We start from the raw sequence: 246806 nt of genomic DNA on the forward strand, positions 1-246806 counted from the left end.
TTAGGAGAAAACTTTGAAGAAAATGATGAAGGTAGTATCATTTCAGGCATTCTTGTCCAACATCACCCATGTGAACAAGTCACATGGTGGTTTTCGTTGGTGAAGCAACTTAAACACTCAGAACTACTAACAGGTTTTCTTCAGTACGTTGAGGACTAGGAGTTTACTTGTTGAGTTTTTTATTTAGTTCAAAAACAAGATAAAGCTGATTCATTGTATTACGTTTTAAGAAAAACCAAATGATTGCAGTTTTATTTCGTTTTTTCAAACTAAAATTTGCAACGCTAGTTGGCAGAGCGGACGACGGAATCTAACGAGAGCAAAGCACTCGAAAACAAACCCCCGCACACCAGCACACCAGCAAAGAAAAAACGAAATAAAAGTCAATATAATTAGACCGCGCAGTTTTGAGCGTGAGTCAATCGTTTCGTAATTTTAGACATTCTGAATCGGCGACGCTATGCGATTCGATCGCGGTCGCCATCAACGCGTGGCCGTGGCGGTTCTCACCTTTCGGTTATTCTTTTTCTCTCTCTTTTCTTTTCTCCCTTTTCTGTGAGAACAATCCAAAAACCGTCCAGGCGAGGCTTTTATCCATCCACAACAGCATAATAACACGACAACAACAGCAACAAATCTTGTATTAGCTATTTTATTTTCTCTCTTTTTTCTTTCTCGTGAATTAACAGTCTCTCTCTCTCTCTGCCCGTGGCTGTTATTATCTTTTTTGTGGAACAAATCAAAGAGGACGACGTCGGCGACGATGGGGGCTGGTACAGGTGGAGAAAGAGTAGAGAGATGGGTGGAGGGGTGGTCGGTTCTTCCCATCGAGGAGTGACGAGCAAATTACATGTTCAAAAGGAATGAAAGAAGAAGAAGAAGAGACCCAGCATCGATAATTGGCCGAACGAACGCAAACTTGCACACACACACACACAGAGCGCAACGCGCCGGGTCCCGCTTTCCTCCACACATTTACTTCTACGTCATTAATCTTCTTCTTCGCCTTCTTTTCAGTCTTCGCCTTTTCTTACACGGTATTACAAACATTTTCTCCCTTCGTGAAATCAAAATGTCTCCCCTCTCTATCCACTTCGTGAAATTTATCTCAGCCGGGTTCTTTTTCTAACAGTCGAATTTAACACGGACCGTGTACATCTCTCTCTCTCTCTCTATTGCGTTGTTGTCGCTGTTTTTATCCACACTATTTTGATAAGACTCTGATTCTTCTTCTTCTCTCTTTTGTCTGCTGCTGCACGCAGGGGATAGAGAGAGAGAAAACAAAAAAGATAACAACACGGGAGCGGATCGCCCGTCAACGTGAAATCGCGCACTGTAGTCGCCGGGGTAATTTGTGTGATGCGCACCGTTATATGTGATATATATCCGCACACGAAGTGCAGGTGAGAAAAAGCTCTGGCTTTTCCCTTTTGTTATCTCTCTCTCTCTCTCACTCGACTCTTTCCTACCTTGTAGACATCAGCTACCTGCCGCCTTGTGTAGTGGGTATATACAGAGACGCACACACATAAACGTGAATAAATCTACGGGTTCAAGAGATCACTGCGCCAGTCATTCCCGGGCCTCGCGCGTAGATGGGAATTTCGTGCGATGAAATATCCAGCGGAATTCTAATTCGCTGACACGGTGTGTGTGCGAGGAAGAATTGACAAATTTTTTTTCGTTTCTTTTTTGGGACGGCGGTTTGAAATCGGTTCAGTCGTCCTCGTCCGGGAATTCTCATTTGCGGTGGATGCGGAGAGCGCCAATTGAACTTGGCGCTGGTCTCGCGGCCCCCACCGACGCAATAAACAAGTCCAAGGCGGCGTGGGTGGTGTGCTCTCATGATGGATTTCATAATGAGGTCACGATGAAATGTTCTCTCTCTTTCTCTGAATTCCAGTGTCGACCTTCGCTTTTTTTTTGAGAGAAGAAGAAGAACCGCTCGCCCGTCAAATCATCCGAAGGTTCAACCGAAAATTCGGATACGCCGTCCAAGGCGAAAAAGGGGAGAATTGAAAAGTGAAAAGAAGAGTGTGAAGCCAAAGATGAGAGGGCGTCGATATAATCAGTGACAATGGTCGCCTCGAGCGCCGTGCGCTGCTTGCCGACGAGTATGTCGTGAGTGCCGCAAATTTACATCTCTTGCCTATTTCCCAAACGGAAATTGAATTAGCAAATGACGGTTATCCCGCGCGACGTAATACATTGACTCACTTGACGCGAGCGTGAGTCAACATTATCGGTTGCTACACGGTGTCAAGTGACCGACACTGCGCAGGTGAAGAAAATTAAAACCGAAAAAATCAAACGATTCGATGAGAAATGGAAAAAAGAAGAAGAAAGCGCCGCATCGATTTTGAATGGCCAAAAATGGTCAAAGCGAAATGGGAAACGTGTTGCAAAAAAAATAAGAGAGGGGGTAGGTTGTCTGTTACGGCATCTGAATCTCTCTCTGTGTGTGTGTGACGTGGAAATTTGCATTCCAATCAGCCAACAAGGAGAAAAGAGCAGAGACAGAAACAGACAAGACAAAACGAATACCGTTTGGGATAGTACGGCAATCGCCGTTATTCGCAGTTGAGTGTAGTTGATGGACGTTCGTTGTTTACGGTTGATACTATATAGGAGCCGAAGGGAGGAGATTTCTCTGACCGGGTGGAGTGGCAACACACGACGTAACATTCGTGTGTGTGTATAATAGTGAAGAAGACTATCTCTACTACACACAGCTGATGTGTGTGTAGCTACGGTCTTTATCGTCTTCGGAAACGGAGGAAAGACGAGAGACACCGGCGACGACCGAGAAAAGAGAAAGACGATAAATTTGAATTCTCCGAATGAAGAAGAACAAACGTCCAGGCAAAAAGTATACCAGGAAAAACCGCCGCGCACAAAAATGGCAGAATAGCCAACAGCCAAATCGAAAAAAAACGATTTTTTCCAAGCTTGAAAACAACAAAAAGAATAAAAGAGTTTCACCTTATTCGGTATTGACATCACACAGTAGATCACGGAGGATTGTCGTCTGCTACAAATCATTTTTCCGTGTTGAGCTCGTTTTCTCCCCGCTTCGCTCGTGACAGCCATCCCCAATATCGTCCCTGCAACACCAAAACGCATAAAAATATCGAGAAAATCTATTTCCATTATATTCAGATTTATTTAATTTTTTTGACGGGTGTTGGGTCTCGTTCCTTGTGTTACAGTCCGCAGGCACCAGCAGCTCTTTTTTACATAATATTGCGCTGGAGAGACAGACTGCTGCGTTGCACGTGACGTGAGTGACACTAAAGTGTAGCCTATATGGCTGCTGCTGCTGGGTGCGTCTATACTTGGGAGAGTATTATACATACCTAACGAAATATTACATTGTGTTTGTTCGCCGGAGAAGAATGTGTCATCCGAATCGAGTCCGGACGTGTTTTTCTTTCACGTTACGAGAGGAGAAATCTTTTTTCCTTTATTTTTTTTTCACCCCAAAATGTCAAAAAAGATTCTTTATATTTTTCTGCCTGAATGACATGCAAGAAAGGAAATGAAAAGCTCCGGGGAGAGAAAATATATAATGTGCCTATAAGTGAAATCGGTCAAATAAAAATAAATCTAACAGGGAAAAGTGACCGAGAATTATGATTATTATTATTTATTTTACTTCTTTATTTGTATAGCTGGTAGCCAGTTGTTTTTTAGTTTATATAAAAAAAAAGATTTTGACTTTGAGTTGATTTCCATCAGAGCCGGAAGACAATCATAATATTTATTTGTTTTGTTTCAATTCTCGGAATTTTGTTTTTGTTTTTTTTCTTCGTCATCAAATCTAACAACCTCTTGTTTTATTCAGACGGTGTGGGAAGTTGTTCGTCTTCCTATCCACTCTCGGAATAAAGAGACAGAAAGCGGATGCAAGCGCCAGCCAAAAAACCAACAGCGCAGTACTTTGCAGCACACTTCCGGATTTGTCTTCGCATTTCTTTCTCTGAGACTGCAATTCTTCTTTGATAGTTATAACCGGCGAGGACCTAAAAATACCCAGAAGCCACAACGATGATGATGAGAAGAAGGTATAATCCTACTTTTAAAAAAACAAAAAGAACTAAGACTGTAATTAGCGGTGTAGTCCTGGTTGGATGGATGAAAAAAATCCGGGTGTGTGTATCAAACAAAAGAACATAATGGGATGACATATATCCCCCCTCCCCCCTTCATTCCATCTCTTCTGGGAATGTTGCAAAACAAAACAGCACCAAGGCGAAAAAGAGAATCAGCAGAAACTTTGCTTGATAGTGCTGCAGTGGTAGTTTGGTGGGAGTGACTTATCCATCCACCGGAGAAAGAGAGAGAGTGAAGAGAGCCGCCCACACGATCTGCACCAATGTGCATTCTGTGCTGCACAGTGTGTATGTCTATCCCCCCTCTCTCTCTGCCTTTCTAGCATAGAGACATAAGTCTTATGACGTCGCTATAGCAGCAGCAGCAGCAGCACCCAAGGTGTATAGGTTTTTATGGACGCACTATCCACGTCCCGCCGGTTGTGTATAAAGCTCAGTTGGTCATCAAAGACGTACGTTCACTCCATCCGAGTCTGTCTAGTGTGTTGCATCGTCGTCCTCCTCCAGTCGTCGTACACTTAAAACAACAACAACTCTCTCTTATATCCCCTCAACAGTTTTCCCTGGTACATCATTTCTGTATTGGGTTTAGACGCGGTTCACATTCCCTCCCAAGTGATTCTTCTATTGAGGGAAGGAGGGAGCAGGTTTTTATTTAAGATCCGGTGGTGCCAATTCCGATTCGGAGGACAATTATGAAGTCGACACTGCGCCTCACAGTAAGTCCCGAAATTTTTATTTTCCGTTCAATTTGTGTGTGGGAGGGAGTAGGAAATCTCTCAATCACCATCACTGTCGATGATTGAGAATTTTTTGGCAGAAGAGAATTAAGACATCGATTGATGGCGGAGAGAGAGAGAGAGCGTTCAGATGGTCGTGAGGAAGGACGAGGGGGGTACTGGGGATGGGTCAGGATATTATAAAAACAAAACAAAAATGATTGGATCGAAAGAGAGAGTGAGAGTTCTTCTGCTTTTGGACGTCTGCGCTGTGTGTGTGTTTTCTCTCTCCTCGAAATCATAGACGTATACAAAACCGAAAGGAATAACACACACACATCTTATTTACCGATGATGACGGGGTAGCTCTTTTAGTTGTGACTTTTGCGACTCGGTGGAAAGGGGGGGGGGGAACGGCACATCACGAATCCAAAACAAAAAGGGGGGGTTGAAAAAGGTTGAAATATCCCCAAATGCACGTCTAACCCATCCCCGAAGCGTTATATAAGAAAAACGAACTTGTTCGCCAGCAGCTAAAAGGGAGAGGTGAGTAGGCCAGGCGTGACTCTCTCTTCTTATTTTAGCGGCCGCAGTCGTCGGTGTCATCATCCCGGCGATGGAACTCACGAAGCTTCAAAACAAAATAACGGGACGAAAAAAAGAGAGAAGAAGAAGAAGAAGAAACATGTTCACGAACGAAAGTGACACGCAGAGCAATCCGAGAGGTTCTTCCCACACACACACAGAAGAGACACACAGAGCCCGAGGCTATTTTACCGCTGACTTCGGCAGCTCTCGCTCGTCTCTCCCCCCGCCAGTCAGACTCGACGCCTGGCGTTTGTCTTGCCAAACTGTGCGCGTAGAATATAAAAAGTTGCGCGCGTTTGGAGAAAAAAAAACAAGAAGTTCGGGCAATGTGCCAAGAAGAGTCTCGTGTGCACACACACACTCCCGGGATGGGGTTTCTCTCCTCCTCCTCTCAAAACTGTGTTTAGAAAGTTTTGAGGACGAGCCGCCGAGAAGCGCGGGTCCCATCACATAAGACACGGTAAGATGTAGACAAGAGAGCGCCGCATCAGAGAGAAAGAGAGTTCGGGACTCTCTCACACGCCCAGTATGAGGCAGGAGAGAGAGAACCGGTTGGGAATAGTTTTTTGAGCGAAAAAGTTGCGATAAAAGATGCGAGTGCCTTTTAGATTTTTCACACACACCCCCTGAGATTTCTTCTTCTTTTTCTTTTTGAGAGAAAAATCAGTGCCGGTTAGGCGATGTCATAAAACAAAACAAAAAAGTTAAAACATTTAAGAAAGATTCTTTTCCCTGTGGCGGGGCTGCATCTGACACTTAACTCATCGTCATCACCTTCGCTTTCAAACTTCTTTTTCTTCCTTTTTAATGATGGCGCGAAACTGTGTGGAAATGAGATGGTAATCCTCCATCATCATCCGCCGGCTCAAGAGCGAAACCGTTAAAATAATTTAATGAACCCAACAGAGATTCGTATATGGTTGTAGGCGAAAGAGAAATGTTTTCATTTCGGTTTCACTAGGCCAAGGACTTGGGAATTTTTCGAGCTTTTTTGTGTGTGTATTTGTTTGGGTTTATTCATCATTGCGTTATAGATCCGTCTTGTTCTTCTTCACCTCTAATTTAACTCGGCCGCAATCCGGTCGATAAAATTTCCCATCACTTTTGTTTTAAAAATTCCGGGGCCGATAAGACACACAATCATTCCCGCAGTTCCTCTTAAACAAAAGTGAAAGGCACACACCACACAACGGTATTCCTCTTTTCTCTTATTTAGGAAGGTGATGTTCTTTCAGGCGAAGAAGAATCTAATCAATCAATCGTGCGCGCCAGATCGTATATAGTTCTATACCATCGATTAAAGTCACCAAGTCCGTCCAAACGGCCCTGCCTAAACCCCCCCAAAAAAAGAAACAGCTGGTTTTATTATTCACAGATGCAAATCGCAAAATCCAGCCGGGTCCTTCTCTTCTGAAAAATATTCAACATTTTATAAAAGGAAGAAAGAAAAAAAAAAAAGGGAAACATTAGAAAATGCGCCAAGTTTGGGAAAAACGTGAAGAAAGAAAAGATTCTGCAGGTGGCGATGTTTGATGGTGTCGCTTTTTATTTAGCCGGGGTTTTCTGCTTTTTAGCTTTCACTTTTCTTCTTCTTTCCTTTCCACATATAAATCTTTTGCGTGGCAGTGGAGCGCCATAGAACAACAGCTCCACAGCGACATTTATTGATAATTGCTTTATCCGCGAGTTTTTCCCCCCTCAGTTTTCAGACTCTTTTGAGTCTCTCTCGTGGGAACTTGTTCGACATAATGAGATTTTGATGGCGGTTTTGCGGGCAAGCCAACTCTCTCAATCAGGCGTCGTAACGTGTAACATGGCTGGCGTCCTCTGCCGTTTTTGATGTGATGGTGAGCTCATCCACTTTCGATTCGCCCAGGTGGTGATTGCGTTCACCTTGTTGGCGCTGGGCGCACGGGCCCTGCCGACGCTCGACGACGACTACGACGAGGAGGAGCTGCTCATCTCGGAGGCCCTGAAGGGCAGCGTCGAAGAAGCTTCGACGGCGTCCAACAGGCGGCTGTCTACCGGCGGCCGCGGCGGCTCTTCGCAAAAGAGCCGAAAGGTGTTGTTGTCGTCCGGCGAAGATGAGCAGCTGATTAGCATCCCGCCCGTCCTCGTCACTAATTGGGGACTGGCCTTGGTCGATGGAGCTGAGATTAAGAAAGTGCTGGACGAGGAGAACGACATTGGCATCTCGTTCGAGGAGCTCAGCCAATTCCAACTGGAATTCGGCAAGAGAACGGACAACACCAAGAAGCGAAAGGGCAACTTTTTCAATCCGCCCGGATCACAGGTGAAGCCGAGCAATTTCAAGGATCAAGTCAAGACCATCATTCGCACCAAACCCAAGGCTAAGCTCAACATCACGGAGGCCGGACTCTTGGAAGAGACGGCCGTCATCCGCCAGCCGCAATTTCTCCGAAAAATCAACGACGGAGGATCCAACACGGCCGCAGTCAACGAATTGAAGGCCGTCGAGACCGAGAGCATCAAGCCCACGGTTGTTGTTGTGCAAGACAAGGAGGATTCCAGCGAATTCACCAAGTTCCTCGGCTCAGATGACGTCACAACAACAACAACAACAACTGAAAATCCATCCACTTTGTTCCCGACTTTCCCTCGTAGCCGAGTCAGAACGACAACCCCAACAACAACAACAACAATTTCACCAACGACTGTTGAAATCCGTACGGATGCCCCGAGTGTTGCGGAAGAAGCTGCCGAGACGACGACAGCCGAATCCGTGCCAACAACCACTTTCTCGGTAGTCACCGAGCCTGTGACGTCCACCACCCGGTTCCCACCTCGCAGCAGCACTCCAATGAGCCCGTCCGTTTTCGCTCGTAGCTCATTCTCACCCATCGCCTTTTCCTTGACGACGGAAGGCACCACCGTGCCGTTGACGACTGCCGAGTCTGTAACAACCGAGGCGGGAACAACAACAACAACAACAACTTTAGCCCCGACTACTCTGGATAGTGATGATGACGACGAAACTGATGGGCCGGAAGATCCGGAAACAATTTCAGAGGCGACCATCGTCAACAGTTTTGAATCGAGCCGAGAGGGAGGCATTGGACGTGTCAAAGAGACTGGATCCAGGTTGTTTGGTTCCGGCAGAGTCCGTTCCACCACAACAGCGGCGCCGACAACTACAACAACATCGGCATCGGATCCAGTTGTGAGCATCCGGTCGGAAGTGACACCCTCCGAGACGACGACGGAAGTTCCATCAACAACCGAAACTCTGGTCGTTAGTTCGACACAAGTTCCTGCCACCGCCTCGGTGGTTGTGACCGATTCCACCGTCGATCTTACCAAGCCATTCACTTTCACTATCGTCACTCCGGAGAAGACGACCGTGACCATCACCAGGACTCCGCCGCCGCTATCCAGTTCTTCGAAATTGACTCCGAGTGTCACCGCCGAGGCCTTTGCGGCCGCCGTTTCGGCTTCCATCAACGGAGGAGGAGGATCGACCACCACTGCAACTCCTCCGGTTGTCAAAACGGCTCCAGTCAACAGCAGAAGCCGAGTCCGTCCAGTGACTGGCAACCGAGCCGAGCAAATTATTCGCACGATCGGGAGCGTTTCCGGTAGCCAAAATGCCAACGCCAACAACGCCGCTGGAACCAACACCAATTCTTCCTCGCGTCGGACCCGGCCCATCAATCGCAACATTTTCAACACTGCCACCGACGCCACAGCGGCGTCGAAAACTACCACAGAGTCGATCACAACAACCAGTGAACCCATTACCATTAGAGCTGAGACCGTCATCAACAACTCCCGGCGAACTAGGCCCAACAATCAGGTCACTACTGAGCCAACAACAATAACAACGACAGTGAAATCAGTCGAAGAAGTAGACAATCAGCTCTCGGTTACCATCCCGTCGTTTACCAACAACCGAAGAAGGCCGATCTCGACGACAACAACGGAAAGCTCTGCTGTCACCACTACGACAACCGAGTCCGTCAAAAGTGACACTTCCGGTGAATCGCTTGACGACAATATCAGCATTGACGCCGATTCGATAGTCAACAAACGAGTTCGACCCATCAACAGGAACCTTTTCAACACTGTCACCAACCCGACAACTACCACAACAACAACAACAACCACCGAAGCTGCCCAGACGACAGTCGAATCTGTCACTGAGACTCGACCAACGACAACCGGAATACCAAGGACCAGACCCTCGGCTATTCGATCAACCACAGAATCGATTTTCGACTCGTTTTTCACGACGACAGTCGATTCCGACGTGTCATCCGAATCGACCAGCACGGACAGCGTCATTGCGACTACGTTCCAAGTGGAATTGAAAGTAGCGGACGTCACAACTGCACAGCCAACCACCACAACTGAACTACCCAAAAGGTAAAATTGCATTGATATTAACTGAATTTTTGTTAAACAAGATCATTACATTCTCCCTTTTTAATGTTAAAAATGAGCAGTTCTACCACAGTTGAACCTTCAACAACGACAACTGTGCCCGAGACGTCCCCAGCAACAACTTCAACAGCTGCACCTTCTTCCACTGTCACTGCCGCTCGTGGTGGGAATCGAAGGATCGGAGGAGGACGCAGACCCTCACCGTCACCAGCGACAACAACAACAACAGTCGCATCCGTCGCCGTTGAGACAAACGACATTCCGGCCGCTAACGAAGGAGCCCAGTCGTTTGGTGGTAGACGGCCAGGAGGTCTGCGCAGGCGACCGCAGCCAAGCACAGCTCGATCAGTGGACGCTAGCCCCGTCGAGAATCAAGTTCCCTCCGTCTCGCCGTCGGTTTCACTAATCAATAACCGACGAAGGCCAACAACAACGACGACCACAACAACAACCGAAACCACAACTACTGTTGGCCAAACGACGACGACGATCGAACCGGTTAAGGTAGAAGAATCCGTCGCAACTACCTCCAATCCGCAAGAAGAAACTCCAACTGAAGTGATTGAGAGCGTTCGAGTAACGAAGCCATCAACGAAAACAACAACGACAACAACCACCACCCAAGCCGCAACCACAGTGGAAACAACGACCGTCTCTACAACCCCTGTCGTTAGTAGTACAACAACCGAATCTGCCGCTCCAATTGAAAGTTCGTCTACCAGCGCAACCGTTGGCCAATTAGCCGTGGAGGACAGTGTGACCGTAGCAGCGGCGGAATCCCAATCAACTGAAACTCCGCGAGGAGGAGTCGTTTCACTTTTTGCCGGCCGGAGGAGAACGACCCAAAGTCCTGTCACAACCACCGCCGCCGCCGCCGCCGTCACAGCCGAAGTCAGTGAATCGACTTCGACCGCAGCTCCTGCTGCTATTTCGGTCACTGCCCGTCTTGGAATTCGGCAAAGGCCGTCCGTTGCCACCACGACCGTCTCGCCGAGCAGCACCACTGCATCCAGCGATCCATCCAGCACAACTACGGCCCGTGCTGCTGCCAATAATGCCAGTGGCGGGATAGCTTCACTTTTCGGCGGACGAAGAAGAACAACGGCTACCCCTCAAGTGGTCAGCGAAGCTCCAGTTCAATCGGCGGGTGCCAATTCCGCTGCAGTGGCTAACATCATTAGCGGACGCCGGCCAGGACGACCTACCGCCCGAACGACGACTACCACCACTCCAAGCCCTTTCGTCGATTCGGCTGAAGAGCTTTTGGACGACAATGTCGAGGATGATTTCGGTGTCGTCGACGAAGAAGAAATTCTAGACGATGAAGAGAATTTCTCTGTTGAATCGTTCGGCATTTCGGTGAATTCTTTCGGTGGTAGGCGGAGACCTTCCAGCACTACCAGCGCCCCAATCTCGACGACTGGATTGACGGGTTTGTTGAGCGGAAGACGGCCAGGAGCAGGCCGCAGGATCGATACTAGCATTCCCATCGTTCAGAGTCTCGAGGTCACTCAGGCACCAACTGAAGCCCCGGCTGTTGGTGGACTGGCCAGTCTTTTAGCCCGACGACCTGTTGCGAGACCGACAACTACAACTACCGAGGGACCAGCTCTAGTTGAAACGAATGCCGGAATCGGATCAGCGGCAGTTGCCAGCATCATTAGCGGGCGGCGGCCAGGCTCTGGAACTAGACCAACAACGACAACAACAACAACAACTCCAAGAGCAATTTCATCTGACGATCAAAGCTCAGCATCCAATGACACCCTAGCTGCTAATAACAATGGAACAACCGGAATTGCCAACCTATTTGGCGGGCGAAGACCTGGAGCCGGACGGACGACGACTGCGAGAGCCCTCACAGATGTCGCCGTTGAAACTGAAGCCGTTGTTCCGGCAACCGCAACAGCCAACAGCAGCGCTAATGCGTTGGCTAGTCTCGTGAGCGGACGTCGGCCAGGCGTCCGTCCTACGACAACAACTACTGCCTCACCTATTGTGGTGCTGGAAACGAACGATGAATCGGAAGATGAAGCCCCGACGACCGTCGAGAGTCTCACTGAAGCCCCGTCCACTCCCGGTGGATTGGCTGGTCTTTTGGCTCGTCGTCCGTCAGTCCGAACGACCACGACAACCACAGAAACTCCCGCTAGAAATGAAAGCAATGCTGGATCAGCAGCTGTGGCCAGCATCATTAGCGGGCGACGGCCAGGAGTGAGGACTACAACTGCCCGAACGGCCACCAGTGAGTCGACCAACAGCAGCGCCGAAGTGGAAGACAACCAGCCGGCCTCGAATACAACGTCGTCGACTGAAGCTAACGTCGCATCCACCAACGGATTGGCTGGATTATTAGCCCGGCGACCTGCCAGACCGACCACCACAACAACTACCACGTCGAGGCCCGTTGAAGAGACAACAACAATCCGTCTGACTCCTACCAGGACCACTGCTAGCCGATTCCGTCCAGGAGTTTCATCTACAACGCCGGAAACTTTGGTGGAAGGCGAACTCCCTACTCTTCCAGCCCGTACTACTCGACTCTTGAGGTATACATTTCCTATCCATTTCTGAAATAATAATTGAATTGACGCATTGGTTAATTGGCAACAGAAACCGGACATCGAATACGCCGGAAGTCAACAGCGTTTCCATCCAAGCCCAGCAAATTGGCGAGAGAATCCGATCGAGAGGCAGAAGCGTCAGCTCGGGCCTTGCCGTCAACACAACCACCACGAGCAGCACGACCGCTGCCAGTAGCACAGTCTCAACGGTCACGGACGCTACAACAACAACAACGACAACAACAACAGAGGTACCAATCACTTTCACAACAAGCACCAGCGCTCCGCCGACCACCACCGTCAAGACGGAAGCGGATTCTGTCATCGTGTTGCAGGCTGAGCAACCGGCAGGTGTATCGGCCTCTTTAATCGAAACCACCAGCCCGGCCGCGGTGGAGATCACGGATGACTCTTCCATCACGCTCTTCCCAGAGGGCGCCATCGTGCTGGGTTTCTCTTCGTCGACGGAAATCAGCGAGGTCATCCAGATCGTTGGAGAATTGCCACCGCGCTCGTCACGTAACGTCAGCAACGGCGGCGGCAGCAGCAGCAGTAGTAGTAATAGTAATAACACGTCGGAATGATGGTTAATTCTGGTGGTACTGATGGTCGGACTGGTGGCACATACTTAAGATATGCAGAACGTGAACCAAAAAACCAGGAGAGAGAAAAGGTAAAACGTGGTAGATGGGAAAACAACAAAAAACCAACAGTACCATCAGAGTGTGATTATTATGATTGATGATGATGACGATGTAAAGCTCTAATTATCTTCAAGTGATTTATCGGCTGTACATAATGGGTGTGTAATAAAAACTTTTTGCGTATTCTTTCAACCTTCCTTCGATGCAAATACAATTCTGATAGAAACAAAAAATTGAAATAACAGCATTGGCTTTTAACGCTCTTTTACACTAACACGAATTTTTTTTCATCGTCAGTTTCTCTAACCAGTAATTTTATACCTCCCTTTCTGTTATAATTGAATGATTCAATAGGCTCAACTTGAACGAAAAAGAAGAAAAGTTTCGAGCGTTGATAAATGGAATTTTTTTGTTCCCTCCTTTCCCTTTATTTCCGGCTCAAAATCACTTTTTTTTTCGCTAATGAAGTATACAGTATATTTTATTATTTCTTATAGTTAGAGTAAATAGTATGAATATACACTGAAAGGAAAAAGCAAATGTATAAAAAATATACGAGCGTGATTCGCTAATTAGAACTTGACCCAATGCATCTGTTTCATTATTTTTTCCCGACCTACACCTCCTGAACTGGGAATCTATGGCGACAAATTTGTGTAACGGTGAGAAATTCCAGTAATTATCCAACAAGTAAATTTGTTCAACATCCGCCCCAGAGATTCGCCATACCGATTAAAAATTCAAAAGAAAGAATAAGTCGTAAAACAGTGGCGCATCACGGGAGCCAATCTGCCCCTTTTGTTTTTATTATTATCACCATTCATGGGAACTATTCATTTTTTTTTCTGAATCAGAATCATAACATTTGCCCTACATAATTATGACGATCATTTCTATTGCTCTGATTCCCACCCACATTGCATTTATGTTATTAAACAGAAAAGATATGCCAATAGCTTTACGGTCTTCACCTATTTATGCTACACACCCACACACCAAGCTCATCCTTTCCCTTTTCTTGTTGTTTCTCCTTTAACAACGAAGATGCTCTCAGCTTTCAACATTTTCGTTTTGTTTGTTTTTCCGATGGGACGATCGAGTGGAGGATGAAACACTAAACCGTCATGACTTAATATCTCCATGTGCTGGCAGTTTCAGAAGAGCAGCTCGCAGAGAAAGTTCTTGTTATCTTTTTAATGCCCCCCGAAATGTACAAACCCACAAGCGATTTGTGGGGGAAGAATAACTCCACACACGAACTCCCAACAACAAACGAAAACTCTCCTACGCCGCTGTGTCGTCTTCATCATTAACGCTCCGGTCACGCAGCAACGAATTCCGGCAATCTCTCTAATGATATCGAAACGTGCACAACGCTACAGTACCGCAGCTGTATGTATACGTAACGTATAGTGCGTCGAGGAGGTTTGTATATATACGTATAATCACGTTTTGTTTTCCTTTTTTTTGTTTAGAACTGTGTTATATTACACACACTGCCTTATTTAGCATTTGCGTTTTGTTTTGTTTTATGACTTTTCCTCCCGTTTCATCGTAATAGTTTTCTCCGCCGTCTTTTCCCTTTTCTTTTGAGCGACCGGGAAAGCTATAGCTTTATCGTGAACGGTGTACACGAGCTGCTGTAAAACCCAAAAAAAGAATAGAAAAAAAAAAGCGGTCGGAAAGTTATTACACGAACAAAACATTATTCAATAAAAATTTGTATTTAAAAAGGTAATAACCTTTTTTAAAAAATTCGTTCTGATTTTCGCGTGAGTAAAAAAAATGTCGACAATAAAAAAAAATCTAATAATGATCTGTGACATTTCGAATTATTAGGTGGGAAATGATGGTGAACGATGGGATTTGAAATCGTGACTGATTTTTCAACACGATCCGAAATAAATGATGGATTGCCGGAGCAAATACATACATCGTCTGTATACTTTGTTACCAAGAAAATATGTTCAACACATATGGTAATGCAATCCCTTTGTCGTGCCTGTGACTGATATGGGCTCGATCGGTAATAATAACATGCGCAATTACATGAATCTATCGGGAGACGACCGTCATCAGCTCACGTTCCCAGCAGCGCGCTTCGATTTCTCGCGGGAACTCTTCTTTTACATAACTATAAACTTTCTTTGGTTCACAGCAATAGCGGACTGTTGTAAAATATTTATGTTTATGTAAGTATTCTATATTATAAATCTTGTTCCCTTTCTTGGCTTCCAACTTCCAAGAGGGTAATCTTATTATGACGGTTTCCGATTCGATTTAATTTGTATCGATATTTTATGATGACTTTGATGAGTGTCGTCTGCTTTTTTAGTTTACAAGCAGAACCAGTTTCGAAAAAGAGGCAAAGTTTAAGGTTTAAGATTCCAAAGAAAATGGAACGATAACTTTTTTTTGGAAACGTACGTACGTGTCTGCACGAAAAATAGCAGAACAAATAAAATTACAAAAATGTGGTCGTCGTGTCTGTGATGTGTGAAATCTGTTGTCTCTCTCGACTCTCCATGCTCTCCGTTTCAGGCTGTTTAGCAGGTATAAATAAAACGTGATGAAACTAAGAATACATTTGGAATGATTATTTGAGTTTAAATAGAGTTAAACCTGTTCGAAATTTGTGAAAGTTTAGTTCCTGTCTGGCATTTATCATGTAAGCCCCCTGTTGATGCATGGCAATTATTTGTTGGCACTATGTAACCTTTTTCTCTATGCAGATTTTGCCCAGATTTTAGGCCTTCAGAGTCAGCAATCGTAACAAGATTTGCAAGTGTTTCCTGAGCTGGTATTGAGTATTGACCTGTCATCACCACAATCTCAACTCAATCTCACAAGTATAACATTGCTTGGGTAATGATTTTTGTTCCTTTTATTCCTTTGGATCCATTCCTTTGGATCCATTCCTTTGGATCCATTCCTTTGGATCCATTCCTTTTATTCCTGTAACCTGCTAGATATTTTAATGAAGCATGACTTCCATAACTGCAATTTGTATTACATGTAAACCTTTAATTCTCCTATTTATTAACAAATTGGGTTTACCCACTGTCTCATTCTCAACTTTTCCTTGCTTGTTGTTTTGTTTCTGCAATTATTTTTTGTAAACCATTTTTTTATTTTTTTTATTTAACTAAACAACATCCCATTTGATTGGAGTAATTACCGATGTCGGACTGTCGGTGCGAATTACGGACCTAGTACACCCATGTGAGTGTGGGTGTATTCACGAGAACACCTTTTTTCCTGGTGGATTCAACTTTTCTGCGAATACAGTACTTGCATCCGCCTGATGCCTGGCCGTATTTCCCAGGCTTAAAGGTAGGGAACATTTATCTACGTTTATTTTTCCTTTTTGACTATTTGGTGGCGTTAATTATAAAACGGAGTACGATTGTTCCAGAGTGAGCTATCGGTTAACTGGGGCTATTTTCTCTTGCCATTTTTGTTTGTTTCAGTAAGGGTTATTAACTCATTTTTAGAATGACAGGAGATCAGGTCCGATTTTTGTACCTCAAAACTTTGTCAGGGTAATTCATAAATATTTTAGCTTACGAATATTTTATGACCAAGAGTGACCTGCCGGCACCTCCTTGTTATTCATCGCTATACGCCTATACATTATAATAGCCATCTGAAAATTTTCTCTTTCGTTTGAGCATTCCGAGTCAAACGATGTCGAATTTAGTTCATGGACACTGGGGAGGATTCACTGTCGATGTCATTTCGTCAGCCCCTTTCACTTGATGCCAACCATTTGGCATACGACGAAGAGGAGCTTCTATATCACAAGCCAAACCCTTTTCTTTTCCATTTACCTCTCCCTGTTTAGCATGCAATAATAATATGACACTTTCTCTCACTCTCGAAAAAGATTGTGAGACTTTTCGAGTCACGCCAGCAGATCGCGTTGCGGGGCACCACACCGCGTGGCCTATACCTGTATAGTACCTGCCGAAACGTAAGCGGTTAAAAGATGCGCATTTATAATTGTAAAAAGTCGCCTCTTTAAAAATAAATACGCAGCGGTGCGGATACGATGCGCAGGAGAACGGACGGATAGAATGGAGGAACAGACAGACAATAATAACAACAACAACTTCGTGATGCTTAAGTTCTTTTTTCGGTATATAATGCACCGCCCGTCATTGGAGTGACAATTTGCGCCTTATTACGTAGACAAAAGCCAGTTGGGTGAAACTCTGTGGTCTCGCTAAGCATATGCAGCTATGCTCTACACGCTTGTCTAAATGTCATAGAAACTGAAAACTATGAGCGCATTCGTACGGTGAAAAAATTTCACCGCGACTCTCCATAGACGATTAAGCTTTGAGAATGTGCTCCGGCAGATGTAACACAAGTCTATACTCGTCCTCGCGCCTTTTTCATGTATAAAGTCAATTAGCCCCAACCAATTTCAGCAACTGAGACGACGACAAGGACGCGGTGACAACATTGCCGATTTCCAGTTTTACTTTTTATCCCCGTTTCGCGTCAAGAGAATATACTTAACGACGGCTATGCATCGTAATATGGGGGGTACTCCGTGACGCTGATTTATGGATATGTTTGCCAAATTTTTACCTATAAATTTGTCAGTAAGGAAAACCGGAAAAGGTTTCGTTGCAATTACCTCCTTATAGCAAGTTGGACCAACGATCGTCGAGTGTAACATGTACGTTGATAGTATTTTAGGAGCGGATAACGGTATGTGTAGTGATTAAAAATCTTGCCGGTACCTTTTTGGGGGTTTATCAGTGTATGACTTGATATTCAGCATTCGATTTTATTCGCTGTGTAAACGATATTTAGAAAACAGGTTTCGATCATTAGTATTGAATAGAAAAACTAGTATTAAACATTTGATTTAATTTCCGCCGCATGAACATATTTAAACAATATTTGGGCGTTAAAGTTGTGTAGACACCTTCTACTACCCAAATTAAGAGTACGCTAATTGCCTCCAACTCTGAATGAGATACCCATTTGATCGAATTCTTCTTGTTTTGATTGCTTCTTGACTGGTTTAGAAGACCGTCTCGCTCTGATGTTAATCGTAATTACAGTGTAGCTTCGACTAGACGAGACTTCTCCTTCACGTTGGTAAAGTAACACACTCATGCGTATTTATTCATTACACGAGTCACTGCTCAAAGTCGCTCCTGAATAAAAAAAACCCAAAGAACTGCCAACTTGTGGAATGAATCTAGCTTTTCAATCTCGCAACCACAACAGAATGTAGGAGAAGAATTAAATCAGGAGACGAAAACACGCAGCATGTAAAAAACTTTGCGTTCAAGGAGGCGTGCTCTGCTCTGCTCTCAAATACCCAAACGAAAGACTTTTGACATTATCACATGACAATTTTTAGAAGGATTTCATACAAGTACGCAGAGGCAGCGATCCGTATTTTGGAAAGCTAAGAAGTTTTGGGTGTACTTTTAAAAAACAAGTTTTTTTAGCCGGAAGATCAACGCACTATTCTGACCCTGTATACGACCGTATAAATAGAGTTAAGCCAGCATCAGTATCGTTAAAGTGTCCAGAATCGAAACAGTCGGAGTCCAAGCTCGGTCCATCATAATGAATTGTCATGTGAGTATAGTATATCTATAACTTGTTCCTGTAGAGTTGTAAATATGTGTTGTATGATAGATTTGCGAAAATTCCTAGTTATAAACCTAGTACATACTGTAGTTAACTAATTATGATTTTGTTTCTATTTTTTTTTTTTTTTTAGATTCTGCTTCCTCTGTTCGCAGCTGCTGCTGTATTGGCAGCTCCGCTCAATCAAAATACTCCAGCAAATACTTATCTGATGGACTACCCATCGGTAGTCAATTATCCAATCCAGTATGGATATCCGTTCCGGGGTGTGTATGAAGGACAGGATTTAACTCGTCAGAATGTACCCGGATTTACAGTACTGGCCCAGCAAATTGCAGCTTCACTCTCGAATTTGCAGTTGTATTACACCGTTAAAAAGTGGAATACAATTCTATGCTATTTGGATTCCACCTGTCCCGAAGTAGTACTGCCGCCTACACCTCCTTTTGGCAGGGAGCAGGCTTATCCACTTCTCGTATCCGACCAGCTCGCATAATTGACGTTTCAGATTGTACCTCAATAACATTTAATAATGTTTCTATTTATGAACTGCTTATGATTACACGGCGAATTTGGCTAAATCCTACTTTAAAATGTATAAAATATGCAGTATGCACGTCTTCTGGTTCTGAAGCTGATAGAATTTCTATTATTCCTTCTCGACTTCCAACAAGAGGGCCATGGGGAGGGTCTTGTAGCGGTTTCGATCTAAAAGTAATTATCTGCGGGTTTTGTGCAAATTTTTACTTTTATCTTAACTATGGTAGGAAGATTCAGTTCTACTTGATGAAACGAACTATAAAATACTAAAATAGTCCCGATCCGTCCAGCAGATGTCGAGCGCGAGTGAGAAAACCGCTTTGATCGTGAGCCGTGAGCGGTTTGGATTTGGAAATTTCTATCGATATGTTTAGCATTAGATATCGATCGAATGCTAGTGTCGTCTGCTCTCGTTTTGTTTACCAGTTTTGAAAACGAGAAGTTAACGGAACAATCACTTTTTTTGGAAACGTACATTGACAATCACGAAAAATAAGGCAACAAATAAAATTACAAAATGTGATCGTCGTGTGAACTGTGGTGTCACGGTTCTCCATACTCTCCACTCCAAGCTATTTGGCAGGTAAATACAGCTAAGATTACAAATGGGATGATATTGGGAGCCTTAAATAGAAGAGTAAACCTATTCAAAATTTGTGAAATGTTAGTTTCTGACTAGCATTTATAAGCACGGCAGTTTGTTTTCACTGTAACTTTCTCATGTGTGCAGATTTGAGGCCTGACCTGCCATTAGCAACAAATATCAGTAGGCCTATCATCGCTAAGATATTGATTTGTGTTACTTTTATTAAAATTAGGGTTAAAATTACGGTCTCATTTTCAACTTTTCCTTACTTGTTGAGTTGTTGTTTCTTTAAATAATTTTCATAACATTTTCTATTTTTTATTTAGATCACAGCATCCCATTTCATTGGAGAAACGAAACTATCAATGTCGGCCGAGTTACGTCTCTCTTCTTCCTCTATAATGTCCTCGTGTACGCCCATGTGAATGTGGGTATATTCACGAGGACACCTGGACACCCTTTTTTCCTATCCTGCCTGGTGGATTCGACTTTTCAACGGATGGAGCACTTGTGCTGGATGCCTGGCTGTATTTCCCAGGCATAAAGGTAGGAAACATTTATCTATATTCTTCCTTTTTGACAATTTTTGGTGGCGTTGATTATGAATCGTTTGATAGTACGATTATTCTTTCAAGAGCTAGGTTGACTGGAACTGTTTTCTCTTGCCGTTTTTGTTTACTCAGTAAGACATCATTAAATAAGTCATTTATAAATCGTAGAACTTTGTGTGTGGGTGAACAATCAGAATTCAAAAACATTGAACTGATGTACTTCAAACAAAGTGCAACTAAAAATTTTATGACCAAGGGGGACCAGCCACCAAACCGGCACCTCGTCATTATCTTGATATAAAAAAGGGGTTTGACCAATGGTTTCAAAAGTCAAAATCAAACCCATCTGCTACGAAAACACTTGCGAATAACGGAACATTATCCAATGTTATACATTTGTAATATGTTGCCAACAATTTGTTGCAGCTGCTGCACGGATTTTGAAATCGTTTCCCCTGCTGTGGTTATGTGAGATAGAAAAGCTGATGGAATGTGCCAGACGTGATGTGCCGTCAAAAATGGCAGAAATTTTATTCGTCGTCAACAATGAAAAAAAACACGTCTTGCCGTTTGCTACAAATGATTATGAACAACGAAAAAAATGTTTGCGAGTTGAATAAACTTAAATGACAAACACAACAAAACTAAAAAAAAAAATTACTCTTACTCGGACCGGTTAAAAACAAATTCAAATTTCTCTGCAATCAATGCTATTGTACTCGAGCTGTTGGCGCAAGGCAATGCCAGAAAGGGAGTTTTTCAATCTGCAATGAACAGAACCTTGAACCTGTTTCCAATCTTACATTTTCTGCAAACAAAATAAAAGAGGGGGTTTTGATGGATTCGAACGGATTTGATCCGGATGCATAAATCAAATGCTCCGGCAACGCCCATTTAAATCAAAATTCGGCTTCGGGCTCACAAAAGAAATAAAAAAATTTATGCTAATAAAATATAATCACGTAATGACATGCAAGTTGGCTACTCAGTGTCTGTTTCTAACTGTACTGCGCATTAACAAAATTGTATGCAACAGGTGTGAGGATGAATATTTTAAAAAAACCAGACAAAATTTCGAGTTCGTTAAACTATAGATAACGCATTATTATGCATGGCATTGGCAATCAAAAAGTAATGCCAGACTAATTCAAATTGACAATTCGGGATTGTGTGTTACACTGTAAGCTTTTTAAAAGACATCACCTGTATCACTTGTATAGTGGCATTCCTATTCTTTTCTTTTTTTTTTTAATTTTTGTTGTTCTTGGATATAACGTCGCCATGTCCGTGACGAAGAAATCGCTAAAAAGACAAAAAAAAAAAAAAAAATTGTTTCGGACCGAACAATTTTGTTGTAATATTTTTTCAATAGCAAAAACAAATTCCGTTGTCGTTCACATGCTCCTCTTTTGAGTTGAAAGGGGAGGGCATTCTTTAAAACTGGTTTGCCAAGATCAGTGACCCGACCCCAGCTCGCCCCAGCGTATAAAATAACAAAGCGGCCATCACAAGATCTCCAGAATCAAACCAGTCAGTGCCCAAGACAGCGCAGTTTCAAAATCACAAGAATCAACATGAATATCGCGGTCAGTTAATTGCATATTTTTTTTTTCTTTTTTAAGAAGTTACTTTTAAGAATAATCGAAAAAACAAATCTTTAACTCATTTCATTTTATTCTTTATCAAAGGTTGTTTTTTCTCTGCTTGTCGCCTGCGTTATGGCAGCTCCCGCTGCAAATCCCCAATTCCCCGCTAGTTATTATTTGATGGAATATCCGGTTTCAGTTGGGGATAACTCTCCCACCCGAAGTTTACCAGCGATTACCGGTACGCTAACGGATATGACTCAGTCAATCGCTTCTTGGCAATTATTGAAGCTGCGTAGAAAATGGATCATGATTATTTGCCTAATGGATCCTAAATGCCCTTCGCTAGAATTCCCAACGAAGCATCCGTGGGCGCCTGCCCGTAATTATCCGCTCCAGTTCAATAGCGATTTTGACCAATGGGCAGCACAATACTCCGACATGTTGGCGCTTGAACCAATCACCCGAAATGACGCTCAAGATCCTTTTTATCCCGGTATTCCCTACAGAACTATTCCGGTTACTGAGGATGACGCAGAGGCAAAGTCCACGAGTATGCTAACATCCGCCGCCAATTTTCAAATGTCGCAATGGATCTGGAGGTGGAACATCATTCTTTGCCTTGTCAATCCTTCGTGCCCCAATGTCAAAATTCCGTCGACCACCGTGAGAACTCGCAACGGTTATCCGGGTTATCCTTCGTTTCAAGTTGACATGGAGACCCTCAGAGCTATGAACCAAGACCCACGACGTGGTGTGGTAATTCCGGTTTCCTTTGCTCCGCAGTGAGCCAAGAGAATCTGAATGCCAATTGTGGAACTTCCCTCTTTTGTTTGCTATGTTACACCATTTCGACTTACACTCAAATAGTCAATCCTGTTTTAATTATGCGTATATTTATTTTTAAATTTTATGTACTTTGTGTAACACTTTCTTCTTTTAATACACGAGAAACCCTATCACTAAAAACTTACTTGACTGGCAAAATAATATGAAAAATGAACGTGGTCCGTTTTCGGATTATGGCATAGACGCTATTTTATTTTTTAATTAATTATATATTGAGCTTTTTATGCATGAAAATAAATCATGTGCACATCATAGCATAAATAAAAATACCACTGAAGTAAAGTTGATTTGCTACAAATTTTTTAATATGGAGTACATTCTGTAAAAAGAAAAAAAGGTCGATAGTTTACTTTCGGACAATGACTGTTCGTCCTATTTCCATATACGGAAACTTACTTAGACATGTTTTGGAAGCAAGATGATATTTTCACTTGTGATATTTTTTTGTACTTGACAGATTCGGACTTTCTCACTTACAAAAAAACAAAACAGGAATTTCAACTCTAGTTGGTGGATAGGTTATGTGGGTGTTACCCGATGCTCTTTTTAGACCGTTGGCATGATCTTCGTCGATAATAGAACAACAACGCTAAAACACAATCTTCAGAATCAAACTAGGATTTGTCTCAGCTAGTTCTGAATTCAAGAAGACTAAACATGAAGTTGGTGGTCAGTATTTTCCTTTTATAATTTTAGTTTCGACTCTATTAATTGAAATACATTTTACTTTGGTTTGATTAAGGTTCCTGGCCTTCTTCTGCTTGTCTTTATCACTATAAGGGCAGCTCCTCTGGGTTCTGAAAATCCCGACAAAATCTACCTGGACGATTATTCGGTTCCAGTCGGGTACAGAGCAAATAATCGAGATTTGCCAGTGATTTCAGGTACCTTAACGGATACAACTCAGGCAATTGCTGGCTGGCAGTTGTCAAAGTTGCGTAAAAAATGGATTTATGTTATTTGCCTTTTCACTCCTAAATCCTCCAAGCCAGACAAAAAGCCAAACAAAAAATCGAAATGTTCCTTCGTAGATTTGCCATTCCCGAAGAATTTCTTTACCGCCTTCCGTCATGATCCGCACCAATTCGATATGTGGAAGAATTGGGCAGCAGAGTACCCATCAGAAATATTTGTTCCTGAACCTTTCTCTCGAAAAGACGCTGAATCTCTTGCTTATCCAGGTGTTCCAGACGAAAGAGTTTTTATTTCTGAAATAAATACTCCAGCAGTTTATAATACAGATGTCACTGAAGCAAAGTCCACGAGTATCCTAACATCAGCCGCCAATTTTCAAATGGCGCAATGGATTTGGAGATGGAACATCATTCTTTGCCTTGTTAATCCTTCGTGTCCCCATGTCAATATTCCGTCGACCACCGGGAAAACTCTCGGCGGTTATCCTTCGTTGCTATTTGATGCAAGGCAAATGTTAGTGAAACCTTTGAATCAGTATGAATTACCCGAATGATATTTCCAGTATCTTTTCCTCCACAACCCCACTATCGTTATTAAGCCCTTGTAGTAGTGTTACTCAGGTGTTCAGGGGCCATGTAAAATTTAAAATATGCTGCACAAGACATATTAAATTTTACAAATCCTTTTTTTTAAATGTTTGTATCTTCTAATACAGCGCTTTGTAACATTTGGAATTCACATTTCTTTTTTAAGCTAATATTCCGAAAAATTTAATAGACTATTAGTAGGGGAACATGAATGGAATAGCGGTACGAACTAGACTACGCGGAGAAACAAAGACAATACATTTTTAGGGATTATAATGATATTCCTAAAACTTGCTCACCAGGTTTTGAAAAATTGGTTATAATGGCAGACCATCGCGATCAGCACGCGATGAGAAGACACAAATTAAATATTTTACTTTCAAGTTTCATCTACCAAAAATCTACCAAAAAAAAAAAAGAGCATGAACTGAGACTAGTAACTGAACTCATGTATTGAATTCCTTTAACCAGTTTGTCGAGTTTTTTTGTTGTTGTTTTCTTAGTCCAGATCAACGACCTGGCACAATACATATGCTTTTTCCATCTAGAATTCACTTGTGTGTTAACTCGCTCAAGAAACAGAACCTTGGTGAACATTACCAATCATACCTCTGTAGCAAGCCGTTCGTGCCAAAATCACGGAAAATGTAAACAGTAACGAATGTTGTAAAATACTAATTCCAATTGCAAATAAAAACTCAGTAATGCGCACCCTACAAAGGACTGGTATTGTTAAATATATAATGACTTTAAAAGCACTACGCTTTTTAGCAACAGTAAAATTAAAATTTGTTTGCAAAATTTGTTTTTAAAAATGCAGGAGGTAATCATTATTTAGATTTATTCAATGCCACAATTAATGAGTCATTCAATCATAATTTCTAATGCCCTGTTTTTAATTAATTGAACCAGCTAGTATTAGCTCGACAACTTAGGGTGGGGGTATTCGAGGAAAAAATGTGTTGTTATTTGTTAACTGTCCGTTAAATCGTTAACGGTTAACTTTCTACTCAAATGCCCCACCCTAGATGGCGAAGTCGTCGAGCTTGTACTCCATCTCGCGTCAGTCATGGGAGATTGTTCATGTGGACGATGTGGTTGTGGACGTTCTTTTCTTTACCGTTTCCGTTTGTCTTGTCCGTTTTCTTTTCTTTCATCATTACGTTGGAAAAAGATATGGCGACCACGTTACGAGGTGTCGGGTAATTACGAGGTGTCGGGTAACAAGAGGCGATTTACCGGCTTACAATTAATGCTGTATCAAAACAGCAGTGCAAAGCCCCGTGAAATGTAGATTGTGGTCGGGGAGAAGAACAGTTTTCCACAGTTAAGTAAGAATTTTTTAATATTGTGTTGTAATTTATGGGTAAAGTTCTGTTTGGACTGCCAACACCATGCTGCCAATCTCAAATTTATCTCCTGCAGAAATTTCTCTTAAATTGAAAAACTAGTGGCTAGTGCATTTGGTATATATTGCATTGGCTCTTAATGGCATTTGATTTTGCGTAAGGCCTTTTTACATACTAAGTCATTTCTGAAAGAGGTAAGAAACGGTAAGCTGAACATAAAGAAAAGGAAGTACTTAAAGTAATTAAAGATATTAAGTGGTAGAACGGGTAGAACTGTGTTTTATTTGTCCCACCTCCACCACATTTTAACATACAAAAGAATAATTAGAATTACACAAAATAATTAGAATTACACAAAAGATAGTTATTCTGTTAGGTTGTGTGTGTATGTGTTTTTTTTTAAATATTTACTGAATATTTTAATGAAATTCTCTATTTATTTTCTCAGACTATAATATTTGGATTGCACAGTCTGGAATAAATTGTTGGTGGTGGTGATTGTTTAGAAAAAACTATTGCCGTGGAGTACTGTAGTGATGTGACGTTAACTTTAACGATTAACGTGAACATCACGTTAACGGAGGTTTTTGGGGTCCGTTAACTTAACGTAATAACTTAAACGTTTTGAAATTTTCATGCGTTATTTTGAAACGTTATTAACACATTTTTTTGCTTAAAAATGCTCAAAAAATGCATTTTTTCAAGATTTTTTCGAAGATTTTTTTTTTGGTTTAGCGTATAAAAATTAAAATTCTATACTTGATTTGTATTTGTATCTTTAGTCTGACCTTTAGAACTCAAAAACATGCTTTCGGGAACTCGAAAAAATTCATTTTCTTCAGAATGAGTGTAATTTTTCAGAAAATAACGTTGAAAATAACGTGCAACTTACGTTAACGGACGCTATAAATTAACGCGTTAATTAACGCGTTAATTTAACGTCAAAAAGTAAAGCTCCGTTAACTTAACGGATAACTTAAACGTTTCAAAAATCCACTAACGTCACATCACTAGAGTACTGTAAGATGTGGTACTACACAAGCTGCGCTGCTCATCAGTTTGAACAGTTGATTGCAGTTTTTCCACTACTGAATTTGAAAAGGCCCTTTGTCAAGAGAAAAATCCAATCTAAGCCGAAAAATTGAGACAGGTAACTCCACCAATATAGTTGACAAAATAATGTGAATAAGGTGCATACAATAAAACTACTTAGTAGGGTATTTGTCTTAAACATGCTAATAGTTTGTTATAATTTAGGCGCCAGCCAATCCTTTCTGGAATTTTGCTATGGACATTTTTCAAATGAACCTCAATGTTAAGAAAGGAGAAGAATCCCAAAATAGAGCTTGAAGAACCATCTACTACCGATATACCAATAACCAACGGAACTTATTCCATGCGCTCCAAGACGGCGTTATTATGGCGTGCTCTTGGCTTGCAGACTCATGGCAATTTACGACGGTTCTGGTGGAGTCATCAAGAAGGAAAGCAGTGGTAACCCTCACCAAATCAGAATCCTTCACCAACCGACATCATTTTCAAGTTTGACATAGATGGACGGCATCTGTTTGCGGTATGTAAGACCATGGCGTCAGAGAAGAGACATCGTAAATGTTACTTGTTCAAGTTCCCTTTAGCAAACCTTTATTACTTCTATATCCCAGCAATCTATATAGTAGTTGTAAATGTGAATCATAGATGGCGATGAATTTTGTATTTTAGTCTGCTAAAGAAAAAGAGCTCTTTTTATCGATTGCTCAATCTTCAATCGTAGCATTGTAGGATCCTCCCGTCCTTCAACAATGTGGTTAAAACAAAGCAGGCAATGTTCTAAATGTTTGATATAGCCCAGGACTAATCTGAAGAGGGTTCAACAACATAAAAAATCATATATATCAAGTTAAGAGGAAACATTTTCATCTCTTTCCAAATCCATATCTAATGAAATTTTATTAACTTTTGCAGATATGACAACACTTAAGATGAAGAATTTAGCCCTAACTGTTGATGTGGAGTTGGTGGTAATTTGCTGCCATCCCCTTTCGTGATGTTTTCAATGTCAAGTAATGCAGTTAACTGTTGTGATGAGCATTTAACTCATTGAATCATTTTTTTTCATTTATTTCTTAGAACAGGCTGATGAATTCTGAGCTTCTTTGTGTCAGTCCAATGTGCTATATGCAGATGGGTTTGTTGCAGCCAGCCAGTGATAGGTGCTCTTCTTGCTACCTGTACCAGCTGTATGTTTCATATCGTAAAAAACACTGAACAGAATGAACTGAACTTTAGAAGAATGAAGGTAATTATGTTGAACAGCTTTCTAACTTGAATGCTACCGATATTATTAGTTGATTACTAGTTCTTTGCTGATGCTCTTTATAATGGTAATATCATTCATTCTGTTAAGTGTTTTTGTATGACACTTCAGAACAATGAAGGTAACTATGTTGATCAGCTTTCTAATTTAAATGCTACCGATATTGTTAGTTGATGACTAGTTATTTGCTCATCTGTTGTAGAATTTTCAGTCTAGTTTTCAAAGGAAAAACTTGCCAACTGTAATTCCTTTAAAAGTAATTCTAAAAGTGACATTTATTCATCTTTTTATTGACAGCATTTCCATTGATGCTGAAAATTAATTCATTTCATTATGGTTACAGGTTTATATGTTCGCGTTGTTGCTGTTCGCTGTGGTACGTTGTGTCAGTCTCTGCTGGTGATCGATCTTTCTGCATCAAATTCAATTAGCCGTTCCTTGGTGCTGGACTACTGGTGTCGTGTTACCGAAATTGCAACATTAATTTGTTAAATTGTTATCGTGACTGTAGTTTACCGTTAATAAGTTAAGAAGCAACAAAAACAAATATGGGATGTTTATGTCAACAAATAATAAACATGTTTTTGGGATTGGGAAAGTAAAGTGGAGGATGTTGGAGAGGGGGAGGATATTTCAAGTTTGGATCAAAATCAGTTAATCTATAACCCTATAAATGTTGCCCTACCAATTAATCTCCAAACTCCATAAACATATACCTTCCAATCCTTTAAACCCCGAATACATACACCACTAACCCATAAATTTATACCCTTAACCCTAAAAACCAATGTTAAACCTTACCCATGTAATATCTATAATAAATAAAACCAATGAACTAAATTTTTTATTTTATTGTTAAAATGTTCAGAGCGTTCGGTTCAAGACGTTTTTCTTCTGTACGAGTTAAACGCAACCCGCCACCACCGCTGCGGCAATGAGACAAAAAGCAATGGTTTTTTCAAGTAATAAACCATGGTTTTTCTTTCATTGGGTGTGTGTTGCTTTGTTTATCTCGCACATGCTGTTATAGGACATGTCTACAGCCCCCAGAGATAAGTATCTGGACCGAGAAGAAGAGAGAAGTACGAGGCAAGTTTTACCGGGGAGATGTAGTCATACTAGGCTTCCGGGTTAGACTCATGACCCTCCAAAAGTTTTCATCGGATCATGTGCCTTCCAAGTCCCCGTTCGACCAGAGCCCTCCCCTCCTCCTGGTTTCACAGCGGGTGAGTGACCACCGGCGGGCGTTGGTTAGTGGTTAGTTAGGGAAACGGGGCGACAGAAAAGAAGGGAGCCCAGATATGCACTGATAATTTTATCTAATTAACTACACAATTTATCAGTCTTGGATTACAGCATTCTCTCGTCGGTTTTCACCAGTGGATGAAGTCCATGACAAATATCGAAGGATTACCCTGTAAGCAGAATGAACATTTATTTGGATGGCAATAATATTCAAACAAGATTGTAGCGACAGAAAGCAATACCTCAAGTAAAGATGCCTGCTTAAGAAAGTAAAAAGGGAGATTCAAAGGTAGCAGCAAACAGGTTAGTAAACAAGGGACCTTGTTGACTTTCTTGAAAGGACATGACTTCTCATAAAGTCTGCCATGCAAATTTAGAAACCTGGAGTTTAGAACCTGTAAATAAAAAAAGAAAATAAGTCACATTGTTTATAATTTGTGTCATCAATGTGATCTAACAGAATAAACAATTATCAGTATACACTCAAAAGTGTCTCTTAAACATTAGATAGACGTAAGTGGAGTTCGATACTTTAAATACATATTAGACTGCAATGGTTCAGTGACATGATAAGTGAACTTACACATGAAACCACCAATCAATTATCCAATCTTCTCTCGAGAAGATGAAATGAGAGATTGGTCTATGCTGGGGGCCTGGGGTTGATGATCTAGCAAGTCCAATACAAACAGCAGATAATTATGACTCCTAATAAAAGACGAGAAGAATATATGTTTCAGCAATACATGAAATGCATAAAGCTAGAGTTGGTTATTACCTGTATAATTTCAATGGCACATTCAGTGGAATACAATGATTTTGAACAAAATAGTTGACGGTAGGCTGCACGACGGCCACGACCTTTCACATTTCCTCCTGTAAGTTGATGAGAAACATTAAGGTTATCCAACATATACACGAAATAGAACACATCACCGACAAGTTAGAGACGAAATCACTTGAATTTACCTATGAATTCATTGGTAATTTTCGAAGAAACTTTTGACAGCAAACCGCCATTCCATAACTGACACAATCAACACGCCATCTATTTGACACGTCTCAAAACTCAATATTTGAAGGACTGGTCTTAAGATACTCACAAAACTTGAAAAGTCTATATTTGTTTGCTAAAACCTAGCATTCAATCCTTAGAACTGTACAGAAAACAAAGCTCACTTGCTAGTTTTATGCAAATTTTCCGGAAGTATACCAGAAGTAAGCCACAGCACCTTAACCATTGAGCTGCCATAAAATTAAACCATATATTTGTGATCTCCATGAAATTTGGGGTCGATTAAGTGTGATTTTAACGAAATCCAAAATTTGGCCAAAATCGAGAATTTTCCTGAACTTCAGTTCAGGAAAATTTTCGAAACCGGAAGTACGCGTACGTACAAAAAAAAACATGAACTTTACCACAAATTTGACGAGGATCACGAATATGTGGTTCTTTTGTGCGTCAAATAAATATTTACTGAACTACTGACTGAAATAAGAAAACCGGAAGTAGAAAAAAAGGACATTATTACTAAAAACTAACAAGTGAGCTTTGTTGCTGAAACAGAAACTGACAGCTATCACACAAAAGTTTCTTTTAGTAGCAGCGAGAAATTTCTTCAGAGATGTGCAAAGTAAACGTTATTAAACTGAGTGTAAAATTATCAAAGGCTATGACGTCTAGCGTCAGAAAAAATCCGTTCGAACAGAAACGGATTTACTCTTAGGACTCACTAGAAACCAGCTCTTGAGCGGCAACCTTGGAAAAAGAGATTTCTGGTTCCTAAAATATTTAAGGTTATAAACCTGAAGCGTGGCACAATAAATCAAATACATACTACCACTGGAGAGGCTGAGCCAACAACGTTTAACGCAGCCTAGACCTTGAAGAACTTTGGATGCTTCCAGGTGAAGAATAAGCTTACATACTTCCTAGAAATGAATTTTTCAATGTTTAATGAGATCCACTATTTCAATTTATAAAGAAAAATGTTACTTTGAGGGACTTTTCATTACACCCAACTTCTGAGAAGTTTGTAATAGAAATTGATTTTTTTTTTAACTTTAAATTTCACCAGCACTGGAAGTCGAAATGCGTTTCGTTATGTTTTGCATTTTCGTGTCCTTCACTTCGGCAGGTGTCACACGACTAAAATTGATAATTATTTTAATATTATGGACCATTAAGCGTCTTATTTCATTAGGAAAACACCTTCTGTTGAGAAACCAAGTCCATTGGACACGAAAAGTCAATCGTCTATAACAGTTACTGATAGCAACCGATCCGGAGTACATTGAGCTGAATGATGATCTACCACGAATTTGGAGATGGTCACAACGTCTCATTCATCCAGCAACATCTCATTATCATCCGGACACGCTTAGCCGCCGTTTAGTTGACCAAACGACCGCCAGTCTACCCGCTGAGAATTGGGATCAAAATTCTACAGGTAAAACTGCTGAATGAGATCACACCTTTTCATAGTAATTCATGAAACAATGTAACATGTGATACCTTCGGACTGCGGAGGTTAATATTTCTTTGTCCTGTGAACGAATCACAACGTTCGAATCGTCACATTTCCTTTAAGTTTGCCATTGGAATGGCACATTTCCTTTTAAGTTTGCCATTGGAATGGCACATTTCCTTTTAAGTTTGCCATTGGAATGGCAAAGTATACATCTCAGTGAAGCGATACTGTATTTTCCAGAAGACATTGATCTGTGTAAGGAAATGAATTAAAATTTTTGCGGTCTGGCACGCGAGAGATTTTAATTTTAATAATTACTGGAGTGGCGGAGGCAATGGAGAGCAATTAGTACAGCCAGGTAGGGGTCCCGAAGCTGAACTCATCATTGCGCGATCAACCTAAAATATGTTATCATTTATGGTGGTGAATGAATGGTGATGAATACGCCGACCCATGGGAATTCCAGTTGTCCCAGCTGCGTAAACACCAATTAAGTTGAACAACATTAGTTTGTGTTGCAGGAGTGGTGTTCTTTAGTGATGGGTTAGAGAATTATGTAGTGAGCGCAATTGCTATTAGGAATAAGCATCGAGTTTCTTCATGGTCTTAGATTTCGGTTTACCTCCAGTACCAAAATATCTAATGGCCCTTAAGTCGAGAAAGATGAGGTGGTCGTATTAGCAGCAGCTTTTTTGTTCCTCTTGTTATAATGCAAAATAGTACCTTGCGTTTACGCAATCGTGGACGAGATTGGGTGAATTCCTTGTCCAATTTTACTGTCTCTGCCTAGGTTGCCGGCTTTGGTCACCATTTCTTCTCATTGGGACATGCACAGAGGATTCGAACTTTCCAAGATAATTCGCTCAACGATTTGATGTCGTTTGCGTGGAAAACCGAGACATTCTGAACAGAGGTCTGGCCAATGTGAAGTCTTAAACGATATCGTGCTAGATGCTTTTCGTCGTGATACTGTAGAACTCAATTAATCCTCAAGACAAATTTCATCAACTTTGGGTTTCTAGATCTGCTGTTGAAAAGAATAAAATGTTCTTTAGATATGGATTCGAAAAGAAATAAAATTTTTTATCATTACCTGGTACTTTAGGCAATTGGTCTGGGATATAGAAGTAATAAAGGTTTGCTAAAGGGAACTTGAACAAGTAACATTTACGATGTCTCTTCTCTGACGCCATGGTCTTACATACCGCAAACAGATGCCGTCCATCTATGTCAAACTTGAAAATGATGTCGGTTGGTGAAGGATTTTGATTTGGTGAGGGTTACCACTGCTTTCCTTCTTGATGACTCCACCAGAACCGTCGTAAATTGCCATGAGTCTGCAAGCCAAGAGCACGCCATAATAACGCCGTCTTGGAGCGCATGGAATAAGTTCCGTTGGTTATTGGTATATCGGTAGTAGATGGTTCTTCAAGCTCTATTTTGGGATTCTTCTCCTTTCTTAACATTGAGGTTCATTTGAAAAATGTCCATAGCAAAATTCCAGAAAGGATTGGCTGGCGCCTAAATTATAACAAACTATTAGCATGTTTAAGACAAATAGCCTACTAAGTAGTTTTATTGTATGCACCTTATTCACATTATTTTGTCAACTATATTGGTGGAGTTACCTGTCTCAATTTTTCGGCTTAGATTGGATTTTTCTCTTGACAAAGGGCCTTTTCAAATTCAGTAGTGGAAAAACTGCAATCAACTGTTCAAACTGATGAGCAGCGCAGCTTGTGTAGTACCACATCTTACAGTACTCCACGGCAATAGTTTTTTCTAAACAATCACCACCACCAACAATTTATTCCAGACTGTGCAATCCAAATATTATAGTCTGAGAAAATAAATAGAGAATTTCATTAAAATATTCAGTAAATATTTAAAAAAAAACACATATACACACAACCTAACAGAATAACTATCTTTTGTGTAATTCTAATTATTTTGTGTAATTCTAATTATTCTTTTGTATGTTAAAATGTGGTGGAGGTGGGACAAATAAAACACAGTTCTACCCGTTCTACCACTTAATATCTTTAATTACTTTAAGTACTTCCTTTTCTTTATGTTCAGCTTACCGTTTCTTACCTCTTTCAGAAATGACTTAGTATGTAAAAAGGCCTTACGCAAAATCAAATGCCATTAAGAGCCAATGCAATATATACCAAATGCACTAGCCACTAGTTTTTCAATTTAAGAGAAATTTCTGCAGGAGATAAATTTGAGATTGGCAGCATGGTGTTGGCAGTCCAAACAGAACTTTACCCATAAATTACAACACAATATTAAAAAATTCTTACTTAACTGTGGAAAACTGTTCTTCTCCCCGACCACAATCTACATTTCACGGGGCTTTGCACTGCTGTTTTGATACAGCATTAATTGTAAGCCGGTAAATCGCCTCTTGTTACCCGACACCTCGTAATTACCCGACACCTCGTAACGTGGTCGCCATATCTTTTTCCAACGTAATGATGAAAGAAAAGAAAACGGACAAGACAAACGGAAACGGTAAAGAAAAGAACGTCCACAACCACATCGTCCACATGAACAATCTCCCATGACTGACGCGAGATGGAGTACAAGCTCGACGACTTCGCCATCTAGGGTGGGGCATTTGAGTAGAAAGTTAACCGTTAACGATTTAACGGACAGTTAACAAATAACAACACATTTTTTCCTCGAATACCCCCACCCTAAGTTGTCGAGCTAATACTAGCTGGTTCAATTAATTAAAAACAGGGCATTAGAAATTATGATTGAATGACCCATTAATTGTGGCATTGAATAAATCTAAATAATGATTACCTCCTGCATTTTTAAAACCCAATTTTGCAAACAAAATTTTAATTTTACCTTATTAGTGTAGTGCTTTTTTTAACCTTAACATTTTCAATGTAAAATGTGGTTCGAACTGCTTGCCGTTCAATTTAGTCACGGGGAATAAGTATCGATATAGAAATAGTGATGAGTAACAATGGCTTTTATTGAAAATATTCAACATCTTAATATTTCTTTGGTCTTGCATAAACGCAACAAAAAGAATCTACGATGTTCGAGTTGAATTACCTTAGGTAACCCTGAAAACAAGAAAGAAAAAAGGCTCGGATCGGCCTTGAATTCATGTAAAGATCTGAAATCTGACAAAACCCATTCGAGCAACACACGTCAAAAGCCTCACGATATAAACCCATTAAATAAAACTAGATGGACGAGAGCAAAAAGGTAACCAGAAAGGCAAACACCTTAAAGTTCGGGTGATACGTGTTATAGGCCACTTGGTTGAATGGGTTCAACGTTATTTATCATTTAGAAAGATTGTCTATTGAACTTAAATTTTTTTTTCTTCCACTGTTTAGAACGAACTAGCGCTTACGTAGTACATGTCCTAAGTCTGTAAAATTGACCCATATATACGAAATAAAAAATAATATTTAGTTCACGCACAGATCCAAATTAATTATTATTAATTACTACAAGGCATTTTCCCCATTTACAATTTTATTTTTAAAAATTCTGTCACTTCTAGACTAGGTTTTCTATTTTGTAGATTGATAAGAGTGATGTGAACTTGAAACGAAACAAGACTTATCCGGAGCTATTCGTTTATATTCTTCGCAAACGCGTAATGAAGTGAAATAGGAGTTGGCCGATAACAACGAAACTAGTTTTTCAAGAATAAGTCTTCACGGCCTTGAATGGAAAGATGAGCACGATGGCACGCTGGCCATGAAAGTCACGAAAAAACTAGCCATTGGACTATTTTCTGTGGAAAGAAATACCTACCGCAAAAAAGTGGTTTTCGAAACCAGAACAACAGAAAACAACAACATCAACAAAAAATTCGACAACGAAAGTGGGAGGATACCCCCCGGAGATATGGTGCAGATAGGATCAACGACCAGCAGCAACCAACAACACGCCCTGATGTAGTTTGTATAAATAGGCTGCAAGCGCACATCTTCAGTATCGAGCTAATATTCGTAATATCAACACGTAATAAATATACCTACGTCTATCATCATGAAGTTTTTGGTATGTTCACCATTCTAAAATGGAAAAGTAAATTTTTTAAAAATTAATTATTATTATTACTACCCTGTAAATAGATCATTATGCCTATGTTTGTTGCCGCTGCCTTTACTGCTCCGGTGTATCCAGCCATCCCCGGAGAGCCCTGTCTCATCCATCCGGCTCCAGTTACTTATGACGCATATCCCGAAGCTTGGAATCAAGCAGTTGTACCTCAATTCGGCTACAACTTGCTTGCTGCTCCCAGTCATCAGGCCTCCGCCTTCGCCTCAGCCCAATACGTTGCTGCTCCTGCCTATCCGTCGTACATCCAGGCTGCTCCCCAAGTCCAACAGTATGTTCACGCCTTTCCCATTGCCAGTCCGTACGTTCAGGCTGTTTCATACGATTTGGTTCCGAATGTTGAATTAGCTACCATTGCCGTCTCTGAACCCGAACCTGTCACAACACCAGCTCCTACTCCAACCCCAACACCAGCTCCTACTCCAGCCCCAACACCCGCTCCTACCCCAGCCCCGACACCTGCTCCTACCCCTGCCCCAACACCCGCTCCGGTTCCCGTTGTTTTTATCCCTGCTCCCATCCAAGTTCTTGCTCCCGCTCCCGCCCCGGTACCCTGCCCTGAACCTGCTCCTGCAGTCCCCGCCCCGGCTCCCATTCCCGTTCCGGCTCCAGCCCCGACTCCAGTTGCTGCACCTGCCCCCGTTGCCCCAGCAGTAGTCGTCTTGCGTCCTTATGACTCTCGGGAATCTATTGAAACTCCCGATTCTCGTGAATCTAGCGAAGATAAATAATTATTATTAGTTTTTATTTGAACATTATTTGGCGCTACTTTCTTGAAATGTCATAACCGGCAAAATTTCCTTCCAGTTGTCTTAAAAGTCGTAACAATTTTTTGTTTTGTTTTGTTTTTATGTTAGAAAATGGTTGTCTCATACTGGCTCAAACGGTTATTTTCCCCTCCAATTTCAATGGTTTGATATGTATTATGTAAACTGTATTACAGGGAAAAGGTACTTTCTCATGATTCTTTAATAAAAGTAATGAAGTGTGGCTCAACTCTTATGTTCTCATTCAGGTTCTGTTTTGCATTTCCTTTAATATACCTGCGACACATTGGAGGACGCAAAATAATTTTCCGAACGTTTCACATACAAGGAAAAACCAAAATGAAAAGTTGCCCAATTAATACCATATTTTACAATTGAAAATGTTTGAAGCAATTTTTTTTAATAAGCGCAAAGGCGTTTGCCATTCTAATTCTTACAGCATTTAATACTGAAGTCGTTTTTTAATCGTTTAAGTGGATTGTCAAAAGGAAGAAATAGTGTTCCTATTTGTTAACGTAACGTTTGATAGCTAAGCAGAATATGCGCCAATCGATAAGTGGGACGCTTGGCGCAAAATTGTTGTCCTGCAGTATAGCAACTCAGAACGTTGTGGACAGACGCGATCTAAAACAAGATGCAAATTTTCACAAAACTTCGACCCTTTTTGGTTTTTTGTCAGTTGTTTGGGGTGATTCCGTATTCCGTGGAAACTGAAGAATTCCCAACGAAAACTAAATTCAAAAAATTCTCTTTCTCCCTACGTCACCCAGTCGCTTGGTGGTTCTTTTTCCTGTGCACTTTCACAGTGGTAGTTTCTTGTTGGGACTTTAAAATGATTTGGAATGTACTTCATGAGGATGATGGAGTCTTGCGATCCCATGTTTCTCGCATCATTTCAGTCTTCGTTCTCCAGGAGCACATTTTCTATATTGCATTGATGGTTATGTCTCGCTATGTCATTATCAAATACGTCTGCTTTCGTCGGATTGTATACTTTCTGCAGAAGATAAACAGCGAGTTGATGGTGGATGATATGTCTCCAGATGACATTCCGACAGTGACACGGTCCGTAATGTTAAGCATAATATCTGCAATCGTTGGTGTAAGTTCGATTTGGAAGCCTAAATTTTTAAAACGATAAAAAACAAATTATTATTTACAGACAATCGCTTCGATAGCTTCAAATACCGCTTTATTCAATCTGGAGGTGGAAAACGAAGGATTGATTTCTGCTGTTATGGTTGTCGTCGGTCGGTTCTTCATTTCTATAATGCTGATCAGCACCTTTTCAATCTTTTATCTTTGCTACAAAATAACTGCTTGTTACATTCAATTCATCATCTCGGATATGAAACGACCGTTTCGACTTTTGCCAACCAAAAACGTCCCGGAAGAAAAACAATTTGCTAGGTACATATACAGTCGCGGCTGAAAGTTTCTATACGTGTAGCTCAAAAATACGCCTTTTTACTGTGTATTGGCGGATGGTGTCAGCCTATGGTAGAGGTTGAGTTACCTTATTTGCTCGATTTTCTCAAGTTTTACCCCCTACCCCCTTACACCTCCAACAATGATTTGTTGGCGCGGCTTTCTAAACTATGGGTAACCGTGGCCGATAATCAGACAGTTGCATCAATGCCCAATATTCGAGCAATAGCTCTTAAATTAAAGGGTGATATGACAGGGGATTGATCAGGTTGTTGCTGTGACAATTTCTGCATCGATTGGTGTCATTTTAGCATTAGGCAATAGGATTGCGTTAAGTTTGCGTTATCGCGGGTAAATTAGTGATCGATGTTAAGAGGAAGAGTTAAGTAAAGAAGGGCGGTAAAAAATAAAGAAACGAGCAAATAAGGTAGCTCAACCTCTACCATAGGCTAACACCATCCGCCAATACACAGTAAAAAGGCGTATTTTTGAGCTACACGTATAGAAACTTTCAGCCGCGACTGTATACCGCATTAACCTTCTTTGATCATACATTAACCATATAATACATGTCATTACTTACTACTCTTGCAGGATTAAAGTGGTGGACACTAACGCAATATTAAGTTGGAAATACAAACTCAGACACAGCAAGCGAATGTTTGGATATTTGTGCGAGGCGATCACAAATTTAAATCAAGTGTTCTCGTATTCCGTGTTAGTCTTCCTGACACTTCGATTAGTTTCATCAGCTTTTAGTTTATATATCATCATTAATGGACTGATGAACAACAATAATGAATTTTTCAAAGTCCTTATTCCTGCATGTGTCGCAAATTCCATCGTTAGCTTTTTGAGTGTTTTCGTTGTTCTTAAAGCTACCGAATCTCCGAACGTTCAGGTACGACAAAAAACTAACCTTCCCAAGCATTTTCGTTTACTAGTTTACGTCTTATTTTTCTCTGTATAGGCACGACATCTCCGTGAGAGAATCTTTACCATTTTGAATGAGGAAACCGATCTTCAAATGGACGATGAGCTTGAGGTAAATTTAATACATACTCATTTCTGTCATTCTTAAAATTATGAGAAATACGGGACAAAATCATTTAATGTACGTTGAACAAAAAGGCATTGTTGTTTCTCAAAAATATCTCCGAAGAGCGCATTCGATTGTCAGCCGCAGGACTTTTCCATGTTGGCTTGAATCTTATCCCATCGGTGAGTTAGTAGTAATTGCGATTACTTTTGGATATTTTGTCAATATTGCTGAGACCCTCTAATCGATTTTGTTGTTCCTTTATCCATAGTTAACTGCGTCAATTATTACTTACTTCATTATATTGCTTCAGACCAAATTAGACTAATTCTAAAATGGATTACAATTTTAATATTTTAATTTCTTTATTTGATTGCATTCACTGTTTTTACAAAATTAGTTATGTCTGGTTCAATTGGCTAATACAAGATGCATTATTGCAATTCCTCGGTATTTTCACTGAGTTTATTTTTGTTGGCTAGCAAGGGATTAATAAACTAATTATAATTCTTTGCGCGTTTTCAAAATATGCGAAGCGCACCTAATAAGACGAACCAATTTTAATCGTGTAAAGTGGATTGGATGAATACATTGCAAAACAAGTCAACATAAAATAGCATTTTCATTTCGTATTTACCAAAGTGCCCCTCTGGTATTTAGTAGCTGCATAACGGCTCGTGCGGTCACTTTCCATTTCTCTAATTTAAAGTGTATCCCGCTGTTCTTTTCTAATCAATCAACGAATCTCCAGACAGAAACGACGCATATGATCCTCTTACATCCTCGCGACAACCTATGAACTTTAATGTTAATGACTTGTTCAAATAAAACACTCCATACCTGGCGTTTCCATGACTACCTAAACCTAACACCTGATATGCAGCATATAGACAAAAAAGTCTTCGCGAGATTGTTTCAATATTCTACTTTCGGTTGGAGTTTATAGGTTTCTGTCATGTCGGTCTTTGAACACTTACGCCCATTAGTTAGCCTCTGTCAAGCCTGCGGCATGATCCCTTTCACGATCGAAGAAAATAAAATTTCAAAGAAATTTGTGAGATTTACATTCTCCTTCAAACATCGCAGTACCTGGTGGTTTATGGGCATTTTCCTGATGCAATTTGTGTTGGTCGCAATGATGGTAAAGCTTTCTGTAAGTATACTTGATGGATTGATAAACGACAAAAATGTTCCAATGACCGTCACCATTCTGAGCGGAATAACCATGTTCTCCTACACTGCCCAAATTTTGCTATCCCGCTGGATAGCTTTGAACTACCGGAAACTGCGTAAAGCTGTCGAAGCCCTACAAGAAGTAGAGAGACTTTTCGGGGAGAAATTTATCGAGCAGCACCAGTGCTTTCTTGGGTATCGGTTTATTATCGCTGTTACACTCATCGTCTCAACGGTAAGCTTCAGATAAACTTTAATTTAATTTTTTTTTTCAGCCATTACAACTTTTCAAACAGACGCGATTGTTATTGACAACAGGTTGTATTTTCCTTCGTTGTGTTGGCCTCTCTCTTTCAACAATTATTTACGGCGGATATGGGCTTGTTGATAACTGTAGTTTCATACTTCATGCTCTCACTGGTCAACGTAATGATTGAATGCACATTTTTGCTCATTCACATGTCTTATTACGTCATCAGTCACTACGTACAACTTTTATTTCTAAACTCGGGCAAGAGCGATGCTAACGGACTTCCGGTGGCTTCCCGAAAAAGGTAGGACATAATCTGAATTATATTTAAAAATTAATTTCAATCTTACTGTTCAATTCTTGTTGAATGAGGTATGCAGGGCGGAGAACATAAAAGAATTAAGACAAAACGCTCTAATCTTTGATTACCTATGCCAAGCCTCATCCGAACTGAACGACCTTTTCTCAGTCCCTGTCCTTTTCATTTTAACTGTGAAATTCGTCACCGTCGTCAGCGCTGCCTTCACCTATATTTATAGTTTTACTTATTCAAATCTCATAATAGGAAATTTATTGTTTGTTTCTCCTTTCCTTTTTGTTTGCGACTGGATCCGACTATTGGTCATTTTCACTGCCGCTGACATGCCCGTTAATCAAGTATAATGTTATCATACATTTTAGATTTATACGAATGTTACCTTAGTTACCATTAATTGAACTTATGTTTAATCAGGTTCGAATTCTTCGGGAGCGATTATGTGCACGGTCTTATTCTAGATTTTCCAAAACGCTGGCTGAAAATGTTGCAGTAGGTTTCATTATAAGTCCAGTATTAACTGCTAAAATCTTACTGTTTCACACCTAACTATTTAAGGAGATGACAATCCTGATGCAAATGAATGAAGATCGCATCCAAATGTCGGCTGCAGGAGTGTTTAAAGTTGGAGTGCACCTTATTCCGGCTGTAAATTTCACTAACTGTTACCGAAATTTAATTCAAAATCTAACGAGCAATTCTCAATTTGATTTGGTTTGTTATAGTTGGTGGGTGCCGTAGTGACGTACATGGTCATACTCCTTCAGAATTAGTCAGGTACAGTACGAAACCTAGCAGTCTTATTACAACGCGTGCTAAATCAATTCGTTAAGTTAAAGGGAAAACTAGTTCAATGAAAATGAAAGTATTTGAGGATTTGGCATCAAATAAGATCAAATAAACTAAAGTCATGGATTTTCGTTCAAGAGTAATCGAGATGACCATGAATCCACAAGGTTATCAAGACGAGATGGATTGGAGACCCACGCCAAGATATAGCCGGAAGAGTTAAAATGAGATTTTATGCGGAAAAAGAAAAAGAAATGTGGTAGCAGAGGGTAGAAGAGCGCATTCTAGTCGCAAGTCGTTTGTCAAGACCAACGCCCTGTTTTTCTTGTATAAATACTGCACACAAATCTCTCCACAATCGAGTCAGTGTTCCAGCTCAATCGCAACTAAGAAAACCAAAATGCATTTCTTTGTAGGTTTCAATTAAGATTGTCGCTCACTGCTAATAGAGTTATTTTGTCTTTTTTAATAATTAATGTTTTGTTTCCCCAAAAGGCCGTCCTTCCTCTGTTTTTTGCTGCTGCCATTGCCGCACCAGTTCCCGCTGTACCCTGCGCCCATACTTATGCTGCTACTCCTATTGTCTTAGCCGCTCCTGCACCAGTAGCTGTTGCCGCTCCAGCACCCGTCTATGTCGCACCTGCCCCAGTCCATGTTGTCCCCCAGGCCTTCGAGACCAGGGTCCACTACGCCGAGACTCCCGTCGTCGTCGGACACACTTCAACCATCATGAAGCCCAACTTGGGCGCCGGTGCTCACGTCACCAACTTCGACTTCATGGGATTGGCCCAGACCAAAACCGTCGGACAGGAATCCTTCGTCCAAAAGTCCAAAGTTTTGGCTCCCGCCCGCAGCGTCTCCGAAATCACGCCCCAGGTGACCGTCCAACACCCGACCAAAGTCAACGTTGAAAAGTTCGCCGTTGAGGTGCCCGTCGCCGCTCCTTACGCCCAGCCCGTCCCAGTTCCAGTTGCTCCCCAATACGAAATCCACCAGTATCACGCAGCAGCTGCCGTTCCAGCTGTCCATTTCCACGATGGCATCCCATGCAGCTCCAAGACCCACTAAATGAAATCGACTGAATTTGTCTTTACTGAAACATGATATCTACTCTTTCCTGACGTAAACGAACCTGTAACAGTTTTTTTTTACTATTGCTGTACAAGTGACGAAAATTACACATTTTTACGAATAGTGACGTATAAAGCCTGATTAATGAAAAAGGAGGGAGTTGTCTCCATTAGCACAGTGTAACTGTAAGAGGAAAAGTGATAAAAAAATGTCCTTCAAATTATTCCTCTTGGATATGGTATACGTTGAAAGTTTAACGGACTTCAAGGATTTATTGCGGTTCTTCTGTGGCTGGGCTTGACGTACAATTTTTTCTCAGAATCGAGGCCAGTGCCTTGCCTCCAAGGCAAATGTACACAACCAATCGACCGGTGCGAAAACATGCCTAAGTTGTTCTACAAATGACTTGAATTTAACGAACTCTTTGAACTGAGTTAACAAAAACGGCAAGAGCAAACAGTACCACACCGTCTAGCTCTGGAATAATCGAACTTCCATCAGATAATCAAATAGGAAGAATAGCGATAAATTTGTCCTACCTTTAATCCTGGGATCTCCACAGCCAGGCATCAACGAGGGCTCCATCTGTAGAAGAGTTGAATCCACGGATCCACCAGGCAGGATAGAAAAAGGGGCTGGGTCCTCGTGAATACCCCCACACTCGCATGGGTGTACACGAGGACATTTAAAGAAAGGGGAAGACGTGATAACTCGGCCGACATCGGAAGTTTCTCCAATCATGATGCTGTTTGTCTAAATACAAAAATAAAATTGGGTTACAAAAATTATTTACAGAAACAACAAGGAAGAAAAGTTTAAAATAAGACAGTGGGTAACCCCTACTTGTTTACACTGCATTTTTACAATGAATCATTAGAATTTGTACCAGATTACAGGTTAATAAAAGTAACGAAAATCATTACCCAAGCAATGATTCTGGGATTGTTGGTGATGATAGTCATTGTTTAGAAATCAATACCAGGTCCAGCACAAACAAAACTGGCATATCTTGTGGTTATAATGGCATTCTTAGTCTGTGATGATGGCTCGCTCAGGCCTCAAATCTGCACAAAAGAAAAGGTTATAAAGTGCAAACAAACTGCCATGTCTCGGCAGGGGGCTTGCATGATAAATGCTAGTCAAGCAGGTACATTTCACTAATTTGTAACAGGTTAAGCTCTTCTATCTAAGCTCCCATAATCATTCTGTTTGTATTCTTAGTTTTATTTACCTGCCAAACAGCATAGAGGGCATGAAGAACAGCGACACCAGAATTCACACGACGGTCGATCACATTTTTATCATTTTAATTATTGTGCTATTTTTCGTGCAGCCACGTACATTCGCAAAAAATTTATCGTTCCATATTCTTCTTAAACTTAATCTTATACTTCTTAAACTTCGTCTCTTTTTGCATGCTTTTTGCGAATCTTTTAAACAAAACGGGAGCAGACGACACTAATATTCTAATTAGTCATGTTTTCTTAAGATATCGATAGAAATTTCAATCGACCCTAAATCCAAACAGCTCAAAAACGATATAATCGGTTATCTCAGCCACACTTGACATCCGCTGATCGGATGGGAATTATTTTGAATCCAGGGCCCTCTTGAAAGTCAAGAAGGAATAATTTTTTTTATTAAAAAATGCTAAATACGGCTTATTATTGGTATTCGCATTATACCGACATAATGACCTATCTTTATCAAAAATTCTAACGTCAATAAACCGAAAGACCGAAACTTTATTTTCTGTAAGTATTCCAAAATGATGTTTCCAATACGTTGAAGGCAGGAGTGGGTGGAATGCATAAGAGAACGGAATCATACTAAGCTACTACGGTTAATGCCGGAGTGTGAACATGATGGATCTCGTAATGGGGAGCCACTGGAACCGGGACATGGAAAGCGTATGGCGTAGCCACTGGCACTTGGACAGCAACTTTGTCGATGTTGACTTTTGTGGGATGCTGGACGGTCACCTGGGGAGTCACTTCGGAGATGGCACGGACGGGTGCAAGAACCTTTTCCTTGGTAACAAGATCGTCCATAGGGGGAGCATCGCCAGCTGGGACGGATGCCTTAACATTCAAGACGGTCGGAGCGATACCATAGCCAATTTGCGGAGCAGCAAAAGTCAGTGGAGCTGGAGCAGCGAAAGCAAACGGATGATGGGCGACGTACGTTAATGGAACGGCCTTTTCCGTGGGTTCTTCTTTCTTGGCCTCGGGAATAACATCAGGATCGGCGACAGTCTCATCTGCTTTTTTGGTCTCGACGACGACAGAATCGACCGAGGGAGCGACGGCGACTGTTGGAGCGGCCAGAGGAGCGACGGCGAATGGAGTCAAATTCGGTTTCAGGATTGTGGCAGAATGGCCGACCACGACGGGAGTGTCTGCGTAGTGAACTCTGGTCTCAACGGCTGGAACAGCGTGAACGACATGTAGGCCCACCGGAGATGGATAGGCTGCTGGAAACGGAAATGTGTGCGGGTAGACCAGATGTAGCGGTGCGGATAGGCCGGTGGCAACCACCAAAGAGAAAATAGTTATCTGCGCCGCAACAAACAAAAAGGACCTTCAATATTATTTGATTCCGAAATAGTTTTTACCCTTTTAAAATAATTTACCAAAAGCTTCATGTTGTTGCTGGATATTCCTGGTAGGACGACGTGAATTGGAAGAGTGACTCGTTTGTTGAAGATGTTCGCCAAAGTATTTATACTCGGCGCTTGGGCCGTTTAATATTTGCCCAGCGTTTTTACACTTCCGACGCTGGCAAGGTGAGCCTGGCTCATTTTTTCTTTCTTTCTCAGACAAAATGGGCCGTAAATAATAGTAACATGTGTAGCGCAATAACAATAAAGTATACATAGGAAGACCTCCTGCGCTTAGCTTTTTTCATTGTCTTGTTTATTATATTCCAACTCTTTCCTCCTTTTTGGGGGGCGTCGAACGTAAGAATTTTTGTTTCGTTTGCGGTCACATTTCTCATCTTTATGGCTGTACCGCCGCTTTCGTTTTCCGCGCCAGCGCTATATTATTTATATTTATAGAGAACCTTGTGAATTTGTGATGCTGCTGGACTTGCCAACCTTGTGAATAACTTGCACCGCGCGGTGGGGATGATATCTTTCAACATATCTTCGGATCCTACTACCCAATAGCGCCAAACATCCCATTTCTTTGCGCAGCTTTTGAAAAAAAGAAAGAAGCGCGCTCGGCAGACCACACCCTGGTCGTGTACCGGTTTGACGCCGGGAATAACCTTGGCAGTGAAGTGCGTCAGCAACCATCAAGTCTCGTTTGCATCGTTAAAGTTTCCTCATTTTTTGTTTTTGTTTCAAACGATTTTTCGGCGTCGAGTGACACAAGAATAAGGAGATGGACAGACAATAGACAAATAAAACAAAAACGCCAAACAAGTGGGAAAAAGTGAAAGGTGGAAGATCAACTTTTTCATGTTGCGGAGAGCGCCCGCAGATATGAGCATCCGGGTGGGTTGTTGCCTTGTTGCCCAATTTTTTCTCATCAAACAACCAGAGCGTGTTGTGCGTGTTTCAGCAGAAACGTATACCTGCTATACGTATACCTGCTGGGAGATATATAGGAGCATCATAATTTACGCTTTGCAAAACCTTCTTCTTTTGTTCGGCCTTGAAAACTTTGTTGGATGTTCTCACGTTTCTCCTCCGGTGATGTTAAAGATGAAGCTGAATAAAATAATAAATTATTCTTGTTCGTGTATACATAACCAGAATTCTCTCGTGCAGTTTTTTTTTATAAGTGATTTTTTTTTCTCGATTGTATCAATATTAAACGGGTTACCACCAATGATAAAAATATAATGGATGGTCCCTTTGCGTCTTGTTCATCCTTGGAGGAATCAAACAAAGACTTGCAGAAACTTCCAATTTTGAAAAGAATCAGAATTTGAAATGGCTACGCGCTTTCATGCGGTGGTCAAAATGCTCACCGTCCTTGAAGTAGTCTTCCAAGTCCGGTTCTTCAATCTCTTATGCGCGATGGTCATTACGTGCACTTCCTCACGTATATGGCAACGGAGTCTGTAAAAATATTCCAGTGTATAAGAAACACATTGCCGATAATGCCAGTAATGAAATGGAGAGTGACCGCCACAATTGTTATAGACGCCGCCATCAAAACGGCTCATGGTCGCGATGGACGATGGACGAAGACTTCCTGTTCGAGCCCATCAAAAGAGAACCACACCTTTCTATTTCACCTCAATAGACTGATATTGAAGACAAGGCATCACGACTGGACTGGCTGTTCTAGTTTCAACCAGTACAAGGAAAATGATTTCCGTAGATGGGAACTGTTTTATTATGTCAAATTTAGATTTTTTAATAATCATAAGGAGAGTAAACCGAATAGCTGGGCCAGTAATAAGAATAAATAGGTATCAAGTTGTTATTGGGAGTGAGGAAATAGCTAATAAAATAATAGTGATTACAATAAGAAGAGTCTTGCGGAAGAATCTCCTCCTCTGGGGGTTGGTAATCTTCATCCGGCAGAGCTATGACGTTGACAATAGTCGAGTGTCTGAATGCAGATTTTTGCCTTTTGCCATCGGCTATTTCCTTGATTAAATTTTCAATTCGGACAGGACGGCGGGAGGATGCCTCGTTGACCTTGGCATTGGCGACGTTCGGATCGCCCACGCCGGAAGGGAAACGTGAGTTCCATCCAGGCGCTGCAAGGCAAGGTGCGAATAAACACACCAACGATGCAATGACCTGTACACGTTTGGTAGTCAATTTTTTTACTTTAGTGAATCGGAAAAATAAATAGACTTTGTTGTCAGGAAAGAGTAAATAATAATACTTGCCAAAATCGTTTTCATTGCGGTTTCACTTACGTTGGTCAACAATAACGTGTACTGTATTTATTTCCAAGAGGAACGGAAGAGAGGAATTAGCGAGGCCGACTGAAAGTCTGATGAACATGTAAACCTTATTATATAGGTACCAGTACTGCATACAAGCCTATGAACGCATCAGTACCGACAAGGAATTTCAATGTTCAATTTTTAAAGAAAGGCCTTTCTTTCTTTTGAATGTGCTTTTTTTTCACTCCTGTAGGCGCGGGACTTGCTTTGAAATTTCTTCTATTCCGCTGAGGCGTATCAAATCGATAATCTATGGCGGGAGGAATTTTTTCCAGTCACGATTATTGGGAAATCACTATCAACTATTTTTTTTTTTCTTAATATTGGATAGGCTATGCCTTGCATAAATTGTTACATAAAAGAAGCTGTTGCATAACTTATAACCACAGGTCACTGCGATCGCAAGATTGTAGGGCGGGAAACTTTAAAAAACTTTATAACTGTTAAAGTTATAAAGTAGGTCAACATGTATACTAGTCTATACAGTCTCCTATGTCTAGAAGTTCGGGCAATCGTTCCTATACGTTCTAAACCTACGAAGCTGCGAAGGCCAACTAATGTAACTTGATGGCAGACTAGCGCATGGACTTGGCTGTTTGTTTAATACTTTTTTCTATCGCACTTTGTTATATGCATCACTTGCATCAGCCAACTGGTTAGTTGTTACCAAGGCCAACCGGTGCGGTTTACTTGGGTAGCAGCAGAATTACTGTAAAACTGGTTCTTTGCGTGCAAAAAACGAGTAGGAAACAAAACAATGAAATGCAAATCATTGACAGTTGTTGTCTGCGGGCACAAAGTTAACAGTATAGATGATAACCAGATCGCATCACAGCGCTCATCCAGTCAAGAATATTTGATTGCCCAACTGAGAAATCAATTGCGTATAGGATTTGAGAGGTGAAACCATTAAAAAGACAAAATTACAATCAAAAAAGGTTTTATGTATTCCGGTATTAACATAACACAATCGAAAACATCGAATCAAAGATCAATCTTGAGTTTGAATTTGAAGATTATGTAGAATAAGAGCTAGTCGATTTGATTTAATAGTGTTTCTTGTCAGCGCATGGGATGCTATTGTGGAAATGGACAGCTGGAACGGCAGCTGCTGCGTGATACTGGTGGATTTCGTATTGGGGAGCAACTGGAACTGGGACGGGCTGGGCGTAAGGAGCGGCGACGGGCACCTCAACGGCGAACTTTTCAACGTTGACTTTGGTCGGGTGTTGGACGGTCACCTGGGGCGTGATTTCGGAGACGCTGCGGGCGGGAGCCAAAACTTTGGACTTTTGGACGAAGGATTCCTGTCCGACGGTTTTGGTCTGGGCCAATCCCATGAAGTCAAAGTTGGTGACGTGAGCACCGGCTCCCAAGTTGGGCTTCATGATGGTGGAAGTGTGTCCGACGACGACGGGAGTCTCGGCGTAGTGGACCCTGGTCTCGAAGGCCTGGGGGACAACATGGACTGGGGCAGGTGCGGCATAGGCAACTGGAGCCGGGGCAACGTAGGCAACTGGAGCCGGAGCGGCAACAGCTACTGGTACGGGAGCGGGAGCAGGAGCAGAGATGGGTGCTGGGAAGTCGTATTCAACTTTGACGGGAGCGGCAACCTGGACGACTGGGGCTGGTGCGGCATAAGCAACGGGAGCAGCAACAGCGACAACTGGGGCTGGGGCCGGGGCGGAGATAGGAGCGGGGAAGTCGTATTCAACCTTAACTGGTGCAGGTGCGGCATAGGTGATTGGTGCTGGGGCAGCAACAACAACTGGTGCCGGAGCTGGAGCAGAGATGGGTGCAGGGAAGTCGTACTCGATCTTGACTGGTGCCGGCAGGGCAACGGGAGCAGCAACCGGGACGACTGGAGCTGGTGCTGGGGCCGAAATGGGAGCGGGAAAGTCATATTCAATTTTGACTGGAGCGGCAACAGCTACTGGAGCAGCAGCAACAACAACTGGGGCTGGTGCTGGGGCGGCAATTGGTGCAGGGAAGTCGTATTCAACCTTAACTGGTGCAGGTACGGCAACAGCTACTGGGGCAGGAGCTGGAGCAGGAGCAGATACTGGAACGGGGAAGTCGTAAGTGATTTGGGGTTGAACGGCAACCTGGACGGGCTCAGGGACGGCGTAGGTCAGGGCAGCTGGGTAAGGGACTGGGGCAGCGGCGGCATAGGCCACGGCAGCGACTCCATGGGCACACGGGACGGCCGGGTTGACCAAGTTAGCCGGTGCGGCCGATGCGGCGGCAACCAAAAAAGTGACCAAAATCTGCCAAAATGAAATCAATGTCATCAGTTTGAGAATGAAATGGAAACAATAGTTTTTGAAGAGCGTTCATCAATTATAAAAATGTTAAAGATGAAGAAGTAAGTAAGTATGTATGGAAGAAGTTGTCTCTTACCAAAGGGTTCATTTTCGACTTGAGACTGAATTGAGAACTTGTCGGTAACTGACGATTGAACTGGGAGTTACGATCCATTTTTATACGCGAATAGTCGATGGGCGTCGGAGTTTCTTCCCTTGCTAACCTTGAGGACGCAACGACTAGATGGTGTTGAACATTCTCTATTCTTCTTGGGCTTCTCAAGATTTCTTCTCCTCCCACAACTCCCCCTACCATCTGTTATCTCCATCGAAGGGAAACGGGGGAGTGGGAGGAGGAAGGAGGACTCAGGTCCACACCCAATTAATGATATTCGTTCGTCCAAGGCGTCGCCCTTGATCTTGAAGTTGCCGATTCGTCTCGAAGAGTCTCCCCGTGTGGCAAGGCCATTTCCCTGACGTGAAATTTAATCATCCCTGTGCCTGCTCTTAATGTTTCTTTTTTTAGTTTACTCTTTTTTCTATTTTTATTTTCACGTTGCCCTTCTGCTTTTGAGTAGACGGGAAAAGAGTTACATGTTAGGGAAAGTGAATCCGGTTTTTCTTTTAGGGCGTGTCCCAAATCCCAACTTGTAGATTTTGATCCATCGATCAAAAGCTGAAATTCACTTTGGCTGTCTTTGTTCTGTTGCTAACCATTCAGATGACGAGAGTGGCCATCCCGATTTCGTCTCCAAACTATTCCAAGTTATTCAGAATAATAAAAATCTTGTGTTTTTTTTTTCCGAATTTTTTTTATTTCGTGTACCAATAAATAAATCTTCGATGGACATTACATATTTAGCTGTCTTAATAATTGCGAAATAAAATTTCTTTTTTCCATGACATACGACATTATCCCGGAAATGGTTATACAAATTTTATAATAATACTACACTGCGTCTCTTTTTGAAAAATAGCTAACCACCGACAGAGACCACACCCAACAACGGAAAAGAAGAATGTTATTTGACAAAATTCAAAGTTGCCAACCACAGCAATATACCGGACCACCAGCAAAAATCGCCCGCATACGTGTCGGTCTTGAAATGCAAAGTGTCTTTTAAGTTATAGTTAAATTACTATTATTAAGTGGCAAGCAAAGTTTCACAGCAGCCTTGAAGTGGACCGGAAGGACTGTAAATGTGGGTTCCAGTTGAAGCAAATTCAGTAATTACCGTACAGGTACTCATCGTCGGGATAATAATTGAGTGGATAATCGATAGGAAAATAAGACTCATCATCGATAAGATGTTGATCGTAATCCTTTGGACTTGAAGATCGGCTTTCGGCGATCGGCGAGGCGACTCCGATGTACGGCCAATTGGGACCGTCCGGAACCGGAACGTATTGAGCACCACCTCCGGAACTGTATGATTGCGAATCAACACCGAAGGAACTGACCTTTGGCCTTCCAAGAAACGGCCAATTGGGACCGTCGATAATGGGAAGGTATTGGGCTCCGGTTGCGGCGCTATTGGTCACTGCACCGGGACCTCCGTAATGAGCGGGAACGACGGCCAGGGGTCCGGCGAAGGCTCCGTTGACTTTGGCGGGAACTAGAAAAGCTCCGGGAATGGAATTACCTGCTCGACTGATCCCGTTTTTGGAATTGGCTTTCGTTCTCATCTCAACTCCCTGCCGGTTTTGTCCTTTGCTCTTGGACAATTGGCCGAGGATGTAGTCGGAAAACATGTCGTTCAACTGGGACACTTGGTAAGGATCCTGGTAATAATAATCGTCGCTCATCAGCGATCTGGATTGCACCGGAGCAGCCACCATGTAATAATACGGATTGTAATATCCCAGCATCCGATCGATTTCCGGCTGGTAGTAGCGGTAATTATTTGACGGACTGGAATAATAGCGGGACGGATAGGCCGAAGCTGTCAAACTCATCATGAGGACGAGTCCGATTAACACCGTCATCGTATTCATCTAACAGTTGAAATGCAACAGCAGCACCGAAAAGGGAATGAGAAAACAGAAAACGAATCAAAATGAATCATAGCTAAGATGTATAGACGTATATGGCGCAGCACAGGAGCCACCACCCAGCAGTGTCTTGGCTAGTGGCCGATACAAGACTAAACAGGTAAAGTGAAAAAAGACTCGGGTGAATCTGCTTTTACCTTCGAAAATGGTTATGTAGCAGTAGCCGGTTTGACGGAGAAAGTGGACTGACAAGGTTCATCTGCCAAGACCGCCAACTTATATATGCACACGCAAGGGTGGTAGACATGACGTAAGCCAGGGGGTAAAGAATCTTCTTCTTCTCATAATTTGGTGAAGCGCTGTATCATCACATATAATCAAGCCCATCAAGCCCAAATATGCTGGGCTCCATCTTTGCTGAAGGAATTTACAAGTGTCCATGGGGCTCGGGTACTATATAACTCGTTGACTGGACAATGCCCCACGATACTTACAACATATCCCCAGCAAAAATGCCGGACCGAAACTAAACATTATTTCTCCAACCTCTTGTGCTGATGGGACGGAATGGTGGTCGACGAACTCGGCGAAAAGTGCTGGCCGCCGAGAGAGACGTGCGTGATACAAGGAACGTGCGTTATTGTGTGTCTCGGGTGAAAAGCCAAAGCGCGTCTCTCATGGTGATGAATGTATACGAAAAAAAGCTTTTGTCATAAATTAGATGATTGCGCGGACATCTCCGGGACCGAAACGGACAGGCCAAGGTTAAACTGGATATTCGTCTTTAAATAAACTCTATAGAAGAATGTGTAAAGCCATTTTTTCCAGCTTCTGTCACGAAGATCAAGAATCGTGAATTATAAACAATTAATTTTTTTAAAAAAGAAGAATAACTTATAATAATAATGAGTCCAGTGAACCGTGGTGATGACATGGACATTTTTGACCAGCAACAAAAAAATTCCAAATTAGCTCGGCGTATATTATCGTCTAAACTTTTGTTGGCTGCGTGAGTCTCATGCAAATCAGCAAAGGGAGATGGCCGACTCAAAGGAGCGATAAGTGATGCGGGTCTATTATCATTTCATTCCAGCAGGCAACAGCAAAAAACACTTTCAGCTCATCTCCTCGAGGATTGCAGCGTACTCGGAATACTCGAAAGTAGCACGCAGTAGATTCACGATATCATCACGCATTTTATCAGTAAAAACTCGTTTATTCCCAGAAGGTCTTTTTTTTTGTAAGTTGATGCGCAAAGGGATGCGATTCGTCTTTTTTTTTTGTGTGTATGTTATTGTTGACGACGAAAGCGATGGCCTTGCCGAACCGCGTGATGGGCCAACTGGATGAGTCGGGTGTGGTCCACCGTCTCCCGGTCCCCCCCTTTCGAACATTGTGATCAACGCGGGTTCAAGATTCGGGAAGAATCTGTAAGATTTATCAAGGTTGTGGCCATACATGTCATTCTTCTTCTTCTTTTTTCATCTTTCAAAAAGTAGTTTTATTTGTTATGCTGTAAATAGAAGAGGAAAGTTGACGAGGCAATTGGGAACGCCTTTGGCTTATTGAATACTCTTTTATCTTTTATACGTATATAGTTGATGATGAGTCCTTCTATGGTGCAAGTCACGAATGGTGACTTCTTGTACAATCATAAGAATGACTAAGCGACTATCCACACAGGGCAATCTATAAGACCTTATCGAATTGAATGTGCGAATAAACAGAAGCGATGTTTTTTCTTTTGTATTACAATAAGCGTGAATATGAACATTTCAATCAACAGAATAAGTCTCGATTTGACATCTTGGAATATCTTGTTTATGCAACCAAAAGGGGCTGGCCAGCTTTGGCGTCAACGGCAGCGGGAGCGACGAATGAACCGTAAGGGTAGCCGGAATAACCGTATGCTGGGTAACCGTAGTAGGGGGTGGCAACGGCGTGGTGAGAGACTCCGACCGGGGTGAGGACACGCTGGACGACGGGGGTAACGGCGGCGTAGGCGTGGCCCTCAACAGTGGAATAAGCGAAGTTTCCGCCAAGACGGTCGGACTTGATGATGGCGCTGTCATGAGCCGGAGCACGGACGAAGGTGGTGGCTGGGATGACGAAAGCGTTGGCGGCAGCCAAGCAAACCAAGAGGACGGCGACCTAAATTTTTAAAATGTGAACATCATTAATTATCAGCGTGAAATGTAGAAATGATTTGATCAACTTACGACTTGCATGTTGATTAAGAATGGAGAGAGTTGAAAGAGTGCTGAAAGTTAAAACGAGAGTGTTCGTTTTTCCTCCGCTTCGGTTCCGCTTTATATAGTCTACGGCGACTTCCGGGTGTGGCATTTTGGGATGTTTTCGCTCTTTTGCATGAACACGTATTAGATAGCCAGAGCAACTTGGGTACTAGAGATGAAACGACCTCAAGGCGGAGTTACTCGGACCTTCACCAATTCGAAAAGATAGGCGATAAGTCCAATACCATCAGGGTGTGGCTCTTCATCTCCATGTATAGGTAGAGGGGGGTGAGCTCGGGACATTACGTCGTTGCTCCGCTTTGTTCGATGATGCAAAACTGGTGAGCATCCAACGCCCCTACTGTCGTGAGAATAATAAAGCGATGAGTCGATTGCCTCGATTCTTCTTTTATTTTTCGTCGTATTAGCCGCGTGCCATTTTTTCGTCTTATTCCTTCTCATAAATCCGACTGGTTTATTCTCATCATTAAAAAAAAAACGAGTTCTCGCATCGTTCACTTTTTCAATGCCACTCGTGTCCCGGAGCGAGACGAGTTGGATGGACGATACAGAAAACTCCCCACGACGCCGCAGGGCCTTTGCTCGTCTTATAATAATCATACAAGTGCAGCAGAGGGAGCAATCGTCTCGATTGATTATATAATTTCGATTTTGATTCGTTCTTTCTTTCTTTTTCTTCGTGGTGGTCAGTCCGATGAAAGGAAAACCCATGGAATATAAAACTACATTCACGCAAAATACGCTCGTGCGTGCAGTATATTACCGAAAGGCACCTTGAATTTGACTTTGCTCTCGGCGGTAACATCTGAACGACATCGTGCAAGTGGTATGCTATATAGTAATGAGACTCGATAACTCTTATCCTCACTCGTCCGATTAGGTGCCACTGTTTCAGTAAATAATCTAATGGAAATTCGTGAAATAATCAAGTCCCAGCATTATATCTGGTTTTTCGTGATTTCAAGCGCCACGGGCGAACGATAGCCTTTTGGAAGGGAGGAGGAGACGGGAGATTTCCTTATTCTTCATCGTTTTTTTTTCTTTATTTAAATGCCATTTTTGGTCAAACTGAATTTCTTGTTACAAGATATAAAAAACGGATTCAATTCTAGATTATTTTTTTTTACTTTTCTTTGGTTTGTGCAGATGTTCTATCGTCAGCAAGGCTATATAAGACTATCACAAAAAAACGACGATTGAGAACTGATGGATTACTCACGCTTCTTCGAAATGTAATTTTTTTTAAAGTAGATTAAAAGAATTTTCATTCTGGTTTCAATTGAGAAGTTTCGGCATCACGGAACTGCTGGTATCTGACATTTTGCATGAACTTGTCTTCTACTTTGAACGTTGCTGCTGGTTTATTGCTGGACTGATGAGGAGAAAAAATTTTGCGACTTAATAGACTGGCTTGATTGAGCTTGCTGCTAGGAAACAAGATGAAAAAATAGACGGCAGTAGAAATTATGATTCCGCGAGATGTAAAAAATAAAAGAGGTCTTGTTGTTTTGTTGTTTAAGCAGTTCATTGTGGTTCATGCAATCACATTTATTGAGATAACTAGAGAGAATTGTTGGCCTTAGGAATTATACGATGCGAAATTATAGTCAATACATGTACGTCGGAAGCTGATGGTTTTTTAAATGGACACAAATGAAATTATTCTCATTAAAAATGAATTAGAGCCTGACAAATGACGAGAATGAAAAAACAAAAACAAATATGGATTTTTAAAATTCTTGCTTGTGTCCAATTCAACGTTCTTAAATGTGTATGGCAATTTTGTATGCAAAAAAATAAAACTAGAAATACCAAACCGAAAATGCTTGGCATTAGAATTCTACATTCACGGAATAACAAACAATTTTGATTAAAGGAATGAATTCATGTTCCATAATCGATAGGAGACGGTACACACGTGAGCTGATTTTGTTAGCTTTTCTCCACATTTGGACTAAAATTGTAGATGAGTGGAAAACATATTTGCGTTTAACGTTGTTTTTTAAATCTTTTATTGAGACGGTTAGAGTTGCCAAAACCAGATCGAATGATGCGAAAATGTAGCCTGATTACTTGCTGAAAAGTGGTTAAAGAAAGGGAAAAGACTTGAGAAAACCAGAGACGCGCGCTGTTAAAATGACAGCCATGGGAAACGGCCTTGGAAATTCAGGATTCGGGAAGAGATTATTCGACCAAGGGTGTGGTTTCCATCTGCATGAAGCGCTCTGCGCTATCGCTATATAAAGCGGAACAAGGGGAAAGGGAAACAGAACACATTCTCCCATCTTGCCTTTCAGCACTTCTCTTCACTCTCAATTCAACATGCAAGTCGTAAGTCGATTGAAATCATTTCATATACAACTTCTTACAACATTGGCTTTCAAATTTTAATTTGCAACTTCCCAACATTACTTTTTTATTAACTATTAAATGAAATTGCAGATCGCCGTCCTCTTGGTTTGCTTGGCTGCCGCCAACGCTTTCTACGTCCCAGCCACCACCTTCGTCCGCGCTCCGGCCCATGACAGCGCCATCATCAAGTCCGACCGTCTTGGCGGAAACTTCGCCTGGTCCACTGTTGAGGGCCACGCCTATGCCGCCGTTACCCCCGTCGTCCAGCGCGTCCTGACCCCTGTCGGAGTCTCTCACCACGCCGTTGCCACCCCCTACTTCGGTTACCCAGCATACGGTTATTCCGGCTACCCTTACGGTTCATTCGTCGCTCCCACTGCCGTTGATGCCAAAGCTGGCCATCCCGTTTTGGTTGCATAAACAAGATATTCCAAGATGTACCGATACTTACTTTGTTGAATAAGATTTACATACACGCCTTTTTACAAAATCGAATCAAAATGAAATCTCTCTCATAATTCTTCGTTCAACCAAAATAGCAGTCCATTATTTTCTACCATTTGTAAAGCAGTTTTAAGTTATTGGTGGCTATCTCTAGATTTTAAATATCCCATTCAGTTATCACGCTCAATTTACCTCAATAACACACAAAGGACAAATATGAATCTTTTCTAGTACAGTCACTTTAACGCGTGCATCAGCCCAAATATTATAATAACAGGAGCAGTTTATTGAGCTGAACATTATTTTCCCAGATGTTCTTATCACGCAACATCTGAAATATTGCATTTATAATTCTGAAAAAAAAACAAGAATTACATGTGAATATCCCCTACAGCAATAATAACATTTCCCGAACAACAGCGATAGAGCTGTATGCTGATTTTACAACGCAGATAAAATACCCGATAGGGAGGATCTAGTTATCACGAAATAATTTCTGCAACCAGTAATTTGGCTGAAGACTGACGAAGACTGTTCCGCTATAAAATCATAAAACAGGGGATTACTATAAAAATCAAGGACATCTATGTGGAATAATAAATGTTTCTTTGCGACCCATCTTATTGCTTTGTGATAACAACTCACGAAAGGAGACTCTTAAAAAAAAAGGAAGTGATCATCGGTTAAATGTGTACGCATATAGATCCCAATGAACTTCAATGGAACCGGACTTCATTATAAAGCGAATGATCCCTTAGTCACGCGCATTATTCATTTAGGAATTATTTTTCTTCCTATTCACCTTTCATAAGCGGAGTAGCCTACTCTTTATGTGACGCAAGAAATTTGTGCTGACACAATGAAGTTGGAATAAAATGAACTTGGCGTTTTCTCACGAATCAGTGAATTGTATAAAAAATTTCGAATCATCTGAATAAGTATCGGTACATCTTGGAATATCTTGTTTATGCAACCAAAACGGGATGGCCAGCTTTGGCGTCAACGGCAGCGGGAGCGACGAATGAACCGTAAGGGTAGCCGGCATAACCGTATGCTGGGTAACCGAAGTATGGGGTAGCAACGGCGTGGTGAGAGACTCCGACGGGGGTGAGGACGCGCTGGACGACGGGGGTAACGGCGGCGTAGGCGTGGCCCTCAACAGTGGAATAAGCGAAGTTTCCACCAAGACGGTCGGACTTGATGATGGCGCTGTCATGAGCCGGAGCACGGACGAAGGTGGTGGCTGGGATGACGAAAGCGTTGGCGGCGGCCAAGCAAACCAAGAGGACGGCGATCTTAAAATTAAAATTTTAAACAAATAATTTAAGAATCTAGTAGAGCAAATAAGAACATGAGCTGACGAATTGAACTTACGACTTGCATGTTGATTGAGAGTGGAGAGAGGTACTGAAAAGTGAGACGGAAGAGTGTGTTCGAACTTCTCTCATCCCGCCGAGTCTTTTATACTGGGACGAGCAATCGGGCGTGTCTTACAGTTTAGTCTTCGCCAACTTTAACCTTCAACATAACGAAACGCGCTTCTGTACGGGCGTGGCTATCACCTGCAGGCGACTCGGAGTCTCTGTTACGGGAGACTGGAGCTTCCCTATTAGCGGATCGCACGCCCTTCCGTATATCAAAGTGGCTCCTACCAGCAGAGTTTTGAAAATCATCAATACCGGTTTCCTTCAAGGTATCCCACTTCCCTTTGTGTGGCAATCTACACCGGATCGTCGGAGTGCTACCCGAGTTAATATTAGCAAACTTAATTTTGTTGCCATCCACATTTATTCACTAAATCCAAAATCATTTCAAGTTTGAATTTGGTTGACAACTGTAGGGATGATTAACAATGAGACGCGATGATTCAGTTATAGTCCGACAACAAGTTCGAGACATGAAATTAAAATGATCTGTTCAGAATCGTAAAAAGATTTCAGCATTCTTTGATGACGTCGGCGCACAAAGCCAAAAAGGATGATTCCGCATATTTTATTGCGGTATGTTATGATTACCGACTTATAGGTTCAAAGAAGGACGTCACGTACTACAAGACCATTGTATATTTCTTTGTAAATACATTACTGCCCCATGAGCGGAGCAAGAAGACAAACGTGAAAGGAGAGCTCGAAAGAATGTGGATGAAACTGGCGTCAGTAATAGAGGTTACACACGTCTCCGCGCTTCCTTGTTTTCGGTTACCCACTTATTATTCTTCAAGTTCAGGTTCTATACACAGGCAATAAAACTGATTTGGCCTTGGACTGGTTGGGCATCATGTTCCTGTTTCGTCGTCGCTTTTACTCTGTTACACTTATTAGCATTTCAAGTACACCTAGAATCTTTAACCGTAATCGGGAACAGGGTTTTTATTATTTAGGGCAGAGAGTGATTTAAAGCGCTGATTGGAGTCCTCCGGCAGCGACAATGTTCTCCCCTGTAATGTACGATGAATCATCTGACGCCAGAAACGAGGCTAAACCCGCCATCTCTTCGGGTTGCCCATTTCTGCATATTGTACAAAAATGAGAAGAATAACTATCCAATTCAACCTTGTTTAGCTTATCCCATAAATACCTTTGCAACGGACAGTTGTGCTTCATGAATTTGATCGCCCTCTCATCTTTGGTAATCTAAATTTAATTAATTTTGAGAACCAATTAATTGATGCATATGTTACACGAGAACTTACCGCTTCACCGAATCTTGTTTCAATCAGACCAGGACATATGCAATTAACGCGCACTCCTCTAGGGCCCAATTCCAGGGCCATCAACTTGGTCAATCCTAGAAGAGCCGTTTTGCTCAAGGGATACGCTCCCAGAACATCCTTCTAACAATACGAAAAAGGACAATTCAGATTAAATTTTTCTTTCGAATGCAACTGAAATTTAGCTAACTGCGTAATTGGGAATATATCCCATAAGAGATGAAACGAATACGACGGAAGCTTTTCCTCTCTTCTCCATGTGCGGAATCGCTTCTTTGGCTAGGAAGAATGAGGATTTCACGTTGACGTTGAAAATCTTGTCCCAAACGGCTTCAGTACACTGGAAAATAATTCGAAGCTATTTTAGGAATCATTAAAAGTGTAAGGATCGGTTGTATACGTTCATAAGGCGTCCAGGATCTGGATTGACAGCAGCGTTGGATATTAGAATATCGAATCCGCCGAATTCTGCCACAGTATTTCCAATCAGCCTTTCACGATCTTCTTTCTTGCCGACGTGACACACCACGCCCGAAACGGAAAGGCCCTCCGTTTTCAGCTTTTCAACAGCAGTATCGACATTTTTCTGCTTCCGGCTACTGACAACAACATGAGCCCCATCCACAGCCAAACGCTGGGCAATGCTAAATCCAATGCTTCCAATAAATAATAATAATTTAAAAAATCAGACATCATATTTATAGCTGAGAAATAGTGGCTAAAATATTCAAGTCACGAAAAGTGTAACATACCCGTCGGTGGATGCCGTGACAACAGCCACTCGACCCTGCAAGGATCTCCGCAGACGAGCCATTTCAGCCACCGACCCGAATTTCCTGGCATGTTGAATAATCAAACTGTTTTGCATGTTCAAAATTTTGTTGGTTAGGGTCCCGCTTGTAAAAGCTTCACAAAAAATTTGCAGCTGTCAAATCTGAATAAACAGAAAAAAGACTCTTTTTCTATTGCTGCTTTTGGGAAAGCTTAGGAAATAATACAAAGAAAAAAGGGGGAGTATTACTCACTTTTTTTTCTGTTTAATCCCTTTGTTACCTCTAATTAGTTTGCTTAATCTCTCCACTATTCAGGACCAACTTATCCACAGGTGCCTGCTAGTATTCAAGATACTACCTACAAACAACGACGACTGTTCGAAAAGGTTCTCTCCCGTACCAGCGCATTCTAATGGCCAGTTTCGTAAGTTGCTGTACAATTCAGTTCGAATTTTGGCACCCAGCATCCGGTCATCCGGCTAGGCGTCCGGCGGATTTTTTGAAATGAGCGATGAGCACTAGCGTTGCAATTGCAAATCTAGTTTTGCCAATATTTAGTTTGACTGTATTAACCGAATAACCGGTTTATTCGATTTATTTAGTTTTATTTACTTTTAGTTTATTTTATTATTTTACCCAGTCGTTTTTATTGAATATTTGTTTGTTTTTTAGACAAATTCAATAAAAAACTGTATTAGAAAAAAACTTCTGAGTCCATTTTTGACTCATTTTCGCAATCTGGCATATGCAAAACCCGGCCATCCCAGATTGCAGACTACCAATTTAGCGAAAGACACTTTATGAAATGTCAATTTTGAAAGAGTGAGAAAATACTAGAAATTATAGATAAAACAGTATGCAAGGAAATAGTTTGTGCACTTCACAAAAACATTCTTCTATTTTGGCAGGTATGTGTGTCTTAAATAAAAGTAAACCTTAGTGTGAATTATTTTGTAGTGTAGAAAGCTGGCAGAGGCAGTCACAGGCATAGCTTTTTTCTTGTCAGAGGCCAAGATGAGGATTGGCTGAATCAGAAGAAAACTCGTGAAAATGATGGTCATCATTTCAGGCATCCCAGAGTTTTCTTGTCCAACATCATCCATGTGAATCACTTGGTGGTTCTCGTTGGTGAAGCAACTTATAAACACTTAGAACTACTTACAGGTTTTACAGAGTACATCTTTTATTGCTCTGAAATTGCCGAATTGGGTCATCAATAGAAGTTCTCATTACATAATATTGAATAGATTTTTTACTTTAAACGAAAGAGGCAGTCGACAGAGCTGTGAAGGTCGAGCACACACGCACGACTGCCTTTCACTAGTTCTCTACGTGAGACAACAAAAATTCAACATTACGGTTTGTAATAGTATACAGACGCACAACATTTCCACGTGCTTTCTGAATTGATAAGCACTTTTGGGGTTGTTGCCAAGGCCAAAAAGTGGAATTCGCTGATTGCCGTTATTACCCAAAATTTAGTAACGTGACGTATTATTGATTGATTTCATGAGTCAACAAACTAATAAAATTTTCAGATTAGATTTTCATACTCTAATTTGTAAAACAGACATCATAACCCACCTTTTTACCATTTGTAATGAAAAAGGAAAAAGCCAGTCACAAAAATGTTTACAATCAGGTTTCGTATATTTCCGGTATTAACAATTCGTTTAATCTTTTATCAACGCTTCAGAGCCATTGTCAAAGATATTTAAAGTATTCAAGTTAGTCGATTTGATTTAGTAGTGTTTCTTGTCAGCGCACGGGATGCTATTGTGGAAATGAACAGCTGGAACGGCAGCTGCTGCGTGATACTGGTGGATTTCGTATTCGGGAGCAATTGGAACTGGGACGGGCTGGGCGTAAGGAGCGGCGACGGGCACCTCAACGGCGAACTTTTCAACGTTGACTTTGGTCGGGTGTTGGACGGTCACCTGGGGCGTGATTTCGGAGACGCTGCGGGCGGGAGCCAAAACTTTGGACTTTTGGACGAAGGATTCCTGTCCGACGGTTTTGGTCTGGGCCAATCCCATGAAGTCAAAGTTGGTGACGTGAGCACCGGCGCCCAAGTTGGGCTTCATGATGGTGGAAGTGTGTCCGACGACGACGGGAGTCTCGGCGTAGTGGACCCTGGTCTCGAATGCCTGGGGGACAACATGGACTGGGGCAGGTGCGACATAGGCAACTGGAGCCGGGGCAGCGTAGGCAACTGGGGCCGGGGCAGCGTAGGCAACTGGAGCTGGAGCGGCAACAGCTACTGGTACGGGAGCGGGAGCAGGAGCAGAGATGGGTGCGGGAAAGTCGTATTCAACTTTGACGGGAGCGGCAACCTGGACGACTGGGGCTGGTGCGGCATAAGCAACGGGAGCAGCAACAGCGACAACTGGGGCTGGGGCCGGGGCGGAGATAGGAGCGGGGAAGTCGTATTCAACCTTAACTGGTGCAGGTGCGGCATAGGTGATTGGTGCTGGGGCAGCAACAACAACTGGTGCCGGAGCTGGAGCAGAGATGGGTGCAGGGAAGTCGTACTCGATCTTGACTGGTGCCGGCAGGGCAACGGGAGCAGCAACCGGGACGACTGGGGCTGGTACTGGGGCCGAAATGGGAGCGGGAAAGTCGTATTCAATTTTGACTGGAGCGGCAACAGCTACTGGAGCAGCAGCAACAACAACTGGGGCTGGTGCTGGGGCAGCAATTGGTGCAGGGAAGTCGTATTCAACCTTAACTGGTGCAGGAGCTGGAGCAGGAGCAGATACTGGAACGGGGAAATCGTAAGTGATTTGGGGTTGAACGGCAACCTGGACGGGCTCAGGGATGGCGTAGGTCAGGGCAGCTGGGTAAGGGACTGGGGCAGCGGCGGCATAGGCCACGGCAGCGACTCCATGGGCACACGGGACGGCCGGGTTGATCGGTGCGGCCGATGCGGCGGCAACCAAAAGAGTGACCAAAATCTGTCAAAAGGAAATCAGTTTGTGAAATTAAATCAACATTTTTTAATGAGCGTTCATTAGTTATTAAGTTTTAAAGATGAAGAAGTTGTCTCTTACCAAAGGGTTCATTTTCGACTTGAGACTGAATTGAGAACTTGTCGGTAACTGACGATTGAACTAGGAGCTACGATCCATTTTTATACGGTAGTAGTTGTTGGGCGTTGAACTAACCTTGGAGACGCAAATGCTAGCAGAGATGTTGCCGGACATTCTTCGTCTTCTCTTTCTTATTTCTTTTGGTTTCCATCTTTCCTACCTGGCTTTGACTCCCCCACAATCCCAAAAAAAACTGGTCTCCCACCCAATTAATGGTATTCGTTCGTCCAAGGCGTCGCCCTTGATCTGAAAGTTGCCGATTCGTCTCTCGAAGAGTCTTCCCGTGTGGCAAGGTCACTACCTGGCGGCTACACTGCACAGCCATCCCTTAGTTTTCTTTTATTGCTATTTCCAGTTCCTCTTTTCTTTTTTTAAAATTTGAAAGAGAAGAGATAGACAGCGAAGTGGCTATCCGGTTTTTTAACTTTTGGGCGTGCCCCAGACACCAACATATACCAAATTTCATAGGCACTGTCCATCAATCAAACTCTCCAAAATGCTGGCTCCTATACGAATTATTTTGGCTGGCTCTTACTTAAATTGCAGATGGAGATACGTGGATAGGAATATCTCATTTGAAAGTCTATACAAAAGGTTAAGGACCCCAAAACATTATTGAGTAAGGACATTTTTGTGTATCTAAAATTCGATTGTTAAGAGAGTTAAAAGAGAATTAAAAAACAATCCTAAAAGCTATCCTTAACAAATTTAATTTCTCAATTGTCGCACACACCCAATTTTCAACCCGTGGGTTAGAGAATTCTTAAAATTTCGTTTCTTTTGGTTTAGAAAATTTCGTTTCCATTACTAATTGCAAAATCTGTGCTTTAATTGAACACGTTTTGCGTGATTCTTTTCAAGAGACGAAGGACGATCCGTTCAGTGATGCACTGATGGGTTGGGCGAGTTTGGGCGTTTTCTTCTATACGCACGGTCACAAAAAATTCACGACAAGGTTCTGATCTGGAAGATCTTTCAAGGCTATAGCTCAGCCCCGCAACACGTGTGACATTCTGTTATTCGCATTTACAGGGGAAACAACTGGCAACACGAAGCACAACAAATGTGATTATTAGTTAGTGATGCGACAGTTAGAGAAATTTCGAATGAAATTTTAACTATTCAATTATTACCGGACTTAAAATATTACGAGAGTGCGTAATATTTTATTGATATTTTTCTGCTGATTTAAAATAACGAGATACGATTGATCTAAATTTAAAGTTTGTTAAATGCCTGTCTTGCTCAGAAAGAATAGGTAATCCCTGTATGATGTAAAAAGAAAGGAAGGTTTAAGGACATTGGTGCCCTTGTAAGTCCAGGAATTGGAGGACGACACCTAAGTAAAGGTGTGGTTGTTCCATATGCACGCAGTAACTCTGAGCTATATAAAATGGAACACAAAAACCAGAAACAGTACACACTCTTCTCATCTTAGCTTCTACGACTCCTCTTTCCACTTCAACATGCAAGTCGTAAGTCGATCAAATGATTTAATTGATTTCACGCTAATATTTAAAATACTAATTTTTTTAACAATTTCCAAGATCGCCGTCCTCTTGGTTTGCTTGGCTGCCGCCAACGCTTTCGTCATCCCAGCCACCACCTTCGTCCGTGCTCCGGCTCATGACAGCGCCATCATCAAGTCCGACCGTCTTGGCGGAAACTTCGCTTATTCCACTGTTGAGGGCCACGCCTACGCCGCCGTCACCCCCGTCGTCCAGCGCGTCCTCACCCCCGTCGGAGTCTCTCACCACGCCGTTGCCACCCCATACTTCGGTTACCCAGCATACGGTTTTTCCGGCTACCCTTACAGTTCATTCGTCGCTCCCGCTGCTGTTGATGCCAAAGCTGGCCAGCCCGTTTTGGTTGCATAAACAAGATATTCCAAGATGTACCCAGACTTTTTGTGTTGACTGAGATGTTCTTTATACACGGAATTTTTTTCAATCGCTTTTTAAAAAGATTTGTAAAGATTTCTTAGTATAAGCTTAAGCTACGGATTTGGTTTGTGACAACTTTCTCCTACTACGACGGTTCCTTTTTGCGATTATTGTCGCGAATGTCCGCAAGTGAGGATTCATTTGCGACAGTTGTTGCGAAATAAATCGGGTGTTGATGGTGATTTGCATATATAAAATTGAGGTATTAAGACTCGGCAACATTGTCATTCTCAAAACCCCATACGTATATGTGGGCTTGATATACAAATGAAGTTACGTATGTCGTACTAGTGCATACTTATTTTCAACTGGGGAACGGTAGTCGATTGAGCAACATGGGCTGTTGACTCGTTCGCAAGTGTTCGTAAGATTCGATAGTGTTTAGCTACCCGGATTCCAATACAAGTTAAAACCAGTTAAAACTGCGAAAAATCAATAGATGATTTGGATTGATTTCATTTTGGACAATCGGAGGTATGTAGTAAAAGAATCTTTTTCAAGTCTATAGAATCATCAGTTAATAGTAATTTTTTAAATACGAACGACCCTCACAACAATAAAATCTCGAAGGCCGACACGCAGTGGCATTTTTTTTTCAACTGGGGAACGGTAGTCGATTGAGCAACATGGGCTGTTGACTCGTTCGCAAGTGTTCGTAAGATTCGATAGTGTTTAGCTACCCGGATTCCAATACAAGTTAAAACCAGTTAAAACTGCGCATGTGTTCAAACACATGCGAGTTCAACGACATATTCCTGTTTGTTCTATTCCGCTTTACCCATATTATAACATAATTGAAAGTTGGACAGTATGGGCACCTAGGATAGGGTGTGGTTGTTCCGCCTGCGCGTAACTGTGAACTATATCATGAATGCAACTTGAGAACCATTTGCAGTAGTCCCAGTTTCTTCATCTTAGCTTCTACAACTCTTATTTCCACTTTTAATCAACATGCAAGTCGTAAGTTGACTAAATTACTCAATGAAATTTAGGCTAATATATACCCCCACTTAAGATCACCGTCCTCTTGGTTTGCTTGGCCGCTGCCAACGCTTTTTACGTCCCAGCCACCACCTTCGTCCGTGTCCGTGCTCCGGCCCATCGGCTCCATGTCAGCGCCATCATCAAGTCCGACCGTCTTGGCGGAAACTTCGCTTACTCCACTGTTGAGGGCCACGCCTACGCCGCCGTCACCCCCGTCGTCCAGCGCGTCCTGACCCCGGTCGGAGTCTCTCACCACGCCGTTGCCACCCCCTACTTCGGTTACCCAGCATACGGTTATGCCGGCTACCCTTACGGTTCATTCGTCGCTCCCGCTGCCGTTTATGCTAAAGCTGGCAGCCCCGTTTTGTTTGCATAAACAAGATTTTCCGAGGTTTACCCAGACTTTTGGTGTTGTCTGAGATATTCTTTAACAGTCATTATTTTATTCGAAATTTATTTCTCTTACCTTTACACTCTCTCTCTTTTTAGCAGTAGCATTTACTCTGTTTGGAAAATATTCTTTCTCTTTGTTAGAAATACAAAATAGAGAACATAATAATATCATTCCATAAAATTAAAATAATTTTTTTTTATATCTTTTTTTATTATCAGAATATCAGAATTCAATTCCGAACGCGGATGTTGAGCGGGATGAGCGCTGGTGAGAAAACCGTTGGAGTAGTTTAGATTTGGGGTAGGGAGGCCGGAGGGAGAGGAGCGATTTTAATAATATCGATTATCGATATCTTAAAGAAAGCATGGCTAATTAATATTAGTAGCGTCTGCTTTCGCCCTTTCGGTTTTCTTACTTTCGACAGAGATTGGTTTCGAAAAAGAGACGAAAAGAAATTAGAAACTAATGATTCTTCTGAAGCAAACTCGTCCCAACTGAGCAATCACTTTTTGGAAACGTAAGTGGCTGCACTGAAAAAAGCACAACAAATGAAATTACTAAAATGTGGTCAACAACGTGTCAACTCACTTAATACACACCCCCTTGCTGTTTAACAGGTAAATTAAACCAAGAATGCAAATGGGATGACTATAGGAATATGTGATCTTAAAGAAAAGTAAAAACCTGTTCTAAATTTGTGAAATATTAGTGCCTGTCTGCCTGACAAGCACTTATCATGTAAGCCCTCCTGTCGATGCAGGACAGTTTATTTTCACTAACATTTTCATTGTGCAGATTTAAGGCCTGAGTCAATCTTAGAACAACAAAATATGCAAGTTTTGGGCATACCAAGTTTTACTTGTGCTGGCATTTATCTGACATCGCAACAATTTCAGTGTCATTGCAAGGATAATGATTAATTGTTATTTTTATTCCTGTGATGTGCTACATATTTAATGGTGCATTACTTGAACAAATGCAGTGTTATAACTAAATCTTCGATTCTCACATTTATTAAAAATATTGGTTTAGCCAATGTTTTGTTTACAACTTTTCCTTATTTGTTGTTTCTGTTAATATTTTTCGTAATAAATTTTTTATTTTTCATTTAGATAAACCGAGGTAATCAGCATCCCGATTAGAGAAACTACTAATGTCGACGCAGTTACGTGACCAAAACCCCTTCTTCCCCTTTCTTGAAATCCAATTGGTCCCATGCACACCCATGTAATTGTGGGTGTATTCAAGAGAACCCCCTTTTTCCTATTCCACCTGATGGATTCAACTTTTCGGATGGATCACTTGACCGTGTTTCCTAGGATAAAAGGTAAGACAAATGAATCTCTATTTTTCGTGTGTGATTGTAAGTCGTAAAGTAGCCTACGGAGTACGATTACTCCAGGCGGTTGACTGGAACTGTTTTCTCTCTCTGTTTTTGTTTTTCTCAGTATAAAGGGATCATTAAATAAGTTATTTGTAGAACAACTGCAGATCAGGCCTGTGTGTTTACCTCACAACTTTGTCTGTGGGTAAACAATAAAATTCAAAAAAATTTCACTTTTACTAATTTATTAGTTTCACTTCGTTTGAAAGAAGTGCAACTAGAAAATTTTATGACTAATAGGACTGCAGTCCTGCACCGACACTTCCTGGTTTTTTGTAAGTACGACAAACAAAAGGTAGTCGTATGCTACAGAAATAAAAACGAGTTATCCTTTTTTTAATGAAATGTTTATTATCAGAATCAAATCTTGATCAATCAGGACAGAAATTTTAGTTTAGGAGATTTTTGTTTGGTATCAGGCGGTGTACCAGTGATCCTCGTGCTTCAGGGAAAGAGTTCCGAGGTGTTCGTTGATGCGGAACTGTCGACCGCGACGGATCCAGCGGATTTTCAGGTTTTCGTAAAAGATGTTCCATTCGTTGTGATCGTAGTTCATGTCGACGTAAGCTTCCACCATCAAGTCCGGATAGGTGCGATCGCAATGCTCGCGTATCTTTTTGACGGCACGATCGAATAGGATCAGCTCCACCAAAATTGGGTCAAAGAGAAGCACTTCTGTCGGATACGAACGAGTCCAGGGCCACGGGCGAACCGGGCAATAAATGACGGCCACTCGATTACCTCGAATCACTTTGGAGAATCCGGTATTATCGGCCGTTTCGATCTTGAGTGTCAAGTAATTGTTCGACAACTCTTCCACCAGCTGGAGTAGTTCGCGGCGGAATTCCCCGACATCCGGAATATTAATGCTGTCGCACGGCCCTCGAGTCAGAATCTTTTTGCTCTGCGTCATCTCCAAGTTTTGCCGGTATTCTTTGACGCTGAAATCCAATTTGTAAGTCGAGTCTTGTTCAACAATTTCCTCAAAGTGAAGCTGGCCATTGCGCGGAAGAGGGTGGGATTCTCGGTAAAGGTGTTCCAGCGCGTTTAGTCGTTCGCAAAGTTCAGTGGCGACATCGAGATTGGCGTAGATTTTGTTAACTACCATTTTACCACCAGGTGCTCCAGCAGTCGTTTGGGTGATTTTGAGGATGGCTCCGTGATGCGCATCTGGTTTGCAGTAAATGCTGAAGTCTTTCGAGCGAATGGTTAATTTTCTGAAGAAAGTGAAGTAAGGCGACATTTTTCGGACAGTGAGTTTGTTTTGAAGTTGAAAAGGTTCGAACAACGACAACATTTGGAATTGCACGACTATAGCCAAGCTTATATAGACTGTGGTGGTGTTGCTCGAGTGTGCAAATCAATTTTCCCGATGTTTTTAATTTTTATCTTTTTAGGCTTGTTTTTAATTAATTTTATTTTTGTTGGGATTATAGTATCGTAATTAAACCAAAGTTGTTCAGTGATACTTGATTTGATTAGGGTCCCGCAAATTTTTTAATTTCAAGTTTTCATCGATCGTTACTGTATTACAGTATTAGACTTGTACGATATGACGCATTTTCAGACATCAATCCGGAGTCAATTCGATACCCGGAATCCCATAATTACATGGTGTTATAGAGAAAATACGATCATACGATATTTTAAATAATTTTATTCGTTTAAATATGATTGAATAGACTGGGCGTTTAATCAGATGGGTTAAACCAGAAAAAATATTTTTCCAGTTTTCGGTTCCGAAGGAAATGTAAAGCGTTTTACCATTATTTCTTTAAATCGGCGAGCATTTTCTCGACGCCTCCATCTGTCGGGGTGGAATCGGGCAAATGGTCACTGGGTACTTGGAATCCGTTATCGTCGGCAACGCAGTTGACGGCGGTGTTATCGGGAAAGGAGTCCGAGTAAGATCCGCGGTTAACATTGCCAATATCCTTTGGTTTCGGTCCAACTTGTCTTTGGCTGCCACTCTCGGAAATGCTGGTATTATTTATAACTAACAAAAGTTTGAAATGATTTATAAAAATCTTATTTGTTACCTGAAAGAGTAAAAATCTTATTTGTTACCTGAAAGAGTAACTACCGTCGTCTCTTTTCTCGGTGACTGAGCGATCGCCATCTATTGGATTCATCTCGTATTTTAGTTTGTGCTCGGGCATTGGGGGAGGTGTGGGAAAATGTGCGCGGGTTTCTCTGTTTAAATTTGCATTATAACGACGACTTTTAGACCGTCGGTGCCATGTAGATTTGTGCGTGATAAAATGTTGTGATTATCAGTCTTCATTCGTTTGTGAGCCGGAATCGGATTAGGATGAGGCTCAGGGTCTCCCCTTTTCCAAGGCGGAAATATATTACCAACCGCACCGCTATTACCGCTGTAAGAGTAAAATTTTATCGGCACGACACCTTCGTATTTCCGTTCGATGTGTTTTTGACTTCCTTCCTCCTCCCGCTTGACGCTGTATGCTGTGATAACCGCGTATATATTGTTGAGTGATTTAACTTTGCTCTAACTTTTTACCACTTTCAAATCTAAGTTTCTGGCTGTCGCTCTCGTCTAATTCGACCGGAGCAGTGTAAGTGACGACTAGCAGACCCAAAAGTAAAACAATTTTGCTGAACTAAATGCAACCATTAAACGTGTGTTAAAATGGGTGTCAAAATTTTTCAGAATAAGGGAGAAAACGTCAAGTAAAAAAAAAACAAAAAAAAAACAGAGTTGGTATGGTCTCGGAACAAAAATGACTTACGGTACCATTCTCAATGTCTTTCTCTCCATTTTTTCGTATGTTGTTGATTAGGCTGGTATACTTGTTGATTTTCATTACTTACTCTTCGTATTTATGTACATGATGGTATACTCTGTGTGACAGTCGAATTAATACGGCGCAAATATTGATATAGCAGAATTAGGAATGCCCGTGCTTTTCTGTGTTTGTTCTGGTGTTGGGAGACTAACACAGTCGACGACATAAGGTTCGATAAACTGACCTAATTATACAATCTGCTCCTATTTATTCAACAAACTAAAACAACACGGCTGTTACCGATTACCCAGTATATTCAGATATACATTCATTATTCTATGCGAGTTTAACGCCAGACAATCGTTCCTATACGTTCCAAACCTACGAAGCTACGAAGGCTAACTAATGTAACATGGCAGACTAACGCATGACATGGCTGTTTGTTTAATACTATTTTCTAGCGCACTTTGTTATATGAATCAGCCAACTGGTTAGTTGCTACCAAGGCCAACCGGTGCGGTTTACTTGGGTAGCAGCAGAATTACTGTAAAACTGGTTCTTTGCGTGCAAAAAACGAGTAGGAAACAAAACAATGAAATGCAAATCATTGGCAGTTGTTGTCTGCGGGCACAAAGTTAACAGTATAGATGATAACCAAATCACATCAAAGCTCACCCAATCAATAAGAATATTTGATTGCCCAACTGAGAAATCAATTGCGTATAGGATTTGAGAGGTGAAACCATTGAAAAGACAAAATTACAATCAAAAAAGGTTTTATGTATTCCGGTATTAACATAACACAATCGAAAACATCGAATCAAAGATCAATCTTGAGTTTGAATTTGAAGATTATGTAGAATAAGAGCTAGTCGATTTGATTTAATAGTGTTTCTTGTCAGTGCATGGGATGCCACTGTGGAAATGGACAGCGGGAACGGCAGCTGCTGCGTGATACTGGTGGATTTCGTATTGGGGACCAACTGGAACTGGGAAAGGCTGGGCGTAAGGAGCGGCGACGGGCACCTCAACGGCGAACTTTTCAACGTTGACTTTGGTCGGGTGTTGGACGGTCACCTGGGGCGTGATTTCGGAGACGCTGCGGGCGGGAGCCAAAACTTTGGACTTTTGGACGAAGGATTCCTGTCCGACGGTTTTGGTCTGGGCCAATCCCATGAAGTCAAAGTTGGTGACGTGAGCACCGGCTCCCAAGTTGGGCTTCATGATGGTGGAAGTGTGTCCGACGACGACGGGAGTCTCGGCGTAGTGGACCCTGGTCTCAAAGGCCTGGGGGACAACATGGACTGGGGCAGGTGCGGCATAGGCAACTGGAGCCGGGGCAACGTAGGCAACTGGGGCCGGGGCAGCGTAGGCAACTGGGGCTGGAGCAGCAACAGCTACTGGTACGGGAGCGGGAGCAGGAGCAGAGATGGGTGCGGGAAAGTCGTATTCAACTTTGACGGGAGCAGCAACAGCGACAACTGGGACTGGGGCCGGGGCGGAGATAGGAGCGGGGAAGTCGTATTCAACCTTAACTGGTGCAGGTACGGCATAGGTGATTGGTGCTGGGGCAGCAACAACAACTGGTGCCGGAGCTGGAGCAGAGATGGGTGCAGGGAAGTCGTACTCGATCTTGACTGGTGCCGGCAGGGCAACGGGAGCAGCAACCGGGACGACTGGGGCTGGTGCTGGGGCCGAAATGGGAGCGGGGAAGTCATATTCAATTTTGACTGGAGCGGCAACAGCTACCGGAGCAGCAGCAACAACAACTGGGGCTGGTGCTGGAGCAGCAATTGGTGCAGGGAAGTCGTATTCAACCTTAACTGGTGCAGGTACGGCAACAGCTACTGGGGCAGGAGCTGGAGCAGGAGCAGATACTGGAACGGGGAAATCGTAAGTGATTTGGGGTTGAACGGCAACCTGGACGGGCTCAGGGACGGCGTAGGTCAGGGCAGCCGGGTAAGGGACTGGGGCAGCGGCGTAGGCCACGGCAGCGACTCCATGGGCACACGGGACGGCCGGGTTGATCGGTGCGGCCGATGCGGCGGCAACCAAAAGAGTGACCAAAATCTGTCAAAAGGAAATCAGTTTGTGAAATTAAATCAACATTTTTTAATGAGCGTTCATCAGTTATTAAGTTTTAAAGATGAAGAAGTTGTCTCTTACCAAAGGGTTCATTTTCGACTTGAGACTGAATTGAGAACTTGTCGGTAACTGACGATTAAACTAGGAGCTACGATCCATTTTTATACGGCAGTAGTTGTTGGGCGTTGGACTAACCTTGGAGACGCAAATGCTAGCAGAGATGTTGCCGGACATTCTTCGTCTTCTCTTTATTCTTATTTCTTTTCGCTTCCATCTTTCCTACCTGGCTATAACTCCCCCACAATCCCAATTTCTTTGATTCAGGTGGGAAAGGAGGAAAACTGGTCTCCCACCCAATTAATGGTATTCGTTCGTCCAAGGCGTCGCCCTTGATCTGAAAGTTGCCGATTCGTCTCTCGAAGAGTCTTCCCGTGTGGCAAGGTCACTACCTGGCGGCTACACTGCACAGCCATCCCTTAGTTTTCTTTTATTGCTATTTCCAGTTCCTCTTTTCTTTTTTTAAAATTTGAAAGAGAAGAGATAGACAGCGAAGTGGCTATCCGGTTTTTTAACTTTTGGGCGTGCCCCAGACACCAACATATACCAAATTTCATAGGCACTGTCCATCAATCAAACTCTCCAAAATGCTGGCTCCTATACGAATTATTTTGGCTGGCTCTTACTTAAATTGCAGATGGAGATACGTGGATAGGAATATCTCATTTGAAAGTCTATACAAAAGGTTAAGGACCCCAAAACATTATTGAGTAAGGACATTTTTGTGTATCTAAAATTCGATTGTTAAGAGAGTTAAAAGAGAATTAAAAAACAATCCTAAAAGCTATCCTTAACAAATTTAATTTCTCAATTGTCGCACACACCCAATTTTCAACCCGTGGGTTAGAGAATTCTTAAAATTTCGTTTCTTTTGGTTTAGAAAATTTCGTTTCCATTACTAATTGCAAAATCTGTGCTTTAATTGAACACGTTTTGCGTGATTCTTTTCAAGAGACGAAGGACGATCCGTTCAGTGATGCACTGATGGGTTGGGCGAGTTTGGGCGTTTTCTTCAATACGCACGGTCACACCAAATTCACGACAAGGTTCTGATCTGGAAGATCTTTCAAGGCTATAGCTCAGCCCCGCAACACGTGTGACATTCTTTAATTCGCATTTAAAGGGAAACAAACTGGCAACACGAAGCACAACAAATGTGATTATTAGTTAGTGATGCGACAGTTAGAGAAATTTCGAATGAAATTTTAACTATTTAATTATTACCGGACTTAAAATATTATGAGAGTGCGTAATATTTTATTTATATTTTTCTGCTTATTTAAAATAACGAGATACGATTGATCTAAATTGAAATTTTGTTAAATGCCTGTCTTTCTCAGAAAGAATAGGTAATCATCCCTGTATGGTAAAAAGAAAGGAAGGTTTAAGGACATTGGTGCCCTTGTAAGTCCAGGAATTGGAGGACGACACATAAGTAAGGGTGTGGTCGTTCCATATGCACGTAGTAACTCTGAGCTATATAAAATGGAACACAAAAACCAGAAACAGTACACACTCTTCTCATCTTAGCTTCTACGACTCCTCTTTCCACTTCAACATGCAAGTCGTAAGTCGATCAAATGATTTAATTGATTTCACGCTAATATTTAAAATACAAATTTTTTAAACAATATCCAAGATCGCCGCTCTCTTGGTTTGCTTGGCTGCCACCAACGCTTTCGTCATCCCAGCCACCACCTTCGTCCGTGCTCCGGCTCATGATAGCGCCATCATCAAGTCCGACCGTCTTGGCGGAAACTTCGCTTATTCCACTGTTGAGGGCCACGCCTACGCCGCCGTTACCCCCGTCGTCCAGCGCGTCCTGACCCCGGTCGGGGTCTCTCACCACGCCGTTGCCACCCCCTACTTCGGTTACCCAGCATACGGTTATGCCGGCTACCCTTACGGTTCATTCGTCGCTCCCGCTGCCGTTGATGCCAAAGCTGGCGAGTCCGTTTTGGTTGCATAAACAAGATATTTCAAGATGTACCTAGATTTTTTGTGTTGACTGAGATGCTCTTTATACACGGAATTTTTTTTCAATCGCTTTTAAAAAAGATTTGTAAAGATTTCTTAGTATAAGCTTAAGCTACGGATTTGGTTTGTGACAACTTTCTCCTACGACGGTTCCTTTTTGCGATTATTGTCGCGAATGTCCGCAAGTGAGGATTCATTTGCGACAGTTGTTGCGAAATAAATCGGGTGGTGATGGTGATTTGCATATATAAAATGGCGGTATTAAGACTCGGCAACATTGTCATTCTCAAAACCCAATATGTGGGGGCAGAGGGGGCTTGCTATGCTATACTAATGAAATCAAGTTAGAAAAACAAACTAGAGATGCCTCAATAAGAATTATTATTTTATAAATAAAATTTTTAACCGCTTTTACCGTTTGATTATTTTATAGGTTTAAAATTGTTTTTTCCGGGGGGGGGGCGGTTTTCAATTATATCGATTATCGATATCTTAAACAAAGAAGACAAAATGGCTAATTAGAATTTTAGTGTCGTCTGCTGCTTTAGTGTTTGAAACTCGAAAGTTTCGAAGAAGAGACAAAACTATAATTCTTCTGAAGAAAACTGAGTGATCACTTTTTTGGAAACGTACCGTGTCTGCACGGAAAACAGCACAACAAATTATTATTACTTAAATGTGGTCGTCCTTCAACTCTGATGTTATGTCACGTCTCTATAGTTCCGCTTGATTACTCACTCCTTGCTGTTTAACAGGTAAATTAAACCAAGAATACAAATGGGATGATTATAGGAATATGGGATCGTAAAGAAGATTTAAAATCTGTTCCTTTGTGAAATGTTAGTGCCTGACTAGCACTTATCATGTAAGCCCTCTGTCGATGCAGACAGTTTGTTTTCGTTATCATTTTCATTGTGGAGATTTGAGGCCTGAGCCAAACTTTGTAACAACAAGACTTGCAAGTTTTGCTTCTGCTAGCATTGATCTGACATCACAACAATTTTAGTGTCATCGTAAGCACAACTAATGATTTATCTTACTTTTATCCCTGTGACCTGCTAGATATTTTAATGATGCATTACTTGAATAAATGCAGTGCATTACATGGAAACCTTTGATTCTCACATTTATTAAAATAAGAGTTTACCCACTATCTCATTTTCAACTTTTCCTCATTTGTTGTTTCTGTAAATATTTTTCCTAATACATTTTTTATTTTTCATTTAGATAAACCGAGACAAACAGCATCCTGATTGGAGAATCCAATGTCGATCGAGTTACGTGTCTTCTCTTCCCCTATCTTTAAATATCCTCGTGTACATCCATGTGAATGTGGGTGTATTCACGAGGACTCCCTTTTTCCTAGCCTGCCTGGTGGATTCTACTTTTCCAGGAATGGGGCAGTTGGGGCACTTGTGGATGCCTGGCTGTATTTCCCAGGCTTAAAGGTAGGACAAATTAATCTCTATTCTTTGTCTTTGACTGTTTGGTGGCGTTGATTGTAAATCGTAAAGTACGGAGTACGATTACTCCAGAGCTAGGCTGTTGACTGGAACTGTTTTCTCTTGCCGTTTTCATTTACTCAGTCTGAAATCATTAAATTAGTCATTTGTAGAACAGCTGCAGATCAGGCCTGTTTTGTTACCTCACAACTTTGTCTGTGGGTAAACAATCTAATTCGAAATTTTTTTTCACTTTTACCAGTTTACTAGTTGCACTTTGCTTGAAAGAATTGCAACTAATTTTATGACTAAGAGGGACTTGCAGTCCTGCACTGGCAGCACTTCATTTTTTTGTTACTTCAAAAAACAAGAGGTAGTCGTATGCTACAGGAATAAAAACGAGTTATCTTTTTTTTTAATGAAATGTTTATTATCAGAATCAAATCTTGATCAATCAGGACAGAAATTTTAGTTTAGGAGATTTTTGTTTGGTATCAGGCGGTGTACCAGTGATCCTCGTGCTTCAGGGAAAGAGTTCCGAGGTGTTCGTTGATGCGGAACTGTCGACCGCGACGGATCCAGCGGATTTTCAGGTTTTCGTAAAAGATGTTCCATTCGTTGTGATCGTAGTTCATGTCGACGTAAGCTTCCACCATCAAGTCCGGATAGGTGCGATCGCAATGCTCGCGTATCTTTTTGACGTCACGATCGAATAGGATCAGCTCCACCAAAATCGGGTCAAAGAGAAGCACTTCTGTCGGATACGAACGAGTCCAGGGCCACGGGCGAACCGGGCAATAAATGACGGCCACTCGATTACCTCGAATCACTTTGGAGAATCCGGTATTATCGGCCGTTTCGATCTTGAGTGTCAAGTAATTGTTCGACAACTCTTCCACCAGCTGGAGTAGTTCGCGGCGGAATTCCCCGACATCCGGAATATTAATGCTGTCGCACGGCCCTCGAGTCAGAATCTTTTTGCTCTGCGTCATCTCCAAGTTTTGCCGGTATTCTTTGACGCTGAAATCCAATTTGTAAGTCGAGTCTTGTTCAACAATTTCCTCAAAGTGAAGCCGGCCATTGCGCGGAAGAGGGTGGGATTCTCGGTAAAGGTGTTCCAGCGCGTTCAGCCGTTCGCAAAGTTCAGTGGCGACATCGAGATTGGCGTAGATTTTGTTAACTACCATTTTACCACCAGGTGCTCCAGCAGTCGCTTGGGTGATTTTGAGGATGGCTCCGTGATGCGCATCTGGTTTGCAGTAAATGCTGAAGTCTTTCGAGCGAATGGTTAATTTTCTGAAGAAAGTGAAGTAAGGCGACATTTTTCGGACAGTGAGTTTGTTTTGAAGTTGAAAGAGATCGAGCAACGACATTTGGAATTGCACAAGCTATAGCGAAGCTTATATAGACTTTGGTGGTTCTGCTCGAGTGTGCAAATCAATTTTCCCGATGTATTTCATTTTTAATCTTTTTGGCTTGTTTTTAATTCATTTAATTTTTGTTGGGATAATAGTATCGTAATTAAACCAAAATTGTTCAGTGATACTTGATTTGATTAGGTTCCCGCAAATTTTTTAATTTCAAGTTTTCATCGATCGTTACTGTATTACAGCATTAGACTTGTGCAATATGACGCATTTTCAGACATCAATCCGGAGTCAATCCGATACCCGGAATCCCATAATTACATAGCGTTATAGGGAAAATACGATCATATGATATTTTAAATAATTTTATTCGTTTAAATATGATTGAACAATCTGAACCACTCTCGGAAAAGCTGCCATTATTTAGCTAATAAAGTTGAAGTTTTAAATGACGCGAGCAAGGAAGTCGTAGCCGGCAGCCGGCAGGGCAACGGGAGCTGCAACCGGAGCTGGAGCAGATATGCGTGGAGGCAAAATGTACTCGACCTTGACTGGTGCAGCAACCCGGATGACTGGGGCTTGTGCTGGGGCAGCAATCGGTCCTAGAATGTCGTATTCTACTTTAACTGGTGTTGGGGCTGATTTTGCTATTGGAGCGGGGAAATCGTAAGTGATCTTGGGTTGAACGGCAACCTGGACGGGCTCAGGGACAGCGTAGCCCGCGTAGGGTAGGACAGACGGGTAAAGGACCGTGACAGCGGCGTAGGCCGGGGCAGCAATTTCATGGGCATACAGGACGGCCGAATTGACCGGCGGTGCGGCTGATACGGCGGGAGCCAAAAGAGTGACCAAAATCTGCCAAAAGGAAATCAATACTATCAGTGTATCAGATTAAAACAATATTTTTTTAGAAGTGTCAGTGTTGTGATGGATTTTATTTTTTTTTACCGCGATTCCGGTCCCGATCAACAGACCAAAAAAAAATCAAACTTGGTAGCGATTGCGATTCCATTTGAAGATCGCGGTCGCGGTTGATTTCTTTATTTTTCTTTATTTTCTTTCTTAATCGCGGTACAAATTTTACCTATGTCATATCCGGTTTGCAATGCTAGTTAAAACTAGAATCGCTACGTATAAAAACATCTGCTAATAATTCAACGAAACAGTCTGCAAAATTTTTCGGTTTGACACATTTATCAGGTTATTATGGTCTTTCTTGGGCTTGGATTTACAACACAGATGTGAATTTAACAATTAATTGAAAATCAAAAGCTTAATATCGACTGTTCGAGTATAATTAGTATGAATTGAATAACAAAAACATAATGAGAATAATAAGAATAACAATGTCCACCAGGCAGTTAACATTCGTCTTGGCGAATCCTTTATAAAAAAAAAAAGGTCCACCACGAATTTGCTTGGACAGATTATACTTGAGAATCCAAGCGCGGTATAAAAGTTGTTTTGTTTCCTTTCCCCTTAACTTAGCAACTTCTATATGCCTAATATAAGAATAACAATACAAATACTCACAACAAAATCGACTTACCATCCTTAATTCCCAGTTCATGTCTTTTTTTCGGATGTTTTTAAATATGTAACAGTCCGTTACTGTGTAATAACGAGTATACAAATGGAATGTATAAATGCTGTCTGTTGCTCAATAGGGTACATATACAGCGGTAGCATAACAAGTGGGGTGCTTGCTCCTCTTTTATATATACCTGTATGTATCTGCAGTTCTGCATGCCATACAATTTGATACAATTAGTCGCGATCGTCATACTTCTTCAACAACTGGTTCACAGTTGTCAATTGTATCGAATTGTATAGCAACGGGTTGCTTTGAAGTTCTAGTGCTAGTTACGCGCAGATGTTATCAGTAACCATCCCATGTTTGGCTACCGTATATCTTATCCGGTTGTCAATGCTAGTTAGAACTGGAATTGTATTGAAGTATACAAACATCTGCGGGGTTAATGACACAGTCTGCGCAACACTCCGGGTTGACACATTTTACAGGGCGTTATGGTCTTTCTTGGGCATTTCCAACACAGCCGAAAGCGATTGAATGTATAGTCCACAATCGTTTCAGAATAAAAAGCTATAATATTCGACTGATCGAGTATAATTAGTGTACAAATTGAATGATAAAAACATGAGAATCATAAGAATAACAATATCCACCACGAATTCGGTAATACAGAATGTACTTGAGAATCCAAGGGCAGTGTAAATGTATTTTTTGTTGTCTTTTTCATTTATATCCATCCTTTAGGAAATCTAAAAGTCACCTAAGCTAAAGGTAACCGTTCCCCTTAACTTTTATACCAATGCTCTGACGTGTTTGTAGGGTATGCCTATGCAGTATGCACTTTATACAGATCTGAATATGTAACTCAGTTATAGTATGCTGTTTACTCACTACACGATTGTATTCGCTGGCAAACAGTGGCCCAGACGTCCTTTAAGTGAAAACCAAAAAGGTAAGTTTTCACGAGAATCATCTCGCATGTCTACTTAAATCATCAATTTAACTTTTTGGGCATTTAATTAATCATTATTAATTTTTTAGGAATTCACGGCCATCCATGTCGCTTCGTTTTTGGATAATTTTGCTGGTGCTGGCTAATACCGGTTCATCATCCCTGCAGAATAATTTTTCATGCGACTTTGCAGAAAACGAATTTGGGCAATACTGCTTCAGCAAACCCCTATCGCCACTGATTTTGCTGAACTATTTAATTAATTGTTAAACGAAAAAATTTTTAAATTAGATAATATCAACACTTAATTATTTACAACAATGTTCATTCATATTTAAAAAGAATTTATCAATTTAAACTTAATTATTAAATACTTAAATACGATTCCAGTTCTAGCCGGTTCTAACTAGCAACTATAACCGGTTCTAACTAGTCGTTTATTCTTGTTTCCTCGAATTTCCCCGAACAATGAAAACTAATTTTAGATAAAAATTAAGCTTGAATAGATTAATTCTTTTAAATATGATTGAACATTGTTTCTAAAATAGTAATTGTTGATATTTTCTAATTTAAAACGATTTTCGTTAAACAATTGATTAAAAAATTTAGCAAAACCAGTGGCGACAGGGGTTCGCCGATGCCATTTTGGGATGGCTAGGTTATAAGTAGGGGCTCTCCACCTACCTCAATCATACGTTCTGTACTAACCTACGAATACGAACTCAAAAAACGGGAATGAATACTCAACCAATTCGAAAACTCCCTGGAGCTAAGAAAGAATTTCCTTTGGTCAAATCCACCATTGACAATAGGAGACCGGTCAAATTGGCTAAACCAACAGTCAATGCGACCAAACCAACGACTTTGAATCCGGATAAAATCAAAATAGTACCAGCTAATTCCACCATGGCTGATGGGGCCCCACAAATGCCCAAAGTTGGATTCCGTTTTCAAGGATTTGGCTCGACCTCAATCACGGCCGCCATTCCCAATTCCCAGACTATCCGTCCATTACCAACTCATTTGGACAAAAAGATCCATCCACGTGATTGGACTTTTTCCCCGAAACCTGAATTGACAATCGCTATTAAAGATAGAAAAGCAAGCTTATCAGCTCGCCGCGAAGGGATAATCGTAAGCCAGTTGAAAACTGTCTTAAATGAAAAATTCAGGGCCTATTGTTAACTCGGACTTATTCACAGTTCACACTTTTCTTCACAGACTTTTTGGTCTTAAAACGGTATTTTTCTGTCAAAGTTCAATATCCTTGCAAGTTATTAACGTTTAGTTTGCTTAACTCTTATTTTCCAATTTTTACACATAAAGTTCAATAATTGAATTTAAAAATAACCATCTTTTAGTCAAATAACTGCAAAACATAAATGCAAATCTGGTTGTTGCGTCATGGATGGGACATCAAAGATTGCGTCATCACGGCGATACTACGGACATCTGGTGGTGATTTGATTGGGCGGAATATATTCGTAAAATTATTTTACTCATGTTTAACCATCCATTACGAATATATTTCAATAAAAATTATCCGACGAGAAGGATGAATTTTAAACTTAACACGTTAAATAAATGACACTTACATATGTAGTGGAAAGTGAAATTTAAACCTAAGGTGAAAAAGTTGTAGTCGCCACCGCCAGATGTCTTTAGTCGTTAAGCAATTATTTTAACAGTTTTTCATTAATTACAGGAGAACTAATTAAGTAAATGAAATTATTTTTGTTCTGGTCGCACCGCATATTTTTTGTGTAATTTTTAAGACCAAAAAGTCTGAAATGTGTCGTAAAAAGCCCGAGCTATGGAGCGTTACATACATACATACATACATACATACATACAGACAAAGTGACATGGCTTTTTTTTTTCTGCGTATGCGATTATTAGCTTCGCCCTTCGGGCTCGCAAAAAGACTGACGGGACAGATTTGAAACCGAAACCATTCAAAGCCAACCCTGTTCCCAGCAGTCACTATAACCTGCCTTACCAGACTCCTAAGAAAAGCAAGACTGTAATGGCCAAGAAACCTGAACTGGCAGACGCTAAGAAGACGGGCGGGACAGATTTGAAGCCTTTCAAAGCCAACCCTGTTCTCTCGACTCCCAAGATAAGCAAGACTGAAGTTGCCAAGAAAGTCAACGCTCCCGGACTTGTAAACCGAATGTGGCACTCGATGATCGACCCGATTTTGCACCCGCACAATGAAGCATCCACTGAAACAGTTCCTTTACCCGACAAGAAGAAATCTTTGGACCACGTCATGAGCAAGCAATTCCGAGCCAAACCTGCTCCTCCCACCACTTACAAACAGTCGATCCCTGTAGCGGCCCAAAAACGCCTTCCTGTCAGAAATGAAAAAATCGTGAAACATTTGGATCCGGCTGAAAAGGCTGAGCTGCAGGAGTTTGAGTTGACTGAAAAGACAATTCTTCAACAAGTGGATGCCCAGAAAGATGAGATGACTCCGTCTCGTTCCCTGAAGAAAATTGGACCCGGAGAAGAAGATGTCCACAACGCTGACTTACCCGACCATCCCGGATTGGCAAACCGAATGTGGCATTCAATGGTTGATCCGATTTGGCATTCTAAGAAACCGGAACCGGATGAGAAATCGATTGCAGGAAACGACGATGAAGGAAAACCGGATGTGAAGAAGTCAGATGTCCAGGGCGAGGTCGAGGTTCATGAGGATCCCCATGAAGCATCGGAAGTAGATACCTCAGACAAATTAAGCCTGGATGCTTTAATGCAGTTAGTTCCGGAAGCCTTCCATGTCCAATCGGAAGCAAAGAAGATGGAGACTGTACCAGTACCGGATGAAAATGAGATAGCATCAAATCCAGACGTACTAAATCCAATACGAGAGGCTGATAAGATTTTTCCATTCACTCGAACAGTTGAATCTCGGTTGGAGACGGAAGCCGCTAGTACCCGAAAGATAAGGCGGCGACACGAAAAGAAACGGAAGAACAACAAAAACAAAACCAACAATGATGTCTTACCTGACCATCCCGGATTGGCAAGCCGAATGTGGCACTCGGTGATCGATCTAATTTCGCATCACAAACAGGAACCGGATGAGAAATCTATCGCAGGAAACGATTCTGAAGAAAAACCGGATGAAAAGAAGTTGGATGTCCAGGACGAGGTCTTAGTTGATGAGGATGTTGAATTGCCGTCCGTTCCGGAAGCACCCCATGTCCAAAAGATAACAAAGGAAATTGTGACTGTAGCAGCAGTACCGGATGAAAATGAAATTGCACCAAACCCAGAGGCCGATCTGGATCCAATACGAGAGGCTGTTGAGATTTTGCCTTCTACTCGGACAATTGAATCTCGGTTGGAAACGAAAGCCGCTGGTATCCCGAAGTTAAGGAGGCGACACGTCAAGAAACGGCGTCATTCTGACAGTCAATTGCCTAGACCGCAACACTATGAAGAGCATCTCGAAAAGCCCGAGGAACTCGTCCGCCCTGGACTACTAAGACGCGCTGTGGTGGGAATAGGTTCGACTGTGCTGTCCGCCGGTAGGTCGGTGTTGTCGGGTGTTGGATCGGTGGTCGGCTTCGGGAGAAACAGGACCCCAGTTAGCACTCCCGCAGAACCGGCTGCCAAACCCGACAAGAAGCATCGTCATCAAAAGAAAAAGTCTCATCAGAAACGTACAGGAAAGGATCTTTAAGTGACGGGGGTGACTGATGGAATCAGGAAGGACCGGAGTAGGATGACGCGCTACACTTGAGGAGATGTTTGGGAAATGTTTGGTTTATTTTTTGAGCTTGTCTATCTTAAAAAAAAAATTTCTGATCAGTTCAATACAATACTAATGAATCAAAATTCAACCTTTTATCTTGATTTATTTAGTAAGTCAGGTAAAAATAGTGATATAAAAACTTACAGTTAATTAGACTTTATCTTTTGTTGCCTTAAGAGAAATAGATTGTTTTTTTTTGTTTGCGTGATTATACCAAGATCCCGACAAGAGCTATGGCAATCTGTTTGCGTTGTGTTTCACGAAAAACGTTTTATGGTAACGCTAACTGCAATGCTAATTGGTTAACGTTGTTGAAGGAAGGCGCAACACTATTTGCATTGAACATTTAGATGGCGAAATCTGGCAGAATCAGATTTTTTTCTTCATGTTGCATATTTCTTCGTAATTTTTTTGTGTTTATGGAATAAAACGCCAACTTCTCTCCCAACTACTTTTAAGATATAAAAATCAAGTTCCAAGTAGTAAACTCGGTATGGCGACCGTAGAACTCCAAAGACAGAAGAACTCCACCGACAATAGAACCCTAATATTTTAAATAATTTTTAAACATTTCTTTGCTTGCGACAGTAGAACTCCAACGACAGTAGAACTTCTTTTTAGATATTATTAATACCCGACAATAGACCTCCAATACCCGACAATAGAACTCCAATAATTGTTTTAATTATTTTCATGTCCGACATTAGAACTCCAACGATTTTAATATGCAGATAACTGTTGCTCCTGCCTTGCAGCCACAGGCAGGAAAATTATTTTTTTTTTCAAAAAATTGTAAGTTTTATTTTTTGTCTTGACCCCCCCCCCCCAATACTTTCTGTTAATATTATAGATTTTATGTTGCAAAAGTGAAGGAAAGTCTGAAATAGTTAACTTAATAATTTGTTTGATGGTTCATAGGGGAAGCTGCGGGAATAATCTAGTCTTCATCTCCGCTTGATTCAGTTCGTGCCAGTTAGTGAAAGACGTGACGAATTCAAGTTGAGGTGTTGCGTGCTGTCTGCAAGCAAACAATCCAATTGCCTGTCGCTAGGTGGCTAAAATGATGTCCACCAGATAGCGCTATGTTGTTTCTAATTCTAACAGACGCAGCCGAAATGAGTGTTGAATGTTGAATGATTATCGTGACGTTTCCCATGCTGAAAAAGTGAAAATGAAAAGGTATATTTCTTTTTTTTATCATAGGGATATTTAATGTAAAATTTTGATGTGTAAAATTCACAGGTGATTTAGCATGTAAGCATTTAATGGGAAAATTTTCTCGTATCTTAAGTGCCTGTACATTTCTAAAAAATGTCGTGCCCTCGAGCGTCTTGCTGCCTGTAGATTTCCGTAATTCATACTTCATAGCAATTAATGTAAATTTAAAATTGTTGATTAATTTTCCTGCAATAATGCAATATATTTTATTGGTTTATGTTCAGGTGGGAGATCCATTTGCTTGTCTATCAAATAATTTGAGATCACAAAAAATTCTGAGCTTCATTGCTGTCATGCAGATGGTTTCGTTGCAGCCACCCTGTGAAAAGGGAGTTCAAGTTGAGCTGCAGCTGCTGCAAGCAGTGTAGCGGTGATGTCATCCTGAAGTGTTCTCAATGTGTCAGTCTAGGCTGAAGCTAATTAAAGTGTGCTTTTCAAGTCTTGTGAGTGTTAAAAGTGTTAATTTGCACTCAAGTTTAATATGTTAAATCACTATGTGGAGTGTATACTAATAACTGTTTAATTAATCTTTTAGATCATAGTCATCAAGCATATTGATAACAAATTATAAACAAAGTGAGATGTCAAGCACATTAACAACAAATTATAAACAAGATGACTTTCTTTTTTTATATATTTGCAGGGTTTAAATTACATGTTTCTAAATTTGGATACCAGACTTTATGAGAAGTCATGTCGTTTGAAGAAATAGGACGATGACTACACAGTCAACAAGGTCCCTTGTTTGAAAACCTGTTGGCTGCTACCTGTGAATCTCCCTTTTTACTTCCTTAAATAGGCCCTCTTAATTGAGGTATTGCTTTCTGGCGCTAAAATCTTATTGAAAATTATTGTTATCAAAATAAATGTTCATTCTGCTTACAGGGTATTTTCTTCGATACTGATCATCCACTGGACCCGACTTCATCCATTGGAATCAACACATGGATTTAATGCAGACAGCTGGTAAAGGATGTTCCTCTTGCTACCTGTACTGCTGTGTGTTTCGTCAAATGAAGAAACATGAACAACTGAAGTAATTATTTCAATCAACCTTCTAATTGTTTGGCTGATTCAAAAAGCTTGCTAACTGACAATCTAACATTGAGAATTTTCAATGTTTAGCTATACTTGTGTCATTTTTGTTATCGTCGCATGAGAATTCACTGCTTGATAGTAATTGATTTTTTTAAAAGCAGAATTGACATCCAGTTTAAGTTTTAGCTTCCTTTTCTTTTTTGTAGTTTAAATCACACATTTTGTTTTGGTTTGAACAATAGCTATCAGACATTGTTTTCAGAATATTTGGTTTAACTAAAACCACATAAAGTGTCATTAATTTGTCTTTTCAGACAGCATTTCCATTGATGCTGAAGAATGAAGATTAATTCATTTCATTATGGTTCCAGGTTTATCGTTTATGTTCGCGTAGTTGCTGTCCGATGTGGCACGTTGTTTCAGCCTATGCTGGTGAAAGATCTTCCTACATCAAGTTCTTGGCCGTTCCTTGGTGTCGTGTTACAGAAATTGCATCATTATTTTGTTGAATTGTCATCGTGACTATGCAGTTTACACTTTACCGTTAATAAGTTCAGAATGTCGATGTCAAATATGTCAACAAATAATAAACATGTTTCCGGGATTGGGAAAGGAAAGTGGAGGATGTTGGAGGGAGGATATTTCAAGTTTGGACAAAAATTCAGTTAATCTATAACCCTACAAATGTTGCCCTACCAATTAATCTCCAAACCCCACAAACATATACCTTCCAATGCTTAAAACCCCGAAAACATACACCTACTAACCCGTAAAATTAAACCCTTAACCCTAAAAACCAATATTAAACCTTAACCATGCAATATCTGTAATTAATAAAGATAAATATGTTATATAAACCAGTTTTTTATTTTATTTTTAAAATGTTCCAAAAAATTCAATTAACAGAGCGTTCGGTTCAAGAAGTTTTTCTTCTGTAGAGTTAAGCTGCGGCAATGAAACAAAAAGCGATGGTTTAGTTTTGCGGAAATCAGCGTCAGTAAAGTTACAAGTTTTTCAAACTCATCAACTTCTGTCGAATTTTGCATCTAGTCTACTGGTGGAAATAGCGATCCTATGTGTTTGGTAGTTATGAAGATGGTTGTTTAAAAAACAAACAATGGTGAGTTTTTTTTGGCTACTCAGAACACCCCATTGCTTGTTTTTTAAACAACCATTTTCTTAACTACCAAACACATGGAATCGCGATTTGCACTAAAGACTAGATGCAAAATTCTACGCGAGTTGTTGAATTAGAAAAATTTGTAACTTGACTGACGGAGATTTCCGCAAATAATAAACCATGGCTTTTTGTTTCATTGGGTAGTGGGTTGCTTTGTTTAACTCGCACATGCTGTTATAGGACATGTCTACGGCCCCCAGAGATAAGTATCTGGACCGAGAAGAAGAGAGAAGTACGAGGCAAGTTTTTCCGGGGAGATGTAGTTATACTAGGCTTCCGGATTAGACTCATGACCCTCCAAAAGTTTTCATCGGATCATGTGCCTTCCAAGTCCCCGTTCGACCAGAGCCCTCCCCTCCTCCTGGTTTCACAGCGGGTGAGTGACCACCGGCGGGTGTCGGTTAGTGGTTAGTTAGGGAAACGGGGCCACAGGAAAGAAGGGAGCCCAGATATGCACTTGTAATTTAATCAAACGATTAAATAATTTATCAGTCTTGGATTGCAGCATTCTCTCGTTGTTTCCACCAGTGAATGAAGCCCATGACAAGTAGCGAAGGATTACTCTGTAAGGAGAATGAACATTTATTTGGATGGCAATAATATTAAAACAAGATTGTAGCGACAGAATAAGCAATACCTCAAATAAGGATGGCCCGCTTAAGAAAGTAAAAAGGGAGATTCAAGAGTAGCAGCGAAAAACACAAGAGATTTTGTTGACTTTCTTGAAAGGACATGACTTCTCATAAAGTCTGTCATGCCAATTTAGAAACCTCCAATTTAAAACCTGTAAATTAAAAAAATAATAAGTCACCTTGTTTATAATTTGTGTCATCAATGTGCTTGACAACTATGATCTAAAAAATAATTAAAAACTTTTAAACATTAGATAGACGTAAGTGGAGATCATTACTTTAAATACATATAAGACTGCAACGGAAAAAGTTCAGTAACATGATCACTGATAAGTGAACTTACACATGAAACCTCCGATCAGTTATCCAATCTTATCTCGAGAAGATGAAATGAGAGATTGGTCTATGCGGGGGTTGGTGATCTAGCAATTCCAATACAAACAGCTGATAATTAAGATGAATCATAATAAAACATGAGAAGAATATGTTTCTGTAATCTGTAATAAAGCTAATGTAAGTTGTTACTTGTATAATTTCGATGGCAATCAGTTTGAACAAAATAGTTGACGGTTGGCTGCACGACTTTCACGTTTCCTCAGACCAACATGGTCTGCAACATGGTCTCCGCGAGACGTCTCACCCTGTCGGGTTATTACCTGCCACCCCTCTCCGGCTAAAAAAATCAATATAGCATATGACCTATAAAAGTTTGGAAAATAAAAAAATTACATTACATTAAATCTACGGAGTACGGACGACAAGTAACCTTTTCATAAAGGACTTAAGGATTAGTTCAAATTAAAATACCTAGCCCGAGTGTGCTTCAACAGCATCAGTGCATCACACTTGGTCCCTGAATTTCGAATTTAAAAAAAAGTCAATAGGCCTACTTACAATAACACTGCTCCACTGCTTAGCAACACGAATGAAGAGGACGTATTTTACCCGGGAAGTTTTCTTTACCTTGCGTGGTGTGAATGGTAAATTTTCTTTAATTGCGTGGTGCCGTGGTTGACCCTGGTCGTTGCCTGGGTTTTGTCAACGATTTTGTCAACGACTTTTCCTCTTCTCTTTCGCTGATCAACGATGGAGTAGAAATTGTGATTTGTTAGTTGACGTTGGTAGTCACACGATTTTTTTAGACGGTGGCATCAGGATTCAGGAGTGGCAGATGTAATTAGGATTAGTTCTATGCCTAGCTCGACACGAGCTGTTTTTTCTTCTAACACCTCGTTCACCGATTCGGCTGCTCGTTTACGATGGGATGAAGCTTTTTAGTATCCAGTCTTGCACCGATTTGGCATTCTCCCCTTTTTCTTCACTCGATGATGAAGAACATTTGGATGGGGAATGAATGTAAAATATATAGTGTTAATAATTATTTGCCAATGAACCAGGATTCGCGCCAATGTCGGTCGTAGACTTTTTTTTAGTTCCGATCACGATTTCCAAACAGTCGAAACAGAACACCCTGAAAGGAAAAGTAGATTAATTGTATTTTAATTTATTAATTTTTCTTCTTAGTATAATTAAATTTATGCCTTTTAGTGTTCTGAACTGAAAAGTGAAGAACTGCTGAATGGTAATAATGACAATTTTTGTGCCAATTCTCAGGATTAACTCTTCAGGCACTGTTTGTTGGCAAATAGATCAATGTGATAAACATGATGGAGAACTTATGGTTTATAGTCTTCCAATAAGTTGCATAAGCAGCTGGATAATTCCTGTGCCAATTCCTGTAGCTGAAAAAAAATCAATCATAAACTAGACGACTAGAGTAGACATGCTTAAAATTACTTTTAAACAGCTGTTGAACTAGGTATGAAACCATGAAACATGATAGGTACTTTTGGCAATTCTTTTTCTTGTGGTTGAATTCTAACAGTTAACTGACACGGCTTTAATAAATTAAGCTTATTTTCAACAAAATTCAAATTCAAATTTTCAAAGAATTACCAGGAATTACCATAACCACAGCCATAACCAGAAGCCAGAGCCATAGAACTAGTTTCATGGCTCGTCTGCCCTAACCACAACAACATGACTAAACATAGACATAAAAATACATAAATTACTTCGATCTACTCTTTGAGCTAACTTTAAGTTTTTTAATCACCTCTGCTCAATGAGACATGAGTCAATGAGACAAAACAATTACGTATGACGAATTGACGAATGACTCACTAAGTAAAAACTAAGAAGTAAGAATCAATCCAAAACCAAAGTCGCATTATAGACATTATAGATCATTTAACTTTATGTTCGCTTGACTTGAATGGCCCAAGAACATCATGAACCAATCTCGCCATCTGTTGAAAAACACCGACACTAATCCTCCTCCTAAAAAAAAACCCTTCAGGCTTCGGCTTCCACTCCAGGGAAGCAGACAGAAAAACAAGTGTCAAATAGTCAAATAAATGAGCTGCTTTTTTTCTTGTGTAAACTAAGCTACAGATTCAAATCTGGGACTTACATATTAACATTATGGGGCCAAAAGCAAGAACGAAATCTATCCAGAATCGAAAATTAAGTGGAAAAAACGAACATTTAACTCGTGAAAAATTGCCTGAAAAAGTTAATGTCAGGTAATGATTACATTATACATTCAAACTCTTTTTCAAAACATAATATGGTTCTCAAAATAAAATAAGGTTGTTTACCTTTTAGGGCTATACAAAAAGGACATAGTACAAACAATGATCTCCATGATGATTGGTCCCCAAATGTTCAAACGGTTTTCAAAGCATTAGCATCTGCACGATTGTGTGCTGCTGTTTGGAACAACATCACAGACTGTGATGAAACCTACAACTATTGGGAACCTGTAAATATATCACTTAAATTCAGACATTTTCCATTTAATATAATCTTTCATATAATATTTCTAGTTACATTACCTGTTGTTTGGCTCTGGATTTCAAACATGGGAATACTCCCCAGTTTATGCCTTACGTTCATACATGTTTCTTCTCATGCATGCCCTTCCAGCTTGGATTTATGGTCTTGTTCTTCATTCTAACCAAGTTCTTGTTTTCTACTTTTTGAGATGGCTTCTAGGCTTTGCTTCAACCACTTCTGAGACTTACTTTTATAAGTATATAACAGATCAATTTTGAACAACTCATGAAGGCTTGAATGCTACTTATTACATAATTTTTTTTAGGGGTGTTGTACAACAGTTTGGACCAAAAGTTGGAAGATTGACTTTTGTATTCCTTTTATTTAGTGCTGGGATGTTTCAATCCTCATCAGCATTTCTCCCATCCACATTTTCCATGTAGTTCTTTAACAATAACCATTGCTTAATTAAGTAAATAAAGTTAATGAAATTTGTTTAACTTTTTTCAGGTATATGTGTCTCATCTCAATGGGAGCATGGTTTCAAGGAAACTGTATTTTGGCGATTCTAACTACAGCAATTTCTGCATTTTTGAGTTGGCCGTTTGCTGGTATTATTGGGTAACAACAATAATCGCAACAGTCCTTCCCACTCTCGCCTGCTAATATTCCAACGAATATTTTGCGTTTTGTTCCAGAATTGGTATCGCAGTGGACGTTTTAATCCTCAAAAAGAGATGGCGAATGTTTATCGGTTGGTGCATTACATCGGTTCTCATCGTTTTGGTATGCTCGTTCATAATTATCTTATCGCATTATTACAATCATAATTAATCTTAATTCGTATTTGTGTGCTTATAGGTTCCTATAATTCTAGTCGATTCCTACTATTATGGGCGATTGGTGGTTGCGCCCTTCAATATAGTTTTGTACAACATATTTTCTAACCATGGGCCTGACTTGTACGGGACATCTCCATTGAGTTTTTATTTTCTCAATGGGTTTCTTAATTTCAATTTCATATTCCCATTGGGGCTTATTGCCCTTCCCACCATTTTGATTACGAGAAAACTGAATCCCATCAGAAATCAGTCTATCCCACTTTGGTTAGCACTCTTGCCCCTTTACATTTGGATCCTCATATTCTTCACTCAGCCTCACAAGGTTGGATAAGCATTGACTGTTAGATTCCTCAATTTTACTTAATTATTCGTCTTTACAGGAGGAGAGATTCTTGTACCCGATCTACCCGTTGGTAAAGCCTTAAATACTGTTCGCCGCATTCAAATTTTGTTTGTAGTAAGATTGAACCTCTTTTATAGTTTGGCCTTGCAGCAGCTTTCACTTGGACTTGTTTTGAATCCTGTGTTAGAGCTTTGAAGCTACCAGAAAAGTTCACTCAGTATTTGACATTAGCATTGATAGTTTCATCATCCGGCATCTCTGTCAGCCGTGTTATCGGCCAATATAGAGGTTTGTAATCCTAAACTTTACGATTTAGCAGATTCAATTAAACGAAACATCACCTTTATTTTTCCGTTTGGATGATAGGATACCATGCTCCAATGGACGTTTTTCTAGAGTTGAACCGTTTGTCGTGGGAAAACGAGGGAGACTCAATGAAATATAACATCTGCGTGGGTAAGGAATGGCATCGGTACCCTTCAAGTTTCTTTCTTCCAAACAAGTGGGTCCATAACTAAAGAATCGTTGAAAACTGTTGGAATAAGTTGCACTACAATGTTTTTCTTTTTCAGCATGAAGCTGCTTTTCATAGCATCTGAATTTCGTGGTCAATTGCCACGTCCGTTCGATCCGGCACCCAACGGAACTTGGTCGATACCGCCGTACATGAATGATCTCAATAAAGAAGAGGAAACACGATACGTAAATGTCTTGCAAAATTTACTGTGTGTTTTGTGATAACCCTTTTGGTTATTTTAGGCAGCGTTAAAGGATTGTGATTATATAGTGGATTTGGAAACTGGTGTAACGACCGAACACGAACCACAATACAGCCAAATGACAGAATGGGAGACTATTTTTCAAGTCGATTTCCTTGACAATGCTGGGTAAATTAGAGGAAGTTTGCAACAAATTTAGTTTGACATTGATAATTTTATCCACCTTACGACTCGTCCATTTAGATCGCCTCAACTTTTGAGAGCTTTCTACATTCCGTGGTTTAGTGAGACTTACTGCAAGAAGATTCCTTACGTGCTGCTGAAAAGGAAGCCCAGCTCTAATAATAAGAAGAAACGGCAGCGTTAGTAACATTATCCAACGGGCTTGTATTCTGTTGTTTTCTCATCATTGTTTTCGTGGTTTGTTTTAAATGGAGTGAAACAGTGACAATGGAACTTTCAAATAGAATTAAAAGGTCTGGTGAGATTAAAACAATCTTGAATGCATACTGTACAGTGTAAATTCATTCTCGACGATTGGCGCTACGTATTGACAGCGGTGGATGGATACCGGTGGTATCGTAACAATGTTTTTTCGAATCAAATTTTTTAGCTGAAAGATCTATTGAAGATAGAGGAAAGAGTGAGGCTATGAATGGCAGACTAGGAGTCAAACAGGGACAGTGTGTATAGTAAAAAGCAAGAAGAAAATCTAACGTAACGGTTCGGGAAATATAGCATGAATACGGAGGAGGAATCTTACGTGGCCAGGAGAAACTGAATCAAACGCAACAAAACCGAAGGGGGCGGGTCCATCACGGCAAGGAGATCATAGTCGCACACAAACGATCATTGCGGACAACCCCGGCTGCTGACTGTTGCTGGCTGGTGATATAGTGGCGGCTATTGTGCACTGAGAACAAAACAACAATCCTTGAAGTAATAACATTTTTGGAATTTCGGCGTCACTTTAACACACACTTTATAGAGATCATCAACGAAGAGGAAAATTTCTTTGCAGTTTCAATGAATGTTTGTCATATCTTTTCTGTTCGCATTTGTACACAAGCAAAACAACGAAAAGAGCACAATGGAGCATTGCAACACTTCTATTTAATTGTCACAGCTCACGCAAGTGTAAGACTCGATTGATGGAACTCCATTAAATAGCCGATTCGAAATTGCGTTCGTTGTCATCGGTGGCACTGTCAGCAGGACTTCCGGCCCCACAGATTTGCATTTCGATTTCGGCCAGGCGATTTTCCACTTCCCATTGCTGTCGGTTGAGTTTTGCACTGAGAGAAGTATTCTCCGACTCGAGCATAAGCAACCTTTCACGTAACCGATTGATCTCGGCCACTAGTGCGTCGGCCGGAGGTAAGGTCTTCAGAACTGATGATGGCTCGGTTACCGCCAAATCTCTAGCCGGAGAAGTACTCCGGCTGCTTACACCTCCTGTTAATTAATACAAAATAACCAAAAGAAAGCGTTAGTTTAAGTGATTCGTGATAGGTGACGGGTTTCTGTTACATCACCAAGAATCAATAATTTTTTGTCATTTCGTTCAAGTAGCTAGTTCCACAAAGGGAATGACACTTGTAATAAACGAAAACGTTAAAGTAGGACCAATTTACATTGCCAGAAGTTGCGTTCAAGTGGGTGCTACTTCGCCGAGAACTAGGAGACGAAAACAGCCAAAAACGAACACGCAACCCAGTCATACCCACCTGATTCCCCTAATAATAAAACTTTCGATTGTGTGCGTATGTCTGCCGTTCTGACCGACTCCCTTTCGTGTCTCTTGATTGCATTTCAGTGCACAGTCAGCCGACGAATATATCGAGGATCAGATCAAACAAAAGCAGTGCAACAAATCCCGAAATCTTTTGGCGTGTTCTTATACGCTTGCACCATCTTCTCGTAGGAATACATCTGTATGTTTATATGCATACATAGTATACAATCTGAGCAGGATTGGTGCATTATTCATAAGAAGGTTGCGTTGAATACACACACTTGAAAAGGAGAACGAGAGAGATAGTCAACTCTGCTTTCTATCGTTCTATCCGTTTCTCACTGCGTCTGTCGGCTCTAGTTCTTTACGGGTGACGTGAGCCAGCTCCAGTTTCTTTTGCACACTCTTTACTCGTTACGTGATATTTCAACGATAACAACAAACTGGAAGGCAGATATGGGAACCGAGGGAACGACCCTTCCTTTTTTACTTCGCTCCTTTTTTTTACCAAGTTTTATTACGTTTCGAGATAATGAAGAATTGTGCTGCAACACTTGACAAAGTATAAGCCATGGCGGAATGAATGATTAAAACAGAAAAAAGTTGTAGGAACGATTTCCATTACTGCCCTACGCGGTAATGCACTAATACTGGTAATTGAGTTAGAATTTAGTTTGAAATCAACATTAGCCCTTTGCGTATAAGTGCATTCGCGGGTTTTCTCATCTTTTTCTTGGAAACAGTAAGAGTATATAAGGACGCGTCAAAACCGCCTCTGAGCGACAACTATTGATGGTGTCTGATTCTCTCGGTTTTCCTGAGTGGTCGACCATCTGCTGGTTGTCGGACTGTCGTGAATGCGGGCAAAGAATTTGATTAGACGCCATATATATCGTCAACTTGCAGGTCTTGCTAGAAGATTGGCGTCTTGGCGCCCATCGACCATCGTAGACAGCCGTATTACTCTGTACTGCAGCCCCTGGTCCTTTTAAGCTATAAAATGTCGTCCATCTAGTATATCAAGGCGTCGGCCGTCTCATTTTTCATCCTCAACTTGACGCGTAAGTGGAATCGGTGACTCCTTCGTATCCACTCAACTTTGTCCTTCTTCAACACGATCCCAGGTTCCTATTAGCGTTTGTCTCCCGTGAAGTTTCATCCTACGAGACTTGAAAGTTGGTTGCCTTTTGTTTTTATCGTTACAGCGGCGCAGGCCCTACATACAGTACCACTTACGAAAGCGTGAGATGAACGAATTCTACCATCTAAATACCCCAATATACACAACACTCGTGTAATTGGTGCGCTTGGTCCATTTCTTTCGTCTGTTGCCAGAAAAAGGGAAAAATATAGACTCTAGAACAATAAAAGAAAAGGCCTGCCACTGGGGAAATCTAACAGAGAGGCTTTTCAGTTTGGCTGCTTCATTTTGTGTTGCCATTTGCGCATCCCTGGTTCCTCATTAGACAATCCATTTCCACTCTTGTACGCATAGCACAGTAGTTTGCCAAGAAGCACCAGAGCAATATGCCAGCTCCATATGTCATTATTTAACATGTAGAATAACAGTAGAATATCTCTTAAATATAACGAGACAGATTATGTTTCCCACAAGACTGAGTCCATCCGATTGACCGCGTTCGTTCTCGTCAACCCAGAAACTTGAAAAAACAAAAACTGCACACTTTCGGACTTGTTAATAATCACTGGGAACCAACACTAGATGTGCGAATCTTTTCCAGGTTTGAAAATCGCCCAGGGATTTGATGTTTTTCCTTGTAAACTTGCACTTTTTACATTCCCCAAAGTACTATGGTCGACACTAGCCCACGCAGACTGCAATAGTAGCACACAAAGCAAATGAAAGGAAGTAGAGCGAACGAAAGGAGAAATGTGTCTAGTTCTCGACTTGTACGAGTTTTGATTATGCATTCCAGTCGAGTAACGTTGGTTGCACGGTTCGCTTGGAATCAGTCTGACGAGTATGTACATACAGAGCTGCTACCTCGAACTTTTCCCAGTCCCAAGTGGCCTTACGTGGTGGACATGCCCTATTACAATTCCAGACTTTAGTCGACAGGGAGGAGGTTGCAACTTTCCCGTAAAGCACAGAATAAGCCCAAACAGTTCCGAAAATGATGGGGTCTGACGTTTTCAAATGTCTATACATAGCACGAAAAAGCTGCCTACTTTTTGGATCAAAATAAGAACATTTACCATTCCGCGATGGTTGGAGGCAAAATAAAAAAACAAAAACAACTCGCCCCATTTCCTATAATACCTAGCTGTCTTTGTTTTCCTCCTCTTGTAACATCGACAATCCTCTCGAGCCTCGAGGTCTCAAACGATGATAGCCTTTTGCTTGAGTTTGTTGTCTATTTGTTCGACATTAGAAAAGAAACATTTGAAAAAAAAAGTTCTGCCAAGTTTGATTTGAGTTGAATTTGTGGACCAGTTAAGTTGTTCATTCCACAGCAGCGACTTTAAAAGTTATTCACGAAGTTTAACACAGACTATTTGTAGCCTTCACTTTCAGTCTACCTACTACGTATTAGACGGAGGCGTACATACTCTGCAACTCAAAGGGAAGAAACCTTCAATTTCTAAGGGAATTACAATCATCCAACGTATTCTGACGTAGATGTCTCTCTGTCACTCCGCGTTTGCTCCAGCTCTAATCGCATAAAAGACAGATGCCACGATATCAAACATACATGTCGACGGCCTGCCGACATTCCGGTAGCGCCAGGACACTCTTGGGACCGGAATCGGGGCCAGTGCGTACCACTGCATTGCAACGGTATTGCGGCAAAGAGATGCCTTCGAATTGGGAAGTAGATAAAAAAGCTGCTCCCGTGCTTCTGTTATTGCTCTATGACGTCAATTGAATTTAGTCGATTGGAAGGTTCCCAGAAATAAAGAATGTGAGATGAGCTTTCGCGAGAGCAAAGCTGTACAGCAACTATAGTGCGGTATAAGCCTTAACACGGACAAATAAAGGAGATGCACTTGAACATTTTTGTTTTAAGCTTTTCTCCAACGAGGGCATTAGCAGGACTGAAACTATTCGATGGGATTCGATGGTGATAAACCTAAACGATTGGCTTTACGAAGAAACCTCACCGCAAATACAAGTTTAATACAAATACAGCTTAAGTTGCACGCGCACTTAAGGTCTCTCCTAAGATCGAAATCACGAAAATATTTAAAAGTTAAATGCAGCAAAGAGCATTTTCTGTTGTTAAATCAATAAGATAATCGTATCCTCTTGTGTTTACCACCCGTATTGTGTCGTTTTAGATCGCTGTAATTGTCCAGTGTCCAACGTCTCGGCTTAAATTTTTCCCAGTACATTTTGCACACCTAGCAACGGTGGACTCGCAGCTAGCTCATCTCCCTGACGCCATTTCCCATTGGCCATTTTCCATTATTAAGTGTGAATCCTTCCATACTGTACAGCGAAGCTACACTTTCAACAGAAAACCTACGCAGCATCAGAGCACGTATACTGGTTGACGCTGACAAATAAACAAACGGGATGTGTAGGCAGACGGAATGAGCAATGGTAGTTGGATGGAAGTTCACTCTTCCATTTAGACCCTGTAAATGATGGATGATGGCGCTCCCTGGCAAAAGTTTAGAGTGGGATCTATACATTCAGCTGTAAACATAGCAACTGACGATCATTGAATAACGCCAGGTAGAACTTTCAAAGCCATCATTTTTAAAAAACCATAATTTGCTTTTTCCTTTATTGCGTTTTGGCGCGTACGTGCGAAGCGTCTCTCAACCCAACTGTGGGTGGCAGGTGTACGTACTGTGCATGCACATAAATATGCAAAATGACATGTGGCGATACTTCAGCTATAGAACTAAACTTTGAAACTTGGTACAAGTAGCTAGCTAGCGTAAAGGAGTACTGACATTCGGATTGGGGTCTTACCTGACGCTAAAAATATTGACGGCGTCAACAGGCCACCAGACGATGGATCGCCAAAGAATTGAGGAGTTAGAAGCGGCTGTTGTTGCAGTGTAGAACTCCTTCTGCTCGTTCGGAAGCTGCAACGACTCTCTACGCCAGCGCCGGTCGATGAAGAGGACCCACCGCTCGATCTGTACATCACGTAAACGTGAAACATAATTATTTTAATTGTAGGGACTGGAGTGTCGTATATAAAATCTGACAAGAAATTACTGGATACAACTGCAGTAACATGCAGCGTTACCCGCTCTGTTTGATAAATACCTGAAGATGTTGGCTGAATCGTTATTGGACGGCAAATGAAGAGGTTGTGTGTTGGGTAGCTCCATCCTCTCTAGGGGAATACGTCCACTGGACTCGACGAGACCGGGCGTCGAATGACTCCGTCCAAGGGCAGCTGTTGGGTGACGACATTAAATTCAACATGATCATTATCGACGTTCAAATAAATATAACGACGACAATAAATGTTATTTTCGCGCGCTCGCTCCTCCACGTTCTTATTATTATCGTGTGACGCAGCGACCTCGTTATTTTCGACTGATGATCTCTCGCTAGATGCTGGTCGTTCATAACCCATCAAGCACTGTATATAGATTTATTTATAGCTCGTTCGTTTGTAATCACCCTTTAGGAGCCTACGTGATCGCTTACACGGCGTATGATCCCATACGTATTGATCTGTTGCGCCGGGCGACCAGGCGACCGTTTCGTCTCCTTTATTTTTACTTGATATTTAGACAGAAAGAGGAGAGCTTAGACGGTAAGAATACCTTTTTCGAGTGGAGCTTTTTTGTACTTTTCCAATCGCTTGACAGCGATGGCTTCTAGTCGAACTCTGGCTGCCGGATACTCTTTAAGAACATCCCACATATCCTTCTTGGAGAGCACAAACAAGTCGCTATAGCCCACCGAACGGACTGAAGCTGTTCTCCGGTTGCCTAGGATAAATGGAACAAGTTATTGATCAATTTCTCGGCTCCAATTCAAAATTAGAGGCAACAAGGCTGTTGGCTATATATCGAGGCTTTGATTGGCTCCGTACACACCTGCTGTCCCCATGTTGAGAATACTGATCTCTCCGAAGTAAGAGCCAGCTTTCAGGGTAGCCAAAACAGTTCGTCCATTGTCAGCTACCACCTGAAGTCTCCCACGGTTGACAATGTACATTTCTTTGCCTACTTCCCCTACAAACAAACAAATCATTTTGAATTAGATTTTTTTTAAACATAGCTATATTTCAGAAACAAAAACTAACAAATAATCGATGTGATCCAATCGAACAGAGCCTTGCATACTAAATGAATGTTGTACCTTTCCGACAGATGTAATCGCCCGGTGAAAAGAGGACAGGTCTCAATCGGAGAACGAGCTCGCACAGGAAGCCGGCTTCAGTGTTCTGGAAGATCTCCACCCGCTTCAGTGTGTCCAGATGAACGTGAATGGCAATCTCCGCTTTGAGTTTGTCTGTATCGCAGCATCCGAACAGAGGAAAGAGACCCGAAAATGATATTTCATCCTTATTCCTTACAGATGTCACATCAAAACATGCTTGCCTAAAAAAGTATTAGGCTACGCTTTTTCACAATTCCCTTTTCTTTTTGGAATTTAAGTTAACTTTACATTTATTTGAATCAGCCGACCAGAGGGAAAAGGGTAGTTGGAGAAATAATGTAAGTGTTACCCTGTAGCAATATCAAAGTTTAATACTTGAGCTAGAAAATTTGATTATTTGAGCTCCCGGGAAAAAAAATGAAATCTGATTGTGACGTGCTGTAAAATAAGACCCGAACATTCGAGGAAATAACTGCATATAAATTACGTAAGGAGAGGAAGGGAAATCCATTTTTACTCTGTTCATGGGAATGCTATGCAAAACTCTGCCCCTTTGCCATATTTTTAGTATAGCGACTTCCCTGCGGTCTCTATGTACTGGTACTCTTTCTGACACTATAATATATATAAGTTGCTGCAGGGCTTGTGATCGGAATCAGAGCTTTCCTGTATCGCTTCCATTTCCTACGCCTATGTATACTATTAGGCCCATATACATAGACTCGTGATATAGCAGCCTTTTCCCGCCTGGGCTGCAAAATCTATTACCGCTTTTCTTCAAAGAGCCTATATACAACCGCCTGCAGTTGGGCTGAATCGTGTCATTATTCAAAACAGGGCCTCCTATTGCATTTTACACACCAGCGAATCTGGCGGGCATCACGTATGCATCTGTGAATGTGCAACTGTGCCGCCTTCAAATTTTAAAATTCGTTTCACCAAAAGTGACATTTGAAATTTTCATTTTCTACAATGCTTTCCTGTATATAGCTTCACTTGGGCCTAAGTCTATTATTGGAAAAGTGTCAAAACTTTATTTACCCTACAAAGTCTTCTATCCTTATTATGCAAATAAATTGAATTCAACTCCTTCCTTCAACATGTCAAATTTCCTTACCAAATTTCATCCAAACTGAAAGTTGCAACTTGTGTCCGGTAGAGTCAAGATGTGCGTGCTAGTACACAGCAATTCACGCTGAACTTGCGTCAAACAACCAAGTCAAACAAAAGGTGAGGTCAACGTACCTGGTAACCCGCCAACGGATTTCTCCTCGTCCGAGCTCTTTTGTGTGAACCACAAGTAGTCGAACCACTTGATGACTTTGACTTGCAAGTGTCGCGGCACTCGTCTCATCCGCATGTACGTCTTCACCGCGTCCAGTTTGGCTGTTGATTGAATAAACAAAAACCAGAAACAAAAAGTTAATTACATCAGCGGAATGAATCTCAAGAAAAACATTGGACATTTTAATGAGCGTTGTGTTTAGCACACCCACGCGCTATCGTATTACAGATATTACTCTCAAGAAACCAGAGGTCATCCACTGTAGTGGCGACAAGCCTTTTTCTTCGCCGGCGACAATGGAGAGAAGAAGAAAAAAAGTACTCGAACAGGATATCATAAGCAGTCAAAGTGCTCTCTGCCCTTTAGACTTCAGATTCTGCAAGGCTCATTGACTTGAGTCGAGAGGCGCAAACGAGAAAGAAAAAAAGCAAAATAGACCGAGAGTGCTGCAAACGGCCTGGCTGATGTATTAGAATGTCATTCGACCGCGGACTATTAATTATCGCAGAGGCTGTTTTGGATCATTGAGTGCGAGGCATTATAACCAGGGTCACAAGGGATAATTGGTATTTCTTGCAAAAAAAAAGTATTTGCAGAGAGATGTAGGGGGAAAGACTACAGATTAGAAGATGAGCAAGTCGCAGCTTACAACACAGTAATTATTATTTTAATTACGTAATTTCCTCATACTCTCTCTGTGTCACATAGACCTGTTTCTTTTGGAGCTGGGGGGCAAATCAATAATCGTTCGACTACACTCCCGACAACAAAGTTCCTGTATGTGAGTGATTGTAATGGCCTTGCTGCATTAACCAGTAGACCATTCATTTATTATGTGATATGATGCCCTGTGTGGGTGTGTATAATAAATGCTTATTATGTGTATGATTTTTCCGTCATAGAATTCGTTATGGAGCACGGAATATTCGACAAGGGAGCCTATACGTGTAGCAGTGGGTAAAGGTGCAATAATTTTATTTCGTATAGAGAGAGAACGGAGTTCAATGGGCGTTTCTAACTTATCGAATAATAAGCGTCACTCCACTTTTATTTCGGTACACCGCTCACGTATGTATACACAAGTCTGCGATCCATCGCTTATTCCCTCTCCAACACGTCCTGAGCAAACCAATTTTCGGAGGGGGGACGTTAGACACGCTATACGAGACGAGCTGTAGTTTTACCAAGCTACATTTTCATTAAAGTAAAAGAGCGCGAGAGAGAGAGCCGTTAACAAAGTTGCCACTTTCAGTATTCTATGGCGCATATCCCCATCATATAAAAAGAGGAAGCGGCTCAATAACGTTGTGGATGGAATGAGTAACGACCGATGGAAAGAGCTGCTGGGGAGCCGCCACAGCGACAAAGAAATGGTTCAAGATAGTTTTTCATCATATTGCTACTATAGGCTGCACGCGGACGCGAGTAAGTTGGGGAAATAGGAACCACTAGATCCTGCACCATCGCGTATCAAAAGTGAAGCGCTGGTAAAAGATCAATGAGCTATATGTAGGACAAAGGAATAAAGACGTGGCGGATATCAGCATTCTTTTTTTTTTATTTGATCTCATCATCACACAGCCCAAGGATCGCTATATGAGAATGGGCGACATTCCTCATTTTAGATCTGCCGCACTGTATAATACTTGTATTTATCTGTGCCGTTGAACCGAGCAGCAGAGGACGAAGGGGGGATGGAGTGGCACAACGCACAATATTTCTTGCTGATTCTCAACTGTGGCACCGACAATAGGAATTCGCATTTTTCCATAGAACTAGTCCCCGAGCGAATTCGGAATGACAAAAGGAATAAGTATACAGCTGGAGGCGGAGAATTATGCAAGGCCGCGTATTCCCATTCGAAGGTGGTACGTATAATCTTGTTCCGTCTATCTCGCCTTTTATTCTCCCTAGCGTAAGCTGATTTTGGGAACGTTTCGACTATATTTTTTAAACGACAATAAAAAAAAAGAGATAAACGGAAATATTATTCGGATAAGAAAGGAGAATTGACGGCGAGTTGGTTGGTGATAACGAGCGAACCCTGCGGTATTTTGGCTTAATCTGCTGCTGTCATCGAAAACATAACGCGGATACTAGGGACGAAAGAATTCTAGGAAATGTGAGCAACATTCTTTAATATCTGTGTTCGTTCTTTGAGATAAATGTAGTACGCTGGTCTGCCTCTTTATACATACGCCGCCGCAATTTTGTGAATGTTGCAGTCCACTACCGATACATGGTTTTAGGTTACGTCGTACGTGTCCACGAGCACATTCGATTGAATAATCCATGACCAAAAGTATACTGATAAATAAATAGTTTATAGTCTAAATAATATTTTCAGAAACGTTTCAAAAAGTTTTTTTTCCAATCCCAGAAGAAAAGTTTTGATAACGCCACAATCTTAACGGGAGGAAGAAATTGAAGTCTGAGACCTTATGAAAAGTATAAGAAATAAGAAGAAACGCGTAAATAGCTATGATCTACGAGCCGGCTGAAATGTCAAGTGTTTTCATTGTTTGAAAGAATGAGACAATTTAAGGAGACTTAAAGAGGACACCTTATTGGTATTTTGTAAATTTTAAACATGGAGGGAAACGAGTGCGAAGTAACCTTTGGTACTTGCCAAGGTCGGCCAAAAAAGTTCGTAGCATGACAAGCTTCAATCTATCTTATCTTGCTTGAGGTCAAGCAATGGAGCAGTACTCAAAGAACCGTGGAGCAGCCAAAACCGTGCCGCTATCAAACTCGTGTCCATCACAGGATATGTTGGAACGAACATAATAGAGCAGCTTGGCCACATTCGAGTCAGTGTTTTATCTCATTCCAAACTAGGAACATCGCCACCATGAATTTCATCGTACGTATTATTTCTCTTTCAAAATGGTTGTGTCATTTTTTTAATCGGGTGATTATTGGGTCGTCGTTTTGAACAGATTCTTGTCCCTGTCCTTATTTCTGTCGCGATGGCCGCCCCCGTCAGTCCGAATTTGCCAGTAACTACGCTAAAGATGACCGGATCAAGCGAATACATGTACAGTCCGTTTTACTTTTTAACCGCCAAATTGAAGCTGCTGCCAAAAGAAATCATTATGTGCATCATCAAGCCTACAATTTGCGATCATTCGACTCCAACTGGCTATGTCACCCCTGCCTCTGAGGCCAAAGTTCCTTACATCGAGTCCCCCGTCGGCCATTCGCCACATGTTGACTTCTTTGACACGGATCTCGTTGCTTCCAGACTGCACAATGATGTCAACGAAATATCGCCTTTAGAAGTGGTTAATAAACAGAACTCGATTCCCGACGAGTTGACTTCACAGACTAGTTCGGCCAGAGCTAATTCGGAGAATATCGCAGCTCAGCGCGCCAACTTTGAAATTCCAGTCACCGAGAAAGTTCAGCGAGAAAAAGTCAAAGTCCAGTTCAACGTGCCCCAAAACAGAGTTCAATAAGTTCACGTTCACATCCTTATGCTATCGATTTGTGTGTTTCATAACGACGAGTCTAATATTCCCAATTACTCCAACAAAATACCTATTCAACTCTATCCCATTTCTGATGCGTCAATTTTTGTAATAAACTCTTTTCCACGCGCTTCTGTTTCGAATTTTGATTGGCAACTTACGTTTTAATCAAAAGAGCTTTTGAAGACATACGTAAAAGGCGGAATCTTCTGCTGCCTTACTGACTAGAGTAGGCTACTTTTCAGACAAAGCAGTCAAAGACTGCAGTTTTGAGAGCAACGTGCGGCAAATACGTGGGATGATGGAGAGAAAGACTTTCCGTTATTTAATAAGACGACTCATCACTCTCTCATCACTCATCACTGCACAGTTTGTGTTCGAATTCTTGACGAACGCAGCACAAGTCGATTGCTCATTAGTTCTGGATGGTGAGATGTATAAATTGCTCTGCCCCCTCCAACACAAAAGGCGCCGGCGATGCGCTGATGAACGACGGCAGAGCAAGAGAGAAAAAATTAGCGATGCTAGACCGTACCCAACGACAGAGCCATCACCGTATATATTACAAAATATATATATATAGACGACTCTCATCACATGCCAATTGCCAAAGTACCCTGGATCACGGTCCCTCGGGTAATGGTCAGAATCATCGCCGGAGTCCAACCAGTCAACGTCATACACATACAATCGTACATTTCTAGTAGTACATTTCTAGTATAATTTGGGTGCAAACTTACCCTGGAATTCTTTGCGTGCTGCGCTGACGTTTATGACGATATTGGAGACGTGGCCAAGAACGGTGGCGAACAGCATGAGCCCGAAGATGAGCTGGATGATGACGAAGAGCAGCTCGCCCTTGGTGCGAGGCTTGAGGACTCCTCCGGTCGTGGTGAGCGTGAGCGTGCACAGGTAGAAGCTCTGCAGGTATTGGCCGACCCCGTCGTTGGGGTCGGTCGGCTGGCCCATCCAGAGGCCGTACTCGCGGATGAGAGACGGATCGAAACTGTTATTACGCATGACGATGCGATAGAGGCAAGCGTTCCAGTGAAAGATGACTAGGAGATAGTGGACGAGACTGATGGAGCGGAACACATTGGGGTAGTTAGTGTGCCGCTCCGTCCGGTCCATAAACGTCCAGAACCGGTAGATCTTGACGAGCCGGAAGCAACGCAACATGGAATTGAAACCAATGGACAAGTAGAGGAAGTCGAGCGGGAGCAGGCAAAGGCAATCGACGTAGAAAGTTGTCGAGTTCATATAGTGCTGTCGCAATTTGCTGGCGTCCGTTTGCAACACGCCCTCTTCCAGATAGCCCGTCCGGAAGTGAAAGGCAATGTCAAGGACGTAGACCAAATCGCAAAAGTAGTCGAGACACAACCACATCACCAGCGTGTCGCTGGCGATCTCCTGGAAGGCAAAGCGGTAGATGAGCACCCAGAAGTTGTAGAGGAAGGCCAACGAGACCACCATCGACCAATAGTAGCACAAACGGCCGGCCGGATCGAAAACAAACGTCCACTTGCACCCACTCCTCGGTCCGGACGATGAGCCAACGCCATTAGCACCCACTCCAATCGAAGAAAAGTTGTGAGCACCACTGTTGCCACCGAGCTCCAGCTGACGGGCGTCCCAGTTGCGTTCCAGCTTCAACTTGTTCTTGAGATCCCGACGGCGGGCGTCTCGCGATCTCCTCGTTGTCGACGACGCTATCAGTTCCGTGCCCGACGACGACGCATCGTTGGCTTGCAACAACTGTTGTTGTTGCGGCTGTTGCGTCTTGTTGACGCAGGCCGCCGAAAAAGATTCGCGGGAGAAGCGCTTGGTCAGTCCAACGCCGCCGCCGCCGCTGCTCTCCACCGAGCTCGTCCCACCGCCGCTGCTAATTCGACTACTGACTATTTCTAAAAGGGAATGTTTGGAGAAGGAACGGTTCCGGGACAAGGACGGAGGGCCGCCAACGACGGAAGTTGATCCGCTGGCTACCGCAGTGGACGACGCGATCGAACCGCCTCCGGCCGCATACAGTCCACTGGTGCTCGACGCCACTGTGTTGATTCGCGTTCCGGAACCGCTCAGACGATCCTCCATCAATCGCGCTGACGTGATAATACCTTGATTGATCCAAGAGAAATAAATCATTAGTCTAAACGAATTAACCAAACACACACACACAATACGGTCTCAGAATAAACTTTCAAATCACAGACGTAATCACGTTTTCTCATTCCTAAATCGGGTTGGCAGAGATTGAAATGGGTGCCATGAGACAATGACACAGTGCAATTGATCGCCTATTGGGGCCTATACATCTCATGTGCAAAGAGGCTATACATTCCAGTTACAGAAGGGACAAAAGAAAATAAGATCGACAACGATTCCCCATCTGATTTCATCAGTCGCCCAGCACCAAACCTTATGTATTGTATATAGAGTAGAGAGAGAGAGCAAAGTCGTCAACAGCAAAACCCAAAGTCGTGTGCTGTGCGGGAAACTTTTCCATTTCCCCCACACACACCCACCACCATCACTATCGACGTCAAGCCAAGCGAACGTGATGGGATCGTCTGTAAATCATTTCTGGCTCCGGGCGACGATGACGACAACAGCAAATGTATTGCCCGAACCAGCATCGAGACCAATGCTTTTATGCCAAGGTCCCGCGGCCAGGAACCAATCCCCCGACTAAGGATTGACGGTCTCTTTCACTATATAGCAGTTATTTGCATTTATGTACATACAAGTTACAATACTTGTCGTATTTGTTGACAAAAATAACACGGAAAAGCATGTCATGGTGTAGTACAGTTCAGGCTAACGATCTGTGTTGGACTCGTCTTTTCAGCGAGCGTCATCTGGAAAATCAGATTTTCACTGGGAATTGCAGCTAGGGGGGAAGAATGGAGCTAGAAGACAAATCGATGCACTGATCAGAAAGGAAAGTTGCTGGAGGGTGTAATTTCCCCCAGTTTTGTTTCCTGTACAACTTTTTTTTGTTGTTGAAAGAGCACGAACTTTATCGAATCGACGACTGTGCTATGCGTCCGACTGAAACAATCTATCAGGAGCAGCAGCAGCAAGGCCAACTACGATAAAGTATATATGGACGCCTAGGAATTATGGATCCATTTCTTAATCAGATTCTGAAAGAGAAGGCGGAACAAAATCATGCGACAACGATTCATCAAAAAAGCAAAGGAACAAAGACCACCACAACTTGGGAGGCCGCCCCATAAAATAAGTTGCTGTCCTCGTACGTGTACACACACACAAATAGGCTTTAATTTATCTGCAACAACAACAACAACCGTTTCGTCAATGCCGCTTGGTAATTTCCGCAAAACATTAGGCAGTAAATATGGTTGTCGGTATTATATAAGAATACTGCATAGAACTATTTACACAACGCACAGCATACATACGTAATGGCTGCTGCAGTACTGAATGTAATTAACGTACACAATGTATTAGATCGAGAACAGCAGCAGCGAGCTAATTAGAACATATGCTTATCGACCATTAGCAATTCGGGAGTAAAAATAGTCACGAGATAAAATAAAAATAAGCTAAAATGCACTACTGCTGGTTGAGTGCGCCTACCATAAGTTCATTCTCCCTGTCACGATGACGAATGACACGATGATGAACATATTAACTATAAAAGTTATCCGACTAGCGTTCCTCTTTTTTTATCGAACTATAAACGCAATATAGTCGATTGGACTTTCTGCCTTCCATTTAATATTTAAAATGCCTGTGCGTGACTGCTGTACATCGTCAGAACTGAAATCACCGAAAGTCCTAGACGACGAGATATATATAGGAAACTTGTATAGCTCTCTGCTGATGTGAACTGGATGAACTTGACGTGATATGCTGCGCTATATTATTACCTACAGAGGATACTGCAAAGCACACATAGACCGCCACTGGGATCCAATCAATCCACCAACGAGAGTGAGGGAGAGACTGGCCGACAGACTATTCCTGCTAGACGTTTTTTTGTTTTCTTATTTTTATTTTAAGATCCTACTGGCTATAAAGCGCATTATATTGTACAGTCTGTTTACTGCTCCATGGAAAAATAAAAGGAAAAGGTCAATGTATATTCCTGTTATTGGTGCGGCTGCTGCTCTCTTGAGATCAGTTTTTCCCGTTCCGGAAGACCATCAGAGGGAGTACAAAACATGGGGGGTATTGATTTGTTTGCTCTGTTCCCCCCCCCCCCCCACACACACACACAAAGTAATACTGTTTCTATACCGCACAGGGAAAAGGTGGTAATTCTTTTCCCTTCCGTTTACTTGGAAATGGGTCGGCAGCTGGCTCTAAAGGCCCGCATAGAAAAGATAAAAAGGCTCCTGTCTTTATATCTACGATACTCGCTAGTAAATGTATATATAAGTATAGAGTCTAACACAGACATTCACGAGTTTCACTTTGCTTCTGTTCGTCTATACGTATATAGAGACTAGCATTACCAATTTATGGAAATCTATTGTGCTGTTATTCCACTCAGACAGATCAGACACTTAAATTATTCCTCGACAAAAACTTTTCACTCGGGTTTCGCGAACCGCCCTCCGATCGTTTCTAGAAATCCATTTTAGGCTGTGTGGCTATTAGCTTTACTGCATGTTGTAGATAGGGTGGGAATGAAGCGCAGCATTACTCTGAATTACATTAAATGTCAGTCCATTAAGATTATTCCTAGAGTGAAAAGTTGGACAACGCAAAAAAGTAACTTGAGACAAAACCGGCTTGCAAAATTGCTTTTAACCCCAAGAAAGAAGGCTATGAATAACTCCCACGTGTGATCGATACGTGAATAGATCCACAAGATGCCCATCTAGAAAAAGCTGTCAGCTTTTGCCCTTATCGATTCCAGAGTGGCAAACCACCACGAACAAAAAATAAAATATAACTGCCCAATTGGCCCTGTTTGCTCTTTTGCGCAATACCGAAATATGAGAGATGAGAAAGAGAGACTAATAAATATGCTGGCCCTGCCCTATGCCCTGAATCTGTCATGCAGCATCCGCAGTCTTTGCCACGTCCTTCTTTCTTTCTTTTTTATGGGCAGCTATAATTTATGTATGGCTCTCTGTATAGCTCGTCTAGCTGTATAAATAAGCGAGAACGAAATGGAATAAAAAGAGAAGCCTGGCGAAAAGAGAAAGAACCAAGTGTTTCAATTTCGTTTGACAATGTCGCAATAAGAAGAAGAAAAAACGGAGGATTCTAGATGGAGATAGCAGTATAACATCAGAATATAAGGAGCCATCAGCCACAAAGCGGAAAAGGGTGACGATATAGCCGGGGAAAAAGCAGTAGTATATAGCTAGGCAACATAAATGGATGCAGCGATATTCCCCCCCCCTCGAATTTTCTCTCGTCTCCTGCATATAAAAATGATCGATCGAACCCAAACTGTGGAAAAAGTCATACGAGATGTTACTATGTATGCACCCCCCATCGACAATTGATCTGGTGATTCCGGAATATTCAACCGATTTGTATTTTTTATTATTATCTATCCCCGATCTGTTTTTTCAAAGACGATTAAAAAATAACATCTACAGTTCAACCGAGATCGAATTCCGATAGAAACAAAATTTCACCAACAACAAAAATGGCCGCCCTTTTGAAATTGCTGAAAAGTCAGCAATTTGGGTGGATCTCATGTTGAACCAATCAGCGTAAAAATCTTAGAAACGGAAAGTGACATTTCCAACGAAAAGCCAGTCACTTAATTATTCAAACGAGGACGGCGATTGCGAAGATGTGGAGGGTCGGAGACGGAGTGTGTGTGTGCAAGAAGCACACTGCCGTGGTTACATTGGGACATGTTTGATTAGCATAATAAGCAATAAGTTTACAGTAAGGTTTCGGCAGCAGCTTGATCTTTTAATTCAGGGAAATGACGTCAATGAAATATCTCAGTTTGAGGAGGCCGATTGTTCAAATAGTCACGAGACTGCCGAAAAGTAATCGTGCCCATTGCGAGGGCGATTTTTCTTTGTTTGTTCAAGGGAAATCCAATATGGCGGCACGGAGCTATCGAATTCTTTGGTCTATAATTAATGGTGGCGAAAGTATGCTTTTGGTGGGGATGGCGTTGTCTTTAAATGGGAATAGGAACGAACAATATGCTGACTCGATTAAAACCACATCGATATGTGCAATTAATTGGCCTGGGATATCAATACACCTCACCGAAATAGCACGTGTTGGATTCCTTACATCTAGCCAATTTACTTGACTGCTACTTCCTAATGGCTATAATTTCCCACCAAAAGACATTGAAAAATACAACATGCTGTTGGAAGTAAGTAACTTACTCGAAATTGGTCGAAAATTGCCACTGATCCATCTGCACAGTCGTGAATAAAACCCGAGAAAACAAACAAACGCTCCGCTCCATCGCCGAATAACACTGACAATGAGCCAATGAGGTGAGGGCGGCTAAGGCCTGAATCAACCGGAGCTTTGTTGCCATTTAAAACAATGTTTTAATATATTTTTTTATTTTTCAAAGATAAATCCCACCAACGGAAATGTTGTAATTAAATTCCTTCATTTACTGGCCATAATATCTTCAATTCAGAGATTCAATTATAATAACTTGAATGCATCGTGCATTGAAAAGTGAAAACGTTGGAATGGGACGGAGAGGATGAGAAAAGTCAGCTGCCAATCACAAATCAGCATTCTTCTTTAGATAAATTTGAAAAAGATAACAAATGTGTAAGTACTTAGAATTGAATCATGAACGTGGAAATTTATGGTCGGTAGATTAAAGCATTTTATTTTGAAATATGTGTGGTGTTTATCTTCGAAAACAAAATATTTTAAATCATTTTTGAAATTGCAACATCCGTTATTCTTCAACGAAGGAGCTAGGTTGTTCATTTTCCTTTTTGTTCACGTGTTGTGTTGCGTATTTGACGCTCCGAAATCGACTTTCAAGAGTCGCACGATTATTAGCTACCCAAACAGATCGTCTATCGTTACCGTTCATTCGGTTTTATAACGTAACACGAGCCACCTGTGGCCCAGTTGGCAATCAATGGACCCAAACACCTTGACTTTGGTTGAAAATGCTTATTGCGTTGGGTTAGAATTTAAGTTTGCCTTTTTAACAAAGCGGTAACTGTAGCCTACTATTTTGATGTTACCAATCATAAAAATGATTCATTACGCCCACGAATCTCAGCGTTCATTTCGAGATTATTAAAACTTGTAACGTTACTAGCTAATGATTGGACAGGAAAATCTATTCGAAATCACGACTTCCGCAGTAAATCCTCGTTTGAACTGATTAACCACCCGTCACACGGCCTCCAAATGAACTGGTACAGTCGACCGTTTCGTAAACTATCATAGACGGCTGGCTGAGTATATATTCAAATTTCAGCCGCGGCAGCTAAATCGGATGATTTATCGAGCCGTCCCATTTCAATCTTTATTTTTTTAAAGCAAGGCTGTCCTTCAGAGAGATCAGAATAACAGTAATTCAGTACATTGCTAGAACCCTCACGTCATTTATTGATCGGCTCCGCATAACACACGTACAGGATAGTTGGTGGGCGTTTGGCCGTGCGGAAAATCATCCGCTGCACTGGCGCTCATTTCTCAACCGCCACCGCCGTCTGCGTGCTTTAAGTTATTATTGCAAGTGGTCACAATGAATCATTCATTAATCACCCCCCCCACACACACACACACACACACACACCCAAGACAGAGATAAAAACGAAAAGAGAAATATTATATAATAATAAGGAATTCGCACGATCTTATTTTGATTCAGATGCAGAAATGATTCGACCAGAAGACGATAATAAGCCGAAGAAAACTCGAATGTCACACGCACCGTGACAAAAGGAGTAACACGCTACGATGTGTGTTGAATTGCAAGTTGAGGGCCAAAGACGAGCAGCAGTCGCCGGGGGAGGAGGATGAGAAGAAGTTTTGACGACGTTACAAGTCAACCCTAATGTTAGTTTAGCATGTTTTTGGCGTTGTACACATCTATAGCGAACTTTTGAAAGTGTGACTTTTGTGTAGATCATCCACATCATGCCGAGTCTAGGGCAACGCCCCACCACCCCTTTCTCGTGAGTCGTCATGATCCAAGTTTACACAAACTTTTGAAAGAGGGGGGTATGCGTTTCACATCCAGCCCAGCACGCCATGTATATGGTAGCATAAGCTATGTATCCATCCGGATCAAGAGCGAACTTTGGCCAGCAACTATCAGTTCAGGGACTCTCTCTCTACACAGCGTGTATGTACGGTATAGTTATAGGGTTTGTCGTCTACGCAATCAAAAGCAAAATGGGAAACCTGTTGGCGCCCAATGTTGGTCTACTGCTCACGCTAGAGCGATTGAGAGGGCATCAAGGCTCATATACGTATACGCGTCCGTGATCTATTCAGCGGTCTAGACATCATATAATAAATAACTGTTGTCTATTGACGAGAGACTGAATAGGGATGTGAGTAGGTAACAGTCTAAGCTTGGAGCTATACAAGTCTGTAGACATATAAAGGGGGTGCACAACTTCTATATAGTGAGGCTCCGTGAGGCTCGGCCTGTGCTCCATCACGGAGCGTGAACAATATCGGCGTACAGTATATAAATGAAAAGAGTATTCTATACCGTAGTATATATAGCTAGCTACTAGTAATATACACGTCTCAAACTTTGGTTGGATAAGCCGGCGTGCATTCACGCTACACATTATAATAAGCTGCGAATACTTGTTGTATCCCGGTTTTACGCATGATGATCTATACTGATTTCTATCAATATAGCGAAACCTATTCAAAGTGGAATGATGTATGTATATTTACAAGATGAGAAAAAAACCGATCGATTTGTCCGCTAGCATCAGGACTAATGCAAGTTGTTGCATCCAACACGCATATACAATAGGGTCGGATGAGGCTAGTTTATACCCCGAGCTGTTTGTGTTTGTTGTCTAATTCTCATCTATAGTATATAGCGGTTCTGGCTTGATTCAAATGCAATTTAACACAGTACTCCCTATGTGTATATACTCTCGGCCGCCCTTCGTTTGATTTTATTTCGCTTTTATTCAATCGCACACTTCAACTCCCGCTGTTTCTGCTGCTGTTATTCCCCGCTCCGCAGATGTTGTGCTGTGACGTTATATGCACTAGGCTGTTACTGCTGGGCTGGGATGGCCTGCCGCTGGCTTATTCTATTATTACATAAGAGCCGTTAACGGGGTTTGTCTCTGTATATCTATAGACACACACACATTCACTTGTAAGGCTAATGGATTTTACGACGACCGCGCCAACGAACGGCCTCTCTCTCCCTATATACATGCACAAGTTGCCCTTCTCTTTTGCTAACTGATAATTTCATGATTAGAATCCATCTCATCTCGTGCACTCAACTATAACGTTCTCTCTCCATGGTATCGCTATGCACACTCTTCAATTCTACACGTACCAGGTCCAAGTGCGCACTTTTCCCCCTTGGACCATCAAATGAAAATCAGATTTTTCCGACCGTAGCAAAATTACCCAGAAAATGATGATGCTCCAATAGTTTTGAATTTTAACTGGATATCACCTAATAATATGCTAAGCTTGCCAAAAATCAACTTCATTAAGAGCATTCAATTATTTTTCAATTTCAAACTCATACAGTTGCTGCTCGACTGCTGCTGCTAGTAGAAACTTTTGATATTTGAGTTTTCAATTGAGATCCTAAGAAGTTCCTAATAAGAAAAAGAAAATGACAAAATTGACTGATCTTTCTAGGCAAAAGGAAATCAGATTGAAAACTCTACAGTCTCAATATTTAAAAAAAAAAACAGATACTACATTTTATTGGACGTTCTCTTTTATATCCGACAGTTGGCGGCCGATACAAGAGTCCGCTATGATGGGCTAACACGAACGAACTAGAGACCGGGTAGAACTGATAGTCAAACCAGCAAACACGGACGTTGTCTTGTCAAATATAACACAGCCGAATGGCAACAACAACAACACACCAATGATAGTTAAAGAAAACAATCGATGTACGACTGTACGTACTACTACGTCACCCTATCTTTTCTTTTTAATATTCCTACCCACCCCTTAAAAAAGTTAACTTAACAAAAGTCTATATTAAAGAATAAACATGATCGTTCCCATTTTTTCTTTCTTCTTCTTATCTGTTCCGTCTGTTGAATGGAATCATTTGAAAAGAAAAAGTGTCGACGACGAGTTAGTCATTTCTAAAAGTCTGTCTGCTCCATGTGCTCCATGCTGTGTGTGCCGTCGTGTTTTTATGTTGTAATAAACGAAGAAAAGTCTCAAAAGAAATTCCATTTTCTCCAACGTCAACGACAGGAAAACGCGGGTGACGCGCGCGGGCGATCTACCCGAAAAAATGTAGTCAATAGTCTGAAAATATAATAAGACAATCTCTATAAAATTGTATAGTAACTCTCTCTTTCTACTTTTTCTTTAATTTTTCTTTTTTCTTTTGGTTGTGCTGTGTTTTATTTTGGTTTTGTTTTATTCTCCCTTTATTTTTTGGGCGGTGTGACGGGCGTGACGGGCCAGAGTGTGCCGGAGATAAAGCGCCGGCAAGAGAAAAAAGGAAAGAAAAAAGTCAGTTCGACGAACCGTGCGGAATCGAGTTACTTGTGCAGCTGCTGGTATATATAGGCCCAGCCAGAATAAAAATATATATAATACAAGAGAGCTGCTGGACTGTTTTTGCTGTTGCGCAGCAAAAACTAACTGTCTGATTTTGCGTGGTCGCCATGTTGATTACCCCGTGCATAAGCCGATTTGAGGAAGAAAAGGAAAAGGAAATAAAAGAGCCTGCGGATGATGGAAGGAATAATATAAGAATACAGCAGCACACACAAAAAGAACTGAGAAACTGCTGTTTGGCGATTCATACATTTGAGCTCGGTCAAGCCTCGGGAGTCAAGGCAACCGTGAAGCCCCAGCAAAAGGAGATGGGTGCTGGGACGGATGGGGGGGCCAGCGGATCTGGCACATCTCCTTAATAATGGAGGCCAAGGCGGACACGCTAAAGCAATTGGTTGGACTGTCCGGCAAGATCTATATACGACAGTCGGGTCACGTTCATTCGATTTGGCCGACATGATAGGCATGAATCTCCAAGTCAGCTGTCTAATATATCCCGCCCGCCTATAATATAACACTTGATATCATCAAATCCATAGAGTATGTATACACTCATCTATAGGACTCACCGATATACGTTTATAGACAAAGTCATATCAACTATTGATCAATAATGCAACGGATATTACATGTATTATTATTAGATATTTCTATTACACAACGCGGTGTATACACTCGACCAGTCCAGATATATAACATCCGCTGGATGAGGGACATATTGTTTCTTTCTGTATCAAAATTCATCGCTCGTCTATTTCTTCTCCATGTATGATTCATGATGTTGTTGTTTCATTGTTGCATACAAATGTTATATCGGTAAATATCACGTCTCTCTAGCAGATATATTCGTGTGCTGTGTTTGCCCATAGCAACTGTGTGCTGTTGCGCAGCATCCGGCCGGATCCTATCAAGATGTTTCGCCGGCTTCTGCTGTACAGCACATCAGTCTAGTTGCAAAATCCATGCTGGATCCGCTATATAGTTTGTTGAGTAATATATACAATGTCTGCTGTGCTGCTGTGCCCTATACACATAGCAACTGCACATATTCTGGGTATTGGTTGGGAGACACAGCCTATTATATGATATGGTGCGCGCGCTATCAAAATGGCAGACAACTGCATATATATTCAGTTCAACTGCCAATAAATAAGCTCAGCTAAACATATATATATCGACTTGGAGTGCTGGCCTCCCGCTGCTGTTGCCTATTTCTATTATTTTTCTTTGAGAAGATTTTACCCCCGATCTTTTTACGGGGTTCCCCGTACAGCACTGCGCAATTTTTATTTGTAGTCGACCGGGTCCTTCCAGCCAACGGCAAGATCTCCCACATCGTTGCCCAGCGCGGTTACGGTCCGTCTATATCCTTGATATAGCGGAGAGAGAATCACAATAAATCCTTTTCAGATCCTGACTATACATCAGCACACACAAATCTATACTTTGTAGTATAGATTACAATGTTTGGATATACCTGGGACTGTTTTTTTCAATTTCCCAATTCCATTAGTAGACTATACAGCAGTCGAATTGTGTATAGCGCCGGGGCTAGTTTATTCAGACTTTGAATCAGTGCATCTCTTTTTTATATTCTAATAAGAAGAGGGAAGATCAAATAAAAACCAACTGCCCGTGCTGTATTGGAGTCGACGTTTCAGCGGTCTATAATATGTAATTGATGTATACTATATATCCATTGTCCGTGCTGCTGGGCGAGAAAAAAAAAAGAAATATAACTCCCAAATGGCCGTCATTATTGGATAAGTGCAGCTGCAGCGGCTCTTTTGAAAGTTTTTTCTTCAGTTTAAATGGTGCCGTATAGCCTAACTACACCGACACGTCTAATAAATAGTCGGCTCGGAAAAAACAAAACAAAACCAAATTGTTCCGTCATCCCAATATATTATCCGACAGACCCAAATATGTTCTCATATAAGACATTGAGGCTCTTATTTTTTCTCGTGATCTTCATCTCCAATATACCAGCAAAATAGTCTGGTATATTGGTCGGTGTAGTATAGACTAACATTTGTCCGACTGTCACAGGCTCTAGTCGGATGACAAAACAGGCGGATGCTGGGCTGTTGCTTCCATTTAGTTCCAAATAAAATAATCAAGTATATAGCTTATGGGATACATAGTTGTCTAGAACGCGCTGTTGATCATCATCATTTCTACACACGGACATATTGTGGTCCCAGCAGTCGATGCGCAGCCGCTGATGGCGTCATACATATGTTATTGGGACGGCAATATAAAGGCCGCATAATGTACAGGGGGCAACATTTCTCTCTCTGGCTGATCTCTCAAATGTCTTCTTCGTGTATCGGAAGAATGTCAGTCACACACGCGCCAAAGAGAATCCAACTTCGATACACGGACCACTCAATATTTATTCGAGTCTGCACGCAAGTGCTGTGTGCGATAGATGGTCATAATTTAATAATATCGATCGTCATCGCAATATAGAGCGACGATGGGACTGAATGTACATAAGACGCTGGGCGAGCTGGATAAAAAATCTTCGGTTAGTTCCGCAGCAGTCCTGGAGGATATATATTTTGCGCATCGAGAGCAGAGAGATCTTATATTGAATGAAATGAAGAGATGGAGGGAAATGTTGAATGTGCGTATGAATAAATAATCGGACGCGACGGCGGATATGGCCTGAAACTGTGCTCGGCACCGATCCGCGTATACTGCCCTGGATCGTCTCAGTCTTTCTAGACATATGTTTAGACGTAGTCTCCTTTGCCATGCAGTGATGGGCTGCATTTTATGGGGCTATTTATTTTTATAAGAAAAAGAGTCGCAGTGCACACACAACACAGGAAGAAAAGAGATGACGATTGGCTGAACTGGAATACGAGAGGAAATTGACGACTCTATAGTCGGGCCTGATGCTGTTACTGCTGCCATATGCAGAGCTAACACAGGAAATGTATAGAAAATAAATATTAAAGCTCTTGACATACATGCACATGCGTCTAGGCTACATAATCGAATGATAATCGGACCCAGCACAGCTAAGGAAAAGTCGCGAGTGAAAAAATAATAAAAGTGATTTAATTTTAATTTTATTTTTGAAGTCTCCTGTCACCGGAAATTGACTGTTTTTTTACGACGTCAAACAAGAAATTTCGAAGCTATTTATAGAAAAAGGGCGACATGGAGCGGAAAACGATTATTCTGTTATGCCGATCTAATTAGACATTTAACGAAACATGGCAGCGCTGTATACCCAGCATCAGCGATCAGCGTCTTTTCAAAATCTATCAAAGAAAGACAATTTTCTAGACTCTATGAACTGAATGAACTGGGCTGATGCTGTCGGCCTAAAGGCACGTCGATATATATAGTCTCTGGCTGTCTGTTTAGACTAGACAGTAGACAGGCGTCTACACTTTTATCTAGAGGTTTTGAGCAGCAGAGCCTCAATCGAGACGAATTGTGAGGCGAAGAAAAGGAAATAAACGACGACAGCAGCTCATCACAAAACCGCGCAGGACAAACGAGATGTAATATCACCGTCGTCGTCTTAGATATCAACTACAATACGTGCTTCAAATGGGGATGATATCATATTAGATCTTGTATACAGGACTCTCTCTGCTACAAAATGTACATCATCATCGGATCATTGGATCCGCTGCTGCCGGCTCAATCTCTTTTCTACCATGTATCATATATATGTAGGACACACACCACGTCATAGAGTTATAAATAGACCTGCTGCATCAACAGTGTATATATATACAAGGGATTAGAGTTATATTCTTGATGTTGACCTTTGGCACAGATGATGCCGGGTGCACACAGAGTATATCTCTGTGTATATTGGGAGCGATTCTCTCATCATTTCTTCATCACGACCTTGTTATTATTGGCGCATAGCAATTATAGCCAATCGAAGTGTGTGCCAGTGCATGGTATCAAGTGCCCGCCGGGGTTATGAGGTATAAGAAAACGTCCTGCGCTATTCGTTGGCGTTCAATATAACGGCCGATTATCGCCGACAGACTTCTGACCATGTTTACATGTCCTTGCTCTCCTTCTTGATTAGAGGCTTTCGTATATAGGTAATATCGATCATCAAACAGAACAGCAGACACGGCACTGTATACTATAAATAGGGGGGTCTATAATGGCAGTTGATCTTTGCACAGATGATGAACGTTACATATGTACTGTATGTATTCGCGTCATTAATGGAATTGAATTGACAGTTGTCTGATGCTATGTTGGTATTTATAGTGGCTCATTCTAGTGGTTATCCCTTCAAGGTTTGGCATCACATTTCCACATTTGATGCAGAAGAGGCAAACATCCTCGACATGAAGTGCCGTGCAATTATATGCGACGGGCCCCTGAGGGGGGCCGGGGATATTATATATATAGGATATAATACCATATAATAACGCCGAAAAAGATAAAGACGGTGGGGAGAATAAAAATAGAAAAGTTTAAAAATAAACCAAAACAAGATCACGAGAGCGTATAGTATACATGTTCCTGTATATTGCATCAAGCCGCCTCGAGTAATGGCCTATACATGCAGCAGCTCTTTATCTAATTGGTTATGAGAGGCTTATGTGTAGAGCAGCAGAGCATCGGCAGCAGCTTAAGGACTCGTCTTGCTGTGTATAGGCTATATGTAGAAGACTGCTTCTATGTTTACCTTTCTCTTTCAACGTCTATACAGCATCAACCTTTTTTTTCTTTTCTATTTTGATTCAATTCTCGGAAATGTGTGTTAACATTTATGTATTTTCTTCGCTATTTTTTGTACCCCCTTGCTGAGCCCCACAGCACAAGTCTTCGTTCAGACTCTATTACGCCAATAAAGGAGATTATATTTCCAGTCTGGATGGAGGACACCGGCTGAACATGTTATACAGCAGCGGAGAAATATATAGGCCCGTGTGTAAAATTCACTCTGCCTTGTTGGAGGCTGTTGAACCCCAAGGCATATATTAGGCCTATAACCAAACTCTTTGGATATTTGGTTTTTTGTTTGCCAAGCCTATACATATGTAAGAATCTTAGATATTATAATATCCAAAATATTTGTTAATAAATATTTAGAGTCGGCTTTCATCTCAGCTACTTGAACTATACAGTATATATATCTTATGTAATGCAGCCGTAATAACACCGAACACTATATCATAGGTCAAGCAATTACGTAACGCTGATATTATAGCTCCCATTTACATACTATAAGTATGCACTATAATTCAATTAAGACCAGAAGATTTGGCCCATTTCCTTTCGTTATACTTTGCGAGAAGATAACAACAATTATACAAAAAGAAATTCAAATTTTCCCGCTTGATTAATTGAATGAACGACATAATTATTTCTATCTAATTCCTACCATTAAAAAAATATCTGCCACGACTCGCTTACCAGATTACAATGCCCAGCACGACAAAACGTGAACACGCGAAATCTTTTCCCCGCAATTCCGCTATATTATTTAATTAGGTAGATATTAGACAATTCAATTAGACATGGGTGATGGACAACCATTGATATCCTACTAATCGCGTTATTCCCGCTTATACAAGTCTTATGTCACTTTTAGCTATACATAATGTTTACCGACTATATGCTAATCACATTAAACGAAAAGGCAATTATTAATGGCGATTTCGTGCAACATCAACGGCAAAAATGTTGTCATCCAACCAAATTCCGAGTGAGACATTTTCTTTATTATAAATGACGCATAAACTGATGAGCTGGCATTCATTCCAGACTATATGTTGTGCGGTTCCCGACTAATTAGATTTATTGCCGTTAATTATATGCGGCTGGGGGGGGGGGCTGACGTTAATGACTGGGAGCCGGCAGTTGTATAATATTCATATCATATCATTTTCTTCTATCAAGAAAAAATTTGTGCCATTTTTTTTAGAAAATTCGCCGTGTCTTCAGCCAAATAAGTGAATATGCGGATATTATGTAAAATGTGGCAAAGTTCCCATCAGAACATTTGATGCCAATTCAATCGACCAGACAAAATTGGAACGGCGAATACGTAATGAGGCCCAATGACGTCGCAGCTAGCACAAGCGAAACTTCATCCAACGAGAACGTACGCATTAGCCTATAATACAGTTTTATTCAAAAAAGGAAAAACTATCTACTAAATACATAAGGCCAATTGAGATAAGAGCTAGAGATAAGCGTGGGTGTCAAGTCCTCTGAAATCGTCAGCTAATATTCTTATTCCATCTCGCCTGTCTATATATACTGTAAAGTGCACACGCTCCAAAGATGTTAGCGATTGAAACATTTCTCTCTCTTACGTAAAAAATCTCCTAGACCTTAGTCAATCACGCGTGCAAGTCACCCCAGTTGAGATTGTCGTGCGTATGTTGAGAGTTATTCGGCATCAGAAAAATGTAGCGACTCGTTTATTTCTATCGCTGTGTCGCTCCACGGCCAATAAATATTATACACAATGCCGCCCTGAAATAATAATCAAAAAAGAAACAAATCTTGGCACTCGGATGGAATAATATCGACTCTCTCTCTCTCGTCCTACATACTATATGCGACAGCATCAACTTCGCTCGGATCATCACCGGGAATTTCTTTTTCTGGTGTTTGCCTGCGCGTGACATTCGCTTTGTCGGTGCAAATGTAGTGTGTGTGCGACGAGAGAGAGAGAGATAGACAAACTATAGTACGTATTTACTATACATACACTATATACTGATTCACAGTCTCTCTATTTATCGTGAGAGCCCAAGGGGAAAAATCCGCAAATGTATATATCCAAGGCAACTATGTGTGTGTGTGTCTATAGCTACTCTGTCGTCCTGTGTCTACTATATACACACATACAAATACGGAGATGAGATATACTATATAGATGACATGTGCAAGTGACTGGGTGTGCTGTCTGTGTGTGTGTATAGAGAGAAAGAAAGATAGAAAGAGTTCGCTTTTTATTTTCATCCAGCGATTCTTTTTCGACATGTGATATATACTAGCGCGTGGTGGATGGAGAACCAAACATCACATCACAGACTCTCTGCCGGGGGCCTGGTGACAGGAATCAGAAGAGCGTGCAGCCATGCAGAGCGGGTGCGGAATAAGGCCAAGAGTTTCGGTGGTTTCCGGTGTGTCGTGTCAAACTATTAGCCGGGTATTTGCTGGCGCGTCTGTTGTCACGCAGCTCACCCAGTGTGCAGTCAGGATTTCTCCATTACGCCGATGATGCTCCAATTTCATTTCGTCTTTTTTATTTCTGATTTTATATCATCATCAACAGTCGATCTTCATCGAAATGTTTCCTTCTCTACCAGCACAGTCTCTCCGCCTCGGCCATTTTTGCCAATGAATATAATGAAGTCGGCAAGGAAATAATAGATATATAAGTATAAATAAATTGCCCATTTCATCATGATATGATCGGATGGATTTGCTATTGGCCATTTATACACCAGCAGGTTCTAATACTATAATCATATCCGGCACGTTTCTTCCACCCAACTTTGCAAAAGCAATAATATATAGGTGCTGTGTATAGTACAGAGCTTTTCTATTGGTTCCTTTTGGCCGTGTCTGCTGCGTGAATCGCTAGTCCGTGAATTCACGGTTAAAGGCATCAGCACAGCAGCACACGCCCGTGTGCTCTTCTCATCTCCCGCCCCATCTAGTAGGCCTATTTCCTTATTCTTTTTGATTAAAAGAGTTTAATATGTGAAGGAAAAAAGAGAGAGAGAGAGAGCTAGAGTCGGCGGCGTGAAAGCTATATTATATATTGGGTCCTCTCGCCAGCAGCAGCAGCGAGCATTGCCGTCACGCGTGTAATCCCGCTCCTTCTCACTTATATAGACACCGCGCGTCGAGCGAATAAATGAGATTTCTCTACTCGATCGTTTTCTCGACTTATTATTTGATACATGTGAATTCGCTATGTAGACAGAAATCCTTAGGATATAGAGTCGCGGCAGCTGCCATAGCACATGTGAATTGACAATGAATAATCATCACAGTTAGCGATTGTCTTTAGAGAGTCCATATGGCGTAGGTATAAATGACGCATCGTCCAATTGAGACAATTGAATTATAACGTCATGTCTATACATACACGCAGCATGGAGGGATTACATAATACAAAAGGCAGCAGTGCTGGATTATATAGTCCCCCCCCCCCCCCAGCAGCCTGCTGATATCTCTATAGCCAAATCACGAATTCGGGCTGTGTGTACACGTCTTGCTGCGCTGTCAAGTTTGCTTGTCCACAGCAGCAGCCCTTCCGCCGCTCTCTATCTATCCTTTATATAACCGTTTCAATAAATAGAGATCCTACATACTTAATACTGATGATGATGGCGGCTCTCGCGCGGCCGGTTCATCCCAACTTTCGGCTCTTTGATTGCCAAGTTTCGAATGTTCCAAGAGACCGAGACGTCCCCCCCCCCCCCCCCTGATTTCCATATGTAAGAGGTAGACAGACGTCACACAAGTAGCCCTACATATAGGCGCTATATAGCTGACGTGAAAAGACTGGGCGATTGCGAGTCTATATAACCGCCAGAAGCTCTCTCCTTATATCAAGTGACGTCTACATCAACCGGGGACTTGATGTAACCAAAATTGTCGATCGTTTTGCTGGGCTTGATTGAATCTACATTGACTGGATCTGTAATCGCCTTACGCCAGCAGTAGGAAGACGGCCGCCTATACAGTACATACATGTATAGGCTAGTAGACGTCAGCTAGATTGACGTAATCAATCGCTCTATAAATATCAAGTCAATCATTATTCCAGTCCAACGTGATTTGACAGTCGAATAAATTTTAAAAAAAAACCTACAAACATTTCCAGGGCCAACCTGATTCAATAAAATGTTCAAAAGTTATACGTATTCGACAGAGTCTATACATATTTTATCCCTCTGCACAGCCAAGCACAGAGAGCTCAATCAAAGGCTTTAAGATCTTTCGGGTGTGGATGAAAAGTTGAGATCCAGCCGGTGGGACCCATCGATAATGTGTAAAGACAAATGAAGATGGACGCCAAATAGAGTGACAAAAATAATAGAGTGCCGTCGTGTATATGGTTGATCTAGTACAGCACCAGCGAGCACCAGCCCAAAGTAGATATATTAAAAAAGCCAAAAGTTGAAGACATCCATTACTAGACTATACCACACACGCTCGGTGATGCGGTGCGGCGGGTCTTTTGAACGATATCTGCACGCACAATGACACAATGGCTATAGCCTCGGTTGGCGGTCTGAATGCGGGTCTTTGAGTGTTTGACCTTTTGCTGGCGAGTCTCTGCTTGCTGTGGTCCAACGCAACACGCCATGAATTGTACTAGAGGCCGCTCAATCCTGTCCAGCAGCAAGAGCAGCTGGGCTGTATAGGATATAGCTGGAACTGCTGATGGTGCTATACTGCTGCTGGCCATTTAACCGGGCGACGTTTATAAATAGAGAAGATATAACTTGACAATTTAATCAATAACGCTGATATTGTCGAGCGAGGTCGTCCAACGAACTCAAGATATATGAGATGCTGCTGCGTGCTGGCGGTGGTGTTGGTGCTGCTGCTGCTGCTGCTGGGATGTGTGACGATCAATCAGCTTTTATCGCCGAAGCAGGCAGCAGCAGCAACAGCAAATATACTTCTTCTTATATGTACGTAATAACACTGACGAATATGGGCGCGGGCGAAAGTGAGTGCGTATAGGCTATACACATCTACGTATATACTAACCAGCTGCAATTAGATGCGCAGAGCTTAGATGTATGTAGAGCGCGTTGCAAATACACACAGTCTTATCGATGCTGTTGATTAAAAATCGTTAATTTAATTCGTTAATTCGTTACTCTGACTTTGTCGACCTCTGACCTCGTCCATTGGCTCTATACATGACGGTATAAATCCAGCCCATCCATTGAAGACATAGGTTAGACTCTTCTACATTTTAATCTTGATTGCTACTATAATTATACACACGTTCGTCTATAATCCAGTTCTTTCTTGAGGGCTGGCTAATAGAATTGACAGTTGGGAAAAAGGGTCTATACTGATACAAAAATCCTTTTGATGTGTATAGGAGCGCACATTAGAATTGTATAGGGAAATGATTTGATGCTGCAGCCATTTCCCATCCGTGCACGATGAATTCTGTCTCAATCGACCCGATGCTCTCCTCCATCCTACATAAGGAAGAATAGCTCGGCGAATTATTCAACGAGAAGAAGAATAGATAAAAGAAGACACACTATACTACTCTCTGTGCACTTGGGAGATGATGTCGCTCCTTTTCTATATAGCAATTGAGGCAGGAACCTCAGCAGCCGCTAGCACTTATCGTCTGATATAACATCACAAATGGATTTGGATAGAGAGATGGGAACCAAAGTGAATGGCGAATGGGAGAAAAAGAAGAAGAATATAATATGTGTAGGGGTTTTGAGATATAATATAGCCTATACAATTTCTTTTCTTGTTTTCTTCTTCTTCTTCTTCTTCTGGAGATGTGGTGGTGATGGCGTGTCGTGTAAGGTATATATAAAGCTTGTCTGTTCCGTCTGGTTATTTGGACGTGCTGGAAGATGGATGGATGGATGGACGGATGGGGGGTCTTATGTATGTGTGCGCCGGGTGGTCGGCCGCGGTGGTGGTGGTTTCTGCTGATGAGGCTCGACTCGCCTCGCCTCGTCACACACGAAAGAAGAAACATCGTCACTAATATGACGAACATGTCTTAGACCATTCTTTCTCTCTCTCCTTTTTTCTTTATTTTTCGTCAGCAGCAGGGAATCGAAAGCCTTATAGATTTCCCTCCAATAGAGCGCACGCTCTTTGGCTCGTCATCTTTGCCGGGCACCCAACTCTCACGGACGGACTCGCTCTCGTTAGTCCCGAGCGCGCGATCGAGCGAATCAAGGCAAACACATCAGCACACAGAGAAAACCGACTCACTGACTGACTCTAATATTTTATGCTGTAGATATACAACTATAAATGCACGGATGTTGTATATCATACCAAATGAATAACAATCCCGGACAACTCACGCCAGCACGCAAAAGCATATGTTTAGTATAGGTATAAAAATGTTCCTTTATATTCCCGTCGAGGAGGATGATGGTACGTATAGTTTTACCGGTTGATTTCATTTTTCCGAGCGATTGCGGACCGTTTCAACTGTGTGTGTCGTTGAAACGGGACTCTCTCGATGACATGTATCGTAATGCACCTGCGATTGATTGAAAAGGATACAGGCAAAGCTCGAATAATCAATAATATGTACTAGATAGCAGGAGAATTCTGCTGGTCCCTGTTGAAGTTAGTGGTTGGCGGCCCCCTAGCCCTTAAGCCCCCCTGACGACACTCGACTTGTATACGGCAATAGATCCTCATCACGCTGAGGTAGACACCGGTAAATAGACCTTGGCGACTAGACGCAAGTCCCTCCTCAGCAGCAGCTCGAGGGTTGGCTCATCGCTGAGAGCCACACACACGTCTAGAGCCCAGCGACTGCCAAGGGGAGATCAAGTGCCTTATTATTAGACTAGACCATATTTAGCTAGAAGATGGGTCATGTGTCATATTATATACAAGTCTTATAAGTTGTCCTAGAAATCAGACCATCACGTCACACATTTTTCGAAGCGAAATCCTATTTATTGAGCTGCTGGTTTTGATTTGAAAATGGCCGTGACTTTGTGATTGCCAATAATAATAAGTGAAAATGTTTAACTTGAATTCCTCTCTTACGTAGACCTCGGGCAGCAGCTGGTATAAACATGTATAGCGTTTGCCAGCAGGTTGATATGTGCCTAAATAATCTAACGACAATCGGAATCCAAAAGTCATATTTCTCCGGCTGGTTAAACTTGTCCATTGCCAAGTCGATTCCAACTTTCTATAAAACGTTTGACGCCAACAGCGCAGCACAGCGGATATCGTTGCCGATTCTATACATGCACAAGCCCCTGCCGCTGATATGTGCTGGAAAATATAAACGTGCTGTCGTTAGAGAGGAGGGGGGGGGGGGGTTCTGTGCATGTTATGATACGCCATCAGGTTCCGCTTGATTGGAGTCCAAGTGATTAGCGTCAGGAATAACTTTGCCGGGGCCCAGCAGCAGCACAGCAAATGAACTCGACTAAATAATTTATATAAGTTAAGTTGCAGAACTTGCTGTTGCTGGCATCGGTTTTTTTTTGGCTTGGGCTATATTCTATATAATAGCTCTGCCCGCGGCGCGCTCTATAATATATTTAATAGCGCGCTCGCCGTTGATGGCGTTTTTATATAGCGGGACATTTTCAGCTGCTGCTGCTGCTGTTAAGTCGAGAAAGAAAGAAAGAAAGAAAGAATAAGAAAGAAGAAAAAAAAAGAGCTGATGGCCGTTGCTGAGCTCTTCTAATATATTATACCACACAGCACCGCAGAACGGTTGCTGCTGCTGTTGCTTGGCTGAATGGCGAACAGATCGCTGTCGATTGAGCGCGGCAAGTGAGGCGCAACAATGGTTGACGAGATGGGCGGGGACCTGCCAGCGCTCCCGAATCCGATCAAGCAAAAACCAATATATTTATTTATATATATATCTCTCTCTCTTTTTGAAAAGAAGAAAGAATAAGGAGCCGAGCCGGAGAAAGGAAGCCAACAGGAGCCGCACAGTCTATATAACGACTTGGGGAAAAAAGGGAGCAGCAGCAGCAGCTCCGTGTACACACACAGGAGCCCAGCAGGCGAATCAACACACGAGTAGTATTGATCTGCGAGTCGAGATGGATCTCTTCTCCTTTCCCCTCTAGACTTGGACTGTCTGGGCCTCGGCAGCACAGCGTCTACAAGTCGACTTGCTCCTCCTGCGCTCCTGCCTTATAGCCTATACGCCCCAAAGTTTTCGGCGATGGGGTAGGAGCTTGGTATGCTGGTATATGTCTCTAAGCAGACCGGATAGCGACGATTTGGGAATCAAGCGCGACCGATATACATTGGAAATTCAAGACAGCCATCAGCTTCTTCCTGCTAACTCTCGTACACACACATAACTTGGTGTCTCTTGCTCGTCGCTGTTCCTCACACTCTTTTTTTTTGAACTGGGAAACTGCTGCTGCTGGCGCATTTTGGCCGGCATCACAGCATGAATAGGCCTCAGTATATATATCAACCGGAGTATAAAGCGCGACTATATAAACGCCCCAGTTAGACCTTATAGATAGATATCCGCTCCTTGGCGTGTAACATGTCTACGTTGGTATGGTAAATAGGCAGCCACCATTTTCGATTGGTTATTCCACACGACGGCGACTTGGGCTGTTCGCTCTCTCTCAACTGTAAAAATGTTTATAGTGCGAAACTGCTGATGTGGCAGCATAGAGGATGACATTTCCCCAATTCAGCCGAATATATAAAGAAGACTTCGACGTCTAGCATATAAATATATAAGTGTTCCAGGGGTGGGCAGCAGAGCACTATAGCTGCTGCTGTATATAACTTGGCAGCAGTCTTTGCCGGCCTGGGATCTCAAGCGAAACTATACTATTTGAGATTGTGGGCGTGCATACACATACAGCTAGATCTATATATGCTGTGCGTTTGATTCCAGGGAATATATATAAGACACAGCAGCAGAGCCTTCTATATATGCCTGTGCAGAGAGTAGGCTATCTACATCGTGTAGCACATCCATAATGCACCTCACGATATCTAGAAAATCGAGTTAGCCTGGGCGAGCGGCAGCCGCGCATCACGACCGAGAAAGTTCACAGCCGCCGAAAGTTTCACCGCAGGTCGTCCGATTCTGAAATTGGTTGGCCAGACAGACAGACGAATAGACAGACATCAAGGTATACTAGATATAAGATAAGTATATATAGATGTATACGGTAGCAGGGCAGTCGAGACTTTGCTTGGAAACTCTATTAGTGATGTAAAGAAACGAGCAGCCACATATCCTATCATGTATTTTTATTTCTCTTTATTATATAAGACCAAGGATTTGTTTTGTTTGTTTTATTTGGTTTGGGGGGGTTGTTCTGCTGTGGCTCCTATTGGCTGCCGATGTTGCGCCACAGTGGCCGCACCTCCCAGCAGCGTCAAGTTTGAAGTTTAACGGGCGGAACCGCCGCGGTGACGAACCCCGCGACGTTCGGTCAAGAGGCTACACGTATATAACTTTGGGGTCCACTGCGCCCGGCTTATATATTATTTCGTCTGCTGCTGCTGCTGCTCGCATGGTGCCCGTGAAATAAAACATGGACATTTTTCTTTTTTGGCCCACCGATATACTATAACGTGAAATCCAGGCGTTTAGTTAGGCCTACGCCATCTTGATTATTATTTCGTATTATTTAGTATAGACGAGGACGGGGTTAGATTTCTATCTCTACTCTTTTTTGATTGAGTTATATTATTGGCTGTGACATCTCTTATTGCGCTTGTGTAAAGCCACTATAAAGTATAGACATGTCTGCTGAACGTCGACGACCCAAAACAAGAAGAAGAGCATCCCAAAGGGCAAATATTGAATCCCGCACCTATACTGCTGCTGCTGCTGCTGCTATTCCTGCGGTTATGTAATACGCCAATAGGAAAAAATCAGGCTCTATCAATATAGACACACACATCCATCAGCAGTTCAAATCGATTCAAATGATGCGACTCCATTTTCGCACGGGGTAAAATGCGGGACAAGTTCAAAGGCACGTGCGTATATGTATTTTATTAGACTACTCTTTTGGCGTGTAATATAGTGCTGCTGGTCTTGTTTTCTGTGCTGGGCAGCACAGCCTATGGCTGAGCGCGGTCACCGAGCGTGAGCCAATGACTTGGAACTAATTTTTCGAGACGTCAAAAGCAGCAGAAGAAACAAGACGATCGATTGGCGATCGGCTTTCAATGGACGCGCTGCTGTTTGTTTGTGGGTATAGACTGGCTCATTGAACCGGAACATTCTTTTATATAGAAACGGTCAGTCGATTTATATGGGCGAGCTCATCTCCAAAAGCTACAAACGTGTCTGTAGATAACAGACAATGTTATTAAATGCTGGCGAATGAAAAGTAGCTAAACGAGGGGAATATAAGAGCAGACAGCAGCATATATATATAGCCCATCAGACTATATATACAGATGTATTTAGGCGCTATACTTGTGCTGTCGCCTGCTGAGCCTATCTCTCTTATACGTGTATACACGTATAACAACCGCTGATGCTGCTGTGGGCTTGGCAATCTGACAGAAATTCGATGATGTAGCTTGTCGTCACGCACGGCCGGCTGACTCTTGTGTGGGAGATTCCCGTTTATAAACGAAAGAAAGAGAGAAACGAGCAGCCGAGCAGGTGGAGTCTTTCCGACAAAGTCCGAGAAACTCTCGCCTGAACCATCCGCGGGGGTAGTAAAGCCTGTACATGACGTGGGCGAATAAGGTGTATTGTCATGCACCGGGGAAAAAACCGTTTGATTAATGATTCGTTTCAGCAGAATGGGTCGGGATTTTCGGACGTTCCAGCTATGATGTAAGCCATTGAGTACACACATATAATTCTGTATTAATATGATGCGTCAAGGAAGTTGGTGATGTGAATTTTATTCAAGGAAATCAAATCGTAAATTCCACGATTCCTGTATACACGTTCCTGTTTCCTAGAGGCATCATCAAGTCACCAACTGATTATATTAATATAGTTGCGGAAACTGTGCAGCAACATAAGCATCAAAAGATTTTCAGTTTCAGAATGCTGTCACTATGTTATAGCCACCGGCGACAATAATATAGACTTCATCCTTATACTCAAAGACCTCAAATTTACAATCATTTAGTCAATAAAAAGAGATGATGATTAGGCGTGGCTCAATCATGTGTCGATATTATAATCACAACGACACGAATGCCAGCAGCAACACATTTTGTTTTAATTCGTCAGATCTGCTGCTGCTGGGGTGGAGCCGCGCTGTTATAGAAATTTCGATATGATTTATTACATCTTCAGAATGAACACGCATAATAAAAACTGCTGGAATACACCTTGATGCGTCAATACATAGCTCTGCTTATTATTGCACGGGAATGGGTTTTTTCTTTTCTTTTTTAGAATGGATTCGCAACACGCATCAACTATATATCTTGTAAGAGATGTCAAACATGCACAAGTCGCTAATGAAATGGTTTGGAATGCAATAAGCCATTAGCGCGGAAATGAATGTACCGAAATCGTCAACTACCAATAGGCATGCATGACAGATTCGCCTTTCAAAAATAAATGTTATTACATAAGTTGAATATTCAGTTCAGCACCAGGTGTGCAATATCAATTTTTCCAGCTAGCGCTCTAAACCGATTATATCTGCGAATATAATACTATCAGCGAATTGGAATCCGATTGCAATTCGATATATATCGGATTATACAAATAACCCGGCGTCTAAACCATTGGAGCAGCAGCATCATCATCTTCGCTTCATATGAATTTCATTGGGTTTTCTATACAGCAGACTAGCCTATATAGCTATATCCTTTCCGCACGAACAGGTTTGCGTATATTACTCCCGCTGCTGACCGGATATGAGAGTCGGGGGGGGGGGGGGGGAGTAGGATCCGTCCCCCATTTTTTCCGGGGTCAACTGGCTGGGCGACTGCTGGAAGAAGAAGAAGAAGAAGCAATATATATATTGCGCTATATAACCTATCTAGTCCTAGACAGCACGGCTCTCTATGTAGGAGACCACTTTGAAGAGGAAATCGTGCAGACCAGCAGAGAATCTCATCACCCGGTAAATATTGAATCGAGTCACTTGTCTCTCGTTCTTCTTCCCATAGGGCAGTCTCCTGCTGGACTCCTTTTATTTTGCTTTGGCCCCTGATGGGACTTGTGTTACACGTTCGCAGGAAGAGTCAACAAGAGAAAAGACTTCGGCATCACTATTACACGGGGAGTGAGCGAGCGACTGTTGACTGTTGCTGTGCGTCCCACCCAAGTCGGCAGCTCGCATTTTTGCATCACATCAATTTGACAAAGAAATCTATAGCAATCATTCTCATTTGAAATCTGACATTTTAAACAGCTGGGAAATTATTTAGAGATGAGAGAAACATTTCAACTCGAGTTTATTTTGTCGAAAATGTTATGGGAACCATCATGTATGTCGTCTGTCTCATCCTGCTGATTCTCTATTCAGAGTTTTACCATCGATATTTGATCAGCGATGATTGACCCGGATAAAACGCGGGTGATTTCACGTGAGGGCAGCAGCTTCTTCCTTCTCCCGTTTGCCTTATTGATTATGCATAGACATATCGAGACTTGCTGTGGCATCCGAATCCAATCAAAAGCGACAACAACGCGGGAACTGGTCGCCGTCTGGTTTCCCGCGTTTGATTATGATGTGCTCCTTGTCGTCGATCGCCCTTTTCCCATCAGGGCGTTAACAAAAGGAGAGCCGAGAGAGATCAGCAGCAGCAGACGGACAGACCGGGGCACGGAAGATTTTGATCGGAATAGATGTCTGCAACCTAGACGCCGACGACGGCTATATTACACAACGTCAAAGTAATTATTTCTAGACAATGTCCATCGATCCATATATCCGCCGACTATAGAATAAAATATACAACTGACCGATTGGCTCGACCATTCGATCCCATTTTTCCAATTCCTCGGCTCCGCTTGGGCCTTGACATTTATATAAATGTATGGATTAAATGACGTCACATCAGAGGGACTGAATTTCCAGTCCATTTGATTGCCTTCCCCCCCCCCCACTTCTAATCAAGTCCATTTCATTCATATGATGGTGTGTATAGTACTAAATAATATAGTAGGCGCTGCGAGAAAAGGCGATATCTCTCATTGTAGATAAGGCGCCGCCGCCGCCGCCTTCTTCTTTTTCCCCCGCCACTTTGCATAAACTAGAAATATTCAGGGCGCGATATGATCCGCGATAAAAAATCCCGCGCTCTTTGTGCGATGGCGAATCCAAAAAAAAAAGAGGCTAGATAGAGGAGAACATGTATAATATAATAGGACGGGGCGGCAGGAAAATGAGACGTATCAAAGGGACGTCGTCGGTGGCGTCGGCGTCGTCTCCCATGGGTATAAAGTGCTGCGCGTCGAGAAAGAATAGAAGTGGGAAGGAACAGCAGCGAGACCTTAATGATAATAGACGCTATACAGAATCTCTGATGACTATGCAGCTGGATCACACACCGCCAAAGGCAGCACACACACACCCAGGCGTCTACTATATATAGTCGTCGTCACTTTATGATGAGCGAGTGTGTTGATATCTATAGAATATGCGGCAGCAGGAGCAGCAGAAGCGTAACTATTTGGCGATAACAGAAGTAGAGTAGAGAGAGAGAAACGGCCGCCGTCGGGGCTGCTGTTGCAACCACTTAACACACACACACACACTGTATAGAGATATGTGTGTGTGTGTATCATATCTATATAGGGGAAAGGCCCTTACTTAGAAAAGGGAGACGAGATGTAGTAGACCATCTATTGTAGTATATATTGTCTACTATCATATCATTTAATCGACTCGATATGGTTATATAAGCATGTGGGTGTGTGTTAAGATATGGTGGCGGATGTGTGCTGGCACGCGCATCTTGCGGAGTAGGAGGAACACACACACATCCGCCGGCGAGTGTCGCTAAATCTTGTCGGATCCCGAGCTGCTGCTGCGGCTGCTGCGGCTGACAGTTGGGCGAAAGAGCCACCAGTCACGCAATTTCACTCTATTTAACAGACGACGGCGGCGGAGGCAGCAACCAGATTAGAGACAGGCCATCGGAGAGTCACTATGGATCCAGCCAGCCAGCAGTATAGCTCTGCTGTGTATGTACTGCTGCTGCTGCTATTATACCAGGACGGAGCTTTTCATATGTGTACAGATAAGAGAGGAATAAAATAGAAGAAGAAGAAGAAGAGAAAGATGGAGATGTATCCATGACAGGGCCGAGCAAGGCACGGACCGTTTGTTCCGCCATATCTACATATTATACATATACATAGGAAGGGCGCGGACGATGGCGGCGATATATACAGAACCTCCACCGAGACCGCAAGTTAGTGAAAAGAAAAGAGCAGCGCAACTATAGAACTTGATATCATTATGTGCGCTATAGCTTTCCCATCTAGGGAATATAATATATAGATCCTGATGTTTTGGGGGGGTTTAGCATCTTGAGACAAGATGATAGCTAGTCGACTGTGTGTGTATATCCCGCACAACAGCCTCACACGTTGTCTAGCACATTCACAGATAAAGATGCGCCAGCCAAAAGGAAAAGAGGAAAACCTCCTGGTCCAGCAGCCCATCTGTTTGCTGTCGTCCGCCTCTATATAGAGTGGCCGTCGCGGTGCCCGCCTCTTTGAGATGTGCACTGTATCCGTTATTATATAGACTGCGCATTTCATAACATTCTATAGGATATAACCGCAGAAGCAGAGGTCGACGGCCACTGGGAGAAATCAGAAAAAAAAAGATACTAGGGAGCCTTATATTTCATGCTGGGCATATATACCCAAGGAGGCATCGCAGCAGTTTGATGGCCGTCCATGTGTATTATAGATAAGGCCGCCGGATATGGAGCGAATAACAACTGCTGGAGGGAGTGTCCGAATTCTATATAGACCGCGCACTGTCTGCTGTCCATCATGAGCACAGCAGCAGCAGAATAATATCAGACCTGACCGATGTTGTCCACCTCGGCACTCCATCATTTGTTGTATTACCATTTACCAATTCCACTCGTCAGTTGTCTAAAAATACATAAGTCTCGGATCAGATATAATGCGCTGCCATTCAACTTGGAATTCTAATCCGCTCTATGTGTGTGTGCATTTATAACGATGGGGTAGGGTGGGGGGGGGATGTAATTAGCATAAAATATAGAGGCCACAGCCTATAAAGATAGATAACGGTAGACATATAGTTGAACATGACGACGAATGCTATATGGTATTATTATTGTTTGGTAGATGTTTGTCAGACACGCGTCTAATATTATTCGGCATCATGCCCGTCGAGCTGCTGCGGCAGCATACACATCCAGCTGACTGCTGTAATGCAAACAAATTAAGAGCGCGGGAGTGACGCTAATACCATTGAGGGATGACGATGAGCTGCTTCAAACGCCGCAGAAATTCGGATGATGCCGCCCACGCGCGTTCATCGCGGCGCAACCCCAATGATTTCAGAGCCCCAGCACCCACTCACCTCGCCTTTTTGTCGCTCGATTTCTTCCCTCATCATTAAAAAAAAAAAAAAGACTTTGTCTTATATACTGTGATGTATAACACACACACATCACAGCTGCAGGGGGGAGAGAGAAGAAACTATGTAATAAGCGCGGGGATGGGCGGCATCAATGAAAAACGTCACGATGTTGTTGTCGTCCCGACGTGACGTAATCAATATGAGCTTCTTTGATTGGTTGATATCATTTCTGTGTTTGTCCAGGAGATGTACATATACATATGACGCCCAGCATAGCCAACGCCGAGTCATCAGCGACAGCACCCAGCAGTCCGGCCTGGGCATTTCTCTAATCCATTTAGAGACGTCCATATAATACGTGGGAGGGTAGGGAGGGCCGTCAAACGTCTTGCGAATGAAGCTGACGCAATTGAATCGCAGACAATAAGAGAGAGAAAGAGAGAGAAACGGAAGGGCGCAGAATATCAAAAGAAAAGTCTATGGGCATGTAATATAGAGTGCTGCTGCTGCTGCTGCTGCTGGACGGCGGAACGAAATGAAAGACTAGATCAAAATGGGGCGAGACATCACGTAGGCACTAGCCGTGAACGTCCAGCATCACATCTCGAAAAAGAAGAAGAAGAAGAAAAAGAAAAGGAGAGAGAGAATGCCGGACGGATGTTGGAAGATGATGGAGATAAGAGAGTGAAGAAAATGTGGGTGAGAATGTTGGATATGTGCTGTGTGTGTGTAGGCCTACTGCTGTAGATGGGAAGAAGAAAAGGGGGGGAGGCGAAACGAAGTAATAGAGGCAGTGGGCGGGGGAGAGAAGAGCGTAACATTCCACCATCCGTCCAGCATCCGCACAACACACAGAGAAGATCCAGTATAGACGGGCTCAACCGGCAGCAGCAGACGGATCGATATCGTGTTGTTTTTCCTTCTTTTCTCTCTTTATTCCTTTTCATCTCTTTCTCTCTCCTCTTATTCTTTTCTCTTTTCTTGGCACAAGGTTGGAGAAGGGGGGGGGGGGGGACGGTCGCTGTGTACTCTCGGCGGCTGTACTGCGCGTTATGTGCTCGGCGTTATATTTTTCCAGCCAGTGAAAACGATCCTTCTTTCTTATATTTCTTCTCTCTTCTCTCTCATGTATTTATATTCCCCCAGCAAAGAGAGCTAGAGCGAGCTAGAGAGAAAATGAAAGGGATGGATATGTATAGGGCGACGGATGGGCCGTCCTTCTTTTTCTTCTTCTTCTTTTGTATTCCGCGCGCCGGTTCCTTCCGCTCTCCTCAATATATATTCGTCTTCCGTCTCTCTCCTTCAGCACAGCATCAGCCACTTTTCTCCCATCTCTCTGCTGGTCTCTGTGCTGCTGCTCCTGCTATAGCCCGTGTATATAGCTTAGCTTAGCAGCTTTTATAGATCTTCGATGGGCTTGCGCTTACGTGTATATATCTATCTCTCTCTCTGCGCTCTATATATATGTACGGGCCCTGGGAGCACGCATCAAAACACATGCCTTCCTTTTCTCGTTCGACACGGCGGCAACGATCAATAAAGCGGCCCGCCACTCCTATATCCCCGACGACACACATTTATGTTTTAGGCCGATTTAGTCTGTCTCTCTGATTCCTCTCTGCTCGATTCCGCTGGAAGGGAGATCTACTCTGCCCCTTTTTTTGTGGGGTGGTGTAGGGCGGATAGTAAAATGAGGGGGGGGGGGGGTGGGCACTGCAAGTGCAAGAGCCAATGGGGGCGGCGACTACAAGAGATAAGACATGAGGAGGATGTTTACATCATCAGCAAAGCAGGAAACACAACAGCCCAGCAGCAGCTCTTCTTCCTGCGGTAATTGCTGAACCGACGGCCTGGAGAGGCCGTGATGGCGCGGCCCGATGATAAAAAAAAAAAGCCCGTGACATGATGTGAGCCCAAAAAGTTGCCCAACTCGAACGAACATGGTGGGCGAAAGGCATTAGATATGCGCGGTCTTTTGTGTCTATATAGAGTTAGTCAGGACACACTATTTAAACTTGTTATATTCCCTCCAACTGCTGCTGGACGGCTGGCCTTATATTCTTCAGCCGATCTAATAGGATAGATCTACACAGCAGATAGGCATGTCTTTAGATAAATACACACATAAACTGGCGTGTGTGTAGTGGGGGAATGATAAAACTTATTCAGGGCAACGTTAAAAGTTTGCACGCTCCTATTGGCCGGCCGGCCGTTCCCGTCTGTCGTCGTGTTTTCCTTTCAAATGAGTCGAGTCGAAAGAAAAAAGAAGAGCGGCTCTTCTTGCTGCTGCTGCTGCCGGCCCCGTATGTATGTAGCCTACTATTTGGACAAGAGACGAGTGAAGCTACGGAGACGGAAAACTTTTTGAGTCAACGACCCGCGCCCGTCCCGTCTCGTGATTGTCGCGGAAACTCGAAAAAACTCAAAAGAATGAAACGCTCCGATACGCTCGGAGCGGGAGATGTATACATAAGAGACAAGTTCAACGACTATAAATCGAGCCGAGAAGAAACGGCGGCTACCATACTACTAACACAAAGTTGACAAAATCTTTGAGATTACATATAATATACACGCCCGTTCGCTTCCCTTCAACTTTATCGGGACTGAAAATTTTTTAAATTTGTTTTTTTTAAAGAAAAAGGGGCGGGGTCTTCCTATTGGATGGCAACGGGATCAGCTGTTGCACGGCAGCGAACCCTGGCGATGTGTTTTTGCACAGCAACTGGTTGAGCTACGTATACTGGCCCCTTGTTGGACAACGAGAGTCTTCTACCCCATGTAATCTCTAGTGCACGTCGTGCCAATATCTACTGTCTGTGTGTCTGTCTGTGTGTGTGTGTGTGTGTCGGCGTGAATCATGTGATGAAAAGATCAAAGAGAATTGATCGGCCGTCGCCGAGCATCTTTTCTATATATGACGTCGGCGGGTGCTGTTGTTGCCACTCGCACAGCATTCTCCAAGCTTCTCTTCAGATGAGCAATGTGTGTGCGCGTGTGTGTGTGTGCGTGTTGAAGTAAGCGGAAAGAGGTGATATGTGTGATGTCGACAATTTGTGTCGCATCAAAAGGAGAAGGTGAAACGGATAGGAATTCAGCCACTTGGGCAGGAAGAAAGCCAAAAAGATGACAAAAATAAATCGTCGAGTTGAATGTTGTACTACTCGTACGGATCCAAGTGGCAATAACGTGCCGCACACAAAGGACATGAAAAGACCCATCGAACTCTTTTGTGTCAAGGAATCGAGAGGTGCAATTATTATTACAACAGGCCCCCCTATATCGTATAGTCGCAAGGGAAATGTCGATTTGAATTTGAGCCAATTGAACCGCCGTCGTCGTGTGAACAATCGAACTATCTACGGAATAGAAAATTGGATAGCGTTTCTTGATCGTGCTATTGACAAGAGGATGACACGATTTTTGTTGTTTTTTCGAATTGGAGGAACGTGGGCGTGGTTTGACGACACTGCCACGACCAATCAACGACGACTGCGGCGACTCGCGTGTCATTGATGAAGAGGAAACGGATCGACAATTTGTGGCGAAGCCCAGCAGCAAAGTGGCCGGGAATATCAAGGGAATCAAAGGGATTTATTAACAGGATTCCGCATCTGTCTAATCGTGAGAGATTTTCACCCGGTAAAGGATTGATCTGAAACGAGCGGGATCGAGCGGACTGAAATGAGATCCTGTGCGGCGCTATATGTATTTGTCTTATTTCACGTCAGCCTCTATCAAACAATTCGATAAGGCCTATTATAAAAAAAGAGCCGGGCCGGGCCGGCAGCAGCAGCGGTTCTCTACGTGGGCGACTGGGTGTGGGGCGGATGGCGTGGGAGGCGGAGCGTAGGACGATGGAACGATTGGGGATCATCAAAGATGCAAGTCACGTGAAATGACAGAGATATTAAGAGAAACGGGCGGCTGACGGATGATGATGGAGACACTTTCAAACTGATTGGCCCGTCCGGGTGCGGACAGGATCGAGCCCTGCATGCGCTGCCGGGTTGGATGCTGTCGCTCCCGTTTCCCGGGAAATGCATCGAATAATATCAGAGGCAAAGAGGAGGAGCTTAGAATATCTATTTTGCTCCGGATCTCTTTCTCCATCCATCCATCCATCCATCCATCGGATGAATAGAGACGGAATTACACGCAGAGGCAACCGAGTCCGCTCGGTGTTGCTGGACTGGACTGCCGTTCTATTTCTGCTCTGCTATGACAAGATCAAGAGATTGGGTCTTTTTATTTTCTTACCTGGAACGACTCTGGGTCCGTTAGCCATGGACGATCCGGCTGATCCGTAAGTGAGCTGGCCGGATTGGACGCCCGAGACGACGGAGACGACGGCAATCTCTTCCAGTTCATCGTCCTGGTGCTGGCCGTTGTCGCGTGAGCTGTGAAACAACGACGTGTCCGCCTGCTGCTGCTGCTGGAGCGGATGTCCGCGCGGCGTGTACTTGACGGCCCGGCTTCCTCCTCCTCCGCCCGAATTGCTGCTGCTGTCGATGAGATGCTGTTGCTGTTGCTGCTGGATGCTTGTAGTTGACGATCCGACCACCGGCAGACGATATTTGCCCAGCGAGAAGACGCCCCGCCGTCTGTTACCGTTGCCGCCGCCAGCGCTGGCCGACATCGGCGACGTAGACGACATGAGCCTCCACAGCTGGCGCCAGAGCACCCCGTCATCGGGACGGGCTCTTGCCTTATGCTCTCACAGCGGTTGTCCGGCTGGCCAAAAAAATGGATTTTCTGATTTTTTGGTTTCTTTTTTATCTTTTATTATTCGTTTAAATTCAGAGAGATTCGATTTTGGCGGGGATTTCAAATCGGGCAACTTATTGGTCGACTGCTGCTGTGATCCTGCTGGAGGACGTCATCACTGCACTGAATCCAACGGGTTGGAAAATATTGCCACTTCTGTGACTCTATGCCGCCATTGGAGGATGTTGCTGGTCGTGCGGCATTCCACTCGGTCGACTCGAAATGCGAACGGGTCACTTGATTAGAAAACGTCCAGTTTCGTTGTCCCCGACGATCCGAAAAGGCATTCAACGTGCATCTCCCCTTTCAATCCTTATTTGAATTCCTTTCCTCTCATGTAATGCGAATCTCCCACTCGGATGTTCCTTTGCACTTGGCTCCAGCTGCTCCTCCTCCTGTCGACTACTCGGCGCTCCTAAAAGGAAAAATCCCCCCCCAAAAAAGCAAATTGTTACGTCATCTTCTTTTTGTTTTCTTGTGTTCTTCAATGGAGCACAAACATTCACACGATACATAAAAAAGTGACAGCTGCACAGAGTCAACACAAGTCGGCAGCAGCGCGAATCAAAAGATGAAAAGGCGATCCTTTTTTTCCCCATCAGCAGATCCTTCTTATATTCAATTGTGGAAAAAACAAAAACAAAAAAAGAATAAGAAACTATAAGGGATATATCCCTGAAATAGATTCTTATTCCCTGCCGCAATTGATTTCAACATTGAAACTGAATACACAAGCTGTAAAGAGACTAGATTTCGGTTGCATCATCATTCCCGCCCGGCTTATATCACACACACACATCAGCTGCTGCGATTAAGCCAAAAGAATGACACGCCGGAATAAATTTATAGAGTCTGTGAGATTTATAGGGAAGCCCTGGAAACATTTCAAAGATGAACGTTATACATATATGAGTGAGAGAGAAACAACAAATGATGTACATATGCGCAGAGTGGGCACATCATTCCAAGCCTTGGCAAGGGAGATATATATCCATGGGCATAGATTATGTGTCGGCTGCTAGCTCCTTCCAACTATGTCTGTGTCTATATAAATCTACAGCGAGCAATTAGCCTTTTGAGAGAGAGTTTTGAGCTGGCAGCTTATGGCACAGCGAGTTATACGTTATTTAGAACGTGAATGCATATGCAACAGCAGCAGCAGTCGCGATCCGTCTAATGGAAAAGACAGCAGCAGCAGCGAGTGAAGAGAAACAAATTTTCAAGCTGCTGATTTATGCCGTGGATAGTGCTGAACATGGAGCGCTGGGTCCGTTGGGAGCCCAACTGTACTATATGTGTGACTATACATTTATGGAGTGTATACACTCGGCTCCCGATGCTCGGTAATATGGACGACACTGTAGAGAAGCCAAGAGCCGAAAGAGAGAGTGAATGCGTGAGAGAGTCGGGACTAAGTGACAGACAGGGGAGCCCAGCAGCATCGACGGCCCAGTGTGGAGGATAATCACACTGTGACTGGGAAGAAAAATAAGAGCCGGGACGGCATCAGGCAACGCTGTTGGAATTTTGGGAGGGTGGATAGATCCTATATACCAGCGGCTGCTCTCTATATGAGGTATCGATCCAGCAGTGGATCTCTGCCAGCATCCCACGTCTTGTGTATAGGAGGAGAAGAAAATAACCTCTTTGCTCTGTGTGTGTGCTCTCTCAATCTGCCCGTGTCTATATCCAGCAGCGGATGAAAGTGAAGAAAAACAGACACACACAGGCACTGAGAATTTTTATTGAAGGGAAAAACGAGTCAAAAGAGACAGGAAGCCGGAACAAATGCTGGAATTTATATTCATTTGATCAACATTTTTCTTTCTTTGGGGGTTTGTTTTTTAATTCGTTTGAAAATTTATACTCCGATCCATACATATCTTTTCACGAGGTTCAAATGAAATAAACAGGAAGAATAATAATCATTTTTTTCTTTTTTTTGGGGGGGGGTCCGACTAGAAGTGGGAGGGAGTCCGTCCCTTATGTAATGAGTCATCACTGCACTGTGTAGGAGAGAGCGGGGGGTAAATGGAGCACTCGAGCTCCATCCAACATTTACAAAAGGGGAATGCCGACATGAGAGAGAGAGACCACCGTGGCTTCTTTTTTTGGTTCCAATCCAGCTGTAATGTAAAGAGGCAAAAATATAGAAATCGTATATTGACTTGTCGCGTCGTCCACCATTAAGACAAAACAAACATGTTAATGGCATCGATCCCTGGCGTGCTATAGACGAGAAATTTCGGTGAACGGGATTAAGTCGTTTTATATTTTCAATCGATCGCCAATGTGGTGGTGGTGGGGGGTGAACTTTTTGGCCAGCATCTAAAATGATTTAGAGATATATTCGTTCAAGTTTCACGCTACTGCTTCGGTGATAGCGGAAGAGCTTCGGTTGCCACACCCCAGTTGAGTTTCAATGGTTGACACATTCAACCGGAACCGATCCGCCGCGTAGTATTAGTATAGATACATATACAGCAGGGACATAGAGCGTGCGGCGTCTATAACGAGAGAGACGCACAATCACGATACAGCTGGACGCCGCCCCTCCTCTCTCGACTGGAACAAACTCACAGAGGAAAATATCGGATCACTATCTAACACAATTTTGTCTCCAAGAAAATAATCAAATGCCCAGCGCGGTCCATTATACTCTCATGTGCATTATTTATATATACGTATATAGGCGAATAAACCCGATCAATTGATGTTTTCCCCCCAGCGCAAAACTGTCGGGAGGGAGAGATTTGGTTGAATGTGACGTCATCACGAGTCTCGTATCATCTCGTCTTCTTGAGTATATAAAAGCACACCGCCCAGTTATAATACGAACCCCGCCGTCAATAGAATCGAATGGAGTTTGGCCATCGCCTTTTCTTCTATTCGGCCAGCAGTTTTGCTGACGCATGTCACATGTATATATACGGCCGGTCTCTTGGAGACGTTCATCCTTTTGTTTCCGGCTTCCCGGTAATATAGCAGTGCACGGTCACCCCTACCGTTTTTGAGCATTGGAGTTTGTACATCTGGTGAACAGCCATGATGACTACTGAGTGAGAGAGTGAGAGAGAAGATCAGAACAATATTATAAACGCAGGCTCTGCTGGGTACTATCTAGTACGTGGATATAAAATCGATGGACTAAATAATTTCCTATTCCCCCACGCGCGTGCACTGTGTATAATACGGTTGATTTCGGCTGAGTTATTCCCTCTATATATACATGGAGCACAGAGCTGTGTGTTGCATTTATGCAACTGGGGATTTCACCGGCGACGACGAATCTCTCTTGAATTATTCCAGAGGAGTAATCAGGCGTCTAAATTGGCACCGCCCGTCCTGTTCATGGGTTCGAATCAATTGGCGGACCGCGGGAATTTCCCTCTTATTTAAAAGTCTTGCCCCTCTATCTCTTTTAGGCTTATTTTTTTTCCCTCGTGTGCGAACCTACTGGATGCCAGCACCAGCGCCCGTCCGTCTTTACCGCTGTCTCTCTCTTGATTCGAGCTTCCCGCGGGAGCTATACGGGCCTTATGACGGCCGTGTAAAGGGCCCGCCGCCACCACCATCACCCGATTGGTCGTATAAGTAGATATACTACTACTACTACGACAACATTGTCGGATAAACAGATATAGCGGTCCCCTATATTGACTGGATATTACATCAGCAGACTGGGTGTACACCATTATATGGGGGGACATGGTTTCTTCGCCATTCTCATAGGGGCTTGTGTATACATGTTCGACAAGGGCGTCGAACCGTGAAACCACCATGCAACAAAGCGTGAATATATACCTAGCCGTCAGTGCTGCTAACCAAGATAGGCCCAAATTGACGGGGGTTTTTAAGCGGGTCTCAATTTTTATTAGCTATCGCTGCTTTGCTCTTTGGCAAGAAATATTCTTTTGAACTGCTCATTTCTTTTCCTCATTCTAACTTTGTATTATTTTATACTTCCACTCTGTGTATAGTCTCTCTCATATTATAGGTCTATAGTCGGTCGGTCTATTTTATTATCCATCAGCCATATCGACGTCTTGATGGACGACTCCCAGTAGTCCCTCAAACACGTGTGTGTAGCTGTGCTGTGCTGTGTGGTGGTCTATAGACGCGCCTGTCTATTTATAAGTACCTATACGAGTGGGTAAATAAATAAGCGAACGTGACAGGGTAAACTCTTTGAGACCCTTGTCCATTGAATGACGGACACTGTACACACAAACAAAAGCCCAGCAGCAAAAATGACTTGCGTTGCGTGTGATATATAGTATCCGATCCGGGCAACAACCAACAATGTACGGGAAATGTTATACACAACACAGCACACGGTCCGTGAACTCTATTTGGGCGGCAGCCCGGTCAGCAGCAAATATCGGCTGATGATTATCATCACTATATACTAGATAGAAAATATTCTAGATGTTCCAAATCGATCCGATCCGCCCGTGTAATTGGGGTTGATGAATGGCTATACATCAAAGTGTATTACACACGTACTACAACGTCTAAATGGGTCATATACTCTATACACGGACAATGTAAGTTATATATACCGCCAGAGTCTATAAGGGCTTGTTATACACATCTACGGATTCCTGTCACGTGATATCTGGCTGATGGAGAGATACATTTCGGCTTCTGTTGGTTGGTAGGCAGAAATAAGGCTCGGTATTTTTTAAAAAAAGGAATAAAAAGAAGAAGAAAAAAAGAAATCGAAAGTGAAAAGGCCCATCGAAATGTGTCGTGTATACAACACAGCACAGTCCTAATCAGAATCTGATGAAGGGAGAAAAAGAAACTGCCGACTAGGGACTGTATACACACTATATGTACATATAGTGCTGTGCTCTTGTGCCATATAGCTGGAAATGTGGAAGACAGACGAATATATTGCCAACGGCACCCGACTGCTCTCCACATCCCGATCCATTCAACATAAGGATGACGGTTACGACGGTTACGTTGGCGACGTTTCCAGGAGCCCTCGGCGTCTGATTTCTCTGATTATGAAGAAAGAAGCAAAACCAGCGCAGCACCGCATTAAAAAGATATGTATAAATATCTACGGTGGTACTATATAGTATAATACGCTACATGTTATTAGCTGCAGGCACAGCAAAGCAGTGTTATTATTCATCTGATTCTTATCCACGGCAGCAGCAGGAGCTAATTACTACGTTATTCTGTTTCCTTTTTCAACAGTTGCGCTTTCTTTAGTCTGATTGTATATATTTGTATAACGTTCTGCCTAGCTGCCTGTGTATGCAAAGCGCCCAGTGATGGAGGAAAAAAGAAAACAAGAAAATCAATCGAATGCCAGCTACATAATATATAAGATTCAAACCTCTCTAGACAATGTCTATATAAGACTCTCTCATCGGCAGTGCCAAGAAGAAGAAAGAGACGATCGACTATACTATTTCACAGTGTGCATGTCTCCAAAGAAAACGTGGGTGAAAAAGAAAAAGAAAAAGGAGAGCCACGTATATGGGGCTTCTTCTTCTCATTGTCACATGACAAACTTGAGCTCTCTCGTCGTCGACGCACAGGAGGAATCTATACGCACACAGAGCCAAAAGGCACAGCTTGACTTCCCAAAGGGTTTCGTCAACAGGACCATGACGACCGAATGTATAACCCACCCCCATGTCTATATAGCAGAGACCCTCTCTCTCTCTCTGTGTGTGTATTATAGACGCTGTCGGGCAGCAACTCTCTAAAGTAAACATGTCTCTAACCTCGTCTAACTGTGCTATAGACGACACGCGGGAGCTGCTGCTGCACACAGAGGAGCAGCCAGCCCGATGGATATACATGGGTAATATGTGCAATGGGCTTTAAGATCAAGGGGGGGGGGGGGGGCTTAATATCATTAGACATTTTTGGATGCATCTTCAAGAGATAGGAAGGCACTCGGCTGCTGCTGCTGGCTGCTGTATAGATATATTCTCCCAATCAACTGATCTATACGTTCACTCTCCTGGGTGATGCGCTCTCGTCGACGGTACGGCGTTACATCATCACAGAGAGGGCTGCCGGATGACGTAAATGGAGAAATGCTCTACACGCTCGGCGGATTTTTTCACGGTCTTGCACAAAAGAGATAAGAGTAAATACTTCTCAAAATGTCTAGAGAAGAGGAGACCCAAGGGTTTGAGGCGGTGAATAGCCACAGATAAAAATAAAAGGAGCACAGCGACGGAATAAAAAGAAAAATGAAGAAAATTGTGATGCGGAAGATTTTATATGGCGAGAGAGATGTGCGCACACAGAGAAAGACTATGCAAGTGTCAGTTCCGGTCTAGGGAATGCTTCACAGTGAGAGCAAGTTATATACATCTACAAAAGGTTTTTCTTCTTCTTCTTCTTCTTCTTGCCTCTTGGCCGACAGCCCTACGGCTCTTTTCATTCTTCCGCTCACCAACGTCCAGGCTCCAAACTGGACATCTCCACGACAAAACTTGCGTGCTAGCCACGGCTGTATATGGTTCTCCAAAGTGTTGTCTATATACGTATAGAAGGGAAGAAAGAAAAAAAAAGTTTCTTTTTTTCTTTCTTCTTTTGGTCAAGTTCCAAAGGGGCGAAAAGAAAAGCGGGTCGAAAAGTATATCTATCTACCCTTCTCCATCTACTACTATATAACTTCATCTTTATATATAGTGTACACAATTTACTTTTTTCGATTTTCATTTGGTATTATTATAAAAACTATTCTTTTCTCTCGAGAGTTAGGAAGCTGCCAGAAACATCGCAAGTAGTTTCGTTTATTTTTGTTTTCCAAATAGGAAACGACTGGGAAGATTCGAGTTCACAAACTAAAAGGATATGGCGCCAAACCAAAAGAGAAAAATCCGTCGAAAGTATCTTTTTCGATATCTTTTGATTTTGATCGACGATCTTCCTGTCCGAACCGGACGCTATGACGTCATTGATATAACAAAAAATCTAAGCTAACAGAAAGCCTTTCTTTATTGGATAGGGGAAAGAAAAAATTGATATCCAACTTCTTCTTCTTCTTTTTTCTTTTCAACACATTCTTCCGGCCAGCCGGTTCAATTCGAGATAGGGATCTGTACGTATATGTATATAGGTCTATTATACATCGACGCGAGTGCGACGTGCGTGAGTTTGATGATGGGGGAGGGTTATTTCTTCATACATATCGACCCTTTTCGCCAGATGAAGAAGCTAAGAAATTCTCGATTTTCTTTCTTTTATATTCCTAGCATTTCTATTCTCCGTGTTAAGACCGACGGAAATTGACTTGCAGCGCTGTCGAAACAGCATCCAGCATCCAGCAGCCAGGAACGCATAATACCATCAGAAAATAAAAAACAACCCAAAAAAAGAAAAGGGGGGACGAAAAAAGGGGCCAACAGCTGCAGAGCCATTGGGCAATGATCAATTGATCGCATCAACAATAACAACAACAACAGCAGCAGCAGCAGAAAAAAACAAACAAAAATGGACAAAATCATTGTGCTGGACCGGACAGTATAACGGCGGTGGTGGTGGGGCGCGATGCTATGACTTCTGGCTGGCGGGATTGCACGATGAACGTGAGCCGCCTTCCGACGTCGGCAGATTATATATTGTGGCACGGCCATCAAGCCCCGCCGCACACACACAGCACAGAAAAGGGGCCAAAAAGAACATGGCCGAGAGCCAGACAGCAATGAGATTGGACTTTGTCCACTTGGTCGTGATGGGTCCGCGCGCCCGTCTCCTTTTTTCTTCGACGACGACTGGACTGTCCAGCATCAGGGGTTCTTCTTCTCTATCAGCATTTATATACTTACATCCAGGCTCCGTCTATAGGCTGTCATGTAGGGTGGTGGGTGGGCTATACAGAGTCTCTCTCTTCATTCTTTTCTGAGAGAGAAATCTATATATTTACCGAAAGCTGTCGTCTCTTAACAGACCGGAGAACAAATCCCGAGCACAAGCCTGATTGAATCTCTTCTGTTCCCTTCGCCCTTCTCTCCTTTTCTCTTCTATTCCGCTGATGCCGGCCTCAAAAAATACAAGAGAAAGAAGAAGAAGAAGAGGAATCTGAGCTAATATATTTCTTCTCCGGCGTTTTTCTATATAGCTAGTCTTTCCGTTGTTTCTTCTTTGATGTTACTGGCTCTCCAATGCTATATTCTCCGCGGGGGCGCAGCTCAGTTATTAACTCTTTGTTCTCTACCCCATGAAAAATGATGTTGATATTTCACGAGAGTCCAACAGCAGCAGCAGCCGTATGTACACACATGTAACCCCCGGTGATTATTGACCGCACGGACGACGAGTTTGTAAAGGCTATCTGTCGCTATTGTGTGTATAAGAAATATAGAAGCGCTTTAGATATTGTTATTGGCTAGTTTCTATTTATGGGCAGCGTGATATAAGCGACGAACCGCGGCAGACGGATAAAAGATGGACAAAACTACATTAAACATGCAAAGCGACATCACGCTCCATTGTGGCTGGCTCAAAAAGCGGTCGAAATAATATCATTCGTTTTATTATTATGTGCTGGAAGCGAGACGGGAAAAGCTCTATAACAGTTTTAAAAACAGTTTTTTGAATCTAGAAATAGAAAACCAAATATAAAATAAAAACAACTTTTTTTAATGTTTCAGAAAGGCATCGATCAATGTCTGACTCGACCGGAATAGTAATCCATCGAGAGGCGGACGGATGGGGCGGAAGCTTGGCGCACTCTATTTCTCTCTATATAGATATAGTATACACGCACCTCTAATATAAGCTAAAAGATCTTTTGATTAATATATACAGAGTTATGCGAGCTCGTCGTCTCCAGGAAAAAAAGAAAAGGGAAACATCAAAATCTCAACTTTATTTTTATGATTTTTCTTGATGGTTTAATGGACTGTTTGGAATGACACCACAGCGGCGGAGAACATTAAATCACCCGCAAGTTATTATACGAATATAGCGTGGGCTCTGCTGACGCATTTGGCGGGGGGGATTCAAAAGTGCCATTTATACACAACGACTACGTGAGTCTAAAGTTCAGTGCGGTCTCAAATGTCTTTCTATACATATTCCATGAATTGCAGTTAGATAGGCTTCCGCCGCCATTTGACTTGTTGCCGGGCGGGAATCAACTGCTGAACAGCAGCACCGAAAAGCATTTCCATCCAGCAATCGCGTGTGTGTGTGTGTGTGTGTGTGTGTGTGAAGTAGGGATTTCTTTCTTTTGGGATGGGGGGGGTCCCATTTTCTTCGAATGTTGGTCTAAAATCTTAAGCCACTGCCTATACCTGTATAGAAACTGTGCGCCGATTTGATTTCCATTGTGTGCTGCTACTAACCAGCAGCTATATAGGCTGCTGGGCCACCACCGTGATGTTGTCTGTGTGTAGCCTGTTCCGCCTTCCATTACAGCCGGATCTAAGTAGTTCACCCATAGCGCCAGATGAGAGAGAGTAAATATCGTATAGAAATGTGGGCGCGCTATATGGGCGGATCATCGGCGGATCCGCTTATCGGCCACTCGGCAGCAGCAGCAGCAGCGGAGCATCTCCAGACACTCACGCGGGCGTGCGGAGGGAGAAAGTGGCGACTCTGGTGGCTGAACGAATTGATGCGAATAACAAAAAAAAAAAAAAAAAAAATAAAAGTCTAAGCAACGACGATAAAATGGCCGGGAGGAGAGAAAGAACAAACAAGTTGAACCACATTTTCAACGGCCACAGCACATATAGCTTCACTCTGTCCAACTCTACGATGGCGGAGAAGAGCAGAAGCTCATCGAAGAGCTCCTACTCTTGATATTGTTTTTGAGATCCTCTTTTTTTCTCTTCCATGTTCGATACAGTCGCCCCCGTCCAAATGCACTCGACCAAGAGCCATTGAAAAGAAGTGAGCGAATTGAGATCGTCTCCAACTGACAAGAAAAATGAAGTGGCAGCTTTGGCCCTCTTCTTCACATCTTCGACGCTTTTCCACGTTTTTTAAAAATTCGTCGCCATTTTTTGGCCAACCGGATTCGAAATAAGTGGATGCAATTCGGTGGGCGGGTTTCGTGCATGTATACCTGCTTGTATCATTCTTTTTTTGCCCGTGTGTGAAACCTGACGAGAGTCGAGTCAGACCAAAAGTGGGCGAATAAGAGGAAGAAGAAGAGAAACGAATGGAGAAATATCGGACGAGCAAGCTGTTTGATTATGCAGCTGGCGTCCGCCGCCGCCGCCGCTGTTGGGCTGCGCAAAGGGGCTGATGATGCTGTCGCTTCCCAACGCCAACCATACAAGAAGGGTGGAAATAAAAGCGGATGTGTGCGACGACGACGACGAAGGGGGAAGCAAAAGGAAAAATAAACGAAAATAAGAAAAAGCCGACTAGAGAGTAGTCAGCAGACTGCCATGACTAGTGCACTAGATCAGATGCTGCTGTTGCTGCTCAGCTCTCGCCATAGACTTTTGGCCGAGCTGATTTGCGGAGCCGGCTCGTAAATAATGGCCAGCAAGCTGCTGCTGGTCGCTATACTATAGCGCACTGGCCAAAATGGAGCGCCACTCTATAGACTTTCGCTACTGCAGCAGCAGCCGCAGCAGCCCATGTTTAACAAAGTACGGCAGGAAAATAAAAGGATCGAGGCAAAGTGGCTAACGCATCATCAAACCTTTTGCCTATAAATCCTTTTGCCAGCCGAAAACTCGAAAGGAAATTATTTCCGTTGGCAGCAGCCAGAAGAAATGTATATAGTATAAAACACATCACACACACTGAAAAACTTACTCTTTCACGAGCTCTGCTGGCGATATATTATCCACAACAATGGAGAGAGAGAGAAAATGTGGCGGAACCATCGAGCGCTGTGTGCGTATAGAAGAAAAGGACCGAGTGTAATTCATGTATAATATCTAAGAGCACAGTAGAGAAACACACACAGGAGCGGAGTTGAAAGGAAGTTGGCCGTCCGACACTTGCACTGACACTGAAAAGCGGCCGAGGCCGACCCACGCACTCGGCACAGGCCTAGATATTATATTTGGCACTCGCACTCGACACTGGTGGTGGCAAAGAGAGAGGAGATGGGTATAGCGCCAGCGCAATGCGAACGCCACAACACAGGAGCCGCGATTGAGCCGAGGAGAGAAAAGAGAAATTTGTTCGTCACTTTTGAGATAGACGAATGCGGATTTTGATTCAATTTTCCCGTTCACTTTTGGCCATCGCCGGACAAGAAAAGAGAGCGCATCAAATACAAAACGGGAGAAATGCTGGAGAAAAGAGAAATTCGTGAAAAGAAAATCAGTAAAACTGTCGGGTCATTTTGGCGCTGGCAAAAGTGCGACGAGAAATAAGTGAAGATAGATGGCGAGTAGATATAGTTGCGCTGATATGATAGAGAGAGAGAACTGGGAGATGGCGGCAAAAAGCTGCTGCTGGCGCACACAACACTTTTCCCTTTTATTTTAAAAAGAAAAATATTTGGTTCCCCCTTTTTTTCCTTTGCTCCCCGCCGCCGCTGTTGTTAGCGCCGCCGTTATATAAGCCTGTATAGTAGGTGGTGGGTGTAGACTCACTTTCCCAAGTGTAGTTGTCTAGGACGTGTGTGTGTGTGTGTGTGTGCAGCGGTGGTGGGGGCAGGCAGTCAGGGCACACGGCGAGACCATCAAAACCAATTCCGCTAATGGAATATCAAATGGGCGTCGAAGATGGGGGGAAAAACAAGCTCCGCCCCTTGAAGCACTTAGAAACCCCCGGCCTGAGCGGCGCCAGCTATAGCCAACAGCCAACCGCTCCGATAATATTCTAGAAGAGAGATATTGCTGCCGATGATGCCTCTCTATATATGTTGGCCTCTCTCTTTTGATTTGCCTCGTCCCTCCTTAATCACGTTGATTATCTAACGATGAGGATATCTAGCGCCCACTCTCTCACTCTCGCTATCTCTCCCAATTGAACACGGTAGATTGCCTGTGTCATGTAGTACACACACACACACACGCACAAATGTCTTCTTCTTTTGATGGATGGATGGATGGATGTATTTCGATTGCAAATCAGTTGGCCAATTAGAGTAATTCTTCACGGATCAATTAATTGTTTCATTTCCCAAAATAAAACAAATTTCGATTGTTTGTTGATCGCGGTAGGTGCTGGCGGAGGAATTTGCTCTCGAAAATACGTCACACGGCACCGCACAACTGATTGTTGATAATAATTCACAACGGACGATCACAGTAGCGGCCGTCACTCACCTCGCCGTCGGCAGGGCTAGCGCGAGACTGACGTGAGTGAGGGGGGACTTGTGCTGGATGTAGCATGGAAAAACTTAGTTCCTCCCTCGCTCCTATTGCCTCTCTCCTCTCCTCTCTCTGCCCGGCGACTTGATGAAGTCGCGCAGCTGATATCCTCCGCGCTCGGTGCATTGATCTCGGCAGACCGGCGCAGTCGCGCAAAAGGGAAAACAAATAAATAAAAAAATGAAAAAGAAAGCATGTATACACACACAAGTATATACAACATCATCAGCAAGCGCCCAGCAGCAGCAGCCAACAACGTCTACAGTATAACACGAAACTGTCCGTGGGCTATATTATATGCCGCTGATTGTTTAACCACTTTTTTTCTTTTCTTTTTCTTTGCCCGGCTGTCTGCTGCTGTGCCATAGATGACGTGCGCCTAATATATAGGCCTATTTAACTGTATGGTATGTAGACTTGGGGCCTTTCCTTATTATTACATTTCCTCCCTACATTCGTTCCGCCCGTATTATATAGAGGCGGCGGCCTCATGCCGCCCACTTTCTTTGATCTATATAATCAACTCGTGTGTGGACTCATCCTTTATATTAGAGCTGCTGCTGAGCCTATATGTGTGTGCGGGCTGCTGTGAGCGACGTTTGTAAAATCATACAGTGGTTTAGAGCGGCGGCAGCAGCATCAAGCGCCGGCGCCCATATCAACACGTTACAGACACGCTGATGGGCGGCCAGCACCAAAGAGCTCGGAAAAAACAGACCCGCTATGATATTAGTAGTCCTATTATAGTCCTATTTAAACACAAAGTCGATTTTTTTTGGGTGGGTTTTAGCCTATTGCATTTATGCATATATGTACGAGTGAGTTACATAGCCGAGTCGCGGCCTTGATGACTTGTGCATTATCTTTTGTATCTGCTTGATTTGGCTGGCGTTGTCTACACACACACACAGGGCGATGAGTCTGACTCTAATGACATAATGAGATCCTTTCAATAAAGACTAATAGGGAAAGAGACATATAAAATGGCGGAGCGTGTCGGAAGAGGGAAAATGCTGGAAAGGACAAATTATAAGATGACGAATAGACAGGAGAGAGAGAGCTACTGCTTGCTGCTGGACCTGTCTGGAGTGCTCGAATAGATGGACTTGGACGTCATCAACGTAACGAGCAGCTTTGTTTCTTTTTTCGTTGGACGCATTGACCTCATCACCAACAGCATCAAATTAGCTCCGCGCGTATAACAAGCGAAACCAGCCAAAGAAAACAGAGCAGTCGCCCGGCCGTTGCTGGAATATCGTGGCCGAGAGGTACATATAAAAAAACAACAAAAACTTGTTGAAACTGGCCAGTTACTTCATTCCAGACAACTCTTGTTCCTCTCCTATCATGTGTACTCTGCGCTGTTATACAAATCAGCCATTTGAATAAGACGTCCCTTTGATGGGGGAGTGAAACATCTAACGAGCTTGATATCTACCGTTTGTGTAACATATGGTCTCTTGATTAGAATATAAGGAACAAAAAATAAAAAAGGAAAAATAACCAAAAGGGCTCCGTGCTGCTTTGAAGGATGCGCTCTGAACCCTACCGTGAGTCTCTTTCTGATTCAAGAGCACGATTCCGAGTTCTTGAAGGGACTCGGAAGGATATATTCATGTAGGACACATCTTGTATATATTATGCAAGAGGCCGGCAGAGAATAGCTTGATGGGCGTGTGCTGTGTATGTACATCGAGAAAGGATCTAGCTGAGTTGACCTTTAAGAAGAAGGGAAGAAAAGGGATACGTATATATGTATAATATAGATTGTGTTATATGTACATACACTTTCGAGTGTTGCGATGAAGTGGTTCTTTTGGCAGTTGGCACGTCGAGTAGTGCCATGATATTTATATGTGCAGACGTATACTCTTGTCTGACATCAAAAGGCACCCAGTCTCGAACGAACGTGTATAGACGAGACTCTATACCGTTGAAAAAAGACTGTGGATAGGCCGGTGGCAACAAGAATACAAATTTTTTTGAAAGGTAGTATATACATACGCGTTTATGCACAAAGAGCTGGAAAGTATATAACACGATTTATTTTTCTTTTCTTTTTTTTTTTAACTTTGCTGCCTCATTTTCTTTTTTCTCCCCTTTTGGCGTTAATGTGCAAGGACCCAAAGTTGCTGCTGGGTCTATAAAAGTGGGGGAAAAGAAATGTCTGGTGCTGGGGTGAGCCAGTTGTCCTGGCAAGGACTTTATCAAGGCGAAAAAGAGATGTTGGATCTAATGTTATATATATATGCTATTCAGTCGTGTTTCTTGATCAAAGACAAGAAAAGAATAATAAGGCTACTGAAAAGAGGCCCAAGATTAAAATGAATATAATATAAGAGCGAGAAAGAGGGGGAGAAATTCGGCAAAGAGGATTAGTGTTGCTGCTGCTGCTGTAGAACAAAGTGAAGGGAAAAGTCTTGAAGCGAAAGAAAGAAAAGAGAAGACGGGAGATTATGGAATAAGAACTAAATTGGAAAATTCTTTCAATTGGGAATTAATTGAAAAGAAAAATCAATCGCTTGAATATTAGACGCGAAGCAAAATGAAGAATTTCCTTCCATTTTTTTAAAAAGAAAAAGAAAAATCACAAAAGTGGCGTCACATCGAACTAGACTAACGTGCAGATAGAGTGAGAGCAGATAGAGAAAGAGTGATTCTTTGAAATGACAAAAGAGGCCCAGAAAAATCAATAAGAAATGTCAAGGCCTTTTTTTATATAGATAAAGACATTTGAACGACGAATCGAGTCTCACATATCACAACGTTTAGGGGGTCCCCCTTTTTATCGTCGGGATACACTACATTTACAATAGAAATTCTTTCTCCGTCAAAGAATGCCAAGCGCTTTTACTTTATAAATTACAAGAGAATTCCCGCAGCTCTAGCGCTCGCCGCCATTCTATTATGTAATATAGAGCGTGTTGATAACGAATAACCAGCTGGATTTCTCACTAAATGAAAGTAACACGACATCTGTGCATTGGAGAAGCGCGTTTAGCTATAACAACTTGCAGAAGCAGAGGAAGTAAATACAAATCTACTCTCGTCCAATGCGGAAACGCTTACACGGCGCTCATTGAATGCAGCAATGCCTGATTTATGTTTCATCAACTGCCGACTTTCCATTCCGTCTCAGCGCATAGTACACAGAGGTAAAAGGTCTCTCTACACACAATGTCTGTAGTCTGTACTGTACACTATTCCCTGGAAATCAATACGACGATAGGTCACCGTCTACATGTACAACTCTGGACTCTGTGTATACATCATCCCAGTGATGTCGTCCTCTCTCTCTCATCCGTCCCACCGTGTGCTGCTTCCTTGCATGCTTAACAATTATGCTCACGACGTGCTATAGATTTCTGTAGACTGCAATTGCAGCGCAGAAGGAATTTATTATGTCGACTGTCAGAGGAATTCTTCCTTTGACTCAAGTTGCTGCTCTGCTATGGCCCGCAGCAGGTTCTGGTTTTTCCGTATACGAAATGTCATAAGGATTGGAATTGATGTCGTCTAGTTATTTATATATACGAACGGTGAGACTGGTGTATCCTATGGTATTCACCCGCATTCATTTTGATTGTGTTCAGATTCATTCGAGAATGCCCATCGGCTGTACTAAATACATATTGAAAATTTCGAAATGAAGCTTTTAAATGTGTGAAACATGCACAGCCAAGAGTTTGGTTTGGTGCAATAAATTCCAGGTTGCCAGTCGAGGTGAGAGCGATCAAACTATACTACTAGGTCTATCTATCCGCTGACTGTGTAACTTCAAGTCCACGACGGACGCTAAACGCGGTTGCCGTGAATGCCGTTCAGCGAATTTAACCACAGCGGGTATATAAAAAAAACAAAAAATTCAATTCTAATTGAACTTAATAGTCCGGAATAAAATTGATCATTTTATCGCCATCATTTTATAATGGTGACTTACATAACTATAGAAAAATCGCTTGGGTCAATACAGTCAATATTTCTCTTTCCGAGGAGATCATTATGTACTGCCGTCTAAAGAAAAAGAAAAAGTAAAAGAAAAAGGGAAAACTGCTGAGTTGGCCATCAAAAGTTTAGAGACTGATGACGCATACCTTCTTATATCTATACCTAGTACCTGCTTGCTCACTTCAATAACCTTTTCTGGGCACCTGCTGTTTCGCACGAAAGTGTATGTCATATAGTACTATACCCGAGTTTCATACAAGTCTTTCCGATAACTCGGAGCTGACGAATTCAAGTGTGTCACTTATAATTGATTTTTCTATTTCTTTTTTTTCCACCCCTATTGTAAGTCCAGTCGTGACAGTAGTTGCGCTGTTGACCTTCCCGGTAATGGCGTGAATGCCTCTCCCTTTTCAATGCCATCAGCAGCGAACAATGGTGCCATACTTGTCGTCTGTTTTCCATCTAGTCTCAAGTTGAGCGTGTGCACCGTCAATTCCTCCGCGCCCATCCCTTCGACCCCCTCAGGTGTGTATTATATAAGCCGGTTTAGTCTACGTCAGTCTAAGGAAATGATGCGATCAGTTGGCGACACGGTGAACTGATCTCTCAAGATGTCAAACTTTGTCTAGACAGAAGGAATGATAATTAATAAAAAGGGCGATGAGGGGAATTCGTAATTCCGTCAGACTGCTGTTTGTGATGGCAAGCGGGAGATATAAAAACCCATCACCTTAATGAGTAGAAAGGGTTTTGTGTCGAGAGGAGTGAGAGACGTCGCTGCGGAATGAATAGCGCTTTGGTGCAACAAATAAATGTATGCATATGTTATACAAGAGACTATTAACAGCCTTTTTCCTCCAATTCATCGTTAACACTCGTCTGCTGGCTCCAGCGACGAATTTGCTTTTCCACTTTCTCCTGCGTCATCGCGATACTCGGGGCTGAATTTACAGTGGAAGATGTCGGATCTACAAAGGGAAATGACAGTATCTTGGTAAATATTGGCTGCGTGGCAAAAGTTCTCGGAAAAATAATTCCTTAACGCCTGTGGAAGTCAGACTGGCGTGGAAAATAAGGTGACAATCTACTCCGACTTACGAGTTGCTGATAAGGTGCTGAGGTCTAGCCTAACTTTGTCTGGATTTAACTACACGTTAATCGAAATTTTAAAAACTAAAAAATCTCTTTTAATTAAGACACTGTCCTTTTCCATATAAGAACAAACTATTGAGCTAAGTAATGTTTTTTAAAACCTAGAATTTATTGTTAACACATCATATGTGGAATTGGAGTTGTACTACTTTTACATCAACTGTCCTTTATAACCAGGGAGGGGGAGGAACGAATAAGGAAACTTTGAATGGATCGTCAAGAGCACCTGGAGAATAATCGAAAATGTATTTATTCGTTGACGTCACAATTCGACGAAAAAGTAGCAAAGTGAGATAGAGAGTGGATGGAAAGATACCTTAACCGGCTTATCCTATATACAGCAGTGCGGCCGCTGGCTGATGCTGACTTCTTTGGGCTGCCGTTGACAGCGACATACACAACTGGGAGTGAACGGTTCCCGAATCGACTCTAATTGTCTTTCAACATGGAACGGAAGTGACGGTTCTTCGGATAAAATAAAAAAAAAGAGAAATGATAACTAAATAGAATACAGAGATAATGACGAAAACAACAAGAAACTAAGTTAAAAGGCTTTTCAAGCCTGTTAACAATTTGCCAGAGGTTTCTGAGTCTCTAATGCATGCATACATTTCTTTTTTCATATGTAATCAAAACAATTGTAGTCGTGAATTGCATCACAATCGGGAGGGGCCATCTTTTGAACCCGCGCGGAAAGTGTTGCGTCGTCCAAAACAGTTTCTCGTTTTACCCTTGCGTGTAACTATAAAAGTTGCCTTTTTTCCAAACTTTTGTGAATCGCTGATTACTGCTTAGAGTTTTCGTTTAACTTTCCCCCTTTTTCTGTTATTAGAGGAAAAATTCTATTAAAAAATGATCATATCTTCCGGAGCGAATTTCTTGATTGATTCTTTTCAGTTCCTTAAGATCTTGAAAGTTCGTCATCATCAGTTCACCTTTGTACCGTACTGAACTTACCCAAAAGGGAAAGTTCTCCGCTTGTCAAGTTTCAGACGGAATTGATCGAAGAAGACAAAAAAATTGGATGCAAAGTATACGCACCTGACACTAATGAGCTTCTGCTATACGCACGTTGAGGGCAAGTAGATTTTTCTCTACCATATATAAAAGGCTACTTTCTAATTTACTTCCCACATTAACTTGACGTCTGCCGTTCTTGTTGTATCAACTGTGCGCAGAGCCCACATACTCGCATGACGCAGTTCGTTCTGCGTCTGTTAGAGCGGAAAACCAAAACGTCACAATCACACTATCGTCGTCAGAATATCGAATGGGCTTCCACTCGGATGGTTTAACGGGATTTTCTTTTTTCCCTTAGCTACCAATGGATTTGCGCTGTTACAGTATGTTGCATCATTGGTATAGACTATCGACGTGGACCACTAGATAGAGTGCCCGTTAGTTGGCTCACAGACAAGATTTGCAACATATGGCCATTTGCCATTTCGTTCACGGTCTCCCGATTTTGGTATCTTATCATTTCTTTTTTGTTATCTTACGGCCTGTTTCACTTGAAATTGACTTTTCTTTATCGACTTTCGAAAGAAATTTCGAATCTGGTTTCACCGTCGCGTTATAAAATCGACCGCTAGATGGCGTGAGAGCAGACAAAAGAAAAAGGACGCCGGATGTCTCCGCCCATTCGACATTGCTTTGAGACTTTTAATGTAAAGTCATATTTTTTTCTAGAAATTAGTTGTCTGTGTGGAGTCTTCCCGTTCGTCCTTCGTGATTTTTCGACATCACACTCGACAGAGAGATCCACCAACTGTCAAAAAATCTTTCTCTCTCTCTGTCCGAGTCGGCTGCGCGCGCCGATAGTTTCATTTTCGGCGTGAGTGCCAACCAAGGCAGTCGTGTGTGTGTGTGTGTGTGTGTGTGTGGTGTGTCGTCCGTCGAGGGTTTTTCGTGCTGCCTTCGTGTAGAGAATTGGCATCCACAACATCGGGCCCCGTTTCCTCCGTTCACTTCAGTATCTGTGAGTTCGTGGTCAAGACAACAAGTTAGCCTGGCCGTAGGGAAAAACGGTCATCAATACAAAGGCATCAGGTTCGTGTGTGTGTGTCTGTGTGTGTGTGTGGACTCCATTGTTTTGTGTGCTTGGTTATTTTGCGTCTTTGATATTTTCATGTACGCGTTTTTTTGGGAGGGAAATAGTTGACACACTTTTGTGAAGAAGAAGGGGAATTAACTGCAATGACGTTCTAATTTTTGTAAATTGCCGAGAGCTAGAGTTCTTCGACCGGGAATGAAAATGTTATTATGATGGAGCAGGTGAAATGTCATTTCCTGACAACTGCACCCCCACCACTGGTAGTATAGTACCTGATGCCCCCATGCACATGAATAATTCTTGTGTCAGATTGTATAGTTGGGCATATTGTACATGAAGCATGTGAAATATGTGAGAACGTGACTTTTCTCGCTTTTTTGGCATTTGCTTTTTTCTTCTCGTCGTCAGCTCGAGGGTTTTCTCCCAAATTCTTTTAATTTTTCCCCTCGAGAAACAACCTGGGAAAGAAGAAAGAAGGGAGTGTGGTGGTGGTGGTGGCGGCCGTTTCTTGGGGCGTTTATATTGGATTCAGGTTGCTAGGTCACTGGCCGTTAAAAGGAATAAAGTTTTTGGGTTTTATTTTTGAATGCGAAATTGTCCCCAGTCCTAACCACCCACACTACCTTTCGAAATGAATCTACCTTTTTTATTATTTTCTTGTATTTGCGTTGTGCACTTTTAGACGAGTTTCCAGGAAAGATGAAACAAAGAAACAAAAGAAAATCTGGAAAAAATGTCAATATAGAACGGGGGCGTATTTCTGCCAGTTTTGCTCGTGTCAATAATAATCCTCGTTCTGAAAACTTTTTTATTTTTTTTTGTTACCCTTAAAATAGAATTTCAATTATTGTTTAAGGGTTATGGAGGAGTAGATTAGACTCTGCTCCTCCATTCATAACAACATGGGACTGATCTACTTATGTATTGACGTTTTTCAAAGAAAAAACCCACCAAAAGTTTTAGCACTGCTAAGAGAGAGAATTTTCGGTGGGCGGTTTCTCTGTCAAATGTTATTTCAGATTTTTCCCCCCAACAAAAATGGATGCCGGAACCGCTTATAAATTTCATTCAATCTCTCTCCCTGGAGTCTTTCGGGATTTCCGTTAGTATTGTTGCCGATCGAAAAAAGGGGAACCTAAATGTAGAAGCCGTTACATAATACATGGTGCTGAACAAAAGATCAAACGTCCGTATAGAAAAACACTGGGAGTTGTTAAGAGTGAATATTTTAGCGTATCAAATAGTTCCATGAATAACAAAATTCCCTCTTTTAACAGTCCGCTATCAATTCTCATGTTTTCACCTTTATCTTTTATTTGTCTCCCCAAACAGTTTTCGGTTCGTCGGTCGGCCAAGTGAAACCATTCGAAAAATCCCGAGGTGAACCAAGTGACTGGCGAAGAAATGCGCTGAATAATCACGACTGGAGCAGTGCGCGAGTGTGTCAGCGATGGCCCAAGTGAAGACGGCCAGCAACGACGATTCCAACCCATCGACGACGACGACAGGATCGACGTCAGCAGTCGAGTCGACGCTATTACATCATAACTCAAAGATGCCTGTTGCTAGCATCCCCCTGTGCAGTGAAACGGATCAAGAAAAAGAAACCAAATCAAGTCATCAACTGGTTAACGAAGAAGAAGAAGAAGAAGCCAGCGGAGGTGGTGGCGATGTCGTCGACTCGTGTCAACATGTCATATCATCCGCATCGTCTCTGATTCTACCAGCCAATCCGCGCGAAGACAACCTGAGCGTCGCCAGTCCCGATTCCGGTCACGGCACGACTGGCAGTCACACGGAATCGGAAGGCCAATCGGAACACGAAGTTATGATGATGGCGGCTCAACAGCAGCAAATGGAAGTGACAGCTTCTAATGTTCAGCTCCTCCAGCAGCAGCAGCAGCAACAGCATCATCATCTGCAGCAGCCGACGATGGCAGGGATGATGGGCGCCATCTTGGCCGAGCCGGGCATGCTTCCACTGCCTCGCGTAGATTATTCATGGATGAACGGGCAGCAGCAGCAGCAACAAGTTCACCATCGGCAACATTTGCAGCAGCAGCACCACGGCCCGGTAGTTCACGGTCCGAGAGTCATGGAGCCGGTGGCTATCAACACGGAAACGGGTTTCACGACGGTGCTGGTGGACGCTTCGGCCATGGCCGGTTACCCGCACCACCAGATGCCAACGGCTCAAGCCTCGCATGGCTGGCAGCAGCCGCATCACCATCCAGGGGGACAGCAACACGGTTTCCATCCGCATCACCATCATCCGCACCCACATCATCATCATCACCATCACCACCACGTCATTGGGGGGCCCATGGGTCATCCTCATCATTTCCAGTCGCAGCAGCAACCGCACCACCCGCATCCGCCGCCTCATTTCTTGCATCCGCACGCCTACCACGACCCTATGGCGGCCGGAATGGCCGATTACGGCGGATACATTGGCGGCGGAGGCTACGATACGGGACTCTTGGCTGCACCTCCTTACGATCCCACGTCTGGTGTCATTTACGATCATCCCAGCCTCCATCTGGGCGGAGGAGGTCCAGCAGGGGGAAATGGAGCTCCACCTCCTCCTCATTTGACGACGTTTGGCGGTTCCGGAAAAGGTGGGGGTGGTCCTGGCGGAAGGAATCACCGAGCTGGACGGGGCTCTAGCGTCAGCCCCAAACGTCCCAATCACCGATCTGTCTCGCAGAACAACAACGCCACTCAACCCAGACGCGCTTCCGGCCAGGCCCATTCTTCTTCCGGGGGTGGCCGATACACTCCATCACCGTCTTCTGGACGTTCTCGGGGATCATCTCCCGGTGTCAACATCACTGCAGCCACAACGCCAAGCACCACCACCACCGCTACAAACAACAATAACAACAACAACAATCATCCCCCTCCTGCCACTACTGCCACTTCCGGCAATCCGCCAATGGTTATCCTTCACGGAGGATCGTCATCGACTTGCCCGCCGCCACCGTCGGCTCCCGGTCAACACGTCGTCCATTTGCATGTCAATCCCGGCGAAACGGTCAGCCTCCAGATGGGCGGTCAAGTTCAAGTGATTCAAGGTACTCCATTCTTTTTCTTTTTTGGGTGTTTTTTTTTTTTCAAATCGAACAAATCTCCCCCGTGCGCATTGTTGCATGTTTTATAAGGGTCCCGGTCCCCCTCTCTACCTCCGTGTGTCGAGTTGTTATCGTCCGCCAGACGACAACAACATGTTTGTGTGTGCTGTCTCTGACGCACATGGAAGCGGGTCGAGGGGGAAAGTGACGTTGGATTTTCAAAGTATAGTGGGGAGGAGGCCCCCCCCGACCCAACTGAGCCCACCCTCTTGTTGATTGCGCGGAATTGAGAGAGAGAGAGGGGCTGTTGGACAATGCATAGGGCGACCGGCCGCCCGTCAACCTATTTCTGGCTGTTGCCCTTTAACAATCCATTTCCCTCCTGGCTGCTCTTCAGCGGGGGCGGCCGTTGATGATGATGATGACGACCACCAAGAGTTAAGAAGCTTTTCTGTGTGCCCGTCACGATTGGAGACTTTTTTTTTTTAAATATTTATTTAGTCCTGCGTTTATTCGACTCCCTTCTCTCCAATTGGCCGTTTATTCCCTTTCTATTTTCATGGACTCCCTCTGTGTGTAGCAAAGGCATTTTTTCTTTTGGTCACAGTCGATATCCGGTTTTGGCTGTGCCAGAAAAACGAACTTGACCTCCCTTTCTCTCTTGTGTGCTTCTGGAAATGTTTGTAGCAAAACGGAAAAACATTTCATCCAAAGTTTCAAGCCACTCCCTTGTGGCTATGGCTGACTGGGCTGGCTGTCCATCTCTTCCATAAACAATTTGGGTGCCGGACCTCGGCTCTTTTTCTCGGAAAAAAACCCTGATCCCAGAAGCAGAAACACAAGTCGTCGGTGATGGTCGACTCGTCTGTCCAGCCCAGACACATTTCGTTTCTCTGTCCGAGAGTCTCCGCCATGTAAACTGATAGAAAGGGGGGCCTTTTTCTCTCTCGTCTCTCGACTTTTTCTTTTCCTCTACCCATTCGGGTTGAAGACGTCCATCATTGATAACCTCTAGTTTGGTGGCCGTGCCGCCGCTGGGAAGTTTGTTATTTCATCAGTCGGCTGCTTGTTGTTTAGTGTGTATGCCTTTTTTCTTCTTCTCATCTTATCTCATCCTAGACAAGTCGTCGTCGTCGTCACAGTCTTTTTGGGTTGCTATCTAATTCACAATCTTGCGGCCCATACAGCATACACACACCAATTCAATTATGAGACGGGGGGGGGGGGGTTTCTTTTTCGTCACGACGATTTACTGGCTCGACATTTCGAAAAGCAAATAAAGAGGAACCAGTCGATGTGCTGCTGAGAAACTCAAAAATAAAATTGAGATGTATGTATGAAAGAAAACAACCAGGCGCAAACGACGTTCTTATGGCTTAGACAGATGGGCCTTTCGTCTCTGGTGACGGATGTCGTCCATGTTGGTAAATCTCTTCACAGAGAAAGAGAGAGAGATAGCGTGTAGCAGCCTTGTGTGCGTGTGTTTTGTTGGGCACTCCCCAGAAATTCTAGACTTTCTCTTGCCACCCCCGACATGTCACATTGCTGGCCGTTTATTTCCGTCTCCCTCCCCCTACCAGTCAGTTTCTTTTTTTTTCACCCCTCCGACGAGGGAAATAAAAACTCACCATCCGCCCGTTTAAAGTTAACTTGGCGCGGCTGAGCTATTTAAAGTTGGCGATAATCAAGTCGTTAATCTAACGGGGGATAAACAAGTTGTTTAGCTTCACCGAAATTGTTTTTATTGGTTCTCGGGACTGATGGAATCTCTCTTGGCCGGCCACATATCGTTTACTAATCACGGGCGAAGGGAGACAAACGACAAGATCCAGATTGGATTGGGCCATACATTTCCAACAAGCACTTGAACGTATTCGCCAATCGCGTCTGTTCTATCTTTCGGAACTTGTCGGGCTTCTTCCATCTGCAACAAACGCCGAGTGGGAAAAAGTCAATGAAAAAGAGAGTCTCTTGTTGTCGTCTGGAGTCTGTGTGTTTCGTGTCGGTTGTCTCGACGTTACATAAAGACGGGAGAGAAAAATAAAATAAAATAAAAAAAGGGCCGGCTAGAAATCAGAAGAAAATTGTCGGAGAAAAGCTTGAAACTCGATCGCTCGTCGTCATCCGTTTTCTCTTTTTTGGTGTAAACAGAAGAAGCTTAGCAGAGAGTTTATGAATGACGATGACCGTTTGCATATTCCGAGTAGAAGCGATGACCGACAGTTTCTCAGATCTGTCGTCGACTCTCAGATTTAATTGAAAACAAGAAGGGAAATGAAATATTTGAACCAACTTCGAGTTAAAAGAAGAGCACCGCTGGGGTTTGTTTAAATTATTTATCCCGTTCGTGATTAGCGCGGAGCAGAGTGACGTCAATGGCAAACTTGACGTACCAGATATATTCCCGCAGCCGCCCAGAAACTTGAAACGAGTGATTCTCCCTTTGACGATGGAAGAGAGAGAGAGAGGAAAAAGGGAGGAAACTGGGCCGATGGTGAACAATGTGACTTTGGCACATGGAAACACACGGGCGCGTACCCTCGAGGCTATCTCTGCGCTTTTGGGGTCTAAAAACGTGCAGTAGCAGGTAGAGCGCGGGAAAGGTGTATGTGAGGGACTGCTGCGTGCGTGCGGGATCATGTATGCAGACGATTCCCCTCCACTCTCCTACCTGGTCATTAGCGGAGTAAATAGACACCTTTACAGGGAATTGTGTTGATTAAGGTAATTGCTGGCAAGAAATTGGATAGCTGCCTGCACACACACAGGAACGTGATCCTAATAACTCGATCGAAGCTCGCGAGGGAGAGGCAACTTTGAGTAAAGAACGATAATAATCACGGCGTTTTTCTTTTAATTTGATCATTTAAAAAACCCCCAAAAAATTTGTCTTTTGTTTGTTTTTCATCCAAATCCGGTTCTTATCGATAGATAATGACGCAGGTGTGCGCTAAAATACCCGAAACGTGTAACCAGGATTCCCGAAAGCAAAAAAAAAAAAAAACGAGATGGAATCTCGACAGGTGTGTTTCGTTTTCTCTGGGGTTTTTCTTTCTCCCTCCTCGATGGGTGGGCGAAACAACAACAATTTCCCGGTCTGCCACTCACGTACTCTTGCCACTCTGGGTTTTTTTCGTGTTTGCTTCATCTCTCTCTTATGTCGTGTGTTACCAAGGAAATAGGCCAAAAAAATAAAAAATAAAATTTTCACGCCGCTGGCGTAAGAATGAGCCCGAGCAACACACGAACTTGCGTAACACAAGGATCCCGTTCGGGAGAGAGAGAGAAGACATTTTTTTTTTTTTCCTTTTTCTTGCTACCCTCTCATCTCCCGAAGCGTTACGATGACGATGACTTTTTTTCTTTCATTTATTTACAGTGGGGAATATCTGGGCAGGCACTCCAATCCATGTTGGAAATAAATCGTTTGTTTTCTTCATATTTTGAAAGTTGAAATACAAGTCAGAATGAACCTCGTCATGACGTTGACATAATACAACCCGGACGAGTTGTGTGTGTTGGGGGTTTCTCTATTGAAATTGGACGGCAGAAAAGGCCAGGCACTGCCATTGGTTGTTATCTTCCTTTTATAGCGAATTAGCACACAGTTGTGCCGTTCTCTCCTCCATCTCTCGAAATTAAAATACTTTGCAGCTGTCGTGGACCTCAAGGAACATTTCCCCCTCCCGCAAACGAAAAAAGAGGACCTTGATTGTGTCTTGTGGGGTGGGCTAAGGTATATACTACAAGTCCCTCCACCACTATTGATCCCTTTTCATAAGGGCCTTATATTCCTCCCGTTTTCCCACCTCCACCCTGTTTTCTCTTAAAGAACTTGTGACGTCAGATGTACAACTACGTAGTAGCAACAGCATAGCAAGAGGGAAGAAAGGGGGCATATAGTTCTAGTCGTCGTACTATTAGGAACTTTAGTGCTGTGGTCCCCGTAGAATCGTTGCAACATTGGTGGCTCTTGAAGTCTAGAGGGGAGAGTAAAGGAATAGAGTCTATCTAGTCGGCGGTGGTGGTGACGTGGGCACGTCTGAAACTTGATCGATGAGCCCAACTGATAAGAGAGTTGGAAGATATATAGTAAATATATCGCCACGTAGTATCTCTCACTCTCTTGTTTATTTATTTATTTATTTTGCGAAATATCGTTTGCCATCCAGACGGAGTTGTCATTAACATTTCAGACCGTCCTTCCCTGGTAGTTGTTGTTGTTGTTTTTCTCGAAAGAGATTCATGAGTGACAGTGATTTACGTCTACATCCAGATGTCTGTCCGCTGTTTTCCCGTCTCTCGTGAAAGCAGCTAAATATGCTAATCTCTATTCCGGAGGAACTGAAGAGTCTAGTCAAAAATAAATAAATGGAAGGAGTGTAGATGGAGTGCAAGTGATGGCAGCCGTGTTAAAAGTCGAAGTTCGATTCTGAGGTTGTTGCTGGGATGGACAACGAGTATTTATGCATTTAAAGGTGAAAATCAAAACAAAAGCCGACTGAATGAAATTGCCAAAGTTCTTGGAAAATGGTTGGCTTTCACCGTTTGACGTTTGCCTTCAATGAAACGGTGCGCAGCACCCGTCTCCGGGAGTGGCAACGCAGGAGAGCACTATACCTATGGCCGTCGTGATCTTTCTATATGCTCTCCCCCGGCGTTTGACTCTCGTCTTCCTCCTCCTCCTACTCTTCTTCTACTCTTCTTCTTCTCATTCGCTCGGGTGTAGGAAATCGATTTGTCGTGGGAAGGATCGTCGTCTGCTGATGCTTTCCCCGTGTGTTTTCTTTCCCTCTGTGGCGCACATCACAGACACATTCACCGGGCGTACAATGTTTCCGTGATGAACCTCGTCCATTGGCTATCGGATCTTTTGGGTGGAGTGGCTTGGGGTGGTTGGGTGGGTTATTCTGATCAAGTTGCCAATGTCCTCCTCCCCAGGTTCTCCGTGACCTGCGCCAATTCAAGACTCACCAAAAAGAAATATAAGAAAGAGGAGAGCTGCATACTATTTCAGGGCCTCTGGGTCCAAGTGAAATGCAGCATAAAAGATGCGATAAGAAAAGAGACGAGTCAATAAAATTTACATCTCCTTTTTCCCCCCGTCCATGAGGAAAGAACACATTATTTAATGGAGAAGGTCGCCCGCTCTCGAGTTGCTTCTAATCCCGCCCGGGGTTTTCTGTTGCAAACCGTTTGGTTTTTTTAAAACCAATCTCCTGGATATTTTTTCCTTTTTTCTTATTTCTTATTTAGTTTTCCTCGTTGCACGCTGTACACACACAGAGGAGATTAAGTTTTGGGACTGATATATGTGTGTGTGTGTATACACGACACTCATCCATCTCCAGGTGAATGACGTCACCTATTCTTTCCTCTGGCTGTTTTTAAGCCGATTGCTCTTATTCTCTGTGTGGTGTACGGTGTGACGATTATTTGACGGGATGTGTCTAGCTGGATTGTGCATCTGTATGTCATCGGGATTGTCCCGTAATTGAATTTCTCGTCGTATCCGTTTTCTCCCAATCCTGGAAAATGATATTCCTATGTTTGATTGCGTTATATAATGAATTGACTGAATTGAATCGTCGCTTATTTCATTTTCGTCTTATCTGACACACACAGGTCCGGCTACCGTGCGGATGGTGTCGACCGGATCGCCGCCCGTCCCGCTACCTGTCCAAGTGCCGCCTGGTCACGTCCTCCAGCAGATTGTCGACGAGAGGGGCACATTGCGTCACGTCATCTTATCTCCGGCACCGGCTGCAACGGCCGCGGCTGTTGCGGCCGCGGTGGCGGCAGCGGCGGCTGCCACAGCCGGCCAGCACCAGCAGACGACAGCGGCGGCTGCTGGATCGGCAACAACAACAACAGCCACACCGACGACGACGACGCCCGTTTCAACCCTGGCGCAACCTCCGCCACAACAACAGTCGAACAACTTGGGAGTTTTACCGCTCGCCACTCCGCCGCATCCACCTCCGCCTCCCCCGCACTATGTAAGTATTGATTTTTATCCCCTCGCCACCCCCTCGCCACCGAGCTTCTCCACCCCCCCCCCCCCCCCAGTGACGTCACTACCATGTCCTCGCCCACCCACGTTTTATTTTTTGTATTTTTCACCGACACTGGTGTGCTGCAGCCCTCCTCTAACACCCCTCATCCACGCAACTCAATCGAATCTCATCAAAGATTGACAGCTCCATGCAAAAATGGGGAGTCACACGAAATGGCTCGGCGTCAATGACACGAGGCAAATTGCCTTTTGGATGACGTCAAAAGGCCGCCGTCGCGATTGAATCAGAAAAGTTGAGTGTCTAGAAGATTAGGAGCTCTCTCTCTGCCTTTTTTTTTGATTTTCTTAAATTCGTCCGCTCCGTCGAACGGCGGACATGGTTGGTGGTGTTAAATCGTTCAGAGAATTTGATTCATCTCCTTTATTACACACGCAACTCGAGTGCGCCAAAAGTCTATACGACGGTTGGCGAGTTATTTTGATTTGTTTCGAGTAGTTGTCGAGTGTTACACTCTTAGTTGCATCCAGCCGGGGGTGGGATGAATCGCAGGATGAAAACGATACAAGACAGGATCGAGTGACTCCTTGTTCCCTGCTCTCAGTCTTGGAATAGATCACTGTTGGGTCTACCAGGAACTCTTCTAAATCAACCCACCACCGTGAAATGGATCCGAGCGGGAGAAAATGAGAAAAAGGCCCCCCTAAAATAAGTGAGGTGCAGAGAAGAGCCAGACAGAGAGTATCCAAGAATGTTTCCTTGATATTTATGAAGAAAGACTCGTCTTTTTTTAAATTTATTTTTGTCGCCATCCCGCGAAAGGAAGAAAAAAAAAAAGAAAATGTCATTTGTGCCTTTTATATTTAGTAGAAAGGATCGGATAACAACCCGAGATATTTTTTTTAAATTTGTACTCGATACTCGACTAGGTGAAACATCGTTAAAGAGGGGGGGGGGGGAGATAAACCGGTTTTTCCTCATTGAAGAAACCGGTTTTGTTGCTGTTGTTGTTGCTGGAAGGTTTAGATATCCGCATTCTTTTGTTTTTATTGTTCTTTCCCGATTGTTACGGGATGATGACGAAACACATTTTCCGTTTTCAAAATATGGGAGGGCAAGTATTTGAAATCACAAGTGCGGAATCAAAAAGTGAATTCCCCCTTGGAAAAGAAAAGAAAAAAACATGGGGGAAATCTTTCTCTTTTTATTGTCAGAGTTTAGACAGGACGAGAGATAGGAGACTTGCTGACGCGTTGCGCTGTCGCGCTCTGCGCCATCTGGTCTATCCCTGACACGCGCTGGCGTTGGCTGATTGGTCAGTCCGTGCCACGTTACACACACTGAAACCCCCTTTGCTAGCCTACTGCGTATGCTTAGTCAGAAAAAAGCGATAGTCTTTTATTTTTCGGGATCTATCACGCAGCACTTGCCACACACATCCAGTTCGCCAGCCCCTTTTAAATCATGTATCGCCTTGATAAAGACGAGGTCGGCATTCAATTGAAAGTGTTTTTCCGGCTTTTTCTGATGCGTATTTTTGATTTCTTGGCTTCAATTGTCTTGTGTGTGACTTGAGGAATTTTTTTTTTCGTTTGTTGTTGTTGTTGCAGGGTTCGACGCATGGCCCCCCTCCGACGACTACGACGCCACCTCTGTATTACGGCTCGAATGGAACGGGCGGAGGTGTTGTTTACGGTGGTGGACCGCCCAGTCTGATTAGCCACGGTGCTACTCGACCACCTCATTCTCACCACCATCATCATCCAGCAGCGGCTGCGGTGGCTCACGGTTACAACATGTCGTCGTCGTCCTCGGCTGCTAATACCACCAAAGGTATCAACTTACACACAAAACTTTTTTTTTTCATTCTGAGCTCATTCTGACGCCGCCATGATGATTGAGAATCCTACCGGGAAACGTTGCCACGTTGTATGTGATGAACACTGCAGGCTCCACAATGTCCGCTAGGAATTTCATTTCTTTCCCCCCTTTTCTATTCTTCCCCTTTCGCTGCCCCCTAATCCAAGCCGATAAAAGACACACAAAAAGAGAGAGAGAGAGAGGCGTTTCTCTTCTTTTTCTCTCTTTATTTCCCTGATACTTTAGAGACTGCGACGTTGCCAGATGGGCATTGTTGCTTTATTATTCATAGCTCGACGTCATAATCGTCATCCTTTCAGGAGCCTGTTTATGGGTTATGAAAAAATATGTGAGATTCCAGAAGGTGGCAATTTCATTCGTTTCTTTTCTTTTATTCGTCGTCTGCGTTAGGACCATCTCCTCCGTCGCCGCCGTCGCCGGTGAATTACCCGAACGAGCGACTGCAAAGGCAGTCGGCCAAACTTCGCAAGAAATTGGAGAGTAGGTCGAATAAAACGGGGAGCGCTAACGTGACCGCTAATCTGGCCGCATCTTCCTCAATCGAAACTCCGCCTTCATCTCCGAAAAAAGGTGTGTACAATTTTATTTTATTTTTGTGATGATCAGCGCCGGATTGGAAATGATTTCATTTTGTCCCTAATTGTTTTTTGTTTTCTTTTTCACGGGGGAAATCCGAAATCAATAAAACAGACAACAACAACATTCGTAAGCTGAAAGATCGCAATCAGAATGGAATGCCGGAAATTGGTTTGCCTGCAGCCGGCCAAGACCATCACCACCACCACCAGCAAACGGAGGCAGCCAATAAGAAAAACGATCAAGAAGCAATGGCGGAACGAATAACCGAACTCGGAGCCCCTCAGGTCTGTTGCAGGAAGTCATCAAATAATAATTAAAATCATAATGAGAGTTTAGTAGTTTTTCTTTTTCCAAGAATGAGAACATTTCGTTTATTGGTTTGTTTGTTGGTGTAAAATAGTTTCAAATTCCCGTTTTTTTGTTTTTGTTTGTGTTTGTGTGTAGGTGGCTGATGTCGAGTCGCGATCTGCCAACGTCAGCTGGACACCCGTTGAGCCTGTGATAGTAGAATCGACTGGAATCACGGAACCGGTCAAAGATTTGGTGCTGGACATATCGTACGAGGCGGTGATGGGACAGAAAACGGGCGCCAGCAGTAAATCCTCCTCGTTCTCTCAAGAGAAGTGCAGTTACCGTGGCAAAGAATGTCATTTCAGGTATTTCCGTCTGACTGACCGCCCCACCATCTCATAATGGAATGGCGCTCTTATACTTTTTTTTTGTCTTGATTATTTTGTCTTATCCGATCAACCGACGACAATAACAACTTTTTTTCCGTCTAAACTCTAAAAAAAACAATCACAACAGGTTGATGGATCTTCAACCAGGCACGGATTATTGGATCCGCGTGAGTGCCTTAGTGAACGAGATGAAGGTCAAAGATGCGCCGGTCGTCGAGTTCCGCACTAATGCCTGCCGGCCCGATACGCCGCTCTTGCCCAAATTGCAGAACCGGACGAGGAATTCGCTTTTGGTGCGCTGGACGTCGCCGTCGGACAACGGGTCGACCATCGTCCACTATATCCTCGAGTGTGACGACGGAACGGGCGGCGACCAGTACAGCGAAGTCTACCGCAACCGCAACAAGCAGTTCACCATCGGCAAGCTGCAATCGTCCACGTGCTATGCAATTCGACTGGCGGCCTGCAACGAAATTGGGGCCAGCGACTGGAGCCCAGTCCTTAAAGCCACGACCATGGGCGCCCCGCCTCTGCCGCCTCCTCCGCCCACATTGCGCTCGGCCAGCGCCAAGCAACTGAACCTCGTGTGGGGTGGTGGTCCGTCGTCGTCGCCGGCCGACATGTTGTACACGCTCCAGATGGTGGACCCTGATTCGGGTCACGGTTTCCTCAATGTCTACCACGGATCCGACAACGAATACACATGCACCGGCTTAACTCGCAGCACTGCTTATCGATTCAGAGTAAGTTTCTCGCTCGCAAATCGACGTCGTTGGACATGTCAACTTTAGGGGAGAGGAGGGACGGCCAGCAATCCAATCAAAACGTGATGGATTGAATTAACCAATCCGAGTGGAAATGGCGCCGGTCGTAACGCGTAAAATGAATTTGCTTGTTGATCTCGTTACAGTTGCAGGCGCAGAACGACGACGGCCTGTCGAGGTGGTCAGAAGAGACGACCTTGTCGACGACGGCCGACCGCCCGGCCGCTCCTGCCCGCCCGAGCGTCAAGGGACGCATCCAGGCGCATAGCTTCCGCGTTCGCTGGGACCCGCCATTGGACGCGGGTGGCGCTCCCGTTAGACAGTACTCGCTGGAACTGGACTCGGCGGGCACAGGCTTTTCGCCCATCTGGAACGGGCCTGAAACGGAATTCAACTGCGACAAACTGACGCCGGGAACCACTTACCGCGTTCGGATTTCGTGCTTTAACGGCCAGGAGCACAGCGATGTTTCCGAGACGTTGATCGTCACCACCGAGCCCGTTTGCCCAGGAGCTCCGGCAGCACCGCACTTGGTGGGCAAAGTGCGGTCCACCAGTTTGCAGCTCGGCTGGGGTAAATAAATGGGGGAAAATGGGGAAAGAAAAGAAATAACAAGGGCGACAAAATTGTTTATTATATTGCGGTTTCTGCGGTTTTTGGTGGGGGGAGGCTTTTGCCCGCCGGCCAAACGTTGAGTGCTATTTTCTAATGTTTTCCATGGGATTCAAATAGAGCGGCCGGAATACGACGGCGGATCGATGGTAACCCAGTATGAAGTGAATATGATCAACCCGGATGGCAGCACAAGAATCGCCTTCTCCGGATATGAGACGGAATGCCTCGTTGCGTCTCTTCTTCCCGGAAGGTGCTACGCGTTTCAAGTGCGGGCCAGCAATCGTATCGGGGTACGTTCCGCTAAACTTATAATGGATGGCCTATTCTTTTGATATGACCCGTATTCATGATGGGCTATTTTCTGCTCGTAAAGTTCTATTAATATGCAACAAGATGATAAATATCTGATGGTCTTTTTTTAGTTTGGTCCCTGGTCCGAGTTGTTCGAGATCAAGAGCGGCCCAGGCGTTCCCAGTGCTCCTGTCCAGCCGTTGGTGACCAATCGATCGGCGCATTCGGTGTCGATCGTCTGGAACGAGCCGGATAACAATGGCTCCCCTGTCCACGAATACCGTCTAGAGATGGCGCCTCACCCGCGAGTCACCAAGAGCTCGAGCGTCGGTTCGTTAACCGATTCGGCCGTCGATGTTCAAACGGCCAACAACGCGGAAGACCCGGTCGACCCGGATCAATTAATTTTCACGCCCTACCACAGCGGGTCGGCCAAACAACTCGAAGTCAAAGGATTACACCCGTGGAACACTTACCATTTCCGCGTCCAGGTAATGTTGGCTAATTGTTTCTAAGCAGTATTCTCTCATTCCAGTGTTCTCATGCGTGAATTTTCTTTTTCCGCCCGGTTTTTTCCAGGCCGTCAATGCTATCGGTCTCAGTGCTTTCTCTCCGGTCTCTTCCATGACGACATTGGCTTCTTCCCCTGCGTCCGTTTCTGGTTTGCGGTGCACGTGCGTGACGGCGACCAGTCTGAGTCTCTCTTGGAACGCCCCCCATTGCAACGGCTCGTCCATCACGCACTACAACGTGGAAATCGGGGACAGAGGGACGTTCCCCACTAATGATTGTTCGACAACCTTTGACGTCAATTACCTGACTCCCGACACCACCTACAGGTTTGTTCTTTGGATCAATAAATGAGCGACCCCCTTAGTCCTTTTCTCTCTCTTTCTCTCTAAAGTTGCATTCTCTCCTTGTGTGTATGTGTGTTTTCAGAGTTCGCGTTCAAGCCGCCAACGCCATCGGCGTGGGTCCTTACTCGACAGCATTCAAATTCAGCACTCGACCTTTGCCGCCTGAAGCGCCGCGGCTCGAGTGCGTTCAAGCCAATCACAACAGCCTGAAGCTGCGCTGGGCCGACGGCAAGAACCTGGATTTCATCCATTATTCCGTGGAAATGCAGGAGGATGGCAGCGACAAGTATTTCATTTGGCATTGAGAAATCTATATATTGACGTCGTCGTCGTCGACTCCAGAGTCGCTTTCAAGTGTCGTTGATGTAATGACATTTTTCTTCTTCTTTCTCTTTTTGGATTGATTCAGGTTCTATCTGGTTTATGAGGGAACCAGTCACAGCTACAGGGTGCCGAAATTGAAAGAATCGACGTCCTACACTTTTCGGATATGCGCTCGCAACGAGGTGGGCGAAGGACCTTACTCCGACGAGGTGGTGTACACGACGACCAGAGCGCCGCCGCCGACGCTCAAGAGTAAATAAAAAAAAAATATTAAATTCTTATCGAATCGTTGACGCATAAATTATTGATTCGTGGGTTTCATATGTTTTTATTTGATGTTTGATACCAGAGCCGGAAGTGCTTGACTTGACGGAAACGAGCTGCCGTATCGTGTGGTCGGCATACCGATTACCCGTGTCCAGTGACAGCGTGATTTATCTGGTGGAAGTGACACGGACCAGGGAGTCGCAGGAGCCCATAGTGGTACCACTTTTTCTCAACTTGTTTTTATTTTAAATTTTTTGGAAAGCACTTGGAATTAATGTTCGTATGATGGCGCACAGATGAGGAGGTGTTGGGAAAGCGAAATAGCCGTCGACGGATTGGAATCGAGGACCGAATACTCTGTCCGGGTATGCCCGATCCGGCTGTGCCAGGACGGCGAAATCCCGGGTACTTATTCGCCTTTGAAAACATTCTTGACGCCATCAAATCAAGCCCAGAATCTATCGACAATCGATTCGCAACAGAATGCTTCCAGTCAGGTAAAAAAACGTCGGAACAATTTGAGTTTTGTTTTATTTGAAGGGACGGCAACAGTAGCGCTCTGGGTGGCGAAACTGTTGTAGCTCGTGCTGGAATCCTGACCCCGTCCCTTTATCGATTTCTTCTCCGCGATTGTTTTTTTTTTCTCTTTTTATTCTCCATTTTGTGGCGTGTTCAATGTTGTTACTCATGTCGTTTTCCTTTGTCGTTTGTAGATGGCGAAGAAGACGCCGAAACCTCTGAAGGATCAGCAAGTTGTCTTCATCATCATCGCCGCTTTCATCCTCATTGCCATTATAATCGCCGTAGTGATGGATAACCTAGGTGTTAAGTGAAGAGCAATCATTGAAAAGCAAAAGATATTGTGTGGCAGCCGGAAAAGGGGAGGCAAAGTAAACGAGACAAATTACGAAAAATGATGGAACGGGATTGATGATTCCCGCCGCTGTTGGGATTTCTGGGAATTTTTGGGAGGGAACGACTCCGACGGCACAAATTTACAGTTGACACAATCCGCACATCACACTACCGCTTCCCTTCGGACCGGATTGTTTATTCCATATCAATTCTCTATTATAAGATAGTCTACGATATTTTTCTCCATATTATATTGTTGTTTAGGGAAAGAGAGAAGCGAAACGACGGTGTTAAACAAGCGACTTAAATTGATCCTCTCCTTCTTTAATTGATACTCTTGCAAAGACAAACTCCCCCTGTGTCCACTCATAAACCATGTGACCCCCCACACACACCTTACTATCGCCCCCACTGCGACAAGTTGTTCCAAGTCACTTGTTATTGGCAACATTCCTCATCGGCACAGCGCATGAGTTATATAATGGAAATACGTTTTTTCTTTATATATATTTGTTGGGTTCGGATTGATCTATTTCTCCCTCTCCCTCTCCCTCCGCCAGTTACGTTTATTCCTTTTTCTATCTATGATTTTGTCTTTTGCACTTTATTTTTTCTTCGCCGGATTGTGTGTGTGCGTATTCTATTGCAGAGAATTATTCCAACTCCATTTTTTTGTTTGTCCTACGTCAATGAAATGTATTGACTTCATGCGGTTTATGTTTACTTTTCGTTCTCCATTCGAGCACTTTAGTCGGAAAAACGTTCTCTCTATTATCTGTCCTTTGATTCGTTCCTCTTTCCAAGTTACCCATGGCATCATTCGCAAAAAGAAAACCAAAACGGGGGGAAAAAAACTGACGCTATTATAAAAAAAAAAATGAAACGAAACATTTCTGGGGAGAGAGACTTTAATGGAAGCAAGTTGAATGAAAGTTTATTGTGGTGCCAATTCATATATTTTTTTTTTGCCTTATTTGGTTTGTTTGTTTATCTTTATTTTTCTATCCCATATTATATTTTTTTGGTCCTTGATATTCTCTATATGCTCTCTATCCTTCTCACACTTGATATCTCCACCTACCTTTGCCCCCCTGGTTTCTTTGATTCGATGGATGCAAACGTAAATATCTGTGACTTTATTCCCCTTTCAGAGAAACAATCGCCACGTTATTATTATGTCTTGGGTTCAATTCTACACACTAAAACTTAAAGAAAAAAAGAAAGAAAAAAATACGCATATTTTCCAGGGTGTTTATATACGGATTCCACAGTTTATCTCCAATCTATTTCTCTATCCACCACATACACACATAAATATATATATTATATATACAGTATATATCTTATGATCCAAAACCAACCAACAAAAATAGGACATTGCTTGGCCATATGTTATAGATAAGAAGTTATTTCTCTATTTTTATATAGCCCACAAGGAGGAAAAAAAAACAAAAAAAATATATATATTATCCATGGTTTTTCCAGGGAGTGACAGTTGAATGAGAGAAAAAAAGAAAACATTGAAGAAAAAGAAAAAAAAACAACAATCAATCAATTTTTCGATGTAATTTGGATGTTTTCTATATTGAAGAAACGCGCCATTTGAGCTTTTTATGTGCTGCTGGATGTACCATATTCTATTAAACACGGAAACGGAAAAGATTGTTCTTTGCCTGTGGAATTCTGGAATTTCTTGTTTTCTTTTAAATTGTCTCGCCAGGCTGGATGTCGTGTGAAATTAATTGCGTGTGCGGGATGTCAAGGAAAATAGAAAACTATAGAATCGGTTGCCATTCAATTCAGTACAGTTAACAAAAAAAAAAAAAAACATTTTTAGTTTTTTCTTTTTTTACTCCTGAAGGATTGTCCTCTACAGGGCATTAACCGATAACTGTATTGGAATTTGGAAAATTCATAAGAGGTTGCAACATGTTGTAGTTGAGGCAACGATAAACTTCAAATTTAGATTACTAGAGAAAAAGAAATCATTAAGATGACCAAAGATTACTTTGTGAAAATTTTCTTTAAATTTTTTCAAGTGGAATTTCTGTACTGATTGATTCGAAACTGAAAAAAGATTTTCCACAAAAGCTGTTTTATCTGGAAGGACGAAATAAGGTAGCATTTTTTTCTTGATGTCGAAAACAAGTGACAACCTACATGATTTAACTTAAAAGTACATTATTACCATTTCAGATTTCCTGTTTTCATCACATTTGTGTCTTGCAATATATAGTAGAGACCCTCTCAAAGACACAAGAGATGACACGGCAGCGATCACGTGGATAAAGGCAAGATCTTCGACATGATTTAAAAAAAAAAAAAATTATAGTGGATTAGAAAATGGACTTCCCAAAAGTCAAAACTCTCACAATTGACTTACTTGCTTTAAAAATTGTTCACTTTCCATTCAGCTTGGTCGAATGGCGTGGAAACATTTTTTCAAATGTAAAAGCGAAGACCATCATGAAGCAGCAACACATTCCCGTACACCACCTCAAAAGCAAATGGCGGCTTCGTCACTCACGAGTCACGAACAGACACTCCGCATCCTGGTGGACAGAATTTTATACACGACAAACGACATATTCCAGAAAATTAGCATAAAATTAGCAAGCAAGCTAGTAAAGACTGTAAAGTTGAATCACCAAAATCAGTCAAAATTATTTTGATATTAGAAATTTTACAGAAAAATTTATAGTAAAAAATTTAATGAAAAAAAATATAAAAAGGATGAAAAATCAAATAATGTAAAACCATGGTAAAACCACACATTCCACAGACTTCACTGAAAGTTACAATACTGAAGCAAAGGGATCTATTCTCTGGTCTTCCATTACTTAATCTAAAGCTTTCTAAAAGATAAATTAATGAACATAGTTACCTTTCTGTGAATCATTTCTGGTTTCTGCATCTCACAAACTGAATGCAACAGCTGACTTTTTCACACCTTCCACCACCTGGGTACAGCTCATACTCAGATGCTGTTAAACCAATTGAAAAAATATTGAATTAATATAGAGAAGGAAATGTCTCGTGTGATAAAATATAAAGAAAGGCATAAAGTTGAACTAAACAGTCCCTCGAAGCTACAAGGATACTCTATTTTGGAATTTGCGCTCATGTTGTCATTCTAATATCAAAAATTTTACAATAGTTTCTACACTTGGCAAGACTTCCCAACTTACAATAGTAAGTCTAGTTCAACCCCAAGGAAATTGAATCGTAAAACCACATGTCCAACGAAGATGCAACACAATCGATTCTACAACAAAATAGGATCTAGATCTACTCTGTCAAAAATTAACTAAATTTGAATGAAAATCGGTTGACATAACACACTTACTTTTGTTGTCAAGTGTTTTTGCATTGGTTTTACATACAACCGATACAAGCAGCAAACAACGACATCAGTTTCATTCAGCTTTCAGGCCACGTGATAACTGATAAGGTGATTTGGCAGATTTGAAATTACAGGCTAGATTTCCTGTAAATAAACATGTAAAAATTATAATTTTACGTTCAGCAATCATACAGTCTCGTAACGAAACAAAATCTTTTTTACTTAACTTCATGATGGAAATGCCGCAGTACCATTACATTGTAATAGGCCTACGTCTACTGAGTGTCTCGGAAACGAATGACCAAAATTCGTCACTCGCGAATAGACAATCCGCCACCTGGCGGACATTTAGTTTAGCTAGTGATAACTGCTAAGCGACAGTTGGCGACAAGAGATGAATGAAAAAAGTTGATTCAAAAAAATACCTGAGATGATTACATAGGGTTCGCGTTGCAAGCGTTGGCCTTCGGCTAAGTCACCGAGCTACCTTGTGAGAATTACGGGAAAATTAGCTTTTTACGAGTTTCAATACTTTCAAAGCGCATTTTGATCGATAAAAACGCGTACCTAGGTGAAAAGCATTGTGGATTGCGGATTGCGGGGTTTCAATTCCATGTTCCGCAATCAATAATGCTTTTCACCTAGGTACGATTGCCGCTGGCAGCTGAGGGTGGTGTGTGGCTCGACTCACTTTAGGACACAGAGCCACAGAGGGAATCCGTGAACTCCTATCCGTCCGTGGCCGTAACTGAAGTAGGCTATGGTAAAAACGCGGAATTCGCGGTAGACAAATGGCACGATTCTTTAAATTCGAATTAAAATTTTTTTTTTAAACATCAGATAACTTCGATTTTCTCTCTTCCCTAATAATGATGCATAATACGAATAATATTTGGGGTGGGGGGGGGGGGGTTGTGGGTGAACAGATTGACAGGATGAAAAAGCAATAGAAGGAAAGATATAAGGAAAAAGCTCTTTAATGATGGCCGTGTTTGTGTCTCAAATAGAAAACTTGCTGTCGGGTGAGTTCTAAATTGGTGGGTGTTCCTCCCGAATGGGGCGGAGAAACCAACGTGGAATAAAGGCGAAACTTTTTCCTGAGTCATTAATCTGTGTAAAGAAGAAGAACAAAACATTGGCACATCCCAGTGACGTTATTGGAACGGCCGCGTACATCGTACGTTACCGACATCCTATGTAAAAGTTTATATAGTAGCTAATTATTGGTGACACTGGCACATCTTGAATGAATCCTTCTAAAGCCCGAAAGTAAACTTTTTCGAGGTCAAGTTCTAGCGATCAAAGCAATGCATCATAGTTAATTAAATGTGCTATGCTGTATTCCATTGATAGCTACAACGACTTAGGTATCCACGACAACGGCGACGATGAAACATGAGCGGTTAAAAATGTATAGAATTCTTGGTTATTCTTATTGAGTAGGCGCCCCACAGATTGTGCAGTTGCGTAATAACGTAATTTGAGATCAGTTCCGGACGGGTAGTCGCAAGCGGGGACTTTTGATCCGTTTCCCAGCCGGTAGCTATTATTTGGTAAACAACTTCAGCGAAGGTAGTACAAGAAAGTATTGCGCATGCTATAAACACCAATCACGCCGTAATAATACATCACTTACCAGATCCCCAGCCGAATCATGAAAACAGATTCGTATAATAAAGTTTCAAAGAGTCGAGAAAAATTATTGGTTTGGACCTGGGGCAACTTTCTTGTGCAGAATAACTTGCATAGTGCTCTTCATTTCATTGAAATTTCAGACTTGATCAAAGTATTACAAGACATCGAGAAGCAACGCGAAGAAAAGTAAAAGTTTCGAACTTTAAAAGAAATTCAAAAGGAAATAGTCGGGAATGATTTGACGGCGTTGAAGAAGGAAGTAAAAACATTTTACCCAAGGCGAAATGCCTTTCAGGGTATAGTGAAGCAGTGCAGCTATAAAGTGAAAAATATTGCCAATTTCTTTTTTGATGAGTGGGTTGAGTGCCGGTATGAGGCCCCGTCATTGTTGCACCGCAATTCCACTAACGATCAATTCAATCATGACGGCCAATAGTTTACGGGTATATATATACCCAACGCTCCCTCTTTGTTGTCCCCATTTCGGATGAATTATGAAAATGCTGTGGCGGCGCCCTCTATTTCTCTCAGGATTCGCATGACAACCGTCGGCATGCTCGGATTGCGGCCGCGGCTTTTCTATTTTGTACCCGATGCCTGTTTGGTTGTTTGGTTATTTTATTTTTTTCTACGGCAATGTGGCAAACTATTTCAGATTTTCAACGAATTTTATCGACTTACGTAAGCGCAGTGCAATTACCAAACTTAAATCCGAATAAAGGTAACAATTCGATTGCATTTATTTTTGTTTTCCATCCTTGACGCTTACCAAAATAGCGAGGCAACTACACTTGTTTGTAATGACAATACACGAAATTTGCCATCAACTTTCCGCGTGCATCAGTAGGCAATCGCATCCGATGACCTGCTGACAGAACGGTGAACAATAGTAGATTATCCAAGTTTGCCGGGGCTTGTCAAGTCATCTAGCTGCTAGCTACGGATCAATACTAGTATCACTTCACACATGCATGAAAGATTGTATGGCTGGCAAAGGTATAAGCTACTCTCTCTACTCTGCCTCGTATATCGCATATATAGGTTGCAGACATGAGAGAGAGAGAGAGTGAAGCCGGGCCGAATATTCTATCCGGATTTGGCTGCTGCCTCTGTCAAGTCAACGTCAACTATTATAACAATTTCTTTCAGTTTCGCTAGACAAGACGGGGGGTGGGGATGCGCTCGATGAAGCCTGAAGAGTCGCATGAATTGAGAATTACGCCAAAGCGAATCCAACCATGATTGTCAAATAACCAAGACGAATAGACTCTCAAGCTCGCGTCATCATCGCTTTCGTCACGTAGAGATTCGCCATTTTCCGCAACGCCGACATTTGTCACCGCAGAAAAGTTGCCGGACGTCACCACGCAACGTGTTGCAAAGCGTCGTTCTTAATGCGTCTCCGCATCTGTCTGTGACCTTTACATATTTAAAAAAAAAAAAAAAAATTCTAAAATATTAAGTGCTAATAGTGTGCTAGTACGTGCTGGAATAATTATTCAACCGCATTTGTGGTTATTTTTACCAAGTTTCTAATTCTTTTGTTATTCGTTTCTTTTTTTTGTTTTTTTAGAAAATTATCCGGACTGATTTATCTTTATACGAATGGCGGTGATTCTTCGTCCGGAATACCAAATGGATCGGGCCTGGAACGAGACAAGAGGAAAAAGGGAAGAGGAATATAACAGCATAGCCGAGCGAAAAGGAAATCCGTTTTTACGTATGTGCCGCATCATCGGGCGCGCTGGCTATGGAGAGACACGACGACGACGACGACGGAAGATTGACGGAAGAAAGAATCCTCCTCTTTTGCCTTTGCTTGCTACTCTCTTTTGTTTGTTTTATTTTGTTGCTTTCGGTGTATATACATATATACATGTAATAGTTCCTGTGTACAGTGTACATCCGTTTGTCTTTCCTTCGACTTCCATAGATTCCGGCAATTTTTGTTTCTATTATCTCCTGCGTTCGGCGTGATGCTGCGCACGGCTTTGAGCGCGGGTTCAATCCGGTGAACCGCGTGATTCCTGTCTCCCCCCCCCCCCTCGTTCGTTCGGATTTTTTTGTTTGTTTTCGTCTCCCGATGACGGAAGAATTGAATGCGAGCCAATTCCTCGTGTCTATCTACCCTCGTCGTTGATGTTTTTTGGGTTGGGTTTCGGTGTTTTCTACTGTGCATGGCAATGGCACGCTCGTCCCGATTTTTTTTTGTTTCCAGCTCAGCAACTGAATCATGGCAAGCTCAAACAGGGCCCATCTCTCTCTCTCTCTCCATTACTAATTGTTCTTTTCGTTAATGTTTCCTCATTCGGAACTATTAGAAGATCTTATCCGTTAGCGGATCAACAACGTCATTATACAAAGCTGGAGAATGTAACTAATAAATTCTACGATGCGCGGACTCTGTCGGCTACTGATCACCCGGGGCCCTCCTTCTATAATATGGTTGCTTTCCCCTTTTTTATTCTGCCAATCTTTGCTTTACATAAATGTATCCTGTCTCTTGTTTATTTTCGTTCGATTTTTTCCCCGACTTTTTGTTGACTGGTGGGTCGGCGGGTGGGTGGGTGGATGGGTTTGTTTTTTCTTGGCTATTGCACTCGGCCTGTCATTCTTTCACTTGGCAACGATTTCCGCCGAGACTTCGCGTATTTTCTTCTCTTATATCCCTTCGACTAGTGCAATTGATTCTTTTAGAAAAAAATTCTATTTGATTTCGCTCGTCCGTGTGTGTTGGAGTAGATTCGCTCGGATCAGTTGTGTAGACGCACGTGCCGCCCTGCCAGAATTTGCTTCACCAAGATAAAAAGTCAATAGAAAAAAGAAAATGCTGGAGAAAAATAAAAAAAAAAGAACTGGGAAAAGAGCAGAGCAAATAATCAACGACTGCGGAACGGTCTTGTAACTCGAGTCATAGAAAATGTATCCCTTCTCGGCTATAGGTATATGTATACGTATTGGTTATATTGCTTTATTTTTCTAGGAATTTGAAATGTATACGATAGAACAGTAGTAACCTCTGCTTCCCTGCTATATACTAGAGAGAAATCAATAACATCATACGATCTTCCGCCAGACCGATTTTTCCTTATCGCTTCTCTTGTGTCTTTGATTTGTTCAAACAGTTGTCGGTATAATTTCTGTAACGTTGTTAAGATGCGGGATCATTACAGTGGCGGACGTGGTCTCTAATATTGTCGTATCCCCCCTCCCCCCTCAGTATTGTCCAACGGACCAAAACTAAGTGAGTAAATCAACGCAATATGTTTCATTTTCGTCCGCAATTGCCTTTCAATCCGATTGTCCTATTATATTCTATAGCATCACTGATATTGCTGGATGATTAGCTGTCACCTCAATGACGTTATTACATAAATTTGTGCCAAGATATACCGTCCCGCTACACTACACTGCGGGATTGTGGGCACTGACGAGACAATGCGCAAATCGATGGACTCAATTTACCAAAAGAAAAAAGGGAGAAAAGATTCCAGAATTCTCTGCCAATGTTTCGTATTACTTAACGTCGATTCTAAAAACTGAATTTGGGCCAAAGAACGACGCAATATCGGCATGTAATGCAGCGATAACACGAAGCCAACACAACCGACTAAAAGGTCTCCCCCCAACACGCGAGTGTGATAACTGCGGAGCGAATCTTTCCGGCTGGATAAAAAACAAAAAAACAAAATAAAATTGCTGCTCATCGCAAGGACATGGCGGCAATGGTCCGACAGAATCAAGTGCCGCACGCGACCTGACCTCTCGTCGCGTAGCCTGTCAGCACCAATTTTTGTTAACTACGTAGGAGAGGCGTGATGGCTGAGACACCAGCACCACAGGACAGTAGGCCAAAAGGACCCAGCACATCTACTGTCGGCTGATTGCGGGTCCTTCTCATCTTATTTGTAGCTATATTCACGGAATCGCTACTTCTTCTTCTTCTTCTTCTTCTTCTAGCTAGAGCACTTGGCTGACTCTCCCTTCATTCTTGATTCGGAACGAAGGAGACGACAACCCAGGAAAAAAAAAAAGTCCTTGACTTTCTTCCTTTTTTATTGACGCCCGGGCAACTAATGAATTGCAAACCAAGAAACCGGAGGACTCTCTTTTCTCTAGCTCTCTCTCTCTCTCGTCTCGCCGAAGCGCAAAAGGAAATATACGCCGGATAAAACTTGGCCATAAAAAGAAGAAAAGAAAAAGAGAGATGAAAGAGACTGAAGAAGAAGAAGAGAGAACGCCAGCGTCCACTTAACTTGGGCATAATTGCAAGTGTCCAACGCACGCACCGAGCGCTGAGACTGCCAACGTCGTCGTACCCACACAGCTCCAACGGAATATAAGAAGAGAAAGGGGGGGGGGGGGAGAAGCCAGGGATGGAACAAGACTTAAAAAAAAACTATATAGTGTGCAATAAACTCGCCCAGCAGTAGATATCCTGCTGTGCTGCTCAGGGTATATAGTCGGTAGATATGGGGGAGTAGTAAAGTTAGACGAGTTAGACGAGTTCTACGGTCTTGTGCCGTGTGTGTAGTGCACGTCTATACACTAGAAAGGAGAGAGCAGAAACAGGAAAACAATCGAGTGCGTCATATTATTGTCTTGTTTTTCGGCTAATGGCAAATCGTCTTCGGTATATTTCCTATAGTTTATAGCGAGGTAAAAAAAATGCGCAGTCTATTATTAGCCAAATGTGTACGCACACGGTCGCTGGATAATGGGCCGACCAAACGACGCACAACATCTTCCGCTTTTTCCGTATATAGACGTTTTGTCTGCAATAAATAGCGGATTGTGGTCCCTAGTTTGGCTCGTGGTCCCTATAGGATGATGAGATATCAAAGAGACACAAGGACGATGATATGTGCTGTATCGGCCATTATAGACCAACAGTATTATAAAAGAATAAAAGCCCTACCCTCGCACACACACCCAAAAAAAAAGGCGAGTTCTATACATGTAGACGGACAGAAAAGGGAGAATAACACAAGGATTGCGCTGGCCCGGACTGATCCTTTCGATTGGTTCCAGCGACGGGGAAATCGAAATACACGTCAGAGGATAACACACACACACATATATATCTATACAGAATAAAGAAATACAAAAAAAAAGCCTAACCGAAAAATAAAAAGGATCTAATATAAGAAAGAGAAACGATATGACGATAGCAATCGGTCAGCTGGCACCAACAGCTTTGTCTGTGTGTGTGTGTATATATATGGACGTCCGTCCTCTGCATGTCTCCTGCCGCTGCCGATGGCTCGTGAACTGCGCAAGGTCAGAGTCGCCGGCAGCAGGAGGAGCAGGAGCCCAGTGTGTTTGTTATACAGCCGGTTGGAAGGCGACGACTGCAGCAGTGTGTCTACATCCACCGGTGCAGCCAAACAGACACATCCACCGCGTCCACTGTGTGTAGTCTTTCACGCAGCCGGCCGAAATACGAGAAAATCCTCCCCTTCTCTGATGTCAGCCCGTCTCGGGTGTCCAGCATCTCTCCAGTCTCCGCTCGAGTAGGTGCTTCAACTCTCTCCTCGCGAATCACCTTCGCCTCTGTTGTTGTTACTGTTACGCATCTCCCACGGATTCGCGATCGCGTTGGTTGTTGCTATATCTCTCGGCTTTCATCCGGCAGAGTTCTTAAAATACATCATCTGGACTTGCAATCGACGGCCTGTCAGTCGCTCCTGTACACATCCGCCAGCCGTGAGTCCATTGTGATTGACTATCGATTTCGGCTACACGCACAGACGCGCCGTGTATAGGTGCTCAATTCGGCCTACAGCAAACGGCTGACGTATAGGTGACGTGGTGGTGGTGGTGGTTTTAAGTGCGCGATTTATAGTGTCGTTTTCGCCTACTTTTCTTGCGCAACTGATTCGGTGAATTTCCCTACGTAAATTATTCACCCCCTCTCGCGCTATCTCTACGCCATTTTGTCTTCAACTCGACATAGGATTATTTCTCGGATCCAATTTCTACAAGTCTTTAAGGGCGATCTGTAAGCGCCGAACAGGAAAAATGAAATGAAAAAACAAACAAACAAAATCAAAGAATCGAATCACCCGGAAAGGAAACAAATGATGGTTTAGACTAGTGAGGAAAAAAGAAAGAAAAAACAAAAGGTACAATGGAGTTGCTGGTCGTTAGATAGATACGGCGGATCGGGTTAATATAACGAAGCCACCCGGCGTTGCTGAGCCCACGCGCTCGCAGCAGCAGCTCTCATCGTCGTCCCTGCATCTGCTGCGTGACTGGTGTAGTCAGGGTGAACGCTTGATAGTGCAAGTGCAGTGGTAAGCAATTACGCAAAAGGAAGGCGGGTTGGAGCATCAGAGTAGCGTGTAGCATTAAACCGCATCCAAACTTTGTTAACCTAAATAAAAGGGGAGGATCCACAAATACCAAAAAAATACGCACAACCCCACTCTCCCAAAAACAGGAAAATAGGCGAAGGGGGGGAATTATATAAGGAGTCATTATCTCTCTCTATCTCTCTTTTGGGTTCTTAAGCGCCGTCGACTAATAATGGAATTGACCGCTAGCCCTGGAACCGAGATGCAGTTGCCTCTATTAGTGTTTCGCCGGTGCTACTACTACCCCCTTGCGGTGAACGAAAGTGAAGTGTGTATAGCCTAAGCTGAACAACTAAGGAGATTATACATACAGCAGCAGTAGTAGGGTCTCTATTTCTCTCGACAAAGTTGGCCATTGCTCCTACCACGGCTCCTTGCCAATCGAATCTCAAAAAGTCTTAAGCTCAAAGCAGTGCAAGCAAGCGGGCGGGCGAGCTGCTGGGAATCTAATGAAAATGGCCGCAGCGTGTCAATCAGCAATTGTCGTGTCGTGCTGGCTGGTGCTGACGCTGATAGTGGCGACGGCATTAGCCATCGGTGATTGGCCAGCCAACCAGGAAGGTGGCAAGACCCAAGTGTCCAGCTCGCGGGTGGTCAACACTCGCAAAGGATCGCTGCGCGGACTCTACCAGGCCTTTGATGACAAGTCGCTGGCGGCGGTCGAGCTCTTCCTCGGGGTGCCGTACGCTTCGCCGCCGCTCGGCTCGCTCCGCTTCATGCCGCCCGTCACCGTGTCGCCGTGGCGGGGCATCCGCCAGGCCGACCGCTACAGCCCAGTCTGCCCGCAGCGATTCCCGGATCTCAGCAACGAAACCGAGGCGCTCAAGAGGATGCCGCGCGGGCGGCTAGAGACTCTCAAGAAACTGGTGCCCATGTTGACCAACCAGAGCGAAGACTGTCTCTACCTCAACATTTTCACGCCCTATTCAAGTAAGAACCCGAATATAATCGATCCTTCTCCTTCGCAGATTTCCCAGTACATCAAGACGGCGAGCTTTAATCGCCCCAACACCCCTCCTGCGTTTGTTGTGGTTCTTTTTTTTCAAACGCCTGTTCAACGCCATAAAACAGCTGGCCATGATTCGTGTTCGGTTTCAGACTCCCATACACGACACCAACAGTCAGAATTGTAAAAAAAGGAACGAAACGGGATATTTTAAAAAGAAAAAAAAAGGGCGAAAATGTTGGATGTTCTTATGGTAGAAGGCTAGGCCATGGGAATGCATCATAAAGTATGGATAGTTTATCATGTGTACTCTACATAATGTATGGGCCGTGGGTGGCTGTGTCTGAAGGACTTGTTTTTCTTCCTCGCTATATAGCAGACCCGTGTAGTCTGGCAGAAGGGAAAAGGAAAATAAATACAAGAGAGAGAGAGAGATGAGTCCGGGGTGTGCACACTTGTTATATTGCACCAGACATTCACGAAAGGAGAGAGGGTGACCAGCTGGCGATTCCCAGTCGCCCGATTGAATTGGATCGTTAGAATCATCCAAGAAAGGGACGGAAAATGGAGAGCGAGAAAAAAAAAAGACCCGCACTGTCTCTCATTCGTTGTTGCCCGCGCATAATATAGAAGAAATAAAACAAATCACTGAGATTAGATGGATAAAAGCCTACCATTTGCATTCGGTGACGGACTGCTTGTTGCCAAAGTGTCCAGCAGGTCCAGCCAAAGGGGCGAGGTACTAGGGAAAAAAAACACTGAGCTATGACCGCACGTGAATTTTACGACTGAGAAAACTGTCCGTTCAACTACAGAAATAAGCAGCCCCAGAAAAATGGCAGCACGAACCGAAAAAAAGTTGTCTAGTGTCGCTGCGACCACTACCGGCCGGTTTTGTAAAAATACGCCTACTCTCTTCCCTCTCCGCCTTGCCGCATGTTGCCACATTTCACTGGCTGCGGAATAATACCACTTTTAAAAAAATATTCTGTATAATATTCCTTCATCTCTTTTTTCTATATTATACGTAAGGGAATATAAGGAAAGAAGAGGATTTATTTTTTTGTCTTTTGGGCTGTGAAGGATTTTTACCGAGATAATAGATTTATTTTATCAGGCCTATTTTATACACACACACACCCCGCCATCATCATCTGATTTCGTGTTATTTCGTGTGATTGCCCAAGGACAAAGAAACGAAGCTTTCGTATTTTCTCGTCGTCGTCTATATAAATTCGTCGCTCTTGTGTAATGATTGTGATTTTTTCCCCACATCTTTTTCCCTCTCGTTTCTTTTCTGCTGCTGTTGCTCTCTCCCCCCCCCCTCCTCTCCTCCTACATGTACATATATTTATTCCGCAGCGAGTCCTTATCAGGAGTCTTCCGGTCCGTTCGTTTGATGATGCACGCCGCTCTTCTTACGTGCCCATCTCTCCAGCGGGCCACAGTTTCGCCAGCTGGCTGCTTTTCACGTCACAATAAATCGTCGTGATTGAGTCCGTGATTTGTTTGTTTCCCTCTTTGGCGCATCGGCAAATATTATATATATCATAATACATACAGATGCATTTCGATATTATATGGACGTATTCCGGGTAGACGGGAGTAGAAATTTACGCATACAACCAGTCAAAGCTTCATCTCCTAACGTAGAAATAGGAATGTGTGCATGCAGTTGGCATTCTTAACCTTCCCCACGCAATCCACCCAGCGGCAAGGCTTTTATCATCATTAAAAATTCGCTAGACTAATCTTGAGTTACTTGTTAAATTCACTTAACTAACGTCCGGCAGCCGTGTGCATACCTTTGGTAGATGCGTAATAAAACAGGAACTCGGAGCGTCTAGAACAGATTGTCCTGCTCCGTTCTATAGTGTTCCAAAAGACGCGGAAAAAATGTATAGTAGGGTTTCACTCTGTTCAGAGCCAACGCCTTACCTATTGCATTAAAAATGAATGGGGAAAAATATATAACGGAACAGGATCCAAGGGTATAGCCGGGTAAAAGATTAGACATTCATTTCATTTCCTTTCTTGACATTGCCCATTCAAGATTGTAACCTCCGGACTTGATATGCGGGCATTTGAAAGTCTATAGTAATCAAAGCCTATCTTAATGAAATTCTGTGACAGTCTAATAAAAGACCGCTGTGTATGGTCCAGGCGAAATACCAAATTTTGAAACATTTGTGGATTTCTGCCTCGCCCTATGTTCCGCTTATATACGACGTAGTTACGTTAGTTTTCAAAAAGCATAGAGCGGACTCATTCAGGACCTAGTCGTAATATCTGAGACCTGAAAACCTATCGATGACTTTGCAAGGATGCTGAAATGTCTAAATTCTATTGATGTAAACGGCAGCATGAAGGTATATGTACATTTGGAGCGCGTAGCTTTTCCCCAGACTATCTGCTTTGTTCTGCTCTCTCTGCCATGTGTCTGTCTCTTTCATCTTGCAGGAACGTAGTAAACTGGCGACTAATCACGACCCTATCAACTAATTCAGTATTGGGTGATACATACAACGTAAGACGGGCAACCATCATCGATGATGTGTACCCACGATGGGCACGTCATCGAATCAATTGCCATTCTTTTTCAACTTGATCGTCGATAGAAATGCGGAGGGGATGTACAGCTGGGGGTCCCTGATTTATAAATGGCCAAGAACTTGTTTGCCAAACGTCTGAGTTTACCGACCCCGAACCTTGTCTCCAATTTTTATAGATGGAAAGGATCAGGCCATTGAACTCGATGTATTCCGTCTGTTTGAGTGTCACAGTGGCCAATGATATGAAGTGCTGGATATACTTGTATAGTAGCAGAGACTATCCATTCTGTTCTGCGCTCCGCTTTTTTCTGTGTACATAACCACCCACGCAAATCTTATACCATAGGCCACCCTTTATTCTCTTTATTTACTTCTACTTAGGCTCCTGTCTATTGAAATCGTGAGTTATACTTGTGACGTCTATTTCTCCATCATCAGCCTGAAAGCCAATGGCATTTTTGTTTTTTACACTTCTTGAATTGTATTATTGGGGTGCATTCAATTTTCTGCTGTTTGTAAAATTTTCCCCTGCTGCAGCTTTCTTCCACGTGGAAGTTCGATCTGGCCAGATCATCCGCTGACTGCTGCGGTCTGAAATGTGTCGACACAGTTGGCCCCCCCCCTGCTCCTGCTGCTACTTATAATTCAAATTTTTCTTCTTGCTCTCCTTCCGCGTCTTTTCTCGCTCGCTCAGACTCCATCGTGATTGCTCTTACGTATTCAAGCGACTTCTATCTACTTCTCCGCTAGTCGAGAGAGAGTGAGAGGAAGAAAGCTAACTGGCCCACTAAGTTGATTACTATCCCACCGACGAGCTCAGTTTTCCCCACAGTTTTTACAGTTTCTCCTTGCACTCTCGCAATCTGAGAGACGACGATGCTGTGCATACCCTTTCCTATTGTCTCTTTCTCCTTCATTCGCTTTGATGCTGTTGCCGGCTCGCTCCCCCCCCCCCCCCAGCATATCATCAGCAGCAATGGCTGAGAAAAGAAATCAAGTTAAAAAAATTCACTTGAAGACTCTACGCTAGATGTCCGGAAAGAAAAGAAAATCTCAGCGAGTGGAAACGGCAGTCCAAACACTACTCGCCTCTCTGGCGTATAACTTTGTACGCTGATTTCGTTTATTTTACTTCCCCTCCCTTCCTCCCTTTCCAAGTTTATTGATGATATGTCTCAAAAGATTTATGTTTACCGGATCTTTGCGGTATTGAATCGTTTATTTTCGGTGGTCTGACCATTATGTAACATGCGGTCGCTGAAAGCGACTGATGATGTATGTTGTCCAGTGCAGCACTTTTGACTCTCCACCGCCGCTTTTCCCCTTCAGCCAGAAAAAAAGAAAGGGGGCTGGTCTCGTTCTTATAATGCCAGGGCCGGTCTATCCTAGAGCCAAAGATGAATCGTTTATTGACTCCCATATAAAACGTGAACGCCTTTATAGCTGAGTAAACACATATCGGACCGCGCGGAACATTTAAAGCTGCAGCGCCATTCACGAGAGCCAAAAGAGTTGTGATTTCGGTTGATGCAATCACAGTTTTCTGATTAATAGCCATAGCATTTGCTGATCATAACAACAGCATCCAACCGAGGGTGTACATTATCTGATTCGTCTTATCTTCCGACTCTCCATTTGCTTATACCCACACGGAAGCACACACGGAAGCACACAAGGATGTAGATAGGCGCTGCTTGGACGGATTAGCATTCCAAGCCTATCCATCGCATATTGGAACAAAAAATACGAAAAAATAAAGGGGGATCCGTGTGTACATACATTCCGGTCCCGCGGTCTGTGTGCGGTGAAGGCCGAAAGACATTGAGAGAAAAACGAAAGTATCAAGCGCATTGATCCTCCTCTTATAAGAGAATAAGAAAAGAACAGCGGAGAAGAAGAAGATGGAGCATCAGCTACACGTTCCAGACACAGCACACAGCAGCGCAGCACACACACACAAAAAGACAAATGATGGCAAATGTCTTTTCTTGGTCGGCGGGATACATGTTCGATCGGATGTTGTAGAGGACAAGGCTCGCATCCGCCGACCAAAAGCGGGTCGTTCATCAATCTCGATTGTTTCTCTCTCTCTGCCCTTAGATTATTCGCTCTCTCTCTGTGTGTACATACAAAAGGCTTGGGGCGGCGTAGACACACACACAAAATGCATACATAGACGTGCACTATATAGTGGCCTAGATATTCTTCCGTTTCCTATCGGCCCCCCACTTTTTATTTCTCGGTTTGGCGTTGGTGATTCCTGGGAGTTGCGTGATGCGTCCGTTTAGTCTGAGGAGTTTGGTCCCCCCCTATATGGGAACGTGGCTGCGTTGCCCATCCATCTTATGATACATTCCGTATCATAAGCCCTGTCTATAAATGTATAGAGAGACTGCTGCCGCTCTATTCGGCCACGCCCTCCGACGTCGGCTGCCGCCGGGGGTGGGGGTGGGGTTGGGGGGCCAGAGACCGATAAGAAAACATCAATACGGATATGTATCCGGCACAGGACACTTGCTTTGTTATATTGCAAGTCTCTCTCGCTCACCTCTTGTGATGTGTATGGGGAATGGGTTTGCTGTGGAGTTGCGTCCGTTCCACCTCCCGTTTTCGCGATAAGCCTCTTATATATACTCTTATACATGTTGCTCTCTACACGGTCTAGATATTTAGACCGGCAGCTATCAAACAGAGAGTCGGCAGAGTGGATCTACTGCTGCTGCTCCTGCTCACCGTGTCATTTGTAAGTGGTCGGATGGAAACTCAAGTCGAAAACGATATCCGCCGCGGTGTCGGGACGCCCACGTCAGTTGTGCTCGAGGAATTCCGCAGATATCATCCATCTTCTCAAGAAGCAATTAGAGATTAATTATGACGTATAGAATACTACATCCCCGTGCTATTTATAGACATTTCTCTTCCTGCTTGGCTGGCATCGCCCAGCAGCATCGGACGCATCGAAATACCCAGCACCGCAACCATCTCCCGGGGCGATGTTTCCGCTCTTGCGTGCTGGCGTCTTGGATATTCACACCTCGGTGGGACATGACTATTGTACAGCTGGTGATTAAACGAAAGATGATTAGAGACATCGATTGATGTTACAACTCGAAGACCCCCCCCCCTCTCCCTCCCCCACTTGTGTTTACGGCAAAACAGCAGCTCCCCCCCCCCCTCCTCCTTCTAGCTTCACTTATAGTCACTAGGGTATTCAGAATTTCAGGTCATTAGATTATCATCTCTGTCTCTCGCCCTCCTTCTGTTTTAATCGTTCTTCTTGGTCTCCCGGCGGGTGTGTAGTATAATACATTAGTACGTCATGTTCATTACTACATGGATGACGCCCGACGGTGTGCCTGACAGCTCTATACGCGCCGAGCCCATCATCCAAACTCCATTAAAAAAAACCCAGAAAATATGCGGCAATCACGCTCAAATCCTTCCTATAAATATGCATTGAAATGTCAAAATTATTGATTGGCGAGAGTTCTTCATCGAAATCCACCTTATCTCTGCTGCTGCTGTCTAGTCAATATTTCGTTTGATGCGAGTGCAGAGAGCTGACTGTTGCCAGCCTTTTAAAGAGTCAAATCGAATCTCCCTTTTGGCGTGGACAAATCAACAGAGACCGAGAACTCGACCCGTTACTTTTAGATTTGCACTCAAGACTTTCTTATAGATCCGAAAGAACCGCCAATCAAAAGAAAATCCCCGTCCAAGGACGCCGTTCGCCGTTTCGCCGTTTCGCCAAAAAAAAACTCTCTCCCGTGATCTTCAACAGACTTGCGTATGTACATATATATATCCTCCTTCCGTGCATAGTCTACAATACTCAAAAGAAATACGTCAGCACGAAAGGGAATGGGCTCTGTGCTGTGGATGGCGGCGGCCGTCTACGTGTCGAAGACACTGCGGCACAATTTATAGCGTCCATTAAAACACGGTCGCTATACACAACGTCCTTATGCGCAACCAACCGAGCAAAGGAGAGATGGGGGGGGGGGGTTATATTATCCATTCTGTATTGTATGAATCCCGCGTCGCTTCCTCTCTTAACTCGCCCGATAAATATGCGCCACACCACAGTAGTTCCGAGTTGAATGCTGGGAAACATTACAATCCGCGTCTCGGCCCTTACAATATATTTCTTGTTCCGTCCCGGCGCTCAATTTGAAATTGCCGATAAACGCAGATCTTTGCCAATGTGTCGCTCTCTCTCTCTCCCTCCTAGAAGTACGCCTTGTTTCTTGGCCAAAAACTTCTTTTGGCTCTCATGATCGTTTCATGTATAGCTCCCATATCGGCTCGGCGATATTGCTTTCCCAGCGGGTGGGGAGAGTCCATTTGAACAGTCGTACAAGCATCCCCCCTCCCCCACAGCCTGTACACATAACATTATACAGCCAGTTATAGAAATGGACTGTTAAATTTCACGATTTCATTCGGCGAAATCAAATGTCCCCCCAAAAAAAGGACGACCCAATGTTCTTTGTGCGGCTGCGCTGATGTTATCCACGATCGAGATAGAACAGTTGGTCGTCGTGTGTACCGATCCGGGCCTATATACCCCCCGCCGGTTGTGCATAATAGACTTTGTTTGCTGGGCGCTGTTGAAATTGAAGAATACCTTTTTTTGCACGATATTGACACGCACAAACAAATGGCGAAACGAAAAAGGACAGAAAAGCTATAAGATCTAAGACGATGGCCACACATAAACGAGTAACAAATAGGGCCAACCTGGCTGCAGAATATGGGTGGTTGGGTTTACACATTCTCCTGCTGAACTCAACGCTCTGCGCTGTCTATTTCGTCTTTTCTCTCTCTTTCTCTAGCAATCCGATTTTCGGCCGACTGACGGATTCTATGCACGTTGAAAGGTCAATCCCTTTATTGTCAGACGTGATACTCTGCTGGCGCCGCTGAGCTGCGAAGGGAGAAGAGAGAAAAAGTGTGCTGTCCTCGTGCAGAGTATTATAAGAAGAAGAAGAGATCTACGACCATCTACCCACCAGGGAGAAGGGAGGCCAAAAAAATAAAATTGGAGTGAGCCAAAACTGCTGGTGACATTGATGGGACGGGAGCGTGATCGATTAGAAGGAGAGAGAGGCAGCAGCTATATGGTCGTGCTGAAGGACACACATAGTCTCGACTGACTGACTAGTGACTGTAATATAGTATATAGATCGCGGTGGTTATATTCCCTGCGCTCATAGAAAAGAGAAAAGAAAGAAATATAAAAAGAAGCTAGACAGCAGTATGGGCCAGTCAGTTCATTACGGGCCGGCCGGCGATAGATGCGAGTCGCATTGATCAATGCCAATGTCGCTTGTATGCATACACACACACTGTGCTGTGCTGTGCTCCGTCACATTCAATATAGCCGGCTAGAACACACACACAACAGCAGCAGCAAACCCGTCCGGTCGTATAAATGTACACACATATACTATATACTATATGGTATATGTGTGTAACCGCGGCAAAAGTTCCGCCTCTCTCGTGATGTGTATATAAAGTACACGCAATGCAATGATGACTGGCACACGCGCCCGCGTCTTATTTAATCACTGCGCGTCTATTTTATTTGCTTTTCTTCACTTCCTTCCTTTCAGCTGCCCACCCAGCACCCAGCACCAATCCTAACTGGTTAATAATGACATAAGCTCCTCTCTCTCTCTCTTTCTGGCAAAAGAAGAAGAAGCATAGTTATTATGTTGTGTATATTATGTGAGTGTGTGTGTGTGTGTATAATCGCGGTTCTTTCCCTCTGATGCGCAATGAAAATAGAATTGTGGCGTGGGCGACCACATCAGCAGCGCGCGGTCGCTCGTTCAGTATTTCATCCGCCCGCACGCTCCGAGAGCGTTGTCAAGATAATTTACAACTTTGAAAAGTATATTATAGAGACATCACCTGTGTGCTGGTCTAAAATTGCGCTCAAAATCGATCGGCTGATGAAATAAAAGACAAAAGAAAAATACATTTTAGAATCGCCGTCTCCGAAAAAAAAAGAAAAGAAATGCGATTTCGTTTCTCTTTTGATCCAATTTTCGCCACCGTTTGCTCGGTACGTGAATGACCTGGTCATTGGCAGGACGGTGTCACGCACAGCAGCACCAGCAACTTCGATATCTTGGCTCCCGCTATAGTATAGAGACGCGAGTCCTTCTTGTTCTTGTATAATCAAATATCCTTTGATATTCTCGCACGGCTAAATCCCCCACAGGCATCTCTCTCACGCTTACCTGAAAAAAAAATCCCTTCGTGTTCTCCCTAGCACAGTGCATAATAGACGACGAGGGCAAATAATATCACCGTATTCTTATTTTTTGAAAAGCAATTTTTCATATTACCCAAAGTTAAAAAAAAAAAAAATTAAAAAGTGAAAATTTTTTCTTTTTAAGTTTTCGTTCGGGAGTTGAACGAAGTTGAACGTGTTGGGCGGTTGGTTGATCATCACCTCATTATAGCGTCCGTCGGAGCAAACAGTGATCTATCCAACACACGGGGATTCATCGTGATTCCCTCTGCTGCTGCCGTGTAACATCTCTCCGCATTTCTATCTATATCAGCACGACGGTCGGGCGGGCGGGCGTCTACTAAATAAAATTGGAAATACATCTTCGCCTTTTTTTATTATTATTATTTTCTTTTTCGCCGAATGAAATTAGACGATGCGCCAAGGCGGAATTTAACCAACGGGTTTTTTTTCTTACACAGCAGTAGCAGCAACATTTCACGCTGTGTAGTCTGTTTAGATTAAAATAGATTAGATATGGCGCTCGCAGCTCGTTTGCGCGCCGTACACACACAAAACCCCGGCGCGTGTGTGCATTATATGCGTCTATACAATCAAGTAGTAGATATACAATACATTACACGCCTTATTCCACGTATAATATAATATCTAAATGTATCTATATTTAGGCGGGTGAAACCTAACGAGATTTCTGTTGTATGGCCATTGATCCATTTTGCACATAGCATCTCGTTAGTGCTGCCACCGACGATCGACCTCCTGCCTCTCAGCCCCCCCCCCCCCTTTTGCTCTAGCCTGACTATAGAAAACATCAAAATGAGGCCGATAGGGAACGCATTTGCCGTGGGCTTTGGACTTTTGGAGGAAGGAAGGATATATTTTCTGCAGGGGCGAGAGTGTAGACGAGCTATACGGGTATATATCGCCTTTATTGACTTGGCGGCACGTTCATTTCATACAATAACACTTCAAGGAAGAAGAAGAAGAACACACACAAACACCGTCGCATCTATATAGGCGATTGCTGATGATGTCGAAGCCGAAGCTGGAGATGAGAATGTGAGAAAGAGATTGAAGAGGAAATCAAATAAAGAAAAAGAAAAAAATTGGGGACGAACGAACGAACGGGAAAAAAAAAACGAAGATGAAAAGAAAGAAGGAAGAACAGGCCAGCAACGGGAAACCAGCACACATTTTCTATTAGGTTTCGGTAAACACTCTTATATATATAGTAGAGACTGATGGAAGTGAGTGTGACCGAATTTCTCTATAGATTTAGACAGAGCGGAGAAGAGCCAAGTTTCTTTTTCTTTCGCATCTAGCTAGAAAAAAAAGAAGAAAATCTATAGTGGATTTCGGGAGTGATGTGATCAAACTGGACGCTATAGAAGTTTCAAATTATTACATCTGCGCGTTTTTCCTGCGAAACGAGTGGGAGAAGAAAAAAAAAGGGGAAATCGATTTGATATCCAAGCGAATTCGCCGCGTTCTATATATATATATATATGAGCTGGCCCTTGATGATCATTACTGCGCGATGCCTTTTGATTGCGTCGTCAAAGTCATCACGGAGATGGGACGTCGTCACGCATGACGAATGAACAAAGTTGGGTCGTCGAGAATCGAGAAAGTTTATAAGAGAAAAGAAAACGGGCGGGGGAACTTTGCTGGGCATCATGCGACACGAATAGACGAACCTGGCGTCGAATCGGATAGGAATTCTTATTGGATATTATTGACTGTCTATAAGAAAGTCGATTTACTCCAACGGCGGCACAGACATTCAAAACCCCAGCAAGAAATCTTCCACCCTTCCAATTTCAGCCGTTCACGACTCTTCTCTAACCTCTCTGACTGACCCTGGTTCCATCCCCAGCATCGTGGATATAAGAGGCGTGACCGAAAAAATGGGTGGGATTCAATCAAAGCTAATGAAATGAGAGAACGGGTGAACGACTATGTGCGACGGGCGGATAGAGGGGGAGGAAGTCGTGGGGGGTAAATCAGAAAAGAAACGACGACAAAATATCAACAGAAAATATATGCATCAGAAAATGGGGCGACACGATTTTGGTGCGTGTGTGTGTGTATTACGGAAGACGAGATTTTCCAATTTCCCCCTGGCGCTGGTGCATAGCCTCCATTTTCCCGTCACTTGTCGTTTCTCCGTGTCGTTTATACTTCCTACACTTTTCTTTTTGCCGATAGATCCATCTCCATTACACGTTTCGTCCTCAAAAGAAGACACGTCCACGCGCGCGCTCGATTCATTTATTCAATATCTACTATAGTCGCTCAAAGATCTCTATATGCATTCCCGCTCTGAATTCGTCTCCGACGACCTGATAAAACCCTTGTCAAAAGCTCCTCCTGGATTTGCGTGGCCTATTTTACAATCTGTAGGAGTATTGAGTGAATGATTTATAGCGCCCAGGTTTTTGCACTCGCACTCATCGCAGCAGACGATACCGACGCCTACGTATTCGCTGCGGCAAATGGAATTTGTTGAACAATACCCACTGGTATGCAGAGACATATGAGAGAATCGGCACAAGTGTCAATACATATGACAGAACATATACATTAACAGAACGGGGGGAGTAACTGGAGGGTAAGATAACAATTCAACTTGGAGGAGGAGCCAAGCTACAAGACGTCATATGTATCTGATGATAGTAAAGTGGGCGTGTATAAGATCTCCGTGGTAAAATAAGGCGAAAGATAAGGAGCAAGTGCATTCCATAGGAAATCGACTACAGCACCACTCGTACAGCTCGCACTTGTGGATGAGAGCCAACGGCACACCACCGCGAATGGAATCGTTACGTCGCGATAGTCTGTTTTTTTTTGTTTCCCTTTATTGCTCCTTTTACATCATCATCCCCAAGTTACCAGCAAAAATGGGCCAGCCGAATAAATGCGGACCAACTGTCTGTCATTCTATCCGGCCTTGTCCGTCTTCTTCTCGTTTTCTTTTTTGGGGGGCTCGGCGGACCAGAGTTTTCTGTCTGCTGTCTGGTTGCGCCACACAAGGGAGTCGTCAGCACAGGCCGTCGACGATAAATCATCCGTGGCAACATTTACTCTATACATATAATACAGAACAGAATGGAGTCTATTTCATCAGACCGCCAAATAAGTGAAGAAGAAGAAGAAGCAAGCAGATAGACGTTATGCGCTGTATAATGCACAGCCTGGAGGAGGGAGAGGCATAGACGGTTGACAAGAATTGAGTAGGCGCAGAGGTCTCAACCTAACCCCGCCACCCACAAAAGACGGAACTGGTGCGGATAGAAAAAAGAAGAAAAGAAAAACCTCCTCCTACAAAACACATTAAGGGCGTTGATGTGTTGTTTTGGACGTCTTTCCTCGTTTATTTCCCGTTGTATATAAATTTCTTTTTCTTCATTCTTTTCTTATATAAAATAAGAAGAAGAATCCGCGAAGCATCCGAGTGTCAGCGCCCAGGGTCTTTATAGTGTACGGGTGCACTTTCTGGTTGGGCGCCTTTCGCCACCCGTCACCGCTGCTGCTGCTGCGTTCACGCTGCCGCTGCCTTCAGGCTGCTGCTGCATTTATATCGAAAAGAATTTCTTTTTTTAGACTGTAAATGTCTCTAATATCGACACTCGGAGTGCTGCTGAAATCTATATAGAAAAGACGAGAGGTTTTTTTTTATCTCCCCTCGAGGTTGCAACGTGCCGCGCCATGTTATACACAATGTGCAGTTCACAATTGATTTTGATAGACAGTTTGATGAATCAATTTGAGCCAGACCCTACCACACAGACGACAGTGCGCTGTTATACCGCAAATAGGTTATTGATGGGCCATCAAGCCCGTATTTGAATTGCCATTGTGTTGCACGTATAAGAATGGACTCTATAGGAGATGTATCACGCCAGTGCATACATACGAGAAAAGATGTAAATGCATCACAGTGAAAAAGAGACGAGAGAAAATTTGTTAAGCCCAATCCTTAATATTATAGAGGGAAATTTCATTTGATTGCGATAACAATGCGCTTTGTATAGAACCGTCTAGCGTGTGGGACACTGATGAGTACTGGAGTACATCCCACACAAGTGTATCTGGTAGGTATACTGCATAATAACCCGTTTGTTCTGTTCAGTTACAAGAAGTAGAGAGAGAGACGAGAGAGAGAAAATAAAGAATGAAATTTCGGCTGGTCCTTGAAATCTTAATTGCGAATTCATCGTAGAGAGAGAGAGAGAAAACCCAAGCACCCGTTCACTCTTATCTTTTCTCTCTTCAATAAGAAAACTGAAGTCTGATGATCTCCCACTCTTCTTCTTCTTTTTTCTTGATCCCTTTTTTTTTCTCCTACCCCCACGTTATATAACATGATAGATGGGATCTCCTTCAACTTATAGCCAGAAAGAGAGAGAGAGAGAGTATATATAGTGGTGAGCCTGTTTGAAGAACCGATCTCATCACACTCTATATAGCCAACGCGTTGGCCGGGAGGAAGCCGGAGCACTCCAGATCCCAAGCTCGTTAGGATTTTTCTTTTTTCTTTTTTTTTTTTATATACTTTGCCGACAGCGAGAACAGCCCGGCGTATAACGCAGCCCAGTGGAGTGAACCTTCTTCTTTTTTTTTTCTCTCCCCATAGTCCCTGAGCTGCTGCACAGTAGCGAGTCCTTCGCACTCTTCCACTCTACAGCTCTTTCTCTCCATCCTATATACCAGCACCACCATCACCCAATGGCATCGAGGAGTTTTCTCACTCGTCCCTCCTTTAATGATCCGAGTCGCATTCGCTTTTTTTTCTTCTTCTTCTTTCCGTCATCGCCTTTCACTGGGGCCTATCCAGGCCGCTTCTATATGCACAGACAATGTGGCCGCCACGGATGGATCGAGAAGCGAATGAGGCAAAAGGGAACAAGATTCAAAGTGAGGGCCTCGTCTATTTACAGAGAATTATTCAGGACAAATCGCAAAAGATGTAAGTCCATTTAGAATTATGGAGGATGCACAACAACGAGTGGTGCCTGTGTGGCGTCAGTTTAAAGTTCAAATATTTTCGAATTCAATTGTTTTACTCACAGACAAAGTTGTGAAGGACAAAAATGGGCCTGATCTGCAGTCGTTCGACAAATGGCTCATTTTAAAACGAACCCTCACTGAGTCAACAAAATCGGCAAGAGAAAACAGTCAACGTCAACCGCCTAAGCTCAGGAATAATAATACTCTTGACTATGAAACGATTTATAGTCAAAGCCCCCAAATAGTCGAAAAAAGGAAGAATAAGAGATAAATTTGGCCTACCTTTAAGCCTGGGAAAATACGGCCAGGCATCCATCCACAAGTGCATCATCCGCAGAAAAGTTGAAGGACAGAAAAAGGATGTCCTCGTGAATACACCCACACTCACATGGGCATACACGAGGACAGAGTTTCCCCATTCAAACTGGATGATGCTGTTTACCTAAACAAAAAATTTAAAAATGGGTTTACGAAAAAATATTGACAGAGATAACAAGTGAGGAAAAGTTGAAAATGAGACAGTGGGTGAACCTTGTTGTTAATAAATGGGAGAATTTACAGATTTCCATGCGTAATCCACTGCAATTGTGTAAGTCATGTCATTACAATATGCAGCAGGTTGCAGGTATAAAAGTTACACACACAATTACCCAAGTGATGATGGTGAGATTGTTGCTGATGACATGTCCATACCAGCAGCACAAGCAAAAGTTGCCTAACTTGTTGTTACAATGGCATCAGGCCTCAAATCTGCACAAAGGAGAAGGTTCCAATACAAACAAACTGTCATGTTTCGACAAAGGGTTTACATGGTCTTAAATGCTAGTCAGAAACTAACATTTCACAAATTTATAACAGGTTTCTCTTCTGTTTAAGCTCCCATAATAATTGTTTGTACATATTCTTAGTTTTATTTACCCGCCAAACAGCAGAGCATGGAGGACTGCGACACCAAAGTTGACACACATGACGATCACATTTTTTAAATGTTATTCGTTGTGAATGTTATTCGTTGTGAATGTTATTCGTTGTGTTATTTTCGTACACTAAAGTACGTACGTTTTTGAAAAAAGTTATCGTTCACTTTTCTTTATTCATCTTCAAACTTCGTCTCTTTTTCGCAACTTTCAAGTTTCTAACAAAGCCCACGAACGCAGACGACACTAATCGAATCGCCGAGCATAAGATATCGATAAATTAATTATTAATAATCGACCCTCCCCCCGCTAAATCCAAACCGCTCACAAACAATCAAAGCGGTTTTCTCATCCACTCTCGACATCTGCTGAACGAATAGGGATTATTTTAGTATCTAATTGTTCGTCTCATCAACTTCTATTAGACTGAGCCCCTCTACTATACCACAGTCGAAATAAAAGTAAAAATTGAAACGGCCACAATACGACCCACTAAGATTCTCTTGGAAGCCAAGAGGGAATAAGGATCAACTCTCAACCCATCGTTATGATTTTGTCTTGTTTTCGAGTAAAACTCAAATGAAAACGAGCGCCAAACAAAAGAAAAAACAGCAGTAGGCCTTTTGGCGCGCACTTTGAATTGTTAAACGACAAACTATAACACGGACCAGCCTTGTATTGACGCTCTTTACTTGCGCTGCTTTCTATTGTAGTTACATCAGACACATTGTCAACCAAACAGGCAACGCCCTGCATGTTGATATGGAACACAAATTCTCCTCATTATACAGTTTTCTCTTATATATAGTATAGACTACAATGTACACACGAAAAGCATGTCGCTCGACATTTTCATAATTTATATTTTTCGTACAAGAAAGCCACGGAGTGCGCTCTATAAAAGCATCCTGCTAGCGTTCTATTCGTTTATTAGATAATATATTCAGCGCATAGATATATGCACACACACACACTTTTGTATAATCAGTTTTCTCTGCATAAATGGCTCCGATCTTATTAGCCTACTGGATCATGAAATTATATCCCGGGAAAAAAAAAGAAAATTTGTATTTGTGTTTATTTGTCATCTTTTTTCCGATCGAGTGCGGAAACTGGTGGGAAACTATGCCAGTCGGAAAGATTTGGCTGCCAGGTATATAGATATATGCTATGTATATTTTTGACAAGGTTTTTGACGAATCCATGGCTATAGGGGGTGTTTGACTGTTGCCGAGACACCGGTGTATAACAAACGCAACACGTTCGAAGCGCTTTGCCTTTTGTCACGCTTGAAAAGCGCCCGTGAATTCAAGTTAATGGCTTCGGAGTGTACACGGTTCGAATTTGATCCAAAAAAAGAGAAAGAGAAAATAAAAAAAAAAACCTTCGCTCAATACGACGGGGTTTGAATTTATATTTGACGTTGAAAAAAGATTCGCCGCCGAACGGCATTGATGACAAGATGAAAAACCCCGCGTGAATCGCGCGCAGCAGCAGTTCAACCGTATTTCAAGGCTAGCACAATAGACGTCAGTCAAAGTGCTGGGCTGCTGCTGTATGTATGTATATCTATCCTTCAAATGCGGACAAAAGGAAATCGATACCAAAGTGGACGTCCAGCCTATCTAATAATATATTCCACGCACAAAATGGCGAATAACCCGTATCGAAATTATATGTAGATGTATGCATACATCAGCAATCTCGACAAAGTCATATGTATCCAATACAGAATAGCGAATTCAATCGCCGCTCTAAATCGCCCCCAATTAATCCCTACATGTAGAATTTCACTTTTGATTGAAAAGGTGATTTGCCTATTTCGGCGGAAGCAATTCTCCGAGTGCAGTCGGAATCAATCTGAGCAGCGTAATTTGATTTATGCAACGGTACTCAAAGTAATAAATGCCCAAATCTCTGCGTCTGTGGACTGGTCTGTATAATACACGCGCAAAATGTCATCCTATATACATACATATACATATGTAATACAAGAATATCCAGCACGTTGTATGACAACTATTATTACGTATGCCCATCTGTACATGCATGTAATCTGGACTATTATACGTGTTCCGTCTCATTCATCACGCAGGATGTATATTAGAGCCCGTTTTCAATCTCAATCAATCTATGCACCCACCATCAAACTTGCTTTTGTGCCGACGCTGATTGACGTAAGACCCTCGGCTGAATTACAGGAAACAATCAGACGAAATAACGGCAAACTTCCGGTGTCTGTATATACCTATAGTGCAGTCTCTACCAGTTTCTTTCCCCATGTTACGTGTGTATATGCATGTTTTGATTATTAAAACATGCGCTAGATCTCCCTCAGGCAATTGGCTATTTTTATTTCTTCTTCTTTCAACGTATAGGAGAGGAAGAAAGAAAAATGGAGGGTCCAGCATTCGTCTGCTGGGTCCCGCGGTCCCAAGTGTGGGCGTCTGTCAATCGTGTTTAAGATCCGATCCTAACTTTTCCGTCCATTACATTATTAGGGGGCGTATAGTATATATGCCTATACAGTCGTCTTTATAGAATGCTGGACGCTCTATAGCTCTATAAGTTGATGCCAAGCACTCTGAGGAATTCACGACCCCCCACACGCGCGGAGCTGTCCCATTAAAAAATAAAAAGGTCAGACGACGACGACGACGACACTGGTTCATTCAATCGTTCCCAATTTGGTTTTGAATTTTCCGCGCTGGCTCTTCTCTTCAATTGCCTGCGCCATTGGGCGTCTTTGACCCGCCTACATATCGAAGCCGGCCGAAGAGAAGAGTGAATATGAATGGCCCATCTATTTATTTTGCCCACTCTTCTATAGAGACGCGCGTGTGTGTGTGTCTATAGGCCTCTCTCTCAAAATATGTGTTTTGCATAAATCAAATTATGCATTCATCAGAGACGAAAGCCCTCGAGATGTTTGGACTGTAAACTGCGTACACACTAAACAGAGGGCGGCGCGTCGCGTCGCGTCGCCATTTGCCCCGTTTGTCGGTTGGGTCCCGCGCGGCCGGGAGCTTATACACAGCACAGCAGCGCCAGACGCAATGTGGATAATGTTTATGTATAGCCCTGCCAGCCCAGCCCACTATACACTAGATAGACTGCTAGAGCTGGGAGAGGCGAGAGATGCATAACCCAGCAGGCGTCTCTATAGCGACAGAGGAGGCAATATCCAAAGCACCAGACATTTTTTATCATCTTCTTCTTGCTTCTTCTTCTTTTCGGGATACATAAATGCCTGGCGCACTTCGCACGGGTGATGTTGTGCCGGGCGCGCGCTCACGCGTTCGCATGCAAATTTCCCCCCCTTCCCCGGCTAAATTGCATTTTTCTCTCCCCTGTGGGGAATATTTTTCGAATTGATTTGACTTGGGCCGACTGCAACTGCTGGTGTACATATCAACCAGTATATATGTAAGATCTTTCTCTCTCTCTAGTCCCGCACGCAACATCTACACACAGTTGGCGGGACTGGGCCAGCAGTAGCATCAGCCAAAAGTTGAACTGGAAACCAACGGAGGTGATATGCCAGGGCCCATTTGAGAATATCGTACTGCTGCTGTGCTGTTCTGCTCCTAACTGTCTTTAGACATAATAAATAGGTCTATATACGTCGTATAATAGCATGGCGAGTTGAGTGTAGGGAAACTTGGATGATTGCTGCTCGGCTGTTCCCGTTCACATCCAATTATGCAAACGCAACTCGTCGGTCGGGACCCAACCAACCAACCAACCAACCAGTCGATCCATCTCGTTCTGGCCAAAACTTATTCGAGCCCTCGAGCGCCACTTCGGGAGACGGCCAGGCTCATCTCTCTCTCTATAGTCTATACTGTGCTGTGGATGCGCGGCCACAGCAGCCCAGTCAGTTGTGATGTTGTTTTAGATTACATCTGCTTGTTGATGTCTGTGCGGGAAGAGCAGCAGCAGCAGCAGGAGTTAGAGATATCTCTGATGCTGGGCGTCAGTTGTCTGACCTTGCGGTCTTAGATATCGACTGACGTGTGCTGGGCAGAACAGTCTAGTGCTGCTGGTCTTATTGTATCGCCAGCAGTGGGACGATGATGCTCAGTGAGGCGCCTCGGTTGCTGGTTGCTGACTTGCCGCCCAGCTCAGGAAAACCAAACGGAAAGCGAATCGTGGAAGATGTATAGACGGAAATGGGGGGTATCTAAAGAAACAAACAGCAGCAGCAGCAGCAGCTACAACTGAGTCGGAGGGATGACGACACAGAAGGAGAATCCCAAGAAAAGAAGAAGAAGAAGAAAAGAAAAACAAGAATCTGACAACAAGAAGCGAAAGATGTGATGATAAAAGACGAGCCGAGCCAAGCCACGATCGATACCACCAGCATCGTCCAGCTTAGATGTATAGGATCTAAGGAGCGTCAGGCAAGCTTTCCCCCTTCTGGATATATAGCCCCAAACTATATAGATCCCAACCCTTAAGAAAGATCTATACTCCCTCCTGCTCCATGTTTGGACCAACGGTCTTATGTTACATTGTACGGATGTAGGGGCGTAGTAGGTTAAGCGCGTCGGTACACCTTCAGGGTTGGCCGGTTGTAATTCATAAGGGAATGAAAAAAAAAAAAAAAGGAAACCAGAAAAAGTCAACTGGGCGCCGGGCAGGAAACGACCGCCAGGGTTGCAATATACTCGTCTAGATTTGTGTGAAATGCGCACAGGGACGAGGTGGGCGGAGTGTCGTGTACTCTACGGCCTGTGGGCAGCCAAGTCAAGAAAAAGAAAGAATTTCCCTGTGATATTATAGCGATGGGCTTTTATATACTAAATAACTATCGGGTGGCGCATTTAGATACATAATTTATTCCTTTGGTTCATTTCCTAACCCTCATCTCTCGGCGCGGAATGAAAAAAAGGTCTGTGCACATATAAGGAACCGGCCACTATATAGTCTCTATGTACTCTACAGCAGACCAGCGTGTGAGCTAGCTGGTTGAGCTTTATCTACTCTTATATTCCTGGGAATCGAAGAAGAAAATGGACTGGCAAAAGGCAATCAAAGTGATTCAATTTGCCAGCATCCTCCACCCCACACAGAAAACCCCCTCCATCCTTGTAATACATGTCTAACGAAGCGGAATGGAGACCCAAGGCGGATGGGACTCTCTCTCTCTCTCTCTCTAGTATCCACTACTACCACCAACCCGATGCTACCGGATTGCCAAGCGTAGTCTCATCTCCCGTCGCCCATACGAATTTCACAATGACGTAAAAAGAACAAGAAGAACAAGAGAGAAAAAAAAGGCAAAGATGGTTGACAACAGTCTTTAGACACAGAACCTATTCTATTCTGTTTGGGCTTTTCTTCTTTCCTTTTGGCTATTATATGGGTCCCTATATACCAATGGAAAAGCATCATCTATATAGACCCCCCCCTGGCCAGCATCATCAGACTTTTTTTCTTTTCTTCCCCGGCTGCTGCTTTAGTCGGAGAACATCACATGGCCCAGGCACGGGGATGGGTGGAAAATATAGATGACTGGAAGCGCGTTGTCTTGAAAGGGAAAAAAGAAGGAATAAGAAGGATTGTGTGAGTGAGAGAATAAAAGGATCGAGAGCGCAGAGGACAAGAAAAAGGAAAAAGTATCGAGAGAGAGAACACAGAGCAGAAGCAAAGATGCTAAAGAGTTGAGACTATGCCAGAAACAGAGAGAGAAGAGAGTCTTAATGGTTAGTTGCTTTCGTTCTCTATGTACAGCGTATGTATATGTATGTATATATACAGACTAGCATTCCGTCGCTCCCTATACTGCTGGAATATGCTAAGGACACACAACGCACTATAGTCGATATAATGGATGAGAGAGAGAGACTCTTGCATTCACAGTGTGTGTGTATAGAAGATGTAACGGGGGGGCTGGAGAGCAGCAGAAAGAGAGGAAAAACAAACAAAAAGAAAACTGGAAGAAGAAAAAGCTCACTGGGTTATATGTGTGTGTACATTCACTTTGAAGGGCGATGACCTTCTCTTACAAGACATGTCTTGAGATGGTGTCCTCCGCAAGAAGATATAAGCCATAAGAGGAGGAGGTCCTTTTTATGTGTATAGAGCTCTGTTTTCCTATGTATATATAGTTGACGCGCGTTGTGTTTGAGAGGGAAGGTACATATACTTTAGACGTATAGCTATCCAACTCGGCCAGTGTTTGCTGGCCCTTGCCCAATCAAGTAAAAGAACCTTTTTCACTCGAGACTAAGAGCAATCACTCGGATGGGCTCCTAATAATAAAGTAGCTTTAGAACGGGCTCAGCTGAATATTTTATTCATAGCCGTGTCTTATAACCACACGCAATCCATTCAACATCAGTGGACACCTGATTTCTCTGGTCGCTATTTAGAGGAGAAGAACGACAAAGTCATGAAAATGATAGACTGTCATCGCCGTAGGTCAAAACTGCCGTGAATTTTGATACAATTAAGCGGTCAATAGACATGTAAAAAAGAAAAGATAAGGCGGTAGGTTAGCTGCTGGCCAAAAAGCTTTAGGCATCCCATTTGTCGTGGCTCGTTTATATCGGTTGGAACGGGGGCGTAACAGCTGGAAACTTCCGATCGCAACTTTTGGGCGTTTCAATATTTCATTTCCAGCAGTGAAATGACGGGGAACCAAAAAGAGAATCAGAAAGAAGGACCCCCAGTAAGCCATTTGATATTTCCCTCACGATGGCCAACAAAAATGAAAGGAGAAAAATTTTGAAAAACCACATTGCCGATTTTTCTTTCGTTCGTACGTGTCTGTTTTGTTAGTCACTTTTTTAAAATCAAATCGAGAATCAAAAAAAGAGAAAAGGAAAGGGGGAACCGGGAAAATGGGCGGGCCCATGGAACAAGATGAAAGAATAGTTTAGATATGTAATAACATACTAGTATGTATGATGTAACCCAACAAAAAAATAATGCTTTGATATTTGTTGTGGTTTCCGCTTTGTGTGTGACGTTCTCATCCATCATCTTTGTTTTGCGGTGATTTCCCCTTTTTACGTCACATTTCTTTTTCCTTCCTATCCGCGTTACGTCACATTTTTTGCCTTGGCTTATTCGTTCCCGTCTGAACTCATCCGCGTTTCTTTCCATCACCAAGTAGCACAACTTGGCCCGCTCAATTGCCCAGAGGAAAGAATTGGAAGAATTCACAAGTGGGAAATCGAAAAAAAAGGGGGATGACATTTATAAATCGGGCGATAAATCACGGAATCGAAAAATGCTATAAATAATAATTGGCAGTGTCACAGTAGTGCACGCCGACGACAAGGACGTGTAATCTATATTAAATGGTATAGCTCTTTATTCCCGGTCTACTTATTTTCTCCCTCTTAAAATGTCGATTCATCTCGGCTCTCTATCATCCCAGAAAATTCAGTTATATATAACCTGGCTGGAAAAAGTCAAAATCTATATTGAATCAAATATAATCCTCCTAGAGCGCAATTTTTTTTTGAAATATTTTAGCTCATATAAATCCTTCTATACTTTTTACGTAAGTTCAGTATATTATATAAATATTTCCCGCTTTAAATGGGCAATCCGATTTTGATTCCGACTCGACCCAAGTTGCGTAATGCATACGTGTACACCCACCCTGGATTTACATTAAGACGGCAGCATCAAATATATATCATGGCGAACGAGTTGTAGAAAAAAGCTACTAATTAGATTCTTGCCAAGCCGAGGAAAATGTCACACCAAAGTAATTAGTATAATTATAGCTACCATGAAGAATAATTGAATCAAAAGAGTTTCCCCTCTTTTTCGCAATGCATTCCGGGTCACACACAAAAAAAAGAAGAATAAAATTGTAACGGAATTGTACAGACGAAAGAGTCACGAACATCAGAGGATGAATCCGGATGAATCATGTGTGCCAAGGAGATCAATGAGAAAAATCGACATTCACTTTCCCCTATAGTACTTGGATCTTGATTTCTTTCCCCTTGGTATATGATGGGAAACCCCTTGACAAGGTTTCTTGTGATCATCGAGCGATCAGCAGTGCTCGACTACTAAACCCTTCATCTCTCTGCTCTTCAACTCTCTCGAGAAGAAGAGAGTGAAAGAAACAAAAGAATCAAGCAGCAGCTAGTAGCCACCATTTCATGTATAACGAGCCGATATCTGATTGATTTCCTTTTCAATTTTTAGTGGGCCGGAACATTTTGGGTTCCCCGGGTTATTCGAACCGGAATCGGAGGCCAATCAAGATAGAGACGAGTGGTGAAATGGTGCTTTATTATTATGCAAGCTACGGCGCAAATGCACGTCACCCAATTAGCGTCTATACTGTACAGGACGACACATCTCTGACTGTACACGAATTGATATTTTCAGCATAAAATTTTGTGTCGAGGGCATCAATATATAGTATTGTGTCGACTGCTGCCTGGCTGGGATTATTGGCTGGTCTGTTCGTCTTCTAAGTCTTTGCCGTCATTCGATTCAAGCTGCCCTCGATACATGTATAGGGGGAGACCGGGAGAGAGTATATAGAGGACCAATTATCACGCTCAGTTTGAGCGGCAGCGATTCTGGCTGCTGGCTGCCATTGACGACCTTTGGCTGCGCTGCTGTGTATTACGTCGTCGGTCGCCTTTGATTTGGAGGAATGCTGCCGCGCCATGCTGATGGCGAGACGACCAGCTTTCCCCCCTCTGACGTCAGAAAATGACAAGGTCCATTTCGGCCTTTGTCATCGCTTTAATCTTCTTTTTCTCCTTTTATTTCTTCTATTCGTTTCCGGTTTTTTTACCGTCAAAAAAAGCCCAGCACGCCCATCCACAGTTCTGAGCAGCAGATGAACTTACCATCACAGAGTCTCACGATATATCTGCGGGGGCGCGGCTAGTCATAAGATTTTTAATTTCCGTTGGGAGGAAGTCGAAGGAAAATAAAGCTAAGATGACCGCCCGCGTGACTGATATGTATCTATTATTTCGAGCCGGTGAACTGGTGAAAAAACTGCGCGCGCGATGCCATTATACAACTCTCGTTCATTATACACACACATATCAGCGCAGCACATTATTATTTAGAGTTTCCGCCCAAAAGAAAAGAAGACATGAATGACTCAATTTCCCTGTCGGTTTTCCACCGGATTTCACCTCCACCAGAGATCGGACGTTTTGATTCGCTCAATTCGCCTCATCATCACACGCCAACTGATCCAACATCCTAAATAACATCGGCGGAAATAACACGTGCATGATACATTGAAACGAGAGTCGGTATAGATCATAATAATAATGACGAAGATGATTTGGCTATACTCTCTGCTCTCAAAAAATGTGCATCCAACACTACACGAAGACAAACGAAATAACTCGACCCGATCCGTCGAATACAAGAAGACGGAAGGAAATCGAATGAGGGCGGTCGAATAATCAAGAGAGACGGCAGCCGCGGGATGAGGCCAGCAGCCAAAAAAAAGGAGAAAAGCCAAAATTGCGTGGGCTGATGCTGTTGTAACGTGTCGAGAGTGAAGAGGAGAGAGACAGATCCAAGTGTATACATACGTTAAGGGCTTGTCTCTCAAGAGTATTCTCTTGGCGTATATAGAATAGTGTGATGGGCATATAGCTGCTGCTGCTGCTCTCGCCACCGTCTCTTATATAACTGGGGGTGATGGGACTGAAGCGCCGGTCGATGATACGCGCCCGTCTTATTCTTTTATATAAAAGAACAACATCAGCAGTAGCAGCCTTCTTTTTCCCTATAACACACTAGATTCTATTGCTCTTCTATTTCTTCTTGTTGCCGGTCGTCGGCCACCCAAGAGTCAAGACACTGGGGAGAGCGAGAGGAGAGTCGAAAATGTGTGCAAAGACCAAAAGAAGTGAGAGGGGAAAAAGTGACGAACTCGGAAAAACTTCTTTTCTCCAACATATACAAGGTCTCCTATTTTCTCTTTCTCGCTTCCCTGCCGAATATCAATAAGGGGGGAAAAGTGAGCAAAATGGAATAAAGGAGTTGAGTTTATTCGGGCGTGACGACGACATACTGCGAATGAATAGTCGCAGCAGCAGAGGACGGGCAAAGCGGAGAAAGAAGATAAGATGCGGGTGCAAGTGCCCGATATTCACACATGACGGACAACTTGATCGTGTATATATTGTCTTCCTTTTTTTTCCTCTTTTCTATTCTTATATATTTGCCTCTTTGCCTTTCCCTATCTGTTATGTAAAATAAGTTGATGCGGACGTGCCCGGGAGCGACGGCAACCGGCCGGGGGCAAACAAAAAAAAGAAAAAGTCAGTCGAAAAAATATTGGAATAACAGCGCAGCGCAAGGAAATAAGGCAACGAAATTTCCCCCCTCTTATATAGACATGTATATAATATAAGGTGATCTGAGCGGTTCAATTTCCTCGGCATCGATAACAGGAAAAGAAAAAAAAAAAGAGACTCGAGAGCGCGGCACACACGACTGCCTTGTGACGGCCCCTTGACGGCGGCAGCAGCTCACGCGGGAGCCGACAAGAAATCTCTGTCATACATATCCCTGGCCCAAAAAATGTTGCTGGGCGAGAAAGAGCTTGTTGATGTCATTCGTGTTGTTACACTACGGCCATTGGCCATCAGCAGCGAAAGCTTTACAGCAAGAGAAAAAGGTGAATTAGGAAATTCGATCAATACGTAATAGGCGTCGCCCGGAAAGAAGATTATATTATACATGTTCAAGTGGAGGGGGGTATAAATGAAAAACAAGTAGACAGCCATCTCATCTATTATATAGATATGTACATAGAGCACGTATATAGTACTGTCATTCCGTGTATACACACTAGGACGGGCGACATATGACTATACGCATAATCGACCTCGCAATGTACAAGTTTCGATCATATGGCGCTCGGCCTATACAAGTAGCGAGATGAACAGTAATCGAATCATCGCGTTGCTCTCTTATCCAGACCCCGCATATAGATTCTTATATTCCTCTCTCTACTTTTTCGGCGAAAACAAGACGGGCAAAAAATATGTCCGTGTGTGTGTACATGTGTGTGTGTTATGTTACCCACGGCAAACATCCTTTGTCAGAATGCCAATCCGTGTGTGTGTGTGGCTGCGGCGTGTTTATAAACTTGAGGTCTATACATAAATGGGTTGGCTCTATACGACGATATTTCACAGAGATCAAAGCCTCTTGGGTGCTGGCGCTTCAATAGCTTTTTTTTCCTATGGGAAGAAAAAAGAAGAGTAAAACCCAAGCCGGGTTCGAGCTGTGTTGTACAGCAGTCTCAGAGAATAACCCCACGTTGGATGTCGACGACACACAGAGAGAATAAAAAAAAAGTTAGACGATAGAAGAATAAAACAAAAGATCTAGAGGTGTATCCAATCTCGGATGAGCTTCAAAAATGACGTGGGAAATCCGAAGAAAAAGAAGGCGAAAGGGCGGGATACATATTGCAGCCATAAAACCGGATGAAACAAAAAGAAAACTAAACCGGAAGAAGAAGGCGGAGAAAGAGAAAGAAAGAAAGTCTTTTGAGAAAATCTTTCAAAGGAGAATTTTCAGAGGCAAATGAATCCAATCAAACGCAACGACACGACACACGGCGTGTGTGCAGCCGAGAGAGGAGTCACGCATTGACAATAATCGTAACAAAATCAAAAAAGATATCGAAAAGGAAAAAAAGCAAACGATATGAACGTGTGTGTGTATATATAGGAGAGATCTTCTATACGTCTTATATAGATCAATATACACTGACTCACGTTCCGACTATCTGAATCTGCCCAAGAGACGTGACAACTCGCAATCGGTGACAGATACACGTCTACTATGTTATATAGTAGAGATGTATAACCCAACACATTGTGTGTATGTAGTTACACTATACATTCTAGACTTTGCTAGCTGGATGTGTGTGTGTTAGAGTTCCGTCCTTTGTCGCAAATAAATAAACACGCGGTCGGGGAGGGATCTGTGTCAAGGCTCTAATCTATCGCCATCAGTTGTCCCGCCATCTGAATTCCCGTTGAAAAAAAGAAAAAGAAAGCGAAAGCGTTTTGGGCCAATAAAGTTTTGGTGCAATACAACAAAATAGATTTCCTATGTGCGTGTGTGTATTTCCTGGAAAGGAACGAAATCACCTTTCACAAGAACATCATTCGTCAGGATATATAAGCAGCAACTGCAACTTATATTCGCTTCGCGACAACAAAAATTCCCGTTGGCTGCGTGTGTGACGTTCCTACTGATCCTACCAGCGCAGGCAGCACCTCTCACTCCCGCCTACTTCTTTTAGGGCCGCTCTTTCCCCATCAAATTATGTGCCCATACACGTCGGTGAGTGAGGGGGTTCAGTATCTTTTTCGCCTTTCACTCGGCACACAAAAGCCAAAAGAATCGCTCAACTGATGACGTATAGATAAAAAAGAAGAGAGTCTAGAGCAATACTATTCATGGCGAACCGAGAGAGAGAGGATATATAGACAGTAGAAGAGCATCAGAACTATTCTTCTTCTTCTTGCTCGAGATAGATTCTTTCGTCTATATAATATGTAACGTAACTATACCGTACGTACCGAATACCCCATTTCCTAATCCAACGCCCAACCTTGTTCTCTTTTTTCTTTTCTTTCTCCTTTTCTTCTTCTTTTTTAAAAACTTTTCTTTTTATTTTTCCTTTTTTTTTTCGATTTGCTCGACATGTCACAATAAATAGCCGAAAAAAGAATAAATCGAGTCGGAGGAGGGAAGGTGACAATAGAGGTGCGTTAGCCAACGTAATGGTACTGGTAACAACATATACGGGTGCAGCACTCACCAATCACTTCCAATAGGGTACGTGGGGTGGAGCTCTTCCCTTATACCTACTCCGACATACAGGTCATCAAAAGAAATAAACCGTCGAATAGAATCTAGACTTGGATAAAAGCAGATGGCGACCAAAGTGCTCAATGATAATAAATATAAGAGAGAGTCAAGTATATTTATACATATTTAGGAAATAATTCCCAGGGCATGACTGATGTCACGTATAGTGTGATTACGACATTATATCGCAAAAGTAGCCCGATCAAAAAATAAAATGTATCAAAGGATTTAATATTAATGAAAACGAAAGAAGAAAAATAATAAAGAATGAGCAATACACACAGCTATATCTCTATTTAAAAAATAAACTAGAGCTCAGCAGCTAGCGCAGTTCCGAGAGAGAGAGAAAGAGCTAGCACATTGTGTCGTAGATGCTGCTGCTGGCTTTCAACTGCCGTCACCGGCTGTATCGATTTCTTCTCCTCCCCTTTCCTTTTGCGGCAGATACACACATAGTTGTTTTCTTTACATTTTTGTTTTTCTTTTGAAAAAATAAAATAAAAAAAATGTTTAGTTTTGTTATTCTTTCGCAAGTTGTCGAGTCCCGAAGAAGAAAAAAGGAAGGAAATCGGAGAGTATCGTGCAATGCCAGTCGCTGTATAGCGCAGTAGAAATCTATAGGGCCCCCTCCGCCTAGAGTCGTCTATAGATGGCATAATACCATTATAACTCGACGTCTTTCAAGTGTGCAATCGTGCGGTGAGGGTGAGGGATTGCCACAGCACAGCCAGCAGCCAGGGATATATATCGACTTGATGTGTGCCTTAGCTGTTCACTTTTATAATATTAATATATGGGGGCTGGCTATTGTACAGGCACACCGTCAGCCAATAATTCTATTTTCTTGGCTTTTTATTTTATCTTTTATCTTCTCCCTTATTTCATCCAATTTTTTTTTTGTTATTATTTTTTATTTTTTGATTCTTTGGGGAATTGAAGTGAAAGACATCGTCTCTGATGTTGATACCGTCGGCTCTGTATTATATAAAAGGTAGACACAACGTAATCCTTAATGCGCCCACCGCTGCTGCTGTGTATGCCACCCCTGTGATAAGGTTCCTAACTGTTTTGGATGTTGCGGCTCATCTCGTATACCTCCTGCTGCTTCCACATGTACGTAGGCAATCTCTTAGCCTCTAGAAATGCTATTCTACCTTATCCCCCTTCCCCCTGCATCACCCCTTTTTCCTCCTCTTACTTTCCTGATTCCATTTCGTTTGGATATAGTGTCCCGCTCCACATCTCCCAGTTGCTGGGATCAGTCAGGATCCTCCTAGGTAATTTATCGCGATCTATAGGAATTGAACGTTGCGTATACACACACATTCTCCACAAGGGTGGGTGAGGGCCATCGGGGTTACAGATTACAGATATATAGAAAGTAATCACCAGCGAAAACAACTCCGTGTATTTCGATCTAGCTAGCTCATATTAATAAATCTATTCTTACGACGTTTCCCCGAAGGACTTTCTATAAGTCGTAACATTTAATGTTCGCGATCCAACCAACCTCAAGGAATTTATAACGCGGGGCTTTTGTATATAATAACCTATTGTGGCATTGATTTTAAAAACGCTGTTTTACGTCACTACCGTCAAGTGTCGTTTCGCAATCTCCCCTTCCATGCACACACGTCGATGCTGATGGTGTTGCACTTTTTTTATTGAGCCATAACACCTAACTTGTTACTATATGTTGACTCGAATACGAGGAAGTGCCGTGTGGCATCAGGTTCCTCTTGGTAAAAAAATTGTCTTGTCGCACTTTGCTTGAAGTGTTCAAATGGTTTCCAATGGGATGGTTTACCCACAGACAAAGTTGCGAGGGACAAAACAGGCCTGATCTGCAGTCATTCGACAAATGAGATTTTTAGTGAACCGTAACTGAGAAAAAAACAAAAACGGAAAGAGAAAACAGTTGCAGTCAACCACCTAGCTCAGGAAAAAGCATGCTCCTTGACTACGTAACGATTTATAATTAACGTCCCCAAAAATTGTCAGAAAAGGAAGAATAGAGATCAATTTTGTCCTACCTTTATGCCTGGGAAATACAGCCAGGCATCCACAGTTGCTCCATCCATCAGCTGAAGAGTAAAAAGGGTGTCCTCGTGAATACACCCACAATCACATGGGCGTACACGAGGACATTTAAAGAAAAGGGGAAAAGGAGAGAACTCGGTTGACATCGGTAGTTTTTCCAATGCAATGGGATGAGTTTTATCTAAACATAAATAGAAAATGGGTTACGAGTAAATATTGACAGTTTAAACAACAAATCAGGAAAAGTTGAAAATAAGACACTGGGTAATTAAACCGTAATTGTTAATAAATGGGAGAATGAAAGGTGTAATACCTGCATCAATGCAGCTAATGCAGCATTAAGATATCTAGTAGGTCACAGGTCAATAAAAGTTAAGGAAATCATTACCTGAGTGATGATTCTGAGATTTTTGCTGACGGCAGATTGACACCTGCACAATAAAAACTTGCAAATTGTGTAGTTGTGATGGCTGGCACTGGCCTGAAATCTGCAAAACAAAAAAAGGGTTACATATGGTACAAAAAAACTGCCATGCATCAACAGGGCAATCACATAAAAAATGCTAGTCAAGAACTAACATTTCACAAATTTGGGTTATTAACAGGTTTAACTCTTCTATAGCTACCACAATCATCATTCTATTTGTATTCTTAGTTTTATTTACCAGCCAAATAGCATGGAGTATGACGGTTATCAAACAAAGAAAATGTATAAGAATATGAAACTTATCTTTGTCTCTGACTTTTTCGAAATTTAAAGTAAACCGACTAAACGAAAACAGACGAGACGATCCAATTTTTTTAACAGCATGCTTACTATCTTGGAAGCCAAGAGGAAAAACCAAGCCAAGAAGAAAAAAAAACCCGGGAAAAACTCATTCCTTTTTCCCTGAATGGTGGAATTCGAATATCCGGTTGTTCGAGATTTTCATGAGAACGTTGCCGTCCAAATTTCATTGCAATTAATTCGTGAAATAGCATTAACATAAAATAACGCAACAAAAAATTTATTTAAATTCTAGATAAGATTTTTTATGTAGTTGATATTGATAAATTTAAATTTGAACATCAAATATTTTTTGCGAAATTATTGAAATTTGGCAAACATAAAGCATGGTGGATATTGATTGAAACATAAGAGAAATGAAAGAGATTTTTGTGAAATGTATAATGGATTCAGTCAGGCTCCATCTCAACTTTTACTTCAAAATGCAGAATAATTGCAACTGCGTCTCCTACCGACTTCGATTTCTGACAAGTTTTTCGGTAACGTTATTATTTTTTGTTTTCCAAGTCTTGTCGTTTGGCTAGGTGTAAGTTTGTTTTTGTGTTGCCCACTTTTTTCCAAATCTAAAATGTCCAGAATTCGTTTAAATGTTTGGTATGCTCAGATGTAGCTAAAGGTACTTATTATAAACTGACGGGGCACTTACATCTTTTTCATGGATTCCATAAACCAACTGGGCGTAGTCTTAAAAACTTAATTTTTTTCTTGATTTTAGGGTTGAACACAACGTCAGCCATTCTTCTATTGACTAGTCTATTACTCTGGACTAGATCTATTTCTACAGTGTTCCCCTGAAGGCTTTTTAAGTAAAAAATCAATCTTCATGAACCAAACAACTAATAAGGCATTTTTAAGGCTTTATATAACCTATTGTGGCATTGATTTAAACGTTGTCTTTTACGTCACTGCGTCAAGTGTCATCTCGCATTTACCGTAATCCCCTTCCAGCACGTCGATGCTGGTGGGTGTTTCACCTTTCTTGATTAGGGCTATTATAAAGACGAAACGTTATCATACATTTAACGGATAAATACGTGCGTGTTACACACACACTCTCATTTGCATGCAATCCATTTTTTACGAGTCGCTCCAACCGTTCACGCTTTCATAGAGATCGCTTAGACGCATTTTGATCGAGCGTTCGTCAAGTATACATAGTCTATAAAATGTAGTAGCACGTGTGTGCTTGGGTCCTACTCAGTTTTTCATTGCGAAGTAAGTGCAATGCGACAAGTCAAACGTCTGTTTAGGTTATTCACGACTGCTTTTTTCTCATCCAGTCGTGATGATGCTGATGGAGTTGTTTTTTCGGGGGAAATTTTTCGGTCAAGAGTGGAATGAAAATTTCAGTGACTTTTCCTTCTCACCTTTTCTATTTTAAGAAGACAAAAACAAAAAGTGTGAATGGCACTACACAACCCTCCTCATCCGACCATCTCTCGGCGTGACGTGCGCGCGCGCGTGTGTGTGTTCCGGCCACGTCCTGTGCTGACGGTCTGAGTCAAGTTGGCACTTTGGTGTCAAACCTCTGGGGGACATCGCCCACTCTTTGCCGGCCTCTTCTTGTTGGTTACTTACGAAAGAAGCGTCTAGTCCATACGTACACTCCATACAAGGGTGAGGGAAGAAGAAAAGAAGTGAGCGAGAGAGAGAAAAGGTTTCCTGTTTTAGTTTATACAAGACGGGCAAGAGGGTCCGCTGCTCCTGCTGGTTGGTTCCTTTTTTCTTCGTTTCTTATTTATCGACCACGGCCGAGATCTCAACTGTCAGGCCGCCGGACTGCCTTGCATTATTTGCTTCCCTTTTTTCTCTCCTCCCATGAAAGTGTACATAAGTCTGCACAGCCATTACTCTTCCAAACTGCCTTGAAATTGGCGTCGGAGCTCTTTTAGGAAGATAGAAAGAGAATAACCTGGCTACACTTATTTTTCTCCATCCAAACTTCCCCACCGAAAAGAAAACCAAAAATTCCAGGCTCTTCTCAATGTGTGTGTGTGGCTGGAATCAATTCTGGGCCGGCCAGAGAAAAACAAAAACAACTACCAGTTAAATTAGGTTTAAGAGGACTCTCTCTTTCTCTCTCTTCCAAGTACCTCCGTCGTGGTAGAGACTAGACAAGCGTATCGATCTCTGCTGCTGCTGTGAAGGAGCTGGAAAATAGATGACGTCAACGGGCGCCGGGTTTTCCAGCTTGGGTTACTGCTGCAACATCGGAACGAGTTGTATTATATCGTTTGTGGTGGGGCGCCTAATTACGACAGCGGCTGGCTTATGCGAGTCAGATTACGTTGTGACAAAGTTGCGATTCGAAACGAGCAAGGCGATCCCACAGGCTCTCTCTTTCCTCAAACAAACCCAACAGGAAGGAAGGAAGGAGGTCTCGCATATCACTAGCCATTCCACTGGCCGTGGCCAGCAGCATACGGCCGATGCCGCCGAAACTGATTAGGCCATTTCGACAAAGATGAAAGCCCACAATGAGACTTGTGGGGCTGATGTAGGAACCCTCCTTCCTTCCCTTTAAATGCTCACGCAGTTGCACAACAAGGAGCCCTGGCTCAGAAATGTTCCCCAATTTGAATTTTAGCCCTGAGAGAGAGAATGAGCTGCTGCTGCTGCGAGGAGTGACCTCGGCTCTAACCATCGCCGAGACCATTCCCGGTTCCAATCTATATGGGCTCTTCTATTATCTAACTCTCTCCCCCCTTCTTCTGTTCTCTCTACTCGACTAGTTCACAGATGCGTCAATGCTGCGCCGCTACTTAAATGGGTTCCGCTTTGCCAACACCTCTATTCTGTAAGGGCGGATGCAGATGAGGAAACGGATCGCTATCCGGATGCGTATTAAGGAGGAGGGGAGGGGGGGGAAGCGAGTGCTGCAGGGGTGCACTGAAACGGGATCGAATGGTTCACGGACTGGTCGCCCTTATTTCTATGGGGGCATCAGACACACTTCTTGGCAAGTGTTGTGTCAAGTCCACGAATAAGTGCAGTCGAGAAGAGCTGACCCGCTCCCGTCCAGTGAGTTGACCAATCGTGATTGGATCTGCATATAAAGCCAACGGACCCTGTTTACCCTATCAAAGAGAGAGAGACCCCCGAGCTTGCATCCTGAGAATTCCTGATAGACGCTCTATGTCATCCCTCACCCCATTCAGGGCTTATAGAGAAACTCTTTTCTTCTTCTTTCACATTTTATTTTTCTCTTCTTTTTTTTATTTTTTGTTTGGTCAACGGCCGTTCAGTTCAAAAGTCTGAAGCCTCTAAAATGGCCTATTCCAAACAAGCTCCCGAAAAAAGGAGAAAAAAAAATGGAATGTTTACCAGACCTTGAGCCCTGTCAATTTTCTGGATGACGGAATAAAAGACTTAAATGCAAAAGGACGCGCGACTTCTCAATTGAATCATTGAAAGTCTCCCATGATAAAAAGAATAACAGCGCGCAAATAATACTAAAACCCAGCTGGGTAAAAACAAACAAAATAGTCCCCGCTGAACAACGTCTATATAGAATAGCTCACATATTTGTATTGAAAACGATCGTCGTCGTCGTAATATTAAATATGCCATCCAATTATCATCTCGCATTTTGTCTTGGCCAAACAACAATGTCTGTCGTCAATTCCCTCGCATTTTGTTAAGATGTTAAGTTCTCCGATGCTGAATTTTCGCGAAAAACTTGTCGTCACAACTTGATATCCTTCTCCGCCCCTAAGGCTATGTATGCGCGTAAGATGCTCATCTGATTTTTCCCCTCCTCCGTTTCCTGTTGTCACAATGAGACAACCGCCACACCATTGTCGCCCAACGACTAATGCACGGGTGAGATATGATGTAGTAGACTGCACCCTCTGCGTGAGAGAGAGTGTGGAATAGATGAGCGAATGTATATACATGCGAGGAGGGCTCTAATTGTATGTCAGCAAGTCAATGTTTGGGGGGGTTGGCTGTGAGAGGTGGTCCCGCGAGGAAAGCCTTTGTCGGCGAATGCATTATGCCTGTCATTTTCTGCTCTGGTAAAGTGAGCTCGACTCTATCGACGTGCAGGTTGCTGGCCAGCAGGGAATTTAACCGTGGGCACTGTACTGTGAGAGAGAGAGAGTCATGGTGACTTTGAAGTTAATTCGGTAGTCAACTATTCATGAAGATGATACGGCGGGATCTGGCGAAACTCTACACCCGAAATTTATTAGTAAACACTCGTATATAAATAATCCTGTAGTCGAAATTGATCCATGCCATTCGCACGCGATGACTTATTAACGCTCTTCTTTCTCTCTTTATTTCTTTGACAGATGCTTTCGCTTCCAGTCCGACTTCGCTGAAGCCTCGCTACCCGGTGATTGTTTTCATCCACGGCGAATCGTACAGTTGGGGATCGGGCAATCCTTACGACGGCAGCGTCTTGGCCGCCGTGGGCAAAGTCGTCGTCGTGACGCTCAACTACCGTCTCGGAGTTTTGGGTAAGTTATTCCCCGCTTGTTAAAAGATCTTCTTACATACGCGGACCCTATTTTTACACAAAAAAAAACAAACAAAACAAAAGGTCAGCATTATTCTGATCTCCCGCAGCAACCACTACTCCCACCAACTACTCGAGGCTTATAGATGGCCAATTTAAACAAATGTGAGCATTTTCTTTGGACGGAATAAACCCAAAAAGGGAGGGGGGGAATTTGAAGTAGCTACTATATACTCTGTCGAGTGAACTTTGGAGTTAACGGATGGCATAGTCTTTCTGGCGCAGTCGTTGCGAGCGGTTGTGAGCGATTTGTTGGAGAAGAACAAACCGGATGATGACTGATGCTTGACAAAAAAATAAAAGGCAAGGATGAAAATGCTTGCATATAAATTTCACGGAGCGCCAACCGCAGAAACAAAAAAACAGGCTTGGAGAAACACGCCCAGACAGCAACAAACTGCCAGACGTTTAACTCAGAGATATATATATAAGCATTTGAGTTTTTATTTTTATTTTTCTGTAGAAAGACTAGCCAAGAAGATGGAAAAAATTGAATCAAACAATCTTGTCTCTCCCGTTGTTACCCGTCGTTCATCTTTGGTTTTTTTTTTTTTTTTCTCTCTTCACGGTTCAGGGCGCGGTATTGAAGGAGAGATGGCCGGGACTGGGTGGAAAAACAAAAACAAAAACACTTTGTCATGCCCTTGTCTTGAGCCAATCGTCTATTTCTTCCTTTTTTTAGTTTGTATAGGTTGACATTTTTTATTTGTTTTTCAAATCCATACTCTTTTCTTGGCTCTTTTGTCACCGGGGCTTCTGTCAGCGATTGTACATCTATCGATCGTGTCTGTGAATCGAATTATATCCAGACTGCCGCCGAACGTCTACACATAAATCTACACAATTACATATAGAAGCAGCAGCAGCAGCGTGTTGGAACTGCAGCCGATTTCATGAATGGTTAACTTTTCCGCCCTTTTTTATTGTTTTTCGTTCACGCTTCACTTCTGCCAAAAGTCGTAAATCACCAGCAGAGATATGGAACAAGAGGGAGGAATATGTAGGCGTTAGGAGGCATAGCCGGCAATCAGAATAACTCGATATTTTTATAGTTCGCCGAGGTGAGTGTGTGTGGTGCCTATTATAATAATCGTTCGTTGAAATTTTTTTTTATTAAAAAAGTTGTCGAGGACTTTTCAACAAGTTCTCGAAACTTTTCATAATTATGAGACTCGGGAAGGTAGAGCATTTCATTTGAGTGCATCGGAGTTTAAAGGAAAAATATAGGAGTTGCGTTTTAGGCTCTGAGAGGAGATAGGGGGGAGAAAAATCAATGATTATTAGTTGCGGGCTAGACCACAGCAGCCCAGCCACCATGGCGACCAATGTCTAGTGCTGCGTCTGACACTCTTCTTCATGGATCTATTCGTTTAGCAGCCCAACCCCTGGCCTACATATATACATTGAGATTTGGGATTAGCGAACCATTGACTGCTTTAGCCTAGGAATATTAAGACAAAACGGCTTAAACCCCTTTGGGAGGGCTGGCTCTCGGAATCCGGTGCGGCGAGGATTATACAATACGCCGCAGTTCCCCCAACAAAGTTATTCCATGAAGCTGAATTTATTCATTGAAATTCATTTGAGGCTGAATTTACTTTTTCGGTCCATCCCTCTCAAAAATTCGCCGACGAAACTCCCGACGAGTGTAGGAAACGCCAATCTTTGACGACTGACGTCAAAAAGTTATTTTTTCCTCCTCTGTAATCAAGAGAAAAAGGGAAAAAAATCCCTGGCAGATCGAATGGGGGAGATGCGAATGGCGCACGAGTACTGAAAGGATAAAAGCGAAACCCACATAAAGGTCTGTGTATACAATTGGAAAGAAAAAAGATTTAAAGATAGACCCGAAATGCATTGGACCGTGCAGCGGAGCGGCGTTCAATGTGCATGGCGACCGACTCCGCCGTATACCTCCTCGTATACAGTTCCATTTTGATGGTGTAGTTTGCCGATTTTCCCTTTTCGCATTTGATTAGAGTTTCACCACCAGACGACCACTAAATTCAGATCAAGGCCTCACACAGTGCGCGCTTCAGCTGACGTAGTACACGGAATAGAATAAGAATGAGCTCCCATCGGCCTCGCAATGCTATGATAATGGCATGCGTGTACTGTAGCCTTTACTGTATAATTCCGGGTATACTGAGGCCCAAGTCTGCCACTGACTCGACGTTTCGCGTTCCTACTGCCTTGTGTATTAGTAACAAAATGCTCACCGTACAGAGGCTGCCATTTTATGAAATCTTGCTATACATATTCGCCGCCGTCTTTTCAATTTCGCGCTACCGTTTTTGGCTCCCCATCGTTGACTTCTGTTAATTACTTTGAGCAAATTTGACTTTACACATTTGCTTTTAGATATATCCTTGATTGTTAGTGCGACAGGCCCCCATATTCTTCCGACCCGTTTCCCTCATTCACCCGGAATCGATTGACCATTTCCCCTAGCCCAACTCGCTTAGCACACTCGACACCCTCCGTCCATCCAGAATAGATCCTAGCGCGTTAGATTAGGGCAAGTTTTGCCTTTCATCCGGAAACACGTGGCCCATCAGCCCCTTAACACTGCGGCGGCGGTGGCGGCGGCTGCTGCTCACTGCCTTTGGTCAAAGTTGAACGTATTCCATCCGTCCGTTCCCAGAGCTTCCTTTTGGGACTACCAAGAGGTCGACAAAGTATAATAAGGAATCGCTTCCGTTTCATCCATCCACGACTGGACAAGAAAAATAAAATAAAGTTACTGCTGCTACACCCTTTATCGAGTCCTTGGGCTACGAACTTTCCAACGCAGAAACTGTTACTGATCGCTGGTCGTCACCAGCAGAGTCTCACATTCGATGACGAATGATTTCAAGATGACGTAATCGAGAGTTGCGCCTTTCTTTATGCTGTATTTATTATATGCGCTCATCTGAAAAAACAAACAAAGGCCACTCTTGGGCATTTCCAATCTTCCGACCAAAAGTCATTTGATATCGTCAAGTCACATTTTATACACTTCAATGGTATTTATTCTTGATTATTAGCCAAGTCCTCAATCTAAAAATCGGGTTTTCATGAAGCCTCGTAATATCATCGACAGCGTTAGTTGAACTTACGTAACTTTCTTATGTAAGCCAAAACAAGGTACGTGGTTATATTCCATTATATTCAACAGGTCAGCTTTCTATCGTAGTGTCAGCTGATGGAAGTAGTGTCAAACCCTACAAAATCAGATTTTCTTTTACAAGTTACTGATATCACCCAGCGATTTTAATGTCTTTATCTTTCACGGCGAGCTAAATTATGTATACACGGCGGAATTTTTACGAATAACGCTGGGGGTGAAGAATAATAGCATTGGTGTGAATTTGAATAATATCCACGCAATCAAAGGAAGTTAAAAGCCTACGTAACGAACGGGCTCCGTTTTACTTCTACCGAATAATTTATTGTGCCTCCTAGTCTTGGTCTTGATATTTGCTACCAGCTACTTAGAGGGAAATGGCAAATAGTAGGTCGTGATGGAGACTGCGTCATCTTGATAATCTCATTTTCGTAACTTGAGTCAAAAGTCCAGAGTACATCAGTAATTAGTTGCGCAGTGCAAAAAGTATAGGCACGTTCAGCTGGAAAGCTGGAAAGTACTTACCGGTATTGCTGTTAGAGGTGCATGATGGGCTTGATTTGGTTATGCTGGTCTGCACTCTGCAGATATTTTGACTTTCCCTTTTTCCGTACCGCCTCACTTGGTCGATCTATAAATCTAGTTATCTTTGCAATCAACATAAATGTTCTGGTTCAATAAGTGATTTTATACCTCTTCTTTTCAAAGGCAAGCTATACTCTCTACCGTTTCCCACACCCCAAACTTTCCTCTCGAACAATTATTTCACATGGGACTCTATAATTATGTAACGCTATCTTTTTAATATCATGCGATAGTTTGCGTTGGCTAGTGTATAGGAACCTTTAACTCGATCTAAAAGCAAATTTGTTAAAATGGGAACTTCCCCATTAGCATTTATCTAGGGAATTTCATTAAAATTATTTCCTGTCATAACAAATAAAAATCGATAAAATCGATCTAATCAATAAATGCACCAGACTACCGCTCTCCGAACTTACGACCCGATCCTTACGACTCTTATGTTGGCTTGCGTCCACAATCAGCGGGAAATCATTCTTGCAGGTACTATGCCATCCATGTGTGATGGACTGGCGTTTGTCGCAGGATCAGATCTAAGCGAAAACCCGAAAGCCATTCGGTCAAACAGTCACGAATGGACTTTTGTTAACAAAAATAAACATTTGACTTTTTTGAAAAAATGACAAAAGGGGAAATGAAAAAAACGAAAATACTCTTTTGAACGTTCTCATTTCCTGTGCCTGCGGGATGATTGAAATCCACATAGGTCAAACAGTCTCCCGAGCGTGACCGTGACTGCTCTCAACCGACTCTTGGGCGGTTGAAGACAACACGACTTTTTACTTACCGTACCCAAGTCTTCTACTTGTGCTGCGCATTACATTTTGTTTCTGCCGGGTATTTTCTTTTCTTTACACTTCTTTGGATTTGATTCAAAGATGTGTTGAGGTTGCCTGCCCTAAAGCGGATGATCACAATGGAACGGGTAGGTTAGTGAACATGAGCTCAAATGACTTTGTTTATTTATATACACTATTATGTACTACGAGCCAGTGTTTTGGGCTCGAAGTCTATGTATCTTTCTCGCGGTCGGAGTCGACTTTCTCCGTAATCCTTGGATACTGCACCTAGAAGTTAGGCGCAAGTATAGACATCATCTCTGTCTTATTAACTATGCAGATCAGCACAATGTCTTTTGAGCAGAAAACTTATCAATGGAAATGCACAGAAAAGTTATTTTGGATACGAAATTAGTCTTAAATTAAATAGTGCTACTATAGGAATGCTACTTTATTTTCAATAAGAAATGGAATACCCTACTATGGTTGTCGTGTCCAAAAAGTTGTCCATAATCGTATTTCTTGAATGGCAATTTCGTTTGATATCTGTTTCAGGATTCCTAAACCCTCACAGCGATCCGTATTCCCGATCAATTTCCAATCACGGTTTGATGGACCAAATAGCTGGTAAGCATCATGATTTTCCATGTTCCTTCCAGCAACGGATGTATATGTTATCCATTGTTCAAATGTGGCAAAATGCCATCGCTAGCTTCTGTAAATTTTGCTTTTGGCATATTTGTGCTTTGCGTTTTTATTCCCGAAGGTTAAAAAAAAGCCATTTCTCATCAACTTTCTTTGTCTGTTGTGTATTTCAATCCGGACCATCATTCAACACAATGTCCTACCACAGCGCTTCACTGGCTCCAAGAGAATGTACAGGAATTTGGTGGGGACCCAACGAGCGTGACGCTGATGGGACACGGAACGGGAGCTGCTTGTGCCACTTTCCTGATGACATCGCCCGCTGTACTGGACGGTAAGTCAATGAAACCGAATCTCTGTCTCACTGTCCCCATTTACCTCGAGCTGTTGTCTTCGGTCTCGTATTGATAATAACGACTTGTGTGTGAATGGAGAAGAATCCGCACATGCGATGCCAGTCAACTGTACTACACTATTGTCAAAGCTACCGTATCTAAGAACCACTAGTGAGCAATGCCAGTGGGAGCGGAACTTGATATTTCCATTATCTTACATGCTCACGCCGAAAACTGTTGGGAGAAGACACCAGTAACCATGTAATTATCACGAAAGCATCAGCAAGGCCCCGCCATTTCCCGTATGGAACAAGAAGGCGAACCCCGCGAGGTCGACGTAGTAAAGAAAATGAGACACAAGAGACAAAGATCGAAAAGTATACATGGTTGGCATCTAGAAGAAACTTTACGATTAACGAACGTAAAATCTAATTTAAAAATAAATCGACTTTAATTATTTATTTTTTAATATCGAAGCGAGTAGTTGCGTTGTTAATTGGAGAGGCGGGTTCTCATCAAGGAAAACTGGGACGTGAAATAATTCAGACGTCATTTTTAGAATGCAGTGGTTTCAAATGCGATGGCGAAGGAGGATGTAATCGTTCGGCGATGCGTGTTTCTTCTAGCGCCTAGCTCAGTCATGCAATAAGCACAAGTGTATCGTCAACCCTATTTCCACTGCTGCTGCTGCTGCTGCTGCTGCTGCGTTTTTCTTGAGCTGACGGTCTCTCATTACGGTTGCATCGCTACTGCGATTCTTCAACGTTGGTGAACATTCCATTAATTTTCATCTATCAGGAATTTGCCTCATTTCCAAAACCTTAAGTAGTGAGAATAGGAAACTGTGTACCCGCCGTATTTCATTGGAAAGTCTCGTTCAAGTTTAAAATCAACCCGTCCAACTGAAATTCCGTTGAGCAATTATTCTTTCAACCAGATAGCCGTAACAACGCTCCTTTATCCGACGTAATAAGTGGGCCGGCAAACCCAACTTTGGTCGTTTGCAATCGACTCTTTCTATGGCTTTCTGTATACATCAGCTCTTGTTTAGTCTTTCGTAGAAGAACGAGTCCTTCTGGAAAGTAGCAACGGCTGTTGAAATACTACTACCCTCTCGACCGCGTCAAGTTGACATGTGCGTGGTGTAGTGCTTCTAGATCATCGCCAGCATACCTCGAATCATTCATTAGATCTTACTTGTTGAGTTGCTGGTGGTGTTGCTTTTGTTCCCCAAAGCTCTTCACTTTTAGATATGCCGTGCGAGTACATAAGAGTTTCGCAGCTCACGTCGTCAGTCTATATCCATTTTCCCTCGGCTCTTCCCGGCAATCAGCTGCGCATAGAGACCGGGATAGGCTGGATAATTTCGATTGAAGATTGCACTCACGCTCAAGCAGAGAGAGAAGGGCTCTACCACCACAGCGCGACATAACAAAAGGGCAATAAGTATAAATTTTATCCTCGAAAAAATGTTACTTTGGGAAAAAGTAAACGAGAAAGAAAAATAAGAAAAGAACTATTCTGGGCATGCGTCTATGGGATTACGTGTACACTATACGCAACAATGCGCTCATCTTTGATATATATTCAACACAAGAGATGTTTTTGTAAATACAATTTGTGTGTTTGCAGACATGCCATTTTTGGCCTTGTTATTTCGTTGTTGTGAATTTGTTCCATTACTGAATTCCCAGGCTACTTGATGTAAGGATTATGACCATGTATCTAACTGTAATTCGTGATTTTTTCATTCTCATCCTGTATAGGTCTGTTCCAGCGAGCCATTCTGCTGAGCGGTGCGGCGCTGAGTCCTTGGGCGTTGATCCAAGAGCCGAACAAGTACGCAGTGGAACTCGTTCGTCACATGAATTGTTCCCAGGCCTCTGGTGACGGCGGGACAACGGCCCAGTTGAAGTGTTTGCGAGAGAAAACGGTGCCGTCGCTCATTAGCGCCGGGAGTCGAGTGGAGACGCCGGAATTTTTGCATTCTTTCGGTCCGAGCGTCGACGGCGTCGTCATCGAAGACGAGTACGAGTCCAACAAGAAGAAGTTGAGCCACCGTCTGAGCCGCTATGACCTGCTTTTCGGAGTGACGCAAGCCGAATCGTACTTTACCCTCAGCTCTGACGACAATCAATACGGCATGGAAGTGGACCGACGCAATCGCCTCCTCCGCACCTTTGTCCGCAACACGTACCAGTTTCACCTGCAAGAGATCCTGGCCACCATCATTAACGAGTACACCGATTGGGAGAGGACCGTCCTCCACCCAGTCAACATCCGTGATGAGACGCTGGAGGCACTCGGAGACGCTCAATACGTCGCTCCTTTGGTTAAAACGGCCGACCTGCATTCGTCGCAGCAACGATCGTCCTACTTTTACGTTTTCGAGTACCAAACGAAAGCCAGCGAATTCCCACAGGTCAGTACGACGACGAGAAAACCTTTTTGAATTTTTGGGTTTTTTTTTCTTTCGTCTATTTTCGTCCTTGTCCGTTGTCCGTTCTTCTTGGCCGTCTTTGCGGACATTATCCCTTGCGGCTCTCTTGAGGCCAAGACCGACTCTTTGGCCTCCAGTCCCATAAGCTGCATGTAACTGTGTACAATCTACGATAGTGAAACCATCCTAAACGTCCTTGGGCCGGCTCATCCTGGCTTATTATATGTACATATATGTATATGTGTATATATTCAGTAATTGATCTTCATGTTCTCTTGCGTCGCAGTGAAATCGAATTGCCAGAATCTCATTCCTACTTATGACTAGACATATCCCATTATAGAGTACACGACCGCATATTTGTGTTCTATGTATATCTGTATACATGAAGTGGGTGTGGTGAGGTACTTTGCGGAGTAGCCAAGCCTTTTTTTTTTTTTTCATCTTTTTATCATGTCTAAGATTCAAGATTCTCTTTTCTTTCGTGCTATAAAAAATGAAATAAGAAAAGAAAAGAAGAAAAAAAAAACAGTTACGTGCCGGTCCGGGAGTCGCTTTCGCATCGCTGGGATAGTATAACCGCGTCTATCTGAGACGACAAACGTATGGTTCAAGATCTATAGGAATAGATTGGACTATGAGAAGACTGCCTGTGACGACGCCCCATCTCAAAGAATAGAGAGTAGCTTCGAAAGACGAACCGAGTTTTATAGAGCTCTAAACTCTGTACTGTGTATTTTTGAATTCACGATTTGCCCCCTATTTGATAAAGAATATGATGTTCACCGCTAGTTCGCCACCGACAAAAGAGATTCGGCAATCAAGATATGAGACCGGAACCCAGCAGTCGTAGATGCGCACCCCGTGGGACATATAAAAGCCCACAAAACTATGACAAATGGATCAATATAGTGCGTTGCGAGTCGTCAATTTTTCAATAGGCACCAATCCCGCGGCCCCGAACGAGGGATCTATGTACACCTAAATGTTGCCGCGGCATTTAATCAATCTGGCTTCCCCAAAGTAAATTGGTCCCGAAATGCTCTGACCTAGAACGCAAGAAGACGTATACATCCTGACCCCAAACGAAATTTCATTGGTTTGGGACACTCTTAGACGCTGTACGGGATTGGGATCTAACTCATATACCAGGCTGTTTATTGCTTTTTCCCTCCTTTGTTCTCGTTTCGCAACTGCCTTCTGTCAAACTAAAAGTGTGTCGGCACGTCAAAGCAAGAAAAGGCCATATGGCCATTGATTGATGGTCATTCAACAGGTTCTTATTCAATAGCATTCACTCCCTGTTTGCAACACGTTCAAAGTTCAGGATCCTTTAAGCTATCGTCCAAACTCCAACTAAATTTGAAGTCCTGTAAGAGATCAACAACTTATTTCCCAAATATTAATCCCTGCCCAGCATCCTCCTTGTATTATCCATTAACTATTTTGTTTGCAGTTATTGTACTTAGACTCTATACTGTACGTAGTTAAAAGCATTATTAAAATCATGCTGTGTGTGTAAGTGACGCCTTGGTCGTTGCTTTTGATGTCTGTCTGTACACGACGAGGGAATAGTGCGAGCAACATTTCTATACCCAAAACTACGATGATTAGCTTTTACGAGCTAATCTACTGAAAGATTGCTCGCGGCTTAGGCACTAAAAGGCCTAGAGCACTAAAACTCGCTAGAGGCAAACGAGGGTCATGGGAAAGAAATAATTTAAGTCAAGAAAATGTAAAGAAATCATCCGAAATGAGAGAGAAAAAAGCTACGTATAGTATAGTATACATGTTACTTAATAGTATATAGAAAGTTTAATCTCTTGTCGACGTGATCAAACGCTCATTTCTGGCTATTTGGTTTTATTTTACTTATCACCACTGCGGCGAAACGAAACTTTAGAGGCCCGGATGTGTGCACGGAGAGGAATTGGCTTACATATTTGGCGCACCGCTGGTCGCCTCGCTGAGCCACTTTGGACGCAACTACACCAAAGCCGAAGTGTCTCTCTCGGAAGCCGTTATTGCCTACTGGTCCAACTTTGCTCGCAGCGGGTAAGCTTCTTTTTGCTACACTTTTTGGTTGAGAAAATAAATCTATATAGGTCTTGCCAGCCCAACGTAACCGATAGACGCAGCAGCATACTGCCAATTGCGTTAGTCGTCTGTGCAGTATTCATTATTCCCCCGTCTATATCTCTTCATGCAGCGCCACACAGCCTTATTCTGTTATTGTCTCCATTTAAGCAATCCTAATGACGGAATCGCCACCATTGCATCGGGAAGCCTAGCGGCTGAGGCCAGCAAGCAAGACAAATCGAAATCTCGAGTGGACTGGCCACCTTACGACCAGACGCACCGCAAATATCTTTCTCTCGGTAAGTTTATCTTTTGTTTTTGTTTGTTTTTTCTCATTTCTTTTTATGGGATACCGGGGGCGTAATTCATTTAGGAACTGTGTATAAAATTCATCAGTTGATGTACATTGTGGTACTCTTGTGTGCTCCGGTTTCCCGATTTAGTCGGTTCAAAGTGCCGTGGCAATAGCGGAGCCTCAATAAACCAGCTGTATATTTAATTCTCGAAGCTTTCAGACTGTTCGCCTTGGATACGTCACGCTCCGATAGAAATATTGTTTCAGGAAACAATCTAGACGTCCCGTTTGCCACATCTTTTCATTCTCGAGATTGTCCCTAATGGACCCTTTATCTTTTTCATTTCCGGACAATTAGAATGGCTCGGCATGTTGTGTGGGCCCTTTTGTTGGCAGCCATCGCCGGCTAAATAGTAGATCTAGATCCTTTTTGGCGTTGTAGATGGAATGTACCCATCAGCGCGTTCATTCATGGCTCTTCGTTCTCATCTGCGCGCTAAAGTATTCAACAGCCAAGTTGTGCAAAAGTACGAAAGCTTGGTATGCGAATAAATAATGCCAGCAATATGTATTCCGTTTCATTTGGAGCCGGCCAAATAGAATTGAGTTCTAGACAGTTTCCTCATGAGCGATAGAGACTTTTCATCAGTCAACTTCGCTTAAAATTACCATCTCACGCACAGTTTTTTACAAATAATACGAAAATGCGACGAAGGGGGAAAAAAATGGCTGGAAGATATCAAACCATTCCGTAGTATTTTCTACCAGCGTGGCGCAGCAGAGAAAGAATCATTTGTACCCTTCGCATTTCAATATAACTCATCTCGATTGCTTTATCGCCAGGCGCATAGTTCGCCGTCACACAATCGAATAGATTCGCTCCGTAAAATTGATTTCACATTTTTTTTTTTTCGGCTCGTGTTGGTTGTCGAGAATCTTTCGAAACGTCATTCGTCATTTCAACACACAATTTCCGCCTGATTCGCCATCGTGTAGATGTGTATTGGTAGAGAAAATATAGGGACTGACGGGAAAATATAGGGGGACGAAAATAGCCTTAAGCCCGACATCAAAAACTGATGCTGTAGTATATCCAATCGTCGTCTATATCCTATTTTCAGACGGTAAAGTCTTTTTGAACTTTCATGTCTATTTACCCTAGAATCGAAACGAAAAGAAATTATCGGGAGAAACAGCTGTTCCGCCGTATTAAACCCCCTACAAACATATACACACACAACTGCTATTTGCGCAAGTGTTGATTCACATTTGTTTGCGTAAACTATTCCGAGCCAAAAGAAATTTCGTTGCGTTTCAACATTTCCAACAATTTCATGACAAAGAACGTGAAGTAACGTTTGGCAAAAGGGGTTGATTGGTGACTCGTCTGTCTGTTATGTTTCCCACAGGGTTGAAGCCAAAAGCCAAGAGCCATTACCGTTCGCACAAGCTGGCCATGTGGACGAACCTAATACCGGACCTTCATCGGCCAAGTGGCGACGACGTGGCCCGCGTCCACCACCTACTAGACGACTACAACGACCCTTACTCATACGACGGAAAAGTCAGAGTGGTGCCGGCCACTCTGGCGCCAACGCCAACCAGCACGTCGTCACCGTCGCCCATCACGTCGGCCGTCAATTCCAGTCTGCTCATGGTGGACTCTTCCAGGAATAAGGCGGACGGCCAAAAGTACGGCGAACCCGAAGCGTCGAGCAAATTGACCAACGGGTCGCGGATCCTGACGTCGACGGGAGGCAACGCCGGGTCGGTGAGAGGGACGGGCGAGAGCAGCAACACGGGAGAGCAGTACGGCGCTTATTCCACAGCGCTGAGCGTGACGATCGCCATCGGTTGCTCGTTGCTGATTCTCAACGTCCTGATATTCGCCGGCGTCTACTACCAGCGCGACAAGCAGCGGATGGAGTTGAAGCGACGCCTGGAGAACGGCATGATCCTCTCGGCCAGCGTGAGCGGAGAGGTGGAAAATCACGCCTCGTCGATGGTGTCGTCGTCGAGGTTGTGCAGCAAACCCGATTTGGCCAACAGCGCTTCGCTGAACAAGATTGACTCGTCGAGTGGCGGGGCCGGGCACGGCCGGCACCACAGCACGGCGACAGCTTCGGTGGCCAACAACACTTCGTCATCGGTGATATCGCTGAGTTCGCCGTTCAACGCTTCCATCACTCAGTTGCCGCCGCCCGAGTTTGCTGATTTCCCTGCCGATCAGTGCCCGTCTGCAGTGGGGACGCCGGGGGCGACAGGAGTGGCGACGCCCATGCCGTCGTGCCCCAGCAGCAGCAACAGCAACGGCAGAGCTTCGATGATTTCCAGTTCGACGGCTTCTTTCCGTCCGGCAGCGACAGCCGCTCCGGCGTCGACCAGCACTCTGCCGAGAATGTCGACAACTGTTTTCTGCAATAATGAATACCCAATGCCGTCGTCATTGCAGCAATCGCAACAGCAGCAGCAGCAGCAACGCTCCATGTCTCTGAGAAAACAACCCAATAAACGAATGGCCAGTCCGGTCGGCAACAGTGCCATTGACGAACTACGGGTCTAGTCAGGCGTGAGCTAACGACCATCTCATGTGGGACACTGCTCGCTCCATGATGTTAGACCTCGCATTCGATTCAGTGCGAAAGATGCGACTGTGTCAAGTCGATCGATACAAGACGCCACTCGAAGCCCAACTGCATAAGAGTCTGTTGCGGGTGAAGCTTGGACGACGTTGTCGCCCGAATGTCGTGAAGGACGGAAGAAGAAAAAAAGACATCCTCAACGAGAACTTCACACTTGCCCACTCCAGTTGATCATCATGTCAATTATTATATAAAATATTTATTTATATACATGTACGATCTCCGTGCTGCCAAGATCAGGCGAATCCTGTTCATTTATTTGTCCTTTCTCCCTCGACTTTTGCTCCAATGTACTCCCCGACCCTTTAACACAGCCCCCCCCCCCCCAACCCTTATTACTATACCAGCCGTCGACGTTTGTAAATGCTGTATACTACGTAGACGGCGGTTATATATACGTATGTGTAACTATGTGTCCACTCCATCCGTGTCAAAAGTCCCTTTACCATTGTGATATGGTCTCCCCTTGTCTGTCGGTGGAAAACATGAGGGAGATCCAAGTGTTTCCTCTGTTTCCAATAGCTCTCTTATTTGTCAATTTCATTTCCACACATTTTTGGGTTTGGGTTTTTGGTTTTTTCGTACACACCCCTTTTTCTCCATCTCCCATCTTTCTCTTCCTTATGTATATGTATAATGTATCTATCCATCGCGTTCTGCATTTCACAGTCTCTCCGTCTCTTTTTATCTCGCGTAGTGGACATGAGAACGGCGGCTCGATCGATTGCGTCGCCGACACAAGGAAATCGGGTCACACGCACGTATACCTAAACACTCGTGCAGTGCACAGACGAAAACGGCACGAACATGGACGACACACACACACACATCGGGTATACTGAAAAATTGTAACGCGGGAGAGAAACAAGAGCCGAATATAGAGAGACGGCCATGAACAAGGAAATACACTGCTATTTTACAACAAAAAATAAATCAAAAAATTAAATTTAAAAAATAATACGAAGTTTCCTAAAGCTTAAGAGTTATTATTTTTATTATTCTTGACTTCTTGTTACTACATTATTACCTAGAGAAGAAGCTTTATAAGATGATAAGCAAAGCTGCTGCATTTCATTATGAGCCAACTGTCGTATATACAGGTAAGTATATTACGCCAACTTCTGAGGATAACAAAAGTCGAATAAAGGATAATGCAGTCAACTTTCCAGTGTATTCAGATTCAACACTTTTAAGTTTTAAAAACAGAAGATCGGCTAGACGCTAGAACTTTGAGAATATCTGTTCCAGCTTATGGTCTCTTGCCAACACTAGGCCTTTTCGAAATGAATTATGATTACCAATTAATATTTAGTTCACTCACGTATTCTGAGCAAAAATGCGCTTTCCCGTACTATGAAACTGCGGAGAAAGACTTGGTTGTTTCCCTTCGAACGTTCCACAGCGCTCATCCCCTAAACAAATCGATAATAACAAATGAAAAACTGGCAAATAAGTAAAGAAACGGAATCATCGCCGCGCATTCATCGGGGTGGATATACTTGAGCTTATAGGGAAGTTTATACAAGTAGACGGTTGGTCTTTTCAGAATATCGACCAATACTTGATTTATATCTCTTGACGATGGGGCAGCAATTAAATGGAGCTCTTTTCAGACGTGGCCTAATTTTCGTGCTCGAGTATTAGGTTCGGCGGGGCACTTCGGGGAACTCACCGTCGCAATCAATTTCGCCTTTTAACTCTACCGTACGCGCGCTTACCAAAACTGATAAGCCTAATATGCTGCGACAGGGACTATCTGACAAAAGTCCAGCTGCTGTATATGGCCGCTCTCTCTGCACCAGGGTGGATCCATTCGTTCGTTCCTGCTGTTTACCAACAGCCCAACAGACGCCTAGCTAGTAAATACATGCATACACAACGACGTTTCTCGCTCTCGTCGTTTCCAAATACAAAATACACACACAGAGTCGGATATGCGGGTAACAATAGCCGAGACGCTCTCGTCTCTCCTCCTTAATCTGGCTCATCGATCGAGGCGACTGGAAGCTCGTCGCAAACAAAACAATGGCCAGACTCAAAGGGGAGACGCGGAGTGAAATGTTTATTGTTAGAATAGCGACCGAACCCCATTCTTCTATAGTATCTCGGTGAGATTTGCAATGTCTCGCGCCTGTGTACAGAGTTTCTTTTTAATTTTTTCATTTCTCTTTTTTTGGGTGGCGTACACCAGTTTTCCCAAATCAAAATACCAAGATTGAAGTTGGGTCCTTTTATTTAGCTGCGATGATTGATATTTGTCCGCAGCCAAAAATATATAAAAAGGAATCACAAAATGAAACGATCGCCATTTCATTTTGATGTTTGGTTGGTTTTGCAATCATAATTTTTTTTTTTAACCCTAGACACATTCATTACATCGTAGTTGGAAGAGAATAAGAAAAGAGCTATATAAAAAGATTTTTTTATCTTTTTTTTCACCCGCTTGATATAACTCTTTGGCCTGGGAATGGCTTTTTGCTCGGAGATGAACGTCTGTTTGGCGAGCAACTGCACATTGTATCCTTCCCATTGACCTTCCACTGCTATATTGCAAAACTTCCAAGGAAACGGCGGATATTAAGTCTGTATAGCAGGCAGTATGAATTTCCATTTCATCGGTTACATTGAGCGAATATAAGCACGAAAAATAAACGGATGGATCTCTTCTGCTCCAAATTCCCGAGAAAAATGGAAAACCTTTTTTATTTTATTTACAACTTATTCTAGTTTTTTGTTAAGAGTCATATCAGCCTTTTGAGTAAAAGTCTTTCAAATCTATTCATCCCATTTATAGCAGTATACAGCTTCAATCGATCGAAGAACATGTTGAACCGAATAAAGCTGAACAGGAACAGATTACGGCAAGACTCGTCGACATCGATACAGAAGTTATAACAGGAAGCCAGCACAGGATGCCAGAGGGTTTTAAATCATAGATGAAACGCACCTATAAAAAGCACTGTGGGTGACGTAATGCGACGAAATCAACAAAGTTAGTCATTTTCTACCCACGTCGAACATGATGCCGCGTGCATCATTGTCTCAATCGAATGATATAATGTGAATGAATTATTGTGCAATGTAACGATATGTGATAATGAGTCACTCGTTCTTAGAAAACGCTTAGCTGTGTTTTTCTACGAAATGCCGCTCTTGAATTCATTATTCTCTCTACTTAGATCTCATCGCTCAATGTGGACGCCAGTTCTCCGGATAAAAGATATTCGTCTGCTGGAACGGCTGCTGGAATAAGTACTAGGTCTGAATTCTCTTGTCGAAGCGCTGGTTTGCACCAATGCACCGCAGTCATTTCACATTGTCATTTCTGTTTATATCCCGTGTCGAGCGGATTGTCAGCAGCAGACTGTCGGGATTGTACCCAACAACCACACAATCATCGGGCCCAAATTCTTTTTTACATATCGGCCCGCTATACTTTATAAGCATCTACTCTTGACAATCATTGAGAGAGTTGTCTCCACTCTGCAGTGCATAAACACGTTGCGGCTGCAGGGCCCTGTGCTGTAGAGTGTAGCCTGGCCGTATAAGTATGTAGCGAGCGGCCGCATTCGGCTATGGGTAGTCCTGTTGGATCTATATTTTCTTTTATTTTTCCAGGATTTTTTATTTCTTTCATTCCATTCTTTGCGGTTGTTCCCTTCCATCTTGACTTGTCGTTTCTTGCTGGTATTTTATACTTCAATTCTTACATCATACAAGAGCTACGGGGTGGGGCCGCGTCTCCCTCTACTCGTTTACTTACTCCCGCGTGATGGCGTCTCTCGACGGATCGAGGTTAACTACGCGACTTCTTTGTTTATTGCTTATGAAACATGAAGCCAAACAAGCGTCTCCGGGAAGACACGAAATATACTATTGCTGTATTTACTACACACACGTAGTATATATATTTATATGCGCCCTTTAAGCTCAGCAGTGGCGGATTAGACGAGGTAAGTCCATAAACATGGCGAAAAATGGAAAACTAAAATAAAAGGAAAAGATAACCGAATAATCAATCTAAACGGGAAACAGAGACTATTTTGTATCCAACCGCACTATTATATACAGCGCGCATTTAATGTTAGATTGGATTGTATATATTCGTGGGCGTACTATGCTGCTCTGACAGCTGTCTTTCAATGAAATTCTAATTCTAGAAATCTACTCCCACATATTATGCAATAACGATATCAACTTTATAACATAACTAAGCAATCCTTTTTGGCGTGGCTTGAATTCAATTCGTCAGCGTTCCTGGAAACTATAAGATGATTGCAATCTATATAAGCGGAAGCGGAAAGAACTCGAAGCAATTATTAAAGACCGGATGTTGGAAAGAAAAACAACCGCCGGCTCTTGCTCGACACAAGAAATAAGGCGTAGGCGGGCGTAGGTGATGATGGGTCTTGTGACGCCATTCGAACCCAAAAACACAAAAAAATGAGAAATAAGAAATGAGAAAAACCAACGGAAAATGAAGGGAGACCATCAAAAAAAAAAAGAAAAGAAAAGGCAAAATGCAGGAGCGGTTTATATTGTCGACAGCAAGTGTGGAAGGAAAAGAGCGTTGGTCGACAACTTTACGACGACGGCCGGGCCGGCAGAAACTATAGTGAAGGCTATGAGGGGGCTTTTCGGCTCTGTATATAGTATTATGAGCATTATGAGCGCTGCGAGACTGCTGTGAGTGTGACAGACGATCGCGATGGAGACCTGCCAGCAGTGCCCAACAACTCACCAGTGGAGCTCCCATCATAACGGCGGCCGTCCAAGGAGATTGTTTGAAATAAAGAAATGAATTTCTCTATAGTCATTTTTTCTTTTTGCTTCTAGGAGGTTTTTTGCGACGATCCCCACCAGCACTCGGTCACGTCACAGATGAGCAAACAGAAAGTTTGCATCAGCAGCAGTAGCCCCGGCCTGTATAATCACAGAGGATCTCGTCGTCTCAAATACAAACGACCATTTGTGATGCGCGGAGGTAGCGAGGCGGTATAAGCACTAGACTTACACAAGTATATTTGGATAGGTACTACGTACTGTACGACCATCTGTAGGAGGCCAAAGATAAACGAGAAGCGAAATGAAACATTATTTGTCCTAGGCTGCCAACCCTCCGCAAACCTAAAGCGTGCCCTATACCCTTAGCGTCGTCGCATACGGAGTACGGACGTATACATACAACATGCAACTTATTGCAAAAATGTAGGCTATGTAGTATAATCAACGTGAATAACTTTGAGTGTTGCGCGTGTGTGTGATGTCGTACTCTGCTGCAGCACTACTACACACAGACTCATTTTTCGTTGTCCTTTGTCGGTCGTTCTTCGTAATGATGTCTTTCACATCATCAAAGGGAAATCCAAGAGTGGATATGAAAGGTGTCAAGGGGATATAATATTCTTTTCTTTTTATTTGTGGCGCATTCACGTCGCTGCGACTATGCTGGCTTTGTTGTCCGCTCTCTCGCCGGCTTCCCTTATAGATGTGTTGTTCGACAGCTCAGCAGCAGCACCGAGTCCTATAGCACGCTACGGTGCAAAGAATACATCAAACACCAGCAGCAGGACTTATTACTTAGAGCAACGACATTTCATAGTCGATGCTGCTGTTGGCCGTGTCGTAGATTTAAGATAGTGTCCTAGCTTTCCCGCGCAATACAGCAATTAACTCTGATACTATTTATCACATTTTGTCTAATATTATGGACACATATTGTTCCGTTATTCATTTAGATTGGAATGTTTTCATCAACCTCGTTCCAATGTTTGTTTAAATGGGTCATATAGGCTGCAGCCTACGACCGTTAATCATGTATATAGTGACAAGTCATTTTAATTTGCTTGGATGCCAAAACTAAAGTAAGATGGAAATTTTCATCAACGGCTTGTCATATGTCAACTGGAATTGGGCGATTCATCTGAAAATAAATAATCGACATTGGTCTTGCTGGCCGCCAACAGGCGCTTTCAATTAAGCATCGAATTTGAAATTGTTCAATAAGGCACGCGACTGTGCAAGATGATGATGGATTTACTATCGTCATCAGTGACATATACCACCACACACATAGAGAGAAGAGCGAAGGGGGCGATATGATTGCCGCTCGGTTCGTTCTGGCCAACAAAAAACCCCGGGCCAATTTGAAATGATAAAAGAAGCCAATGGAAATTCGGCTCAGCTTTTTGTTGAGACCTCATTAGTGCCAGAATATATTCAGATTTTTTCCCCTCCTCCAGCAGCTCTGACGTGCTGTGAATGTACGACGTCCGTGAAACCTCGATTTACAAGTGTAAAAAAAAACTATGCCGTTTTTCATTTCATATTCTCCCGCGCTCTCTTGAGATTGTTGGAGCGAAACGAAGCGCCAGCAGAGAGGGAGACGGTCGTAGACAGTGAAACTTATATTGCTGCATTCTTGTTTGCTGAAGGAGGGAATTTAGTTCCAAATAATGAAGTTGTTGCTAACATCTTCGCTGCTGACGACAACTTTCGTCTTTAGTCGCTATAATATATGCTCACGTGCATTTTCTTTCAACCTACAGGCTATATGCGTGGGGGCATCGACGACGTTTTGTGCATACAAGAATGATATTTCGCCATATTTGACGTGCATATTGGCAGCAGCAAGTGCGGCCTTATCCACCTTATTACCTGTTAGTCTTCCGGCAGCCAAAGAAGAACGGACTGTGATGGATGAGCGACGGAACGAAGGAACTGGATTCTTTATTAATTGCTTATCATATAGTTTCAGGCCTATTCATTAATCAGCAGCTCTCCCCCCCCCTCCCCCACGAGGACCTCGTGACCTATTCATATAAATCTACCGTCGAAAGGCTAAGAGACTAGCGCACGATTGGTCTATTGATCCTGAAAATTACAAACCCCGCTAAGTGAATTTGAGGAACTGTCGCATGAGAACAACTTAGCTGATATTAGTTCATGCAAGTTTAGCTACGTACTGCACATCGGGGGATCGAATAAAGACCTCGAAAAAAGTTGGTGTGTGTTAGATTAGGCAAGATGTCCCTCACGAGAACGTACAGTGCTCTACTGCTCTTATAGTGTGCCTGTCTCTTATTGGTTAGTCCCTTCTTGTTAGAATGAAGTAGAAAATGGGGACAAAGCGAAATATATACAGATAATCAGTTATTCTATAAGGAAGGATGCTGCGCAAGAGATACAGAATGCAACCGTAGAATGTTGTTTTATTGTGGCACTGCTCCAAAGACACGCTGTATCTATATCTTACTTTTTATTTCTTCTAGGGAGAACACAAACAAATAAGAAGGAAAAACAAACACATGAGGACGTGTCTTTTTCTCTCTTACTTGGCGAAAGCGATTCTATTCAATCTGCATTCTATATTTCGCGTCTCAATTTGAATAACAGCCTAGGAAATATTTCTATTCCTGTGGTAGGCCTACATCATTATTTTAGAATTTTTTTTACAAACCTTTTCGCCGTGTGAGGGTAAATTTTTGTGCAATCACAGAAAACGGATGAAGGTAATAGTAAATACAAAACGTCGTTTTAAAGCATGAAAACTAACAAACATTCTAGCTTGATCTTCTGATATTTCATGGATATTTTGCGCTAAATATAATGACGGAGGCGAACATAACCGACTACGACTGGGGTTAAAAAAAAAATGCGCCCACTCAAATCCCAAGATTTATAGATTTAGTTTATATTCATAATATAAACTCTAAATTTAGGACTTTGTTGCCCGTTTCGGATCATTGAACGCGCTGGACTATAGATGTCATACATTTGATTCCCTCAATCGGCTTCCAAGAGGGTCCTGGGGGGTGTTGTTAGGGCGAGAGGGTTTCGGTCTTTCTGCGGGTTTCAAGCTAATTTTTATTTGGAACTTGTCCGTTCAGGGTGGGCTCAATCAGGGAGTTTAATTTTTTAGAATTTTTTATTTCTTTCGATATCGTATTATCGTTATTCGTAAGTATGCTGATTAGAAAATTCGACAAATCAAGTGTCGTCTGCTATCTACAGTTTTACTTTATTTCTGATTTGTTATTGATAACCGTCATATTCCATGTTTAGGGGTAAATAAAACTAAGAATACAAATAGAATCATTGTGGGAGGGTTAAGCCTGTTAACCCAAATTTATGAAATGTTAGCTTTCTGACTAGCATTTATCATGTGATTGCCCTGCTGATGCATGGCAGACTGGCAGTTTGTTTGCACGATGTAACCTTCTTTTCTTTTTTTGCAGATTTGAGGCCAGAGCCAACTATCATAACTACACAATTTGCAAGTTTTTCTTGTGCAGGTGTTAATCTGCCGTCAGCAACAATATCAGGATCATCACTCGGGTAATGAATAATGATTTCCTTTATTTTTATTGACCTGTGACCTACTAGATATCTTAATGCTGTATTACCTGCGTCAATGCACTGTATTACATGTAAACCTTGAATTCTCCCATTTATTAACAATTATGATTTACCCAGTGTTTCACTTTCAACTTTTCCTGACTTGTTGTTTCTGTCAATATTTACTCGTAACCCATTTTCTATTTATTTTTAGATAAAAAGCATCCCATTGCATTGGAAAAACTACCACTGCTTATCGATTTCTCTCCTTTTCCCCTTTCTTAAAATGTCATCGTGTACGCCCATGTGAATGTGAACGAGGACACCCTTTTTACCCTATCCGGTCTGGTGGTAATTTAACTCTTCAGCTGATGGATGGAGCAACTGTAGATGCCTGGCTGTATTTCCCAGGCATAAAGGTAGGACAAAATTGATCTCTATTCTTCCTTTTCTGACAATTTTTGGGGACGTTAATTATAAATCGTTACGTAGTCAAGGAGCATGCTTTTTCCTGAGCTAGGCGGTTGACTGCAACTGTTTTCTCTTTCCGTTTTTTTTCTTCTCATAACGGTTCTCAAAAAATCTCATTTGTCGAATGACTGCAGATCAGGCCTGTTTTGTCCCTCGCAACTTTGTCTGTGGGTAAACATCCATTCGAAAATAATTGAACTTTAAACACTTCAAGCAAAGTGCAATAAGACAATTTTTTGACCAAGAGAGACCTGCCGCCACACAGGCACCTCGTTATTATTTTCACCAGTTCTTCGTTGTTTGTTTTTCTCTTTCTTTTATTCCCTTTTTTCCTACACATCGTTCGGGAGCTTTGTTCTTTCAATATTCCAATGTTATTAATGTCGAATGAAAGGATTCTAGTGTTATTGTTGCAAAACAAAAGCATCAAAGTCAAACTGGGCAATACCCTGGATTTTGTTTCAATATCGAGAATTGGAAAAAAGTATAGCGCACAATGCTGACACGGCGAATATTTCCAATCTCTTTTTTCCAGACTTTCTTTTTCGCTATGTTGGCGTAGGCTACGTGATCGTGAAGTTTTCTTGTTTTCTTTTCATACGAAAGGAGTTTCGTTTAAGTTTGGAATGGATTTTAGATCTAGTCTGATTCGTCGAGCATCGGTTTTCCTTGTTAGAAACTGACAAGAGCCCAATTATTTGCCTGCAGCCACTACATTTGCTACGGTCGACTCTCTCGCTATCTTCGGTCGTATAGGTCAAGGATTTTCGTTTCTATTTTAACAAGGAATTTACCCTCGTGTATTTTCCTTCTTTTTTCTCTGTTGTCGAAAATCCAAAGCCTATGTCATTCGAGTTATTTAAGATCGCAAATATGTGTACACAGACCGCTCACTGTTGTTCTGTTGTGGAGCACGGAATGCCAGGGGCTTGCTTCCAAATGGATATTTGTTTGAAAGCCTAGATTTTTATTTTGTTTTCCTTTCGACGATTAAACGTCGAAAATATAGCAGGATTTGCATGTAATATCGCTGTCTCCCGTGCCATCTTTTATTAAGCATTTTGATTTAATGAAACATTGCAGGTGACTCTGGAGTATATAGTCAGTAGTAGTACTCGGAAACATGTATTTCTTGAAACCTGCAGTTTCATGAAGGATTTAATAAATGCATGCAAGTTTTCAATTTTGAAAATTGTAGCCTAACGAGAAAAAAATGAAATCTTTCGAATTCTTAAAAAAAAAATGAAAATGTAATCTACGCCGCACGCTAGAGAGTAGAGAGTGAAAAGCAATATATATAGCCCAAGACGAAAATAAGACTTGGCTGACGTTTAATTGGCGCAGAGAGTAGAAAAAAAATATTTTTGACTCGGAAGAATATGAAGGGGAGCATGCAGGATGATGAGCTATTTAGTTACAGCAGAATGGCTTCGGGTGTAAATGAAATAATGTTCCGAGATTGTTGACGTTATTTAGACACGTGAATTGTTGTTTTTTTTCTCTTTTCGTTGTTGTTTGTTTTGTTGATGACTTGCTTTCTATTCTCCGTATATTTACTTTCTTGATGTGGAAACAGTTTACGCCATCGAATTTAGATGAAATTAGATGTCACTGCCAATTCGTGTTGTTCTTGTTTGTCCTGGACAGTTCAATTGTATTTTTATTTGATTTGTTTTCCCTTTAAATTCACGTTTTTGAAACACGGAAAGTGTGGCGACACAAAGATCGATTGGGCGTAATGGAATTCGAGTCGCATTGCCCAATGTCATAGATGCAGCATCCGATTAGGCATTTGTTTTGCTATTTTATGCCCTTCTTAAACCCATTTTCCGCCAGGGGTTAAAACAAAAAACAAAAAAAAAAAACTCATCATTAGTCATCGTTGGATACAAGCTCTTC

The 246806-nt window shown here is 42.8% G+C and overlaps 21 protein-coding genes and 10 long non-coding RNA genes across 55 annotated transcripts; 16 read left to right on the forward strand and 15 right to left on the reverse strand.

Moving 5' to 3' along the window:
* Positions 1 to 4539: 4539 nt before the first annotated feature.
* LOC124314613 (mucin-5AC-like) lies at positions 4540 to 13611 on the forward strand. Its single transcript, XM_046779830.1, has 4 exons — positions 4540 to 4831; positions 7296 to 9802; positions 9883 to 12369; positions 12434 to 13611. The coding sequence occupies exons 1-4, from the start codon at positions 4808 to 4810 to the stop codon at positions 12966 to 12968; spliced, it is 5553 nt and encodes a 1850-aa protein (XP_046635786.1). The 5' UTR covers positions 4540 to 4807; the 3' UTR covers positions 12969 to 13611.
* A 2598-nt stretch (positions 13612 to 16209) lies between these two features.
* On the forward strand, positions 16210 to 28572 carry LOC124314953. Its single transcript, XR_006911416.1, has 9 exons — positions 16210 to 16222; positions 21076 to 21078; positions 25492 to 25592; positions 26059 to 26101; positions 26636 to 26760; positions 26868 to 27183; positions 27576 to 27673; positions 27741 to 27909; positions 28271 to 28572. It is a non-coding gene; the product is annotated as an uncharacterized LOC124314953 (long non-coding RNA).
* LOC124314887 lies at positions 17887 to 19272 on the forward strand. The gene is made up of 2 exons (XM_046780306.1): positions 17887 to 18635; positions 18781 to 19272. The coding sequence occupies exons 1-2, from the start codon at positions 18624 to 18626 to the stop codon at positions 19141 to 19143; spliced, it is 375 nt and encodes a 124-aa protein (XP_046636262.1). The 5' UTR covers positions 17887 to 18623; the 3' UTR covers positions 19144 to 19272.
* LOC124314804 lies at positions 21784 to 22869 on the forward strand. Of its 2 annotated transcripts, XM_046780175.1 has the most exons (3): positions 21784 to 21910; positions 22013 to 22151; positions 22260 to 22869. In XM_046780175.1, exons 1-3 carry the CDS (start codon positions 21899 to 21901, stop codon positions 22697 to 22699), a joined length of 591 nt encoding a protein of 196 aa, XP_046636131.1. In that variant the 5' UTR covers positions 21784 to 21898; the 3' UTR covers positions 22700 to 22869. The 2 variants fall into 2 exon arrangements, with proteins under 2 accessions (XP_046636131.1, XP_046636130.1); XM_046780174.1 differs by having other exon boundaries at positions 22013 to 22869.
* On the forward strand, positions 23187 to 24401 carry LOC124314796. The gene is made up of 2 exons (XM_046780165.1): positions 23187 to 23428; positions 23502 to 24401. Exons 1-2 carry the CDS (start codon positions 23417 to 23419, stop codon positions 24225 to 24227), a joined length of 738 nt encoding a protein of 245 aa, XP_046636121.1. The 5' UTR covers positions 23187 to 23416; the 3' UTR covers positions 24228 to 24401.
* A 649-nt stretch (positions 28573 to 29221) lies between the features above and the next one.
* Positions 29222 to 30511, reverse strand: LOC124314940. Its single transcript, XR_006911397.1, has 5 exons — positions 30142 to 30511; positions 29951 to 30048; positions 29756 to 29880; positions 29415 to 29567; positions 29222 to 29342 (listed from the first exon to the last, which is right to left on the reverse strand). It is a non-coding gene; the product is annotated as an uncharacterized LOC124314940 (long non-coding RNA).
* A 180-nt stretch (positions 30512 to 30691) lies between these two features.
* On the reverse strand, positions 30692 to 31807 carry LOC124314924. 2 transcript variants are annotated; one of them, XR_006911346.1, is made up of 5 exons: positions 31688 to 31800; positions 31385 to 31631; positions 31169 to 31321; positions 31014 to 31104; positions 30692 to 30955 (listed from the first exon to the last, which is right to left on the reverse strand). It is a non-coding gene; the product is annotated as an uncharacterized LOC124314924 (long non-coding RNA). The 2 variants fall into 2 exon arrangements; XR_006911345.1 differs by having other exon boundaries at positions 30694 to 30955; positions 31385 to 31616; positions 31688 to 31807.
* On the reverse strand, positions 31805 to 34540 carry LOC124314925. Of its 8 annotated transcripts, none has more exons than XR_006911354.1 (6): positions 33950 to 34539; positions 33272 to 33483; positions 32928 to 33164; positions 32737 to 32868; positions 31962 to 32670; positions 31805 to 31894 (listed from the first exon to the last, which is right to left on the reverse strand). It is a non-coding gene; the product is annotated as an uncharacterized LOC124314925 (long non-coding RNA). The 8 variants fall into 8 exon arrangements; XR_006911352.1 differs by having other exon boundaries at positions 31962 to 32174; positions 32266 to 32670; positions 32737 to 33164; XR_006911351.1 differs by having other exon boundaries at positions 32737 to 33164; positions 33272 to 33396; positions 33441 to 33483; positions 33950 to 34537.
* Positions 34541 to 35575: 1035 nt separating this feature from the next.
* Positions 35576 to 36734, forward strand: LOC124314800 (lysine-rich arabinogalactan protein 19-like). Its single transcript, XM_046780170.1, has 2 exons — positions 35576 to 35684; positions 35759 to 36734. Exons 1-2 carry the CDS (start codon positions 35673 to 35675, stop codon positions 36473 to 36475), a joined length of 729 nt encoding a protein of 242 aa, XP_046636126.1. The 5' UTR covers positions 35576 to 35672; the 3' UTR covers positions 36476 to 36734.
* A 397-nt stretch (positions 36735 to 37131) lies between these two features.
* Positions 37132 to 45325, reverse strand: LOC124314798. 2 transcript variants are annotated; one of them, XM_046780167.1, is made up of 5 exons: positions 45210 to 45325; positions 43809 to 45132; positions 43501 to 43641; positions 43117 to 43330; positions 37132 to 37632 (listed from the first exon to the last, which is right to left on the reverse strand). In XM_046780167.1, exons 3-5 carry the CDS (start codon positions 43537 to 43539, stop codon positions 37463 to 37465), a joined length of 423 nt encoding a protein of 140 aa, XP_046636123.1. In that variant the 5' UTR covers positions 43540 to 43641; positions 43809 to 45132; positions 45210 to 45325; the 3' UTR covers positions 37132 to 37462. The 2 variants fall into 2 exon arrangements, with proteins under 2 accessions (XP_046636123.1, XP_046636122.1); XM_046780166.1 differs by lacking the exons at positions 37132 to 37632; positions 43117 to 43330; positions 43501 to 43641 and having other exon boundaries at positions 44305 to 45132; positions 45210 to 45319.
* LOC124314827 (larval/pupal cuticle protein H1C-like) lies at positions 41792 to 42700 on the forward strand. Its single transcript, XM_046780214.1, has 2 exons — positions 41792 to 41918; positions 42002 to 42700. The coding sequence occupies exons 1-2, from the start codon at positions 41907 to 41909 to the stop codon at positions 42572 to 42574; spliced, it is 585 nt and encodes a 194-aa protein (XP_046636170.1). The 5' UTR covers positions 41792 to 41906; the 3' UTR covers positions 42575 to 42700.
* On the forward strand, positions 45127 to 46326 carry LOC124314941. The gene is made up of 2 exons (XR_006911398.1): positions 45127 to 45362; positions 45636 to 46326. It is a non-coding gene; the product is annotated as an uncharacterized LOC124314941 (long non-coding RNA).
* Positions 46327 to 46908: 582 nt separating this feature from the next.
* Positions 46909 to 48087, reverse strand: LOC124314878. The gene is made up of 2 exons (XM_046780293.1): positions 47432 to 48087; positions 46909 to 47339 (listed from the first exon to the last, which is right to left on the reverse strand). The coding sequence occupies exons 1-2, from the start codon at positions 47444 to 47446 to the stop codon at positions 46947 to 46949; spliced, it is 408 nt and encodes a 135-aa protein (XP_046636249.1). The 5' UTR covers positions 47447 to 48087; the 3' UTR covers positions 46909 to 46946.
* Positions 48088 to 48414: 327 nt separating this feature from the next.
* Positions 48415 to 50019, reverse strand: LOC124314715 (calphotin-like). The gene is made up of 2 exons (XM_046780036.1): positions 49892 to 50019; positions 48415 to 49758 (listed from the first exon to the last, which is right to left on the reverse strand). Exons 1-2 carry the CDS (start codon positions 49967 to 49969, stop codon positions 48538 to 48540), a joined length of 1299 nt encoding a protein of 432 aa, XP_046635992.1. The 5' UTR covers positions 49970 to 50019; the 3' UTR covers positions 48415 to 48537.
* A 1637-nt stretch (positions 50020 to 51656) lies between these two features.
* LOC124314905 lies at positions 51657 to 52668 on the reverse strand. Its single transcript, XR_006911309.1, has 2 exons — positions 51984 to 52668; positions 51657 to 51789 (listed from the first exon to the last, which is right to left on the reverse strand). It is a non-coding gene; the product is annotated as an uncharacterized LOC124314905 (long non-coding RNA).
* An 849-nt stretch (positions 52669 to 53517) lies between these two features.
* Positions 53518 to 54107, reverse strand: LOC124314892. Its single transcript, XM_046780310.1, has 2 exons — positions 54006 to 54107; positions 53518 to 53937 (listed from the first exon to the last, which is right to left on the reverse strand). Exons 1-2 carry the CDS (start codon positions 54012 to 54014, stop codon positions 53608 to 53610), a joined length of 339 nt encoding a protein of 112 aa, XP_046636266.1. The 5' UTR covers positions 54015 to 54107; the 3' UTR covers positions 53518 to 53607.
* A 2168-nt stretch (positions 54108 to 56275) lies between these two features.
* Positions 56276 to 65359, forward strand: LOC124314867. 3 transcript variants are annotated; one of them, XM_046780278.1, is made up of 2 exons: positions 56276 to 56372; positions 56484 to 56888. In XM_046780278.1, the coding sequence occupies exons 1-2, from the start codon at positions 56364 to 56366 to the stop codon at positions 56811 to 56813; spliced, it is 339 nt and encodes a 112-aa protein (XP_046636234.1). In that variant the 5' UTR covers positions 56276 to 56363; the 3' UTR covers positions 56814 to 56888. The 3 variants fall into 3 exon arrangements, with proteins under 3 accessions (XP_046636234.1, XP_046636235.1, XP_046636232.1); XM_046780279.1 differs by lacking the exon at positions 56484 to 56888 and adding an exon at positions 64957 to 65359 and having other exon boundaries at positions 56299 to 56372; XM_046780276.1 differs by lacking the exons at positions 56276 to 56372; positions 56484 to 56888 and adding exons at positions 64739 to 64884; positions 64957 to 65359.
* LOC124314890 lies at positions 57725 to 58320 on the reverse strand. Its single transcript, XM_046780309.1, has 2 exons — positions 58212 to 58320; positions 57725 to 58132 (listed from the first exon to the last, which is right to left on the reverse strand). The coding sequence occupies exons 1-2, from the start codon at positions 58218 to 58220 to the stop codon at positions 57803 to 57805; spliced, it is 339 nt and encodes a 112-aa protein (XP_046636265.1). The 5' UTR covers positions 58221 to 58320; the 3' UTR covers positions 57725 to 57802.
* LOC124314787 (dehydrogenase/reductase SDR family member 4-like) lies at positions 58888 to 60715 on the reverse strand. 4 transcript variants are annotated; one of them, XM_046780150.1, is made up of 7 exons: positions 60573 to 60715; positions 60300 to 60481; positions 59948 to 60203; positions 59738 to 59887; positions 59530 to 59670; positions 59415 to 59470; positions 58888 to 59345 (listed from the first exon to the last, which is right to left on the reverse strand). In XM_046780150.1, the coding sequence occupies exons 2-7, from the start codon at positions 60413 to 60415 to the stop codon at positions 59231 to 59233; spliced, it is 834 nt and encodes a 277-aa protein (XP_046636106.1). In that variant the 5' UTR covers positions 60416 to 60481; positions 60573 to 60715; the 3' UTR covers positions 58888 to 59230. The 4 variants fall into 4 exon arrangements, with proteins under 4 accessions (XP_046636106.1, XP_046636108.1, XP_046636107.1 ...); XM_046780152.1 differs by having other exon boundaries at positions 60569 to 60715; XM_046780151.1 differs by having other exon boundaries at positions 60601 to 60711.
* On the reverse strand, positions 61952 to 73133 carry LOC124314741 (skin secretory protein xP2-like). Of its 2 annotated transcripts, none has more exons than XM_046780085.1 (3): positions 73028 to 73133; positions 72680 to 72931; positions 61952 to 63043 (listed from the first exon to the last, which is right to left on the reverse strand). In XM_046780085.1, exons 1-3 carry the CDS (start codon positions 73037 to 73039, stop codon positions 62063 to 62065), a joined length of 1245 nt encoding a protein of 414 aa, XP_046636041.1. In that variant the 5' UTR covers positions 73040 to 73133; the 3' UTR covers positions 61952 to 62062. The 2 variants fall into 2 exon arrangements, with proteins under 2 accessions (XP_046636041.1, XP_046636042.1); XM_046780086.1 differs by having other exon boundaries at positions 61952 to 62062; positions 71744 to 72931.
* On the forward strand, positions 66187 to 75046 carry LOC124314868. 3 transcript variants are annotated; one of them, XM_046780281.1, is made up of 2 exons: positions 66187 to 66312; positions 66368 to 66892. In XM_046780281.1, exons 1-2 carry the CDS (start codon positions 66304 to 66306, stop codon positions 66710 to 66712), a joined length of 354 nt encoding a protein of 117 aa, XP_046636237.1. In that variant the 5' UTR covers positions 66187 to 66303; the 3' UTR covers positions 66713 to 66892. The 3 variants fall into 3 exon arrangements, with proteins under 3 accessions (XP_046636237.1, XP_046636238.1, XP_046636236.1); XM_046780282.1 differs by lacking the exon at positions 66368 to 66892 and adding an exon at positions 74643 to 75046 and having other exon boundaries at positions 66289 to 66312; XM_046780280.1 differs by lacking the exons at positions 66187 to 66312; positions 66368 to 66892 and adding exons at positions 74462 to 74570; positions 74643 to 75046.
* A 446-nt stretch (positions 75047 to 75492) lies between these two features.
* Positions 75493 to 76605, forward strand: LOC124314977. The gene is made up of 3 exons (XR_006911450.1): positions 75493 to 75735; positions 75901 to 75993; positions 76208 to 76605. It is a non-coding gene; the product is annotated as an uncharacterized LOC124314977 (long non-coding RNA).
* A 1414-nt stretch (positions 76606 to 78019) lies between these two features.
* Positions 78020 to 79549, reverse strand: LOC124314873 (cyclin-dependent kinase inhibitor 1C-like). Its single transcript, XM_046780287.1, has 2 exons — positions 79339 to 79549; positions 78020 to 78644 (listed from the first exon to the last, which is right to left on the reverse strand). Exons 1-2 carry the CDS (start codon positions 79357 to 79359, stop codon positions 78234 to 78236), a joined length of 432 nt encoding a protein of 143 aa, XP_046636243.1. The 5' UTR covers positions 79360 to 79549; the 3' UTR covers positions 78020 to 78233.
* A 5574-nt stretch (positions 79550 to 85123) lies between these two features.
* Positions 85124 to 86997, forward strand: LOC124314927. Of its 4 annotated transcripts, XR_006911357.1 has the most exons (7): positions 85132 to 85220; positions 85284 to 85417; positions 85484 to 85702; positions 85795 to 85835; positions 85903 to 86073; positions 86145 to 86295; positions 86669 to 86997. It is a non-coding gene; the product is annotated as an uncharacterized LOC124314927 (long non-coding RNA). The 4 variants fall into 4 exon arrangements; XR_006911356.1 differs by having other exon boundaries at positions 85795 to 86073; XR_006911358.1 differs by lacking the exon at positions 85284 to 85417 and having other exon boundaries at positions 85124 to 85220; positions 85795 to 86073.
* A 900-nt stretch (positions 86998 to 87897) lies between these two features.
* Positions 87898 to 89576, reverse strand: LOC124314963. 2 transcript variants are annotated; one of them, XR_006911434.1, is made up of 6 exons: positions 89073 to 89576; positions 88917 to 88962; positions 88635 to 88808; positions 88453 to 88531; positions 88115 to 88261; positions 87898 to 88040 (listed from the first exon to the last, which is right to left on the reverse strand). It is a non-coding gene; the product is annotated as an uncharacterized LOC124314963 (long non-coding RNA). The 2 variants fall into 2 exon arrangements; XR_006911435.1 differs by having other exon boundaries at positions 88453 to 88553.
* A 911-nt stretch (positions 89577 to 90487) lies between these two features.
* Positions 90488 to 93360, forward strand: LOC124314679 (alpha-1,2-mannosyltransferase ALG9-like). Its single transcript, XM_046779965.1, has 13 exons — positions 90488 to 90694; positions 90777 to 90933; positions 90998 to 91203; positions 91273 to 91386; positions 91458 to 91568; positions 91646 to 91733; positions 91809 to 92111; positions 92170 to 92202; positions 92270 to 92420; positions 92499 to 92634; positions 92705 to 92834; positions 92892 to 93019; positions 93095 to 93360. The coding sequence occupies exons 1-13, from the start codon at positions 90594 to 90596 to the stop codon at positions 93216 to 93218; spliced, it is 1782 nt and encodes a 593-aa protein (XP_046635921.1). The 5' UTR covers positions 90488 to 90593; the 3' UTR covers positions 93219 to 93360.
* On the reverse strand, positions 93219 to 152598 carry LOC124314640 (cyclic nucleotide-gated olfactory channel-like). Of its 2 annotated transcripts, XR_006911284.1 has the most exons (11): positions 151104 to 152598; positions 139839 to 140760; positions 105399 to 106772; positions 101149 to 101289; positions 99883 to 100035; positions 99618 to 99755; positions 99342 to 99509; positions 98833 to 98965; positions 98530 to 98699; positions 93833 to 94306; positions 93219 to 93764 (listed from the first exon to the last, which is right to left on the reverse strand). XR_006911284.1 is itself a non-coding variant. In XM_046779894.1 (10 exons), the coding sequence occupies exons 2-10, from the start codon at positions 140233 to 140235 to the stop codon at positions 94014 to 94016; spliced, it is 2967 nt and encodes a 988-aa protein (XP_046635850.1). In that variant the 5' UTR covers positions 140236 to 140760; positions 151104 to 152598; the 3' UTR covers positions 93219 to 94013. The 2 variants fall into 2 exon arrangements, 1 of the variants encoding a protein (XP_046635850.1); XM_046779894.1 differs by having other exon boundaries at positions 93219 to 94306.
* LOC124314834 lies at positions 103897 to 104788 on the forward strand. Its single transcript, XM_046780223.1, has 2 exons — positions 103897 to 104051; positions 104128 to 104788. The coding sequence occupies exons 1-2, from the start codon at positions 104040 to 104042 to the stop codon at positions 104644 to 104646; spliced, it is 531 nt and encodes a 176-aa protein (XP_046636179.1). The 5' UTR covers positions 103897 to 104039; the 3' UTR covers positions 104647 to 104788.
* A 6801-nt stretch (positions 152599 to 159399) lies between the features above and the next one.
* LOC124314614 (fibronectin type-III domain-containing protein 3A-like) lies at positions 159400 to 177649 on the forward strand. Of its 2 annotated transcripts, none has more exons than XM_046779831.1 (17): positions 159400 to 159766; positions 161103 to 162844; positions 168467 to 168840; positions 170466 to 170688; positions 171127 to 171306; positions 171427 to 171599; positions 171760 to 171971; positions 172123 to 172738; positions 172906 to 173332; positions 173492 to 173664; positions 173797 to 174156; positions 174245 to 174504; positions 174605 to 174808; positions 174932 to 175098; positions 175196 to 175329; positions 175410 to 175610; positions 175827 to 177649. In XM_046779831.1, exons 2-17 carry the CDS (start codon positions 161221 to 161223, stop codon positions 175944 to 175946), a joined length of 5448 nt encoding a protein of 1815 aa, XP_046635787.1. In that variant the 5' UTR covers positions 159400 to 159766; positions 161103 to 161220; the 3' UTR covers positions 175947 to 177649. The 2 variants fall into 2 exon arrangements, with proteins under 2 accessions (XP_046635787.1, XP_046635788.1); XM_046779832.1 differs by lacking the exon at positions 159400 to 159766 and adding an exon at positions 159858 to 160030.
* Positions 177650 to 186317: 8668 nt separating this feature from the next.
* Positions 186318 to 236207, forward strand: LOC124314641 (neuroligin-4, X-linked-like). Its single transcript, XM_046779895.1, has 8 exons — positions 186318 to 188232; positions 222967 to 223134; positions 228219 to 228290; positions 228517 to 228642; positions 230410 to 231065; positions 232987 to 233138; positions 233331 to 233461; positions 234867 to 236207. Exons 1-8 carry the CDS (start codon positions 187752 to 187754, stop codon positions 236018 to 236020), a joined length of 2940 nt encoding a protein of 979 aa, XP_046635851.1. The 5' UTR covers positions 186318 to 187751; the 3' UTR covers positions 236021 to 236207.
* Positions 202338 to 203225, reverse strand: LOC124314982. The gene is made up of 3 exons (XR_006911455.1): positions 202991 to 203225; positions 202723 to 202822; positions 202338 to 202514 (listed from the first exon to the last, which is right to left on the reverse strand). It is a non-coding gene; the product is annotated as an uncharacterized LOC124314982 (long non-coding RNA).
* Positions 236208 to 246806: the final 10599 nt, after the last annotated feature.

This window comes from Daphnia pulicaria, chromosome 10 (assembly GCF_021234035.1).
Source record: "Daphnia pulicaria isolate SC F1-1A chromosome 10, SC_F0-13Bv2, whole genome shotgun sequence".
In the NCBI taxonomy this organism is placed as follows: Eukaryota; Metazoa; Arthropoda; class Branchiopoda; order Diplostraca; family Daphniidae; genus Daphnia; species Daphnia pulicaria.

Excerpts from the sequence above, each read along its gene's own strand:
- LOC124314613 (XM_046779830.1), top strand. The coding sequence starts at position 4,808 with ATGAAGTCGACACTGCGCCTCACA. Across the intron at positions 4,832-7,295 it reads AGTCGACACTGCGCCTCACA|GTGGTGATTGCGTTCACCTT; the intron begins GTAAGTCCCGAA and ends CGATTCGCCCAG. Across the intron at positions 9,803-9,882 it reads ACAACTGAACTACCCAAAAG|TTCTACCACAGTTGAACCTT; the intron begins GTAAAATTGCAT and ends AAAAATGAGCAG.
- LOC124314715 (XM_046780036.1), bottom strand. The coding sequence starts at position 49,969 with ATGGATCGTAACTCCCAGTTCAATCGTCAGTTACCGACAAGTTCTCAA. Across the intron at positions 49,759-49,891 it reads AGTCGAAAATGAACCCTTTG|ATTTTGGTCACTTTTTTGGT; the intron begins GTAAGAGACAAC and ends TCATTTTGGCAG.
- LOC124314787 (XM_046780150.1), bottom strand. The coding sequence starts at position 60,415 with ATGCAAAACAGTTTGATTATTCAACATGCCAGGAAATTCGGGTCGGTG. Across the intron at positions 60,204-60,299 it reads GTCACGGCATCCACCGACGG|CATTGGATTTAGCATTGCCC; the intron begins GTATGTTACACT and ends ATTTATTGGAAG. Across the intron at positions 59,671-59,737 it reads GATATATTCCCAATTACGCA|AAGGATGTTCTGGGAGCGTA; the intron begins GTTAGCTAAATT and ends TCGTATTGTTAG.
- LOC124314867 (XM_046780276.1), top strand. The coding sequence starts at position 64,774 with ATGCACGCAGTAACTCTGAGCTATATAAAATGGAACACAAAAACCAGA. Across the intron at positions 64,885-64,956 it reads TCCACTTCAACATGCAAGTC|ATCGCCGTCCTCTTGGTTTG; the intron begins GTAAGTCGATCA and ends ACAATTTCCAAG.
- LOC124314741 (XM_046780085.1), bottom strand. Across the intron at positions 63,044-72,679 it reads CCGTACCTGCACCAGTTAAG|GTTGAATACGACTTCCCTGC; the intron begins GTTGAATACGAC and ends GCACCAGTTAAG.
- LOC124314873 (XM_046780287.1), bottom strand. The coding sequence starts at position 79,359 with ATGAACTGGGAATTAAGGATG. Across the intron at positions 78,645-79,338 it reads TGAACTGGGAATTAAGGATG|ATTTTGGTCACTCTTTTGGC; the intron begins GTAAGTCGATTT and ends TCCTTTTGGCAG.
- LOC124314679 (XM_046779965.1), top strand. The coding sequence starts at position 90,594 with ATGGGGCCAAAAGCAAGAACGAAATCTATCCAGAATCGAAAATTAAGT. Across the intron at positions 92,112-92,169 it reads TCTTCACTCAGCCTCACAAG|GAGGAGAGATTCTTGTACCC; the intron begins GTTGGATAAGCA and ends TCGTCTTTACAG. Across the intron at positions 92,421-92,498 it reads TGTTATCGGCCAATATAGAG|GATACCATGCTCCAATGGAC; the intron begins GTTTGTAATCCT and ends TTTGGATGATAG.
- LOC124314640 (XM_046779894.1), bottom strand. The coding sequence starts at position 140,235 with ATGTCGTCTACGTCGCCGATGTCGGCCAGCGCTGGCGGCGGCAACGGT. Across the intron at positions 101,290-105,398 it reads AGCACGCAAAGAATTCCAGG|CCAAACTGGACGCGGTGAAG; the intron begins GTAAGTTTGCAC and ends TTCAATCAACAG. Across the intron at positions 98,966-99,341 it reads AAAAGCTCCACTCGAAAAAG|CTGCCCTTGGACGGAGTCAT; the intron begins GTATTCTTACCG and ends GTCACCCAACAG.
- LOC124314614 (XM_046779831.1), top strand. The coding sequence starts at position 161,221 with ATGGCCCAAGTGAAGACGGCCAGCAACGACGATTCCAACCCATCGACG. Across the intron at positions 168,841-170,465 it reads CTCCGCCTCCCCCGCACTAT|GGTTCGACGCATGGCCCCCC; the intron begins GTAAGTATTGAT and ends TTGTTGTTGCAG. Across the intron at positions 174,505-174,604 it reads ACTCCCGACACCACCTACAG|AGTTCGCGTTCAAGCCGCCA; the intron begins GTTTGTTCTTTG and ends GTGTGTTTTCAG.
- LOC124314641 (XM_046779895.1), top strand. The coding sequence starts at position 187,752 with ATGAAAATGGCCGCAGCGTGTCAATCAGCAATTGTCGTGTCGTGCTGG. Across the intron at positions 233,139-233,330 it reads TCCAACTTTGCTCGCAGCGG|CAATCCTAATGACGGAATCG; the intron begins GTAAGCTTCTTT and ends TCTCCATTTAAG. Across the intron at positions 233,462-234,866 it reads CCGCAAATATCTTTCTCTCG|GGTTGAAGCCAAAAGCCAAG; the intron begins GTAAGTTTATCT and ends TGTTTCCCACAG.